Consider the following 288,358-nt stretch of genomic DNA (forward strand, 5'->3'; position numbering starts at 1 on the left):
AACCAAGCTGGGACTGAGTTCCAGAGAGGGCAGAGACCCAGATCTCCTGGCTTCACAGAGTGAGGATTCAGGGCAGGGGTTGTGATCTCTCTGCAAGTTAACATGGGAGGCGGCAACCTCCCCGGCTGTTCTGAGGAGAACAGAAGCTGCCAGGAAGGAGGTTGAAGATGACGCAGAGCCGCAGAAACGGATCCGGCTGAAGTGGGGCCTGAACTTGGGAGGCTGGACTCTCAGAAGAGAGTGAAGGGGTGACAGGCAAGGGCTGGACGGGATGTGGCTGCCTGAGGTCTTCCAGTCCACACTGCCAGGAGAATTCTCTCACGTGCCCTGATGCCAGGCAAAACTGTTTTCAACCTAGCCACTGGCCATCTTGGTAAGACTCTCTCAGACCTTGAGGAAGCCCCAGAATATGGAGAAGTTGGAACAGGAACTTCAGAACAAGAACAGAGCCTTCCTGGACAACGATATTTACAGGCCTAAGGGCCAGACGATGATTGTACGGGGCATTGAGTCAGCTCTGTGGGAAGCTCTTGATAGGAATTTTTTGACTGGGGCTGAGACTTGGGCTGTTAAAACCTTTTTTAAAGACTGGAAAACTTCTGGAATTGGGGATGGTGAGGATACTGAGGTGAGTTCTGTGCTGCTCTATTTGGAGTGAGGCAATAGACGATGCCCATATTGGATTATCAGACAAAGATATTAAAGCAAGTATAATAACAACACTGAGTGGTAAACACACTTAAAATTAATGGAAAATGCTCATCAGAGAAATAGAGACTATAAAAAATTAAAATGTGATAGCAGACGTAAAACACTCACTGGACAAATTTCAATAAGCAAGATGGAAGTGATAGAGGAAGAAGTTAATGAACTTGAAAATGTCAATTAAAATTATACTATCTGCAGAACAGAAAAGAGGAAAAAAGATTGAAAAGATAAACAGAACCTTAAGGACCTGAGGAACAATATTAAAGTTCTAATGTTTGTGTCACTGAAGTCCTAGAAGAAGAGGAGAAACGTATTAGTGCACAACAAATTTAAAGGAATAATGGTCAAAATGTCTCAAATTGGGAAAAGACATAAATGAAAAGAAGCACATAAACTGGATAAACTCAAAGGAAACCATCCCAGACACATCAAACTAAAACTACTAAAAGTCAAAGACTAAGAAAAAATCTTGAAAGTAGTCAGAAAATAATTACACATTATTTACAGGAGAACAATGATTTGAATGATCACAGAAGTCAAAGGACAGTAAGACAATATCTTTAAAGTGCAAAGACCTTCCAACCCAGAATTCTATATTCAGTGAAAATACCCTTAAGGAATGAAGACAAAATAAAGATATTCTCAGATAATGGAAAACTAAGAGAATTTATCACCAGCAGCCCTGCTTTAAAGGAAATGATAAAGGAAGTTCTTTGGGCTGAAGGGAAATGATACCAAAGAGAAACTGGGGACTTCAGGAATGAAGGAAGAGCAAAACAAATGCAAATATCTGCATAAATAGAAAATATTTTCCCCTCTTAAGTTCTTTAAAATATTTATGACTGCTCAAAGCAAAAAATACAATGGTATCTGGAGTAGTTTTCATGTAAGACATGTAAAACATATGACAACTATAACATGAAGGCCAGTGGGGGAGGGTAAATGACCTGTATAGCGACTTCGACATTTTGTTTGAAGTGGTAAAATATTAACTCTCAATAAACTACAAAAGGTTAGTGATTGTTGTGGGTTGAACTGTGTCTCCCTAGAATTTGTTTGAAGTCCTCAGATGTGACCCTATTTACAGATAAGATCTTTATAGAGGTAATCAAGTTAAAATGAGGGCATCAGGGTGGGCCCTAATCTGATATGACTGTGTCCTTAAAAAAAAAGAAAGTAGAAATTTGGACACAAAGACAGACACAGGGAGAATGCCATGTAAAGATCAGAGTTGTGCTGCCTAGAGCCCAGGAACCACCAAGCTAAGAGAGAGGCTGGAAGAGATCCTTCCATACTGCTTTCAGAGGGAGCATGGCCCTGCCAACACCTTGATCTTGGGCTTCAAGCCTTCAGAACTTGGGAAAATAAATCTCTGTTGTTAAAGCTACCCAAATTGCAGTACTTTGTTACAGAAACCCCAGGAAACTAATAACAGTTATGTGCATTATATTCTCTAGAGCAACCACCAAAAGAAGAGAAAAAAAATACAGACATAGGTAAAAAGCCAATATGTTAAAATTGAATACTAAAAAATATTCAAATAATCAAAAGAATGCAAAAAGCAGAAAGTAGGGAAGGGAAAAAGAGAAACAAACAGAAAACCAATAATAAAACGGTAGAACTAAATCTAACCATGTCAAGAGTGACACTAAATATGAATGATCTAAATCCCAGTTAAATAGCAGAGGTTGTCAGATTGAATTTTTTTAAAGACCCAACCATATACTGTCTTCAAGAAAAAAAATACTTTAGGTAAAAGACATAAGTATGTTGAAAGTAAAAGAATGGAAAAAGGTATGCCATGCAAATATTAATCAAAAGAAAACTGGAATGATTACATTAATATCAAAGTAGTCTTCAGAACAAGGAATATTATCATGCATAAAGCATGACATAATATAATGATAAAAGGATCAATTAAACCTTAACTATGTATGTACCTAACAACAAAGCTTCAAAACACATGCAAGGAAAACTGATTGGACTGAACAGAGAAATACACAATTGTACTTGAAGACTTCACACTGCTCTCACAGTAATTAATAGAAAAAGTGGATAGAAAATTAGTAAGGACATGGAAGACCTGAATAACACTATTAAAAAGCTTGACTTAATTGGGCTCCCCTGGTGGCACAGTGGTTGGGAGTCTGCCTGCCAATGCAGGGGACGCGGGTTCGTGCCCTGGTCTGGGAGGATCCCACATGCTGTGGAGCAACTGGGCCCGTGAGCCACAATTACTGAGCCTGCGCGTCTGGAGCCTGTGCTCTGCAACAAGAGAGGTCGCAATAGTGAGAGGCCCGTGCACCGTGATGAAGAGTGGCCCCCGCTTGCCACAACTAGAGAAAGCCCTCGCACTGAAACGAAGACCCAAGACAGCAAAAATAAATTAATTAACTAAAAAAAAAAAAAAAGCTTGACTTAATTGACCCAAAACAGCATAATATACATTCTTTTGGTTTGCACATGGAACACTTATCACAATAAAACATATTCTGGACCATTTGGGAGGAAAAAAGCTTAAGATTTTTAACCGAATTGAAATTATACAAAGTATTTTCTCTGTCTTAACAAAATTAAATTAGAAATCAATAACAGAAAAAATATCTAGGAAAACTCTAAATATTTGGAAATTAAACAATGTACTTCTAAAGCAATTTATAGGTCATAGATGATATCACTAAGGAAATTTGAAAATATTTTTAATTTCACGAAAACATAATATATCAAAAACTTATGAGATGCAGCAAAAGTAACCTTTCTAGGGAAATTTATAGCATTAAATGGTTATATTAGAAGAAAATGGTTATATTAGAAGAAAATGGTTATATTAGAAGAAAATAAATAATCCAAGCTTCCATCTTAAGAACCTAGAAAAATTGGAGCAAATTAAACCCATATCAAGTAGAAGGAAGAAAATAATAAAGATAAAATCAGAAAACAATCAAATTGTTTCACTGAAACAACAAATTGAAAATAACAGAATTGATTAAACCAAAAGCTATTTCTTTGAGAAGATCAATAAAATTGATAAATCTCTAGCCAAACTGACCAAGAGAATAAAAGACAGAAATTTCCAATATCAGGAATGAAAAAATGAGCATAGATGCAAAAATCCTCCAATAACAAAGTGAATTCAACACAATATTAAAAGGATACTATATTATAACCATTTGGGATTTATCCCAGGAACGCAAGGTTTGTTCAGTATTTAAAAAATCAATCAAAGTTATTCACTAAATCAAGAGACTAAAGAAGAAAACAAGTATGATATTCAAAATAGATGCAGGACAAGCATGTAACAAGTTTCAATACCCATTTATAATAAAAAGAAAACTCTCAGCAAACTAGGAACAGAAAGGGACATCCTTAACCTGATTAAGGACATCTACAAAAAACAAACATCTTGCTTAAAGGTGAAAAATGGGAAGCTTTCCTCTGAGATTAATAACAAGGAAAAGATGTCCACTCTCACCACTCGTATTTAACATTGTTTGGAGTTCCTAGCCAGTGCAGTAAGGTGAGATAAAGAAATAAAAGGCATAGAGATTGGAAAAGTTGAAAGAGAACTTATTGTCTTATAGTCTTATTGTCAGATGACATGACTGTCTACATAGAAAATCTCAAGGAAAATGGAACAAAGGCCTAAATATAATAACTAAAACTATAAAATTTCCAGAAGAAAACATAAGAGAAAATATGCATGACCCTGGGTTAGCAAAGATTTCTTAATATGACAACCAAAAGATGATTCATCCAAAAAAAATTTTTTTTGATAAATCGGACATCATTAAAATTAAGAACCTCTGCTCAGTGAAAGACACTGTTCGGAGAATGAAAGAACAAATCCAGGATATGAGAAAATGTTTGCAAAACACATTTCTGAAAAATCTTTTGTTTCAGAATATAAAAAGAACTCAAAACTCAGTGTAAGAAAACAAGCAATCCAATTTTATATAGGCAAAAGATTCGGATACTTCATGAAAGAAAATATATGGATGGCAAGTAAGCATATGAAAAGATGCTTAACATCATTAGTCCTTAGGGAAATGCAAGACCAAGACCACAGTGGAAGATGACTATGCCTTAATAGAACGACAGAAAAAAGAAAATACAACTGCTGGGGAGGCACTGCAACTCTGGTACATTGCTGTGTGTATAAACACACGAGTACAAATATATGTGTTCCATACATAAATACTTGTGTGTACACACACACATGCAAACAAAATGATTCTCTCATTGCTTTGTGTGTGTGTGTGTGTATATCACCCCAAACTGGAAACAACCCAACATGTCTTTCATCTGACGAAGGAATGAGCACCTTGTGGTGCGCCCACATGGTGAAATACGACTCAGCAATAAAGAGAAATGAACAACTGATAGATTCAACAACCTGATGAAATTCAGTGCCTTACGCTGAGGAAAAGAAGCCAGGCTCAAAGGGGTACACATTGTATGATGCTATGACAGTTTGGAAAATGTCATAGACATTATGACATTCTGAAAAGGCCAAATTATAGGAACAAATCAGCAGTTGTCAGGGGCTAGAGGCTAAGGGGGAACATGACTACCAAGGGACAGCGCCAGGTCATCCTGGGGTGAATTGGAACTGTTCTGTATCTTGATTATGGGATGATTACATGACTACATGCATTTGTTAAAATTCAGACACCAATAAAGTGTGAATTTTCCTGTAATTTAGAAAAGGGAATGCGGGACCTGGCTGCAGTGGGGCAGGGGCTGGGTCACGGCTGTAGCTGGATTTCGAACTGGGGTTAGAGTGATGGTTAGAGATAATGTGACGGGACAGCCTCTGCAGGAGCATTGGAGAGAGGGCTAGGGACGGACAAGGAGCAGGTGGGAGGACCCATAAGGGCTCCAGCCAGCAAGGCAGTGGAAACTACAAGACTGCCATAGATCTCAGACATCTCGTCCATGCCTTCCCCCACTTGATGTGTATGAGAATCATTTGGAGAATGCATCAGACAGACAGATTCCTGCCAGTGCAGTCCACGTGCTCCCAGGTGCAACGTGGGTACCTCTTTTGTGAGGGCAGTTGAGGAGGTCCCCACACTGGCCATGTGCCCTGAGAAGCCAAAGGATGGGGTCAGCGCTGAGAACAACTTTCACATTAATGTGATGAGGGCAGGGTGGGATGCTCCTATGGTGAGGTTTTCAACGAAGAGGCACGTGTTACTCAGTAAAACCTTTCACGAGCACAGATGCAAACTCGATGGGCCATCCCAGCAAAAGAGACACAGCTCGCACAGCTGTCGAGGGAGGATAGACATAGAATTATGTGCTCCGGCAGCAGGCAAGAGGGATCTACCACATCCTGATGACTCTAATCCAGTTTTCTCTCCCCTTCCATTTCCTTTATTGCACATAAAGCCACTAATGCATGTGCAAAAGTGTATTGCATTTTTACTTTTTTATTTTTTGCTACATGGCCAATGATTCATTTTCATGGACATCAAATGCAGATGAAAAATGAATTTTGTTAAAATCCCTCCTTGCTTCATTACCGAATTGCTCATTCTACTTTTATCTTCATCTTCTAGTAAATTTTTTTTGTTCTCCATGTTTAGCAGCAACAAATCCTTGCGTATCTTATTTGGAGAATTTCAATGTTTTCCATTTTTTGTAAAGAAAGGACTGTTTTGTAACTTTTTGGCATGTAACCATTTCATGTAAGGCAATCTATCTTAGCTGGGAATATGACACTCTAAGTAGAGACTTTTTCCTTCATGTCAAGTATCTGGGTTTTCTGATTCTGAGGTTCTGGCTCTGTGGCTCTGGAGCGAGACCCAGGACTCTGTAGTTTGAACAAGTGCCAGAAGTGAGACTGATGCTATCGACGTCCACCAGCCTGTGGGGCACACTGTTCTCATCTAGAGATGGAAAAACTGAGGTCCTGTCCCGTGTGTTTGACTGAAGTTGGGACGCTCTGTGAGAGGATGCTCCTGACTCGCTTTTGGAGGGAGGAAGAGAAAGTGGTTTAAACACCAGCGGTGCCTAATACAGCGCTTGCTGCCCGGAAGGCATAGCAGAAGAAGAAAGCATGGTTTCTACTTGGGTGCCTTTGACAATGGACCGTGGGAGGGGTGAGTGGGAGTCTGGGCTGTGAGCCCCTGGGTGTGGCGGGATGAGGGACGGCTGGAGACCAGGTCTGAAGCCACAGAGAGGCACATCAGAGTGACATTTCCATACAACACTTTGGGTTCTTTGTAAAAGATTTGGGGGTATGGGAAGGGAGGGTTCCCACCTATCCTCCGCATACCCCATCCACTAGAAAGCCAGCTCTTCCTCCCAGGGCTGTCTTGGATAATCGTCACCCCACCTCTCTAAACTCCCAAGAGCCCAAGGAAGAGCTTTGGGTTGCAGCGTGTGCCAAGGGTGCAGTATGAGGACATCAGCTGCAGAGGCCAAGAGACGGATGAACTGACCTGCAAGCAAAAGCGTGTGCGCCTCATAGCGGCCACCTCCTCCGCCAAGCCTGAGCGTCTCCCCGTCCCAGCCCCCCGGCCCCTCCCCAGGTGGGGCTGTGATGCCTGACCAGGGAAGGCACCATGGTGGCCATTTAACATTCAGGGGCTCCTTCCTTCCCTCCCCTCCACCCCCAGGGAACACTCAGGGTCTTTCTTCCTCCTTCCCTTCAGGAGACAAAGGCTCTTCCACTGTCACGGGTAATTTCAGGCTCTTTTCAAGGCAGAGTTTCTCATCACACCTAAGCCGGACATACTTACTTGCCTGGTTCTGCAGATCACTCAGAGAGCAGGGCACAGACAATAATAGCACAGGGAAAAATTCCACTCCTTCTGGGCAGGGATCCATTTTCCAATTATTTCTTTATCCCATTTACTTGATGACCAAATCTAGTGTCATCCCATATTTTTATGGCCATGAGCAGACCCATGATAAGGGGAACTGGCTTCAGGTCACTGCCAATGGGGGGCCTGCCTCCTGAGAGCCTGGAGGGACACAAGGTTGCTACTCCTCTTTCTCTGCACCTGTGCACCTGCCACGCCTCCAGGAGCAGCTACCCCGCCCACATTTGAAGCTTCAGCTCTGTCCATTCCTGGGTCTGTCCACGAAGCAGCAAACCCCACCCCCAGCCTTGCAAAGCTCTTCTCGCCCTGGCTCTCTCTTAAGCATCCTCACCTCCTTGCCCGCACCTTGCACAGAAGCTGCCAGTGACTGGCACTATCCATGGCAAGGCACTGTGCCAAGTGCTTTTCTAACCATTGTGTCCGTTAGTAGACCAGAGATGTTAAGTGATTTGCCCAAGGTCACACAGGCAGGAAGTAAAGGAGCTACAACCTGAACCCAGCTCTGATTGTAAAACCTGTGCTCTCAATCAGTGCCCCAACCAGGCCCCCCAAGGCCACCAGGGGCCTCCCCAAACCAACCTGTGGCTCCCCTTGGCCTCAGCCTCCTTGACGTTCAAGTAACATTTGACTCCTCTGACTTCTGAGATCTCCTTTGCTGTCCTCCTCTGTGTCTCTTCCCCTCGACCCTCCCCTCTCGGCCATCAGTGCCCCATCCCTTCCCCCACCCCAGGTCAGATCTTCAGCCTTCTTCTCTTCTCCCTCTACTTTATCCAGTTGACTCCAAGTTCCAACTCTTTACCAAATGCCTGTCCAATCTGTGTGAAGAGCTCTCCCCAAACTTCTCAGCTCTATATGTGTGTTTGCAAAGGATTCACCCTTCCTCCCCATACTCTCTTTGCCAGAAACTGTGTCAGAGATACCTGGGCCGCCTTCTTCCTGCCCACGTGGGCTTGAGACTCCAGGGTCAGCTTTGCCTCCCTCCATCTTGCCTTACTCTGCACTAATGAAATCGGCTGCCCACATTTCTCTCCCTGTGAATTCTCATCCTTCATTCTGCAGCTTAGGTGTCCCTTGGAAGCCATTGGGAGCTTGTAATCTCCACCCTCTTCAGGAACCTGCAGTGTACTGATGGGTACCAGTCCTGGAACCCCTCATCTGAGCCGAGACCTCTGTGCCTTTCTTGCCAGTCAAGTTGGCACACAGAGGGCTAGCACTGGACTTGGCTCAGGAGTCACCTCCACCTGGAAGCCACCCCTCTTAACTGGGCACTTTCTCCTCTGGACTCTGATAGCACCTGAACTAACCTTAATACATGGTTTTTCTGTGCTAGGCAAGGTATGTGCCTAGTAGTGGGATCGCTGGGTCATATGGTAGTTCTATTTTTAGTTTTTTAAGGAACCTCCATATTGTTCTCCATAGAGGCTGTATCAATTTACATTCCAACCAACAGTGTAGGAGGGCTCCCTTTTCTCCACACCCTTGCCGGCATTTATTTTTTGTAGATTTTTTGATGATGGCCATTCTGACTGGTGTGAGGTGATACCTCACTGTAGTTTTGATTTGCATTTCTCTAATGATTTGTGATGTTGATTATCCTTTCATGTGTTTGTTGACAATCTGTATATCTTCTTTGGAGAAATGTCTATTTAGGTCTTCTGCCCATTTGTGGATTGGGTGGTTTGGTTTTTTGATATTGAGCTGCATGAACTGCTTGCATATTTTGGAGATTAATCCTTTGTCAGTTGCTTCATTTGAAAATATTTTCTCTCATGCTGAGGGTTGTCTTTTCATCTTGTTTATGGTTTCCTTTGCTGTGCAAAAGCTTTTAAGTTTCATTAGATTCCATTTGTTTGTTTTTGTTTTTATTTCCATTTCTTTAGCAGGTGGGTCAAAAAGGATCTTGCTGTGATTTATGTCATAGAGTATTCTACCTACATTTTCTTCTAAGAGTTTTATAGTGTCTGGCCTTACATTTAGGTATTTAATCCATTTTGAGTTTATTTTTGTGTATGGTGTTAGGGAGTGCTCTAATTTCATTCTCTTACATGTAGCTGTCCAGTTTTCCCAGCACCACTTATTGAAGAGGCTGTCTTTTCTCTATTGTATCTTCTTGCTTCATTTATCAAAGATGAGGTGAACATATGTGCACAGCTTTATCTCTGGGCTTTCTATCCTGTTTCTTTGATCTATATTTCTGTTTTTGTGCCAGTACCATACTGTCTTGATGACTGTAGCTTTGTAGTATAGTCTGAAGTCAGGAAGCCTGATTCCTCCAGCTCTGCTTTTCTTTCTCAAGATTGCTTTGGCTATTCGGGGTCTTTTGTGTTTCTATACAAATGTGAAATTTCTTGTTCTAGTTCTGTGAAAAATGCCATTGGATTGCTTTGGGTTGTATAGTCATTTTCACAATGTTGATTCTTCCAATCCAAGAACATGGTATATCTTTCCATCTGTTTGTATCATCTTTAATTTCTTTCATTGGTGTCTTATAGTTTCCTACATACAGGTCTTTTGTCTCCTCAGGTAGGTTTATTCCTAGGTATTTTATTCTTTTTGTTGCAGTGGTAAATGGGAGTGTTTCCTTAATTTCTCTTTCAGATTTTTCATTGTTAGTGTAAAGGGATGCAAGAGATTTCTGTGTATTAATTTTGGATCCTGCTACTTTACCAAATTTATTGATGAGCTCTAGTAGTTTTCTGGTAGCATCTTTAGGATGTATAGTATTGTGTCATCTGCAAACAGTGACAATTTTACTTCTTCTTTTCCAATTTGGATTCCTTTTATTTCTTTTTCTTCTCTGATTGCTGTGGCTAAAACTTCCAAAAGTATGTTGAATAATAGCGGTGAGAGTGGGCAAACTTGTCTTGTTCCTGATCTTAGTGGAAATGCTTTCAACTTTTCACCATTGAGGATGATGTTGGCTGTGGGTTTGTCATATATGGCCTTTATTATGTTGAGGTAAGTTCCTTCTATGCCTATTTATGGAGGGTTTTTATCATAAATGGGTGTTGGATTTTGTCAAAATCTTTTTCTGCATCTATTGAGATGATCATATGGTTTTTCTCCTTCAGTCTGTTAATATGGTTTATCACATTGATTGATTTGTATATATTGAAGAATCCTTGCATTCCTGGGATAAACCCCACTTGATCATTGTGTATGATCATTTTAATATGCTGTTGGATTCTGTTTGCTAGTATTTTGTTGAGGATTTTTGCATCTATGTTCATCAGTGATATTGGTCTGTAGTTTTCTTTTTTTGTGACATCTTTGTCTGGTTTTGGTATCAGGGTGATGGTGGCCTTGTTGAATGAGTTTAGGAGTGTTCCTCCCTCTGCTATATTTTGGAAGAGTTTGAGAAGGATAGGTGTTATCTCTTCTCTAAATGTTTGATAGAATTCGCCTGTAGAGCCATCTGATCCTGGGCTTTTGTTTGTTGGAAGATTTTTAGTCACAGTCTCAATTTCAGTACTTGTGATCAGTCTGTTTGTATTTTCTATTTATTCCTGGTTCAGTCTCAGAAGATTGTGCTTTTCTAAGAATTTGTCCACTTCTTCCAGGTTGCCCATCCATTTTATTGGCATATAGTTGCTTGTAGTAATCTCTCATGATCCTTTGTATTTCTACTGTATCAGTTGTTACTTCTTTTTCATTTCTCATTCTATTGATTCGAGTCTTCTCCCTTTTTTTCTTGTGAGTCTGGCTCATGGTTTATCAATTTTGTTTATCTTTTCAAAGAACCAGCTCTTAGCTTTATTGATCTTTGCTATCATTTCCTTCATTTCTTTTTCTTTTATTTCTGCTCTAATCTTTATGATTTCTTTCCTTCTGCTAACTTTGGGGTTTTTTTGTTCTTCTTTCTCTAATTGCTTTAGGTGTAAAGCCAGGTTGCTTATTTGAGATTTTTCTTGTTTCTTGAGGTAGGATTGTATTGCTATAAACTTCCCTCTTAGAACTGCTTTTGCTTCATCCCATAGGTTTTGGGTTGTCGTGTTTTCATTGTCATTTGTTTCTAGATGTCTTTTGACTTCCTCTTTGATTTCTTCAGTGATCTCTTGGTTATTAAGTAGTGTATTGTTTAGCCTCCATGTGTTTGTAGTTTTTACAGTTTTTTTCCTGTAATCAATACCTAGTCTCATAGTGTTAGGAAAAGATACTTGATATGATTTCAATATTCTTAAATTTACCGAGGCTTGATTTCTGACCCAAGATATGATCTATCCTGGAGAATGTTCCATGAGCACTTGAGGAGAAAGTGTATTCTGTTGTTTTTGGATGGAATGTCCTGTAAATATCAATTAAGTCCACCTGGTCTGACGTGTCAATTAAAGCTTGTGTTTCCTTATTTATTTTCATTTTGGATGATCTATCCATTGGTGTAAATGGGGTGTTAAAGTCCCCCACTGTTATTGTGTTACTGTCAATTTCCCCTTTATGGTTGTTAGCATTTGCCTTATGTATTGAGGTGCTCTTACGTTGGGTGCATAAATATTTGCAATTGTTATATCTTCTTCTTGGATTGATCCATTGATCACTATGTAGTGTCTTTCTTTGTCTCTTGTAATAGTCTTTATTTTAAAGTCTATTTTGTCTTATATGAGTATTGCTACTCCAGCGTTCTTTTGATTTCCATTTGCCTGGAATATCTTTTTCCATCCCCTCACTTTCAGTCTGTATGTGTCCCTAGGTCTGAAGTGGGTCTCTTGTAGACAGCATATATATATGGGTCTTGTTTTTGTATCCATTCAGCCAGTCTGTGTCTTTTTGTTGGAGTATTTAATCCATTTACATTTAAGGTAATTATCAATATATATGTTCCTATTACCATTTTCTTAATTGTTTTGGGCTTGTTTTTGTAGGTCTTTTCCTTCTCTTTCATTTCCTGGCTGAGAAGTTCCTTTAGCATTTGTTGTAAAGCTGGTTTGGTGGTGCTGAATTCTCTTAACTTTTGCTTGTCTGCAAATGTTTTAATTTCTCCATCAAATCTGAATGAGATCCTTGCTGGGTAATATTGGTTGTAGGTTTTTCCCTTTCATCACTTTAAATATGTCCTGCCACTCCCTTCTGGCTTGCAGAATTTCTGTTGAAAATCAGCTGTTAACCTTATGGGGATTCCCTTGCATGATATTTTTTGCTTTTCCCTTGCTGCTTTTAACACTGTTTCTTTGTATTTAATTTTTGATAGTTTGATTAATATGTGTCTTGACGTGTTTCTCCTTGGATTTATCCTGTATGGGACTCTGCATTTCCTGGACTTTACTGACAATTTCCTTTCCCATGTTAAGGAAGTTTTTTACTATAATCTCTTCAAATATTTTCTCAGACCCTTTCTTTTTCTCTTCTTCTTCTGGGACCCCTATAATTCGAATACTGGTGCATTTAATGTTGTCCCAGAGGTCTCTGAGACCTCCTCAATTCTTTTCCTTCTTTTTTCTTTATTCTGCTCTGTGGTAGTTATTTCCACTATTTTATCTTCCAGGTCACTTATCCGTTCTTCTGCCTCAGTTATTGTGCTATTGATTCCTTCTAGATAATTTTTAATTGCATTTATTGTGTTGTTCATCATTGTTTGTTTGCTCTTTAATTCTTCTCGGTCCTTGTGACACATTTCTTGTATTTTCTCCATTCTATTTCCAAGACTTTGGATCATCTTTACTATCATTACTCTGAATTCTTTTCCAGGTAGACTGCCTATTTACTCTTCATTTGTTTGGTCTGGTGGGTTTTTACCTTGCTCCTTCATCTGCTAAATATTTCTCTGTCTTCTCATTTTGTTGAACCTACTGTGTTTGGGGTCTCCTTTTCTCAGACTGCAGGTTCGTAGTTCCTCTTAGTTCTGGTGTCTGCCCCCAGTGGATGAGGTTGGTTCAGTGGTTTGTGTAGACTTCCTGGTTGGGGGAACTGGTGCCTGTGTTCTTGTGGGTGGCACTGGATCTTGTCCTTCTGGTGGGCAGGGCTGTGTCCAGTGGTGTGTTTTGGGGTGTCTGTGAACTTAGTATGACTTTAGGCAGCCTGTCTGCTAATGTGTGGGGTTGTGTTCCTGTCTTGCTAGTTGTTTAACATGGGATATCTAGCACTGGAACTTGCTGGTTGTTGGGTGGAGCTGGGTCTTAGTGTTGAAACCAAGATCTCTGGGAGACCTCTTGCTGATTAATATTACATGGGGCCAGGAGGTCTCTGGTGGTCCAGGGTCCTGGACTTGGCTTTCCCACCTCAGAGGTTCAGGCCCGATACCTGGCTGGAACACCAAGATCCTGCCAGCAGTGTGGCATGGAAGAAAAGGAAAAACAAACAAACAAACAGAAAAACACCAAACAAAACAAACAAAACAGACAGAACCACAAGACAAATGATAAAAGCAAAACTAAACAGACAAAATCACACAAAGAAACATACACACGCACACTCTCAAAAAGAGAAAAAAAAAAGGAAAAGAGTAACCATACCAATAAACAAACCCACAGATGAAAACAAACACTAAAAACTAAACTAAGGACTTCCCTCGTGGCACAGTGGTTAAGAATCCACCTGCCAATGCAGGGGACACAGGTTCGATCCCCGGTCTGGGAAGATCCCACATGCCGTGGAGCGACTAAGCCCATGCGCCACAACTACTGAGCCTGCACTCTGGAGCCCACAAGTCACAACTACTGAACACATGTGCCACAACTACTGAAGCCCACACACCTAGAGCCCATGCTCCACAACAAGAGAATCCACTGCAATGAGAAGCCCGTACACCGTAATGAAGAGTAGCCCCGCTCACCACAACTAGAGATAACCCGTGTGCAGCAACGAAGACCCAACACAGCCAAAAATAAATAAATTGAAAAAAAAAAAAACAACTAAACTAAGATTAACATAAAACCAAAAACAAATCAAATGCAGAAAGCAAACCCCAAGTCCAAAGTTGCCCCCAAAGTCTACCACCTCAGTTTTGGGAACACTTGTTTTCTATTCAGGTATTCCACAGATGCAGGGTTTGCCAAGCCCGCTGTGGGGATTTAATCAGCTGCTCCTGAGGCTGCACGGAGAGATTTCCTTTTCTCCTCTTTGTTTGCACAGCTCCTGGGGTTCAGCTTCGGTTTTGGCCCTGCCTCTGCTTGTAGGCCACCCTCAGGCATCTGTTCTCTGCCCAGACAGGAGGGGGTTAAAGCAGCGGCTGATTAGGGCTCTCTTGCTCACTCAGGCCGGGGAGAGGGAGGGGTACAGTAGTCATAATCGGGCTGCCGGGAATGCCTGCATCAGCAGAGGTCAGCATGTAGTTGGAACAGCCTGAGACGTGCCGTGTGTTCTGCGGGGGAAGTTGGCCCTGGATCGCAGCACAGGTTCCCGGGGGGGTGTGCGTAGCGACCTGCATTTGCACACAGGACTCTTGGTGGCAGCCGTGGCACCAGTAGCAGTCTGTGCCCGCCTCTGTTGTCCGAGACGATCGCCGTGGCTCGCGGCCATCTCTGGAGCTTGCTTAGGTGGTGCTCTGCTGTCTGTGGGCGCACAGAACAGGAAGCCCTTCTCCTCGTGTACCCTGAAACAATGGTCTCTTGTCTCTCCAGCAGGTCCAGAATTTTTCCCAGACTCCTTCCCAGATAGCTGTGGCACACTAGCCCCCTTCAGGCTGTCTTCAAACCGCCAGCTCCGGTCCTCTCCCTGGGGTCTGACCTCCAAAGCCCGAGCCTCAGCTCCCAGCCCCCACCCGCCCCGGCAGGTGAGCAGACAAGCCTCTCGGGCTGGTGAGTGCCGGTCGGCACCGACCCTCTGTGCGGGAATCTCTCCGCTTTGCCCTCCGCACCCCTGTGGCTGTGCCCTCCTCCGCGGCTCTGAAGCTTCCCCCCTCCGCCACCCGCAGTCTCCACCCGCGAAGGGGCTTCCTAGTGTGTGGAAACCTTTCCTCCTTCACAGCTCCCTCCCACTGGTGCAGGACCCATCCTTATTCCTTTGTCTCTTTTTTTTCCTTTCTTATTTTACCCTACCCAGGTACGTGGGGAGTTTCTTGCCTTTTGGGAGGTCTGGGGTCTTCTGACAGCGTTCAGTAGGTGTTCTGTAGGAGTTGTTCCATGTGTACATGTATTTTTGATGTATCTGTGGGGAGGAAGGTGATCTCCGCTCTTACTCCTCTGCCATCTTGAAGGTCTCCTTAGTTTCCTTATCTTTAAACAAGAGATAGGGTAAGATTATCTCCAAGGCTGCTTCCACTGATTGTTTTATGGGTTAGTTCATGCTTTCAACAAAGCATGCCTTTCTGGAAGAGCTCTACTGGGTTAAAAACATGGGGAAATTTAGGATCAGAGAGAGGAAAGATGAATTGCCCAAGGTTAACAGAACGAGAAGTACAGACACAGAAAGGAGAATCCATATAACTGTAGGACTCCAAATTCTGTAAGAACTGATGCTCGCTCTTTAAACAGAGCTCTCATCTCTTGCACTTAAGACTTTGTTTGCAAATCAATACACATTAACAATTGGGGGAGATGAGCCAAGGCTCCACCAAAGGCCAGGTCTTCCTTGATGTGTCCAAAATAACGGGGACTCACCTTCCAGGTGGTGTAGTAAGTCAGTAGAGGCACTCGAGCTGGCCCTGCCCACCCTCACCCCCTACCCCCCACCCCGCAGAGCTCTCTAGGACTTCATGGTGAATCCCTCAACGCATAGGCTGCCTTCTGAAGACACGCAACTTCGCTCTCATTTTACTGTAATAAAATGGGCATAGTTGTTGAACAAATGAATACATGAACCTCAATTTTCCCTGTAAGTGAGAAGATTGAGCTAGAATTAACAAGGGTTTTTTTTTTTTTTTTTTTGCAGTACGCGGGCCTCTCACTGCTGTGGCCTCTCCCGTTGCGGAGCACAGGCTCTGGATGCGCAGGTTCAGCGGCCATGGCTCACGGGCCCAGCCGCTCCACGGCATGTGGGGTCTTCCCGGACCGGGGCACGAACCCGTGTCCCCTGCATCGGCAGGCAGACTCTCAACCACTGCGCCACCAGGGAAGCCCTAACAAAGGGTCTTTGAAGCTCCTTCCAGTTCTGATATTGTCATCTGTTGCTCACAGATGTTGAGCAACATCTGTGAAACTGATTATGTAATCAGTTACACAGTTATGTAATTATGTAAATCCAGTTGTGAAACTGGATTATGTAAAGTCCTGGCCTCACCAGCTGTTTGGAAGGATCCTGTCTTTCGTCCCCAGCCAGACGATGATGCGCCTGAAGGCAGGGCTTATGCCAACACTCACCAGGTATGTGTGTCAATGTCTGTGGATGGTGTGATGGGGGTCTCAGGGCTGGCCCACTGCGCCTGTCCCTTGCTGTACCTCTAGTGTCCCATCTCACACTCCCTCAACCTCCCCTCTGACCACAGCGGTGCCCAGTCTGCCCCCAGCTCAGAAGTGCAGGACAGCTAAGGATCCTTGGAACAGCTCTCAGTGGCCATGAGGCTGGGGCGTCTGCAGAAGAACATAAACTCCCCAGAAGCTTCCAGCAGGATGGAGAGCATGTCAAACAACATACCCTTGACTTGGCTTTTCCTCCTCCATTTCACTCCCTCAGCCCTTCACTCTGCTCCCTGAGCTCTCCCCTCAAATACACCACGTGCACACTGGCCTGAGGCTCTGCCCTGGGTGGCACTCCAAGCTGAGACATGCCCCAGGGATCTGAGCCAGAGCCAGAGAGCAAGAGAGCTGTGGGCTGCAGCCCATGAGGGCTTCCTGGATGTGGTGTAGGATCTGGGGCAGGAGAGAGGGGATAGGACACGAGGAAGGAGGAGAAACACCAAGACAAAAACAACCAAACAAGAGGGTTTCTGACAGGTTCAGAGGGCCTTTGGTTAATCCAGGGTTTTTCAATTTCTTGACTTCTTGGGCTGGACAGTGTTTTGTTGTGGAGTGGCTGTCCTATGCACTGCAGCCTCTCTGGCCTCTACCCACTAGATGCCAGTAGCTTCCATGACATGCCATGACAGCCAAAGACAGCCAAAGATGTCTCCAGACATTGCCAAGTGTTCCCGGGGGGGGGGGGGGGAGGGGGGAGGGAGTACAATTGGCCCAGATGAGAACCACTGAGTTAATCAGAAATGATTCAAGAGACATACTCCAGTTTGAGAGCTATTCACTAGAGAGAGTGGTGACGTCTATGGCACTGGGGAGTGCCTCAGTTTCCTCATCTATAAAATGAGGATGATAGTCATGGAACAAGTTCATGGGTTGCCCGTGAGACTTGATGAAATAACGTATGTCAGGACATATATATGACAGAGTCTCGCACCTGTAAGCGTTGTGTGAATGTGACCTCTCATTACTTGTCTCTTAAGAAGAAAGGACCCTAAAGGCAAAATAGGACAGTAAATGATTCCTTTAGGGGATCCTGGCTTTTCCTTACTGATTTCCCAGCTTAAAGAAAAATAGGTAGAGTTAGCAAACACCCAGCAAAGGACAGTGGCAGGCGAGTCTGGTGGGTGCTGCACGAGGCATGACCACTCTGCAGGGCTGGCGGGAGAGACGGCCATGAAACCCAAACGTTCCGGGACCAGAGCGTCTTGAATGTTCAGGGGCTCATGTTGTCCTGACCAGTCGGCACAGCGGCTTGCTCCCAGCCATCAGCGGGGCTTCACAGCTCCGGCTCCATGTCCCAGGCGCCTGGCATGGACATAGCCTGCCCCCCTTTCCTCAGTCCCCAGAGCCTGCGAACTACACGCAGGTGTTCGAGACAGGCGCTCACCGAAGTCTCAGAACACAGGCCATGGAAAACGCTGAGCAGAATGTCCCACGGCACAGTCTCCAGAAAGAAGCTCCTAGATTCCACCCTGTTTCAGGGACCCTTTTTTTCTCTAGGTCTGCCTTCTGCCTGAGTTTGAGATCTGGCTCCGAACCCTGTCTCCCAGGTTGCCCGAAAGGCAAACTTCCTGTTATTTAAAGTACAAGAAAATGTTTCTCCCGTGAGTCTGGTCCCTCTTCTCCCAGGTGTGAAGTGAAGGCTTAGAGAGGAGTTTGCCTTTCGTGGCAAAGGTGGCATCCCAAAGGAGCAGGCCTCTCTCTCTTCCCCCCCCTGAGAGGAATTCTGCCTTCCTTCTAGCCCAGGGCACTCAGATTGTAGCCTGTCTTTAAAAATAATATACTTCTCCTCCATATTAAAGAAACATCCACCTGTTCCAATACAAAAGAGATGGAATTGCCCACTAAGTGGTGAAGAGCTCTGAGAACAGGGTGAGCAGGTCTGAAGCTTGGCTGTGGTGTCTGGGTGTGTAATCGTGACTACGTTCCTGGATGCTGACATCCGAAGGGCTGGAGGAGGCCCAGAAAAGAGGGGCATATCAGGCAGCCTGATTCCCCACCTGCGATGCTTCCTGAGTGCCCAGAACAGCAACAGGAGGCCTCAGACCTGGCTGCCAGCCCCCCCAAGGCCTACCCACTTCTCCATCCTTCACCTTTGCCCAACTGCCCCTGCAGGGCTGCCAGCCCCTCTCGGCCCCTGGTGGCTCTTCCCTCAGTGCCTCCAGCCTCTAACTAGGCAGAACTTTACAGCCTAGAAAGTCAAGTTCAAGTTGGAGCAATCCCAGAACATCCAAGCTGGAGCAGCCCGTGGGTGTTATCAACTACAGCTGTCTCAGTGCCCTGATAAGAAACTGAGAACAGAGAGAATGACTAAGTCAAAGCCACCCAGGCAGGTTAGGGAAGCTGGGTCCCTGTGAGATGCAGAGTAGATGCCTCAGACCCCAGGCACCCCCTGGGCTACAGGCTCGAGAGTCACGTGGCTAGGACAGTCTTCCACCCGTTTCTCACTTACACAGGCCCCAGCATACGGATCCTGAAATGCCACAACCCGCCACCACAGCGACCACAGCGTGCTGGCAGCACCACTTCCTGACCAGGTGCATGTGGCTGCCTGCCGGTGTTTGAAAATTCAGTCTACCTCTTTATTAGAGGGTTGGGTCAACAAGTTTTTATTTTTAAAAACATTTTTTTAACATCTTATATTGCAGTATAATTGCTTTACAATGGTGTGTTAGTTTCTGCTGTGTAACAAAGTGAATCAGCTATACATACACATATATCCCCAATCCCCTCCCTCTTGTGTCTCCCTCCCACCCTCTCTGGCCCACCCTTCTAGGTGGTCACAGAGCACAAGCTTTTTCTTTAATGAAGCGGAAGAGAATAAAAGCTTAAATATCAGGTCTTATCCCACGTGGTGAGGCTAACTTTTGTCTCCTAACACTTTTTTTAATTAATTAATTAAATTATTTTTTTATTCATTTTGGCTGCGTTGGGTCTTCGCTGCTGCGTGCGGGCCCTCTCCAGTTGCAGCGAGAGGTGGGCACTCCTCGCCGGGGCGCGCGGTCTTCTCCCTGCAGTGGCCTCCCCCGTTTGCGGAGCACAGGCATCCAGGCGTGCAGGCTTCCACAGTTGCCACAGACAGAGCGCAGGCTCAGCAGCCGCGGCGCACGGGGCCCAGGCGCTCCGAGGCCTGTGGGATCCTCCCGGACCAGGGATCGAACCCGCGTCCCCCGCCCCGGCAGGCGGACTCCCAACCACTGCGCCACCAGGGAAGCCCTGTCTGCTAACCCTTTTGCTTCAGGTGTGGATCTGTAACCTATATTTGAGTATATATGTACTGGGTGGATTCTACGACCCTGTGAAAGAGCCTGAAAGTCATCACCCTGTACCCATTTGACAAACCAACCACCCATCAAAAGCTTTCCAATATGAAATCTGTCAACTGAAAGGGGAGGGCCTGAGCCTGGAAGAAACCCCGGGTCTCAGGTGCTATCTCCCTCGGCAAGGAGAGGGTTGAGGCCAAATTCGCACTCAGTGCAGCCCTGAGCTTGCCTGTTTGTAGCACCATCTGCCACGTGGCTTCTTCAGCTCTCACTGCTGGAGGATCAGTGTTCTTGCTTGAGAAATGGGCAGATGCTGAGGGCCGGCCTAGAAGGGTGCTGAAGATGTTACAGATAATGAAAGTGGAGCGGCCAGCGCACGCACCGGAGAGCTGGCTGGCAGGTGGGGGGACCCAGCGCCAGGCAGAGGGAACACCAAAGCCTCCTGGCCTTCCACCCAGGCTCTCTCCTGCCCCAGCTCAGGTAAGATCTCTGCCCAGGAGTGTTTCCAACCGACTGGACTTCCGCCTTAAGAAAGCACCGTTGGGGGCTGACTGGGGAATGTGGGCCTGCTTAAGAGTGTGTGCTGCAGGGGAACGCCCTCGAGGTGAGAGAGCAGAGCCTTGGAGGAGGGTCGAGGATGGCTTCCCAGACCTGAGTCTTAAGTGGGGACCATGAAAGAGATGCCCCAGTCCTCAGGGTCACTGCCTCAACCACACTCCTGGGAAAGGCTCTATGCAGCAGAATCCATGTCTTTCCACTGTCTCTTCTTTTCCAAAAGCCCTGCCCATCACTGGCCCGCCTCTCGGGCCCATGTCGTGCCTTGGAGCCCCTAAGGGGATGTTCCTCTGCAAAGTGCATTACCTAGGCCTGTGGTTAATTTTTCAACAGTTGCTCGCCTTGCTAATGGTCTGGGAAACAGACTGGGCCTCCAACCCTACCTAAGTGCTCAGGCACCTCACTTCTGCCCTGCTTGGGCAAGAAGCCCAGCGCTGCCCCCAAGCCGGGCTCCCCACACTGCCAGCCACTGCCGTTTGCCCTGTGCCAAGGACCTGAGCCCCTGCTTTGTGGTTTGGAAGCTTATTTTACCAGTAACTTACCTGGTCCCTGCATGAAAAGCCTGGGAAAGTGAAAAGCTGTGTCTTATTTCATTTGGGGAACCAGTCAGATTCTGAAGTAAATGCCGCTTGAGAGGAGATTCCAGTGCTCAGAGCTTGGCAGTAAAAGGGGGCTGGACGCTGGGCCCAGGGACCCCAGAGCTGCCACCAGTTCTGCCTGGACTCCCCAGCCCCTGCCAGCTCTGGCCACACCTTCTGCCATCATCGCACTGGCCTCCGTGGGTGTCTACCCATGCTGTGCCTGACCAGTCCACAGGGTTTCTGAGCCCATCAGCCTGCGATCCCGGAAAGAAAATACCCTTGCTTTTTAGGCTGAAGTCTTTGTACCACAAGTCTCTACCATCATCTACCCAGAAAGTTATCCCCTCTCAAAGTATACCTGCTGTTGCCCCCCATTATTTCTGAGTATTTCCCAGAAAGCTGCCTCCAAGGGCTCCTGCATGAGGCCCTTCCTCCAGCCTCTGGTCTGACCACCACGTTGCAAATGACCATATGAGATGGCCATGTGTGCACTTGTGTGGGCACAGCTGTCTCACTGGGGACCACTGATGACCCCACTGGCTTTGGAGAAGGAATGGGATCCCTGATTGCCCGCAGCACAACTAGGCCCAACCATGACTCTGAGGAAAACATCCCTCAAAGTTTGGAGTTAACCCAAGTCCGGCACTCTTAGCTCACGCAGATCTTACAACTCACACTCAGTTCATAACCTTACAATTGACTGACCTTACAACTCCACTCTATTCTTGCCCATGCCTGTGTGATCCCCTAGCACTGAAGTTGGAATGGGGAAGGGCTGGAGAGGGGACGAGGGAAGTTGCCACTCAACGCCCACTGGCTGGAACCCTTGCCCCTCCTTCTCTGAGCATTCAGGTCAACACTCTCCAGCCCCGGGACGGACCTCCTTTGCCCAATTCTAAAGGCCCCTACTTTCCCACAGCTGCTTTGCCCATGACCTGACCAGCTAATAGAAATCCATTCTCTGCAGCAAGAAAACCCCACCCCCAGCTATCCTCCTAGTATGGCCAGGCCTGGACCAGGCTGACTTAAGGGCAACAAATACCTTGAGTAGCTGAACTAGACTTTAAGTACCTACACTAAAGGTAAGCTTTCAGGCATTCCTGAAAACATTAACTGAGCACCTACTAAGCTCCAGGCTCCGAGTCTGGGAATGGGGACGTGGCCCAGGGCTACCACGTTAGGCGGGCCTGGGTCCCAGTGCAGGAGGCTCTACGCGACGCCATTCCCACATGTATGCACACATGGAATAGTATTTAGGTAGCACAGAACTGTAGACCGCGGTCATGGTGAAGGGGCATGGAGTCAGAATCAGACAGCCTTGGACTGAACTCCAGTCCTGTCACTTCTAGCTGGGTGATGGGGAAGTTCACCCCACCTCTCCAAGCCTCACTGTCCTTTTCTATGGAATGAAGACGTTGTCCCAAATCAGACTGTCTGCAATCTTCCTCTCCGGTGCCCCCTCGGTGGCCCTGGTGCCTTCCTACACAGTGAGACCTACTCATGGTTGGCACTCCATAGTTGTTTGTCTTTGGCTTAAGCCCACTGAGGAGTGGGATTGTGCAAAGGGAAGGCTATGGGCCTCTCCCTGTGAGGTCCTCAGGGGCCTGAGGCAAAGTCAGAAGTAAGATGGAGGCACCCCATCCCAGCTGCCATCCCAGGGAACGCAGCCTAAGGCCAGCTTCATACGCGTGTTATTTGCATAAATTTGCGTAAGCACCATATCCTGTGCCTTGTAGCCAATTATTTCATTCCTGCATCTCTGCTTTCCAGGAAAGGGCACCAGCAGAGGTGTGGCCCCCTGGGCTTCATGTCAAGAGGGTACCCAGAGTCTCTGCCCCACCTCCAGCAGAAAATGTCTCCCACGGGCCTGCGCTTCCCCTCCTCGCCCTCACCTACCTGCTGCCCCGAACCCCCATCAGGGCCTACTACCCACTGCCTTTAGCTGTGACCACCAGAAGTTCCCAGTACCTGGGAGAGGCAGGACTTGGCAACTCCAATCATTCCCCACTTCTCAGTAGCCCTAATTTAACCAGATTAGAATCTTAAATATGGAGGGGACTTTCCGGATGTCTAATCCAAGGGCATTCAACTTGATTTCACACAGAGACAGGTAATGGTGGCCCTGCTCTAGAAGAGGGTGAGCGCAGCCTGGAGTCCCACCCTTGGACTAGTCTCTCACCCCGCAGAGGCATCTGCAGGGACTTCAGCTCCTCAGAGCGTTTGAAACCCACCCTCATTTTATATCTGGACAAACAGAGGCCCAAGGAGGGGAAGAGTCTCAGTCAAGGTCACAGTGGCTGCAGCAGAGCTGGAACCAGGACCAGAGGAGCTGGCGTGCCTGGTCCCATGGAAACTGAGTCCCCCTAAAGCCCAGTTCCTCTACCAAGTTCATGATTAACCTCTCCGTCCAAGACTTTATTCCCTTTCTTGTCTTGCACATGTTCTCCTCAAGATGGAGGAGTATTAAAGAAAAGGGGGGGGGGCTTCCCTGGTGACTCAGTGGTTGAGAGTCCGCCTGCCGATGCAGGGGACACGGGTTCGTGCCCCGGTCCAGGAAGATCTCACATGCCGCGGAGCGGCTGGGCCCGTGAGCCATGGCCGCTGAGCCTGCGTTCTGCAACGGTGGAGAGGGGAGGCCCGCGTACCGCAAAAAAAAAAAAAAGAAAGAAAAGGGAGGATTGAAAAACTGAGCAGGATCCTGCAGGGCCCTCCCGCGTACGAAAGCCTTTCCATGTTCTCCATTTCTTATTTGTAGAGAAAGGCTTCAGCCTTCTAGACCTTCTGTGAGTTCCAAAGGGCGGATTCAAACAGTTACTCATTAGAGAAGTAAGGGAATGCAGAATCAGAGGAAAAGCAGTCGAGAAACAACAGTGCAGTGATAAAGCAGAGTCCTAGTTCCTCCTCAAGGGATAACGACCTGATACACATCTTTGAGTGTTCTACAGGAACTAAGCCCTCACCCCTTCCATGTGGAGGATGGTGACTCCATGCTCAGCGCAAGATTCTGCAACACCACCCTGCTACCTCACCGCCAATCAATCAGAAGAAAGTCACGCACCCTGCAGCCCTCCCCCCAGTGTTGCCTATAAAAACTATTCCCTGAAAACAATCAGGGAGTTCAGGTCTTCTGAGCATGAGTCCCCGGTCTCTTTGCTCGGCCCTGCAATAAACCTCTCTCTGCTCCAAACTCCAACGTTTTGATTTGCTTGGCCTCACTGTGTGTCGGGCCCATGAACTTGGGTTCAACAACTCCAGCAGAGCTGGAGAACATGCCCAGGAGGCTCCAGGCTTCAGAGAGCAGTTCCAGAGGCAGAGTAGCCAGCTGAGCCTGGAGCAGAAAGGGGAAAGACGGGTCCCTCCCTGCTTCCCACCCTTGGAGGATGAGGGCTCCTGGAACTTTGGGAAAGATTGTGAGGGGAGAGCTGAGGGAAGACTGGGCCTTGCAGCCACCCAATTCAGGCCTTCCGGCCAGGACTGGGCCGGGGCCAAGGGACAGAGTGTAGCCTGCGTCCTAGCATCCGCCTTCCATCCCCTCAGGCACTGGAATCCAGGGGATTGATTGAGGCAGAGGAGAATAAGGAACCCAGGAGTATAGGTGAGGGGTGGTGGGGAATTAACCTGTGTTCAAGCCTAACTGTACCATCTGCGCTTGGTTTACTCCCCTGCTGTCATCGTCTCCATTTTACAGATGAGAAAACTGAGGCTCAGGAATCAAACCTAGATCCTTGTCACTTCAAAAGCCTTGTTCTCACCAGGTATCAAAGTCAGGAGGTGGCCCACGGGTCCTGCAGTCACTTCCCTTCCTGGACCCCTGAAGGCAAGAGATTTGACCTCGGCAAAATGACCCTTCTGAACCCCCTTTATACCCCCAGGCAGAGGCCTACTTGGGCAGTTGCTCTGAACTCTGATTGAATGTGCAGCCCTTAGGCCTCCCAACACACAAGATTCACTAGACTTACTGTGTCCTCTAAGTAGACTTCAAAACACAGCCCCTCCGAGCCTCTCATGTGCCTTTTATGATCCAGCCCCACGGCTGCCAGAGAGAGAGGAGCTTTGGAAATGAAGAGCTTCCGGACAACAGGAAGGTAGAGGTAGGGGGTGGGCACAAAACACATCCACGGCGTTTCACTTCCAGCTCTACCACTATCTGTTTCCCATTCAGCAGGTGACTTAACCTCCCCATACCTGTTTCCTCATTTGAAAATGGGGAAAATGTACCATGAAGCCTGTTGGGCTGCACCCCGCAGGCCTACAAGCCTTGCAGCTGCCCAGCCTCGAGACCAAAGAAAGAGCCCAGAGACAGCAACAGAGATATCAATAGTTTATTAGACAAGGACTTCCGTGGTGGTCCAGTGGTAAAGAATCCGCCTTCCAATGAAGGGGACGTGGGTTCGATCCCTGGTCGGGGAACTAAGATCCCACATGCCGCAGGGCAACTAAGACCGCGTGCCATAACTACTGAGCTCGAGTGCCTCAACTACAGAGCCCATGCGCCCTGGAGCCCACGTGCCACAACTAGAGAGAGGAAACCCACACGCCACAGCTAGAGAGAAGCTTACGTGCCACAGGGAAGAGCCTATGCCGCAATGAAAGAAACCGCACGCCTCAACGAAGACCCCACGTGCTGCAACTAAGACCCGATGCAGCCAAAAAAACAAATTAATTAAATAAGAGAGTTTATTGGACAGGGGGATCTTACACAAAGGGTCCTGGAGTGACACCCCACCACATGTGGCAGATGGTAGAAGGGACATGACAGCAGTCTTTGCTACTCAGGGGAGAAGGAGGCTACCATTTATAGGGGAATTGAAGTCAGGTGGGCTTATCAGTTACCAGGGACTAATTAAGCCCCATAATTAAAACGATTAGTTAGTCATGTAAGTGGAGCAGGGCCTGGTTGAGGAGGGGACATACAGAGAACAAGAGAACAGCCATCTTGAATGGCCTGACCATACGAGGATTAAATGAGTTAATACAGTTAACATGCTTAGAACAGTGCCTGGTATACAGGATGCCTCAAAAACTGTTAGCTATTATTATCACACACACTCATGCCTCTTCAAATCCTCCTGGCCCCCCGGGGCCAGCAGGATAAAGCCTCGATTTTCACCCATAGGCAATCCAGGCCTCTCTTCATCTGTCCCCTTCGTCCCCAGCCCCATCTGCTGCAGCACTTTTCAGAGACCCCCAGATCATGCACAGGGCAGGACCTGTTCACAGGACTCTCAAGGCAGTGGGGGAACTTTCAGACACTATGTTTTCAGACACCTCGAGCTGACAGGGGCAGAAGACCCAGGAAGAAGATTCTGCAGTCGGCCCGGAGGCTGACTAGGGGGCCCACAGTGCCCGGTGACCACGGGACGGGGCAGACGTAGCTGGTATTCTTTGCCCCCCTGGGGGTCCTCGACATGGGGTCAAAGGAGAGGCAGTTCCCTGAGGGCTTCTCAGAGGCAGGGGGAGTTTAGATCAGGACACAGAAGGAAGACTTTTCGAAGGGGGAAGAGAGGGGCCTGACAATAGTTGCAGTTATTACGGAAATGGCTCTTCCAGCCGTCTGCCCTTCTCACTCTTCCTTAATGGCTGACTACATTTATTGAGCAACTGCTAAGCGCCAGGCACTTTCCCGGCAGTTTATCACCTCTTTCTCACAACCACCTGAGGAGGTATATACTCTCATCCTGCAGCTGAGGAAACCAAGGTTCAGTGGAGAGACCACGTTGGGACCCAGGTCAATGTGCTGCTCTGCCCTGCAGATTCCTCCAAAGACCAAGGCCTGGTCCCTCTCCTCCCTGGAGGCCCCAGTACCTGGCTGACTGTGGCCGTGGCCCTTGGCACATGTACCAGATTTGGCCCACTATCTCCCTTATTTGTCCTGCAGAGACCTGGCTTCTCACATGCTGCCAGGGACCAGCAAACATCTACACATGACTCTGAGATGATGGCTCGCTTGTGCATGTCAATGAAGTCAGGCAGTACACTGGAAAGAACCAGACTCTTGAAATCCTACCTCACATTCCACAGACCTGCTTCCAGGCTGTGCAGATCTCAGGTAGACACATTGGTGGAGCCGTCGCCTCTGAGAGGCCGGGGAGGTGTGGCTCATAGGCTCTCACCTAGGTGGAACAGGGCTGCAAGCGTTTGGGAGTGACCCAGGTTCGTCTCCCCTTTGGTCACGCTGCATGGACCGCCCCTGCTCTCCCCCCACACTGAGCTGGCCCCGGTCCTTGGCGCAAGGTGTGCTGGCCACTGCCCACAGGAGCCGTCCACCTCGTGAGGCAGAGGTAGCCTGCCCGGTGGCCAGGCAGACCTGGTTCGAGTCCCAGCTCTACCATTTCCTCACTGCAGGATGCTTTCCTCATCTGAAAATGAGGCTGATTCCATTCACCTCACAACGTCTGGATGGGGCTTAAAGCAGGTGATTTAAACGTAGCACAGTCTTTGGCTCAAGGTGGGTCTTCAAAGCCACTTCCCTCCTCCCCTTGGGAGCCAAGATCCAGGAAGCGGTTGAAAACATCCCCAGGGCTGGAGGGAGGGCCTATCTGGGCTGCTGACCACAGTGTGTTTGCAGATAACCCTGAGGTCAGTGACGCCCATCTGGGCTGGGCCGGGCTCTGACCCTCCTGCCCTTGAGCCGCCTCAGCTGACTCTCCCCACGCCCCACCCCCCACGCCATGCCGAGTGAGCGCTGGCCACCCAATAGGGGACCTAGCAGCAGAAGAAGCAGCACATGGAGAGCCTGCCACTGGGGCCCCTGGTGAGCAGGGCCCCTGCCCCGGGCTGGGAAAAGTCGCCTGACATGGAGGACAGCACCTCGCACCCCCAATCAGGTGAGCTGGGAACTGACTGGCAGGGAGAGAGCAGGCAGGAGCACAGGGTGAGTGTCACAATACCCCACCACCACCTCCCCAGTGTCGCCTAGCTTTTTGGGCTTTCTTTTCTCAGTAACTTTGGGCAGAAGTCCATGGACTCATCCTTCTCCCAAGCCCTCCGTCCTCTTCTCAAAAATCCAGCAGAGGATAGGAATGACCCTGTTCTTGCCATGAAAGGGTAATGGCCACCCAGGGGAAAAAGAATTTGCCACTGTAGCACACAGATGTTACCTATTTATTTTGCTTAAACAATTGGCTTTTTCCAAAAGCAGCTTAGAACACCTTATAACGAAGAGCTTCACAATACAGTTAATAGTAAACTAGACACAGAAAATCATGGGCTGGGGGAAAATAAAGCAGAACTTAAATACATTTAGTAAGGATAATATAGTCATGAATATAAGTCTGAGTATCCTAGTCGCCATGGTACAAAGGGAAATAAGCATCATTGTAAAGCAATTATACCCCAATAAAGATGTTAAAAAAAAAAGGGAAATAAGATCAGCAATTGGAAAGGAATAAGCATACTAGTCTTATATTTTTTTCTCAGAGCTTTGTATAATAGGCATTGAGTATTGTGCAGGACAGGTCACTTACTTCATATTTATAAGAATTCAGAAGCACATGAAATCAGGTTATTTGGTTCACAAGGACCTTTGAGAAAGCAAAGGGGATGATATTAAAGAACCAGCCAGTGAGGGTGAAGGCAGCCCAGTACAGGGTTCTGATGATCTGCCCTGGCCCAGGTGTTCAGGGAGTTGTCCGTTTTCTCATCTGTGCTGTAGACCCTGATTTCTCAAACTTTAATGTGCATACCGTCTCTGGCGGGTCTTGTGAAAATGCATTTCTGATTCAGATCTGGGGTGGGTCTGAGATTCTGCCATTGTAAAAACCTCCCAGGCCACCACGTGCACCACCCAGTTCCCGCTGGCCACGGATGTCCAGTCACAAGCCAAGATGCCTGGTCTCACACAGAGATTAAGTACATACCATGTGCCAGAGCTTCCTTAGCAGAATGGTTGCTGCAGCCCACCCCTCCCCTAGTCCTTTATCTGCCCACCCCTCCCCCTGAAAGCATCTGCCTTTCAAACCTTGTCCACACTCTAGTGCCGCCACAGTTAACTCTCTTGTGGATGCGCAGTTTCTCATCCCACTGAGCTCAGAGGGCTTTTCTTCTGGAGAGAGCTCATGTTTCAATAGAGAACTAGAAGGAGGGCGAGCCTTATGCAAACGCAGAGTACCAAGCCCTGGGGTGCAGGGGCAGGGGCGGTGCCTGGTGCTCTGTTAGCCATGCCTTATAACGCCTTACAATATTGCCTCGAAGTAAACTGCCACGTGCAAGAGTCTAAGCTTAAATGCCAGGCCCTGAGCACACTTTTGCAGCCTGCCTCCCCATCCAGTGCCTGCCCCTCACAGACCATGCCCGTCGCCCGCTGCCCTGCCTCACCTCTGGCGCCTTAGACATGGCTTCATCCACTGGGTCTTCGAGGAGGAAGAGACAACCCCTCCGTTTTCCCTCAGAATCCCTACTCCAAGCCGCAGCCCCTCTCCGTCCTTCACAGGAAGAAGCAGCTCCCTGGGCCCAGACGCTTGGTCGGAGGAGTCTTACCTGGCCTGGGCTGGGCAGTGGAGGCCAGGGCACCTTCCCTGGGCCCACAGCCCGGCCTGGGCAGGGCTAGGTTCAGGTCGCCTGGCTCCCAGCCAGGCTATCAGAATACATCCAGCACTTGTGACCATCTTGATTTAGTAGTCATTTAGAGTATTTATTTTGTGAAATGGATGTGCTCTGTCTCAGCCTATAAGTGCGGGATCAATCCAAGAAGCGGAGCTCCTGTCCTTCTCTCTGGCCCAAGTAGGAGACGAATCTAGATTCTCTTCCTGAATACTCTCATTTTCTTAGCCAAAGGAGTAGCCTTGTCTTCAGGAAAAAGGGCAATCTCAGGAGACTGACACCCAGGGGCTCCAGGTCCAGATGTCCACCAGTGCGTGTACTGAGCGCCTCCTGTGTGCCTGCAGTGTGCTAGCTCTGGGGCAAGCAAGGGGGGAGACCAGAGGTGGGCAGGAGCCCTGGGGAAGCTTCCCAGAGATGCTGGGAGATGCAGAAGGTTGAGAATGGCAGTGCATTCATTCAACAACTATTTACAGAGCACCGACTACATGCCAGGCTCTGATCCACGCACTGGGAACACAGAAGTGAAGGAAGCAGATAAAACTCCCTTCCCTGGGGGAGCTCACATTTCTGTGGGGGCAGACAGTTAATAAACAGCAAACAGAGAAGGTGTGTTTTATAGTGTGTTCGAAGGAAAAAAGGCTAAGTGAAAAGAAACGAAACAGGGCAGGGTACACAGATGACGGATGGGGATGATTGGGGCGTGGGTCTCGTGGAGGTGATATTATTCTGCAAGGCTCCAGAGGAGGGAGGGAAAAGGCCAGCGCCGCAGGGCTGAGAGAGCAGAGAGAGGGGAACCGGACCCAAGGTCCCACTGGGCCTGGTCGCCATTACCAGGACTTTGCTTTGACTCCGAGAGACCAGGGAGCCAGGGCAGGTTTTGAGCCGAGGAGTAACATGATCTGACAAATGTCTCAGAAAGATGGCTCCAAATGCTCTGCCCTTGGCCTGGCCAAGGACACGAGTCTGGCACAGAGGAAGTGCTCAACCAGTGTCGGTGCCACTCTCCCTCCCTGCTCAGCAGAGGGCTCGTCCGCCTCCCGGGAGTTTGGCCCCAGGAAACATGTACTGAGCTCTCACCCTCACCAGTCCCCATGCCAGGCGAGATAGGGAGACAGACAGGCAAAGCACCAAAGCCCAACGGCGTGCTTGGGCCCAACGGTGCTTGGCCTCAGCAGGTGTTCACCTCCCTCCCTCGCTGTGGCTTTCAAGGCCCTGATTGTTCTCTTGCAGAAGTTCATGCTCTACTAGGACATGCCTCGGTGCCTCTCTGCCACTCCAGCCTTCAGCTCGCTCTCCAATTCATTGGGAGCCCCTCAGAGGCCCACCAGGTCTCTTTGGAAGGATTCTGGACAGATCCTTTGAGAATGCTGGAAGACCTCTCAGTGTCTCCATTTCCCAAGCTTTATCTCCCTGTGCCTCCCTTTGGAGTTGCAGGAAGGGTGCTCAGAGACTCCCCCATAAGCCAGAGCAGATACTTAAAGAGTACCTACTATGTGCGGGGCACCATGCTAAGGGCACCAAAGAGGGCTAGGTGCTCATTCTTGTCTCCCCAAAGTCTACAACCCACTGCAGAGGCAACTTGCCATCCAAGGGCCAGAACCAGGCATGGGGCATCTGTGTCCCCAGCACCTGGAACACTGGTATGGTGGGGTTCCCTGAGTGTTGAATGCATGAAGACCTATGAGAACTGTCACAGGAGCTCAGAGAGGTCCTGGGGCAGGGTGGGGCAGGAGGGTCACCGAAGGAGGTGGGAGCGGACCTGGGCCTTGGGGCCCGGCAGAGCAGCGAGCTGGGGAAGGAAGGTATTTTAGGCAGGAGGAAACCCGTGGAAGTGAGGAAGCATTGGATGCTCATGGGTGGGTCTCCACAGGGTCGGAGGATGGAGGAGAGGCCCCTCACGCCACCACCCCGCCAGGTCTGCCCCTCCCCCATTGTGGTCTAGCTGTGGGGCCATTCCCGAGGCCCAGCCCCCTGCCTCTCTGGTCTCAGGGATCAGATAACCCCTCCCTAGGACTTATCTCTCCAGAACAGGTTGTTATCCTGGAGTAATTTGAAGCTCTTTATCAAGGGCTGGCGGAATATGTACTACAGGAATAATCCAGAAAGAGTCACAGGACTCAGGTAACCCCCAGTCAGCCTCCCAGAAGATGAGTGACATTGGTGCCCTACAACCATCAGGGTCCCCATGTCCTCACCTGTAAAAGGGGGAGGTAGAGCTGTCAGCAGCACATGATGTGAGGTTGTAGGTGAGAAAGGGCTTCAGGTGAAGGCACACACCTCTAGAAAGGTACCCAAAAGATATCCTTAACTTGCACCTGACTCACTGCTGTGCGGGATGCCACTAGCATGGGGGAGGGGAGGACAGTGCCCAGGGCTGGAGGTCATCTTTCTCAGGGGCAGAGGGGTGGTTTGAAGCCCAGGAAGTCTAGACATAGAGACAAGCTCCTAAGGGCCCTCCACCAGCTCCCAGGACCTGAAACTGAGGACTTCAGGAGGGTCAGAGTTCTGTCCTAAGGGTAGACAAGGGACAGAGGAGAAACAAGGAACCAAAGGCCGGGATGCAGCCTCGTCCAGGAGGGGCCTGTACTGCCTGCTCCCCTTGCAGGAAGGAAGGAAGGAAGGAAGCCAGGTTGACTCTGGTGCCCTGGCCTCTTGCCACCTGTGTGAACTTGGCCTGCCACTCAACCTCGGTTATACAATGGACGTGGATTTGAGATGTCCCTCAGGTGAAGGGAGCGAGGGGGTTCCAGAAGTTACCCTGGTCTCCACACGCCCCCCTCGTCCCGGTTAAGAGTTGGTCCGGGAGTTCTGCACCCTTTAAATCGGGGAAGGGGGCGCCGATCAACACGTGTCCGAAGCTCAGGCCAGGGGCTGAGGGGCGGAGGATCGTCGGTGCCTGCCGCCCGAGGACCCTGCGGCTCTCCGATTGTGGCCCCGGGGGAGGCGGCCGAGCCGGATAAGCAGCAGCGGCCTGGCGGGCGGCCACCTCCCCCGCAGGTCCGGCCCCGCGGGCAGGCGGGGCGGGGGGAGAGGAGGAGCCTCCGGGCAGCGCCAGCGCCTCCGCCGCGGACCTTCTGCCGCCGCCGCTGCTCCGAGCGGCGGGCCTGAGAGGTGAGTGACCCGTCGCCCGCTCGCCCCCCGCCCCGGAGCCCGCCCCGGAGCGCCCTCGTCGCGCGCCGGCGCGCGCGTGCTGGAGACCTGGGCCGCTGGGACCGAGCCACGTGTGCCCGGCGGCAGCGAACCCGGGTCCTGGGTCCCCCACTCCGTGGGCGCCTTCCTTCCCCAGGGACGCAAACCTCAGGCGCCACTCTGGCCGGGCAGGCCGGACGCGGCCTGCGCCGGGGGCCAGACTGAAGGGGCCACGCTAGCCCCCGGGCTGCTGCCTCTCGCGCCCCAGCCCGCGGACCCGCCAAGTCCTCCGGCACCCAGTTCCCCGCAGCTTCGGGCCCGCGGTCTCCGAGGAGCGGGGGAGCGGTGGGCGGGCTAGGCAGGCGGCAGGGGCGGGGGCTCCCGACCTTGATCGGGAGGCGGCTGGACGCACCAGTGTGCTCTGCCCGCGGAGCCTGGCAGACTTACCCCATTTCCCTTGCCCGTTTCCCCGAAATCGGGGGCAGGCTGCCCAGAGAGGTGTGGTTGGAACTTTGTTCACTCTGGATAGGTGAAGGGGAGGGTACGACAAGCTGATATTTCCTTTGAGGGCCAGGAGGCTGGGTCCACTGGGGAAAATGCAGACAGGTCTCGTTGGAGCCCCGGCAGAGGACTCCGCGGAGAGGCCTCGCGGGTTTCCAGGGCCGCCTCTCCAGCTCCAGAAGTAGGGATTCTGGAAATAGCCACAGGGAAATATTTCTGTCCATCAGAGTGCAGTGATGATATAATTAATAGCAGACATTTATTGTGCGCTCATCTGTGCCAGACATCTTGCTTTGCACACAATATCCCAGTTAATCCTCAGCATAGGAAGGCACCAGTTATCTCGTTTAAGACGGGGAAACTGAGCCTCAGAGAGCATGGGTATTTTGCAAGGATACCCGGGTAGCAAGTTGCAAAAGTAGGATTTATCTGACTTGAGAGCCCAGAGGAGCCTGCTAGTGGGAGAAGAGACAGGCCATGTTCTCAGAGGACTGTGGCAGCCTGAAGGATGCAGTACTGGGGGTCAGAATAGCCACAAGACCAAAGAGTCTCACCTGGGTGTGCCCCTTCAGTCACCTGCATGGTTTCTTAAAAAAAAAAAAAAAACAGGTGCCTAGGTCCTACCCACAGCTGGCTGAATCCAATTCTGCAGAGTGAACCCCTCCTACATCCAGTCAGGAGTGCCTGGAGGGCTGGCACTGTATCTAACTCATCCACAGTGGCCGGCAGAGGGGTCACCTTGGAGCAGGTGTTTAATCAATGTCTGATGGATGAATGGACGTAGTGGGGCAGGGGCTATCACTGGGGTAGAAAGGTTTCCCCGAAGGAGGCCTTGAATGGTGGACAGGTAGCCTCAGCCAGGCCTGGGGGAGGAAGGCCTGGAGTTGGCATGGGGTGACCCTGGCCTCAGAGCTCGCAGGGAGCTCAGGCCGGGCCATTTGTTCACTGGAGGGTTGGACAGCCAGCCCCAAGCCCGCTGAGCTCCCCAGGACCGGGCCTGGTCACACGGGGACCATAGGTGTGCCCTCTCCAGCCTAGAGATGCCGAACAGGTAAATTCCTCTCCCCTTCAAGTTTCCCGTCCTTAACTCAGGGCCCTTCCCTCGCTGGACGTCTCAGAGTATTGCGCAGGGCTTCAGGTAGTTGAAAAGGGAAATTTAAGGACTAAAGCCCAACCGCACACCTGAGCAGTGGAGAGGCTGCCTGCAGGGGCGGGCACCTGGCTTTGCAGTCAGGTGGACCCCCAAGTCTGAATCACAGCTCTTTACCATGTGGCCTTGGCCAAGTCCTCAGTTCTCTGAACCTGCTTCGTCTACGAAACCTTGCTAAGGGCTTGGGACATAATCTTCCTGTAAAACAGGAACAATAATGCCTGCCGGGGGTGGTGTATGTGCACTGTGTGAAGTGCTGGGTTTTAGGAGTGCAGTAAATATCAGATCCCTCCCCCTTCCCCCAGAGTTTGTGTTAAAGTCGGCTGGGGACCTTCCAGGCCCATTGCTCTTCGGCTCTGAATCCCTCGGCTCACTAGAGCGTGGCCTCCATGCTCCCCTTCTCTGTCGCAGACCTGACCTCGGGCCCAGGCCTCAATTTAGGAGCTGTGGAGATTACAGAACTTGGAGGTGGGGAGGCAAGGGTTGGGGGGACAGGGCGCTCTAGGTGATTTTCAAGTCTGACTTCCTTCTGCCTGCTCGCTGCAGCTGGACCCACCTGCCCGTCCAACCTGCCCCGCTCTTCCCAGACCTCTGCATGTCAGCCCTTCACATCCTTGGCGTGCCGTGAGCACCTCTTCCTTCACACCTGAAATGGCAATTGTCACCATCACTGAACGTCCCGCTTCCCACACGCCAAGCATGTTATGTGTGTGAGCACACTGAAACCTTCCGACTCTCTTACGAAGTAGACGGTGCTGTTCTCCCAGCCATGTAACTTTCCCAAGAACACGAGACTCCATTCTTTTGAGCCCAGACTTGTGCTCCTAACCACGAACTCTATGCTTGTCCAAATTCTGCCTCATCGTTTATTCTTTCAGCATTTACTGAGCACTGACTTGGTGCCAGGCACTCAGGACCTGGCTGAGTCCCACTTCTGGCAGGATGAGTGTCGGTTGCCATTTATCATCCCACGAAAACCCACGCCCTCCACTTATGTCTGAACACAAGTGGGGCAGCTGAGGCCCAGGTCCCACAGCTAATGCCAGTCAGGATTCCAAAGCGGAGACGGCTCCCGCCTAGCTGGAGGTATTGACCACTGTGCCTGCTGTCAGGGTGGGATCGGTGGCTGCTAATTTATGCAGGATCCTAAACCCCTGCATTGGCACTCCAACCCAGAGCAAAATGTTTCCCTCCTCCTCAGGTGCAGAAAACTGTCACTAGAGAATTACTCTTTCCAATCAGTCTGTCCTCATCGGTCACCACAGTCACCGGGCAGAACGTGCGACGGGTGAGCCCTGATTGTCCTGCAATCAGGCAGTAACTTACTCCTTGTTCCCTCTTCTGCTTAACGAGAGCCAGGTGGGGTCGGGGCACAGCACAGTTTTCAGCCTTTTGGAGCTCTCCGATTAGGAGATTAAACTGTGAAAAATGCAGCCCCAAGACTATCAAATCAGTCACAGGTAAATGGAGAGGAATTTAGGGGCTGGTGAATGGGCTTCCTAAGCTTTCCACGGGGAGTGGGCCTAAGCTTTCTTGGTTCACGTGTAGACAGCAGGTTTCCCAGAGCCGGTGTGCCGGCTCTGTGACGGGAGGACCGTTCCTGTTCCTGGAGCGTCCGATGCCTATGGTGGCCGTCAGGCTGTGGGAAGGGTAGGCCTGTGATTTGACTGGCGGGCTTGGGAGGGGGACAGCATGCCCTGCAGTCGGGGTGAAGGTCTCTCTGAAGCTGAATGACTCAGGGCTCACAGCTGAGGATGTTAGGGGGCTTCAGGTGGCCCTGTGAGACGGGCCCCCCAGGGGGAGTCTGCGCAAAGACAGGACGGCCAAACACAGGGCGTGTGGAGTCACCCAAACGGGCCTTTTGGGATCCAAGGGGCCTGTGCTGAGCCCGGGCGCCCAGTCGGACGTGTACCTGGGTCGGTAACGCACTGGATGCGGCCTGAGCCGCCGCTGCAGGTCAGGGCACGCACGCCCTTTGCGGCTGGTCTGCGGAGATGGCTCCACTCTGGCTGGAAGTCAGGTGGCGCCTGGAACTGGAAGGGGAGAAAGCAAGACGTGCCGGGCCAGGTGGCCAAGGGTTGTGATGGGGCTCAGGGCGTTCCATCCGGGGAAGCCCCGCCCTCCTGGTGTTGCTGGATTAGAAGCCTGGAGGCTGGAGACCTGACTGCTTTGTGAGTTCTGGCTTGGCTGCCTTTTGTCCTCCCGTAACTTTTGCTACAACTCTTCTTGAACATTCTGATCCGGCGTGGCTATGTGTGGCAAGCGAGGGGAGAGGGGGCATCCCAAGATTGGGGGGAGCTCAGGGAGAACCCCAGGGGACAGGACATCACAGCTGGAGCCATGGGGGTGTGCCAGGACATCCTGTCTGCTCATACCTGGCGGGTTTGCTTTCAGAAGGAAGTGCGGTTTCCTGACTCTGCAGCTTCTCCAAGGGGCTAGGAGACCACCCGGTAGCTCTGATGGGAACAGAGCGTGCTGAGCCCACCCCAACTACTGCATCAGGCAGCGGCCCCACGCACAGAGCTGCCCGGAAGTCCGCTGCCGAAACTCCTGGGCGATTTGGTGTTCACTGTTCTAGAGCACTGCCGAGAGCCCCCAGCCCGCAGGCGTCTACCAGCCTCACTGAGGCTGGGGGCTGGGTAGGTACACAGGAGTGGAGAGCCCTCAGGGAGCTTGTAGTCAATTGGGAAGCTGAGTGAAGATACAGAATGCTACCAGGCGGCAGAGGGAGAAGAGGCCAGGGCTGCCTGTGGCCGGTGGCCCACAGTGGAACGCAGGACATGCGTAAGTAAGAGCAACGCTAAGATGTGGGTTTGGGGCTTTCATGTTCGCTGTCTCACTTAACCATCAGAACAGAGGAGGAAAATAGCCTGCCCAAGCTCACACTGCTGGTGCACGGCCAAACCTGAATTCACACCTAGGTCTGTCTAACTAGATCTCCCACCTGAACAGCTGCCTCTGTATTCAGAGCGGGGGAGAGGGTTTCAGGACTCTGGGGGGCTGGGAGGTACCTGGCAGGCCCAAGGGCCCAGGCTGGGTCTTTAGGGAAGGGGCATTTGGATGGCCATGAGGCTGTCAGGACTCCAGGTGGAGGTAGCAGCCCTGGCAGAAGTGGGGGGCAGCGGGGACTGAAGGAGGCAGGGCGAGCTGAGCAGGGGAAAGTCAGTCTGCACGTGCTGGGCTAGGCTGGACTACAGAAGATGCCAGAATGCCCCTGCCCACAGGCGGGTGCGCTCGAGCAGAAGTGACAAGTCCTAGGAGGCACAGCGGAGAACCGTGCAGGCCCCGATCTGTTGCTGGTAATAAGAGTAAACCTGTCAGGAGCCCAGGGTGATGTATTCTGGTCATCAAAGGCCCGGATGCCCAGGCTTACTCAGAGCTAGTTTCCCAAGATCGCCAGTTTTCCAACCAGTTGAAAACAAACAAATACACCTGTCGTGAGACTGAACTTGGCATAATTAACTTCAATGATACGAAAGCCTCCAAACCTCTAGCCTCCCTCTGTGCTGTTGGTGTGGCCTCCAGGGTCGCTGGCAGAGCAGGGTCACCGGCACGGGCAGGCCCACCCCATCCATGCTTTGCCCTCCGAACAGGGTTGTCTTTCTGTGGGTCCTCCTGTCTGTCTGTCTTTCTCCGCACCATGGGCACAGACTAGCAAGTAAAGACGACTGTGAAGCCTTTGCTGGTACAAAACGTAACGAGTTATCACTAAGCCAGTGACAGCCACAGTGATTGCAATGTGTCACCCACCCAGCAACTGGTAGATTGCCATTGTCTGCAGCCATTACGTTCGGCTTTGTATCCGAGAAGTAAAGGCGTCCCTCTGTTTCTCTTTCTCTTTCTCCTTCTCTCTCTCTCTCTCTCTCTCTCTCACACACACACACACACACACACACACAGCCCTGTGGTGAGGCAGTCCGCCCTGCAGTGGATGACGTTTATTCATTTTATGTATCCTGGGTTCTGCTGTCTGTCCCGCCTCAGTTCCTGTAGCAAAGAGACTTGACTCTGAGCCACTAATTACCACCAGTGAGGTTTCCTCCCTAAACAGGAAGTATGAAGACAGAGCCACTCTCCCGCAGTGCACTCTGAAACCGAGCAGCAGTCACTACCCCGTCCACTCCCTGCAGCCAGGGACTGGAGTGCAGGTTGAGGAGGCCGGCAGCCTGGCCCGTGGCAGGTCCCACGCCTTCTCAGCATCCGCCTGTCTTCAAAACCAAAGTCAGGCTGCGCGCAGGTCAGAGGGAGACCCCAGCAGGAACGGGTGGCCAGATCACAGTGAGGCTGTCAAGGACCCGTGCTTCAGACCCTCACATCAGCCTGTCATGGGTGAGTCCGGTGAGAGCCAAGGTGGCCTGGGCAGTGTGTGGGCCCCTCCCTCCAGCCCCACGAGCCCCTGGCCTGCTTAAGTGGACCCCGGCACCTCAGGGAGCCCCCGTTTGGCAACTGGCACCAAAGAGCACAGTCTGGTGAAGTTCTTGCCAAGATGGGAGATCTTATCACGTGCACGTTAAGTCAGGAACCTTTTTAGAATAAGGGGTTAAAGGATTTATCACACACAGTGCCTTCAGTTAATGAGAACAAGAGCTTTGCGGGTTCTGGTGTGTTACAAAAAAAAAAAAGGTTCGTGTTTATGATGTATTTCTGTGGAAGGCAGGTCCATTTGGGAATTGTAAATTTTACTTATCGGTAACCACTTCTGGGTTGGTTTATCAGAGAACGACTGGTGTAAGTAATCAAACCGGATTTCTCTAGAATGTTCCAAAAATCTAAATGTCTGTCTAAAGCCCTAAAAATTATTCATTCACTTCTATTTTGCAAGCGGTGTGGTGATAAACCTCTCCTTTCTGTCCAACCACACTTGCACATGCGTGTATCTGTGTGTGTACAGGCTTGTATGAGCGTGTACGCACCCGTGCTTCTCGTATTCTCTTTTGTAGGAGCTCCTCAGCCTTCTTTTTAAAACTGTAATGATTTTTTAATGATGTCTAAATAACGATTCCAGGCAGTCTTACAAGAAATGTAACAGTAAAATGTTTGTGAGAGTCCATCAGAAAGGCAAAATGCCCACAGAGAAAATAGAAATGCACCAATTAAGGTGTGTGTGGCTATGACCCAGCTTTTAAACCTGGATTTGAGACTGGCATCTGCTATGCTGTCTCCCCTCAAGTTAGCTGTCGGCGGGGAGGGTGTGTGTGTGTGAGGGGCACCTGGACTCAGGTAGCACCTCCTTCTTGCCCCCTGGACCCATTCACCTGAGATCAGCGAGGGAGGGCCTGCGCTGCCTTGGTTTGGAATCTAGGAGAAGAGGGCAGCCCCAGGTTTGCAGATACAGCCTGAGAACGAGAGGCTGGAAAGTATGAGTTTGGGCAGCTCAGCAGGGCAGAGGGAGAGCCACAAGGAAGCCAAGACCACCTCAGAGCCCCATGTAGACCAGGTAACCGGCTACAACTCATGCCCACGGCCACGAGCTGCCCAGCCTCACTGCCCCAGAGGCAGCTTGAATGCAGGGACTGGACGGGACTAGAGCAAGAGCCAACAGTGGGGCCTCAACCTCAGTTTTCTCATCTGTAAAATGGAAGTAATGATCCCCTGAGTGTACAAGTCCACAGTCAGAGTCTCCCCACCGTTTGAGTCGGGCCCCGCCTCACAGTAAGTTCTCTTCTTTGACTCCTGATCGACGGTGATGTGGCAGCTGCCAGGCACTAGTTGGGTGCCGGGATGTGACCTCCCAGCTGCATCCCGGTAGGGGAGGGCAGGCGAACCTCAGAGCCCCGGGGAGTCCCGGGATTTCTCCATGATGTGGCTTCAGGGCCAGTCATGTGGAGGGAAGGGGGAACTAGGGGACTTCCCTGAAAGCTGCTTCTATTTGCATAGCAAGTAGCCGGCTTTTTACTTAGATTATTTGCTTCAGATCTATAAAATGGGAACGATTTTGTAGGAGGTGTTATTCACTTTACCTGACTGGGAAATGTAAATTATTCATACCAAGGGTATTCGTTTTCATACTAACATTAGCACATGGGGAGGGGTGACGGAGATTAAAGGGGGCTAGGGACCCCACCGCCATCCACCCCTTGGACCTCTAAGTCCAAGTAGGTACTAAGGAAAGTACCTGCCATCGTGTGCTGGTTCCATCCTGTTACCTGTGCTGCAGAGAGCCAAGGGAACTAGGGGAGGGGCATTCATCCTGCCTTGAAGGGGAGGTAGGGTGAGGACTTCACAGAGGAGTGGCCTTTCTGCTGCACTGTGAATTTTGTCCTTTGGAGGAAAAGGAATTTCCAGGCACAGAGATTAAATCTATGGCTTGAGCGGGAGAAAAAAGCATAAGGGGGGATGGCCAGAGTCGAGACTATAGATCAGGCGGGCCTTGGTTGGGAAAAGCCACGGAGGCCATCTGCCGGAAGCCGCAGCTGGGCCTCACCTGCCCCAGACGCTTCTCCCTGCTGGAGACTGGGCAGACCGCTCTACCCCCTGGCTCAGAGGCTCATTGGGCCCTGGAGCCATCGACCCAGCATCCCTGAAGCCTCCTTCCCTGGGTATGCACTTACCAGGCTGCACCCTGATGTGCCTCAGGTATGGGGTTTGATTTCCTACTCTTGCCAGAGTTGCATAGGCTAAGCTGCATTTGTGTTATTCTGTTTATTTGCAGTGTTTAAGCACAGCTGCGCCTTGGTCTTCTGTGTTACAAAGTCCGTCGAACAGTGAAATGTCTGCCCAGTTCTAACAGTATGACCAGGCTACCAGAGGGACTCGAAACGCATTGTACGATTGAATCCCCACTGGGTGCAGGAGGACCCCAGCTAGGTTCTGGGGATAACAGCCAGGACTCACTCAAGCGCACTCTGCCCTCAGGCACAGAATCTAGCAGTCAAGTCATTCAAGCCACAAACATTGACCGAGCACCTACATGGTGCCAGGCCCCAGGCTGGATGCTAGAGACACAGAAATGAGTTGGAAGTGGCCCCCAGTCTGGCGGGGTGACAGATGAGTGAACCGGTGTGTGCAGTCAGTGGTAATGTGACAGGAGTGCGGAGGCCACCTGGAAAAGGTGGCCCATCAGCAGGGCAGAGCTGGGGAAGCCTAGGCACCCCAACCCAAGAAACTGGCCACGTGAGGCGGGCTGAGCTCCTCGGCAGGAGCCCCGGGAGCTGCCTCTCTCTGGCTCGGCCGCCTGCCTCTGCCCCTTTCCCGTCCTCCAGCCTCCCCAGGAGCAGGGTGCCCATTGCTGAATCTGCAGATTTACGCCACGGCAAGGGGGAAGGTGGGGACAGCAACATCCCACGAGACCCATCTGGTCCCAGGGGTTGCAGCAGCGGGTGTCCCCAGAAAGCAAGAAGCCACCCAACCCCAGGTGCTGAGGCTGCAGGTTCAGCGGCCACTGCCGACAGCCTCTAGCCTGGTGGGATTAAGGGGTCCTGGCTGCTTCCAGACGCCAGCGCCCTGACCTCCCTGGGCAGAGACAGGCATTCCTCCCTGGCTGCCGAGAGCGGGGCACGCCCTCTTGCAAGCACTTCTCTCTTGGCTGCGGGGTGTAGCTGGCCTTTCCAAGAGTCCCAAGAGGACAAGCCGTCTGCTAGCCACCTGCCAGAACACCTGCTGGGTACACAGTGGGTACTCAGGGAATAACAAATGAGGAGATTTTTCAGATGAGCATTGGCAGGACCAACCTTTGCATCAAACTGTACAGGCTGTGCACTGTACATCTCCAGAGGGCCCTGTTCACACGGATCACAGTGTAAATCACGCCCCTGGGGTTGGGCAGCACGGGGGCCCTAGCATCTTCCCGCTTTGCGCCCCTGGTCTTGGCGCTGACCACCGACTCCCTCCCCCTCGCAACCAGCACTGACCACCCTCCTGCCTCTGTGCCCGTGAGCACTTGCTCCAGGCCTGGCTATTAAATCTTAGTGAAAGAAAGTCATGAATATGGTGTCAGGCCGTCTGAATTCTAGGTCATCCAGGAAACTCGTACTCTGGGATAATCACCCCAGTTGTTGTGTTGGGGGCTCCTGGGTCCCCAGGATCTGTGTGGTCTCCCAGTTCTACTACTCTCTTCACCCTCAGCCTGCAGTGGGCCTGGTGACCCACGTACAGGAGGGGAGGGGACTGTGGGAGCGACTCTCCTGGAGGGTTTGCCTCGTTGGCTGAGTGGGCAATGCCGCCATGGCCTGGACCACCTTCTCCTTACCAGAAGGAGCCAGCTTTGGGAGGCCAGGGTGTGCAGCAATGGGGCACACACACCTGACCCTCAAGACCAAGAGGAACATAAGGGGAGATACTGATACCAGGGGCCCTGTGGGTCAGGGAGGGCTTTATGGAGAGCTGGGCCCGACTATAAGAATTCGAGAAGTGATGCATTAATTCACTCACCCCTCACATAGACCTTTTGTGAACATCTACTGCAGTGATTTTCAGCCGGGGGTCCTATGACCGGCAGCATCAGAAATCCTGGGGAAGGGCTTCCCTGGTGGCGCAGTGGTTGAGAGTCCACCTGCCAATGCAGGGGACACGGGTTCGTGCTCCGGTCCGGGAAGATCCCACATGCCGTGGAGCGGCTGGGCCCGTGAGCCATGGCCGCTGAGCCTGCGCGTCCGGAGCCTGTGCTCCGCAACGGGAGAGGCCACAACAGTGAGAGGCCCACGTACCGCAAAAAAAAAAAAAAATTCCTGGGGATGCAGCCCAGCAGTATGTTTTAACAGGCCCACCAGATGACTCCAGTGTAGCTCAGGCTTGACCTCATGGCCCTGGGCTAAGTGCTGGGATTACAGAAGTGAGTTTCACTCTTTTCTCGCCCTCAAGGAACTTGGAGTCCGGGGAGGAGACAGGCAGGAAGGAGAGAAATACTGTCAGTGGGAAAGGGCTGTTCTCAAGGGGTGGGAAGGCAGAGAGGCAGCTAGTAGGGTTTGATCCAGGAGCTGGGGATGCTGGTGAGGAAGGGTGGCCGGGGACCTCAATGGCATGAGGAGCCATTAGGGAGCCCAGCAGGGAGCCCGGTGTTGGGACTAGCAACCCCTAGAGGGCTCACTGCCCAGTCCCAGACCACCCTGGTGCCCTGCCCCTGACCACCAGCCTCTCCCTACTATACCCCTCCCTGCTCTACTGCCCCCCTCTTCTTACCTCTTCCCGAGTCCCAAAGAGCAGCAAGTCTTTTCCTCCAGTTGTCTTGGTGAGAAATGTGTGCAGATCAGACCATTATCTCAGAGCTTATTTTTAGAAAATTTCAGAGTAAATTTTTCCATTCAGCAGAGAACACCGTGTATTGATTTAGGCGCTTCTATGTATGCGTTACACAGACCAAAGGTTTTTAAAACTCCTGGGCAGAAAGGAACATCTTGAAAATTGTGTGACTTTAACAGGTTCAGACCATGGCACTTGGCTTATCTCATCTAATCCTTCCTACATTTCATTCAGGTAAGTAACATCACTCCATTGTACAGATGAGGAAACTGAGGCTCAGAGGGGTAAAGTGACTTGCCAAAGCCACCCAGCTAATAAGGGACGCAGCTGAACTATGACCCCATAGCTGCCTGGGTTCTTGCTGGCCTGTCTCGCAGTTTACGAAGGCGTCTGATCCTGAGTAAACCCAGAGCATCCAGATGTTTTCCCGAGACCACATTCTGCTGGACGAGCTTCCCCATGACCAGTGATGGCTCTCGGGGGCTGATCTGCTGCCTCGTTAAGGAGGGAATGCGTTTGGTGGGGAAAGACGAATGGATCGGACCTAACGCAAGCAGATTTGCAGTTGTGTGCCAGTTTCTAGCCATATGTCTTTATATAAACCCTCAGCCACTTGGGTGAGTAGCAGAGGATGCCTGCCAGTCCCCTCTCACTGGAACACATCTGTCCTATTCACTGACCCACCCTGGGAGCTGGCAGGGTGGGCCGCAGGCCTCAGTACCCTTCCTCGCATGCCGTCCAGTGTGGCTCTAGGACAGCTGTCTGCTGGCATGGGGTGGAGTGCAGAGAAGTAGCTGTGTGGGCAGAAGCTGCAGGGCCCACTCAGGAGCCAAGAGGGCTGTTTAGCCCATGGTACCATCTCCCCTACACCAACATAAGCCTCACTTTGCTAGAGGTCCTGGGGCTTAGAAACCTCAAATTTTGGAAAACAGCTAAGAAATAACTTTGGAAGGTTGCAGAATCACCAGCATTGATGTCACAAAATTCACGCATTAAGCTCACTGAAGAGTCCTTAAACTCTCACCAAAGCATGTTTATTCTTAGTTTACACACATTAATAACAGGCTGTGTGGTATCTCCGCTTTTTTTTTTTTTTTTTTTTTTGCGGTACGCGGGCCTCTCACTGCTGCGGCCTCTCCCGTTGCGGAGCACAGGCTCCAGACGCGCAGGCTCAGCGGCCATGGCTCACGGGCCCAGACGCTCCGTGGCATGTGGGATCCTCCCGGACTGGGGCATGAACCCGTGTCCCCTGCATCGGCAGGCGGACTCTCAACCACTCACTGCGCCACCAGGGAAGCCCTCAGCTTTTCTGTAACAACTTTAATGAGCTATAATTCACATGCTATATAATTCATCCATTTAAAGTAAACAACCAGTGGTTTTTCGTGTATGCACAGAGCTGTACAACCACCACTACAGTCAATTTTAGAACATTTTCATCCCTTCCAAAAAGAAACCCTGTACCATTTCCCCCACCCCTTCTCCCCTTACTCCCTGGCAGCCTCTCTTCTACTTTCTGTTTCTATAGATTTGCCTATTTCTAGGCATTTCCTATAAATGGAATCATACAATAGGTGACCTTTTGTGACTGGCTCCTTTCATTTAGCGTAATATTTTCAGGGTTCATCGTGTTGTGGCATGTATCAGTACCTCATTCCTTTTCATTACTGAATATTATTCTATTGTGTGCATAAACTACATGTTGTTGAAGCATCCGTCAGTTGATGGTCTTTGTGTTGTTTCCACTCTGGGTATTGTGAATGTGCTACTAGGAATATTGGTGCACCTATTTTTTTTTTTTTTTTAAACTGGGCCAACCTTTTTTTTTTTTTTAACCCCACATGTGTTTATTTATTTATTTTTGGCTGTGTTGGGTCTTTGTTTCTGTGCAAGGGCTTTCTCTAATTGTGGCCAGCGGGGGCCACTCTTCATCGTGGTTCGCGGGCCTCTCACTATCGCGGTCTCTTTTGTTGCGGAGCACAGGCTCCAGACGCGCAGGCTTAGTAGTTGTGGCTCACGGGCCTAGTTGCTCCGCGGCATGTGTTATCTTCCCAGACCAGGGCTCGAACCCGTGTCCCCTGCGTTAGCAGGCAGATTCTCAACCACTGCGCCACCAGGGAAGCCCGGGTGCACATATTTTTGTGTGTACATATGCTTTCATTTCTCTAGGTTATATATGTTCCTAGGAGTGGGATTGCTGGGGCATATAGAAACTCTGTGTTTAACTTTTTGAGGAACTTCCAGACTCTTTTCCCTATAGTGGCTACACCATTTTACTTTCCCACTAGCAGTGGATGAGGGTTCTGGTTTCTCTACATCCTCACCAACACTTATTTTCTCTGTCTTGTTTTGATTAAGCCGTCCTACTGGGTGTAAAGAGGTATCCCATGGTTTTAATTTGCATTTCCCTGGGGGCTATTACGTTGAGCATCCTTTTATGTGCTTATTGACAGCTAGTATATCATTGGAGAAATGTCTACTCAAATCCTTTGCCCATTTTTATATAGGTTGTCTTTTTAATATTGAGTTGTAAGCGTTCTTTATATGTTTAGAAACAAGTCCCTTACCAGATATATGATTTGTAAAATTGGTCTCTCATTCTGTGGGTTGTCTTTTCACTTTCTTGATAGTGTGTTATCTGTATTTCTTGTCCACAGCAAGTGAGCAGGACCCGGGAGGGCTTTAATTAAGAGGCCAGCAGGCTGACAGCTGTGATAAATATCCTGACAGTGAGGGAGGATATAAGGCTATAGAACTTTCCTATGGAAACAAGACGAGACTCAAGAACATCCCTTCTTGCAGCTCAGGTTGATCTCTGGGTTCTGGGTGAGGACCTGACTGCCTTCTCTTGAAATATGCACTGCATTTTGGAAGGATTTCTGCCCCCAAAGGACAAAATAGAGTAAGGTTTGAAGCTGTAAGCTCCCGTGATGTGTATCTCTGGCCACAAACATGCACGGAACTTCTGCAGTGTGCCAGGCACAGAGCTGGGTTTTGGAGTCGCGCCATGGAACAAGCATGGTGATCTCTATCTACCCTCCCAAAGCTGACTGGGGGTGGGGCGGCACAGGGGTGCACAGAGAAGCCAACAGGCAAAGCCCCAGGCCCTTAACTACCCCATGCTCACTGAGCGAAGCCGGGCAGCCCTCAGTCGTTTTACAGATGATGAAGCTAGAGGGAAGATGTAACTTGTCCAGTGTCTACTGGTGAGGAAATCGTCGGGATAGAACCCAGAGTTTCAGCCTCTCGGATCCATACTCTTTTCATCCCTGTAATTTTTAGGTTTAAAAAAAAGTTCTGGTCAAGAATTGTGTTTTCATTTATGGCTTGCCAACTCCCGGGTGCTGGCTGTAGGTGCACACCAGTTTGCCCCCGGGGCCGCAAGCTGTCCGTGGACACCTGCTGTTCGGTCCCTGGGCCTTTGCTCACACAGGCTCTTCTTTCTAGAAGGCTTTTCCAGGCTCCCTCTCACATCCTTCAAGGCTCAGCTCAGGCCCACCTCCTGCAGGAAGCCGCCCAGCTGCCCTGCCTGAAGGCAGCGTCCTCTCTCAGGAGACCTTGTTCAATTGCGTCTTGCGCCTGTCACTCCGCAGGGACCCAGGTGTCTAGGAGGGTGTGGACCTCCCCAGGGGTGGTAAGGGGTCATCCCTGGGAGCAGGAAGAAAGCTCAGAGCTTCTGTCTGTATTTAAATTTTAGACTTATCTCTTTACATTTGTTTATATACGATTTATTCTGTATATAACATTATAGTGCACCAGTCATATTTAAATATATTTATAAATAAATAGAGCAGTAATAGGAATGTGTCCCCCCAGATTTAATGTTAAAACTAAAGTTTGAAGATAACTGTGGGCTGCTTGAGGACAAGAACTGGGCCATATTCCTCTGTCAGTCCCTGAGGCCAGAAGTGCTAGCTAAGTCAGCCTCTGGGAGGCTGGGAGGGGGTGGGCGGCACCCCAGTTGGCTTGTAGACCATCCGGCCGCCGGCTGCCCAGCTGGTCACCCCACCGCCACCTACCCACACCCAACTCCATGGTGATCCCTTCCCGGCCGTGGCCTGCTCCGGCCACTGGGGTCTGAAGGGCTGCGTGCTGCCCGTGCAGAACAGGCTGCGGGCTTGTCCACGCCCTGCCTGCCCACGTGCCTGGGGGCCACGCCTGGCCCGCTGGCCTGCCCAAGAGCGGACGGGAGCTGGCAGGTAGGCCAGTGGGCCAGGCGTGGCTCCCAGCCACAAACAGCCCATGTCAGGGCCCTGCCGGGAAGGAGGCGAGACCGGGCAAGACAGGCAGAGACCCAGAGAGGACTGGGAACCGTAGCTGGTGCCAGTGCCTGCAAGTCCGGGCCTCCGTGCTGCTTCGTCCGCAACCTGGGAGGGGGAAATGGGCAGGTTTGTGTGTGCAGGCCGCAGGCCCCCCAAGCCCAGCAGCTGTTGGATTCCTCCCCCCACCCCCAGATCTGTAACTAGAACAGCCAGGGAGCCAGGGCCCAGCCAGGATTAGGCACTCTCACCTTTGGGCCACATGGACAGGCAACAAGGAGTCTGCTGGACCTTTGGGGCCTCTAGGACTCTACCACCTGTCCTACCCTCACCAGCATCACGCCAGCAGCAGACTTGTGCTGGGCACTGGGAGGGTGGAAGAATTTTGAAAGGCCCGTGAAGCACTTCAGAGAATACACACACACACGCACGCACGCACGCACGCACGTGTACACATAGCACCAGCCAGAAAAGGTGGCTCTGAGCTCTCGTTAACTAGTTCCATCCTCACAACAAGGCATGGTAGAGGTACAATTCGTGTCCCCATTTTAAACGTGAGGGGACTAAGGTGCAGAGGCACCTGGGTAGTGAGTGATGGGCATGGCTATGATTAGAACCCAGCACCTCTGCCCAGGTGGCTGTGTCCCTGCGTCCGAGCTGGAGGGGAAGGAGGCGTTACAACCTGGCGTTTTCCTGTCCCAAGGATCGAATTTTGGTAGCAAGCACTTTAGAGGTGCTTTACGTTTAATTTCCATTTACCCTGCCGCTAAAAGCAGGGCCCCGTAGGACCATAAGTCTGGGATGTTTAATAGGGTCCCCAGATGCTCTCATGTCCCAGGGCCAGTTTGGGGCAAAGCTGGGACAAGCCCCAGGCCGTCAGGCCCATGCCCTTGGCTTCCCTCTGCTGCAGCTGCCTCGTCTGGGGTCCCCAAAAGGGGACCGAATGAGGTTCTCAACAGTGAGCCTTGAGTGCCAGCCCCAAACCCTTCCTCCCCCCGTCGTGATGCTAAGTCTCGAGATAAACGAGGACAGGAGGGTCCAGGTCTCATTGGCTTTCTCTTTGGGCTGGTTCAGGTTTGCCGTGAGGCTGTAAATCATTCGGGGCTCTGCAAGGACCAGCAGATGCTGTGTGTGCCATGAAGCCCTCCCTGGCTGCCCCTTTGGCAGCCCCATCCCTTCCTTCCCTGCATCCACTCATGGGTGGACACGCCACCCAACACGCACAGGATTATAAACCATCCTAAAGTGGGAAGCACATCTTGTTCATCCTTATGTTCCTAAGTGTTCAGCACGTGGTAGTTGCCCAGGAGATGGGAGGGAGAAGAGAGAGAGCAAAGCCGGAGGAGAGACTTCTGTCCAGGAGGGGATCTACTTGGGATCCTCCAAATTGCTAGCAAACGTGAAGACGACCTGAAGGCCTCAGCGTGGTGACTCTCCCTCCCCGTAGGGACAAAACCTGCCCCAGGACTGGTGTCTCCAGGTGGCTGAGGCAGGAACTGGGGAAAGCCCTGGGGTATCTGTCCCAGTCATGACTGACCCATAGGGAGGGCTGGAGTCCCTGGGGAGGGATTTACAGTTACCTTGGCCCAAATCCCTGGCTCTGGCCTGGGAGTCTGAGGCCACCTGCAAGGCCCCTGTCACCACTCGCCCCTCTTCCCAGGGCTGCAGAGGTGCTGACAGGGTCTGTACATCCTTACTTTGCCTCACCCCCGCTGCTGGGACAGTGCTGGCAACCAGTGTCTGCGTCATTGCCGACAGCCATCCACCCAGTGCTTACGACATACCGAGAGCTCTGTTCTGAGTGCTATACCCACACTGGCTTCATTCCTACAACCTCCCCATAAGGAAGGTACTGTGATCTCTCCCTTTTATAGCTGGGGAACTGAGGCACTGACAGGCCCAAGGTGGCAGAGTGAGAATTAGAACCCAGGCTTACCCGACGGTAAGTCGGGTGCTAAGGCAGCCCGTGGACACACGACTCTAAGCCTGGGCTCCGGGGATCCTCGGGAGGCCCATTTGCGTCTACAAAGCATAGATCATCACCACTTGGAAAAATATCGTGTACCCAGACCAGGCAGAAGACGCTCTTTCCCGTTTTTCAGGGAGTGGCAATCCCCGTCTGAGCCCACAGTCAGCCTGGCCTGAGCAGCGTGGAGGCCCTGGCTAGTGCTTGTATGTCTGTGTGGTCATGGCCCCTCCATTTGTGTGTCCCCCAAAAAATGACCCTGAAGGGGCTTAGCTCAGCTGGTCCCTGGTGTCTGTGATAGAGACAGGGCGATGCTCTGAAACCACTTAAGAGGCGCGAGACGCTTAGGGGAGTTGCCTGTATTTGGCGGACGCAGGACAGCAACACGTGTCCCTGACTCTCGGTCACTGCGTCCACTTCCACACTGACCCTCTCTTCTCAGCCAGAGTGGTCCCAGCTCTGCTACTTGCTGGACAGGTCAGTGTCCTCCATCTGGGCAGTAAGACTCTTGGGGAAGTTCAGACTACAGAGGCCGACAGACCTGTGTCCCATTCTTCCTTCCTCCGCTTCCCCTCTGTGCCACCTGAAGCAAGTTTCTCAACCTCTCTGAGCCTCCATTTCGTCTTCTTTAAGTTGGGGATAATAATGGCCCTACTTCATGGGGTTCTGTGAGGACTGGATGACCGCCACTCGTCAACGCGTCACACATCACCTACAGCAGTGTCTGGCACGTGGTGGCCATCCCATAGCTAGGAGCTGCTGCTGCCCCCTTGTAAAACGTCCAGGTCAGTTTTCAAAGCCTTTTAAGATTGCATTGTCTGCCATCTCGGAGCAGAGATTGTGACCTCCGTTTACAAAGGTGGAAGCTGGGGCCCAGAGAGGCACAGGGGCTTGTCCAAGGACACACAGCTGGTTCGTGGGAGAGCCAGGACACAGCCTCCTGGTTCCCCTGCACCCCCTTGTGTTAGATCTTGTGCCTCCCACCTCACCCGGTGTGTAGCACGTGCCAGGAGGCTTCTGTGGAAAGTGGGAAGAGGGTGTTAAAAAGCCATCCCTGCAGCTCCACTGGTTCCAGGCAGGGATTCTTAACCCTCCTATGCCGAGGACCCCCGTGAATTCATTGACTGGTGAAGCCCCTAAACTTCTGCTCAGAATAACGCTCTTCTTACATACATAAAATTACATAGGGTTACAGAGAATACCTACTATATTGAAACACAGTCCCTAAAATATATTTTTAAAAGACGTGTAATAGTAACATGCATGATTCTTTATGTTAAGTCACAAGATCTAGTGACAGAATCTATTATTTACTATAATTTTAGTTTTTAATTTCCCCCCACCCTTATTGAGTTATGAAAGACAAATAAAATTGTGTATATTTAAGGTATACAATGTGATATTTTGATATACATATACATTGTGAACTAACTACCACAATAAAGCTAATTAGCATATCCGTCACCTCACATAGTTTCCATTTTTGTGTGTGTTGGGCACACTTGAGAATTACTGTCTTAGAAAATTTCAGGTATGTAATACAGTATTATCAACTGTAGCCACCATAATATTCATTAGATCTCTCATCTTATAACTGAAAGTTTGTACCCTTTGACCAACATCTCCCCTTTTCTCCTGGTCACCGTTCTTTCCACTCTCTGCTTCTAAGTTTGACTTTTTCAGAACCACATGTAAGTGGGATCATGCAGCGTTTGTTAGTGTAATGTCCATTCCACTTAGTGTAATATCCTCCAGGTTCATTACGTTGATGCAAATGTCAGGATTTCCTTCTTTTTTAAGGTTGAATAATATTTCATTGTACGTATGCACCACATTTGCATTACCCATTCATCCATCAACAGACACTGAGGTTGTTTCCCTATCTTGTCTACTATGAATTATGCTGCAGTAAACATGGGGTGCAGATCTCTTCAAGATAGTGATTTTATCTCCTTTGGGTGAATACCCAGTAGTGGATTGCTGGATCATATGGTAGTTCTATTTTTAATATTTTGAGGAGCCGCCATGCTGTTTTCCATAATGGCTGTACAAATTTACATTCCCACCAGCAACGCACAAGGGTTCCCTTTTCTCTACATGTGTGCCAACACTTATTATCTTTTGACTTTTTGACACTAGTCATCCTAAAAGGTGTGAGGTTTTGATTTACATTTTCCTGATGATAAGCATCTTTTTATAATACTTGTTGACCATTTATAATACTTGTTGACCACAAAGATAATTTTATTTCTTCCTTACCAATTTGGATGCCTTTGTTCTTTTTCTTGTCTGATTGCTCAAGCTAGGACTTCCAGTACTTCAGACTTTGTATGTCTTCCTTAGAAAAATGTCTGTTCAGTTCCTTTTCATTTTTAATTGGATTATTTGGGTTTTTAACTATTGAGTTATATGATTTCCTTATATATTTTGGAAATTAACCCCTTATTGGATATATGGTTTACAAATATTTGCTCCCATTCTATAGGTTACCTTTTCATGTTGTTGATTATTTCCTTTGCTGTGCAAAAACATTTTAGTTTGACTTAAGTCAGACTAGACTTGTTTGCTTTTACTTTTGTTGCCTGTACTTTTGGTGTCAAATCCAAAAAAAGTCATTGATAAGACCAGTGTTTTCTTCTAAGACAGTAATACAGTTTCAGGTCTTACCTTTTTTTTTTTTTTTTTTTGAGTTTAAGTCTTGAATCCATTTTGAGTTGATTTTTGTGTATGACATGAGATGTGGGTCCAGTTTCATTCTTTTCCATGGGGATGTCCAGTTTTCCCAATGCCATTTATTGAAGAGATTGTCATTTCCCCACTGGGTATTCTTGGCACCTGTGCTGAAGATTAATTGACCATATATGCATGGGTTTATTTCTGGGGCTCTCTATTCTGTTCCGTTGGTTTATGTCTGTTTTTATGTCAGTACCATATTGCTTTGATTACTATAGCTTTGTAAGACAATTTGAAATTAGGAAGTGTGATGCTTCCAGCTTTGTTCTTCCTGCTCAGGACTGCTTCAGCCCTTTGGGGTCTTTTGTGGTTCTATACAAATCTTAGGATTTTTTTCCTATATCTGTGAAAAATGCTATTGGGAGTTTTATATAGATTGCTTTGGATCTGAATGTCTTTCCATTTATTTGTGTCTTCTTCAATTTCTTTCATCAGTGTTCCGTAGTTTTAAGTGTACAGCTCTTTCACCTCCTTGGTTAAATTTATTCCTAAGTATTTTATTCTTTTTGGTGGTATTGTAAATGGGATTGTTTTATTAATTTCTTTTTCAGATAGTTAATTGTTGGCATATAGAAACACAGCCAACTTTTGTATGTTGATTCTTCTCTTGTTGCGGAGCACGGGCTCTAGGCATGAGGGCTTCAGTAGTTGTGGCTCGCAGGCTCAGTAGTTGTGGTGCATGGGCTTTGGTGCTCTGCGGCACGTGGGATCTTCCTGGACCAGGGCTCGAAGCCGTGTCCCCTGCATTGGCAGGCAGATTCTTTAACCAGTGTTCCACCAGGGAAGCCCTGTATGTTGATTTTGTATCCTGCAGCTTTACTGGATTAATTTCTTAGTTGTAACAGTTTTTTGGTGGAGTCTTTAGAGTTTTCTATATATAAGATCACATCAACTGCAAACAAAGATAATTTTATTTCTTCCTTACCAATTTGGATGCCTTTGTTCTTTTTCTTGTCTGATTGCTCAAGCTAGGACTTCCAGTATATGTTGAATAGAAGCGGCAAGAGTGGGCACCCTTGTGTTGTTCCTGATCTTAGAGGAAAAAGCTTTCAGCTTCTCATCATTGAGTATGATGTTAGGTGTGAGCTTGTCATATATGGCCTTTATTATACTGAAGTACATTCCTAGTTCTGTGTCTAATTTGTTGAGAGTTTTTATCATGAAAGTATGTTCAATTCTGGTAAATGTTTTTTTCTGCATCTATTGAGATGATCATATCATTTTCGTCCCTCTTCTGTTAATGTGGTGTTTCACATTTAATGGTTTGCTTATGTTGAACCATCCTTGCATCTCAGAGATAAATCCCACTTTGATCATGGTGTAGGATCCTTTTAATGTGCTGTTGAATTCAGTTTGCTAGTGTTTCATTGAGGATTTTTGCATCTATGTTCATCAGGGATATTGACCTGTAATTTGCTTTTCATGTAGTGTCCTTATCTGTCTTTGATATCAGAGTAATGATGGCCTCATAAAATGAGCTTGGAAGTGTTCCCTCCTCTTCAGTTTTATGAAAGAGTGGGAGAAGGATTAGCATTAACTCTTCATGAAATGTTTGGAAGAATTCACCAGTGAAGCCCCCCAGTCCTAGGCCTTTCTTTGTTGGGGGAGTGTTTTACATCACTGATTCAATCTCCTTACTCATTACTGGCCTGTTCAGATTTTTTATTTCTTCATGAGTCAATCTTGGTAGATGGTATGTTTTTAGGAATTTATCCATTTCTTCTGGGTTGTCCAGTTTGTTGTCATATAATTGTTCATAATAGTCTCATGATCTTTTGTATTTCTGTGTTATCCGTTGTAATGTCTCTCTTTTTTTATCTTATTTGAGTCTTTTTTTTTCTTTGTGAATCTAGCTAAAGGTTTGTCAGTGTTACCTTTTCAAAAAACCAGGTCTTAGTTTTATTGATTTTTTTTTTCTCTTGTGTTTCTAGCCTTTATTGCAATTGTTTCCACTCTGATCTTTGTTATATCCTTCCTTCTGTTATCTTTGGACTTAGTTTGTTGTTCTTTTCCTAGTTCCTTGAGGTGTAAAGTTAAGTTGTTTGAGATCTTTCTTTTTTCTTCATTTTGCCATTAAGCTATAAACTTTCCTTTTAGAGCTGCTTTTGCTTCATCCCATACTTTTTGGTATGTTGTACTTCAATTTTTGCTTGTTTCAGATAGTTTTTTTTTATTTCCCTTTTGATTTCTTCTTTGGCTCATTTGTTGTTCAGGAGTGTACTAATTTCCACATATTTGTGAATTATCTAATTTTCCTCCTGTTATTGATTTCTAGTTTCATACTATTGTGGTCAGAAAATATACCTGATATGATTTCAGTCTTTTTAAAATTGTTAAGATGTGTTTTATGACCTAACATATGCTCTGTCCTGGAGAATATTCTGTGACACATGAGGAGAAAGTGTATTGTGCTGCTATTGGATAGAACGTTCTCTATATGTCTGTTAGGTTCATTTGGTCTAAAGTACAGTTCAAGTTCAATCTTCCCATACTGATTTTTTTTTTGTCTGATCCATCCATGGTTGAAAGTGGGGTAGGGAAGTCCCCTACTGTTATTTATAAAGTTGTCTATTTTCCCTTCAGATATGTTAATATTTGCTTTCTGTATTTAAGTGTTGCACGTACCATAATTTTGAAATAATGATGAGTTTAAATTGTATTTGTAGAGTTCTTTCACAATTAAATTTGTGATGTGACATTGGTCATTAATGGTGACAAACTCACAGGTAGGCTAATACTACTGTGTTGCTGCTCACATTCATACTTGAAGAAAATAGCAACTTTCAGTTAGAAGTTGGTGACCATTAAAACAAATAATTTTCCCACCCAAGTTTACTATAAATTCGTGGCCCAAGTCCAGGGTTTCCTCCATGTCCCCTCATATCTCAGACTTAGTAAAGGAGCTCCCAGGGCACCCACCCAATCTTAGGGTCCCATTCACTGTCATGTCCCACTCCAATCCCACCCTCAGACAGTAGGATTTCAGTGTTCATTCATTCAGCAAACATTGAACACTAGCTCTGTGCCAGGCCTTGGGACAAATGGTGAGATCCAAAGTCAAATAAGATGAGGTCCCTGCCTTTAAGCTGCTCGTCATCTACTTAAAGAAGAGCATCAGAGACACCATCCCAAAATGCAAAATGTAAACAAGCACAGGAACATGTCTACCCTTCCTGGTAATCGGATAAACCCAGTGATGCTGAGGTTGGGTCACTCCTGGGTAGTAACACCGGCCATTACATAAGCCTTTTGAGAAGACGTATGGCCCTGCATAGCATCGATCACAGAAATTCCATACCCTTCTTTCTCAGCACTCTCACGCTTGCAGATTTGTACCAAGGAAATAACTCAGGACAAAGGACAGAGTGTGGAGGGCAGAGGTCCTTTCCTCTCCTTTTCTGGAGGCTGTGTCCTCCTCAGGAAGGGGCTGGGTCTTGTTCAGCTTGTGCCCCCGTGCTCACACATGTTAATACTCATAAAGTCCTGTTGGGTGAATGTTGGACCCCCGTGCAGCTCCAGCGGACAAGAGAGGGAGCTGGTAGGAGGGGCAGTCCAGAAGCCCTCCACTGATCAAGTTCCTGTTTTCTCTTCTAGCCACCAGAACATCAGGAGAGATGGACAAGCCACTCATCAGCCGCCACCTGGTGGACAGTGACGGCAGCCTTGCCGAGGCCCCCAGGGAGGTTCCCAAAGTGGGCATCCTGGGCAGCGGGGACTTTGCCCGCTCCCTGGCCACACGCCTGGTGGGCTCCGGCTTCAGCGTGGTGGTGGGGAGCCGCAACCCCAAACGCACGGCTGGGCTGTTCCCCTCAGCAGCACAAGTGACTCTCCAGGAGGAGGCAGTGGGGTCTCCAGAGGTCATCTTCGTGGCTATGTTCCGGGAACACTACTCCACGCTATGTGGTCTCAGTGACCAGCTGGCCGGCAAGATCCTGGTGGACGTGAGCAACCCCACACAGCAGGAGCACCTTCGGCACCATGAGTCCAATGCTGAGTACCTGGCCTCCCTCTTCCCCACCTGCACAGTGGTCAAGGCCTTCAATGTCATCTCTGCCTGGACCCTGCAGGCTGGCCCAAGGGATGGAAACAGGCAGGTAGGTGCTGGAGGAATGCCAGTCACATAACAATAAATGTAAACGGCTAACTTCCATTGAGGGCCCTTGGTGTACCAGGCTCTTTATGTACATTATCTCAGCTCATCTCATAGCCCTGCAAAGTTCCATTTTACAGAGCAGGAAACTGAGGCTCAGAGATGTTAATGAACTTACTCACACTAGGTCTCACAGCTTGGTGAACTGGGATTTGAACCCAGTTCCTAGGAACCTGAAATCATGTTCTTTCTTCTATGGTAATTTGATTTCCAAGAAGGCAAGGAGGAAAAGGTTGATGGTTTTCTTTTTACTATTTGGAGTCAAGAAGAGGAGAGATTTTGCTTTTAGGATTGCACTTAGAAAGAAGAAGGTAACACACTCATGTGCCAGGTCCTAAGGAAGCAGGCATGTCCCAAACTTTATCTCATTTATTCCAGGGGCTTCCAAAAACTGTGTGGATTTCTCAGAATAGTCAACAGCAGGTTTTTCTGAGGGTGGAAAATGGCTCCAGAAAACAGCCATTGCTGCATACTGTTGTTGGCAGGAGGAGCTCTAACCAAGACAAGGTGGTCTTTTTGTTTGTATTTTTGTGGGGTTTTTTTGCAGTACGCGGGCCTCTCACTGCTGTGGCCTCTCCCGTTGCGGAGCTCAGGCTCCGGACGCGCAGGCTCAGCGGCCATGGCTCACGGGCCCAGCCGCTCCGCGGCATGTGGGATCTTCCCAGACCGGGGCACGAACCCGTGTCCCCTGCATCGGCAGGTGGACTCCCAACCACTGCGCCACCAGGGAAGCCCAACAAGGTGGTTTTCAATGCCAAGAGGCAACCTGTACTTGCCTCAGGGAAGCATGCTAGGCTCCACATGTGTTTGAGAACTTCCACCAATGAGTCCAGCTCAGATGCCTTCTCTGCCCAGCTCCATGCCAGGCTGTGGGGAGCCCACAGGTACCCAGCCACCCCTGACTGGAGGGCCCTCCATGCAGCCTGCATCTTGGGACTCCTACATTTGGACAGGCAAGGAACAGCGGGGGAGTGTAGGGTAGCAGGGCCTGGGAGGGAGCAGAGCTAGAGGCTGGCTGGGGAAGACTTTGAGATCAGCCTTGGCCTTTGCCCTACCTTAGGTTGTCAGGCACAGGGAACAGGAAGGGCATTCCAAGCTGAGGGGACAACCCACAGAGGCACAGAGGTGGGGAACAGTGTTCCCAAACGATGTTCCCACTGGGACAATAGTACCTACGTGCAGGCTTGTGATGAGGCTGAGGGTTCACACGTGTAACGCCTGGCACATAGCGGGTGCTGAGTCAGTGTTGGTAGACCATCTGACCACAGCGGTGTCAGGAAGACCCATGGAGTGTTCAGGGATCAGAGAACCCCAGTGGGCCTGCGTTGGGGCTCGTGGAGGGGAGCAGTGGGCTACGAGGCTGGGGCTGGCTTGTGGAAGGCCTTGTGTTGAGGGCTGTGAGGGGCCAGAGGACATGGTCAGAGGGGACACTTCTGGACTGAGGGATGGAGCTGCAGCCACAGCTGCACTTGCTGGGCCATATGCAAAGCCCAGGTGCTGAACGACCCCCAGGGCAGGCCGCAGTCCTTTGAGGCACCTACTCCAAGGGCCCCCGGGGGCCGCCTAGATGGGCGTTTTGCTTGTGGATGCCGATGGCAGTGAACTGGGCGAGATGCTCACTGTTGGGTGAGCGTTGGCTGTTTTCCTCGAGAAGCGGGCATTGCTGGGCCAGAGACTAGGAGCCCACAGGGAGCCAAGGAAAGGCCCCGGGCCGGGATTCAGGGCCTCCTTGTGCTCCAGCCGTACCCTTACCTGGCAGATCGCTGGGCCTCAGTTTCCTCAGCTGCTCCGTGAGGAGCTTGGCCAAGATGCTCTCCGAGGCCCCGCTCAACCCTCCGGGGACCCCACCTGACCCCCCCCCCACCTTCCTCCCCGCAGGTGCCCATCTGCAGTGACCAGCCAGAAGCCAAACGCGCCATCTTGGAGCTGGCGCAGGCCATGGGCTTCACCCCCGTGGACATGGGGTCCCTGGCCTCGGCCCGGGAGGTGGAGGCCATGCCCCTGCGCCTCCTCCCAGGCTGGAAGGTGCCTGCTCTCCTGGCCCTGGGGCTCTTCGTCTTCTTCTACACCTACAACTTCATCCGGGATGTGCTGCAGCCCTACCTGCAGGAGGGCAAGAACAAGTTCTACCAGCTGCCCGTGTCCGTGGTCAACACAACGCTGCCCTGCGTGGCCTATGTGCTGCTGTCGCTGGTGTACCTGCCCGGCGTGGTGGCGGCGGCCCTGCAGCTGCGCCGCGGCACCAAGTACCGCCGCTTCCCCGACTGGCTGGACCACTGGCTGCAGCACCGCAAGCAGATGGGGCTGCTCAGCTTCTTCTGCGCCGCCCTGCACGCGCTCTACAGCTTCTGCCTGCCGCTGCGCCGCTCCCACCGCTACGAGCTGGTCAACCAGGCCGTCAAGCAGGTACGGTGCTCGCCTGCTTCCTGCCAATCACAGCGCCAGGGTAGGGGCGCCCGTGGGTGCAGCCCGCCAGTTGTCACCTGCCGATCCTGCCCGGACTGGATCACGCCCACATCCTGCTGTCCGAGGTTTGGCGTATCAGCGAACAGAACGTGAAAAGCGCTCTGCCCCCAAGCCAGGGAGACTTAAAGCGCAGCTGTGAGTGACAGAGGGTATGTAGAAGGTAGCGAAGTGCTAAGGAGGAAGATCAAGGGGGGGCGGGGGGTGCAGTATTAAAGGGTGGTGAGGGAGGCCTGGCTGAGCGGGGGACATGTGAGCCCAGGTCGGAAGGACAGGAGGACAGGAGCTGTCTGGCACCTTTGAGGATCGGCAAGGAGGCCCTCTTGGTGGAGCCAGGGGACGGGGTGGTGGGCGGGGCCTGGGAGGCGGAAGCCACACCAGAGAAGCCTTACAGGCTGAGGAAGGGCTTGGGCCTTCGACTTGAAGCCGAGCAAAGGTTTTGAGTAGAGGAGTGATGCGCCGTCTGGGGTTTTAACTGGCTCACTCTGCTGCCGGATGGAGAACAGACAATCAAAGATCAAACGCACATGCTGGGAAACCAGTTAGGAGGCTGTGCGGGAACCCAGATGAGAGGCCACGGAGGCTTGGAGTGGGCTGGGAGCAGCAGAGAGACAAGAAGGTGTTGAAGGCGTATTCTGAAGCCAGGGTACACAGAACTGCTGTAATAGACATGGGGTTCATGAGGTGGTGCAGGACGACTCTGGGTTTTCAGCCTGAGCACCTGGAGGGATGGAGTTGCCATCCCCTGAGACGGGAAAGGCTGCAGGAGCATGTGGGTTTTTTTGTTTTTTTTTTTTGCGGTACGCGGACCTCTCACTGTTGTGGCCTCTCCCGTTGCGGAGCGCAGGCCCCGGACGCGCAGGCTCAGCGGCCATGGCTCACGGGCCCAGCCGCTCCGCGGCACGTGGGATCTTCCCGGACCGGGGCACGAACCCGCGTCCCCTGCATCGGCAGGCGGACTCTCAACCGCTGCGCCACCAGGGAAGCCCAGCATGTGTATTTTGAGGGGGTGGAAGGGCACAGTAATTATTCATTTAGGAAAGCCGTAGGGTGCTCTTTTGCCAGCGGGATTCCTGGGAATGGAGGGCCTTCGGGTCAAGCCAGGTGGTATCGCAGGCAGCATCCCCTGGCACCTGTACCCACAGAAATAGTCCCCCCAGATGCTTGCTCTGGGTTCACAAGCTCACGGGGCCTGATTCTGAGTCCCAAGCTCAGGTCTGCAAGCAACCCTGCCTTTATTTTCCCCGACCTGCTTAATTCCACCTCTAGCCCTAGCCTCTGGCCTGGTGCGAGGGTCCTACCCACTCCGGGACACTCAGCCGCCCAATGAGACGCTTCTCTTCTACCCCTGGTTCCAGCTGCCGTTTTGTTCTTGCTTGGGAAGCAGGGATCTTACAGAGGCTGGGCCCTCCCCAGGTACCCCCACCATGCGGCCATCCCCTTGGAGGCCTGACCACTTCCCAGAGCAGAGCCAGGAGGCAAGGCTGGGCCACTTCCTGGGAATCACAGACCTCAGTCCCTGTTCACTCTAGTTCCTGCTTCCTTGCTGGCAGCTCCTCAAATGCCCTCGTCATTCCCCGCCCACGGACACCTGGCACCATTCCATCTGTTGGCTTGGGCTTTCATAAGAGAAAGGAGGAACCCCAGACTTCAGGCAAAGCAGCAAGCCACCTGCTGGAAATGAGAGAGGAAGGGAAAAAATAATAGTCGCTAACGCTTCAAAAGCGCTTAGTGTGTTCCAGGTACCATCTAAGAGCTTTACATACCCAGTGTGAATTCATTGAACTCTTATCCCTATAAGGCAGGTGCTGTACTACCCTTATTTTACAGATGATAAAACTGAGGCACAGAGAGGTTAAGTAACTTGGTCAAAGTCACTCAGCCAGTAAGTGGCTGAGCTGGGATCCAGGTCCAGCCAATCTCCTCCAAATCCGTGTTCATGCCCGTACTGCTTTCTACGGGGAAAACAAGTCCAAATTAACAGTTGAATGAATGATCCCGGAACTCATTCATTCTCTGAGTTCTACTCTACCGGGCCCTGAGGCCACGGGATGAAATCAGACAGTCTCGTCCCTCACCTCAGCTGGCGTGGGGTGGCGTGGAGGCCTGCAGGCCAGAGCCCTAGACTCCTGTCCTCCAGCATCACTGACTGGAACAAAGAGCTTGACCTTAATAAGCAAGTCACAACCCCTCTTTGGTCCTCAGGGCCCTGGTGTAGATGGAGGTCTCACCCAGTGCTAATGTTTTTTGATGCTCTTTCATGATATTTTCTTACTCCTAAGAAGAGTCAGCCTGCTGGGCAGGAAGCTCTGCGTGGCTCCTCGGAGAGTGGAGCAATGTTTGCTGCCCAGGAGGTGGGGGGTGTTTCAGGCAGTGGATGGGGAAGAAGGTAACGCCCCCTCCCCACTAGAGCACAAGGCAAAACGCCTGCCCTCTCCTCCCCGTGCCCACCCTCTGACTGCCATTCTCCAAATTCGCCACCCTGCCAAGGCTCTCCTTGATATTACGTTAATATCGTTTTGCCGTGATGCAAATACCAGGGCACATTGAGGCCCGTGTGAGGTAATTTTCCCTGAGTTCCAAAGCCCTGTAAGGCTGCAGGCCCCCGTGGAGGTTGCCAGGCAACCATCGCTCCCACAGGACGGGATCAGAGACAGACAGCAAGGCCTGTCAGGCAAAGGGGCTGAACCTTGTTCTGCAGAGTTCTGGAGGGCAGAGCCAGGGCTGATGCGGCTTGTCAGGGAGGGGCGTGGAAATGGGGGGGAGGGGTTAACAGAGCAGAGCAGCCCAGAAGAGGGGTGGGCGGCCAAAAAGTACATCAGTGGTGCCTTAGAAACGCATGTCAAGATCAAAATCCGAAATCAAATAAGGATCAAAGAAAGTGTTTTACCCACACACTGTGTGCTCCGCCCTGTCACCCCAAATCTAGTCCAGGCTGTCAGAGAACCGTCTAAATCTCACATCTGAGCCTCCTGCCCTTGGGCCCTTCAGCTTCGAGCTTGCAACCTACAGGGAAAGGAAACCCCACACGGGGATGGCAGCGTTCCATCTCTTGTTGACGAGCACCGTCCTGGCCATGCTCGAGGCAGCCGGCTTGATTAGCTCTGAACATGAGAGCGTCAGTAAGGGAGTGGAGAGCTGTTTCACCCACGTCCCAGTTTGCCGTCTGTGACGCTGGTCGCTGGGGAGCCCTGAGAACAGCACTGTAGTTCAGTCAGTTGGGTGAGACTCCCACAGGCTACCGAAGGTGGCCGGGAGCCAGACGCTTATGCAGGTACCTCATCCCACCCCTTCCCAGTGTCGCGGCTGAGTGGAAGTATTAGAGGAAAAGACAAGACATTTTGCAAGCAGATGTGGTGTGTGTAATCGTCCAAGCTCTGACTTGGGACATTAACTTCCTGATCTTACCAAAATGCAGAAGGGAGCGACTAATGAAGTATATTTGAAGGACAAACAACTTACAACTCGGGGATGGCCCACTGAGCGGCCGTCGTTAGTGCAGGGAAGGTACGAGTTAGCCTTCTCTGGGCTCAGTTACGTGGGAGACCCCCCTGCCCCCTGCAGGGTAGCGTCGGCCCCGCCTTTCTCGTTAGTGCTGACATTCGCTTGGCACACAGCAAAATCACAGGATTTTAGACGTGACCTCTTCCAGCTCTGTCAGTGGAGAAGCGGAGGCCCAGAGATGGAGCTGCCCAGAGTCTCACAGGACTCATGGTCAGGGTGAGACTCCTGGTCCTTTTGTGGCTTAAAGGCACCAGGGAGAGCCAGCCTGCCCTGAAATAGAACAGAGGCCCTCGTTTCTCTCAAATTGCAGGAAAAGTACCCAGTGGATGGCATTTTCTCAGTTCCTTTCAACGTTCTCTCATAAGCCTTTCAACCATTTTTGCTCAGACCACTAGATTCATTTTTAATATTATACCTTCTAACTGCACTTGGGTTATTTTTTTCCTGCTGAAATAGTTTCTCAAAAACCTGTATGAGTCACTCTGTTTTGCAAAGCAGAGACCTCCCTACTAAAGCCTAGTCACGTATCCTAATGGAAATGCTGTTCCTTGTTGTGTGGGTAGAATTGAAGCAGCAGCGTTTCCTGGTGTTTCTCAGAAAACATCTTGACGTCCAGGAACTCTGCAATGTGGTCTAGTTCGGAAATGATGGTTCTGACAGAAGGATCTTGATAAAAGCTCTTCCTCGTGTGCACGGTACGAGTGAGCGTTGGCCAGGCTGAGGGGGAAAGGTGGGGCTGAGGTGCAAGGGGTCTCTGAGTGGAGAGGGAGGGGGTGGAAACCTCTGGGCCTGCAGGGGCTCCCCCATTGGTGCGTGCCTGGGGCTCACTGGGGGATTCCAGAACTCTGTGAGGGCAGGTATCTTTGCTCTCTGCAGCCCAGGGCCTAGCACACAGTAGGTGCTTATGAAGCACCTACTGTGTGCTGGGTGCTTCGTAAGTGCTCATGGGCCTGCTTGGCGAATGGATGTCGGCCTCTGTTGCCTGGCAGTGGTTGACTCAAAGCTACATTCCTCAGACAGAAATGGGGAGCTGGGTGGGAAGATGGGAGCTGGGGGCTAGTTAGGAAACGTTGAGGGGTTTGGTGTATGTGTGTCTGGAATATGAGCCAGTGACAGGGGCAGCTTGGGGGACCAAGGATCCAGGGTGAGACAGGCTGAAGGTAGCAGAGGCAGCAGCCTGTCTGGCTGAAGGGATTCTGAGTTAAGAGAGCGCCTCCTTCCTGCTGGGGATTTGGGCACCAGAAAACCTTGTGAGATGGTCATATTTGAAGGTTCTTTATGTCTTGTCAAATTCTCTGGCTCCTTACTCTTGGATTGTGACTGTTCTGGTCGACTGGCCCCAGACAGATTTGTGAAAGCCGTGGGGAGGGAGGAGCCTTGTCTTCCGAGCCAGCTGCCTGGGTCCTGATCTCAGCTCTGCCATCTCCTAAGCTGTGTGTGACCATGGAAAGGTTTCTTGATCTCTGTGCCTCATTTCCCTCATCTGGAAAATGGGGACAATAGTGACCTCTGCCTCACGGGGTTGCTGTAAGGCTCAGGTGAGCTGATACCTGAGAAGCGCTTAAACCAGAGGCAGACACACGTTACACGGAGTGGAAATTGGGAACGTTGGTCGTTACTGCGTTTTTCCCGTCCTAAATTCCTTGCTCGCCCAAATCCCAGGGCATCGACCTTGGCCACAGTGTTCATGGTTTCCTTTCCATCCACACCAGGTCTTGACCAATAAAAGTCACCTCTGGATCGAGGAGGAAGTCTGGCGGATGGAGATCTACCTGTCCCTGGGAGTGCTGGCCCTCGGCACGCTGTCCCTGCTGGCTGTCACCTCTCTGCCATCCATCGCAAACTCACTCAACTGGAGGGAGTTCAGCTTTGTTCAGGTAAAGTAGTTCTGTCTCTGCTGGTGAGCCTCGGCGCGGCCCTGGCCCTGCCTCTCCTGTGCAAGCACCTTCCCACCCATGCGCCACCTGGGCTTTCGTAATCTGTGCAACAGAACCGCCCAGTCAGGTGCCCGGGCCTCCCCAAGGCTGGCAGGCTCACCCAAGTCTCCTGCTAAAGGGGCTGCCTGGGACGAGCTCATCCTCGTGACACCGGGAGATGCCAGATTTAGGCATGTGTAAAATTCAGACAGCAGAACGCTGAACCCCGGACTACACATTCTCAGTATCTACAATTCTTGGTCTTACCAAACAAAATCCCATAATACATAGTCACTGGACGTGTCTCTGATCTGTCTGGGCAGTGAGCCCTTGGGTGAGCCGAACTGCCCAGCCAGCACCCTCAGCTGAACCCGGCCCTGTTGTTTCCTTTAACCTCTGGATTCATGCAGGGTGGATGGGAGGTGAGATTAGGACCTTCAGTTTATAGGAAATAAAACACAGCATTTCCCGAAGGACACCATTCATATTAAAAAGGACATGTAGAGTCAAATAAATCTGGGAGGGCTTCCCTGGTGGTGCAGTGGTTGAGAGTCCGCCTGCCGATGCAGGGGACACGGGTTCGTGCCCCGGTCCGGGAAGATCCCACATGCCGCGGAGCGGCTGGGCCCGTGAGCCATGGCCGCTGAGCCTGCGCATCCGGAGCTTGTGCTCCGCAGCGGGAGAGGCCACAACAGTGGCCACAAAAAATAAAAAATAAAATAAAAAATAAAATAAAATAATAAACTGAACCAGGGCTTCCCTGGTGGCGCAGTGGTTGAGAGTCCGCCTGCTGAGGCAGGGCACACGGGTTCGTGCCCCAGTCCGGAAAGATCCAACATACCGTGGAGCGGCTGGGCCCGTGAGCCATGGTCGCTGAGCCTGCGCGTCCGGAGCCTGTGCTCCACAGCGGGAGAGGCCACAACAGTGAGAGGCCCGCGCACCGCAAAAAATAAAAAATAAAATAAATAAAATAAATCTGGGAAAAGATTTGCTTCCCGCTCAGCGAGTCACAATGTACTTTGGCACATCAAGTACTGTCTACAACAAGCAAACCTTGTTAAGCAGACTTATTTCGGTATTGGCGTCCTCCCCCCTACCCCCATTTTTCTTTCACTGTCTACACTCCACAGAACACACTTTGGAAGATGCTACTAGTGGCAAAGGTTCTTTATGCATTTATTCACTCAGTGTTTATTGAACACATACTGCATGCCCAGCGTCATGCTAGACCTGGGATGCAAGAGGGAACGAGACAGGTATAGCCACGCTTTAATTATAAGGACCACTGGGGCAGGGACATTTTTTACATTCCTTTGGCATCTCCCACTGTTCTCCACACAGAGCACGTGCTCAGCCCCCAGGTGCTGGCAGATTAACTCATCCCCTCCATTGATGGGTGCTGACTAATACTGGGTTCTGCCATCCATATGGTATCAGGGCAGGGAACAGATATCACACCCACCCCCGATGTCAACAAAAAATCTGTCCCATATCTTCTCTGTGCAGCAAGGACACAGGATGGGATTCCAAGAGGGACACCAACAGGGCAGCACTCTTATGTAATCCAATTAATTATCCCTCATTGGGGATGCATGCGTACCCTAGAACAAACAGAGTTGTGGGTTTTGGGGTTTTTTTTAAGTGTGTCTGTTTCTGAATCTCACTGGCTCTGCTCATCTCGGAAGGTCTCTGGAGGTGTGCTCAGGCCTGACACATGCCGGCAAAAGGGGGAAGAAAGAATTTTATTTATCTGCCACTAATCCTCACGTGTCGCACACCCAAATCTGGGATTTTCGTGTTCCTGCCTGGAGTATGCTGGGGTGCATAGTTTATCCACAACTAAAACAGACTGCAGTTCGCTCCCCTCACCGGAAAGTTGCTCCCTTAAGCAGCTGTAGATTACAAGCTCCAGCTCCAGCTGCCAGAGAAAGCCGGAGAATTTGGCTTTGTTAGCAAAAGCTGACTGGGATTCAGCAGCTGTTCTACTTTACATACTGAAGAGTCGAAATACAAATAGGAAAGTCCTATGCTGCTGCAAGGAAAGCCGAGAGATGGGTAGAAAGACAGGGGTTTACGTGAGGAAATCAAATGCCCACATTCTGTCCACAAATGCTCTATCTCCCTGGAGTGCTGATACAGAGGAGGAACCGGCACATCCCAGCTCTGTAACCATTAGCAGATCACGTGCGCTCCCCGAGCCTCACTTTACGCTCTTGTAAAATGGAGTTAGTTCCCTACAGATGTGTTGTGAGCCACTGTGCAAGATTACGTGTAAAAGAAAAATACAAAGCAATTTGCTGTGATTCTCGGGGCATGTAGCCACATTTCCATGATCTCTGACTAAGCCACCCATTTCTGAGTCAGTAGGAGGCAGCAAGAGACAGGCAAGAGACTCCCACCCAGAGCCGCAGAATGGTCCGGGGCAGTGTTTGCAAACTGTAGTTGACACTTGTTGGTGGGTTATGAAATCAATTTCTGTGGACCACAACAAGCTTTTTTTTTTTTTGCGGTACGCGGGCCTCTCACTGTTGTGGCCTCTCCCGTTGCGGAGCACAGGCTCGGGACGCGCAGGCTCAGCGGCCATGGCTCACGGGCCCAGCCGCTCCGCGGTATGTGGGGTCTTCCCAGACCGGGGCACGAACCCGTGTCCCCTGCATCGGCAGGCGGACTCTCAACCACTGCACCACCAGGGAAGCCCACAACAAGCTTTTTAAACATGAAATAGAGTAGAACGTCTCCAAAAATGTCAGAGTTCTTTACATGTTCTAAGCACAGACATTTTTTCAGTTGTATCAATTCAGTAGTTATATTACATATGTGGGCATACTTCATTATGTACTGGGCAGTAATGAAAATGTGATTCTTAATGGGAGCCGCCATCGAAAAGTTTAAAGTCACGGAGCTCTTGGAGAAATGCAGATACCCAGGACTACCCTTGACCTGTGGACTCAGATGCCCGGGGTCGGCTCTGGAGTCTATTTTTATAGGCTCCTTGGGTGACTTAAGTGCACGTGATGCAGTAGGTGACAATCTCTGGGGTGGGGGACGCAGGCTGTGGAGCCGGCAGACCTGGGTTTCAGTCCCAAGACCACACTTACCAGCCCTGCACCACTAGACAGTTCCTTAGCGTCTCCAAGCATCTGCATCCTGACCTGTCTGTATCCACCTCCTGTAGTCGTTGGGAGGATTTGTGCTGACGACATGTATACATGCACCCAGTAGTGGCCGTACAGGTTTTGAGGTGAGCTGCAACCTTCTCCTGTAAGGTGAGCGCTGCTTTAGAACAAGGAGCTACCTGGACCCCATTTCCTTTCTCAGCCACGAATGACTGCGACAGGTCACCAGGGCTTAGAAAGTGGCTGTGGAGACACCGTGGTTCTCAGTGGGCCTGGCCTGACCCCTGGGTCTGTAATGATTTATTGAGCTAGAAAGCCATCAAAACAGGGTATGGATTCCACAGACGTGACCTGTGCTTACGTGTATCCTTTTGTTCCTGAGGCTGTTTTCGAAGTTTTTAACTGGGGGTTTTGTTTGTCTGGGTGTTTTTGTTCCTACTGTTTTGGTTTGCTTTCGGCTGTGCTAACTGCTCCTAATTAAGCCAGTTAAACATTCTTAGATTGCCAAATACCCGGGTCGGTGCAGCTCCCCTGGACAGAGAAATTAGTGTTCGGCTCTTAGCACCTCGGTTCTGCCCCACCGTTAGAGGAACTTCCTGGGGCCTTGCCCACTCCTGCCACCTGCCTGAGATAATAACAGAGCCCTGTGCTGACTCCAGCTTTGTGAGCAATTGTCCAAAGCCCCTTCCCGCCACGGTAATGGATCACCACCAGCGGCCAACAACAACCTGGCTGTTTCTTTTTTGCTAACAAGCTTACATATAATAAAAATGGCCCTAGCTTGTTGTGGGCGTTATTAATTGCCCCGTGAGGATGCCTCCCTTTCTTTTGGCTTCCTTTGACTGTTATGGGATTTTAAAAATTGTTCCCAAGGAGAGAGAGTTTTAGGGAAACAAACGTGCTGGAATCATCCAGGCTTCCCATTGGGATTGGAAAGTCAGAAGGCCCTTTGTTACTGGCTGGTCTTTGGGGCCTCCTGCCATCTGGAATCACATGGGATTCTGGATGGCAAAGGGAAGCGGATATATGGGCGGGAGAAGGTCTTCATACTCTCCCAGGGCAGGTCTTGTTTGCCCAGCACAGCCCATCGCTCTCCAGATTAGGGCAGGGGACAGTGGTGAACATGGGCCAAACACTGGAGCCCCAGGGCAGGTCACTGAGGGAGGTGCTAAGGCCTTTCTGGGGCCACCAGGACTCAGTTCCCAGGCCTGGGTGGCTTCTCACTGCTGCAGCATCTGGGAGAGCTTCACGATGCAGAGTGTGAGCCCGTTCAGGCCCTTAATGGGTCTTTGTCTAAGGAACAGGAAGGACCGGGTCCACCCCAGTCAAATAGCCTGGGCAGAGGGACCCTGAAGACTTCTGAACCTGAAGTTAGAAGGGCTCAGGTGATAAGAGTCTCCTAAATTAGTGGTTCTTAGTCCTGTCTGCATGTCAGCATCATCTCTGAGCCTATAAGAGCTACCATGCCTGAGCTCCACCGCTATCCAATTTAATCCGATTTTCTGGGACCAGCGCCTGGGCATTAAGATTTTCCCCATGCTCCCCAGATGATTTTACCACGTAGCCAGATTTGAAAACCACGCCTCAGGCCGCTAAACTCTCAGGGGTAAAAAGGCACGTCCCAGCCATCTCAGCAAAGCCCAGTAAATTCGCCTGAGTGAGGGGAGCAACAGTTTGGGACTTGGAAGCTGGTGGGGGAATAACAAGGTGGTTGTCAGGCTAGTTCAAGATTTATTCCTGATGGTCAATGCTGGGGCCTTTCCTCCCCCCAATTTTTTTTTTTTTTTTTTTTTTTTTTTATGGTACACGGGCCTCTCACTGTTGTGGCCTCTCCCGCTGCGGAGCACAGGCTCCGGACGCGCAGGCTCAGCAGCCATGGCTCACGGGCCCAGCCGCTCCGCGGCATGTGGGATCTTCCCGGACCGGGGGATGAACCCACGTCCCCTGCATCAGCAGGCAGACTCTCAACCACTGCGCCACCAGGGAAGCCCCCCAATTTTTTTTTTTATTGTGGTAAAGTAACATAACAAAATTTATCACCTTAACCGTTTTGAAGTGTGCGGTTCAGTAATATTAAGTATATTCACTTTGTTGAGCAATCATCACCACCATCTATGTCCAGAGCTCTTTTCATCTTGCAGAACTGAAACTCTGTCCCCGTTAAACACTAACTCCCCATTCCTCTCTTCTCCCAGCCTCTGGCAATTACCATTCTACATTCTGGGCCAGTGATTTTTACTACCTCATACAGGCACCTTATATAAGTGGAATTATCCAGTACTCGTCTTTTTGTGACTGGCCTATTTCACTTAGCATGATGTCCTCAAAGTTCATCCATTTTGTAGCCTGTGACAGCAGTTTATTCTTATTTAAGGCTGAATAGTATTCCATTGCATAGAGATACTACATTTTGCTTATCTATCTGTCAGTGGACACTGGGGTTGCTTCTACATTTGAGCTATTATGAATAATGCTGCTGTGGACATGGGTGTATAAATAACCCTTCAAGACCCTGCTTTCAGTTATTTGGGGTGTATATCAGAAGTGGGATTGCAGGAGCACACGGTGATTGTATTTTTAATTCACTGAGGATCCTCCATTACCATTTTCCATAGTAGCGGCACCCTTCTACATCCCCACTAGCAGTGCATAAGGGTTTTAATTTCTCCACATCTGCGCCAACACTTGTTTTCTTAACAGTAGCCATCCTAATGGGTGTGAAGTGATTTCGATTTGCATTTCCCTCACGATGAGCGATGTTGAGCATCTCTCCATGTGCTTCTTGGCCGTTCATATATCTTCTTTGGAGAAATGTCTATTCAAGTCCTTTGCCTATTTTTGAATTGGGTTGTTTGTTTTTGTCGTTGTTGAATTTAAGAGTTCTCTATACAGTCTGGATATTAATCCCAAATATTTTCTCAATGCTGGGGACTTTTTTAACCCCAGTCTTCATTTTCAATAGATCAGAACTTAGAACAAGTTGGTGTAGTTCAGAAGTTGCTACGAGATTTGGAATCTGGAGGTGACAGATTCCAAATCTCCAGATTCTGGAGGTGACAGACACCACGTCTGGAGGTGACAAGGATTTGGTTACACGGGACTCACAGTCAAAGAGGCTTCCATTTGGGGGCTGACCGTTTGCACATGACACGTGAAGTGGCCGTGGATAGGAGCATAGAGCCAACCATGGCCTTTCCCAACAGGCTGTGCTGAGCCAGGAAGTTGTTAAGGATGTAATAAACATATCCTTAAGTGGTCACAAAGCCAAAGAGAACCAGAGATGGCTAGGAAGGATAGAGACTGCGGATCTTGTGGCAGCTAGCATTTTGTTTAGGGTCAAAAATGTTATACTTGTGAACCTGTCTATGAACTTGTATGTATAGCCATTATTATTTTTAGTAAAAGCATTACAAACAATTCTTCTGAACCATGTGCTTCCACTTACTGAGGTTCACCGCCCTGGTGTTTATACCGGAGAAGGTGTAAGCAGCAAAGCGACCCTCATGCTAGGGAGGAGTGAGAATGAGACATGGTAGCAGAATCAGACCCACTTAGAGCCGTGTCTGGGGGGAGTGCAAACAAGACAGTGTCCCTCAACCAAGCCCCTGGATTGATGCTGACGAGCTGGGCTGGAAGGAAACCCAGGAGGCCTGATTACAGTTTCTCTGTGGAAAGCTCAAGACCAACCCGTAAAGAGCACCCTGAGGGATCGTCATGCTGCCACGTTTCAATTAAACCCTTGCAGTGTCTCGTTGGAGAAAATGCGGATGTGTTCATCGCCTGATGGGTCACTGCTCTCTTCGTTCCTTGTGTAATAAACACAGGTCTCTCCCGCCCGGAATCTCTCGGTGCCCTGTGCCCCTCCTCTCGACCCTCCACGAAGTCCTAACCCCGGCTGCCCTCTGCTCTGCACCACTGCCTGCCGGGTCTGGGGGCTGGAGAATGCTGCATCTATACAGCACTTTCCCTACAATTCTGACTTTACTTTTGTAGTCACTTCCTTCTCACTGAGACTAATTAAGCAACTTGCTGAGGGTCACAGTGTCAGTTGAGACTAGCGCCAACAGTAGAATCCGGAAGGCATCATTTGTAGTTTGCAAGAAGCCCCACGTGCAAAAGATTCCCAGAGGCTAGAGTTACAGATCATCACTTCCTGGCAATTTTCACATCACACTTCCCATAGAAAGTCATGATTGTATAGCACTTGGGGTGACAAGGAGCTGCTCATGGCTGGAAGTGACCCACAAAAGCCCACACCTGGCTCAAGGGGCAAGATGCTCTGCCGCTCAAAGGCTTGGACCATTTCCATTTGGGTCTGTGACGGTCTTGATCTCCCCAGCATCACTAATCTCCTTCCGGGCAGGAGAGTAATCCTGGTGGGGTTTGTACCTGGGGTGTTCATAGCTCAGAGCATGGGCAGGAGGTGAGGGACCAGCACCCACAGAAAGCATCACAAAGATGCTGTGGGCTTGATATACAGCGTCAGGACAACTGGCCTGCAAGCCCTTGTGAGTCACCTTCACTATTGGTGCCAAATCCATGTGCCAAGTAAATTTTTCCTTTGTGTTTATTTATTTATTTTTTTTTCATTATGCGGGCCTCTCACTGTTGTGGCCTCTCCCATTGCGGAGCACAGGCTCCGGACGCGCAGGCTCAGCGGCCATGGATCACGGGCCCAGCCGCTCCGTGGCATGTGGGATCTTCCCGGACCGGGGCACGAACCCGCGTCCCCTGCATCGGCAGGCGGACTCTCAACCACTGTGTCACCAGGGAAGCCCCTTTGTGTTTATCTTTAAACCAACTTAAGATCCTCTCACTTTTTACCTGGCTGTATCTTGTGCCAAATATTATCTCTGAAATTATGATTTTGATATGCTAGCAGACACATGACTCTGTACACATGAAAAGATACACAAAACTAGTAACATGTTTTTAAACTTCTTTAAATTTAATTCCATCTTAAGTCCTCTGGCAGCCACCAGAGTTATGAATAATACAGTTTGGAGAAAAGCATTGGGTTTTTTTGTTTCTGTTTTTTAATAAATTTATTTATTTTTGGCTGCGTGGGGTCTTTGTTGCTGCGTGTGGGCTTTCTCTAGTTGCGGCGAGCGGGGGCTACTCTTCGTTGCGGTGCGTGGGCTTCTCATTGCGGTGGCTTCTCTTGTTGCGGAGCACGGGCTCTAGACACGCGGGCTCAGTAGTTGTGGTACGAGGGCTTAGTAGTTGTGGCGCATGGGCTCAGTTGCTCCGTGGCATGTGGGATCCTCCCGGACCAGGGCTCGAACCCGTGTTCCCTGCATTGGCAGGCGGGTTCTGCACCACCAGGGAAGTCCCCAAGCATTGTTATTTTATAGCATTCTTATGAATCAATGAGTCCTTATATACTTTGACGTATGAGCATTGTTCTCTTGGCGAAACTGAGGCTCAGAGAGTTTAGACAGTAATAAGATCACAGAGATTGAGTGACGGGGCTGGGATTTGAACACAGAGCCCCACTAAAGCTGCCCTCCTTCCTTGCCCTCTGCCAGATAAGCAGACGAGCCATTGGTAGGATCGCTGTGTCCGTCCTCACCCTGACCCTCATTCTAGCCTCCTTTTCTCCGGCAGTCCACTCTGGGCTTTGTGGGCCTGGTTCTGAGCACCCTGCATACGCTCACCTACGGCTGGACCCGCGCCTTCGAGGAGAGTCGCTACAAGTTCTACCTGCCCCCCACCTTCACACTAACCCTGCTGGTGCCCTGTGTTGTCATCCTGGCCAAAGGCCTGTTTCTCCTGCCCTGCTTCAGCCGCAGACTCTCCAGGATCCGGAGGGGCTGGGAGAAGGATGGCGCCGTCAAGTTCACGCTGCCAGTGGACTGCGCCCTGGCCCAGAAGACAAGCCATGTGTGAGGTGCCTGACACAGGCAGCTGCCAGACACAGGCAGGACAGTGCCCAGAGTCTCTCAGGACTTCTCGCCTTGATCATGCAGGACAGCAGAATTACACACGGATTGGTGGGTTGAGGTCTGAATTCCTGGGACGTGTGTGGTAGTATTCAGAATGACACACCTGTGTGTGATATGTATGTCCATATGTATTTCATATATATAACAGGATTTGCAATTATCTTACTTAGCTAAAAAGTTGAGTCCCTGAGATTTCAACCTGTAGATTTAAAAGCAAGTGTCAGATGTTAGGAAAACAGCAGCTCACACTACTGTGACATTGACAGAGAGATGCACAGACTTTTTGCACAGAAAAGGCAGTGAGAGGCTTGCACTTTGGTGGCTTCCATCCATTTGTGCACCTCCCCGCCTGCCCCTTTTTGCTACTTTCCCAAGGCTTTTGCAGAACTGGGGCTACAAGGTGGCAGGACAGACAGGAGCTCTGCCTGGAGCCCAATTTGGGTGCACAGGGCTGACGAGTCACCAGTGAGCAGTGGGTGCAGCTCCTTCTTTGGCTGCAGCAGGAGGCCAGGCGGGATTGAGGGCACTGGGGGTGAGCCTGTGTCTGTCCTGGGTGCCACCTGAAGGTCCATCCTTTGCCAGGTTGGGGGATCGGAAGGGGGAGGGATTGGAGCTGAACGTGCTCCCCCTAATTCTCCCGGAGCTGGGAGATCTTTTCCTGAAAGTCAGAAGTCACCACGGCAGCTGCAAATTGGGAGTGTTGAAGTCACCTCCTTGCCAGAACCACTAATGAACCCTGTCTTGAGAACAAGTGTAATTTCTTTCCTTCCTTTAAGTTGGTGATGCCCGTTCTTTAAACCGCTGTGCCTTCTCACCTTGTAAATCATTAGTTTGAATGTCTCCCAGGAAGACCTAGAGCAGACCCTTTAAAAGTTGGTTCAGGGGGAGGGGAAAACAAGACCCAGAGCGCTGAGAGTGACAGCCCCGCCCTTCTTGGGACCCCATCCAGAGGGCTGAAGGATGGTTTGTCCTCACTGAACTGGTTCTGTGGAAGGACACTGGGGACCTCTTCAAATACCTTCTGCTGCTACCGGGCAGAGAGCCTGCCTTCCAAGCACCCTGAAAACCACACTGGCTCCAAGTTCCTCCTAATGCAGGGTTATGTTTCAAAACAGCTGGAAGGGCCTTTTCCTCCAAAGCCACAAATCTGAAACACTGCTGCTCCAAAGCACAAGAGGCTGCAGGACGTGTATCCTTGAATCACATGCCATCCCTCACTGATTCCTACTGAAACTGTTTTTATTTCCCCTGTAGAGAGAATCAGCTGTTCTCGGCTGACCCCCAGCCCATGGCAGAATCAGGATGATGTGTCATCTTTGAACACAGAGGGGTGCGGCCCTGATGGAGGACATCAGTGAGACGTACCCAGGATGGGGGTGTTGGTCACGCTTATGTTCTTAGGTCTCCTGGGCCAGAGGGCATCTCAGGATGGAATAGAGGCAGCTGGCAAAAGCTGACCCAAGAGCGCCACAGGAGAGGATGCTCCTGCCTCCCCACAGAGACTGCACTAGCTCATGGCTGTGAAGCGCATTAGGGTCCTTTAGCGAAAAGGGAAAAGAGCCAAGTGCAAGCGTATCTCATTGGGCCAGTGACTGATGGAGGCGAGGCAGTGCAGGCAAAGCTGCCTGCTTCCTGCAGATGCGTTCCATCTGCAGCTCAAAGGCTGAGCGGCACAAGCTTGCCTCCCAGATGGGCCCTGATGGAGTGGCAGCCTTGGCCTCAGAGAGGCTTGCTGGAAAGGAAGCAGGGAGAACATGGGCAGCTGAGACCCACCAAGGATTATCAACCCCGGTTGGTATTGGCTGCCCTTTTTCTCTGGCCCTCCCCAGGCCCAGGATGTTTCCTTATACCAAAGATGCTGACACAGAGCCAAGTTTAATGTGCTCCCTTCCCTTCCCCGCCCACCCCCTGCCGCAGGTGCTCCTCAGGCGGGGACAGGTGCAGCAGAGGACCTGGCCACCCCCAAACTGGACAGTCAACTCATGAGAGGCAGGGTGGGCTGTGTGCTTGGCCTTGACCTGGTGTCTGCTGCTGTCCCCTACCTCATCAGGCAGCTGGCAACAGCACCCCCATGAGAGCAAGTCACTCCCTTACAGCCTGGGACATTCTATGTGCCTCTGGGTACAAAAGTGCCTGAACCAAAGTGCTCTGGAAACCCTAAATGCCATGGTCTGAGGTTGAACATTTAAAATCTATGCTACTGGAACTGTTTGTGTATTTTGTTTTTACCTTGTAGAGCTTGTCGGAGAAGCAGCGAAAATAAACACCTAACTTCCCGTGAGTTTCAGGCTTTTATTTCTGTTGCACTGATCACCCGCCCATTCATTCGTTCGTTGGCCTGGTGAGCCTCCTGATCGGCGTTTGCTCTGAGTCAGGCAGCGTGCAAAGTGAGCACAGAGTGATCTGGGCTAGAGCTCACCTCTGAGGAAGGGACATGCAGACCCGCAGAGACAAGGCCAGTAAGGATATGGACGAGATCCAGGTGACGAAGTGCCAAGATATGTGAAAGGAGTACCAGGAAGGCTTCCTGGAGGGAGCAGTGTCTGTGCTGTGGTCTGAAGGCTGTGGCTTTAATGTAGGTTACAGCAGCAGTGCCTCTCAAACTGTCATGCGCACAGGAGTTGCATAAGGATCTTGTTCAAACACAGGTTTGGATTCATGGCTCAGGGATGAGGCCCGAGACTGTGCATCTCTAATAAGTTCCCAGGTTACACACATGGTATTGATCCTCAGACAGAGTAACAAGGGCTTAGACAGCTTCCTTTGTCTCTGCTGTGCTATAGTCTATGGCCCACAGACCAGTGCATCTCTGCCCCATGAAGCTTCCTCTGGACTCTGGTTCCCTGGCTGCCCTGGTGAGATATGCCTCTGTACACTGCTGATGCTGCTGCAAGCCCCTTGTTCTCTTAAAGGCAGAGGGAGAAAACACTCCACCAGAGCCACAGCCTTGCACTCCGTGTGCTCCATGTAGGATGCCTCCAGGTAGACCCACACATCAGCCCTGGGTCCATCAGGAAAACAGGAACTCTTCACAGAACACCCACCTGTCATGCAGTCAGTTGCTTTTCTACTGAAGCAACCAGAAGTGTCGTACTGTACTGGGAAATAAGAAGGAAACCTACATGCAGAAAGCAGCCTAGTGACTAAAAACCATTTCTTGGGAACAATAACCAAAAGATGGTTTTGCCATGTTGAGCCCATGGAAAGAGTTTTCCAAAATAAGAAACATGGGCAGAAAAAAACTTCACAACAAATAATTTTCAAAAAGAAAACAAAACCTTGCGCTTGAAGGTTTGTTTTTCTACTCTGCATCCTCCCACGCATAATGCTGGGAGAGTTAAGTTTAAAAAGAAATGATAAAATCAATGAAAAAGTATCCATTATTTTGGTAGTTCACATAAGAACTAAAGAACAACCAAAATAACTCATATTAGTTAAAGAGAAGAATTATCATTCAGCTACTTGAAAAGCTGAATCTGTTTCAAAAGCGACGAAGGGGGACCCTTGGAAGTACAGAAGCCCACTTGCCCTGGATCTCTTTAGAAAGAGGAAGTTGGCATCACTAGAGCAGAAACTCTCAATCCCACCAGACTAGCACCAACTTTTTCTAACAAATATGTTGAAAATTCCTTTCTACTAACCTAAGACGAAATTCAGAAATAATATAACCTACTTATGTGTGTAGTTCTTTTAATCAATATAAGGTCTTGATTCAAATATAAAGTATAAATAAATCCAAAGTCTAATTTACACTAACATGCATATAATACTAATAATGAGTAGTAATTATTATAAGTAATAATCTTACAATAAATAAGTTGGTATTGAGAGAAATACAACGATATTCAACTAAACACTGTTGACCCTCTTTTTAAATGACATTTTAAAATAAAGGCTAAAGAAGTGTAAGAGAGTGTGTGTGCGCTCACGTGAGTTTGTGAAACAGTGTTGAATCCTATGGAGAAGTCAAGTAGGGTGAAGACCAGTAAATGTCCACAGAATTTGAAATATGGAAACTTTAGGGTAAGAATTTCAATGGAATGTTGGGGATAAAATCAAGATTGGGTATGAGTGAGAAGTAAGGAAATGGAGGCTAGTTCTAGATACTCTTGAGATTTGGCTGTGAAGTGGGGGAAGAGAGGATTGTAGATATAGGGGGTTAGAAGGAGAGCTGGTTATTTTTTTCCCATGGTTCTGACCTGAACCTGTTTTAAATGTTTCTGGAAAAGAACAAGATGACCTGGAGTGGTTGAAGATGAGAGAGAGAGAGAGAGAGAGAGAGAGAGAGAGAGAGAGAAAGAAAGATCAAAGTCCTAGAAGGTATGGGAAGAGATGAGGTCCAGAGAACAGGTGGCTTTAGCGAGGAGTGCCAGCTTGTCTTTTAAAATTAGGAGAAAAGAATAGGGGCCAATGAGGGAAGGATTTACTCCTGGTGATGTAAGGTGTGGAAGTTCTCTTCTGATGATGTCTGTACCCTTCGTAGAAAAGTAGTCAATGCCATCTGTTGAGAGTGACAGGGAAGGAAGTTGTTTTGGCCCTGAGGGTTGAAGAGGGAGGAGAAGTTTAAAAGTAATTGTTGGAGAAAGTGAAAGGGACCTGACCAGAGAAACATGGTAAGATTAACCTAAAACAAAACACCTTGTTTAGAACAGTTTTTGTCTAAGATGAAACATACTAATTGTGTTTCCTGGAGAGTGTGCAAAGTAGAATTTTTGTTCAGTTAAATTCTATTTTCCCCCACCAATTTCTGTAATAGTTCCAGACAGTTTATCTTAGTTCACTTTGATCTCCAATAGTTACTCAAAATGCTTTGGCTTCATTTTTGCTTTCTCTGTTCAGAAATGAACAGTCATAAATGGAACCTTTGATGTACCTGGCCACCAAAAGCTTCCACTGCTAATTCTCCCATAAAGTGAATAATCAACCCCTTGCTTATTGAGTGTTGATTTTATTTATTGGATCAGAAACCTAGCTTATTTCTATAATATCCGTCATATGCAGAGCCTACTCTTGAAAATCTAATTTTACCCAACAGTTGAAACTTTTCCCCAACTAAAGAATTTATTAGGGCTTAACTTCCTGAAGAGTCTATCTGTTATAAAGCAACTAGTTCCTGGACAAAAAAACAAAACAAAACATACTTTTTAATACACTGCTGAACTCTCAGGAGGTAAGGGAAATCACCAGGCAGAAAATAAATGGGAATACACATGCACATGCAAATAAATGAACAAAACAATGCTCTCTGTGGCTCCTGGCAGAAGCAAATTTAAGTCCTTTCTGGAGAAAAGCAAACTCAGTTCAGATTAACCAAATAGGAACTCAGTATCTAAGATCCACAAACCACAGGGGAGAATCAGCAGAAACACAGCTCCAAGGAAAAGAATTATCAAAATAGAATAATGATATACTAAATATCTAAGGAATTAAAAAGTAGAGTCATGAAAATAAGTAAGCAATGAGACACTATGAAAGGACCAGGCATGATGAAAAATAGAACCTTCAGAAATGAAAAACTGTTGGAAACAAACCTAATTTGAGAGATTTAACAACAGACTAAAGAAAATTAATGAATTCTAAAATGGAGCTGAAGAAATTACCCAGATTGCAAAAAAGAGACAAATGGATTAAAAAATATAAAAGGTTAAAAGACAGAGGTTAAAATAAAAAGATTAACATGAAAATAACTGGAGCTCCAGAAAGAAAGAATGGAGGAGAGGCAAATTTTAAAAAGTAAAGGCTAAGGATTTTCCAAAGGTAATAAAGACTGAAATCCAAAAAACCAGAAAAAACAATGCATACCACCAAGCAGGAAAGCAAACTTTAAAAATAAAACCACACTTAGACACACTAAGGAGCCCTTAAAAGTAGCCAGAGAAGAATGACAGGTCATTTAAAATTGTGAAATTATAACAGACTTCTTAACAAATTAATGGAAATCAGAAAATAGCAAACTAATATCTTGAAAGTACAGAGAGGAAATAATTGTCAACTTAAAATTGTAAATCTAGAAAAACTGATTTTCAAGAAAGAAGGAAAAATACAAAAATTTAGAGAGTTTACCAATAGTTCTTACCTAAAGAACTTCTAAAAAGTACACTTCATGTAGAAGGAAAATGATCCTAAAGGGGGAATCTGAAAAGCAAGAAGGTATGGTGAGTAAAGACATGGTGACTGTGAAGGTAAATATAAATAAGCCTTATCTATTTAAATTATAATAATGTTTATTTATGTAGTTTTTTTTTAAGGGCACACTAAAAGACAGATAACAATGACGTGTAAGTTGATTGAGTAAAGGATTGAGTTAAAATGTTCTGAGACCCTTGTATTTGGGAGCAGGGGAAAATTATGGACTAATTTAGATTTTGTTCAATAAGCCTGGAAAAATGTCAGGGGAAATCACTAAAAAGCTAAAAATAAAACATCCAAAACCTTAAGAGGGGAAAAATGAAATAAGAAAGCAAACAAACAATTCTTGAAAATCAAGAAAAGAGAAAAATAGCATAGAAAAGGCAGGACATGTTGAAATCAAAAAGTAGGTGTTAGAAACAAATCCACATATATATATCAATAATCACAATAAATATAAATGAATTAAACCCTTGAATTAAAAGATAGAGATGACTAGATTGGATTTTCAATATAATTATATGCTATTTATTTTTATCTTTAGGTAAAGATAAAGGTATAATAAAAGATGTTAGACAAAAGCAAACTAAATGAAAGTTGAGGTAGCTAGGTTATAATCACATAAAGTATACTTTATGACAAGGGACATTATTAGGGATAGAAAGAGTCACTATGGAATGATAAAAGGAAGAATTAAATATTTTATAATTGTATGCATTTAATAATATAGCTTCAAAATCATAAAGAAGAAAAACACTGTGGACAAATCCATCATCATACAAAAAATTATGTGTGTACGTGTGTGTACAACACAACAAGCTTCATATAAAAAATAGGGAACTTATATTCCCCTCAAGAAAACAAATTCAAAACATATTAGACCTGAGCAAATCTCAATAAATTTCAAAGAATAAATATCATATAGAATATATTCTCTAAACATTGTGCAAAAAAGTTAGAAATCAAGAATAAAGGCTATATTTTAAATACCCACACATTTTGAAATTACATTTCTAAATAAATCATTAATCAAAGAGGAAATTATAATGGAAATTTTTCAAAAATTTAAAACTAAATGGTAATTAAATATCTCCATACCAAAAATTTGAGGATGCAGCAAAAAATATTACTTAGAAGGAAATCAATAATCTCAATAGGAAATAATGCACTAAGAATCCAACCCAGAAAAAGTAAAAAGAGAAATATACTACATATAAGAGCTGAAACTGGTGAAATAGAAAACAAAGATCATTCAAGAGGACTGACAAAGCCAAATGTTGATTTTTTGATAAAACTAATCAAACAGATAAATCTTTGATAAGGCTGGTCATGGGAAAAAGAAAACAGAAAAGCCTCAAAGGAATAATTTTAAGTATAAAAAGACAAAACTATAGATGAAACAGAAATTTAAGAGATGATAAAAGAATACTACAGAGTTTATGTGATTAAATTGGACAACTTAGAATGGACAAAATATAACTTACCAAAAGAAGAAAGTCTGAATATTCCTAAAGTCATTAAAGAATTCATATCAGTAGTTTAAAATTTTCCCACCAAAACACCCCCTCAAGAAACCCAAGGCCCAGATGATTTATCAGCAAAATTCTACTAAACTTTCAAGGAACAAATAATTCCATCTTACATAAACCCTCCCAAATATTATAAAAAGATAAACTACTCCCCAACTTATTCTAAGAGGGAATGAGTAATAATAAAAAGAGACAAGAATTATATAAGAAAGAAAAATTATAGGTCAGTCTCACTCCTAAACATAAATGCAAAACTCCTAAATGAAAATATTAGCAAACTTAACCTTGTGATATATAAAAAGGTCATACATCATGACTAAGTTTGACTTTTTCCAGGAATACAAGTATAGTTTAATATAAATTCTATAAATATCATTCACTGCATTAAAATTTTTATCATCTCAATAGATACAGAAAAAGATAAAATTCAATACCTATTCATGATTTAATTTTTAAATTTCTTAGCAAAATAGTAATAGAAGGGAACTTTCTTAACCTGATAAATGTAATCTATTAAAAACTTATAGCAAATATCATTCTTAATGGTGAAATGTTAGTAGCAGTTCACTTAAAATCAGAAGTAAGGATGTCTGCTGTCACCACTCCTATTTAAGATTGTACCAGAGGTACTAGCCAGTGCAAAAAAAGAAAATAATAAAAGAAATAAATGGTATATAGAACAGGAAAGGAAGACACAAAACTGTCATTATTTACCGATAATATAATTGCATATACTAGAAACCCAAAAGAATCTACAAATTATAATAAGAGAATTTAGCTATTTTTTAATAGCTAACTCTCTTTTAATGGGAAACTATGTCTAAATAACTAAAAGAAAGCATGAGAATTGTATCTCACCAAATAGTATCAATAAAGAGATAGAAAATGACCATACTGGACTTTGATCTTGGACTTTCCAGCCTCCAGAACTATGAGAAAATTAGTTTCTATTGTTTATGCCACCCAGTCTATGGTATTTGTTATGGAAGCCTGACCTTACTGAGATAACCATGGAGGCAAGAAGGCAGAAAGATGATATATTTAAATTGCTAGAAGATAAAGACAGTCAACCAAGAATCCTAAATCCAATAAAACTATCCTTGAAAAATGAAGGAGATCAACTTCCAGCATCAGTGTGAAGAGCTCCCACTCCCCAGTGAAACTGTGAAAATTATTTAAACAAGCATGTAAAGCCTCTGAAAATGGTCCTAAAGGCAAATAGCAAATGGAGAAGCATGTGTTTAAGAAAACCTTCCCCCCAAAATTGGTAAGAAAGGCAAGAATGTGCAGTCCTTGAACGAAGACCACTCCCTCCCTCCCTCTCCCAGCTCCGTGAGGTAAAGACTCCAGACTCCTGCAGCCAAGGACACAGGGCCCCCTCTCCTCAAACTCAGTTGAAGGAACTTCAGTGTTTCTCATCCTATCCCCAGCTGCCTATTGCTGAGGCTGATTCCAAGCAAGTGTCGTTGAGAGGTGGGAGCTCCCTTCTTCTGTTCAGCCCCCACTTATAGAATAGAGGTTGTACCTTGGTTGTGGCATGCTGAGAACACTGGGGCCCAACTGCCCTTGCCCCAACTGATGAGGTGGGTGGCTTCATGCCAGGAGAGACAAGACAAAGGGACTTCAGGCTGCCGCCATCACATTCCAGTGATTGCTCAGCTCCTAGAGAAGGGGTATGATCAAAGAGAAGTTTGTCATCATCCCCACCTGCGGCTCTAGAGCCCTGGCTCAGAGATTTTGCCTGGGTGGAGAAGCAGGCTGTAAAATAGGTAGCTCTTAATCTCTTCCCAAAGGAACTGATTTTCAACAGAGCATGGAAAACTTCAAACCTAAGAGCACTGTCAAGAACAGTGAAGGTTTAGGTGAAATGCAATGAGGGAGAGATTCATGGATTTTTAAGAAAACACAACCTAGGGACCTCCTTGGTGGTCCAATGGCTAAGAGTCTGTGCTCCCAATGCAGGGGGCCTGAGTTCGATCCCTGGTCAGGGAACTAGATCCCACATGCTGCAACTAAAAAGATCCCACATGCTGCAACTAAAGAGCTTTCATTCCACAACTAAAAAAAAAAAGATCCTGCATACCACAGCTAAAAAAAAAAAAGATCCTGCATGCCACAACTAAGAGCCAGTACAGCCAAATAAATAAATAAATATTTTTTAAAAAATTAAAAGAAAACACAACCTAGACTGTAGGGTGGCTAGTTTACGAGAGAACTATGGAATAAGACTGCTGGGAGGAACCCTCTTGGAGTCAGAACAAATATCAAACACAGACCTCAGAAACTATTCTTTCAAAGGAGCCACACTTTGATTGGATTAGTTTGTAGAACATTTATGCCCTGGGGCATTATTGGAAACAATAGATCAATAAGCTAGCAATGAGTGGGGTTTAACAACTGGGTGTGGTCAGGGAAAGAGAGAAGGAGAACCCTACAAATACCACTATCATCCCAAGGTGACTGTGGGAATATCCAAATTGGGCCTCCTCAGCCTCTGTGCACCAGTGCCTAATTGAATCTTGGAGACAGAGTTTTGGGTGAAGTAGAAAAGAATAGCTTTATTGCTTTGCCAGGTAAAGGGGGACACAGCGGGCTCCTGCCCTTGAAAACTGTGTGTCCCAACCTGGGAGGATTTGGTGAGGAGTGCTATAGAAATAGTTCAAGGGTGGGGTTCCTGACAAGATAAGGGTGTGTGCAGGGCCTGCCCTCCTTTAATCTGGTCTCAGATAATCTCTTGATGAGCTTCTCTGGTTCCTTTAATCTGGCCTCAGGTGGTCTTCTCTGGAATGAAGAATGTTGACATCTTCCATTTGTTGGGGGTTTCCATTCTATAAAGATATTGTTATGTGTATCTCTTGAGGACCCTGCCCCAAGGCTGCACTATTGTTTCTTGTCTGTTCCTCCCTTGTTTCTGCATCCCCTCCCTTCCCTGATTAGCAACTGTTTGAATCTGCCCTTTGGGACTCAGGGAAGGTCATGGAGGCTGGAGTCTGTTCCCTACAAACAAGGAATGGGGGACACAGAAAGGCTTCTGAGCCCAGGAGCCCTGTAGGGTCCTGCTTGGTTTCACTGCCTGAGGAGCAACGTCAGAGGCTTCACACTTTATGGGAGGGAGAAAATAAATGTCACTAAAATAATCTAGTCACTAAAAAACAAACAAAAATAACAAATCTTGGTGGCGGGAAGGGGGAACCCAGAACCCAGAGTTGCTACAGTATATTATCTAAAATGTCCAGTTTCCAACAAAAAATGATGAGGCATGCAAGAAACAGGAAAATGTAACCCACACACCATGGGAAAAAAGCAACAAAAGCTGCCTCTGGAAACAACTGGATATCAGATTTTACAGAAAAGACCTCAAAATACCCATTATAAATATGTTCAAATATGAAGGAAAAAAGAAGACATTCACAGGTAATAAAAACTGAGATAATTCATCACTAGCTGACCAGCCCTGCAAGATATACTAAAGGAAGTTTTTCAGGCTGAACTGAAAGGACACTAGACAGTAACTCAAACCCAGATGAAAAACAAAGAACACCAATAAAGGTAACTACAGAGGTAAATATATAAATGTATTTTTTATTTGTAATTTTCTCCCATCTGATTTAAAAGACAATGTGTAAAGCAGTAATTATCATCTGAGTTGATGGGCACACAGTGTATAATGATGTAATTTATACAACAATAACAGCACAAAGGAGGGGGGATAGAAAGGAGCATATAGGGGCAAAGTTTTGTATAATACTGAAATTAAGTTGGTATTAACCCAAACTAAATTGTTATAAGTTAATATGTTAATCACAATTCTAAAAACAACCAGTAAGAAAATAATATATAGTAAAAGAAATGACAAGGGAATTAAAATGGTACACTAGAAAATGTCTATTTAACACAAAACAAAGAAATAATGCTGAAATTGAGGCACAAAAACGAAGATATATAGAAAACAAACAGCCAGATGGAGACATAAATCCTAATTTATCAATAATTACATTATATGTAAAAAGACCGAACACTCCATTTAAAACGCAGACTGGATTTTCTTTAAATGACCCAACTATCTGTTGGCTGAAAGAGAAATACTTTAGATTCAAAACCACAAATAGATTGAAAGTAAAAGGATAGAAAAAGATATTCTATGCAAACAGTAACCAGAAGTGAACTAGCATGACTCTCTGAAAAAAGACAAATAGATTTAAGACAAAATTAGTTAATGGAGACAACATTTTAAAACAATAAAAGAGTCAATATATCAAATATATATAACAGTTATAAACATATATGCACCTAACAACCCCTCAAATACATGAAGTAAAAACTGTCAGAATTGAAGAGAAAAACAGACAATTCAAAAATGATAGTTGGAGACTTCAATAGCCCACTTTCAGTGATGGATAGAAAACTTGACAAAAGAGCAATAAGAAAATCCAAGATTTGAACACTATAAACCAACTAGACTTAACACAGATCTATAGAACACTCCAACAGCAGCAGTGTACACCTTCTTCTCAAGTACACAGGGAATATTCTCCAGGACAGACTATACAGTAGACTATAAAACCAGTTCCAATAAATTTTAAAAGACTAAAATTATACAAAGTATGTTCTCCAACCACAATGGAAAGAAATTAGAAATCAATAACAAAAATATATTTTGGGAATTCACAAATATCTGGAAATTAAATAACATATCAATGAGTCAAATAAAATAACACAGGACATTAGAAAATATTTTGAGATGAATGAAAATAGAAACATAACATACCAAAGCTTATAGGATATAGCTAAAGCAGTGCTTAGAGGAAAATTATAGTTGTAAATACTTATATTTAAAAAGAAGATCTCAAATCAATAATCTGAGTAAACTAGAAGAGCAAGAGCAAACAAAACTCCAAGAAAGCAGAAGGAAGGAAAAATAAAGACTAGAGTGGAAATAAATGAAATAGAGAATAGAAAAACAATAGAATCAACAAAACCAAAAAATTGGCTCTTTGAAAAGATCAACAAAATCGACAAACACAGACTGATCAAAAATAAAACACAGAAGCCTTAAATTATTAAAATCACAAATGAAAGCAGGGACATTACTACTGATCTTACAGAAATAAAACAAATTATAAGGGAATACTATAAGCAACTGTATGCCAACAAATTAGATAGCCTTCTAGGACAAATTCCTAGAAAGTCACAAACTACTGACACCGAGTCAAGAAGAAACAAAATCTGAACAGACCTGTAACAAGTAAAAAGATTGAATTAGTAATCAAAACAACTTCCTACAAAAAAAAAAAAAAAAAAAAAAAAAAGCCCCTGGAACTTCCCTGGTGGTCCAGTAGTTAAGAATCCACCTTCCAATGCAAGGGACGCAGATTCAATCCCTGGTCGGGGAACTAAGATCCCACATGATGAGGGGCAACTAAGCCCATGTGCTCTACAGCCTGCGCCACAACTAGAGAGCCCACGCACTGAAACTACTGAGCCCATGCACTCTGGAGCCTGCACACCACAGCTGGAGAGAAACCCGCGCACCGCTATGAAGAGCCCGCACGCCGCAACAAAAGATCCTACACGCCGCAACTAAGACCTGATGCAGCCAAATAAATAAATAAAAGTTTTTTTTAAAAAAAAGCCCCTGACAAGGAGACTTCATTAATGGATTCTACCTAATGTTTAAAGAAAATTAACAATAATCCTTCACAAACTCTTCCCAGATATAAAAAAATATGTGAACACTTCCTATTATGGGTTGAACTCTGTCCCCCCAAAATTCACATGTTGAATTTCTAAGCCCCCAGGACCTCAGAATATGACCTTATTAGGATATAGTCTTTACAGAGGTAATAAGTTAAAGCGAGGTCATTAGGGTGGGTCGTAATCCAATATGTATGGATTACTTATTATAGTTGTATGTAACATATCATTGTGTCCTTATAAAAAGGGGAAATGTGGACATAGTTATACACATAGGAGGAAGATAATATGAAGAGGCATAGGGAGAACATGGTCATCTACAAGCCAAGGAATAGGCCTAGTATAGACCATCCCTCAGAGCCCTCAGAAGGAACCAACACTGCTGCCACCTCGATTTTGGACTTCTACCTCCAGAATTATAAGACAATAAATGTCTATTGTTTAAGCCACCCAGTTGGTAGTAGTTCGTTACAGCAGCTCTAGCAAACTTCGATATTTCCCAACACATTCTGTGAAGCCAGTATGACCATGATACCAAAACCATACAAAGATATCACAAGAAAACTACAGACCAGTATCCTTTCTATAAATATAGACACAAAACATTCTCAATAAAATACTAGAAAATTGAATCCAGTAACGTATAAAAAAGAGTTATAGATCATGACCAAGTGGAAAAGCAGTGTAATACACCATATTAATAAAGGACAAAGATCACATAACTATCTCACTAGATATAAACAGAAGAAAAAGCATATGACAAAACCCAACATCCTTTCATGATAAAAACACACAACTGGGCTTCCCTGGTGGTGCAGTGGTTGGGAGTCCGCCTGCCGATGCAGGGGACACGGGTTCGTGCCCCGGTCCGGGAAGATCCCACATGCCACAGAGCGGCTGGGCCCATGAGCCATGGCCACTGAACCTGCGTGTCCGGAGCCTGTGCTCTGCAACGGGAGAGGCCACAGCAATGAGAGGCCCGCGTACCGCAAAAACAAAAAACAAAAAAACCACACAATTGATTAGGAATAGAAGGGAACTTCCTCAACCTGATAGAGGGAAACTATGAAAAACCCATAGCTAACATAGTGGTGAAAGACTACTTGATTTTCTCCTAAGATCAGGAAGAAAACAAGGATGTTCACTCTTACCAACATTGTATTGGAGTCTTTCCAGGGCAATTAGGCAAGAAGAGAAATAGAAGGCATCCAGATGAGAAAGGAAGAAGTAAAACTACCTCTGTTTACAGATGACATGATCTTGTATATAGGAAATCCTAAGGAATCCACTAAACAATTAGAGCTAATAAATGAATTCAGCAAAGTTATAGGATATAAGATCACTATGTGAAAATCAGTTGTACTTCTATGTCCTACCAATGAACAATACAAAAATTAAACAATTCCATTAATAATACCACCAAAAAGACTAAAATACTTAAGAATAAATTTAGCAAAAAGGTGTGAGTACACTTAAGTACACTGAAAACTATAAAACATCATTGAAAGTAATTAAAGAAGACCTAAATAAGCAGAAAGACGCCCCATCTTCATGGATTAGAGACTTAACGTTTTTAAGATGACAATATTCCCCAAACTGATCTACAGATTCAATGCAATCCCTATCAAAATTCCATCCAGCTTTTTTTTTTGCAGAAATTGACAAGCAGATCCTAAAATTCATATGCAAATGCAAAGAGCACAGAATAGCCAAAACAATTTTGAAAAGAACAAAGTTGGAGGACTTTCAAAAACTTACTACAAAGCTACAGTAAACAAGACTGGCATAAAGATAGACATACAGATCAGTGAAATAGAATTTAGAATCCAGAAATAAACCCATACACCTATGGTCAATTGATTTGAAACAAGGGTGCCTATTGAATGGTGAAAATAGTCTTTTCAACAAATGGTGCTTGGACAACTGGATAGTCACACACAAAAGAAATAAATTAGACCTTTAGCTCACATCACAGATAAAAATTAACTCAGATGGATCAAAGACCTAAAGAAAAGAGCTAAACGATAAAACTCTTAAAACATACATGTGAATCTTCATGACCACGGATTAGGCAATGGTTTCTTTGATATGGCATGTAAAGCACAGCAACACAAGACAATAGATGAATTGAAATAAAAAACTTCTGTACTTCAAAGGACATCACCAAGAAGTGAAAAAACAATCCACGGTATGGGCGATAATGTTTGCAAATAATTTATCTGATGTGGAACTTATATCCAGAATATATAAAGAACTCTTTTTTTAAATACTTATTTATTTATATTTATTTTGGCTGCCCTGGGTCTTAGTTGCAGCATGCGGGATCTTTAGTTGTGGCATACAGGTTTCTTAGTTGCAGCGTGTGGACTCTTAGTTGCAGCATGTGAACTCTTAGTTGAGGCATGCATGCGAGATCTAGTTCCCCGACCAGGGATCAAACCCAGGCCCCTGCATTGGGAGTGTGGTGTCTTACCCACTGGACCACGAGGGAAGTCCCCTATAAAGAGCTCTTACAACTCACCAATAAAAAGACAAATAACCCAGTTTTTTGGATCTAAATAGGCAAAAGACCTAGACATCTAGAAAACGGTTTGGCAGTACTTCAAAAAGTTAAATGCAGAGTTACCATATGACCCAGCAATTCCACTCCTAGGTATACACCCCCCAAAATTGAAAACACATGTTTATACAAAAATTTGTATATGAATGCTTATAGCAGCATTATAATAGCAAAAAAGTGGAAATCACCCAAAATGTCCATCAAATGGACTAAACAAACAAAAATGTGGTATATCCATACAATGGAACATTATTCAACCATAAGAAAGAATGAAGTACTGATACATGCTACAACATGGATGAACCTTAAAAAGCATTATACTGAGTGAAAGAAGCCAGACACAAAATGCCACATATCACATTGATTCCTTTTATATTATGTGTCCAGAATGGAAATCTAGGCTGAAGGGAGTGGGAATGGGGAATGACTGCAAATAGGTACAAGATTTCTTTTCAGGGTGATGAAAATGTTCTAGAATTGGATGTTAGTGATGGTCATACAACCTTGTGATGTGCTGAAAGACCACTGGATTGTACCCTTTAAGGGGTAATTTTTTTTTTTTTTTTTTTTTTTTTTTTGCGTTACGCGGGCCTCTCACTGTTGTGGCCTCTCCCATTGCGGAGCACAGGCTCCGGACGCGCAGGCTCAGCGGCCATGGCTCACGGGCCCAGCCGCTCCACGGCATGTGGGATCTTCCCGGACCGGGGCACGAACCCATGTCCCCTGAATCGGCAGGCGGACTCTCAACCACTGCGCCACCAGGGGAAGCCCTAAGGGTAAATTTCATGGTGTGTGAATTATATCCCAATTAAAAGAAAGTGATTCAGAAGTAAATGTGAATAAATTTTAGGACTACTTTAACCAATTTAATTCACATATATTTTACTTATGTGGATTCAAAAGAGTGATAGATGATAAAAATGCTTTTCAAAAAAGGATAAAATAGACCATGTTAAGTAATAAGAAAGCATTATGTCATCTTTTAATTGACAACAATTTTTCTTTTTTAGCTGCACCAAAATAATGTTACATGTTACATGGATAGCTTCTTAGAGTCAGTGAAATATGGTATGACAGAAGTAGCATCACAGGTTACTGGAAAAAAGAAGGTAATTATCAATAAATTGTGCTGGGATAATTGGTTACACATATAGGGAAAAATTGAATCCCACCTCACACTACTTACTAAAAACAATTCCAGATAAAGACTCAAGTTTCAAAGGAGAAAGTACAGAACATCTTTATGACAAAGGGGCAGAGAAAGATTCTTTAACAAGACAAAAAAGGCACTAAGCATAATAGAAAATAGTGATATATTCAACTAGAGTAAAATTTTTAAAGTCACTGCATTGCACATGTTAAAATGGTGAATTTTATGTTATATGAATTTTACCTGAGTAAAATATCAAGAACTCTTCTCAAAAGGCACCATAAATATGTGAAGTAAAAACAGAGAAAAGTATATTCTCTAAGAACTAAAATTAATTTTAAAAAATGACTACCCAAAAGAAAACTGGACAAAAGACATGAAAGGCAATTCATTGAAAAGAATGAATGCAGGATAAATAAACATATGAAAAGATGTCTGACCTCATTATGATTCAGGGAAATGCAAACGAAGATGAACCATTTCCATCTAGCAAATATGAAAAATCAAGAAGTCTGACAATACCAAGTATTGGCAAGCATGTGGATCAACAAGGACTTTTGTATTCCGACAATGACAGCATAAATTGATACAACATCGCTAGAAAACAATTTACAATTACCTTGTAATATCAGATATTTGCCCTAAGAACCTGTAATTTCTCCCATAAGTATACTTAGAAAAATTCTTATAGGTATACAACAATAAACTCTATAAAAATATTCATGGGGATTCTGGGAAGGCAGTAACCTTGGTAGTGTAACTGTTTAATCTCTTCAAATTCTCCATAAGGATACACAGAGCAGCCAGGATTGGCCAAACTGAAAACCCAAGGGCAATCACTACTACAAACTAAATGACACAGAACCCACAAACCCTAAAACCTGACTGGGTGGAGACACACCTACAAGACCTGCACATCCCAGCAGCTGTGTCAGAGGAAGCAACAGAGCATGTGACAGACCTAAGAACCTCAAATAAGTAATCCAGCAGGCCAACTGTAGAAGGGCACTAGATGCAGGGAGGGGTCTGCTTACCCCCAGAGCAGTGGTACAAGGGCAGAGTCTGAAGGGGCCAGTGGAGACAGGACCTGAGAAACACTCAGAGCTGACAAGCTCAGGCTCCCATCTAGGACAAATGCCAACTGAGGAGGGACTGCCAGGAATAGAATACAAAGGGAGCAGGTCAGGAAAATAGAGAAAAGGGGGGAAAAAAAGAGGATCCTGTTAAAAGTAGTCAGGAGATCTCAGGAAGTGAGGTACCACAGTTCTTTAAGACTTAAAACCGCGGAAGAGGATATTCTAAAGCTGTAAAAGTAGAACAACTTAAATTATACCTCCTTTCTATAAGTTAGGGAAATCTAATATTATGTATGCATAAGTAACAGAAAAGGATTGAAGTCAAATCCCATGCAGTTATTTAAAGAAAAAATAAGGAGCAGAATAACATCCCAGCAGATAATAAAAGCATGCCAGATGAAATGCACAGATGAAAACAATAGCCTAATATTTCAACATGGCAAGAGGAAGAAGAGATGGAAAGGGCGCCTACAGATTAAAAGAGATCTAAAAAAGATGTCTGAAGAAAGGAAAAAAAGAACAAGCAAAGCTAAATTGTAGTGTTTAGGAATGGCGACAGTACAACAAAGAAAAGTGAAGAGCTGATTAGCACGCAAGTCAGGCTGGAGGAGGGAGGGCACTGTGAGCATTGCCGGCTTTGCGGTCAGAGTCAAGTCTCCTTGCCATGTGGTATTCAGAGGGGCTCACTTTTTAATTCATGAACTTTTCATTTTTTATGCTATATGTACACGTATGTGCGTATAATGTTATTTTAACAGTTAAAAAATTTTTTAAGAATGTTCATAGCTGGGGCTTCCCTGGTGGCTCAGTGATTGAGAGTCCGCCTGCCGATGCAGGGGACATGGGTTCGTGCCCCGGTCCGGGAGGATCCCACATGCCGCGGAGCGGCTGGGCCCGTGAGCCATGGCCCCTGAGCCTGCGCATCTGGAACCTGTGCTCCGCAATGGGAGAGGCCACAGCAGTGAGAGGCCCGCCTACCACAAAAAAAAAAATCAGAATGTTCATAGCTGTATTGTTCATAATTGCCCCAAACTAGAAACAACCTAAATTCCATTGACAGGGGACTGCATGAATAAACTGTACTGTTCAAATGATGTCCTATTTTTCAGCAATGAAAATAAACCACCTATTGCTCCAGTGAAACTTTGAAACATAATGTAGAGTGAAAAAGCAAGTAGCAAAAAACAATAAGCTGTATGATAGCATTTTTATAAACTTCAGAAACCAAGCAAAAACTAAACAATACACTGTTTGGGGATACATACATATGTGATTTTAAAAAACTATTTTAAGGAAGTAAGGGTGGTAAACATAAGATTTAGGATGGAATACATACATATGTGATTTTTTTAAACTACTGTTTTAAAAAGCAAGGGAGGGCTTCCCTGGTGGTGCAGTGGTTGAGAGTCCGCCTGCCGATGCAGGGGACACGGGTTCGTGCCCCGGTCCGGGAAGATCCCACATGCCGTGGAGCAGTTGGGCCCGTGAGCTGTGGCCGCTGAGCCTGTGCGTCCGGAGCCTGTGCTCCGCAACGGGAGAGGCCACAACAGTGAGAGGCCCGCGTACCACAAAAAAAAAAAAGCAAGGGAACGAGAAACACAAAATTCAGCGTGGGTTTTATTTAGAGGGAAGCAAGGAGGATGGGAAGGTATCCACAAGCTTTTATCTTAAGCTATGTAGTGGGTTAACAGTGTACTTCCCATTACTGTTTCTTAATTTACAAATATGTTTATATGAAGTGTTTATCAGATCTGCACACAAAGAATAAAAAATTAAAACTGTAATTCTCCTTTTCATCCACCATTTGTTCATTCATTCAGTTACTCAACAAACGGTTCCTGTGCACCTACTCTATGCCAGGCACCGTGCTAAGTTCTAGGACAGCACAGGGAACAAAACAGATACTGCTGTTCTCCTCTTGCAGCTCACAACTTCCTAGGACTTATCACATCACTGGAAATGGTGCTGAGTGTGAAGCAGCTTTTTAAAAATCTACAGAACTAAGAGCCAGGACAATCTCAGAACAATCAATTTCAGGATAACTGGGAGATACCTTCTTAGCATCACTTGAAGGAGGTCATTTTAAAATTAAGCTGCCAATATATCTGGAAAAGATGAAAACTGTAATTCGAAAAGATACCTGCACCCCAAAGTTCATAGCAGCACTATTTACAATAGCCAGGACATGGAAGCAACCTAAGTGTCCATCAACAGAGGAATGGATAAAGAATATGTGATATACATATACAATGGAATATTACTCAGCCATAAAAAGGAATGAAATAATGCCTTTTGCAGTAACATGGATGGACCTAGAGATTATCATACTGAGTGAAGTAAATCAGACAAAGACAACTATATGATATCACTTATTTGTGGAATCTAAAAAAATGATACAAATGAACTTATATATAAAACAGAAACAGACTCACAGACATAGAAAACAAACTTAAGGTTACCAAAGGAGAAAGGGGTGGGGAGGGATAAATTGGGAGTATGGGATTAACATATACACACTACTGTATATAAAATAAACAACAAGGACCTACTGTATAGCACAGGGAACTATATTCAATGTCTTGTAATAAGCTGTAATGGAAAAGGATCTGGAAAAGAATATATATATACATATATATGTGTATATCTATCTATCTATCTATCTATCTATCTGTCTATCTATATATATATAACTGAATCACTTTGCTGTATACCAGAAACTAACACAACACTGTATTTTTTGTTTGTTTTGTTTTGTTTGTCTTTGTAACACAACATTGTAAATCAACTATACTTCAGTTAGAAAAGAAAAGAAAGAATGGTGCTGATACAGCTGTGTGGCTCCATTCCTGGTACCTAACAGCAGTGAAAGCAGCAGTGTGCCTATACATGTACGTGTGCGTGTGTACGTGCATGTATCTGTGGATGTACATCCATACTATTACAAACGCATCCTCTGCTGCAGCAGGACATCTCTAGTACAGAATCAACCTGCAAGAAGTTTTACCTGCAGCTCCCGGGATCCTTTGGGTCAGTGTGCAGTGTCTGTGTCTGAGGTCCAGTGCTTGGTCAGCCCGTCATTTCCTCATCCTGCAGAGGCCAGGGGAGCTACCAGCTCTGTTCATTTTAGTCCACCTTCACAATTTCTGCCATTTCCAAACAGTGTGTGAACCTCATTTTCTTCACATCCATGTTTTCTTCGAATCAACTCATTTTTTTCGTTGAATACATCAATTTTTAAAATGTTCATTTTGGAGAGACAGCAGTGCACAGAGGTTAAGGACACAAAGTCTGGAGCCAAGCTGCCCTGGTTTCAACACTGCTTCCCCCACTGCCTAACCTGATTTAACCCTCTTGGTCCTCAGTTTCCCCATCTATAAGATGAGGGTGATTATAGTTCTTATCACAGAGGTTTATAATCAAGTTGTGAGAATCATAGGATTGTCTCTTTGTCAAGTGTTTGAAAAAGGCCTTCCACAGAGTAAGTGCTATATGAGTGTTTGCTAAATAAATGCCTCTAAGGTAAATGGAAAACCAGTATTACCCGCCATAAAATCTTAAAACAAATAAAACCTTAAAAACAAAATAGGTTTACTAAAGCCTAGCTAGATATCTACCTGCTAAAATGCTTAGTGGGGTGGCCTTAGTATCTTTAAAAATATAAAACAGACAAGAGGGAATGAGGCGAGGGAAATCTTAAGGACATCCCAACACCAGAGTGAGGCCTCCTCTCCACTCCACCAGACAGCCAGGAGGGGAAGTGAAACAAGAGTAACTTTCTCACTGTGCCATGACCAGAAATCATCCCCATATGCACCAGGAATAGGCTGTATATGCTCTGGAAAGTTCTGGAAAGGCCATTAAGATGGAAAGTGAGAGGTGCCCTGAGGAGAACATATAAATGAAAAATGAAAGCGGGTATTCCTTGTCGATCTATTTATCACAAACATCCCCGTATTGGGAGTAAAACATTTTACACTGGTAGGTTGGCTCCAATGCAGAGAATCTGTTTTCACTTTGAACTGAAGATTCGTTGTACAAGGTGCCACCAGTGGGACTGTCACTCAAGCCTCCTCTCCATCCTTAGTCTTGAGGTGACTCAGCACCTCTCAGCAGGTGATGCCAGGTGACAGCCTACAGCCAACTTGCTTTAACTTCTCTTTTGCAGGCACAGCGGGCTTAATTTCCATGTATTTATTCTTTTAAGCACCAGTGTCACCTGAGATGGATGGCTAGAGGGGCAGCAATAGATTTGGGATCTTGGCACCTCTGAATCTCCCATTCTGTGTGGGCCAGGTTACAAAGGCCTGTAAAGTGTCAGTCTCAATGGGCCCTGATGGATGGGGTGAGCACCTTGTACAGGCTTCCTCCATAAAAGGATTAGAGGTGATGTTTAGAAAGCAGAGCTCCATCCCTGGAGGCAAGGTGCTAAGAGACATCCACACGCAGTTCTGCATAATCAGTTCAATACCAAAACGGCAAAAGTAGGAAAGGAAGATTAGACAATAATCCAAATTTCAGAGCACTGAGCAGTGTGATGAAATGGGGAATAGGGTAAAAGCGTGAAGCCCAGAATCACAAAATGCTCTCATTTCACTCCTTTAAAACATCAAGGCTGAGGTAGGAGATGGCATTCCTGCCCTTGGGAGAATTCTTCCAAGTCCCTCGGAAAGAGTGCCCACTTCGGAGGTTCTCTCTTTGTGAATGAGCACAGGAGAGCACAGGTTCTCTCTTTGTGAATGAGCACAGGAGAAAGCTGGCCACCTTAGGTGAGTGTCTCTAATAACTAACGGGGCATTCACAGTCGAGTGAGGCCCTAATAGGCCCACCTCCCAACCTGGGAAATCTCTCCACAGGGCCCTTGGCAGGAGGCCAGGGCTCCAGAGAGATGATCTCCTCCCTCGAGTCTTCAGGCTGGATGCCCCTGGAGGCACCAAGGGGCAGCAGGGGCAAGTGGAGGGTACAAGGGTCAGCACTCAGCAGTCTCTGCTGGCATCACCCTGCCCTCCCAGTCTTTGGTTTATGTAATGTGCTCACCCGACCCCAGTGCAGCAACCCCCTCTCCCAACATTCCTGGGTGTCCAGCCCAGGGTTTGCCCTGGTCCTGCCTTTCTCCTCCCTCTGTCCTTCCTGTACCCCTCCCACCTGCTCCCGTTTCTCTTTGCCATGTCCCAAATCTAATTTATAATGTTGAAAGACTGACATTGGAGGATGTTTCCACTTCTAGGTTCCATATTATCAAAACCAAAAATTCAGAAATTGGGCTTTGACAATAGGACTGAATCTTGGAAACTGAGACTTCCTGGGAAGTCCAGAATACAAGCCCTATTTACACAGTGAAAGGACCACAGACATCTGGGAGCACAACTAAGACATCCAGTGTTGGCTTCTTGGTAGAAACTGGCCTTTCTGCTCACCCATGAAAATGGTTTCAGACATCATGCTCACTTCTCCTCCACGTGACATCTTTGCTCCCTCCTGGAGTTCCTAGAAGCCTTCCATAATTACCCAGCAGCAGCCTCAGTTTCTGCATACCCTCTCAATCTGCATAGCCAGAAGAGTGCACCTCGCTAACCGATGTGAAGGAGAGTGCATCTCCAGCCAATGACAAGAGATACCTACTGTTTGCCAAGCCACACCACTAAGAGGCACCGTGCTAAGCACTGGACAGACATCTGATATTTAATCTTGATGACACCCCACGCAGTAGGCACCATTAGCCTAATTTTACAGATGAGGAAAATGGGGCTCAAAGTAAACTTCCCAGAGTCATATGGACCCCAGAGCCTCTGATCTTAACTATTGTGCCACTGTGTCACATAGAATCGCCAAAGAGGCCTCAATGGGTCATTGGGTTTGTGTAACATTGATGTAGGTATATACTGTCAAATTACCTCCACCCCAAAAATACGGCTCCAGGTTTTCTCAGGCTTTTACCATATGGAAATACTGACGTACATCAGCCCACATGCATTTTCTATACTATGCATTTTTTTTTGAAGCCTGATGGCTAAAATATTTTTCATGTTTAAAACTTAAAAACATATACATGGAAAGGATGTATTGTACAACACAAGGCAGATAGCCAATGTTTTGTAATAACTGTAAATGGAAAGTGACCTGTAAAAGTTATATAAAATTTTTTTAAATTAAATTTAGAAAACATATACATGGATAAAAAATAAAAATAAATATACTGTATTTGCCAACAGAATCTTATGGCTGACAATTTTCTAAAGAATTTAACCCAGAATTTCACGTGAATGAATTTAGATTTAACTACCTATAGGTGGTATGTGTTAGTGGCTGTAGAGACCTCCAGCAAATTAATGAGCTTCGGTATTTTATTCTGTAAGGAAGGGATTTAATATCGTTGTCCCAGGATTGTGGAGAAGATCGAGTAAGGTTATTCATGTCCAAAATACCCATCACAGCCTTCACTGAACATCTGTACTCTTGTAGTCTCCTTCTTGGGCTTCTTTAAATAAGATATACACATTTGTTTGCATATTCTTACTAAATTCTTAAAAATCAATAGTCAAATCCAATTCATCTATATATACATATATAATAAAACCATCTACTGTGCATAAAATCATTTGAAAAGAATGACACAATAACTATCAACTGACGTTTTATTTAACATGATAGAGTGCCATAGTCTCAGTACAAAGTGACCTTAACTGCTTCAAAGTTCCTTTCTTATTCTTATTGCAACAAATCATATGATGAAGGAAGACCTTCATCAGGGTCATGCAACTCGGAATGGATTCTTTGTGGCTATGTGCAGACATCTTTGGGGACGTTGGAGGAAAGTCTTAGTAATTGGCTTTAATGGGGCTTTTCCCCCACAGGCTCTGTCCTGTCTCCCTTTTTTTTATTATTATTTTTTTAAATAAATTTACTTATTTATTTATTTATTTTTGGCTGTGTTGGGTCTTCATTGCTACGTGCTGGCTTCCTCTAGTTGCGGCGAGCAGGGGCTACTCTTTGTGCGGTGCGCGGGCTTCTCATTGCAGTGGCTTCTCTTGTTGTGGAGCACGGGCTCTAGGCACACAGGTTTCAGTAGTTGTGGCATGCGGGTTCAGTAGTTGTGGCTTGAGGGCTCTAGAGATGTGCCACGAGATTAAATCAAGAAGTCCCCAGCGCCACACTAGAGTGTGGACTTGGACATAGTCAGACATAACATTTTTAAGAGATTAACCTGGTAGCATACGTGACAGATGGACTCGATGGACAAGAGTCTGCAGGTAGGGACACCAGACAGGAGAGTGTCTCTGTGGTCAAGATAAAAATGACGAGGGGGCTTCCCTGGTGGTGCATTGGTTGAGAGTCCGCCTGCCGATGCAGGGGACACGGGTTCGTGCCCCGGTCCGGGAAGATCCCACATGCCACGGAGCGCCTGGGCCCGTGAGCCATGGCCGCAGAGCCTGTGCGTCCAGAGCCTGTGCTCCGCAGCGGGAGAGGCCACAACATTGAGAGGCCCGCGTACCACAAAAAAAAAAAAAATGACGAAGGCCCAAAGCAGGGCACTGGAAGTGGAAAGAGAAGGGGAGGGCGGTCTCGTGAAATGTTAATTCCAGGAATTCTGAGCTGACTCGTCTTGAGGAGATATCAGAAAGCAGTGAAAGGCAAAGAAGGATATCATTCGCTCCAGCTACAATTAGGAAAATTTTTCTAGTACAGCTGGTGAGTCTAAGGAACCTCTCTTTTACCCTTAGAGTCCCTCCTGGCTTCCTTACAAAGACAGTGTGACAGCTGCTTGTGAGCAGGCTCTAAACCCCAGCTACCTCACTTACTAGCAGGGTAACTAAGTGCGTAAATCTAGTCGCACTCACTAAATGCTGCTGGGTCTCTCTTCTGATGGCCTAGCTTGTCCTACAGAGGTTGCTGACTCTTGTTGTGGGAAAGACACTCAGACTTAGCATTTTAAAATATGGCTTTTGTCATTCATGGAAGGTCTACATGAAGGGAACAACCACCAGGCAGAAGCTAGGCAATTAGAACAACGCAGTCCTTATCACAGGTCCCCTCTACATACACCACCCAAGATCCACCCTCCCTGCCACCCGTGCCCTGAGGGCCTTGTGCCACAAGTGCACACACTTCAGAAGGTATTTGAAAGGATGGCTAATCATATATGTTTTGATAAGAGGTCAGATATCCATTTGGAAACAAGGGGGATCTTGGGTTTTGTTTAGAAGAACAAAGGGGAGTGTGACCTTGAAGATCCGGAAAGAGGGCATGATGTTTGTTCAAAGATATTAAGGATCGTTTTTGACTACTTGCGTTTTGAACTAAACATGTGATATGAAGTTCTGTTGGTTATGGAGGAAACTGATTTCCTCAAAAGCCTTTCTAGATAACAATAAATCTCTCTTCACTTCCTGAAGAAGGACGTTAGATTTGGACAAAATTCTGTGCTTTTTTTTTAAAATAAAACAGAATTGCTCTCACTTATATTTCGATTTCTTGTAATAATAGAGTTGTTCTGGGCTTCCCTGGTGGCGCAGTGGTTGAGAGTCCACCTGCCGATGCAGGGGACATGGGTTTGTGCCCCGGTTCGGGAAGATCCCACGTGCCGCGGAGCGGCTGGGCCCGTGAGCCATGGCCACTGAGCCTACGCATCCGGAGCCTGTGCTCCGCAACGGGAGAGGCCACAACAGTGAGAGGCCCGCGTATCGCAAATAATAATAATAATAATAATAATAATAGAGTTGTTCTTCAGTTAGATAAGTTGGGAGAGTGATTTGTACCATATAAATACTTCCCTCAAACATTCAAAAATGAGGATCCCAAACTTATCTATAGTGACAGAAATCAGAACAGTGGCTTTTGATGGTGGAAAGGCAGGGAGGGAACTGAAAAGGGGCGTGAAGGAAATTGCTGGGGGATGGGCACGTTCTGTAAAGATACAGGTAGGGGGGTTCCCTGGTGGCGCAGTGGTTGAGAGTCCGCCTGCCAATGCAGGGGACACGGGTTCGTGCCCCGGTCCGGGAAGATCCCACATGCCGCGGAGCGTCTGGGCCCGTGAGCCATGGCCGATGAGCCTGTGCGTCCGGAGCACAACGGGAGAGGCCACAACAGTGAGAGGCCCGCGTACAGCAAAAAAAACAAAAAACAAAAAAAACAAAAAACAAAAAAAACAAAAAACAAAAAAGATACAGGTAGGGATATAGATTGCACATTTGTCACACCTCATGGAACTGTACACTTAAGGTCTTTGCATTTTACTATATGTAAATTATACTTCAATTTTTAAAAACGAAACAGGGAAAGAGCATGCAAGCAGATTTCCAGTTAAACACGATAGGCCGACCATATTCATTATATCATCTCCTCTGGAAACTCCAATAAAATGAGGATAAAGGAATAGCATAGGTATATACCTATGAAGACAAAGAGATTAAGAAAGTTCATCCAATTTTTGAAGATGGACAGTGAATAGAGGAGTAGGAATTGCCAGAATGAAGAAGCTCTGAGTAAAGTGCTCACAGAAAGTGATAAGAAGCTGGCTTACTACCTTTCTGGACCCTGGGAACCTCGGGTTGTCCCCAGGCAGGAGACTGGAAATTTATCCTCTGGACTCTGGGTCCTGCAGCACCATTCAGCAGGTCCCATCCACCCACAGAGCGCTTTTAAGAAGCTGTTTAGCACCTCAAGCTTAATATAAATGGACAGACATTTGAGGAATACCTCTACCACACAAGAAAGAAACTAAAGCAAACTGGGAAAAGGAACCCAGAGGAAACAGAAACAATGTAAGGAACAGAATAAAACATTTCAATAAAACTACACCTAACATCTTTAGAGAGAAAAGAGAAGATATTGCACCCATAAAATAAGAAAAGGACACTATAGAAAGGAAATAGAAAACTAAAAATTGAAAATCAAAAATATGAGAGCAGAAATCCTTAAAAATCAATAGAAAAGTAGGAAGATAAAACTTCGTAAATTTCCCAGAAAGGCAAATCAGAAGACAAAAGATAAAGGCTTTAGAGGAGAAATCCAGGAAGCAGAGAAAACAGAGAAAAAAAGAAATCATCAACCTATACAAGAAAACTTCCCCAAACTGAAAGACACAAGTTTCTAGATTAAAATGGTCCACCAAATGCCCAACCCAAAGCCTTAAAACGCAAGCACCAGGTTGCGAGATTTTATCACACCTGGGATAAAGAGAATGTTCTAAAAGCTTTTAGAGAGAAAAAAATGGTTTACCTACAAAAAGTAAGACTTAGAATGGCACGGGTCCTCTCAACAGCTTCCTATAAGCTAAACGCAATGGGACGATGCCTTCAAATTTCTGAGCATCAGTGTTTCAGCCTAGATTTCAATACTCACAAACAGTGTCTGAGAGAAAAACAAAGACATTTTCAAACATTTCAAAACATGAACCTTCTGTGTGCTTATTTTTAGGAAACTACTAGAAGCTGTGCTACAGCGCAACAAGTGAGACAAGAAAACAGTAAAGTATTCAGGGAACAAAGAGGACAGGAAAGCTAGGGAGGGGAGTCCCAGATGATGACAGTGGGAAGCCCCCTGTAATATTTTTACAGCAGATCCAAGGAGCAGCCCATCCTGGTTGGAGCAGGACAGAGGTCTCAGAAAGCAGCAGGCCAGGGAGAAGAGGTTATCTGATGTACTTCAATAGTTGGGAAAAACGACAAGAGGCTTAGACCAATCTGATGGGGAAACGTATGTATGTGTATATAGACACGTGAAGGTGGAAAGCATTTACAAATTCCCAAGAAAAGGCACAATCATGGTATACAATCGTAACAGCATAAACACCGAATGTTGATCTAACTAAAAACTGTTCAAATACAGTGTGAAAACGGGGGCAGAAATGTGAAAGTAGCCTAAAAGAGTTAAATCCTCACCTACCTATAATAGGTGAGTCAATAGATTCTTCCACACATGGACAAATCAAGGAAAGGAATAGGAGATAGAAGATGAACTGTGGAGACAGACAGCAGAAGGAACTAATACAAGAGTTTAAAATAGTTGCTCTTGGGTTTTGAGACTAGGGAGAGGAGTTAGGTCGGGAAGCTAGTATAAGGCTTTCAGTACCACTGGACAATTTTTTAACTTGGTAAAAATAAAATAAATATATTTTTTAATTCTCCGAAAAAGAGAGGTGTTTCTTTTGATAATTTGGGAGTAGAATTTAATTCTGTTCTCTATTTTTATTAAATTATCATTTTGGTTGGTAACCAAGAGGCTACATTGCCCTTCCTTAAATATTAGGTTGGGCCAACTTGGTATAGTGTGTATGAATCTGCAATTGCAAACATATGTGTAAAAGGAATTTCATATTTTTTTGATTTTCTGAAGTCCGATTCCAAGTCCCTATCTGGCTTGAAATTCAACCTCAGTCATTATTGAGCTTCCTTATGAGCTTCCTGCCCGAGGGTATGCAAAGGTCCTGGGGCCAAGCATTCCAGAGACTCTTAGTCTTCAGTTCACAGTGGCTTTCCCAGAAATGCCTGTTGTCTCAATCCCTGTGGTTCTGAAAGGCTGAGAAACCTGGCTGCTCACATGAAGAGTGGAGGCCCGGGGTCTTGGGTGGAGTTGGAGTGCTGCCCCTGCTTAGGGCTAGCTCTTTGCCTCTGAGGCCAGACCCCCGAGAATGCAGACACCTGTCTATGGTAGAACCCACAGGCCTCCATCCTCGCCTGCCTTGGGGAATCACTCCAGCTCCCCAGTCTCACCCACCCTCCCTTCCAAAATCTGCCTGACCAGCTAAGGCTTTCAGGAAAGACTTAAAGAATTTATCTTCAAGTTGCTTCTGCTTTCAACCCTTCAAGCACCCCTGGGCTAGGACACCAAAGAGTCCGACTACCTTGGAATGAGTGGAGGGAAGAATACGAGGACCACACACAAATCCCTGTCTCTATACTACTCTGTCCTCTTGAGCTGGAGACTCTGAGGAAGGCTAGTCACCATGCCTTTGCACAACAGGTCCCAACATATTTCCATCAAATATAGGAGACCTAAGACCGTAGAATGCTCACTGGGTCCGTGGAGTCCCATTCAGCCCAGGGCTGTAAGAATTTGGAAAAGGGAGAGCTGGGGAAGTGTTGGACTAGCTCCTACATCAAATCTTCTCCTCCTTTCCAGACTCTGTGTTTCATCTTACACTTGACCAAGTCTTTCATCAGCATCTTAGTCTGGAAGCATCTACCAGCCGTGCTACATGCATTAAAGAGCTGAGTGGCGTTGACAGCACTGGGGCTGAAATTAGACATCAACACAGTCCCCAAAGCTGTAAAGAGACCCTGCTACCTCAGACCTACTCTCAGGCCCCACTCCTCACACCACCTCAGCCCTCTGTCTGCCCAAAAAGTTTTCTTCTAATAGCCAGACTGAAGCTAAACCATGAAGAGAACCCACGGAGGCAATTCTGCACCACGGCAGATGGGATTTTAATTCTGTTCACTAACTTAAAGTGATGTTTTAAAGTTTTTTTAAATAATTCAGAAAAAAACCACAGGGTTTTTTGTAAACTATTCAGGGTTAATGGCATTGCCTAATCATGTGTGAGAACATCCAGCCTTCAGAAGGGAAGAGAGACACTACCTCCCTCGTGCAAAGTAATTCCTGTGTCCTTGAGGTGGGAGTCTTTGCTCCCAGAGCTGTGGGCACTGCTTTAAGGCTCGCAAAAAGAGAGCTTCCAAGGCCTTCCACCAAGTGGAATGTATGCACAAACCTCACTGGTTTGGGAAGGAATTGGTTCAAGTATCTCACCTCAGCCAAACAAAGGAAGTTGTATATAATGCAGTATACAGTAAGTCCCCTACATACGAACCTTCAAGCTGCAAACTTTCAAAGATGCGAAAGTGCGTTCGCTTGTCAAATCACGTAAGTTAGACACCATGTCTGGCGTACGTTGTCACGTGCGTACATCCTCTACAAGTGGTTGTGCTTTTGTGTGCTTTACTGTACAGTACTGTACAGAGTACAGTAGTACAGTATCTTTATTTCAAGCCCAGGATGTCCGGAAGCAAGCATAAAAGCAGCAGTGATGTAGCTGGTACTGCTAAGAAGCGGCAGGAATTGGAGGCCCAGAGGAAGGACGAAGAGAGACAAGAGGAAGAGGTAACTGAAGAACCGAAGAGACCCACGATGCAGGAAGTGGCAAGGGGATTTTCTTTATTTGAGGGGGCCCTGTTAGTTTTTGAGGCACAGGACCTGAACGTAAACAGTACACGAAGGTTGCAGCAGCCGTTCAGAATGCAATCCAGTGCTCCCCTGTCATCTATGATGAGAAAAAAAGAGCTACTACCCAGACATCACTGGATCGTTTTTTCAAGAGGGCAGATAGAAGTGAATCCAGCAAGGAACCAGAACCTGTGCCATCCGCGTCAGGCGTGAGTGACGTTGCAGCTTGCCCTCCATCTCCTCTTGCTGATGACCCTTCAGCTCTACCATCTCCCACCTCCTCTCCCTCCTCCAGTCAGTAACTCTTCTGGCCTGTTCACTCAATGCCAGCCCCTGGATGACAGCTGTCCTACTGTACGACTGTACTTTTCAAGGTACTGTACTATAAGATTAAAAATATTTTTATTTTTGGTGTTTGTTTTTTATGTATTATTTGTGTGAAAAATTATAAACCTATTACAGTACAGTACTATACAGCCGACTGTGTTAGTTGGGTACCTAGGCGAACTTCGTTGGACTTAAGAACAAATTGGACTTACGAACGTGCTCTCAGAATGGAACTCGTTCGCATGTGAGGGACTTGCTGTACTTGGACGCTTTTAACAAAACCTCTATTAAAACTTGCTTGCCACCTTTCAGTCCTTAGCTTTAAAAAATAATCCTCCTCAACAAATAAGTAGGAGCATTTTCTGAAACGTTAACACATTATTGGTATTCGTTGTAGAAATAAACAAGATTATAAAGGTATAGCTGACTAAAAGTAAGGCATTGGCTTTGAAATAATTAGGCACTGGTTTCAGAAACAAATCAAAATTTTAGGCAGTAGAAACCACACAGTCACTTTGTACATGAGTACAACATACCATTTACTGGTCGAAGGCTTTGACTTTCAGCTGACGGACTGCAGGGCCGACTCAACAGGTGTACGAACCTCCCCACTAAGCACAGTCATTGACGGACGCCTCGGCCCCCTCTGCCCTGGCGGCTCTGAGGCCCAGCAGCCTCTGCTGACACCTGCTGGTGTCCATAGCAGAGTTTCCTCCTCCTGACCCGCTGCCTGGACTTCTGGTCTGTGTAGTGGATATTGGCTAAAACAGCAGGAAAGGTGTTATATTAGAGGGAGAGCTGCTCTATAAGATCTGGATATTAATGGCCAGGCATTAATCAGCACCAATAACGAAGCCCAGGCAGGTATCTAGAAAATTCAAATGGTGAAACCGGCTTTTGCAAGATTGCTTTTCCCAAACAGGATATTTGTTCGAAAACCATCCATATCCACCTCTGTGGAACCCATTCATTCTACCACTCCCGATCTCCTCCCCATTTTAAGCAAGTTATACCCAGAGAACAGAGAAAGGGCTGGCCTCATTCTCTTAAAAAGGGAATTTAAATTGTTCTGCTGTTGTTAATTAGCTCAGTCCTAATTGGGAACTATGCCAACCAGAAGAAAGGGGACATGCACACGAAACTCTTGACAGGTGATGTGCGAAGGGTGAGCTGCACCCGGGGACAACGCTCCTCAGGAAAGGAAATGGGATGGGAAGATTTCTTGGAAAAAAGAAAAATGAATTCTTCCCTGGGTCCAAGAACATTGCTGGGCTGTGTTGTTGGAAGCAACAGGTCAAGCAGAGAGAATTGGCAAGCAGCAGGAAATAGCTGGCTTGTGAAGGCTCGGCTCTACTGCCCAACGTTTGATGCGGGATAATCTCATCTGTCTAGATTGTCCCTAATTGGGACGAATAGTCTCCTTTGTGAAAATAGCAACACAATAGTTCTTCCCAAAATAGAGTATGTGTGTGCCAGGCACAGAGCTAGGCCATCTTACCGAAGCTCAGAGCAATCCTGTGTTATTATCCCCATTTAACAGGACAAGAGACTGAGACCCGGAGAGGCCGAACCACATGCCCAAGGTTACACCTCCACGCCAGTGACAGTCTGTGTGTGTCCTTCCAACCCAGGGCTGTCTGACTTCAGAGCCAATGCTCTTTCCTCCTCCTCATGCTTTCCTAAAGCAAACATTGAAAGATAAATAATTCCAATGCAGGCAAAAGTGCACCATTTGCCTTTTTCAATTTGTATAATTTTAAATGTCACCACAAGTTCACTTCTAAATCACTTTTAAAACAACTAACTTTGTTTTAAGGCGAGTGGGGAAAAAGCCCTGCTGTAATTTGTACAGTTGTAGAATTCGCTGTGCAGTTTTCTACTCGGCTTTCCAGGGACAGTTCAAACAGAAACAGATGACAATCTAGGACACTTATCTTGCCTATTGCGAATACCCACCACCGCGTTTTTTTCCAGCTGGTAAAAAAGCCATCACACGCGGTACACAATGGCCTCCAGGCACACACAGGGACTGCACGGCGAAGAGAGCTGTCAGCTGCATGCCTAGGCAGGTGTGGCAGCAACCAGCTTCAGACGAATAAACACCAACTGTAACAAGAGTTTTAATCTCATTTCCTCAACTGCATTAGAAGCACATGTGCATTCAGGACGGCTGGCCGATTACCGCAGGGCCCAGTCCATATTAGTAGACAAATCTACATGACTGTCCTTCAAGTAAAAGAGCGTCTAGAATTTATCCGGTCTACTTTGCTAAGGGATAAGCTTCAAGAATCTATAAAGTTTTGCTTTAAAATTCAAATATAATCCTAAAGTCATTCTTTCATTCAAGAAATATTTGTGCTGGCCTATTAGGTGTCAGCACAATTCTACATACTGCCGATAGCCTGTTAGGAGACTGACTAGAAAAGGATTTTTTAAGAGTAGAGTTAGAGAGACAGGGAGTGCTGCAGGGGGCAGGCATTTGCTATTTTATACAGGGTGAGCAGAGAAGGCTTCTTTAATGGCATTTGAGCAGATATCTGACAAAAATGAGGGGGCAGCCCATAAAAATAACTGGGAGAAAAGGCATTGCAAGCAGTGGGAAGAGCAAGTGCAAAGGCCCTGAGGTGTATGTTTGGCATGTATCAGGAAGAGAACCAAGACCAAGGTGGCTATTGCAGAATGAGGGGAGATGTTAGATAAAGCCACAGAGGTGGCAGGGGCTGATCACTTAGGGCCTTGTATGCCTCAGCAGGAAACTGGCTTTTTCTCTGAGTGAGGTTTTTAAGCTGAAGCATGACAGGATTTGACTTATGTTCTAGAAGAATCACTGTGACTTCTGGGTGGAGAATTGTAGTGGGGTAGGAGTGGGAACAGGGAACCCAGTTAGATGGCTACTGCAATAATCCAGGTGAGGGATGCTGGTGCCTCGGACCAGGTGGTAGTAATGAAAAAGGCTACTACTGGGCTTCCCTGGTGGCGCAGTGGTTGAGAGTCCGCCTGCCGATGCAGGGGACACAGGTTCGTGCCCCGGTCCGGGAAGATCCCACATGCCACGGAGCGGCTGGGTCCGTGAGCCATGGCCGCTGGGCCTGCGCGTCTGGAGCCTGTGCTCCGCAACGGGAAAGGCCACAACAGTGAGAGGCCCGCATACCGCAAAAAAAAAAAAACCCAAAAACAAAAAGGCTACTACTGGACACTGGATATACCTTAAAGGTGGAACAAACAGGGCTGGCTGATGGACTGGATGTGGAGTATAAGAGGAGAAAGAGAGATGACTCCAAAGTTTTTGGCCCGAACACATGGACAACTAGAGTTCTTTCCTTTGCTGGGGAAGACTGAGGAGGGACCAGGTTTGGGGAGAAAGCTCAGAGGCTTGGTTTCTGACATGTTAAAGTCTGAGATATCTATTACTTGATGCCTATTAACCATCTTAATGGAGTAGCCAGTTAGATGTACACACGCAGGATTCATGGGCGAGATCTGGGCTGTTGTATAAAGTCAGGAGTCCACAGCATCTAGTAGTCATTTAAAGTTGTGAGATGCATGAGGTCATTGAGGGAGTAGAAAGGTTGAGAAGATGAGAAAGGACCAGCAAATGAAATCAGGATGAGTTGCCAGGGGCTCATGAGGAAGCTAAATGAAGACCACGTTTGCAAGTAGGAGAGTGCCAAGTCAATCTCTGTGTCAAATGCTTCTGATAGGTTAAGTAATTTGAAGACAGAGAATCATATTCCTTTGGCAACAGGGAAACCATTGGTGATCCTGACCAGACCCATTTCAGTAGAATAATGGGGATGGAAGCCCAACTGGAGAGAGTTCAAGGGAAAATGGGAAGAGAGAAAGCAGAAAAAAAAAGAGGGTATGTATAACCCTGTTAAGGAACTTTGCTGTAAAGGGAAAATGGGACCACTGCTGTGGGATGGTCAAGATGGGAGACGTTACAGCACGTTTACATGCTGCTGAGAATGATCCAGTGGAGAGGGGAGGTGAGACGACACAAGAGAGGGAGAGGCTGACTGCTACGGTGGAGCTCGAGAGGCGGGATGGATGCACGAGTAGAGGACAGACTCAGAAAGGAGCACTGCTCATTCACCACCGTCACTGTGGTGGAACAGAAGCAAGCTATCTTCTGATGACCACTGTTTTCTCAGTGAAATACGAAGCAAGGATAACAGCTCAGAGTTAGAAAGAGAGGAGGTGTTAGAACTGAGGGCCAAGGACAGTGATGGAACCAGGGAAGTGTTAAGAACCGCAGGGCAGCATTAGGAACTCACTTGAGCTCAGTAGTCATGAACTAAAGCTTTGTCAGTCAACATGTTCTCAGGCAGCCATGCAGCTATTCAGGGCAGGTGTGGAGAAGGCAGAGTGTGGAATTAAACCTGGGGGCTTGGGGGTGGTGAGGGTCCTACAAAGGCATGATAATGGAGAACCAGAAAATCTCAATTAGGTTAGGGGAGGGACAGGGAGAAGACAGTGGAGTCAACGATGGTGGAGTCTTGTGAGGCTGAAGGGCTGTGGGAGAGGGCACCAGAGGGAGAGAAAGGGAACGGCAGTAGGCAGTGGTTGATGAATGAGAGGCATGATGCCGAGACGAAGGCGTGGACGAGGATGTGGTTACTGATGATAACTATGGCTAAAGTTTGACTGTAGGAGCAGGTGGCTGAGACCGCTGAGCTGGCCAGTGACTGCGAGGCCCCTGGTACTGGAAGGCTTGCCTATACCAAATGACGCCAGGAGTAGTATTGGCATGAGCCAGGAGCTGATCTGAGTTTGCAAGGAACAAGGGGGACTGGCACTGGCCCTACAACAAGGGGGTGGGGAGGCAGGCGATGTACAGTCTGATGGCATAAGGCACAAAACTGGGGGTTACGTGGAGGAGGAAGGGGCAATGATCAGGAAATTAAATGGGATTCTTGTATTTCAGTACATAGGATTTAACAACAAAAGGATTGAACATGACAGTCCTTGATCTTTCTGGCTCTCATTTCCCAAGAAGTGAGAAATGGGGGGCAGAAGCACCCACAATCTTATCCTTATCACTTGCCTTAGTCCTGTTAAAGAATCAGAGCCTCAAGCGTACTCTACTCACTCATGGACCACAGAATATGATTATTGGGGGTGGCATTGTTCCTGTGTACTGGACTTAATAGGAAGGAGGCTAAAACCAAAGCCTTGAATCTCTAAGGCAACATTCCCAGCATTTTCCAAACGGTTTGCCTTCACGTATTTCAGGAGTCGTATGACATCACCTGGGACCTGAAATGGATTTTCTCCATCTTAAATCTCGCTGCCTATGAATGACATTACTTACTGAATACTCATGAACCAGAAGCACAGAATAGAGTCGGGTCACTGCTCTCTAAAAACCCACATTGCAGAGCAGCATGACACACACCCTGCATATTCCTTTTATTTCTTAATTTTTATTGGAGTATAGTTGCTTTACAATGTTGTGTTAGTTTCTGCTGTACAGCAAAGTGAATCAGCTATATGTATGCATATATCCACTCTTTTTTAGATTTCCTTCCCATTTATGTCACCACAGAGCATTGAGTAGAGTTTCCTGTGTATACAGCAGGTTCTCATTAGTTATCTGTGCTATACATAGTAGTGTATGTATGTCAATCCCAATCTCCCAATTCTTCCCACCCCCTCTTCTCCCCTTAGTAACGATAAATTTGTTCTCTACCTCTGTGACTCTATTTCTGCTTTGCAAATAAGTTCATCTGTACCATTTTTCTAGATTCCACATATAAGCGATATTATACAATACTTGTTTTTCTCTTTCTTACTTCACTCTGTATGATAATCTCTAGGTCCATCCATGTGTCTGCAAAGGGCACTATTTTATTCCTTTTTATGGCTGAGTAATATTCCATTGTATATATGTACCACATCTTCTTTATCCATTCCTCTGTTGATGGACATGTAGGTTGCTTCCATGTCCTGGCTATTGTAAATAGTGCTGCAATGAACATTGGGGTGCAAGCATCTTTTTGAATTATGGTTTTCTCTGCGTATATGCCTAGGAGTGGGATTTCTGGGTCATATGGTAGCTCTATTTTTCATTTTTTAAGGAACTTCCATACTGTTCTCCATAGTGGCTGTTATCAATTTACATTCCCACCAACAGTGCAAGAGGGTTCCCTTTTCTCTGCACCCTCTCCAGCATTTATTGTTTGTAGATTTTTTTGATGATGGCCATTCTGACCAGTGTGAGGTGATACCTCATTGTAGTTCTGATTTGCATTTCTCTAATAATTAGTGATATTAAGCATCCTTTCATGTGTTTGTTGGCCATCTGTATGTCTTCTTTGGAGAAATGTCTATTTAGGTCTTCTGCCCATTTTTTGATTGGGTTGGTTTTTTTGTTGTTTTTTTGATATTGAGCTGCATGAGCTGTTTGTATATTTTGGAGATTAATCGCTTGTTGGTTGCTTCATTTGCATAAATCTCCCATTCTGAGGGTTGTCTTTTCATTTTCTTATGTTTTCCTTTGCTGTGCAAAAGCTTTTAAGTTTAATTAGGTCCCATTTGCTTATTTTGATGTTTGCTGTAGGTTTGTCCTATATGGCCTTTATTATGTTGAGGTAGGTTCCCTCTATGCCCACTTCCTGGACATAGTTTTTATCATAAATGAGTGTTGAACTTTGTCAAAAGCTTTTTCTGCATCTATTGAGATGATCATACAGTTTTTATTCTTCAGTTTGTTAATGTGGTGTATCACATTGATTGATTTGCAGATATTGAAGAATCCTTATATCCCTGGGATAAATCCCACTTGACCATGGTGTATGATCCTTTTAATGTGCTGTTGGATTTGGTTTGCTAGTATTTTGTTGAGGATTTTCACGTCTATGTTCATCAGTGATATTGCCCTGTAATTTTCTTTTTTCGTGATATCTTTGTCTGGTTTTGGTATCAGGGCGATGGTGGCCTTGTAGAATGAGTTTGGGAGTCTTCCTTACTCTGTAATTCTTTGGAAGAGTTTCAGAAGGGTAGGTATTAACTCCTCTCTAAATGTTTGATAGAATTCACCTGTGAAACGATCTGGCCCTGGACTTCTGTTTGTTGGAAGATTTTTATTTTTTTATTGATTTAAAAAAATTTTTTTGGCTGCATTGGGTCTTCATTGCTGCACGCGGGATTGCTCTAGTTGCGGCGAGTAGGGGCTGCTCTTCATTACTGTGCACGGGCTTTCTCATTGCAGTGGCTTCTCTTGCCACGGGCTCTATGCGTGTGGGCTTCAGTAGTTGCAGCACATGGGCTCAGTAGTTGTGGCGCATGGGCTCTAGGGCGCATGGCCTACAGTAGTGTGGCACACGGACTCAGTAGTTGTGGCACATGGGCTTAGTTTCTCGGTGTCATGTGGGATCTTCCTGGACCAGGGATCAAACCCATGTCCCCTGAATTGGCAGGCAGATTCTTAACCTCCCTGCACCACCAGGGAGGTTCCTGTTGGAAGATTTTTAATCACAGTTTCAACTTCAGTACTTGTGACTGAGCTGTTCATATTTTCTATTTCTTCCTGGCTCAGTCTTGGAAGGTTGCATCTTTCAAAGTATTTGTTCTTCTAGGTTGTCCATTTTATTGGTGTAAATTTGCTTGTAGTAATCTCTTATGATTCTTTGCATTTCTGTGGTGTCCACTGCAACTTCTCCTTTTTCATTTCTAATTTTATTGATTTGAATCCTCTCCCTTTTTTTCTTGATGAGTCTGGCTAATGGTTTATCAATTTTGTTTATCTTCTCAAAGAACCAGCTTTTAGTTTCATTGATCTTTGCTATTTTCTTCATCTCTATTTCATTTATTTCTGCTCTGATTTTTACAATTTCTTTCCTTCTACTAACTTTGGGTTTTGTTTGTTCTTCTCTCTCTAGTTGCTTTAGGTGTAAGGATAGGTTGTTTGAGATTTTTCTTGTTTTTTGAGATAGGATTGTATTGCTATAAACTTCCCTCTTAGAACTGCTTTTGCTGTGTCCCATAGGTTTTGGATTGTTGTGTTTTCATTGTCACTTTTCTCTAGGTATTTCTTAATTTCCTCTTTGAATTTTTCAGTGATCCATTGATTATTTAGTAACATATTGTTTAGCCTCCATGTGTTTGTGTTTTTTACAGTTTTTTTCCTGTAATTGATTTCTAATCTCATAGCATTGTGGTTGGAAAAGATGCTTGATATGATTTCAATTTTCTTAAATTTACCTAGGCTTGATTTGTGACCCAAGTTGTGATCTATCTTGGAGAATGCTCCACGTGCACTGGAGAAGAAAGTGTATTCTGCTGCTTTTGGATGGAATGTCCATTAAGTATCAATTAAGTCTATCTGGTCTAATGTGTTATTTAAGGCTTGTGTTCCCTTATTAATTTTCTGTCTGGATGATCTATCCATTGGTGTAAGTGGGGTGTTAAAGTCCCCCACTATTATTGTGTTACTGTCAATTTTCCCTTTTATGGCTGTTAATATTTACCTTGTATATTGAGATGCACCTATGTTGGGTGCATATATATTTACAATTGTTATGTTTTCTTCTTGGACCGATCCATTGATCATCACGTAGTGTGCTTGTCTCTTGGAACAGTCTTTAAAGTCTAATTTTTTTTTTCTGATATGAGTATTGCTACTCTAGCTTTCTCTTGATTTCCATTTGCATGGAATATCTTTTTCCATCCCCTCACTCTTAGTCTGTATGTGTCCCTAGGTCTGAAGTGGTCTCTTGTAGACAGCATATACATGGGTCTTGTTTTTGTATCCATTCAGCCAGTCTGTGTCTGTTGGTTGGAGCATTTAATCCATTTACATTTAAGGTAACTATCGATATGTATGTTCCTACTGCCACTTTCTTAATTGTTTTGGGTTTGTTTTTTTTTAAGATTTTTTAATGTAGACCATTTTTAAAGTCTTTATTGAACTTCTTACAGCATTGCTTCCATTTTATGTTTTTTGGCCACAAGGCATGGGGGACCTTAGCTCCCCAACCAGGGATTGAACCCACCCCCTGCATTGGAAGGTGAAGTCTTAACCACTGGACCTCCACAGGGAAGTCCTTGTTTTGGGTTTGTTTTTGTAGGTCTTTTTCTTCTCTTGTGTTTCCCGCCTAGAGAAGTTCCTTTAAAAGGAACTATGCCAATCAGGGATCGAACCTGTGCCCCCGGCAGTGGAAGCACAGAGTCTCAACCACTGGACCACCAGGGAAGCCCCGTATGTTTCTTTTAAATCATTATACATTATATGATCCTCTCACTAACAACCAAAAAATGAGCCTCCAAAGGCCATTATCCAAAATCAGTGTTAGTATTATAACCCAAAATGCACACTTGGGGATGGGGGACTGGTCTCAGGTCCGATTCATTGAATAAATACATCTCCTTTGATGGAGGGAAATGACAAAAGCCGTGCTCTCCTCTACCATGTCCTCACTTCCCATAAATGCTGAAGGTACAGAGGGAAAAGGTCGATAGTGACCATGAGCTTCATGCTGGGGGTTCAACATGAGAGATGGGTACTTTCCAGGGCCACAGATACCCAAGACCCCCCCATCACGACAGTGGAGTTCAAAATGTTCACCTCAATCCAAGTAAGAAACTATGCCACGTACTTCAGTTACCTTTGCTAATCTGATTAACCATGAGAGCCTTTTAAGAGTAAAATGAAGGGAAGCAACCTGTAACCAATAATCAGAGCCCCTCCTCCAACACACATGCATGCCCACACAGCGAAGAAAAGAGGACCAGAGTCTGGATCCTTGGACACCATCATACTTGGACTTCTCTGTGCTCTAGAGATGTAGCTCAGCAACCTCAGGCTCCTCCAGCCCCTGCCGCCACATGCAGGAAGTGGGAAACCCTCACTCTCCCCTCGCCCGCCCTCCTCAGCAGTGAGCAGCAGTTTTCCCAAGGGGCCCAGGCCAGGCCATCTCTCTGAGTGTCCCGCATAGGCAGGAGCACCACCACCTCTCCCGCATGCATCTGGAACAGGCAGAAGGGGAAGGGAATGAAACACCTTTGCTGTGGCAAAAAGCTCCTCAGATTCCCATAAAACTAGGTGATTATTAAGTGGGGCTAGGGCCTGTATGTTCCTTTGGCACAAGAAGAGAAAGTAAGTTCAACTGAGAATGGCAAAAATGCTTGGAGAAGGGGTGGCAATCAACAAAAACTGGACACAGTCTCTCGGCCCGTGGTTGACAACCTTCATACCATGCTTCTCCAAGTGCCCGACACCCCTTGTTTTCGGTGAGTGGCAGAACGTTCTTTGACTTTCCAGATTTTAGGCCTTGGGAAAGTGGCTTAACATCTGACAGCATCAGGGTTTGGGGCTCCAAATTGAAGTTGATGCTGCTGCACTGCTCATAATAAGTATCATAAGACATCTGATGAGCACTTACCTCATGCCAGGCCCTGCCTACTCAGTCCCATGTAGGCAGTGTCTCACTTGATCCCCAAGACTCTGTGAGGTGGGCGTCATCATCTCCACTTCACAGATGGGGCTACTCACAGCTCTACCCAACTCGAGAACTTGAATAATGGATAAGACACATGCAATATCTGGTATACAATGATGATTCAAAAAGAAAATGAGACTTCTATATATAAGAGAATGATATTTTAAAATAATCAAATGATAATGCTTTAAAATGCACATTTAAATAATGATACGTGTGCAGAAAAAAAAGCTCCTCAAGTATAAACACCAAGTTATGCAAAAAAGTGACCTTTGAAGGGGATTTTTACTTTTACCTGAGTTGTTTTTAACAAGCATATATTACTTGTATAACTTAAAACACACTCAAAAGATCAGAAACATTAAAAAAATACATAGAAAAAATAACCTAGATGGAATATGCTGAAATATTAATGGCAATTGCCTGATTGATTTTTTTCCTTTTTCTTTTAATTTCTACACATGCATTAGTTTTTACTAATTCTTAACACAAATACGTTCTCCTTAAATATACAGATACAGGCTTTTACCACCTTCACCTCCCAATTCTAGGCCCCTCCCCAGAAGTAATCGATGTTATCAATTTGGTGTATATTCTTTTGTGTATATGTATATATGTGTATACAATGTGTATATTCATATACACACACGTATTATATATACTCATTACATATATATTATCATTTTGTGCCTTTTTTAAACAAACGACATCAGTTTATGAGTCTCTCTGCAATTTTATCCATCAAGATGTCTCAAAGATTGTCCCATGTCAGTAAGTAATATGAATGTGCCCCATTGTTTTAGATTAAGTAGTAACCCCGAGTATAGATATACCAAACGTCATTTAGATACTTACAGCATTTAGGTTGTTTACAGTGTTTTTCTACTATAAATAACACTGCAGTGAATTCCCTTATAAATACCTCCTCCTGCAGGCATGAGAGGGTTTCTTTGGAACAAATTTTAAGAAGCGGAACTGCGGGGTCAATAGAAGATGTACATTTGTTATTTCAATAGATAGCACATCAAATTGCTTGACCAAGTGACTGCACATGACTTTATACTCCCACTGGCAGCGTAGGCACACATCACTGCCAATACTTGTTATCAAACCCTTTACTTTTTGCCATCTTGATGAATGGAAATGATACTCTGTTGTTGTTTTAATTTCCTTGAATAACAGGATGTGCATCTTTTCACATTTTTATAGGCCATATATGTTTGCTTTTTTTTTTTTTCTTTAACAAATGTCTTCTTTACAAAATGTGTCCATTTTTCTGTTGCAGGTTCGTCCTTTTCTCATTGACTTGTAAGAGTTCTTCATATATTCTGGAACCTAATCTTCTGTCTACCTTGTAAGTGCAAGTAGTTCTTCCCAGTCTTTGCTGGCCTTTCAACCCGTTTATAATTTTTCTGGGGGGAGGGGGAATCTAGTTGCTCATATAGATACATCAAACTCAGAAAATTACGGCACTTGCACATTTTGTGTTTTAAGAAGGCCATCTCTACCCCCAAGGTCATAAAAATAATCCATTTTTTTCCTAATAAATTCATCATCTTGTTTTTCATGCTTATTTAATCCATCTGAAATTTTAGTGAATGGTAGGAGGTAGGGTCCTTAATCATTTTTTTAATGCCTAGGCAAGGGATAAATATCCACCTTTCTTCACTGATTACAAATACTACCTTTATTATATACTAAGTTTCCATATACAGCAGTCAGTTTCTATTCATTGATTTTTTTGGTCTACTTCTGTATCACAACCAAGATGTTTTAATTACTACAGCTTTAAAATATATTTTGACATCTGCTGGCAATCCCCCCTCCTTTTTGTTTTTCCAAATTGATCTTGGCTATTCTTATACATTTGCTTTTCCAAATGAACCTTAAAATCAGTTTGTCAAATCCCAATATAAATCCTGGGATTTTGATTGAGGTTGCACTAAAGTACAGATTAGGTATAAATCGACATCTTTACTACATCAAAGCTTCCATCTATAAACATGTTGTATCTCTCTTTTTACATCTTTTATATACTCTAGTTAACATTTTATAGCTTTTATGCACAATTTAAGTTCAAGATCAGGCACTCATAAAGTCTCTTATTAGTTCTTATAACTTGTCAGTTGATTCTCTTGCAATCACATTGTCTGCAAATGAATGTGTAGTCTCCTTTCCAATGTCTGTGGGTCTCACTACTTTTCTTTTCTTATTGCACTGGCTACAATAAAAGGCAGAACAATTATGAATAGTACTGGTAATAGTGTCCTCCCTGTCCTATTCATCTAATAGGTTTGCTTAAGCACTTCTCCATTAGTAGGTTTTCTGTGGGTAACCTTCAACAGGTTAAGGGGATTCTGTTCTATTCTATTTCTATTCACGCATGGGGTTGCCCATCATCAGATGCTTTTTGGGGGCAACACTGAGATAGCACAATTTCTTTCTTCTTTATATATATATATATATATATATATGTGTGTGTATATATATATATATATACAGACTCCGGACACGCAGGCTCAGCGGCCATGGCTCACGAGCCCAGCTGCTCTGTGGCATGTGGGATCTTCCCGGACCGGGGCACGAACCCATGTCCCCTGCATCAGCAGGCGGACTCTCAACCACTGCGCCACCAGGGAAGCCCTTCTTTATATATTTTGAGAATTATGTACATTGATAAGTTTTCTATGTTTTGAACCAATCTTTCACTCTTGGTTAAAAGCCCTTTTTAGTCGTAAAGTATTTTAGTTTCTGATTTTTACATCTGTGTTTACAAGTGAAAAAAGCCTATATGTAACTTTCTAATAAGGAAAATAAATACACGCCAAAACAAAGGATTAGACATATGTACATATTTTTGCATTATTTGTTAAAAAGAAAACATACAGGTAAAGGTATGCTTAATTTTTCTTAAAAAAGAAACAAAGTGTGTGTAAATTGAATGTTTGCAAAATAATCAAATGGAGTATGCTTTAACCTGTTCTTCTACCTACTGAATTCCCTATTTGGGTTGATGGTGTCACCATCAATCCAGTCACTCACTCCAGGAAGAATCATTGAAGTCTCCACTCCTCCTCCTACACCTTCCACACCAGCCATTCACCTAGTCCCAAAGATCCTACGTCATACCTCTCCTGGGAGGCCACAGGATGAAATGGGCAAGGTGGGGAATTTAAGAAAGACCTCGATCCACTCCCAGTGCAAATTACTGCATTGCCTTGGGTAAGTTACCATACCTCCCTGGGCCCCAATTTCCTCAGCCATAGATAGATAAGATACTATCAAGACTAGAGAGTTGTGGTAAAAATTAAATAACACATGTATGTACCTAACACAATGCCTGCCATCTAATGCATGACCAAATGTTAGCACTATGTCAACAAGGTCTCCTCTTCTACATTCCCCCCTTCTGTCAAGTCCTAGGGGAGTCCTTCGAATCTTCCTCTGGTCTACGACAACTGTCCTCTAGTCTTTCTGCCATCTGGACATTGCTGCCAAAGCTTACGTTCTAAAATACAAATCTAATCATGTAATTTATCTGTTTAAATCTTTTCACTGGCTCCCAACTACCTACTAGATAAAATTTCCAACTCCTCAGCATAGCTTATAAGGCCTAGCTCAACAGACCTTCTGCCCTTACCTTCCTCTACTCCAAGTGCTTTGTCTTTAAACAAAGCAACGCATCTTCTGGTTATGTTAACCAGACTTTCAAGTTTGATTTTTTAAGCAGAATAGGCTTTCTTAAATTAGCCTATACCACAATGAAACCAATTTGCCCTTCTAGCAGTTTTAAGCTTCATGGAATAATTCTAGAGCCAACTAACCTCTCTCAGAGTTCCAATTAGATGCATGCTGGCTGAAAGGCCCCCTTGAATTCACTACTCTTCGGGTGCTGGTAGTCCATCATTAAAGTATTATGTTATTTTGAAAGAATGTATCATCCATGACTTAGACTTGTTCTCAATGAACAATTTTCTTCCAGAAGTGCAATCATCCTGCTATCTTCTCTCTCCAAATAAATGAGTTTGATTCTATTATAGTTTGCTCCTGAAGTCAGGAAACACAGCTCAGAAAAAAACATTTCAGCAATGTTATTTGTGTGGGCTTAATACAAAAAGAAAGAAAAGCCCTCTAACATCAGAAAACCTCCCTAAAATATACCCAATTCAATTTCATGTGTGGTGGTGTGTAACATGGTAAGTGAAAAGATGGCATTCATGGTCATAAGAGACTCTTACAATCCCTGCTAGCCAAAGATAGTAACAGGGGTCTAATTAGAAACTATGGAGAAAACACAAAATAAACAGAATGACCTTTAAGTCTTATAATCTTTTTAAAGAATTCAACATGCAAGTCACCAAAATGACCTCTAATTTCAGAAAAACAAATTATAACTAAAGAACCAACACTCCATGGTGATTTTTGAATCACTATTTCTTTCACTTAAAAAAAATCACGTTTTCCCCATAAATAAATATATTATTTTACAACAAGAAAGAAAAAAATGAGACCTGCAGAAGAGAGAACACACAGCAGATTTTACCTCAAATGGCAGAGCTTGGGATTAATTTTTTTAAGTTTATTTGTCAATTTAAAAAACTCACAGTGGAATAAAGAGCTTAATACAAGTATGCAAAAAGGAAGTCCTGTGAAGTTTTCACCAGGATGAAAGGGGATTAGCTTTGTAGTTCTTATAGTCGTCTTCACAGAAGAATGCAATTTCAGTTTCATTGGCTGAAAAAAAAGAAAAATAGAAAATGGAAAAAAAATTGAATGTAAAACTAGATTTTAAACAAGTATGGAAATCCATTTCTTTGATTCAGTGCTTTAGTTGCCTAAAGTTAGAAAGATGAGTTACTTGTTTGATTTCACATTTCACAAAATCAACAAGAAGTATAAGTTGTAGTTATAAGACTCTAGAATTCAACTGATTAAAAAGAAAAATAACCAAAAACATTAAAAACAAGAATTAACACATGAATCTGGTTTTCAGGAAATCATAAAATTGCTCATTTATAGTCCTCTTAACAGTCCTAGAAATAATAAGCCTTTATTTTTTCTTACTGAAGAAGGAGGAAAACACTTTTTTTTTTCCCCTCTCTGAAATTGGCCTGTAGGTATAATAATTTAATACTTAGAGAATCAGTAGAATATTTTACAGATCACTTTACATTCTCCCTCATGACCCATCAAAATATGTGTCTGAAGAAGTTAATTTTTTGCCTGCTTATGACTAATTCATGAGGCTTCAACAATATGCAAAGTGAAAGACACAAATTGGCTTCTACCGCAATACCTTCAAATACCTCTAATTATTCACAGGGGATATGGCACAGCTAAAGGACCCACAAAGGTTCAGAGCAGTCACAATTCTTTCAACTTAACAGGTCAAGGACTCTGTCTTCTGAAACAATAAGTCAGCAACATTATTAATTCAGACTGGAGACAAACCTGATGGAAAGCCTTCCAATTATTAAACATGCGATTCTTTAAGGCGTCACGCCAACAAGTTCCACATTTGTTTTTTAAATTAAACCAGAAGTTAATACAGTCTGCTTAGCTTTTACAGAAAGAGCAAAAGGGCCTTCAGAATCTTGACAAGAAAACAGACAAGGTTATTTGTAAGGAATACTGATCACACAATTAACATAGCCTCCTAAAACTGACAAGTGAAACTCTTCAAGCCAAATAAATAGGATAATAAGGAAGGATGCCAAGGATTACCACTGGTCTCCTAGTTTACAGCTCTCATCTCATTAGAATTTATCACAGAAGAACGAAATTAAAGAACTTAGCATGACATTTCTTTAAAAATGCTTTTTGCTGCTTTTAAGAATACCAAATTTAATGTTTCTCAAACCTAAATTACCGTGCTCTTTACAGAAAATATAGAAATACTGAAAGAGGAAAATAAAATCACCCATAGTCTCAGATCCTCATTCCAGTCCTACCGTATCTTCAAGATTAGATGAAGATTAATCTTGATAAAAATCAGATTACAAGCTTTTGTCACAATAAGCCTGGATGTGCGTGGAGGGTGTAGGGGATGGGGAGACACAGAAGAAAGAAGCTGGGAATCAATGAGAGGGGCTGTAAACAAATGCACCCTGGGCAAACAGTAAGTTAAGCTACAGTGAAATTTTACAAGAAAATAGCATTTAAAAGAACGGCTAAGAGCTCTACACTTGGAATCAAGGGGCTTCAAAAAATTCAACATTCAAAGAGAAGATATTTTGAGATCTATCCTTCATATAAAAAGCTCCTGGGGTTTCCTTTTTTGAAGAGAAGCAAGCCCAAAGGTACACTACATAATTTGCAAGTGATTCTAATATCCTCCTCCTAATGGAGAATGAGCAAAAGCCCCCTGTTCTTAATAATCGCAATGCAAGGTTTCATCCATGATGTGCTATTTACATACAGAACTTTACATCGTGCTTTGCCCACACAGCACTTTGCTCAATACACACTAACTGTAATTACAATTTTACTTACTGCAGTTGACATTTATCTCTGTACCCCTTCTGAGAAACTAATATATCGTATGGCTCTTCAGGACACCAATAACAGGTTTAGAATTAAGCGGATAAAACGAAAGAACTGACAAAGCATTTTTGTTTTGACACACAGGTTCTCTTCGTTCTAATTAACTTACAGATCAATCCATTATCTACATACTACATATAATACAGACTCAAAATGAGATCATCTAGGTAAAGATTTTATTTTCAGATGAATGAATTTTTTTCAGGAAAACTAGATTGACAAATGGGTTAAAAACTCAAATGGTCCAGGCTGATGAAAAATTTTCACCCTTAAATTGGAGAATAACACACAAATTAAGAGTTAGTTGCTCTGAACATTCAAAAGAAAGACATAAAATGGATTTTAAACTTTAGTAATGTGGTCCTCAAACAGAAGTAGAATATAATGTTTTTTTAATATCTATAGAACTCTGTTGAAAATGTTTGAATGATTTCACGTATTTAGACTGCAAACTGACTTGCCAATTAAAATGAAAACAAATAACGAACGATTTTCAAGACCTCTACATACCACCCTTTCCACCATTATCCCTTAAATTCCTGCTTCCCAAATTCTATTTAAAATGGCTCCAGAAGAACCCTCGGGAAGTCTACCACATGCCAGTCCCCTAGGGCACCTGATTTTAAATTAAATGTGCTGCAGGCGGCAGTGCACTCAGGTGCACAGTGCTTTGGCATGTGAATCTGAAATGAATGTGCATTCTCAAATCCAATAAATACACTCCAGCTCATCCCTTTGTCTTACTATCAAATGAAATCAAGTAAGAACTCTCCAAATACATTTGTGGTTCATTTTAATACTGACTTTCAAGTTTAATAAAATGAATGCAAGCTAGGACATCGCATGTTGGATATGAAATTAAGAATTTTATAAAGTTTCCATTATAAAATACACATATATACACCTTGAACAGTAAAATAATGACTTCAATTTTTTTAAATACAAGAAAAACAATTTTAAATGTAAAATCTCAAGAAAAATTAAGTGCAATGTACTTAAACTCCTCAACTAACTTATTTCAATAAACTCGCCTACCAACAAGGATTTAGTGTATAGTTTCCAAATCCCTAGGCTTGTACTAGTCAGTACCAAAGCTGGGCGCAGCACAGCAACTGTCATCTGAGGAAGGAGACTGAGACGTGCATCCTGACTGCAGTACAGATAATTAATGATCGGGGCAGACTATCATCGGGTGGGCTGTAATGTGAAAATAACTGCAGATTATTGGCAAAAACAAAACCAGAAACAAAAAAACCACGAAGGGCCAGGTGTGATTTCTGCAGCAATTTGAGACCAAAAGGACAAAGTTTCACCCTCTCCCCTGGTCCAGGACTATACCCCGTCCTTGCAAGTTTCACAAAATCCTAATCTACAAATCATTTAAAACCATGCTCTCTGCTGAGTTATGTTTTTAGCTTTTCACCAAAGGAGGTCAACAGTCCAACAGATAGTTCCAAACCACTGTGTCTTTTATTTCGTAGCTGCTTGAGCGTCTGTTTTCAAGCTGGCAGAGAAGATTTCAAACTAGTTTGAAGAAAACAAATAGTAAAATGAATCTGACCTTTGATAGACTGGACACTGTGATTTCCACAACAACGAGGGGAGGGCAAAAAGGGAAGAAACATGTCTGGGAGGTTCCTTCTGACCCTCTTGCTCTGGGATCTCAAATTCCCTGGTCCCACCACCTACTTAATCGAGTACAAGACCACCGCTGTTATGATGTTAACGTGAACAGCCAGTTTAACGCGCTGTCAAAGGAGAAAAGCACGTATGCCCCAAGATATTACTACCGAAAAGAGAATGGGAAAGGGACCCAAACCTTCAGGAAACACAAATCAAATATGATCCTGATAAAGAAGTGGGAGCCAAGGAATCCTATAATATGAGCTGCTTATCCAAGATCACCCAGAGGTGCTAGGCACAAAGACTGGGTTCTGGTTGTGGGCAGACAACAGGAGTGACACATAAGATGAAAACAAACCACAAGGGAGTTTAGGAATTATTACAAGATCTGGCTTGATGCGAACTCTTCCCACAGATGAGCACTTATGGTTTGGCCGCCTGTATCTTGTTTTAAAATATTTCCAATGAAACATAACTGACTTTAGAAGAGTTACCCTACCCAAGTTTCTTTCCTAAACCAGAGAAGATTCAAAAGATAGCAGCAGTAGAATGTAGCGAAATGAAAGAGATAAAATATAACCCCAAAAATATTTAACACGTAAATTTATTACTTAGGGGAATTAGTCCATAAAACCACAATTGTTAATAACAAGATGAAAATCTTTAAATTATAAATAACAATTCTAGGTAAGGCCTTCTTCTTCCTTCCACAAAGCAAATCTTTTTATTTATGTATTTTAGAACTAAATCCACAAGCAAAAACCTCCCCTGACGTCAAGCGTAGGCAGAATATACAATTGGGATCTGCAATGTAGATAAAAGGCCAGAGAATTTCTCGGTGAGAAAAGAAATCTTCAAACCAGCTTGTTCCCCTAATTTCCCCCCTCACAGTCTTTCTTTTCCTTTCATGGTTTTTACAGAAAAGTCCTAATGATACATTTGTTACATTGGCATTATTCCCATGGCAATTGGCTATGATAGCAGAGTGACAGCTCTACAGAAAGATCAAGTGGTAAAAAGGGAGAGAGTGATGACTTAGAATTTTTCTCTTAAACCTCTTAAAACCCTAACCAGGCATGGCACCAGGGGAGGGAAAATTCCCTAGAAAAATCACACACTTCAAGTATCACTTTTACCATCTACTTGCACTTAGAATTTTTTGCACTGCTCTAGGCAACAAAGGGGAACATGCAGGAGAGGGGATCACTCCCCACAGGGACCAAAGTCACCCTCAGGCAGGGCTGCAGGCTTGCCATGGCAGGAGAGCAGTTTGAAGTACCACCCTGAAACCAGTGGAGAACCCACAAAAAGGACCTGATGCTGATCTAAGATCTATGGCCTTAAAACAAGAATGACAAAAAGAGGGATTTGATTCACACCGTTATAGGTGGTTCGTTACTTAAGTTTGAAATTAGTAACAATTAAACCAACAACTTGATGTTTTAACAAATTCAAAACATTTGCCAATTGCTTTCTCCAAGATGGCTTCCAAATAAACTAAGGGGGCCTTTACATGCATTGCTCTAGATGCTTTCATATACATTCTTTTACTCAACCCATGAAAACCCTCTGAAATAGGTTTAATTATTTCCATTTTGTTTTACAGAAATCAAAGTAGAAGTTCGAAGAGGCTAAATGGCTTCTAGGTCACAAAGCAAGCAAAATGTGGAGCCTTCATTCAAACCAATTTTCTCCAAATTTAGGAGTTTATTCCTTAAAATTCGGTCCTCACTTTACAAGTAATACATGTAAATAGTAGAAAAAAGTTTAAATTATCAATGCAAGAACAATTAAATAATGTGGAGAATAAAGGGAAAAAGATTAATTACTGGCAATGCCACCACCCAGAGAAACCATTTCTATAATTTTAGCATATGATCTTTTCTCCATATACAGACATGTAAACACATTTTAAAATAATAATGGTATCACACAATATAGTCTATTTCCATTCAATAAACAAAGCTCTACATCAATGAATCCCAAACAGAGAAGGTGAGAGATAACACCTCAGAAGGCATATCACAACCTGGGGGGAGTCACAGAGTTGAAGAAGCACTTCTGTTGGCTTGGTAATAGATATGACAGAAAATTAAGTTTGAGAAAGTCTTATTCGTCAAACTGACCTACAGAAAGTTAGAGGTAATACAGCTTCCGAACAATAGTACGAGAGAACATTCATTTCCTTACACTCCCTCAGATACTACCACTGTTCTTCACGTCTGCTAGTCTTATAATCACTGCTTGTTGAAGGTCACCCAGACATTAAGTGGCAGAGTCAAGCTGTGAATCCAAGCACTCTGACTCCAGCCTCTAATTCTTAACCACTAGAGTAGAAAACTACATAAAATAGTATCTATTTTCATGTGCATTTCTCTCACTTCTAATAAGGCTGTACTATTTTTTATGTTAGCTATTTCTTCTATCAGTAGAATTTATTTCTCCTTTTTATACTAATTACAAGACCTCTTTATAAAGTCAGGCTAATAACTTTTTCTTTGTCATATATGCTGCAAATATTTTTTCACAGTTTATTGCTTCTCGTTTAACTCTACGTGGTCAAATCTATCATTTCTCCCGGCTTTATGGCTTCTGGCTTCAAAGGCATGCCCTTTCTAAGGGCATGCCCTTCTCCCCAAGATTATGAAACTACTGACTTACATTTAAGAAAACTTTTTTACATTATCACATTTAACCTATAGAGAATTTATTTTGGAATGAAGACTAAGAATTTAAATTTGATTTTCCCAAATGTTTTGGCAATGGTCCCAACGTTTTCTGGCTAATTCATTCTTTCCCACACTTATCTGAGATGTCAAAATTTTGTTATACTGTGAAATTTCTTTTAGTTGGTTTTTGGATTTTCCATGGAGCTATCTGTCAATTCCTATATCAATACCAGTCTATTATACTAATTATAGTTTTATGCTTAACAACAAGCAGTTGTTAAGTGCCACCTGCTATAATAATATAATAGCAATTGAAGAAATAAATGCCAAATTGAAAATTGTTTTTCCAAATAACAGCAATCAATCTCATGTATTCACAATAAGGAAAGACACTGAATCTAGCCAATAGTGTAGACTTAAACACAGTGAACAAGTCTGACGTTATACAACATGGTATTTAAAATCATATTTAAATTGGAAGATATGTCAGGAACCCACTTTAGCCACATGTGTCATTTAAAAATGAATTCCTGACAGATGTGACTAAAATAACTCAATAAAACACCTGTCAAAAAAATGTAAGGCTTCCTAACATGGACTTCATGAACTTTAGAGTGATCCTTAACCCGTGCATATAAAAAAATTAGAAAGTAAGTATGATTTGTGCTGTTTCATTAGAGTCACTGACCACAAAGGCATGTCAGAGGCATAATGCCTTCAACTGCTCACATCTCGCTCACAAACTTCATCCAACTGCCACATCATTTGTAAGTGTACACATAAGTAGAATTATAGTGACATCTAATGGTCATAAAACATGTCACACAGCACTTCTTTAAAACTACATGCATATTCCAAGTTGAAAGGCTAAATCAGGCAATTTTTCAACTGTACACACTAGGCTCCTATTTGAAATTCCATGACTTGGTCGGCCCCGAGTGATCCGGATGACTAACAGAAACTACGCTGCATGTTACACAAACAACATCTCACTTCATTATTCCACATGAGTTCTACCAGGCCCTATTCTCTTAAACTATCTGCTCAAATGATGCTGATATGAGTAAGTAGGTTATTAAGTGAGTAATAACCTGTCAATCACTTAAAATAACCCTCCGTAGAATTCTGAGCATACCTTCTGGAAAGAACTATTTGCATTCTGAATGTTTGGAGAGCAGATATCTACTTCCCTGGGTCAAATGATCTGGATCTACATCATTCTTGTCCTCTTCCTCTGAATAATTATACGGTAGTGTAAAGAGCACCAAGGGTACCATTTACATTGCATTAAGTTATCCAAATATAATCAGCCAGGTATCACCATACAGGCCAGGAAAGCCAGGGCCCCCTCCAACTCTACATGGCACGCACACTCCTTCTCACCGATTCCAGCTGCTTTCAGGGTGCTGTCTTCTTTTAACAGGAGGCTGTCATCATCTTCCAAACTCAACACAAGTTCATTCGTCTAGAAAGAAAGAAAATCTGCATTTTACCAGTACTTATATGTGTTTCATACTTGGTAAGATTCCTCAAAGACAACTGAATTGGTACTTCGGGTCACAGCAATAATTTACATTCTGCTCCCATCATTGTAGGGAGAGAAGTGAACAGATACACAGCGAGTACCTGCTAAATGCACACACTCCATAAAGCACTGGGGAGACAGTGCTAGAACACAGAGCTTTGGAGCTGGAGATGGGTTAAAACTCAGGTTCCACCAATATCCAGCTGCGTGGTCTCAACAACCACCTCTTAGAGGTCTCAACAAACAAACCTCTCTTAGAGGTGCTCTTATTGTGCTCATCTGTTAGAAAACAAAAAAAGTAGGGGGAGGGATGCATCTTCTTACTACCCTGTGGAGAGGATGAAAAGAGATGAAGCATATAAAACCCTCAGGACAGTGTCAGCCACACAGGGAGTACTGTTAGCTGTCACTGTTTTGTTATCATCATCATCATCACATCCTCACAATAATCCAGGAGGAATCAGAGAGGTTAAGATATAGGCCCAGAGTATATGGCTAGTCAGCCAGGGGGCTGAGGTTCCAGCTTTGGCCAGTCTTTTTTTTTGTTTTTGAATTTTATTTAGTTTTTTATACAGCAGGCTCTTATTAGTCATCCATTTTATACACATCAGTATATACATGTCAATCCCAATCTCCCAATTCATCACACCACCACCGTCCCCCGTGGCTTTCCCCGCTTGGTGTCCATACGTTTGTTCTCTACATCTGTGCCTCAACTTCTGCCCTGCAAACTGGTTCATCTGTACCATTTTTCTAGGTTCCACATGTATGCGTTAATACGTGATATTTGTTTTTCTCTTTCTGACTTACTTCACTCTGTATGACAGTCTCTAGATTCATCCACGTCTCTACAAATGACTCAATTTCATTCCTTTTTATGGCTGAGTAATATTCCATTGTATACATGTACCACAACTTCTTTATCCATTCGTCTGTTGATGGGCATTTAGGTTGTTTCCATGACTTGGCTACTGTAAATAGTGCAGCAATGAATATTGGGGTGCATGTGTCTTTTTGAATTATGATTTTCTCAGGGTATATGTCCAGTAGTGGGATTGCTGGGTCATATGGTAATTCTATTTTTCATTTTTTAAGGAACGTCCATACTGTTCTCCATAGTGGAGAACAGTAGGAATTTACATTCCTACCAACAGTGCAAGAGGGTTCCCTTTTCTCCACACCCTCTCCAGCATTTGTTGTTTGTAGATTTTTTGATGATGGCCATTCTGACTGGTGTGAGGTGATACCTCATTGTAGTTTTGACTTGCATTTCTCTAATAATTAGTGATGCTGAGCAGCTTTTCATGTGCCTCTTGCCCATCTGTATGTCTTCTTCAGAGAAATGTCTACTTAGGTCTTCTGCCCATTATTTGATTGGGTTGTTTGTTTTTTTAATATTGAGCTGCATGAGCTGTTTATATATTTTGGAGATTAATCCTTTGTCTGTTGATTCGTTTGCAAATATTTTCTTCCATTCTGAGGGTTGTCTTTTCGTCTTGTTTGTAGTTTGCATTGCAAAAGCTTTGAAGTTTCATTTGGTCCCATTTGTTTATTTTTGTTTTTATTTCCATTACTCTAGGAGGTGGATGAAAAAAGATCTTGCTGTGATTTCTGTCAAAGAGTGTTCTTCCCATCTTTTCCTCTAAGAGTTTTATAGTGTCCAGTCTTACATTTAGGTCTTGAATCCATTTTGAGTTTATTTTTGTGTATGGTGTTGGGGAGTGTTCTAATTTCATTCTTTTACATGTAATTGTCCAGTTTCCCCAGCACCACTTATTGAAGAGGCAGTTGTCTTTTCTCCATTGTATATCCTTGCCTCCTTTGTCATAGATTAGTTGACCATAGGTGCGTGGATTTATCTCTGGGCTTTCTATCCTGTTCCATTGATCTATATTTCTGTATTTGCAAAAACAAAAACAGTCTGACTTCTGAGAGAAGCAAACTTGCCTCTGCTGAAAGTCCACATATCTAAACACCTTGCTGACAAACACTTGGTCCCATGTCATGTTAACTAACACTTCTCGTGTGATTTGGGGTGGGGGTAGATGAGATTGCTCTCCGATGCTATTCACAAATTCAGTTAAACATCATAAATACAGGAGGATTGCTATCTGCCCGTAAACGGCACCTAGTAGTGAGCACTAGTTGGGCACACAGTACCACCTGTCAAGCAGAACGCAGCTGTTTAGTGACGGATTCTCTTTCTAGAATATGGCTGAGAGGGAGGCTCAACAATAAGACCTCTCAGCAGCCAAAAGAGCTGACCCAGAAGCCATGCTCCAAAGCTTCACTCACTAGAGAGCACAGGGGCTTCAACTCCAAAACACACAGATTCAAAGGGGGAAAAAGAACTTCACTAAAGACATCATTAGTTAATTGATTTAATATTTATTTATTAAATAAATAAATATCTATTTAATAAATATTTATTAAATAAATAAATATCTATTTAATAAATATTTATTAAATAAATAAATATCTATTTAATAAATATTTATTAAATAAATAAATATCTATTTAATAAATATCTATTTATTAAATAAATAAATATCTATTTAATAAATATTTATTTATTGAATAAATAAATAATTAATATTTATTTAAGAAATATGCACCAGGTCTTAGTTGCAGCACACAGGACGCTCCATGCTGCACGCGGGATCTTCGTTGCAGGCTGCGGGGTCTTTAGTTTTGCAGCATGTGGGATCTAGTTCCCTGACCAGGGATTGAACCCAGGCCTCCTGCATTGGGAGCGCGGAGTCTAAAGAAATCATTTTAGAATAGGTAATACGTACTCACAGTACAAAATTCTCCAAGTACATAGGGACAGAGTGAGAAGTAGTCTCCTCCCAACCCCATCCAACTAGTTCTTCTCCAGAGAATTTGTACTAATTCTTATGTATCCTTCCAGAGACTGTCCCTGTATGTGTACATGCAGGTGGAGGTGGAGATGTGCATGTAAACTTTTTCACACAAATAATGGCATATTATATGCTGTGTTCTAACACCTTACTTTTTTATCTTAAAATATCTTAAAGTCATTCAAAATCAGTGTAAGAGCTGCCTCATAATTTATCAAGGTTGCAGCATATTCCAATTAAAGTATTAACTCTCCCTCTCTGTCCCTATTGATGGACATTCAGGTTGTTTCCTATGTCTTCCTACCATACACAATCCTGCAACAAATATCCTTGCACATATATTATTTTGCATAAGTTTTATCTGTAAGATAAATTCCTAGAAGTAGAACTGTTGAGTCAGAGAGTAAGGGCAATTTTTATTTTGACAGATACCGCCAAATTACTCTCCAAAGAAGCAGTACCCATTTATACCAATGCTACCCATCACTGAGAGTCCCTGTTTCCCACACCCTCACCAACACAGTGTATTATCAAAATCTTTTGATCTCTGCCAATCCAGCAGATATAAATTAAGTATAGTCTTAATTTGTATTTATTTTAAGTAAAGATTTGAATATTTTATATTTTTTGAGAAACTTGTAGGATAATTTTTTAAATGGAATTGTAAAATTAGGCCTTTTCTGTAATATAAGTTAGAAAATTTTCTCTTAGTTTTTCAGTTGTTCCTTCATTTTTCTTATAGTGTCTTTTTTTAAAAAGAAGGTGCTGAGTGTCTGTTGAATGAATTAATGAATAAAGTAAAATGTATCAATCTTTTATTTTCCTATCATATTTGGACCTTCAGTCTAAGATTACTTTTAAAATTCCATGTTTACTTCAAATATTTTAATTAATTTCATCTTTTAAACTTTTAATCATAGAGATTTCAAACATACAACGTATACAGAATAGTACAATTAACCCTCCTGTACCCATCACGTGGCCTGAACAAATTATTCACTCATGTTAATCTATTTCATTTCTACCCTCACCTGTGGGTTTCATCTTTGATTTATGTCATTAACCCAATGAGTACTTATTTTGGCATAAAGAAAAGGATATGGATTCAATTTAACTGTTTTCTAGATGTCTACCTAGTTCTTCCAATAACATTTACTGAATCCTCCATATTTTCTCCATAAATTTGAAATGCAATATTTAATATATATTAAATTCCTATATATAATAAGGTCTATTTTGGGGCTTCTAATTCTGTGCCATTGAACTAACAGTTCATGTGACAATACCACACCATTTTAATTAGTATAGTTTTATAAAAAGTCTTAATATGTGCCAGGGTTAGTCACTTTCATTTCTCTTTTTTCTGACTATTCTTCATTATTTATTTTTTGCATGTTAGTTTTATAATCAGTTTCTTTATCTCACATCTACACACACACATATATATACAATATATATACATATATATACAAATACATATATACACACAACTGTAGAATTTTATTTTGATGGCATTAAGTTTGTAAATTAACTATGAGAGAACTGACATCTTCTTGCTGTTGCATCTTCCCATCCAAATATCCTAATATTTCCACTTAAGTCTCATCTTGTACCCCTCTTTACATGCTTTACTTTTTTGTTAAATTGAGGTAGAATTTCACATAAAGAAAATGCATATATCTTAAGAGAAGTTCAGCTCAATGAGTCTGGACAACTGAATACCCTCACTGGCATTTTAAAGTCTTCTTCTTAAAGATCTTGCATATTTCTTACTGAGTTTATTCCAGAGTGTGACTTCTTCCTTTCATATATTTTTAACAAGGATAGCTATCTGGTTTCCAAACTCACAAAATATAAGATAGAAATTATGGTTTCTCTTTCAAATCTTTTTGATAGGAATTATGACTTTACAAGTAGCCTACTGATTATAATCAAAATACAGACACACAAATACATTTTCTTGATAAAAAATAAATCATATTATGGTAATTATTTGTAACTATTGATTCATTCAATAAACACTGAGCTCATCATCCAAACAGGAGGCTCTGGTGGGAAGGTATCCAGTCACCTTTTTATTGTGATGGCAAGAAATTTCTGTGTATACCTGGTAATTGTAATTAAGAAAGTCTTTGGACCTAGAAAATTTGGGAAATGGGGAAAATGCCTTTCGTGCACAAGTTCATTAAGATACAGGAGTTATTTGGAAGTCTCTCCCTTTGGCTAAGGAAGGAGATTAAAATTACAGGTGGGTTGGAAAACTGACAGTCTGAGCCAGTGATGCTTATAGGCCCTGCAAATGAGGAGTAGCATGCACATGGAAAAAAGAGAAAAATGTCTGGTAGTTGGAAAAGGCACAAATGAGGACGTGTGGGTAAAATTTTTAAGTCTTAAAACCGTATCTGTGAAAATATATTGACTTCTTCCTTACAAAAGTTAAAGTGGAAATTTGAAGAACCATCTCTGGGGTATATAGTCTGCACTTAACTAGAATGATTATGGTTTAGATGAAAGTTTATAAAGCCAGATTCCAGAAACATTCTAAGTGACTTAATTTGTTCTGGGACTCTTTCTTTAAGTAAATACATTGTTCAACTAAAAAATAGGCCCGAATTTTTCAACTCTAACATGCCAAGATGGAACATATATTTTAAATATAAGAAACAATTCTGAGATATTTCCAACTATAGCAGGAAAATTTCTTGATTTTTTAAAAATGTAATAATACTGATTATTTGAATATTATGAACTAGGTCTTCATTAAGGATAAAGGAATAATTTACTTATTATTCCTTTTAGGATACATGAGCTCCATGATGTAAAAATGCAACACTAAATGGAGAATGACAACCTTTTCAAAGAGCATACTGTTTCATTTTGACTTCATTTTATATATTTCCCTTCTACAATCAGACCAAGCTTCCTACTCTCCACGTTTTAGGGACAAGGTTGTAAAGGGTCCTGGCTTGGAGAAGAGAAAGTGGATGGAGTCTGTGGACAGATACAATTCTAGCATCGATACAAAGTACAGATCCCACACCACAGTCCCAGACACACACAAGCACTAAATTTTAAATAGTTTGACAATGGATACTGTCAAATTTGTATATATAATCCTCGGTATAAAAAAATAAAGTTACTGGAAAGACCCAGCTTGATTTTAGCCCAGGGAAACTGAGTTCAGATTTCTGACCTCCAGAACTATAAGAGAATAAATGTGTGTTGTTTTAAGCCATCAGAAAAAAAATGTTTTTGAGTTACTAATTCATAGTCAACAGACGTACCCTCAGGCCAACTTCTTTATGATCTTTTGTTATATGTTTATTTCAAAGCTGATTGAGTTTATGGAGGGCATCTATGACTAGAGAAGAGAATGAAATTAAATGAATTCATAAAATACTTCCTTCAAAAATTGTTATGGAAACACTCCTACGAATGAGGCATTGTGCTAGGTATTGGAGATATGAAGAATAAGATACAGTCCCTTGTCCTTGAGTAGTCTGTATAATAGAGAAGGTTATTACTTTACTGAGAAGTCTACACAAGGTCACTGAGATTCAAGAAAAAAGATCACTCTGGTCTATCTGTATGAGAAGCAAACATAAAAACATCGCTCTAAAAAGGTAAGAAAACAGAAACGGAAATATACTATAAACACATAACTAATCAGTCCTCTTTTGGGGAAGGCCATGTCCTCTGTGGAACTAATAGGTCTGTTCCCAAGAGCCACAGTCCGGGGCCTTCTCTTATACACCGGAAGAGTCAAATCAGAAAAAAACACGTTATTTTCATCTGCTTTTGGCTCTCTTCTTCTGGTACAGAATTAAGAAAATCAAAGAAATTGGACTGACAGATAATACTTGACTTCCTTTATATGTAACCTGAATTAATTTTACCACGTTTTATGCTTATTTTATGTTACACATTTGCTTGATATATAACGTTGCTTTTTTTTTAAATTAACACTTTCTTTTAAAGGATCTACTAACAGGAATATGACTTAGAGGTCTTTTTTTTTTTTTTCCTTTAATGGAAAAGTAAGGCTATAGAAAGGGTAGCTACAAAATTAAAAATGCTATTATAATGGAAAATATTTTAGAAGTACATGTGTTCATTCATTTATTCACTAAGTCAACCAAAATTGATTACTTGCTATGTGTGTGCCAGATACTGTACATACAAAACATACCTTTGATTTATGTGGTTGATGCACAATCTTTAGTTTATCTGAAAGAAAAAAAAAAAAACAAGTTGTCTTTTTACTAAAACTATTCTAAAACTTCATTTCAAACTATTAAAGTGAGATGGGGAGAAGGTGGCACCTATGAAATTGAGAAATCTGAGTCTTTGCCTTATGATCAGGTTCACTTAAACCTGTCGTACACAGTAAAGTAAAAATTACATTTGCATATCATTAAAATTAAAGATCACTGTATAAAGATATTTTAAAGCACTGGCCTTTGACACACACAACTGTGTTTGTACCATAACCTGAAGTCAACTCAGCACAGTTTCCCTTAGAAGACAGGTGAATGACATTATTCTACCCTGTTTGTTAGAGTCGCTAAATGCTAAGATTAGCAAATAAGGTTTAAAAAAAACAGTCTGTCTCAAATTAAGACAGACTTTGTTAATGTCTAGTACTACTACTATTACTAATCTATTAATCTCTCAGAATAGATTCAGTGACAGCAGGTCAAATCATACCAACAAGTTGCTACCACTCTCAGAATTCAAACACCATCAAGGATCACTGGTAATCTGAGCAAGGCTGCTAATACCCAAAGACTACTACTGTTTCCTGGTTTGGAAATACTACACAGGCTCACACCATCTAATCTGCTTTACTCAATTCAGAAAGTATCCAATTCTCCACTCAGTTTTATCTAATCATTTAATTAATGTATTATGATTACATGTGTTATTATGTCTGAATAAACTCTTAACCTTAAACTAAAATTCATTTCTATCAATCACGCTGTTTGATTCAACAAGGAATTCACTGAAATGAAATGAAACAAGATTAAAAAGGAACAAGATAAAACCCCAGAAAAGGGAGGAACCAAGATGGCGACCTAGAAGGACGTGCTCTCACTCTCTCTTGCGAGAACACCAGAATCACAACTAGCTGCTAGACAATCATCGACAGAAAGACACTGGAACTCACCAAAAAAGATACCCCACATCCAAAGACAAAGGAGAAGCCACAATGAGACGGTAGGAGGGGCGCAATCACAGTAAAGTCAAATCCCATAACTGCTGGGTGGGTGACTCACAAACAGGAGAACACTTATACCACAGAGTCCACCCACTGGAGTGAAGGTTCTGAGCCCAACGTCAGGCTTCCCAAGCTGGGGGTCTGGCAACAGGAGGAGGAATTCCTAGAGAATCAGACTTTGAAGCCTAGTGGGAATTGATTGCAGGACTTCAACAGGACTGGGGGAAACAGAGACTCCACTCTTGGAGGGCACACACAAAGTAGTGTGTGCATTGGGACCCAGGAGAAAGAGCAGTGACCCCATAGGAGACTGAACCAGACCTACCTGCTAGTGTTGGAGGGTCCCCTGCAGAGGCGGAAGGGGGTGGGGGGGCTCTGCTCACCGTGGGGACAACGACACAGACAGCAGAAGTTCTGGGAAGTACTCCTTGGCGTGAGCCCTCCCAGAGTCTGTCATTAGCCCCACCAAAGAGCCCAGGTAGGCTCCAGTGTTGGCTTGCCTCAGGCCAAACAACGAACAGGGAGGGAACCCAGCCCCACTGATCAACAGTCAAGTGGATTAAAGTTTTACTGAGCTCTGCCCACCAGAGCAACAGTCAGCTCTACCCACCAGCAGTCCATCCCATCAGGAGACATGCAAAAGCCTCTTAGATAGCCTCATCCACCAGAGGGCAGACAGCAGAAGAAAGAAGAACTACAATCCTGCAGCCTGTGGAACAAAAACCACATTCACAGAAAGATAGACAAGATGAAAAGGCAGACGGCTATGTACCAGATGAAGGAACAAGATAAAACCCCAGAAAAACAACTAAATGAAGTGTATATAGGCATCCTTCCAGAAAAAGAATTCAGAATAATGATAGTGAAGATGATCCAGGACCTTGGAAAAAGAATGGAGACAAAGATCGAGAAGATGCAAGAAATGTTTAACAAACATCTACAAGAATTAAAGAACAAACAAACAGAGATGAACAAGACAATAACTGAAATGAAAACTACACTAGAAGGAATCAATAGCAGAATAACTGAGGCAGAAGAACAGATAAGTGACCTGGAAGACAGAATGGTGGAATTCACTGCTGTGGAACAGAGTAAAGAAAAATGAAAGAAAAGAAATGAAGACAGCCTAAGAGACCTCAGGGACAACATTAAACGCAACAACATTAGCATTATAGGGGTCCCAGAAGGAGAAGAGAGACACAAAGGACAAGAGAAAATATTTCAAGAGATTATAGTCGAAAACTTCCCTAACATGGGAAAGGAAATAGCTACCCAAGTCCAGGAAGTGCAGAGAGTCCCATACAGGATAAACCCAAGGAGAAACACGCCGAGACACGTAGTAATCAAACTGGCAAAAATTAAAGACAAAGAAAAATTATTGAAAGCAGCAAGGGAAAAACGACAAATAACATACAAGGGAACTCCCATAAGGTTAATAGCACACTTCTCAGCAGAAACTCTACAAGTCAGAAGGGAGTGGCATGATATACTTAAAGTGATGGAAGGGAAGAACCTACAACCAACATTACTCTACCCGGCAAGGATCTCATTCAGATTTGATGGAGAAATCAAAAGCTTTACAGACAAGCAAAAGCTAAGAGAATTCAGCACCACCAAACCAGCTCTACAACAAATGCTAAAGGAACTTCTCTAAGTGGGAAACACAAGGGAAGAAAAGGACCTACAAAAATAAACCCAAAACAATTAAGAAAATAGTCATAGGAACATACCTATCGATAATTACCTTAAATGTGAATGGATTAAATGCTCCAACCAACAGACACAGGCTTGCTGAACGGATACAAAAACAAGACCCATATATATGCGGTCTACAAGAGACCCACTTCAGACCCACGGACACATACAGACTGAAAGTGAGGGGATGGAAAATGATATTCAATGCAAATGGAAATCAAAAGAAAGCTGGAGTAGCAATACTCATGTCAGATAAAATACACTTTAAAACAAAGAATGTTACAAGAGACAAGGAAGGACACTACATAATGATCAATGGATCAATCCAAGAAGAAGATATAACAATTATAAATATATATGCACCCAACATAGGAGCACCTCAATACATAAGGCAACTGCTAACAGCTATAAAAGAGAAAATCGACGGTAAAACAATAATAGTGGGTGACTTTAACATCTCACTTACACCAATGGACAGATCATCCAAAATGAAAATAAATAAGGAAACAGAATCTTTAAATGACACAACAGACCATATAGATTTAATTGATATTTATAGGACATTCCATCCAAAAATAGCAGATGACACCTTCTTCTCAAGTGCGCATGGAACATTCTCCAGGATAGATCCCATCTTGGGTCACAAATCAAGCCTCAGTAAATTTAAGAAAACTGAAATCATAGCAAGCATCTTTTCTGACCACAATGCTATGAGATTAGAAATCAATTACAGGGGAAAAAAACGTAAAAAACACAAACACATGGAGGCTAAACAATACGTTACTAAATAACCAAGGGATTACTGAAGAAATCAAAGGGGAAATCAAAAAACAGCTAGAGACAAATGACAATGAAAACACGACGATCCTAAACCTATGGGATGCAGCAAAAGCAGTCTTAAGAGGGAAGTTTATAGCTATACAAGCCTACCTCAAGAAACAAGAAAAATCTCAAATAAAAAATCTAACCTTACACCTAAAGGAACTAGAGAAAGAAGAAGAAACAAAACCCAAAATTAGCAGAAGGAAAGAAATCATAAAGATCAGAGCAGAAATGAATGAAATAGAAACAAAGAAAACAATAGCAAAGATCAATAAAACTGAAGGCTGGTTCTTTGAGAAGATAAACAAAATTAACAAACCATTAGCCAGACTCATGAAGAAAAAGAGAGGACTCAAATCAATAAAATTAGAAATGAAAATGGAGAAGTTACAACAGACACCACAGAAATACAAAGCATCCTAAGAGACTACTACAAGCAACTCTATGCCAATAAAATGGACAACCTGGAAGAAATGCACAAATTCTTAGAAAGGTATAACCTTCCAAGACTGAACCAGGATGAAACAGAAAATGTGAACAGACCAATCACAAGTAATGAAATTGAAACTGTGATTAAAAATCTTTCAACAAACAAAAGTCCAGGACCAGATGGCTTCACAGGTGAATTCTATCAAACATTTAGAGAAGAGCTAACACCCATCCTTCTCAAACTCTTCCAAAAAATTGCAGAGGAAGGAACACTCCCAAACTCATTCTATGAGGCCACCATCACCCTGATACCAAAACCAGACAAAGATACTACAAATAAGAAAATTACAGACAAATATCACTGATGAATACAGATGCAAAAATCCTCAACAAAATACGAGCAAACAGCATCCAACAGCACATTAAAAGGATCATACACCATGATCAAGTGGGATTTATCCCAGGGATGAAAGGATTCTTCAGTATACGCAAATCAATCAATGTGATACACCATATTAACAAATTGAGGAAAGAAAAACCATATGATCATCTCAATAGATGCAGAAAAAGCTTCTGACAAAATTCAACACCCATTTATGATAAAAACTCTCCAGAAAGTGGGCATAGAGGGAACCTACCTCAACATAATAAAGGCAATATATGACAAACCTACAGCAAACATCATTCTCAATGGTGAAAAACTGAAAGCATTTCCTCTAAGATTGGGAATGAGACAAGGATGTCCACTCTCACCACTAGTATTCAACATAGTTTTGGAAGTCCTAGCCACGGCAATCAGAGAAGAAAAAGAAATAAAAGGAATACAAATTGGAAAAGAAGAAGTAAAACTGTCACTGTTTGCAGGTGACATGATACTATACACAGAGAATCGTAAAGATGCCACCAGAAAACTACTAGAGCTAATCAATGAATTTGGTAAAGTTGCAGGATACAAAATAAATGCACAGAAATCTCTTGCATTCCTATACACTAATGATGAAAAATCTGAAAGAGAAATTAAGGAAACACTCCCATGGACCACTGCTACAAAAAGAATAAAATACCTAGGAATAAACCTACCTAGGGAGACAAAAGAACTGTATACAGAAAACTATAAGACACTGATGAAAGAAATTAAAGATGATACCAAGAGATGGAGATATATACCATGTTCTTGGATTGGAAGAATCAATATTGTGAAAATGACTATACTACCCAAAGCAATTTACAGATTCAATGCAATCCCTATCAAATTACCAATGGCATTTTTTACAGAACTAGAACAAAATATCTTAAAATTTCTATGGAGACACCAAAGACCCTGAATAGCCAAAGCAGTCTTGAGGGGAAAAAACGGAGCGGGAGGATTCAGACTCCCTGACTTCAGGCTATACTACAAAGCTACAGTAATCAAGACAATATGGTACTGGCACAAAAACAGAAACATAGTTTAATGGAACAAGATAGAAAGCCCAGAGATAAACCCACGCACCTATAGTCAAGTAATCTATGACAAAGGAGGCAAGGATATACAATGGAGAAAAGACAGTCTCTTCAATAAGTGTTGCTGGGATAACTGGACAGCTACAGGTAAAAGAATGAAATTAGAACACTCCATAACACCATACACAAAAATATACTCAAAATGGATTTGAGACCTACATGTTAGACCGGACTCTATAAAACTCTTAGAGGAAAACATAGGAAGAACACTCTTTGACAGAAATCACAGCAAGATCTTTTTTCATCCACCTCCTAGAGTAATGGAAATAAAAACAAAAATAAACAAATGGCACCATATGAAACTTCAAAGCTTTTGCACAGCAAAGGAAACCATAAATAAGACGAAATAACAACCCTCAGAAAGGGATAAAATATTTGTAAATGATTCAACAGACAAAGGATCAATCTCCAAAATATATAAACAGCTCATGCAGCGCAATATTAAAGAAACAAACAACCCAATCTGAAAATGGGCAGAAGACCTAAGTAGACATTTCTCTAAAGAAGACATACAGATGGACAAGAAGCACATGAAAAGCTGCTCAACATCACTAATTATTAGAGAAATGAAAATCAAAACTACAATGAGGGGCTTCCCTGGTGGTGCAGTGGTTGAGAGTCCGCCTGCTGATGCAGGGAACATGGGTTCGTGCCCTGGTCTTGGAAGATCCCACATGCCGCGGAGCGGCTGGGCCCGTGAGCCATGGCCGCTGAGCCTGCGCGTCCAGAGCCTGTGCTCCGCAATGGGAGAGGCCACAACAGTGAGAGGCCCGCATACAGCAAAAAAAAAAAAAAAAAAACTACAATGAGGTATCACCTCACACCGGTCAGAATGGCCATCATCAGAAAATCTACAAACAACAAATGCTGAAGAGGGTGTGGAGAAAAGGGAACCTTCTTGCACTGTTGGTGGGAATGTAAATTGATACAGCTGCTATGGAGAACAGTATGGAGGTTCCTTCAAAACTAAAAATAGAATTACCGTATGATCCAGCAATCCCACTACTGGGCATATACCCACAGAAAACCATAATTCAAAAAGACGCATGCACCCCAATATTCATTGCAGCACTATTTACAATAGCCAGGTCATGGAAGCAACCTAAATGCCCATTGACAGATGAATGGATACAGAAGTTGTGGTACATATATACAATGGAATATTACTCAGCCATAAAAAGGAATGAAATTGGGTCATTTGCTGAGACATGGATGGACCTAGAGACTGTCATACAGAGTGAAGTAAGTCAGAAAGAGTAAAACAAATATCATATATTAACGCATGTATGTGGCACCTAGAAAACTGGGCCAGATGAACCGGTTTGCAGGGTAGAAGTTGAGATACAGATGTAGAGAACAAAGGTATGGACACCAAGGGGGGAAAGCGGCAGGGGGGGTGGGGATGGTGGTGTGCTGAATTGGGCGATTGTGATTGACATGTATACACTGATGTGTATAAAGCTGATGACTAATAAGAACCTGCTGTATAAAAAAATAAATAAAATAAAATTCAAAAATTAACAAAAAACAATTAATACTAAACTTTCTTTGGGTTATTTGTATGGAAATATGTTAATATAAATGTTTCAGACATTACATGAAATTCCTAAAAATCTTATATGTTCTTGTATAATGTTATAAGTCATAATTCTAGTTATTATTTTAAAATGTATATCTCAGAAATAACTAAATTTCTTTGTCAAATCCATTATTATGAACTTTCATCAAATCTTTAACCGTGGTCATTTTTAAGTCTTTTGTCATTTACAGACAGTTCTGGGTGTACTCTGATGCTTTTGCAAAAATGTTCCTATAAAAGGGTTTCATCTTCAAGGAATTCATGGAAAAGACTCTGACAAGCACAGGTTTCTGGTAACTGACTATACTGCTGAACTGAATGAATAAGCATTTTCAGAACCCTAATGGAAAACTGATGAATTCATAAAAGTGCTAACAAAAGATCAAGATGAAAAAAAATTAATTACATGGGACTGAGTGAACTGATGAGGATGATTATAATTTTTGTGACTTTCTGTTTGAATAAAAAAAATATCTGTTTAAAAACAACAAACCTTGATTTAACTATGTTCTAATAATACAGAAGAACAGGGTTCCTATTCAGTTAAGAACGAGCACCCTGAATTACCCATTATTTTAAATAGTCAACTTTCAATTACCTATTGCAATTTTTTATATAAGGTCAGCCTAATCCCTGGACTATATGTATTGTTAAGAAATAAAAATAAATCTAACCTAATTGAAATACACACACTTAGGATGTAAATATGCCACAACTGCTAAAAATAAGCTTACAATGTACACAAGAAAATAAACAAATGTGACTTGTGTGACTTGTGTGACTATTATACTTGTGTGACTTGTGTGACTTGTGTGACAAATGTGACTTGTGTGACTATTATACTGAGTTACCTATTACACTCTTTTTCTCACTGCAAATATATATCAGTTTGTTACTGGAGACTAAAGAAGCCAACAGTAGTTTTTTTTTTAAACAAAAGGACCTTGCAATCAACTTGCAAAACTGTAGTTTGACCTTGCCAAATGTTAATCATGTTCTATATATTTTGCTAACAAGTCTTTAAATTAGAAATATCTTTGTTCTGATAGGTTCTAGAACCCCACAAGAAGGAGGCCACATTTTTAAGAAATGTGGTGAAGAAAATTTAAGAAATTTTCACCGGATTTTTCTCTCCAACAGAAATTGGTAAGACTTGGGAAGAAGGTAAGAAAGGAGAAATGACAAGCTAGCAAAAGATGTTGTATTAATGTCTCTTTCTTTGTTAAATCATCTCTTTCACTTGTTTTTCCCTCTTAAAAAAATAATCTTCATTATTAACAGAAACAACTTCTGTGGATATTGTTTCCTTAATGCAAATTCCTTGAGGAAAGCAACCTCATAAAAATAAAAACAAGATCTTATGTTTGTGGAGTATGTAATGTGTTCACACGTGCATTGTTTAATCTAATCTCACACAGCCTTAGAAACAAACAGGATTAGCAGTCCCACACTGCACAACAATCAACATTTACTGCACACATGCACCATGCCTAAATGATAAGGATTTAGAAATAAAACAACATCCCCTGTGCTTTATGAACACACTGTCTGGCCAGGGTAAATCAGTAATAGATGTAGATGCCAATTAAATGGGAGGAAGGGCTCTGAGAAATCTCAGACTCTTGGTGGCCTGGCAGAGAGAACTGGACCTTTGTCCAAGGGCACAGAAATGGCAACTAACAAAAATGAAATCTGAGTCTGTGCCCTTTCCACTCCCCAACACCCAGTGTGTTCAATCCCATAGAGTGTAGCAATACTGCAGGACAAGGACAGGTGAGAAAGTAACACTTCAGCCTTTCTTGTCAAACACAAAGTGGCAGATTGTTAAAGAGCCAAATAAAGACAGTCAGTTGAAATCTATCAAAGCCATGGCGGTTCTCTAATTTCTTCACAGATAAATGTATCATTTTTCCTGTCAGTTCATCTGAGTAGTATAGAAATAACAGGACAAGAGAATGTTAATAAGGTAGAATAATATGAGAGGTACATTATCCACTACCATGGAAAAAGAAAAAGGAACAAGGAAGAAAAACAAAATCAACTGGAAAACAATGTTTAAAATGGCAATAAATACCCATCTATCGATAATTACCTTAAATGTCAATGGACTAAATGCTCCAATCAAACGACATAGAGTGAAAGGCTGGATAATAAAACAAGAGCCTACAGTATGCTGCCTACAAGGGACCCACTTTAGGGTGAAGGACACACATAGATTGAAAGTGAGGGGATGGAAAAAGATATTTCATGCATGGAACCATAAAAGACCCAGAACTGCCAAAGCAATCCTGAGGAAAAGGAACAAAGCAGGAGGCATAACCCTTCTAGACTTCAGACAATACTACAAAGCTACAGTAATCAAAACGGTGTGATACTGGTACAAAAACAGACATATGGATCAATGGAACAAAATAGAGAGCCAAGAAATAAACCCACACACCTACAGTCAATTAATCATTGACAAAGTAGGCAAGAATACAAAATGGGAAAAAGTCTCTTCAGCAAGTGGCGCTGGGAAAGTTGGATAGCTGCATGTAAATCAATGAAGTTAGAACACACCCTCACACCATGTACAAAAATAAACTCAAAATGGCTTAAAGACTTAAACATAAGACAATACACCATAAAACTCCTAGAAGAAAACATTCTCTGACATAAATCATACCAATGTTTTCTTAGGTCAGTCTCCCAAGGCAATAGGCAATAGAAAAATAAACAAATGGGACCTAATCAAACTTACAAGCTTTTGCACAGCAAAGGAAACCAGAAACAAAATGAAAAGACAATCTACAGAATGGGAGAAAATATTTGCAAATGATGCAACCAACAAGGGCTTAATTTCCAAAATATACAAACAGCTCATACAACTCATCAATAAAAAACCAAACAACCCAATCAAAAAATGGGCAGAAGACCTAAATAGACATTTCTCCAAAGAAGACATACAGATGGCCAATAGGCACATGAAAAGATGCTCAACATCACTAATTATTAGAGAAATGTAAATCAAAACTACAACTAGTACCACCTCACACCGGTCAGAATGGTCATCATTAAAGTCTATAAATAACAAATGCTGGAGAGGGTGTGAAGAAAGGGGAACCCTCCTACACTGTTGGTGGGAATGTAAGTTGGTACAGCCACTATGGAAAACAGTATGGAGGTTCCTCAAAAAACTAAAAAATAGAACTACCGTATGATCCAACAATCCCACTCCTGGGCATATATCCGGACAAAACTATAATTCAAAAAGATACATCCACCCCTATGTTCATAGCAGCACTATTCACAATAGCCAAGACATGGAAACAACCTAAATGTCTACTGACAGAGGAATGGATAAAGAAGACATGGTACATGTATACAATGGGATACTACTCAGCCATAAAAAAGAACGAAACAATGCCATTTGCAGCAACATGGATGCAACTAGAGATTATCACACTAAGTAAGTCAGAAAGAGAAAGACAAATACCATATGATATCACTTATATGTGGAATCTAAAATATGACCCAAATGAACCCTATCTACAAAGCAGAAACAGACTCACAGACATAGAGAACAGACTTGTGGTTGCCAAGGGGGAGCAGTGTGGGGGAGGGATGGACTGAGAGTTTTGGAGTTAGTAGATGCAAACTATTACGTATAGAATGGATGGGCAACAAGGTCCTACTATATTCAATGTACTGGGATAAACCATAATGGAAAAGAATATAAAAAAGAATGTATATATATGTATAACTGAGTCACTCTGCTGCACAGCAGAAATTAACATAACATTGTCAATCAACTATACTTCAATTAAAAAATAAACAAATAAAACAAAAATCTTTTAAAGCTACTTCAGGCAAATGAAAAGGACAAGAAAGCAGAGGTGGAAATACTTATATCAGACAAAATAGACTTTATAACAAAGGCCATAAAGAAAGAAAGGACACTGTATAATGATAAAAGGCTCAATACAAGAAGAGGATTACACTCACTAACATATATGCACCCGGGACTTCCCTGGTGGTCCAGTGGTTAAGAATCCGCCTTCCAACGCAAGGGACGTGGGTTCGATCCCTGGTCAGGGAACTAAGATACCACATACTGCGGGTCAACTAAGCCCATGTGCTCTACAGCCTGCGCCCCACCTACTGAGCCCGCACGCCACGAGAGAGAAGCCCGCGCACTGCAACAAAGAGCCGATGCAGCCAAATTAATTAATTAATTAATTAATTTTAAAAAACATATAGCACACAATATAGGATCACATAAAAACACAAAACAAATACTAACATACATAAAGGGAAGAAATTGACAGGAATATATTATTTACCACCGTGATGATTAACAGTCAGATATTTTGATGATTTCATGATCTAAAACTGATCTTTTAAAATAACTTACATGGAACACAAGTTTGAATACACACCCACACCATGCAAAAAGGGAAACTATATGTAGCTATGCTAACTTTAAGTGGCATCTGCAGGCTGATTCAAGTTTAAGGTTATATTTCAAGGCATGATACTTTGAAAGCCATGAAAGACGAAAGTGGAGAAGTTTCATATTTAATTAATCATGCTTTTTATTCCTCTCTCTTATTCAATATTTAGTATGTAAATTCTTTAAGTCCAATAAATCAAAGTACTTTCCACTCAGTGTCTTTAACTTCTGCTTGACTACCCCTTGTGACCTCACAATTAGTCTCTGGATATTAAAATGCATACACACGGTGAAGATTGTGATTTCAAAGTATTTTAGGTCAGAAGTTGCTCTACCAAATGGCAGCAGAATTAAAAACCACTCCAAAAATGATCTAGGGTAATAAAAAATTTATGCTTTAAAAATGTCTGCACCAATTAACAGAAATATTTATTAGGTGCATTGTAATTCTCAAGTGAAGTCTCAGATGCAAAGTTTGGTGAGTGGCACTACGCGGAAGGTTAATAACGGTACCATCTTTATAATAAATAATGAAACCCAGCTTCTCGCCTTATTACTACATTTTAAAATCAATAATTGCAACATATAAAATTACTATGTAACATGCTCAAGTTACTGGCATCTAAAATGTTAAACCTCTTCTTATAATTCCTAGTCTTTAATCATTTCTTCTTTTCTGATTACCTGACAAAGAAATTCATCTTAAACAGCTTGCCAAACATGCTATTCCTCACAAATAGGAGGAATATACAATTCATACACTTCCCTACACAATTACAATTTAATGATATACTAGAATTCCTATATTTCTAAATAACTTCCATAGTGGTTTTTATATACACAGAGTAAATTCATTTTTGAAAACCAAATTTAAAATTCACATCAATATAAAACTAATGTGAAATTATATTAATATATATCTTAAAAGACTAAGAAAAATTGGTTACCATATTTATAGTTTCTGAATGGTGGTGGCAGGCTGGTCCTCAAAGGGATATCTGTAAGAGAAAGATTATTTTTATTATAAAATATTCAAATAGACATAGTATTAAATGAATTAGCATTTTATTATACAATAGCATCTTATACATTTGAAATATACAGTATGTATGTGGGAGACATTATTATATAGTTGATGTTCATTTAGCACATGACTCTGAGAACCCCTTGGGGGGGTAAGTTAGTAGTGGAAACCAATGATCTAGAACGATCTTAATACTCTTACCAAATTTCAGACAACCTACCATGTAACAACTCTAACTCAGCAAAGAAAACAGAACAAAAACAAAGTAAAAAAAATTTTTAAACAGTGTCCCAAATAGTAGAATTAGTTTTAAATAATAATTAAACCACAACCCCTACAGAGGGCAATTAAGTAACATATATCAAAATTACATATGCATATACCTTTTGACCTAGCAATTCCACCTGGAGAATTTACCATAGAGGTGTATACTTTGCACACTCTTGTGCGTGTGTGTATGAAACGACCATACATACAAAGGTACTAACCGTAGCACTGTTCGCAATGCCTGGAAAAATCCAAATATCCTTCAATGGGGGTACTTGCTAAATAAACTATAATATGCCCAAACAATTAAACATATTTTTCAACTGTAAAAAACAAAAAAGGATGAGGAAGAAGCTCTCTACTAATATGATAAGATCTTCAAGATATGTCAAGAGTAAAGGAGGCATAAGGCAGAGCCTTATTTTTAGTAAGCCACCTTTTAAGTAAAAGGGGGTAAAAATAAGAATATATGTTTGCATTTGCTTATATTTTCATGGGAGGGAGCATGATGCACTGGTCAGATAGAGAGCAGAAGTGGCAAGGAGAGGGGTCTCCCTGGTGGCGCAGTGGTTGAGAATCTGCCTGCCAATGCAGGGGACACGGGTTTGAGCCCTGATCTGGGAAGATCCCACATGCCGCGGAGCAACTAGGCCCATAAGCCACAATTACTGAGCCTGCGCGTCTGAAGCCTGTGCTCCGCAACAAGAGAAGCAGCGACAGTGAGAGGGCCATGCACCACGATGAAGAGTGGCTCCCGCTTGCCACAACTAGAGAAAGCCCTCGCACAGAAACGAACACCCAACACAGCCATAAATAAATAAATAAATAAATAAAAGAAAAAGGAAGTAGGATAGCTGAATATTAAAAAAAATAAAATAAAAGAAGTGGCAAGGAGACTTCTCACTCTATTCCTATTTACATTTTGATCTTAAAACCACAGGAATGTGTTATCAAAGAAAACTCTAAAAAATCCCACACATCTGAACTAGGAAAACTGTTTAAGTACATTTACCTTTTAAAGGTCAAATACATACCAACATTAAAATATAATTTATTCATTTATGTTATATGCATTTAAACTACCTACTACCAAATATTCCAGATACAGGGTAAATAAGAAGTTACCAAGACAAGTCCCCACTCTTGAGAGCACATGCTCCCTGTGAATCCTGTAAAAAGCTACTGAGTTGGCCAAAAGGTTCTTTTGGTTTTTTCTGTAAGATGGCTCTAGTAGCACTTAGTTGTCTTTAACTTCATTCAAAACAATTTTGTTAGATTGTATTGTGACAGCTGTCATATCTGAGTGCATTTTTTTAAAAAAAACTTATCAAAATTGGTGAATTTTTGTGTAACCATTTTAATACTGAAGATGGAAGAAAAAAAGCAACATTTTCAGCATATTATGCTTTACTATTTCAAGAAAGGTAAAAATGCAACTGAAACGCAAAAAAAAGACTTGTGCGGTGTATGGAGAAGGTGCTGTGACTGATGGAACTTGTCAGAAGTGGTTTGCGGAGTTTCGTGCTGGAGATGTCTCGCTGGATGATGCTCCATGGTCGGGTAAACCAGCTGAGGTTGACAGCGATCAAATCGAGACACAAACTGAGAACAATCAATGTTATACCACACAGGAGATAGACGACATACTCAAAATATCCAAATCAAGCGCTGAAAATCATTTGCACCAGCTTGGTTTTGTTCATTGCTTTGATGTTTGGGTTCCACCTAAGTTAAGCGTAAAAAACCTTCTCGACCGTATTTCCACATGTGATTCTCTACTTAAACGTAATGAAAATGTTCCGTTTTTAAAACAAATTGTGACGGGCGATGAAAAGTGGATACTGTACAATAATGTGGAATGGAAGAGATCTTGGCGCAAGCGAGATGAACCACCACCAACCACACCAGAGGCTGGTCTTCATCCAAAGAAGGTGATGTTGCGTATATGGTAAGATTAGAAGGGAGTCCTCTATTATGAGCTTCTTCCACGAAACCAAACGATTAATTCCAACAAGTACTGCTCCCAACTAGACCAACTGAAAGCAGCACTCGACGAAAAGCATCCAGAACTAGTCAACAGAAAATGCATAATCTTCCATCAGGATAATGCAAGACTACAAGTTTCTTTGATGACCAGGCAAAAACTGTTATAGCTTGGCTGGGAAGTTCTGATTCATCCGCCGTACTCACCCAGACACTGCACCTTCGGATTTCCATTTATTTCAGTCTTTACAAAATTCACTTAATGGAAAAAATGTCAATTCCCTGGAAGACTGTAAAAGGCACCAGGAACAGTTCTTTGCTCAAAAAGATAAAAAGTTTTGGGAAGATGGAATCATGAAGTTGCCTGAAAAATGGCAGAAGGTAGTGGAACAAAATGGTGAATACGTTGTTCAATAAAGTTCTTGGTGTAACTGAAAAATGTGTCTTTTATTTTTACTTAAAAACCAAAGGCACTCTTTGGCCAACCCAGTATGTTCACAGCCAGGGCTATGGTCTCACCAGCCGACATTAGAATCACCCAGCCCGCTGCACCAGTAGATCAGACTCACAGCAGGCCAGTCCCAGGCATGTTTAAACACAAGACCAAAACCTGTTGAGATGATTCTTTGACAAACAAAATCACAGGAGGCCAACCAGATGACAGGAGTAAATGAGGCCGGGCAAACAGGAGGGGACTGTGAGGTAGGAGCAAGCATCCCGTTAAAGGGGGGCTGCAGCCCATACATTCTAATCTGTTGTGCTAAAGTCTGGGGGATCAGGTGAATTTTTCTGAATTGAAAATACTGTAGGCCAAAGGAAACCTGTCTGAAGTCCAAATCTGCCTGCCTGACCCCCATCTGAAACGTCTGTCTTAGGCTTAGCAGAGCACAGACCCTCATTTTATCTTTTGTTTCTCACTTACTTATGAATTCTGGGCCAAAGAAGTATTGACTAAACATCGGAAAGGAGAATTAAATTTAATTTATTGCCATTTATACCCCCTGAACTAGACAGCGAAAACCCCTGAAGAAAGGGCTGAGGTACAGAACAGATAGCTCAATGAAACTGTTTTCACTTAGAGATGTCTACAGTCAAGGCACCAAATCACTGCCTTACGTTCGGTCTAGATTTCTGAGAGGAGAGACAATGACAGAGGCGAACAGGAGCCCCTTTTCTCTTTCTCTCTTTAGATCTCAGCTCAACTGTCACCTCCACAAAGAGGCCTCCCCTGACAGCCCTACTAAAACAGGGGTCTTCTCTCATATTCTTCCCTTCATAACATTTTTTACAATTATAGTTTTGTCTGTTTACTTAGTTTGGTCTCTCTTTCCTATTAATTCATAAATTCCTGGAGATTAAGACACAGTGGCCTGTCTTCCCAAAACCTACGACAGTGCCTGGCACATTACAGGGTAATGAATACTGGTTCCAGTGAGAGCAAGTACTACAGCCTATTTTCTTCATCATGTTGCCAGTACCTAAAAGAGTGCCTGGCACATGGCAGGTGCTCAAAAATATACATGAGTGAATATGTATCGTTTAATCCCTTTAATCGGCAGGTAAGAACCCTGAGGTCTCAGGAAGGCAGGTGGTCAGCACAAAGCATCAAGAACCAGGACTAGAATCCAGCCCTCCCAACTCCCATCTGCTGCACTAAGAAGGGTAGGATAAAGCTGGTATCTTCCGTGGTGGCAAAAGAAAAGATTAGACGTTAAACATATTATGGTGAGAAAAAGGCTTTACATATAAAAATGCTTGAAGAGGAGGAGAAAAAGAACAAACACTTCCTTATGAAAAAGGGTGTTTCCCATTTTGTACCACTACGAATAAGGCTATGAGTATTCATACGTGGACAGACATTTTCATTTCACCTACAAGTGGAATTGGCTGGATTGTATGGTAGGTGCATGTTTAACTTGTTAAGAATTTGCCAAATCATCTTCCAAAGTGGTACCTTTTTAACATTCCCACTAGCAACATATAAGGAGTTCCAGTTCTTCCACATCCTAGCTGAAAACTAGTTTTTAATTTCTAAAATTTTTTCATTTTAGTCATGTTAGTGGGTGTGTTATGCTCTCACTATGGTTTTAATTTGCATTTCACTAAAGACCAGTGATGATGAGTATCACTGAATATGCTTATTTGTCATCCATACATTTTCTTTGATGAAGTGCGTGTTCAAATATTTTGCCCATTTTTAATTAGGTTGTATGTCTTATTACTGAGTGGTAACAGCTTGGTTTCTTTTCTAGTTATTATTCTAGACACAAATCGCTTGTTTATATGTTTTACAAAGTCTTTCCAAGTCTATGGTTTGCCTCTTCATTTTCTTAAGTATATTTTAAAAAGCAAAACTTTTTAATTTTGATGAAGCCTAAGTTTTTTTCTTTTTTGTTTATTGTGCTGTATTAAGAAATTTTACCAAAATCAGTCCCTAAGATCTTCTCTTATGTTTTCTGTCAGAAGTTTTATGGTTTCAGCTTTCAAATTCAGGTCTTGAACAAAAATTGTTTTTGTGTATCGTAGGAGGTAAGAGTTGAGTTCATTTATTTGCATATGGATATCCAGTTGTTCCAACACCTTTTTAGAAAGATGACCTCTTCCCCCTAAAATGCCTTGCTCAAAAACCAATTAAACATATACGTGTAGGACTATTTCTGGACTATTTTTCATTGATATATATGTCATCTATATAACAATACCACACACACTATCTTGCCTGATATAGCATTATAGTAATAAGTCATGAAACCAGATAGTGTTAAGTCTTCCAACTTTTTGTGACTTATTTATATATTTATTTATTTATTTATTATAGGTCTTTTCTATTTTCCTTATAATTTCTGAACAAGTTAGAATAACTTGTTTATAAACTTTAGGATAAGTTTGACATTACCTGAAGGAAAAAAGAAAGTCTGTTGAGATTTTCATTGGCATTGGAATCCACACATTATTTTGAGGAGTCATGGTGTCTTAACCATATCGAGTTTTCTGATCTATGAACACAGTCTTTCTCTCCATTTACTTAGGTCTTTTAAAATTTCTCAGTGATGTTTTGGAGTTTCCAGTGTAAAGTTCTTACAGCTCTATCGATTATACACTAAGTATTTCATATTTTTTGATGCTATTACTCTTTTTCAGTTTCCAACTATATATTGCTAGTAACACAATTAATTTTTGTATATTGATTTATATCCTTCAACCTTGCTAAGCTCAACTTACTAGTTCCAGTACTGTTTTTATAGACTCCATAGGATTTTCTACATAGATAATCATGTCACCAGTGAATAATGACATTTTCTTTCTTTCTAATGTGGATGCCATTTATTTCTCTTTCTTGTCTTACTGAACTGGCTAGAACCTCCAATGCAGTGTTGAATAGAAGTGATTTCTAAAAAACACCATGCCTGGTTCCTTATAGTAGGAGAAAAGCCCTCAGTTTTTCACCATTAAGTATGATATAGGGTATCAGTTTCTCATAAATATCCTTAATCAGGTAGAGAAAGTTCCCTTCTATTCCTACTTTACTGAAAGTTTCTAACAGAAGTGGATGCAGCATTTTGTCTTCATCTATTGAAATAAATACATGGTTTTCCTTTCTTAATCTATAATATGATGAATTACACTGAATGATTTTTGAATGGTAAACCATCCTTGCATTCCTAAGATAAACCCCACATGGGCATAATGTATTATTCCTTTTTAAATATTGCTGGACTTGACTTGCTAAAATTTTATTAAGAATTTTTACATCTTTATGCATGAAAGTTATTGGTTGTCAGCTTTTTTTTTTTTCCTTCCTAATTGCTTTCTCTGATTTTGATATCAGGATAAGGATGACCTCAGAGAATGAGATAATAATAATAATTCCTTTTCTTTTATTTTCTGGAAGAGTTTCTGTAGAATTGAGATTATTTCTTCCTTAAATGTACAGTAGAATTTACCAGTGAAGCCATCTGGGACTGGAGTTTGCTTTGTGAAAATGTATTTTAGTTACTGTTCATTTTAAAAAACAGAATTATTCAGGTTGTTTGTTCCTGTTTAGTGAGATTTGGTAGTTTGGGTTGAGTCTTTCAAGGAATTTTTCCATGTACCTAGGATAACATATTTATGGCACAAAGTTGTTAAAAATGTTCCTGTATTATTCTTTCAAACTCTGTAGAGAATTGTAGTGATATAACAACTCTCACTCCTAATACTGATAACCTGTGTCTTCTCTCTCTCTTATTTTTTTCCTGATTAGACTGGCTAGCACTTTATCAATTTTATTAATCTCAAAGATCAGCTTTGGCTGTTATTGATTTTCCCTATAGTTTTTCTATTTTCTGCTATGATCTTTTTTATTTCTTTTATTCTGCTTACTTTGGGTTTAATTTGCTTTTATTTTTCTAGTTTCTTAACATAAGGGCTGAAATCACTGATTTGAAACCTCTTCTCTTTTTTACATTAGGCATTTTTAGTACCATAAATTTTCCCCAGTACTGTTTCACCAGATTCCCACAAATTTTGAAAAATTGTGTATACATTTTTATTCAGTTCAAAATAGTTTCCCTTTTCTCTGCTTTTATCCATAGGTTATTTAGAACTGTGTTATTCAGTTTCCAAGTACCTGGGGATTTTACAGAGATATATCTGTTACTGATTTCTAACCTAATTCCACTGTGGTCAGAAAACAACAGTACAGAGGAAGACACTGGAACTCACCAAAAAAGATACCCCACCTCCAAAGACAAAGGAGAAGCCACAGTGAGACAGTAGGAGGGGCGCAATCACAATAAAATCAAATCCCATAACTGCTGGGTGGGTGACTCACAAACAGGAGAACACTTATACCACAGAAGTCCACCCACTGGAGTGAAGGTTCTGAGCCCAACGTCAGGCTTCCCAACCTGGGGGTCCGGCAACAGGAGGAGGAATTCCTAGAGAATCAGACTTTGAAGCCTAGTGGGAATTGATTGCAGGACTTCAACAGGACTGGGGGAAACAGAGACTCCACTCTTGGAGGGCACACACAAAGTAGTGTGTGCATCGGGACCCAGGGGAAAGAGCAGTGACCCCATAGGAGACTGAACCAGACCTACCTGCTAGTGTTGGACGGTCCCCTGCAGAGGCAGGGGGTGGCTTTGCCACACCGTGAGGAAAAGGACAGTGGCAGCAGAAGTTATGGGAAGTACTCCTTGGTGTAAGCCCTAGCAGAGTCTGCCATTAGCCCCACAAAAGAGCCCAGGTAGGCTCCAGTGTTGAGTCGCCTCAGGCCAAACAACCAACAGGGAGGGGACCCAGCCCCACCCATCAGCAGACAAGCGGATTAAAGTTTTACTGAGCTCTGCCCACCAGAGCAACAGCCAGCTCTACCCACCACCAGTCCCTCCCATCAGGAAACTTGCACAACCCTCTTAGATAGCCCCATCTCCACCAGAGGGCAGACAGCAGAAGCAAGAAGAACTACAATCCTGCAGCCTGTGGAACAAAAATCACATTCACAGAAAGAGAGACAAGATGAAAAGGCAGGGTGCTATGTACCAGATGAAGGAACAAGATAAAACCCCAGAAAAACAACTAAATGAAGTGTATATAGGCATCCTTCCAGAAAAAGAATTCAGAATAATGATAGTGAAGATGATCCAGGACCTTGGAAAAAGAATGGAGACAAAGATCGAGAAGATGCAGGAAATGTTTAACAAACATCTACAAGAATTAAAGAACAAACGGATGAACAATACAATAACTGAAATGAAAAATACACTAGAAGGAATCAATAGTAGAATAACTGAGGCACACAAGAATGGATAAGTAACCTGGAAGACAGAATGGTGGAACTCACGGCTGTGGAACAGAATAAAGAAAGAAGAATGAAAAGAAATGAAGACAGCCTAAGAGACCTCAGGGACAACATTAAACGCAACAACATTCACATTATAGGGGTCCTGGAAGGAAAAGAGAGAGAGAAAGGACCAGAGAAAATATTTCAAGAGATTAAAGTCGAAAACTTCCCTAACATGGGAAAGGAAATAGCTACCCAAGTCCAGGAAGCGCAGAGAGTCCCATACAGGATAAACCCAAGGAGAAACACGCCGAGACACGTAGTAATCAAACTGGCAAAAATTAAAGACAAAGAAAAGTTATTGAAAGCAGCAAGGGAAAAACGACAAATAACATACAAGGGAACTCCCATAAGGTTAACAGCTGATTTCTCAGCAGAAACTCTACAAGCCAGAAGGGAGTGGCATGATATACTTAAAGTGATGAAAGGGAAGAACCTACAACCAACATTACTCTACCCGGCAAGGATCTCATTCAGATTTGATGGAGAAATCAAAAGCTTTACAGACAAGCAAAAGCTAAGAGAATTCAGCACCACCAAACCAGCTCTACGCAAATGCTAAAGGAATTTCTCTAAGTGGGAAATACAACAGAAGAAAAAGACCTACAAAAACAACCCAAAACAATTAAGAAAATGGTCATAGGAACATACATATCGATAATTACCTTAAATGTGAATGGATTAAATGCTCCAACCAACAGACACAGGCTTGCTGAATGGATACAAAAACAAGACACATATATATGCTGTCTACAAGAGACCCACTTCAGACCTACGGACACATACGGACTGAATGTGAGGGGATGGAAAGAGATATTCCATGCAAATGGAAATCAAAAGAAAGCTGGAGTAGCAATACTCATATCAGATAAAATAGACTTTAAAATAAAGAAAGTTAAAAGAGACAAGGAAGGACACTACATAATGATCAAGGAATCAATCCAAGAAGAAGATATAACTATTATAAATAAATATGCACCCAACATAGGAGCACCTCAATACATAACGCAACTGCTAAGAGCTATAAAAGAGGAAATCGACAGTAACACAATAATAGTGGGTGACTTTTACACCTCACTTACACCAATGGACAGATCATCCAAAATGAAAATAAATAAGGAAACAGAATCTTTAAATGACACAACAGACCAGATAGATTTAATTGATATTTATAGGACATTCCATCCAAAAACAGCAGATTACACTTTTTTCTCAAGTGCACACAAAACATGCTCCAGGATAGATCCCATCTTGGGTCACAAATCAAGCCTCAGTAAATTTAAGAAAACTGAAATCATACCAAGCATCTTTTCTGACCACAATGCTATGAGATTAGAAATCAATTACAGGGGGAAAAAAACCCGTAAAAAACACAAACACATGGAGGCTAAACAATATGTTACTAAATAACCAAGGGATCACTGAAGAAATCAAAGAGGAAATCAAAAAATACCTAGAGGCAAATGACAATGAAAACACAACGATCCAAAACCTATGGGATGCAGCAAAAGCAGTCTTAAGAGGGAAGTTTATAGCTATACAAGCCTACCTCAAGAAACAAGAAAAATCTCAAATAAAAAATCTAACCTTACACCTAAAGGAACTAGAGAAAGAAGAAGAAACAAAACCCAAAGTTAGCAGATGGAAAGAAATCATAAAGATCAGAGCAGAAATAGATGCAATAGAAACAAAGAAAACAACAGCAAAGATCAATAAAACTAAACTGGTTCTTTGAGAAGATAAACAAAATTAACAAACCATTAGCCAGACTCATGAAGAAAAAGAGAGGACTCAAATCAATAAAATTAGAAATGAAAATGGAGAAGTTACAACAGACACCACAGAAATACAAAGCATCCTAAGAGACTACTACAAGCAACTCTATGCCAATAAAATGGACAACCTGGAAGAAATGCACAAATTCTTAGAAAGGTATAACCTTCCAAGACTGAACCAGGACGAAACAGAAAATATGAACAGACCAATCACAAGTAATGAAATTGAAACTGTGATTAAAAATCTTCCAACAAACAAAAGTCCAGGACCAGACAGCTTCACAGATGAATTCTATCAAACATTTAGAGAAGAGCTAACACCCATCCTTCTCAAACTCTTCCAAAAAATTGCAGAGGAAGGAACACTCCCAAACTCATTCTATGAGGCCACCATCACCCTGATACCAAAACCAGACAAAGATACTACAAATAAGAAAATTACAGACAAATATCACTGATGAATATAGATGCAAAAATCCTCAACAAAATACGAGCAAACAGCATCCAACAGCACATTAAAAGGATCATATACCATGATCAAGTGGGATTTATCCCAGGGATGCAAGGATTCTTCAGTATACGCAAATCAATCAATGTGATACACCATATTAACAAATTGAGGAAAGAAAAACCATACGATCATCTCAATAGATGCAGAAAAAGCTTCTGACAAAATTCAACACCCATTTATGACAAAAACTCTCCAGAAAGTGGGCATAAAGGGAACCTACCTCAACATAATAAAGGCAATATATGACAAACCTACAGGAAACATCATTCTCAATGGTGAAAAACTGAAAGCATTTCCTCTAAGATCAGGAACAAGACAAGGATGTCCACTCTCACCACTATTATTCAACATAGTTTTGGAAGTCCTACCCACGGCAATCAGAGAAGAAAAAGAAATAAAAGGAATACAAATTGGAAAAGAAGAAGTAAAACTGTCACTGTTTGCAGGTGACATGATACTATACACAGAGAATCGTAAAGATGCCACCAGAAAACTACTAGAGCTAATCAATGAATTTGGTAAAGTTGCAGGATACAAAATTAATGCACAGAAATCTCTTCCATTCCTATACACTAATGATGAAAAATCTGAAGGAGAAATTAAGGAAACACTCCCATTTACCACTGCCACAAAAAGAATAAAATACCTAGGAATAAACCTACCTAGGGAGACAAAAGACCTGTACACAGAAAACTATAAGACATTGATGAAAGAAATTAAAGATGATACCAACAGATAGAGAGATATACCATGTTCTTGGATTGGAAGAATCAATATTGTGAAAATGACTATACTACCCAAAGCAATCTACAGGTTCAATGTAATCCCTATCAAATTATCAATGGCATTTTTTTACAGAACTAGAACAAAAGAATCTTAAAATTTGTATGGAGACACAAAAGGCCTCGAATAGCCAAAGCTATCTTGAGAAAAAAAAATGGAGCTGGAGGAATCAGGCTCCCTGACTTCAGGGTATACTACACAGTAATCAAGACAGTATGGTACTGGCACAAAAACAGAAATATAGATCAATGGAACAAGATGGAAAGCCCAGAGATAAGCCCACGCACCTATGGTCAATTAATCTATGACAAAGGAGGCAAGCATATACAATGGAGAAAAGATAGTCTCTTCAAGAAGTGGTGCTGGGAAAACTGGACAGCTTCATGTAAAGGAATGAAATTAGAACACTCCCTAACACCATACACAAAAATAAACTCAAAATGCATTAGAGACCTACATGTAAGACCGGACACTATAAAACTCTTAAAGGAAGAACACTCTTGACATAACGCACAGCAAGACCTTTTTCAATCCACCTCCTAGAGTAATGGAAATAAAGATAAACAAATGGAACCTAATGAAATTTCAAAGCTTTTGCACAGCAAAGGAAACCATAAACAAGGCGAAAAGACAACCCTCAGAATGGGAGAAAATATTTGCAAACGAATCAATGGACAAAGGATTAATCTCCAAGACATATAAACAGCTCATGCAGCTCAATATTAAAAAAACCAAACACCCCAATCCAAAAATGGGCAGAAGACCTAAATAGACATTTCTCCAAAGAAGACATACAGATGGCCAAGAAGCACATGAAAAGCTGCTCAACATCACTAATTATTAGAAAAATGAAAATCAAAACTACAATGAGGTATCACCTCACACCAGTTAGAATGGGCATCATCAGAAAATCTACAAACAACAAATGCTGGAGAGGGTGTGGAGAAAAGGGAACCCTCTTGCACTGTTGGTGGGAATGTAAATTGATACAGCCACTATGGAGAACAGTATGGAGGTTCCTTCAAAACTAAAAATAGAATTACCGTCTGATCCAGCAATCCCACTACTGGGCATATACCCATTGAAAACCATAACTCAAAAAGACGCATGCACCCCAATGTTCATTGCAGCACTATTTAAAATAGCCAGGTCATGGAAGCAACCTAAATGCCCATCAACAGACAAATGGATAAAGAAGATGTGGTACATATATACAATGGAATATTACTCATCCATAAAAAGGAACAAAATTGAGTCATTTGTTGAGACATGGATGGATCTAGAGACTGTCATACAGAGTGAAGTCAGAAAGAGAAAAACAAATATCATATATTAACACATATATGTGGAACCTAGTAAATGGTACAGATGAACCGGTTTGCAGGGCAGAAATTGAGACAGATATGTAAGAGAACAAACATATGGACACCAAGGGGGGAATGTGGCGGGATGGGGTGGTAAAAAAAAAAGAATTCTTTTTTACACTTCAAAAAGTTAAACATAGTCCAGAATAGGAAAATCTACAGAGACAGAGAGTAAATTAGTGGTTGCCAGAGGCTAGGGGAAGGGGAGAAAGGGGAATGACTGCTAGTGGGTACAGGGTTTCTTTCTGGCACGATGAAAATGTTCTGGAATTAGACAGTGGTAATGATCGCACAACTTTGTGAATGGACTATAAACCCCTAAATTGTACACTTTAAACGTGAATTTTATCATATGTGAATTACATCTCAATAAACCCATTATTTAAAAAAAAGTTACATCAGAAGCATGCATATTAAAACATAAACCCAGAAAAAAGAAAACATTGCATGACTCAAATCCTTTCAAATTTATCAAGATTTGTTTTTATGGGTCAGAATATGATCTCTTGGTAAATGCTCTCTGAGCACTTGAAAGGAATGTATATTCTGCTATTGTTGGATAGAGTGTTTTTAAATATCAATTTGGTCAATTTAGGTTGATAGTATTCAAGTTTTCTATATCCTTACTAATTTTCTACTTGTTCCATCAATTACTGAGAGAGGGGTGATGAAATCTCTCACAATAATTGCAGCTTCACCTAATTTTCCTTGTAGTTCTACTAGTTTTGACTTCATGTATTTTGAGGCTCTGTTGTTAGGTGCATAAACATTTAGGATCATTATGTTCTCTTGACTAATTAATGCCTTATCATAATAAATTGAGAGCCTTTATCCCTGTAATATTCTTTATTCTGAAATTAACAGTCACTCCAGCTTTCTTTAGATTAGTATTAGCATAGTATAACTTTACCTTTAACTGATCTTTATCTTTATATACAAGAAAATACATTTTTTGCAAGCAACTTGTAATTGAGACTTCCTGTTATATGTCTGCATTTTAGTTGGGGTGTTTAAACCACTTACAATTAATGTGATTATTGATATAGCTGGGTTTAAACCTACCATTTTGCTATTTGTTTTTTATTTGTCCATCTATTCTTTAATTCCTCTTCCACTTTCCTTTATTTTTTCAATATAAAGCATTTTAAGGTATTTGACTATAGACACATAAAACTATTTAAATGATGAGAAATTTAACCACATAAACAGTGTTCAAAACTTCTGCACCTTCTGAAAGACAAGGCATCCATGGTCTCCTGGGTAGGGGTAAGCAGGAGGACCAGACACCAGATCTTAGATGCTCTGTCCTAGAACTGACATCTATTACTTTCTCCTCCAGCATATTGGTCAGGAGTTCTATCTAAATGAGCACATGGACAGCTGGTGAGCAATCATTACAAAATGTGATGTTGTAGGTACCAAGTAGAAACACAAAAGAAGTTGTTAGTTTAGCAGGCGAAACTGAGTCTGGAGCACAGGAGAGAGACCAAGGAGAAATCAGTTAGGAGGAGAGAGAAAGACAGTGTGACTGGGAGAGGAAGAGAATGTCCTTTGCCTAGTGACTGGGAGAGGAAGAGAATGCCCTTTGCCTAAGTCCAAAACCCAACTACCTCCCGAAATTTCACTTGGGAGACATGGCTTAACAGTAGCAATCAGGATAAAAAAACAAAACCTAAGGATTTAAGAGATCATAGACACAATATGAAGCAACCAAGAATAATTTTAAATTAAGATGCATGAACTGAATTACCTTTTTAAGAAAAGGCAGATGATAGGCACTTGGGTTGTGCTTCCATGTCTAGGCTTTTGTAAACAATGCTGCAATGAGCACTGAGGTGCACGTATCTTTCTGAATTAGCGTTTTCATCTACTTTGGATACATGCTCAGGAGTGGAACTGCTGGATCATATGGTTGTTCTGGTTTTAGTTTTTTGAGGAATCTCCAAACTGTTTCCATGACAGATTAGAAAAGAACAGAACTATCATCTCCCTTTCCTTTTTTCTTTCTTTCTTTCTTTTTTTTTCTGAAGTATAGTTGATTTGCAATATTAGTTTCAGGTGTACAACATAGTGATTCAATATTTTTACAGATTATACTCCATTTAAAGTTATTATAAAATAATGCCTATATTTCTCTGTGCTGTACAATATATGCTTGTTGCTTCTTTTACCTTCTTTTAAATTGACTATTTGACAGTTTTTTATGATTCTACTCTATTCCCCTTTTGTTGGCTTATTAGCTGTAATTCTTTAATTCGTGTGTGTGTATGTGTGTGTGTGTGTGTGTGTGTGTATTTGCTTTAAGGTTTTTAGTAAATATCTTTAACTTATCAGTCTACCTCCAAGAGATACTGTAACACTTCATATATAGTAAAAGAATCATATCCGCATGTTTCCATTTCTCCCTTGTTGGCCTTTGTGCTATTGCTGCCATATATTTTCCATAAACCCCACAGCAGATTATTGTTTTTCTTTAAATAGTCAAATATCTTTTTAAAAATATTTTTAAAATAAGGAAAAAAAGCATTTTCTGTTTACCCTCATTTACGAATTTTTAGTACTACTTCTTTGTGTGCATCCAGATTTCCATCTGGTATTATTTTCCTTCAGTTGGAAGAAGATCCTTTAGCATTTCTTATAGTTCAGTCTCCTGGTGCTAGACTCTTTCTGCTTTTGTATGTCTGACAAGCCTTCATTTCTGAAAAACAGGAACAGAATCCTAGTTTGACTTTTTTTCCTTCAATACTTTAAAGATGATGCTCCACTGTCTCCTGGCATGCATTGATTCTGATGAGAAGGCTGTTGTTGTTTTCATCTTTATTCCTTTTATGTAATGTGTCCTTTTTACTCTGGCTGTTTTTAATGTTTTACCTTTATTACCAGATGTAAGCAATTTGATTATGCTATGCCATGGTATAGCTTTCTTCATGTTTCTTTTCCTTGGGATCTGTTGAACTACTTGGATATGTAGGCTTATAGCTTTCACCACACTTGTAAAATTTCAATCATTATGTCTTCAAATAGGTCTTCCCTCCCCTGTCCCAGCTCCTCTCCTCATGGCCTCCAATTACATGTATATTTGGCTACTGGAAGTTACCCCATACCCCCCTACTGCTCTATTTATTTTTCTCTCAGTCTTTTACCTCTTTGTGCTTTATTTTAGATAGTTTTTGTTGCTATGTTTTCAAGTTTCCTTATCTTTTCTTCCGCCCATCTGATCTACATGTTAACCCTAATCAGTGCATATACATCTCAGACATGGTATTTTTCATCTGCAGTTCAATCTGGACAATCTGGGCCTTTTCTTCTTCTTTTTTTTTTTTTTTTTTTTTCCATATCTTCCATCTGTCACATGCGCAATCTTTCCTCTACTTTCTTGAACATTTGCAATATAGTCATAATAACTGTTTTAATTGTCATTGTCTGCTAATTCTACCATCTACAGCATTTCTGGTTTGGTTTCAAATGATTGATTTCTCTCCTAATTATGATTTACATTTTCTTGTTTCTTTGCATGATTGGTAAGTTCTGATTTGATGCAGGACATTGTGGGTTTTATCTTGTTGAATACTGGATATATTTGTATTCCTATAAACATACTGAGCTTTGTTCTGGAACACAGTGAAATTACTTGGAAACATCCTTTTGAGTCTTACTTTTGAGCTTTGTTAGGTAAGAGAAGATCAGAATTTAGCCAAGGGTTAATTTTGCCCTACTACTGCAGCAATACCTTTCTAGATACTCCACCCAATACCCTATTAATTACAAGGTTTTCCATCCTGACTGGTGTAACTACAAACTGTTCCCAGCCCTGCATGAGCTCTGAGTATTTTGCCTTCTGCTACTGTCAGGCGGTTCTCTACCTGGCTTCCTTAGACACACATGCTGATCGTATTCAACTGAAGATTCAGGCTCTGCAAATCTTTAGAGCTCTCACTTTGTACAAGTCGTTCCATTCCAGTACTCTGCCCTGTGAACTCTGTCCAGACTCCACTCCAGGATGCCAGCTGTGACTCATAAACTCATAGAATTCTCCAGCCTCTGCCTGGATTCCCCCACCCTGCTCTGTGGCCTACATGCTCTCTCCCGCAGTAAGATGGCACAATCATAGGGGCCACCTTGTTTGTTTCTGCTATCCCATCTCGTGCTATATGATGTCCAATATCTGAACATCACTGTTTGATGTATTTTGCACAGTTTTTCAGTTGTTTCAATTCAAAGAAAAAGTTCAGTCCCTGTTACTCCACCTTGGCTGAAAGCAAAAGGCTGTAACATATTTATTATATTCTGAAAATGATTTCCTACTTTGTACTAAGTTTTTCTTTCACTTTATGTTTTCCCACCTTTGAACTTATTAACTTTGGAATCTAATGAAATTTTACAGAAGAGTTCAGGATTGCAAAATTCTGCAAAAACCCACTTAGTATTTCATTATTGGAAAGTTCAGTAGAAGGCAACCAGTAATTTTACTCATTCATTCAGGTCCCCATAAAAGGCATCCACAGAAAAATTAATTATGAGAAAAATAAGGCAACATAATAAATATACTGCTGGCAATTAGGATGCCACAAAGGAGTCTGAGATGTTAAAACACATGTTTCAATACAGAAATCAACAAAGTCTGGAAAATTATTAAAGTACCAATGGACAACAAAATAATTCTTTACCTCATAGTAAAGGCTCTAAAAATAGAAGTGGTATAATTTGTAATTTTTTATTAGATGCTGGATCTACATTTAAAGATTTTTAGGAAAGCACAAACACCTAAGGGAAAAAAAGAAACTGACTAATTCAATGACTAATCTGTACAGGCAAGAATACCAAAGACCTAACATTAATCAGAACACTGTGCCAACATTCTACCCTGATGAAGGGTTCTGTCAGGTATTAGAGTAAGACTTCAGAGTTAAGCTATATCAAGATGTTTTTTACTTTAATCATGAAATAATCTAAACATTAAAAAGTATGGGGAATAGAACAAAAGTTCATTTAACCCATCAACCAAATTTAACAAGTGTTAACATATTGTCATAACTACTTCAGATCTTTACTATTTTTTTGTTAAATAAAACATTATGGATACAGTTGAAACCTTTTCTATGTCCTTCTGTAGTCCCATTAACCTCCTTCCCAGAGGTAAGCACTAACTATCCTTAAGTTAGCATACCTTCTTCGTCATTATATTTTCATTCTGTTGTCATAGCCACAAAAGATAGAGTATTATTTTATGTTTCAAATTTATAGAGTTAAGTATTTAAACTAAAGAATCTACAGTACATTTTCTACTACAAACAAGAGACCATCACCTCAACACTGTATTGAAGGAATGGCCCCTTTGTGATAAGGTGATAATGTGCTACGAATTTGCTACTACAAAATTATCCCGTTCCTTTCTAAATAGGAGGGGCACCAAGGGAGTGCTTCTTTACAGAAGAATGCCAGATAATAAATGCAGAAGTAGTCACAGAGTTAGAAAAAAATCCCAGTTTCTGCAACCACCAGTGATTCAGGTAAGGATCATCAATAGACACTAAAACTATTGGAAACAACACATGCATATCGTCTCAATGTTTATCGCTCCACACACTACTTATTAGTTAGAAAGATACCTTTACAACAGAGAAATCTGGTAGGCAGCACCTTAACCAAATGACCTAAATACGTATCACCAGAACTTCCAGGTCAGTGAACACACGGAGATACCAGGGAGAATGGCGCACTCCGAGAGGTCATGGAAGCTCTGCACCCTTTCCCCATGCTTTGTTCTATGCATATTTTCCACCTGGCCGTTCCTGAGTTTTATCCTTTTGTAATAAACTGGTGATCCAGTTTGTTAAATAAATAAATAAATAAATACCGCCAATAGTGGGGCAAAGCAATACCAAGTGCTTCCTGATGAGATGCAACTAGGAGGAATCACCAACATCAGGGATCAGCAAACTATTTCTGTAAAGACCAGGAATAAATATTTTAGTTTTTTGTGAGCCATACAGTCTGTCACAACTGTGTAAGTGCCACTGAAACACAAAAGCAGTACATATAATATGTAGACAAATGGGTGTGGCTGTGTTTCAATAAACTTTGTTTATAAAAACAGGTGGCAGGTCAGATTGACCCCGCAGGTTGTGGTTTGTAGATCTGCAAGCTACATGGTAATCCTGCCAAAAATATTTAACCTGAATCTAATCATAAGAAAACAATCAGACAAATCCATGTTGTGGGGCATTCTATAAAACACAGACCTGGATTTTCCTTTAAAAAAAATCAATGCGATGACAGATAAATGAAGGTGGGGGCTGCTCCAGATGAAGGGGATTAAGAAGATGCGACTCGCCATGAAAAGACTCCGAAGAGCCTTAAATGCATGTTCCTAAGGGAAAGAAGCCAGTCTGAAAAGGCTACATACTGTATGATTCCAAGTACATGATATCCTGGAAAAAGCGAAACTAGAGACAGTAAAAAGATCAGTGGATGCCAGGGGCTTGAAGAGAGGATGAATGGGTGAAGCCTGGAGGATTTTTAGGGCACTTAAACTATTCTGTGTGATAATTCATTTGTCAAAACCCATAGAACTTAACAGCACAAAGAGTGAACCTTAATGTACGCAAAGCAAAAAACAAAAACACATTTAGGAGGACAGGGGATCCCAGGAAAGAATGCAGAGGGTGACAAGAGAATACAGCTGTACTGCAAATAGATGAAATAATCTTACTGAAGAGGGTGAAAAAATGGCGCTGACCTAAATAACTTTGTCAATGAATAGATTTTTGTAAGATTAAGGCAAAAGGAACTGCACAAAAGCACTGTACTCTAGTTAATATCACGTTGTTTCCCACAGAGTACCAATTAACCACTCTGATACAGCTATACCTGTATACTGGAATTAAACAAGTAAGTAAAGGAATGGCAGATGTTAGGAGTCAGGTTCCTCACTGTTGGATTGGGGATGTACAGATAAGCAAGGGGAGAAGGCCAGAATGATCCACGTGATAATGGATTAGAGTTGGAAACATCAGTAAGAATTCATGTTTAACATACAGATTCAGATGGTAAACATGAAAATATTTACACCTATGCATAAGTATACAGGTTCATATATTTCTTTGCTCTGTCAGTTAAGAGAGCCTAGAAGAAATGAAACCCCAGTAATAAAGAGTATACCTAGCACTCAGATCTTGGCTTCTAATACCATTCTCCAATAAAACAACCAGGGCTCCTAGAGAAATGGCTGATTCTAGGACTGGCTCAGGATATACAAAATTAGCCTAGAACATCTTAAAGTACCAGAACTACACACAGATGGCATATGTCAAAGGGGCACAGAAGCCAACTGAAAGAGTTTCCAATGACCAAATCTAGAATAATTTGAGTAACAACATAAATCAAATCTCCCATGCAAAAGAATTCCAAGTAAATTAACTCCCCACTCCTCAACTGTGTACTGTGCATAGTGACTTCCTTCCAAAGGGTACATTATGAGCAGGGAGACAACAGAGCAACCTTACAGTGGGGAAACCTACATTACTTCAGCCAAGCGATCAAGGTCAACATCAACAGTCATAAATCATGTAGAAGGTAGGTGCCCTGGATATGATGTGATAAAAGTGACACTTTATCTTTGTGATTTTCCTCTCAAAAACCCATAACCCCAGTCTAATCATGAGAAAAGCATCAGGAACATTCCAACAGAGAGGCATGTTATGATAGGCCTGACCAGTACTCCCCAAAACTGTCAAACTCATCAAACTGGGAAAATCTGAGAAACTGTCACAGTTCACAGAGCCTAGGGAGACATGACAACTAAATGTAATGTGGTATCCTGGATGGGATCCTGGAGCAGAAAATGGACCTCAGTAAAAACTAAGGAAACCTGAATAAACTATGGACTGTAATTAATAATGCATCAATATTGGTTCATTAATTGCAACAAATGCAGCATATTAATGTAAGATGTTAATAATAGGGGAAACTGTGGAGGGGAGAATTAGATATAAACAAATATATAAAAATTAAAAAGATAAAGAAAATCTTTCTAACTATGCTAGTAGTCACCCAATAGAATAGACTGCTCTACAAAGTAACACATCACCAGGAGTAACAGGGTATGAAGAATGAGCTCTGAATTGGAAGGTTGGATAAAATCCCCACAGCTTTCCTCTGTTTAACAGATGAAATAATTTTACATTCAGAATCAAGATCTAAAGTATTACAAAGTATTAAAATGCTTCCAAATCAATGAATAATTAAAATGTCATATTATCTAGATAATTGGTTCGTTTATTTATTCTGAATCTAGAAAATTTGTCATCTATATAAGGTAATATATGGTACCTCTGTGTTCAGAATATCTGATTAACATCAGATATGTTAATAATAGATTTATTTGTTTTGTTATATTTATATGCTTACATATAAATATAATCTCAAGTATTTATTATTGATATATTTATACTTATTTGTAAGTGTTAGTTTATATTTACTATACTTATGTACTATATTTATACAGCTTTAGATTTTAATGGCATGGAGTAGTGGTACAATGATTCTCAATGCAGAATGGATCAAACTTAACCAAAGTTTCTTGGCTAAGGGAGAAATACAGACAATTATGGGAAGAGACAAGGTTAAGCTATGGATGGCAAAAAGTGACTATAATAAGAAAAAAACAGCTAGAAAGGCAAGAAGGCATCTAAAATAACCCCAAAAGGTCATTCACCACAATAAACATTTCTGTCTGTGTACAAGATTCGCTATGCCACAATGTCAAACATCCTTCCAGCTTTATGTGTTCAAAACATTACAGCAAGGCCAACAGGCACATGAAAAGATGCTCAACATCACTAATTATTAGAGAAATGCAAATCAAAACTATAATGAGGTCAGACCAGTCAGACCAGACCTCAGACCAGTCAGAATGGTCATTATCAAAAAGTCTACAAATAATAAATGCTGGAGAGGGTGTAGAGAAAAGGGAACCCTCCTACACTGTTGGTAGGAATGAAAATTGGTGCAGCCACTATGGAGAACAGTATGGAAGTCCCTTAAAGAACTAAAACTAGGGCTTCCCTGGCGGCGCAGTGGTTGAGAGTCCGCCTGCCGATGCAGGGTACATGGGTTCGTGCCCTGGTCTGGGAAGATCCCACATGCCGCAGAGCAGCTGGGCCCATGAGCCGTGGCCGCTGAGACTGCACGTCCGGAGCCTGTGCTCTGCAATGAGAGAGGCCACAACAGTGAGAGGCCCGCGTACCGCAAAAAAAGAAAAAAAAAAAAAAGAACTAAAACTAGAGTTACCCTATGATCCAGCATTCCCACTCTGGGGCATATATCTGAAAACGATGAAAACTCTTAATTTGAAAAGATACATGCATCCCAATGTTCATAGCAGCACTATTTACAATAGCGAAGACATGGAAGCAACCTAAATGTCCATCGACAGATGAATGGATAAAGAAGATGTGGTACATATATAATGGAAGACATGTACATATATATACTCAGCCATAAAAAAGAGTGAAACAATGCCATTTGCAGCAACACGGATGGACCTAGAGATTATCATACTGAGTGAAGTAAGTCAGATAAAGACAAATATCATATGATATCACTTATTTGTGGAATCTAAAGTAATGACACAAATGAACTTATTTACAAAACAGAAAAAGACTCACAGACATAGAAAACAAACTTACCAAAGGGTAAGGGGTGGGAAGGATAAATTGGTAATTTGGGATTAACAGATACACACTACTATATATAAAATATGTAAACAAGGACCTACTGTATAGCACAGGGAACTATATTTAATATCTTGTAATAACTTATAATGGAAAAGAACCTGAAAAAGAATATGTATATATATATATAACTGAATCACTTTGCTGTACACCTGACACACTGTAAATCAACGATATTTCAATTTAAAAAAACACTAGAGCAAGATGAACTAAATTCAAAGACTCTTTTGACACTGAGTGAATCCATTTACTTCAGGGATCCTCTTAAGCCAGCAAGGCAGTAGACAAAAATAAAGAGGCAACTTAGTGTCGTGTTTAGGAGTGCATGATGTACAGCTGAACAGCCCGTGTTGGGCTGTAGCTTTGCCTTGTATTAGCCATGTAATCTCAGGCAAGCTTCTTCACTTCTCTCTCTGTTCCTTAGTTTCTTCATCTGTAAAATGGAGATAATAACAGTTCCTAATTTAGAAGGATGCTGTGAGGATGAAATGAGATAACCTACTTAGAGTTCTTAGCACAGTATCTGATACATAGTAATGCTTGCTATTATTATTATTAGTTCAAAAATTTCTCAGTAATAAGCTATTTGGTCTTTGTTATGTACACAGTTCATAAAGGGTAAATTCACCAGCTTTGCAGAGTCCCACAGTACCTCAAATCAGATGACAAAGATAGGCAGAGAGCACACAAGCCAAAAAGGTCTGAACCCCAAAGTTTACCTTTTAATCAGTGGAACACATTTCCCACATGCACAATAGAAACAAGTAGTGGATATACTATTAGTAGCACAGGTGAAAGATGTGAGTAGGCTGGGCTGAGCATCTAGCTGTGATCCACACCACTGCTCTAATGGGGAGCATTCTATGGTACTTGGGAAGGAAAGAACACAGTGACCCCCGGGAGAATACATCTGCCCCTGGCGGCACTGGAGCAGCTTGAAGATTACATCTTATTCTCAAGGACTTCAGAGAACCTATCCTGCACTGTACCAAGAACACCACAGCACTCACTGTAGTAACAGTAAGAAACACTGTAACCCATAACACACACAAAGATTTTAAAATAAAAAATGTAGGGATTTGTTTTTATTTCAAAACCTGAATATGCTTTTGGCGATATCTTTTCAAAAGCAGGACCCTCTTTAATTGGCAGTATCTCAGTGCCAGCTCTCAATCTCTCCATAACAAGTCGACTGACTAGTTCGTTTTCCCTATGGGTTTATATACCTCACTTTCTTCTTAAGCAAGTAATACTGAGCAGTGAAACCACTCAAGATTAGACAAAAAAAAAAAAAAGTAAGGGAGAAGAGTTTAGAAATTTTACAAAGTCAATCAGGAAATAAAATGTCAAGAATTAACTACATTTCTTAAAGTTAGCTATACACACTTACATTCCACACACATAAAACAAGATGTTGGTCTCCCAATAACATTCTCCAGTAATAGAATCAGAGCTCCTCTGAGAAATGGTTGATCCCAGGACTGGGGCAGAGAAAGAACAGGACATGTCTGGAACATCTTAGACCAAAAAGTAAGGAAGTGCTCAAAGAAGGATTGGGGACATGTTAAAAGGACATGGACCCAGACTGAAGGGGCTACCGCCAGCCAAAATGGGGATGATTAGAGCATCAGAATAAAATAATCATAGTAAAGAATTATAATCCTTTGAATAAAGTAAGAATCCTTGAGTCCACAGTGATATAAACAAAAGATTAAATAAATGGGGCGGGGGGTGAGAATGGGCGGGAAGGGTAAAAAGCTCTTCCTTACTGTAGAAAAACAATTAATGTATCTAGAAGGAATGCTGGAATAAGAAAAATCACCATTTGCCAATCATCATCATAATAACTGATTCAGGCAAGAATCATCAAAGGATGCTGAACTAGTGGATGAAAGTTTGAGAAGCAACAGGACATTCACATAGTCTCAGAATATACCCCTACAAGTTAATTTTCAATTACAATAAAGATGTACAGTGGAGAAACCTGGCAGTTATCACCTTAACCAACTGATTAAAGTCACCATTGCCACTAATGGGGGCAGTCGACAGCATGTGCATCCTGGTGTAAATGCACCGAGAAGTCAGCATTGTTTCAATGATTTGAAATTGAAAACTAAGGAAACCTGAATAAACTATGGACTGTAATTAATAATGCATCAATATTGTTTCATTAATTGCAACAAATGCAGCATACTAATGTAAGATGTTAATGATAGGGGAAACTGTGGAGGGGAGAAAAAGCATAACCTAAATCTAATAATGAGAAAACACCGGAAAAACCCACCTGCATTCTACAAAATAACTGGACTGTACTATTCAAAATTGCCAATGTGATGAAATACAATAAAAGACTCCAGGATAAAGAAATTAACTCAGATTAAAGGAATTAATTAATCTCAATAAGGTCTGTAAAGTAGATAATAGCACTGTTTCAACGTTAAGTTCCTGATTTTCATCACTGTACTATGTTTATGTAAGTGAATTCCTTGTTTTTAGAAAATACACACTGAAATATTTAGAGGTAAAAGGGAATCATGTCTGCAACATACTTCTAAAAGGTTCAGAGAAAAGAATGAAGTGGGAGAGTAAGAGAGGAAGGGGGAAGGTGGAGGCGAGAGAAAAACAAATGTTAACAAAATGTTGACATTTGGGGAATCTGTGAAGAGCATCCAGGAGTTTCTGCAACTTTTCCGTGTCTGAAATTATGTCAGTTTTTAAAAATTAAGTTGGATATAAAGTACTACATCTGTCAAAACTCACAGAACAGTACACAAAGATCTGTACATTATATCATAAGATAATAATAAAAGCTTATTCTAGATGTTTCATCAAATGTTGATGATTGGAACACTTCAGTAATTGAAAACAGAGGTTAGAAACCCACAAAGGACCAATCAAAATGAAGACTAAATTCAAGCCTGCTGTATGTTAAGCTTGAAATGATACGGTAGCACCAGTGAGGCTGCCTGTCACTTCTGTGCCCACAATGACCAGCAGCTCTCATGATTTCCTGGCTGTACAGAGGCCTGCCACCTTCCTGTCACACTCCCCAGAAGGCCCTCTTGTGCTCAGCCGGGTAACACTACATTCTCTTACTAATCAGTCTCCAAATACATAAACCCGTTTGTTACAAGCAAACACAGACCTTAATTTTTTTTTTTAATTAAAAAAGGGAGAAGCCAAACATGATAGTGACAATCTCTGATGAGGGCAAACATGTTGCTAAATAAGCCTCAGGGAAACACTGCCGCTGATGCCAAGGCCCGGAGCAGAAGCCAGCCTCACACCTGGCTTAGAACACAGGTTAATATCTTTCCAAGTGTTTTTTAAAGATTACTATCATTCTAATAGTCAACAATATTTTTCAAAACACTAATAAAACAAAGTGGCTGAGATGTCTCATACCTTGCTTTAGAAATACTATAAATTCCTTTACAGTTTGGTCCAAATGAACTCCATAATATACTACAGGTCTGAAATTGCGATGCTCAAATGAACGAATGAGGCGAACCGTAATGGTCACATCTTCGGAAGCCATGTGAAGAAATTCCTGTGGCAAGGGGACAATGACATCAACTCATAATTATCTACAAGCCTGTACTTCCTCCATCAGCTCTTGGGCACCCAGCCCATCTCTCCCACACTGCACAGTTAGCAACACAGTCCCCACACCCACGCCAGATTCCGGGACAACCAAAGGGTCCCAAGGTCACTCCCACCTACCCACTGCGATCCTGGACAGCTTCATCACAGTCACTGATGTTCTGACTGGGCAAAAACTGACAGGGCACAGAAGATGAACACAGTTGACTCAAGGGTGTGGGTGTGCATGTATGGGGAGAAGTGGGTTGCACTAAACATGTGGCCACTCTGGTTTGGTACACCAGCGATCTCCTCATTTGGCCCTGAGATGAAGTACACTTATATTAGCATCAACTATCAGGCTACATTTTGTTTTGTTTTGTTCTTTTTGTTTTGGCTGCGTTGAGTCTTCGTTGCTGCGCGCCGGCTTTCTCTAGTTGCAGGGAGCGGGGGTTACTCTTCGTTGCGGTGCGCAGGCTTCTCATTGCAGTGGCTTCTCTTGTTGTGGAGCACGGGCTCTAGGCACACGGGCTTCAGTAGTTGTGGCATGCGGGCTCAGTAGTTGTGGCTCACAGGCTCTAGAGCACAGGCTCAGTAGTTGTGGCTCACGGGCTCTAGAGCACAGGCTCAGTAGTGGCGCATGGGCTTAGTTGCTCTGCGGCATGTGGGATCTTCCTAGACTGGGGCTCGAATCCGTGTCTCCTGAATTGACAGGTGGATTCTTCACCACTGTGCCACCACGGAAGCCCCAGGCTGCATTTTAATTTCACAAATGTTGCCAGATTTCAGGAAGGATTTAATCATGTGCCACGGTATCATCCACCTTCCACACTATTATTTGAATATGTTTATTTCATCCTAAAACTATGTATTGGGTTGGCCAAAAGGTTCTTTCAGTTTTTTCTGTAAGATGGCTCTAGTAGCACTTGGTTGTCTTTAACTACATTCAAAACAATTATGTTAGATTGTATTGTGACAGCTGTCATATCAGAGTGCATTTAAGAAACAGAATTATCGGGGCTTCCCTGGTGACGCAGTGGTTGGGAATCTGCCTGCCAATGCAGGGGACACGGGTTCGAGCCCTGGTCTGGGAAGATCCCACATGCCGTGGAGCAACTAGGCCCGTGAGCCACAACTACTGAGCCTGCGCGTCTGGAGCTGTGCTCCGCAACAAGAGAGGCCGCGATAGTGAGAGGCCCGCGCACCGCGATGAAGAGTGGCCCCCACTTGACACAACTAGAGAAAGCCCTCGCACAGAAATGAAGACCCAACACAGCAAAAATAAATAAATTGATTAAAAAAAAATTGGTGAATTTTTGTGTAGCCATTTTAATATTGAAGATGGAAGAAAGAAAGCAACATTTTCGGCATATTATGCTTTATTATTTCAAGAAAGGTAAAAACGAAACCAAAATGCAAAAAACTAGATTTGTGCAGTGTATGGAGAAGGTGCTGTGACTGACTGAACGTGTCAAAAGTGGTTTGCAAAGTTTTGTGCTGGAGATTTCTCGCTGGATGATGCTCCATGGTCGGGGAGACTAGCTGAAGTTGGTAGCGATCAAATCGAGACATTAATTGAGAAGAATCGACATTATACCATGCAGGAGATAGCCAACATACTCAAAGTATCCAAATCAAGCATTGAAAATCATTTGCACCAGCTTGGTTATGTTCATTGCTGTGATGTTTGGGTTCCACATAAGTTAAGTAAAAAAAACCTTCTTGACCATAGTCCCGCATGCGATTCTCTACTTAAACATAATGAAAACGTTCCATTTTTAAAACAAATTGTGACAGGTGATGAAAAAATGGATACTGTACAATAATGTGGAACGGAAGAGATCGTGAGGCAGGCAAAATGAACCACCACTGACCACACCAAAGGCAGGTCTTCATCCAAAAAAGGTGATGTTGTGTATATGGTGGGATTGGAAGGGAGTCCTCTATTATGAGCTCCTTCTGGAAAACCAAACGCTTAATTCCAACAAGTACTGCTCCCAATTAGACCAACTGAAAGCAGCACTCGACGAAAAGCGTCCAGAATTAGTCAACAGAAAACACATAATCTGCCATCAGGGTAACACAAGACCATGTGTTTCTTTGATGACCAGGCAAAAACTGTTACAGATTTAATTCTATCATCAAACCAGGAGGTATTATACTCATTTAAGGATGAGGAAAGACTCAAGAGAGATTGTGCTAATTGCCCAAGGTCATATAGCTGATAAAAAATGAAGCCAGGATTCAAGCACCAATTTAATTCCAAATCCCATGCACTCTCTAATGCACTGTTCGAAAAATCACCCCAAACTATTTCCTCCAAAAAATCTGCAAAGTTGTCAATGTTTTAAAAATAAAATTATGGTATATTTCTAATTAGTAGCAACTACTTCATGCTTTCAACTTTGCATACAACTTACAGCCATAATATGCAAGTACTAAAAAAAATACCTGTAATGAGGGGAAAGCAGGGAGCAGGGGGTGGGGGAGGGGTTGGTGGTGGTGGTGGGATGAACTGGGAGATTGGGATTGACATATATACACTAATATGTATAAAATAGATAACTAATAAGAACCTGCTATATTAAAAATAAAATTCCAAAAGAAAAAACCCTGTAATACTAATAACATAAGAAAAGATGTCCAACCTCACCAGTAATCAGTGAAATTCAAAATAACAATGAGATATATTACTCATCAAACTGACAAAGGAAAAAGTCTGACAATACCTAGCGTTGGCAAGGGTGCAGAACCAGTTAAGGCTGGCATCCAAACAGGTTCTACTTTTGGAGACAATCTGGCAATATTTAGTAAAGCTGAAGATTCACATACCTTTCAATCCAGCAATTTCATTCATAGGTAGGTGTCCTGGGGACTCTCTCACACACGGCACAAGGAGAACTGTAAAAGAACATTAATAGTAACATCATTTGTTAATCGCAAAAACTGGAAACGGCTAAATGTTCATCAGCAGGAGGATAGATAATTATGACATTTTCATACAATGAAATTAGTTCAAGCAGTGAAAATGAATGAACCTGAACTATGCACATCAACACAGATGAAATCTCAGAAAGAGTAAGGTGAATGGAAAAAAATCAAACCGCAAAAACATCAGAATACACTACCATTTACATAAAGTTCAAAAGCATAGCTTTTATTATGTTTAAAAGGAGATGATTAATTGTTCTTTCTGAGGCAGAGAAAGGATTATGCAATTAGGGAGAAGTAAAACCGGTGTTTCAATTATACTGGTTGCATTTTATATCTTAAGTAGGATGTTAGGTATAGGGAGAGTATAAATTACTATTCTTTAAGCCTTTCAGTGTGTCCAAAATACTTCATAATATACACAAATAAGCCACACTAATTTGGCCTAGAAAGTCTCTCTGAATCATAGAATGCTTACACAAATATTTTACTAAGTTTGAGAGAATATACAGCATATTATGCATGAAAAGCAAAGGTTCAGCTGTTTTAATGCATAAAATAATTTGCAATTATAATTAGTATACTGTTTATAATTCAACAAGTGGTTTTTAAGGAACTAAAAATAATATTTTCCCTCTAAATTAAATCTTTTGATAATTCCATTATTAAATTAAATCTTTTGATAATTCCATTATTAGCTACTACACTATTTGTTACTTTTTGTTGTTTTATCTAATTCCTTTATTTTTGAGTATTGCGCAGCAAATTCCAGATTTCATATAATTTCACCCTATAACACTTCAGTATGTGTCTCTAACAATGAACACTTAAAAAAACTAAAATGTCATTATCATACCTAACAAAACTAATAGCAAATACTCAGTTTCATCTAATACTTAGTCCATGTTTTGATTTTCTCTGTCCCCAAAATGTCTTTTTACGGTTAGCTTGTTTGATTTAGAATCCAAAGTCTACATACTTTATTTCACTTATATATACAAAATTTTTTAAATTAGGAACATACAGTACAAGCTCTTTATAACCTGCCTTTTAACTTAACTTCTTATGCACATTTTCCCATGTATTAAATATTTTTCTTCAATGATTTTAAGGTCTGTACAACATTCCATACTTCTTACCTCCAAAATCTTATTATTGGACATTTAGCTTATTTTCAAATATACACACATGAGAAATGACTCATGTGAAGTAGAAAACCTGGGCTCAAGATGAATAAGCATATTTGTTAGATTTTTTGATACTGCCAAATTGCTCTGCAGTGGGGCACATCAGTTTTCCCATGAACAGTGTATTCCTTGCAAAACACTAGGTATTATAATAGAAAAATTATTATTACTTTTAACCACATCAATAGGTACAATAATATCTTTTTATTTATTTGCATTCTTTAGTGTGGTTACACATGACCGAAAAACAAACAAAACAAACAAAACAAAAATCCCTTACAAACCAACAATGAAAATGTAAAACATGTGGACAAAAAAGTGGACAAAGATATGAACATAAAAATTTCCAAAAAAATACATTATTTTTTATGAAATCTGGTTTTACACTGCTTCCCAAAAATTCTGACCCTAGAATCTACCAAATAATGGCAGTTCAGCAAGACGTTTACAATTTAAAATATACTGAGGTACTTAATAAAGAATCTCTCTCAAGAAAGGGATATTATCAAAGATTCCATACTTTAGAAGCAGTGTTAACAGGGTTTGTGAAAATTATGACCAACTTCTTCCTCCTCTCACCAAGTCCCCAGAACAACAAAGAAGTCCTCCAAAGCACACCACACACATACACCCAAACATGCTGGGAAGCCTATAATGCAGTCCAAGTTCCCAAAGAGTTTAGAGCTGGACGGATCTAACTTAATTATTGACTCTACCTCTTAGCCCCAACACATAGTTGGATCTCACACAGCTGGATCTCAATAAATAGTAGCTGCTTTTATCAACAGTCTACTTGGGATTAAATAGGTTTGGGCATAAAGACAGCTCATGTAGGCAGCAGATAAAGATACAAGATTCCCAGGTACAATGAAATAAATGATACAAACGGTCTAACCAAGGAGGCTGGGCAAGCTAGCACATGCATGCCTTACGAAACTTTTCTAATTGTAGGTTTGTTTTTTTCACTTAATAAAAAGCTGCCCATATATTGTACTTAAATAGCTGAAGTTTTCAATTTAAAACTCCAAATTTGCATTAATATCTAATTTTGGTCAACAACATATGGTCATCTTCATCAGAAATTTGTTGTAATTTATACTCAGTAACTAAACCATATTAGCTACTATCAGCATGAAGCCATTATTTAATTTGCCTCAAGGACTGTTGGAAATACAGCTTGTTAGTTTAGGGAGCCAGACATACTGTAGAGACAGCTTGGAAAGCCAGTATTACAAACTATAAATGTGACATTTTCCCAGAAGGCTTGACCTACTTTAAAAAAATAGAGTCTATCATACAGAGTGAAGTAAGTCAGAAAGAAAAAGACAAATACCGTATGCTAACACATATATGGAATTTAAGAAAAAAAAATGTCATGAAGAACCTAGGGGTAAGACAGGAATAAAGACGCAGACCTACTGGAGAACGGACTTGAGGATATGGGGAGGGGGAAGGGTGAGCTGTGACAGGGCGAGAGAGAGTCATGGACATATACACACTAACAAACATAGTAAGGTAGATAGCTAGTGGGAAGCAGCCACATAGCACAGGGAGATCAGCTCGGTGCTTTGTGACCACCTGGAGGGGTGGGATAGGGAGGGTGGGAGGGAGGGAGACGCAAGAGGGAAGAGATATGGGAACATATGTATATGTATAACTGATTCACTTTGTTATAAAGCAGAAACTAACACACCATTGTAAAGCAATTATACCCCAATAAAGATGTTAAAAAAAATTTTTTAATTTAAAAAAAAATGAATCTGATCAAGTTTAAAACGCATTCCTCAAATGAAGGGACAGAGAAACCAAAAGCAATAATTTAGGGGTAAATTAACAAAAAATATTCAAGGACATGAAAAAAGATCTGAATAAATGAAATGATAGACCATGTTCTTAACGATGAAAGCTCAAAGTTGTAAAGAAATCAATTCTCCCTAAATTAAAATATAAATTAAATAAAATACCAATCAAAATATAAAATGGTGGTCTGGATTTATCACAAATACTTCTAATCTGGATGAAAATGCTTGTGAATTTAGCAAAGTCATAAAAGAAAAAAAGAGATCAGCAGCACCAATTATTAAAACACACTACAAAGTAACAACAGTCAGATATATCATAGTAATACATGAACAAGCTAGTATGATGTTCATATATTTACAAAATGCAATAACAGAAATGTTAAAGGACAATCAATCAAAGGTAATTTAAGCTGTGACACTGAAGACTGACAAATCAATAGAAAACTCAGAAATAGACTCAAGATTCGAGAATTTAGCATAAAAAATGGCATTTCAGGGCTTCCCTGGTGGCGCAGTGGTTGAGAGTCCGCCTGCCGATGCAGGGGACACGGGTTCGTGCCCCGGTCTGGGAAGATCCCACGTGCCGCGGAGCGGCTGGGCCCGTGAGCCATGGCCGCTGAGCCTGTGCGTCCAGAGCCTGTGCTCCGCATCGGGAGAGGCCACAACAGTGAGAGGCCCGCGTACCAAAAAAAAAAAAAAAAAAAATGGCATTTCACATTTGTGGGGAAAAAAAGATAGTTTATTTAATCAATGGCACTGGGAAAACTGGTCAGACATTTTAAATTTTTTAATACATCTTTACTGGAGTATAATTGCTTTACTGGAGTATAAGTGCTAGTTTCTGTTGTACAACAAAGTGAATCAGCCATATGCATACATATATCCCCACATCCCCTCCCTCTTGAGCCTCCCTCCCAGCCTCCCTATCCCACCCCTCTAGGTCGTCGCAAAGCATCAAGCTGATCTCCCTGTGCTATGCGTTTGCTTCCCACTAGCTATCTTACATTTGGTAGTGTATATATGTCATTGCTACTCTCACTTCACCCCAGCTTTCCTCCCCACCGCTGTGTCCTCAAGTTCATGTCCTCTATGTCTGCGTCTTTATTCCTGCCCTGCCCCTAGGTTCATCAGTACCTTTTTTTTTTAGATTCCATATATGTGTGTTAGCATACGGTGTTTTTCTCTTTCTGACTTACTTCACTCTACATGAGACTCTAGGTCCACCCACCTCACTACAAATAACTCAATTTCATTTCTTTTTATGGCTGAGTAACATTCCATTGTACATATGTGTCACATCTCTATCCATTCACCTGTCAATAGACACTTAGGTTGCTTCCATGGGTACTGTAAATAGTGCTGCAATGAACATTGTGGTACATGTCTCTTTCTGAATTATGGTTTTCTCAGAGGATATGCCCAGTAGTGGGATTGCTGGGTCATATAGTTTTATTTTTAATTTTTTAAGGACCCTCCATACTGTTCTCCATAGCGGCTGTTATCAATTTACATTCCCATCAACAGTGGAGGAGGGTTCCCTTTTCACCACACCCTCTCCAGCATTTATTGTTTCTAGATCTTTTGATAATGGCCACTCTGACCGGTGTGAGGTGATACCTCATTGTATTTTTGATTTGCATTTCTCTAATAATTAGTGATGTTCAGCATCTTTTCATGTGCCTCTTGACCATCTGTATGTCTTCTTTGGTGAAATGTCTGTTTAGGTCTTCTGCCCATTTTTCAACTGGGTTGTTTGTTTTTTGGATAATGAGTTCCATTAGTTGTTTGTATATTTTGGAGATTAATCCTTTTGTCCGTTGTTTCATTTGCAAATATTTTCTCCCATGCTGAGGGTTGTCTTTTCATCTTGTTTATGGTTTCCTTTGCTGCGCAAAAGCTTTTAAGTTTTATTAGGTCCCATTTGTTTATTTTTGTTTTTATTTTCATTACTCCAGGAGGTGAGTCAAAAAAGATCTTGCTCTGGTTTATGTCTAAGAATGATTTTCCTACGTTTTCCTCTAAGAGTTTTATAGTGTCCGGTCTTACAGTTAGGTCTTTAATCTATTTGGAGTTTATTTTCGTATACAGTTTAGGTAGTGTTCTAATTTCATTCTTTTACATGTAGCTGTCCAGTTTTCCCAGCACCACTTATTGCAGAGGCTGTCTTTTCTCCATTGTATGTTCTTGCCTCCTTTGTTGTAAATTAGGTGACTATATGTGCACGGGTTTATCTCTGGGCTTTCTATCCTGTACCACTGACCTATATTTCTGTTTCTGCACCAGTACCATACTGTCTTGACTACTGTAGTTTGTAGTATAGTTTGAAGTTGGGGAGCCTGATTCCTCCAGCTCCATTTTTCTTTCTCAAGATTGCTTTGGCTATTTGGGGTCTTTTCTGTTTCCATACGAATTGTTAAATGTTTTGTTCTAATTCTGTGAAGAATGTCATTGGTAGTTTGATAGGGATTGCACTGAATCTGTAGAGTGCTTTGGGTAGTAGAGTCATTTTCACAATATCGATTCTTCCAATCCAAGAACATGGTATATTTGTCCATCTGTTTATGTCTTCTTTGATTTCTTTCATCAGTGTTTTATAGTTTTCTGAGTACAAGTCTTTCACCTCCTTAGGTAGGTTTATTCCTAGGTGTCTTATTCTTTTTGTTGCATTGGTAAATGGGATTGTTTCCTTAATTTCTCTGATTTTTCATTGTGAGTGTATAGGAATGCCAGAGATTTCTGCGCATTAATTTTGTACCCTGCAACATTACCCAATTCATTGATTAGCTCTAGTAGTTTTCTGGTGGCATCTTTAGGATTCTCTATGTATAGTATCATGTCATCTGCAAACAGTGACAGCTTTACTTCTTCTTTTCCAATCTGTATTACACTGGTCAGACATTTGGAAACAGGTAATGCTGGATTCTTACTTCATACCTTATACAAAATAAACCATATGTGGAACAAATACTTAAACTAAACTGTAAAATCACAGGAAGGCATCAAAAAATGGGTATAAAATTTTATAATCTTAAGGAAAGACCTTTCTAAACAAATAAAAATCAGCAACCATCAAGGAAAAGGATGACAGATAAAACAACAAAAAAACGTAAAAAAATCAGTATCTTAATAGAAACATGGGTAAAGGTAATTAATAGGCAATTGGCTGAATTGTTAAGTAGGCAATAACATGAAAAGATGATCAACTTTTCTAGTAACTAAAGAACTGAAAATAGAAATACTAAGATATCAAGTTGCCATCAGATTGGTAAAATATGTTTAAATTAAAAACTGGCCACACTGGTGTTGGCTAGAGTATAGAAAAATAAATATTTTATATACTCTTGCTAAGAACATAAAATGATACAGCCTTTCTGGAGAGGAGTGGGGTAATCTATATCAAAATCTTAAATTTGCCTACCCTTTGACATGGCGATTTCTCTTCTACTAATTTACCTGGAAGATAATCACATCAAATATTTTAAAAATCCATGTGTTTATAATGATATGGTTTAAAAAGCCAATTAGTCACTCTGGAAGCTAAAAGGGCATTTATTTGTTTTTCTGGAAACTGGCTTACCAAGGTGGGGAGGTAGGCATTGAAAATAAGAAAAATAATCAAATTCTTACACAGACTGTATTTCAAGGTTACCAAATGGCTGATGAAAAAGTTCTTCTTTATAGAAGAATTACAGCTCAAAAGCACTGAAGGAATGATAGAATTTAAAAATCATGATTTACAAATTTATCAAAATGGCTAAAATAAAACAGTGATAACATCAAATGTTGGTGAGGATGCAGAGAAACTAGATCTTTCATTCATTGTTGATGGGAATGCAAAACCGTATACCCACTCTGGAAAAGAATGGCGGTTTCTTACACAACTAAACATGTCCTTATCATAGACCTAGCAAATACACTCTTGAGTATTTATGCCAGAGAAATGAAAGCTTATGTTCACACAAAAACCTATACACGAACGCTCATAGCATAGTCACGTGTAATACCCCAAAACTGGAAACCCAAATGTCCTTCGACATGTGAATGGTTAAACCAACTGTGGTATATTCAATATCATGAAACACTGAGTAATAAAAAGGAATAAACTGTTATATACGTAACTATTTTGATGGATCTTAAGGGAATTTAAACTGAAAAAAAACACCAATCTCAGAACATTACATACTGCATAGTTCCATTTATATGTCACTCTTGTAATGACAAAATTATAGAAATGGAGAACAGTGTTCCGGAGGTCAGCGGGGAGGGAAGGAGCTGGCTGTGGCTATAAAAGGGTAACATGAGAGATCCTTGTGATGGAACGGATTCTTAACCATGGTGTTATCCACATTTATCTACATATGTGACAAAACTGCATAAAACTAAATGCACATGCACATGCATACATGAGAAGATGTAAAACCAGCGAAATCTAAATCTGGTCCATGGATTGTATCAACATCAATTCCCTGGGTGTGATACCAGACTACACTGAAGCAGGATGTTACCCTTGGGGAAAACTGGATGAAGGGCATACAGGATCACTCTGTATTATTTCTTACAACTGCATGTGAATCTACAATTACCTCAAAAGTTGCTAAAAGCCATCATTTTGAAAACCCTAATGATATAATGAATGTAGGCAATGATCATAAAAGGGTGTCAAAACCATTAGGTAAAAGATGGATGGGAAACTTTAGAATGAATACTGCAGGGGCTGACAACACTTGAACTTAGTAATCAAACTTAACAAATGAATCAAGCCTCTGGATCTAACTCCTGGTTTATGGGCTATGATGGTGTCTGGAAGAACAAGTTAAATAATACCATAAGGAGGTCATCAGCCAAGTTCAGACTGTGGAAAATTCTACTGAATAAATGACTTGTTTTCTTCAACAAATAATTAGCATGAGAGATACAGAAGGAGAGGAAGGTTATAAACCAAGAGACTTAAAAGAGCTGTATCAACCAATGTTTAGACCTTGCACGGATCCTTATTTGCATAATATTAGATGATATTAGGAATTAATATCAACTCTGTTTATTTAATATTATTATGCTTCTGAGTCTTTAACTTAAAAGACTGAGGTATATAGGTGAAATGGTATTATGACTGGTACTTGCTTTCAAATACTCTGACAGAGGAAAAACAATTATGGATGTGTAGATTATTTTAAAAATTGTAGAACATTCGTAACTGCTGAAGCTGGGTATATGTGGGACCTTATCATACTACTCAATTTTTATATGCTTAAAATTTTTCATAGTAAAATCATTTTAAGAGAAGATAAGTGCACAAAGATGTACATTCAAGGAAGATTTTTTTCATTGACGTGTTTCTAATAGTTTACAAAAATAAGAATCCATCTAAATGTTCATCAATGAAGACCTAGTTAAGTAAATACGTCACACCATGAAATAAAATCCCCTTGCAGACATTAAAGGGTGAAATGGATCCAGGGATACTAACTTTAAAAGATGGCTATGACATATTAGTGAATATTAGCTCTTGCCTGTTACTTGTTTTATATATCTTTAATATTGCTTGATGTTTTCATAATGATTATGTGTTTTGAAATTAGGCTAATTTCCCTGTATACTTACATTTGCACTTTCCTGATGTATGTGGTATACAGCAACAAAAAGTTACTTTTAAAGCTAAAGTATTTCTACTTCCTTTAAGAAAAAAGAGCTAACTGAACAAAGCAAACAAAAGAGAACTTATCAAACACTATACAGAACAGAGAGGGTCAGAAACTTAGTTACACTACTGATACGTATTGAGGGACGTCAACTAAACCCGAAAAGTATTCAGCAGTGAGGGGCACGGGGAGCAGGTCACGTGCCCAGGATGAGTCTACACCTGTCCAAGGTGCACGAAAGGCCTTCCATACTCAGCCCCTCCGCACCCCTGTGATGGTATTCGTCACCACCACAACCCACTTTGCGCATGTCACCCCAGCAGCAACAACTGCCCATGATTTCCCCACGTACCAGGCTGTTCCAAGCCTCTTCTACGCCTTTCCACCGCCAGCTTTTCCCCAAACTCCCTGTGCCCCTCGCCTCTTCACCTTACCACACAGGCAGCCCCCAAAACCCGGCCTGGAACCACCTGCTCCAGGACAGCATCACAGTCAGCTCCTCCTCTGCCCCAGCTCAGCTTGGTCCCCCCACAGCACCTGACCATGTCATACTGCAGTCATCTGTTCATGGTTTATTTTTGTAAACCCAGCAGCATGTGTTTCATGAGGCACATCAGAGCCCCCATCAATGTCTGGATAACTGCAGGGCTGAGGAACACTGGAATTCCTCCTGACACATCAGTCCTGCACTACAGACATACTACCCAGCGTCTATGAGCTTTTCCAGGTCATGAAAATGTTTGAGACCTGAAGAAAAACCTTATTGCTCCAGAATATGAAAACCTTTAAAAATCAAAATTAACATTTAAGTAACTACCTACAACACATAACATTTCAAAAGCAACTCAACCCTACTTATAATTATATGTTAGATTTAATACAGGATATAGGTCCATTTTTTACGATGTAGGGTGCAGATCTTAAAAGTAACAGTGCCTAGGGCTTAGGAAGGTCATTAAACTTCCCTGCCTAAAAAAACCTGTTCTGGCTGGTACTTTACCCAGCTGGTTTGAGATAATGAAGAAAAACCCATAACCAAAGCAAAGCAAAACTCTTAAAAACAAGCAAAGCAAACACAAAATCCATGCAGGAATGACCTCACACAGAGCTCCCACGTCCCTGACAGGTAACCGCTGCATCATCAGAGCCAAGAATAGATGTAGTCCAGCACCCTCCCCTCCTGGACCAGCCTTACAGGTCAGGTTGAAGCTGCTTTTTACGGCCCAGGATCCAGCAGCGTGAGCAGGGAAGGTGGAAATTCAGCATGGAATGGTCAGGGAAAGTCCAGACAAGCTGCAAGCCAGGTTCCCTAACAGCCTAACACCTCTCAGCTCTCAGCTGGCTCCTCTCCCCAGGCAAAGTTCTGAGCTAAAGAGCTGTAAACCACCTTGGTGGGGGGTGGCTCCTGAGCTGAACAAAAAGCTCAGAGCCCAGCATTATGATAAGCACAAAACATGCAAATGCATAAAATACTCCATTGATGACCTCTCTCAGCTAAAAACAACAAAAAAAGTAACTACAGCCAATTCTGGTTACTCGCAGTGGATAAAAAGTAACTACAGCCAATTCTGGTTACTCGCAGTGGATAATGTCTGTAAAGTGTTCGTGAACACTGAATTCGTGAATACCGAACCACTGCTCCTAGGGAAATACAGGGCCAGGTTCTGGGGAGCCTCTGGTTCCTCTAGCCACAACATTTTCATCAGCCAATAAATACATAACCTTGTTTTATGTGCATTTCTGTTTAAAGACACCTTATTTGACATATATTGTTGATTCATAAACGCTGAACTCACAGCCAACAGTATTACAAGTCATGCCTGAACAAAGGTTACCTGATGCACGGATTTTCTCTGTAAGGCACACGCAGCCCTCTTGCACTTAGGAACACTAGATGGCACTACGTTTGGGGGCCATTTTAAACAGTGACATCACCAACAACAAGCATAAAAATGTGAAAAGCATGGCACTAAATAAAGCACAGTGCAGACAACTGTTTACAATATGAGCTGAAACAAGATGGCAGCAAGTTGCCTGGTTTGACCTCAGCTGGTAACATGAATTTTGTTGACTCAAGTGTGTCACTGGGGAATGCGCATCGGGGAATGACCAAGAAAGTGCCTGAGTATTGCTTTCACTCACAAGCAAATTTTAGTGAGTAGGCGAATTCACAAATACACAATCTGTGAATAATGAGGACTGACTGTATTACCAAAAAGAAAAAAGAAAAAAAAGTGCTTTCCAGTATTTGAAGAAAGCATGCTCTTGACCTTTTTGTCCGAGAATGGAAGACAATCCAAAATGTCCTTAAGAGTTAGAAGCTTTAAGTGTAGAAAAGCACTCAGCACTCGGGCAGTTAGCATGGAGACGATTTTACAACCACCAGGCAAAAGAGTGCACTGGCTGACTTTCCTTTCCACAACAGGCAGGAGAAGGGTGTACGCGACTTGAAAATTAACAGACTCCTAAGGTGAAACCTTTTGAAAAACTACAATATTTTGTAAAGTTATATCTACTCCCTAAATTTAAGTACTGTAAAATCAAAATTGTCATATATGAAGTTTCCTTTAAACCTTGTCTTACCCATATGAAAAAGGTACAACTTTCAAAAAACTAACAAAATATATATGTGTATTACTCACACTAAATGCTTAATTTTCCTCTAGATTTAGGAACTAATATTACAGGGCAAAGAGTCTATTTGCCTTCCTTTTGAAACAAATCAATAAAAAGAAGAAATACAGTTTATTGTTCTTTTACATGAGGAAACTAAACTGGCATAGATGATCAGGTATAAAAGTAGGAAAAAGAAGAGTTCTGCTAAGATTCATCATTACTCAATATGTAAATGATTCTGACAATGATGTTGGAGTAAATAAACATATGTACTACTAAATATCATCCAAATATGTCATTTTACCCCTTAAAAAGTTGTTTAAGGGAGAGGGAAAAAGCCTCCAGAGAGGGAGAGGAAAAAACCCTACATTCTCTTTATTACTCTTCTTAAAAATACTGACCACCTAGCACACTGCTAAGTAGGTGAATGAGAAATGTTCACCTTTTAAAGAGAGATACAACCTTGGCAAATCAGTAACTAAAGTTCATAAGAATGACAAATTATAATCAAGTCACATTTAAGACTATGCCTAAAATGTTAATTCCATTTATCTATTCTGGCCTACTTCAAAAGCATAATTTTTTTTAAACTTTTAAACGGAAAACAAAATTTTATTCTAAAAATAGATCTTGGTAACAATGAAATACCAAAAGCTTGTCATTATAATAAAAAGAAAAAAGTTAACAGAAATTTGCTTTAAAAATTTTCAAAAGCATAATTTTTGAGAAATGAAACTACACATGTATAGAGTAGGACCACGTGAGGATCAAATAAACATTTGAAAACCTCTTGGTCTTTTTCTTCCAAATGTTTAGTTGTATAATTCATATCAAAACCCTACTATAGGGACTTCCCTCATGATGCAGTGGTTAAGAATCTGCCTGCCAAGGCAGGGGACATGGGTTCAAGCCCTGGTCCAGGAGGATCCCACATGCCACAGAGCAACAAAGCCCATGCACCACAACTACTGAGCCCGCGCTCTAGAGCCCGCGAACCACAACTACTGAGCCCACACGCCACAACTACAGAAGCCCGCGTGCCTAGAGCCCATGCTCTGTAACGAAAGAAGCCACCGCAATGAGAAGCCCGTGCACTGCAATGAAGAGTAGCCCCTGCTCGCCGCAACTAGAGAAAGCCTGTGTGCAGCAACGAAGACCCAACGCAGCCAAATAAATATATTTTTTTAATTATAAAAAAACCCTATTATATTAGAAAACTCAATTTATTCATCTTTCACTGACGTGAAACTTTTGAGAAAGAGATTTTCAATGTACTAACTTACGAAAGATGTAAAGTCTTTGACCTCAGCCATTTTTAAGATAGTTTAAAAAAATAAAGTCTCACACCTTAGGTGCTTAAGATAACATAGGAGGTGCAAAACAAATATTAGTCAAATCAGACGACCACACAAATACTTCTCCATGCTATAACTGCTTTACTGCAAGATGACATTAGCAGCTGGCCTTTCCTGAGGAAGAGTCAGTCAATCAATTCTAGTAAATAAACCCTTGCTGTTCACCCTGAGTACACCACCCACTGACAAATCAACACCTACAATTCCACAGACCTGCCTCTGTGACCTTCAATTTGGGGAGAATACACAAAATCATAATCTGTTTTCTCTGCTCACAGCAGGTAAGACTCTCAGAGAACTAACTATTCTGGGCAGTTGAGTTTTCCAAAGGGTTTGAGACTTAACCATTTGGAAAGAATATTTCACGCACTTTCCTTCTTGTTTTAAACAAGGTACACTGAACGTAAATTCGATTTTTCTTGATACACAATCATCAGTGAGAATGTTAATCCTTGTACAGTGTGTGCGGGAGATGATTCTCCATGGCGCTCTCACGCTTCTGCACGTCTTGCGAGCAGAGGCGCTGGCTGCTCTAGCTCTCAGATATCTTTTCAAGGATGTGTGTATAGCAAACAACCCAGGAAGACAGAGATATTCTCTCCCTCCAGAATAGGGGGCAGGTTGGTTTGTTGTCCACTATAATAAAAATAACGTCTCTCTCTGGGCTAAGTTTGGGCAGGTTCGCTTGCAGTTATTTTTTTTTTTTTAAAGTGTTGCTACATTATCTTTCCAACAGTACATTTATTTATTTACGGACTGCACCATGTGGCATGCGGGATCTTAGTTCCCCGAGCAGGGATCGAACCCGTGCCCCCTGCAATGGAAGCACAGAGTCTTAACCACTGGGCCACCAGGGGAGTCCCTGCTTGCAGTTCTTTATAAAATATTTGGATTAGCTAAACTCAGGGTTCTACAGCTGTGGACTCACGGGGCAAGAGGAAATGACACAAACAGGGAGCTCATGCTATTGGCTGTGCTGTAATGCAGTCCCTTGTCTCAGACCCAGGAGTTCCATGTAAACTGTGACAGGCTGATCTGTCAGCTTCTGAGTAGGATAAAATCCCAAGACTCTTCACAGTTCTTGACAGTGTGTGACAAGGATGGGATGCTGGCAGAAACATGGCTTTCTGGAACAGAAAAGACAAAGGTCCCACGGGTTTAGGGCGTATAAGAAGATTCCCTGGGATCCAGAAGCAAATGTTCTTGTCCAAGTGGTGGGTGTGGGGTTGTAAGGGCTAATTAACCTTTAGAGGATGAGCAGCAAAAGGGAGGATTGAAACAAACTGCCCAACGGCCCTTTGGTTGTTGATCACTCTCCTTGGGGTGGGAGGGGAAGGGATGCAACCATGGCAATGAGGCGCAAGCCCTGTGGCCCCAGATGAGAGGCAATGAGCCTGTAGCTGTTAAGTAGAGTCCCCGGAGCTGAAACAAATTATGTCATCAATGGGGGTCTAGAGCTTTTGGGTAACTGAAAAATTCATTAAGTTGAGCCATGAATAGCCACCGGGTCATATGAAACTAAACATATGTGTGCCTTGCTAACTGGCACAGAGCTCCTCTCCCCCTCTGTAACCCTGATCCCTCCTCTTGCCCCCTACCCTGACATCTGCTTTAAAGAGGAGCATTAGGGGTAGCCTGAGGTCCCCAAGAGAGACTGAAGGCCTTATGCACCCAAGCATACTGAGGAACTTCAGGGAAAGGAGGGACTCAAATGTTTATGGCTCTGTGGATACAGGCACCCACGTCTGTCCTACCTGGCCCTGTGCAGGAGGAGGTACTCAGATTCAGCTAGTGGGATATGGACACGATTCGCAGCAGGGAAAGGAAACTAATATGAGGGAGTAGATGGGATGCTTCAGGCCAATTCAAAGTACTGTTGTTGTTTCTACATCTGATTGTACAAATGATGCATATATATATATCCTTATACTTCCCTGTCTACAGTGCCAAAGGAGATTCTCCCCCATCAGGAAGAGCTATAGGTAGAGAAATGCTAGTGGGAGAAGCTCCCCTGCCGTTTGTCATCAGTGCGTGGGTTGGGACGTCATACAATTGCCCTATCCACTGATGTTCAAAGTTTTCAACATATAAAAAATGTCCTGTTGGTTGGCAAGTCAGAGACCTCAGTCTCAATGGTCCTGTGCTGTTATCACACCTCCACCAGCTAAATCCAGGGCTCTACTCAACAAGTAAAGTTTCTTGGGATTATGTGGGTGGATTCATAATGCCCAATCCCTTTGGCCATCAAGGAACAACAGCTGTCTCCTCAGCCTCCTACCACCAAGAAAGAACCCTAGCACGTCGTTGGTCTCTTTGGGTACTGGAGACCGTGTGTGCCTGGGATGGCTCTGTGATGTGTCAGTGTGGCCAGGCGGAGCTACGGTCCCCAGAATGCCCTTTCTGGTATGCTTCTGGTTACTCTGAGCCACAAGGGATATTTCCTCCTGAATGTTAGAGGAAGAAGCATATTTTGTATGTACTTTGTAGCATACACATTTTGTAGATGTAATTAAAGTCCATAATCAGCTTACCTTAAATTAATCAAAAGGGAGATTCTCCTGGGCGGGCCTGACTTAATCTGTTAGAAGCCCTTTAGGAGGACTTAGGCATCCCTGAGCTCAGACTCTAAATCACAGTGGGGTCTGCACTTGCTCTCCCTTCCCCGGGGTCCTCCCTCCTGAGCGCTGCTTGAGACCATGAGCCTCAGCTGGTGTCTGTAGGGTCCGGCCTGCTCCTCATGGGCCCTTCCTGACTACCGGCCTCTGAACGTCTAACCTACTTAGTCAGTCCCCACCATGGAGTAAGCCAGTTCCTCGTGTGATATGTGTGTGGTATGTGTGTGTGTGTTCTGTATTTTGTCTTCTACTGGTTCTGCTGCTTCTCCAGTTGAACCCTGATTGATAAAGTCCTCACTTGGACACTCTACTTGGTCTTTTAACCTACAAGGCCGTATCCTGAGTGGAGCCCAAACCAATCAGCTGCATTGAAAGTGGTCTAGCAAGCTGCGGTACATCTCTACCTTTGGGCCCTACAACCCGACAACCCCTTTGAGGTACCAGTCACTGTGGCTGATGATTTTGCGAACTGGAGCCTCTAGCAAAGGGAAGTCAGCCTCCACCCAGAGGCCCCTTTGGGTCTTGGGCTCCTCACCCCCCTGACACAGCTTGTGATTCTTCAGCCTAATATTCCCATTCGGGAGTGAGTCAACTCCAGCTCAATGACTAATAAGATGGGCAGAACCAAACAGGTTCCCTTATCAAATGGAAATGATATGTTTAACAACTTAGCAAGTTGAGCCCTATGTGCATATCAGTCTGATTTGGAAAAGTGGCAGCTTTCCCTTTGGGGAAAACTTTCTTCTTCACTCCACCACTTGAAGCAAAGTTACTGACTCAACAGGACCCTCTGTTCACAGCAAGGTTCCCCTAACTGCCTGGACCTAGTTCACAGATGGTTTGGCTAAGCTGAAACCCAGCAGTGTCCACTGGCCTACTGTGAATGTTCAGCCGAGCTCCAGCTGTGAAAAACCAAAACCAGACATGTTCACTCTGCTCAGTGGCAGAACTGAAGGCTGTTCCCATAGCTCTGGCTAATATTCCCATAGGTGAATCTTAGGTTTTACTTACTCTTGAGCTGCTGCGAAAGGCCCAGCTATTTGATCTACCTCTTAGAAAACCACAGAGTGGCAGATCAAAGACACTTCTCTAAAGGGCTGTGGATCGTGGAAACAATCCTCAGAAGAGTAGAAGAAAATTTCTTTCTTCCCAACACAGCAGACCTCCCAAACCTCCCTAACACCCACAGCTACTTGGGACTGTTAAGCACTGAAACCGCCACCTAAGAAATCAACTAAAAAAGAATTCTCACTCTACCTCCCTCATCTCCTCCTGGAACACACCTTAGAATGGCAGTTGGTTCACTGAACACAGCTATCCCCAGAAAGGGATCATCCTCTCTCTGCTGTTTCCTGGGAAATGATCAGGACAAAGAGGAAGAGAGCAGAGGGGCAGTTATAGAGACCAGTGTGAAATCCTGGGATTCCACCCAGACCGTTCCTGTGCATAATGCTTCTTTCTTTCCCCTTCAGGTACCCCCAGCCAGCCTGACTGGTACATCTTCCATGTGGCAAGGTGGCCAAAAGGGGGCTTAGGGGATTTGAACATAACTCTGGTTCAGCTTCCTGGATTCTCTTGTTGGACTAACAATGACGTAGATCACATCTGTGGAGTACGCTTCAGGCCAGAGTGGGGGACCTAATGGGTCCCCGTAAGTTTTATAAAAACTCCCTTCAGGGAATAGGAGTTGATTAGAAAAAAGGTGAAGTTATAGCTTCTGGAATGGGACACACACATTTTTGTGGAGGTGGAGGGAGGGAAGTAACCTCACCACCTGGGGAGAGAACAACTTGTGCCCCAGGAGATGGGGGTGGAAAGGATCATTCGTTAACTATCTTTTATCTTTCAGAATTGCCCCAGAGCAGTTCTCATGAAGCAGAATACCCTGACAAGGTTCCCCCAAACTGGTATAAGCACCTTAAATTTAACTGACTCCTGAATTTGCCACCCCTGACAGATGGCCCTGACCACAACGATAACCATCACCAACAAGTGTATCAGAACATCTGTCCCAGCTCCTGTACCTCTCCTACAAAACACCTATCAAGGGCTTCCCTGGTGGCGCAGTGGTTGAGAGTCCGCCTGCCGATGCAGAGGATGCGGGTTCGTGCCCCGGTCCAGGAAGATCCCACATGCCGTGGAGCAGCTGGGCCCGTGAGCCATGGCCGCTGAGCCTGCGCGTCCGGAGCCTGTGCTCCGCAACGGGAGAGGCCACAACAGTGAGAGGCCCGCGTAACACCCCTCAGTTAAAATGGCACAAGGTTAGATCCACTGAGCATGTCTCTGTCCTTATCTTCATATCACTTTGACGTCAGTGAAGGAAGATCACACTCAACTTCTCAGAAGCACTCAACACGGCTGAAGAACTTGCTCATCCTTCTCTGCCTCTGTGACACCACTTTCTCCAGCTGTCTCTTACTGCACTGCTCCTTTTCTGTATCTCTTCCAGGCTCCGCTCCTCTTTAAGAACTTGAAATGTTAGTGCTCCTCTGACAACTCTCTCAAACACATTTCCAGCCCTGAGGTCGAAACTGGGTTGGCTACTTAACTTCTCTACTTAGATATCACCAGGCATTTAACATTTAACATACCCCAAGCTGAACTTGGCAGTTTAAATCTCACACCTACCCCCAACCCTGATTTCCCCATCTCAGTCGATTATACAATCATTCACTGAGTTACTCAAGCCATCAGCAAAGGATTCCTCCTTTCCCAACTCTCTAGCTAACCCATCAGCAAACCTTCTCAGCTCTTTCCCCAAAACATACCTTGAATTTCCCCATTTCTCTCCATCTCCCTTACTGCTACACTAGTCCAAGCCTCCACTGTCTTTGTCTCTATTGGAAAAACAGAAAAGCTTCCCAACTGGTCTTTCCACCACCAGTGTGGTCCCCTCAATCCATGTGGCATATAGCAGCGGGAGTGATCTTCTAAATATGTAAATCTGAGTATGTCTCCCCTGCTTAAAATTCTTCAAAGGCTCCCCAGAACCCCTAAAGTAAAGAAGTGAACTCATCATCATGGCCAGCAAGTCCCTGCATGATTTGGCCCCAGACCCCATCTCCCCCGGGCCACCACACAACAGTGACACTGGCCCCTCTTTCACTTCTTCCAACACATTGAGCTATTTCTGGTCTTTACACAGGTTGTTCCCTAGCTTGAAACATGCTTGCTTTACTGGATCTTCCCTGTCCTTCTGTTCTCAATGTAAATGTCACCTCATCAGAAGGACCTTTCCTGACTGACTCAACCCCACTTAGTCCTCCTTTGCTCTCAGTTTTCCCCCCACTGTGACACAATAATGCATGAGGCAAAAAGGGCTGTGTTTTTAGTACCAATTTGCTTATTTCTGATTTTTAGATGAATGCTGTTGCGGGTTGTACTGTGTCCCCCCTAAAAAAACATGTTGAAGTCCTAACTCCCACCCAGGACCTCAGAATGTGACCTTATTTGTAAATACAGTTGTTGAAGACGTGACTCATTAAGGTGAGATCATACTGGAGTAGGCTGGGCCTCATATCCAATATGACCAGTGTCCTTATAAAAGAAGAGGGCCTTGTGAAGACAGAAACACAGGAAAACACCATGCGAAGATGGTGGACTGAAGTGATGCACCTACAAGCCAAGGAATGCCTGGGGCTACCAGAAGCTAAGAGAGAGGCATGGAACAGATTCCCCCTCACAGCCCTCAGAAGGAATCAACCCTGCTCACTGATTTTGGACTTCTAGCCTCCAGAACTGTGGGACAATAAATATCTGTTGTCTTAAGCCACCCACTTTGTGATACTTTGTTATAGCAACCCCAAGAGACTAATACAAATGCCAAGGTGCAAAGGCATATATAGAAGGGAAAGGTGTTCTTACAGAGGGAGGTGGTGGGTAAAGGGGCAAAAGTGACTGTTTTAACATTATGTTTGCTTAAACTAAAACTTTCATTTTCAAAAGTAACCTCATTATTAAAACATGAACTAGAGTTACAGTGAAGCCTCACTACCACTGCATTATTGTGATTTGCAGGAAAAATATATATTTGGTCTTCATCCACAGTTCCTGGCTCACAGCTCCCAAAACTCTTGGAATTTCCTGAACGATGGGATGATATTTGGTCTCTTGTCCTCAGTTCCTGAAAACACTTCAGGGAAGGTGACTTTCGGGATCCCACCCAAAGGCGGGGGCTGGTTGTCAGGAGAACCAACTTTCAGTCCCACTCTCTGCCGGAAGTTGAGTCAATCACCACTGGCCAGTGATTTAGTCAATCATGACTACGTAACAAAGCCTCCATAAAAAACCCCAAAGGACAGCTTTTTGGACCTTTTCAGAGAGCTTCCACATTGGGAAACCAGAACACTTCCACATGCCCCCATGCTTGGCCCCATCCACCATGAGGACAGAAGCCCCTTTGTTCAGGACCTTGACCTTCGTATCTCATCTGGCTGTTGATTTATATCCTTTTATAATAAATCAGTAATCTAGTGAGTAAACAGGTTTCCCTGAGTTCTGGGAGCCCTTCTAACAAACTAAGTGAACCCCAAGAGGGAGTCGTGGGAACCTCTGATTTACGGCCAGTTAATCAGAAGTATAGGTTACAACCTGGACTTGCAATTGGCATCCTGAATTGGAGGAATCATCAGAACCTCCAATCTGTAGCTGGTCAAAAGCACAGGTAACAACTTGTGACTGGTCTCTGAAGTGGAGGGAGGTCTTGTGGGACTGAGCCCTTTGTCTATGGAATCCGATTCTACCTCTGGGCAGACAGTGTCAGAAATGAGTTGAACTTTTGTATACCTGCTAGCATCCAAGAACTGATTGTTGATGTGGGGAAGTCTCCACACACACACATTGGAACTGGGTCCAGGAACCCAACTCAAACAGGCCAAAAAAAAAAAAAAAAAACTGTCTGTTATTACACCAATCCATGTTAAATGGTACTGCAAACAGTTCCTGAAAAATTATAATGGAGTCAATGAAGAAAAGCCACAGACTCCTCAGTCTCAACTCTACGACCTTATAATGAGGATAGGAGCAAGTTCTTTAACCTCTAATTTTGTTATGAATTTGCTTCAAGGTTTCTGCTTTAATAAACAGCATTAATGATGATAATAATAGCTACTCAGCATGTGTCAAACATTGTGTTAAATGCTTTAGAAACATCATTAATAATCCTCAATTACCTATCAGCAAAGCAGGTCCAAGTGTCCCCATTTTACAGATGAGGAAACAAAGGATGTGTGAGTCAAGAACAATGATGCTAACTCAGTAGCAGAGCCAAGACCAGAACATAACGTCTTGTGACTTCCATCAAGAGCTACCTATTATATCACACAAATAATGTATTTGGCAGACTCTAATACAGAACAACCAGTTTCACTGGAGCAACGTTCCCATTACTTTCACACTTAATCAGAAAGTACTGTTAAGATAAATTCAAAACTTACTTTTTGTATCACTCATCCCAGGAAGGATGCTTTTTAAAATAAACTGTTTCTAAGGTAATATTTTAAAACGTACATTATACAAGCACTAGCTAAAGTTGAATTTGGCCTTACTGAAACTCACTTTTAATGGCAAACCAATAAGTATCTGACCAGTTGGCTTTGTTTTTTTTTTCATTTAAGTATAGTTGCTATACAATATTATATAAGTTACCACTGTACATTTTTTAAAGGTTCTACTCCATTTATAGTTATTATAAAATATTGGCTATATTCCCCTACCACTTGGCTTCTTCAGAAGAAAAATATCCTGCTATTGAATTTGGTAAGTTTCAAGCTTAACCACATGTAACAGCTTTCACATAGCCAAAACAGAACTAATGCTCTCCTGAAAAGAATGGAGAACAATGAGTCTGTATTCACCTTTAATAGCCAGAACTTAAGTTACAAATTCAGAATCTAGTGTAATTCACAGAGAAAATAATACTAATGATTTTTAAGCGGTACTGTTCTCTGCTTCTGGGAAGATGGAGTAGATGTACTTTTCCCTATGCTTCCTGCTAAAGTACAACTAAAAATCCTGGACATTATCTATAAAACAAACATAAGAGGATCAAAAAAGTGGAGGGAGGGTGGCAGACTGGCCAAGGATCTGTAGACCTGAGGAACAGCATGGTGGAGTGGTCCCTGGGTTTTCATATGTCTCAGACACAGAGCTGAAGAAGTCAGCAACCCAGAAACACGAACAGGTGCAGGGAAAAAAAAAAAAAAAAGCTTGAACAAAGCCTGCTCTCTCTAGCCAAAGGACCAGGAAAGGGACAGCCTAGCCAAGACAGAAAACTTTTAGACAAATGAGCCCTCGAATCCAGCCAGAAATCACATAAAAAACTGCAGCCCCACTGCCATGAGCAAAGGCAGAGCTAGAGCCTAGACGTCTACCCTTCCCAGGCTTTAATGAGGAGCCCCAGCCCCTGCCAGGGTCACAACAGAGAAGGCTGAGTAGGGAGCTGGACAATAATGAGCTTGACTCCCTGCATCTCAGAGTCAGTGGAGACCACCTGCAGAGCTCAGACTTCCACCTCCACAGTAATAAAAGGCCTTCCCCTTCCACACTGGGGCGCTGTGGAGAGTTTAGCTACTCCACAGTATTGCTACCTCGGCATCCATTTTGCTGGCTGTGTGGCCCGTAGGGACCTTAAACTGAAACTTGCCCCCTCATGCAAGCATGTGCCCTAGATAGCAGCCCTCAGAGTCACAAGCAAATACGAGCTCCTCATATGACTTCTCCAACAGCCCCTGTGATCACCAGTTTCCCCTGCCTCCCAGGGCCTGCCCCTTACACACCCCTTAGATAAAACCCCCATGGAGCTTACTAGAACCCTGTACTTCCCATCTGGATTGACCAATCTGGCCTTAGCCTGGGAACCCCAAAGCATTCCACCCATAGACCCTAATAAAGCCATGTGCTCCAGGCCCTGTTGCTCTCTCTCTCTCTCTGCACCCAGTCTTGACTCGCCATCTGGCCCCTCGAGGAGTGCCATGTACTCCCTCCAGGACCTGTGAGTCATAAACTTCTCTATTTCAATTTCTCTATGGTCCTCTGCTGGCCACAGCTCACCATCCAGCAATCTGTGCTCCACTTAACAAATGTTAATTTAACAAAGCAGGTAGTGTCAGAGGGGGCCCGGTGGAGAGTCAGGAAGCTCTCACCTCAAGAACCTAGAAAAAGCAAAGCAAAACAACCCAAAGTAGGCAGAAGGAAAGAAATAATAAAGAACAGAAATCAATAAAGTTGAAAATAGAAAAATGGTAAAGAGAAAGTCAATGAAAAAAGAGCTAGTTCTTTAGAAAGATCAAAAAAATTGACAAATCCTGTGCAAGACTGGCAAAAAAAGAGAGAAGATGTAAATGACCAATATCAGAAACAAAACAGAGAATATCATCAAAGGGTCTGCATACACCACGAGGGTAATAAGGGAATACTATGAACAAACCTACATATGCACATTTCACAACTTAGATAAAATGGGTCAATTCCCTGAAAAACACAAACTACTACTGCTAATCCAATATGAAATAGATAATCTGAATGGGAACTATGAAGGAAACTGAATTCAGAATTTTGAAACTCCCACAAGAAAAATCACCAGGCCCAGTAGGTTTCACTGGAGAATTCTACAATACACTTAAAGAATTAACATCAATTCTACACAGTCACTTCTAGAAAACAGAAGAGGAGGGAACATTTCCTAATTCATTTTATGAAGCTAATAGTTACAGGATAACACACCAGACGAAGACATTATAAAAAAGAAAACCACAGACCAATATCCCTTATGAATACAGACATAAACATCCTTAAAATATTAGCAAATAGAATTCAACAATATACACAAAGAATTATACACCACGACCAAGTGGGGTTTCTTCCAGGGAAGCAAGTCTAGTTCAATATTCAAAAAGCAAGCAATGTAATCTACCACATTAACAAACTAAAGAAAAAAAAATCACAAAATCATACCAATTGATGCAGAAAAAGTATCTGACAAATTTCAACATTCATTCATAATGAGAATTCTCAGAAAGAGAGGGGAACTTCCTCAACTTGATAAAGGGCACCTACAAAATAACCTACAGCTAACATTACACTTAATGGTAAAAGACTGAATGCCCTCCCCCGAAGATCAGGAACAAGGCAAGGATATCCACTCTCATCACTCTTATTCAACATAGGGCTGGAAGTTCTAGTCAGTGCAATAAGGCAAGAAAAGGAAATAAAAGGCACATACGTCAGAAATTAAACTGTCCCTATCTGCAAATGAATCTACATAGAAAATGCCAAGGAACAGGAATCTAACAAACACAAAACAAACAAATAAAAAACCACTTCTAGAATAAGTGAATTCAGCAAAGTCACAGGATACAAGATAAACAATTGTACAAATACAAAAAAACAATCGTATTTCTATATACTAGTAATGAACACATGGACACAATTAAAAGTATAATACCATTTGCAATCACTCAAAAACAATTAAATGTTCAGGTATAAATCTACCAAAACATGCACAGGACTTACACTGAAAACTACAAACTGCTGATGAAAGAAACAAAGATCAAAATAAATGGAGAAACATGCTGTGTTCATAGACATGGTAAAAATATCAATTCTCTCCAAATTGATATGCAAGTTTAACACAATTTCTGTTCAAAATCACAGCAAGATTTTTTCTTTTGTAGACACGGACAAGATTATTCTAAAATTCATATGGATTGGGAAAATAACTAGAATAGCTAAAACAATTTTGAAAAAGAATAAAGTAGGAAGAATTGCTTTACCCAATTTCAAGACTTATTATACAGCTACAATAATCAGAACTGTGTGGTACTGGTGGAGGAATAGATACATTGATCAACAGAAGACAGAACCCAGAAAAGACCACATAAATATGCCCAATAGATTACTGACAAATGTGCAAAATCAGTTCAATAGAGGAAAGATATCTTTTCAACAAATGGTGCTGCAGCAATTAGACATCCAAGGGGGCAGGGGAGGGGGGGGAGAACCTCAACCTAAATCTTACACCTTATACAAAAATTAACTAAACCTCATTATGTTAATTTTAAAATGCAAAACTATAAAACTTTTACAAAAAATAGGAGAAAATCTTCAGGATCTAGGGCTAGGCAAAGATTTATTAGACTTGACACCAAAAGTGTAATCCACAAAAGAAAATATTGGAAGAACTGGATTTCAACTTATGCTCTGTGAAAGACTGTTAAGAGGATGAAAAAACAAAATAAAAACTGGAAGAAAACATTTGCAAACCACATATCCAACAAAGGAATAGTATCTGGACTATATTAAGAACTCCCAAAATTCAACATTAAAAAAAATCCAATTTAAACACATGCAAAAGACACAGAGAAATTTCACAGAAGAGATATACAGATTGCACAAATAAACACATGAAAATATGTTCAACATCGTTAGTCATTAGGGAATGCAAATCTAAACCATAATGAGATACCACTACACACCTATCAGAATGCCTAAAATAAAAAAGTGATAACACCAAATGCTGGCAAAGATATGGAGAAACTGGATCTCTCATTCACTGCTGGTAGGAATGTATAAGGTAGGAATGTACAAGGGTGTAGCCACAACAGCGGTTTCTTACAAAACCAAACATGGAATGGCCATATGGCCCAGATTTGCACTCCTGGGCATTTATCCCAGAAAAATGAAAACATGTTCACAGAAAACCCTGTACATGAGTACAGATTCTGTACTAGCAGCAGCTTTGTCCTTCAACAGGTGAATGGTTAAACAAACTGGTTCATCCATATGATGGAATACACTCAGCAATAAGAAAGAACTATTGGTACACACAACAATCTGGATGAACCACCGGAGAGTTGTGCTGAGTAAAAAAGCCAATCCCAAAAGATTACAAACTACGTGATTTCACTTATAGAGCATTCTTGAAATGACAAATTATAGCAATAGAGAGAACACATTCCTGGCTGCCAGGAGCAGGGGAGGGGGAGGGGCAGGAGGGAAGCAGCTGTGGCTATCACAGGGCAACATAAGGATGATGATGGAAATGTTCTGTATCCTCAACATATCAATGTCAATGTACTGTTTGTGGCATGTACTATAGTTGTACAAGCCATTACCACTGGGATAAATGGGTAAAGCGTACAAAGGATCTCTGTGTTATTTAACAATAAGAGCACATAGGGACTTCCCTGGCGGTCCAGTGCTTCCACTGAAGAGGGCACAGGTTCGATCCCTGGTCGGGGAACTAAGATCCCTCATGCTGGGGGAGCTGGGGAGCACATAAATCTACAATTATCTCAAAATAAAAATAAGGTGTTTTTTTTTAATGGCATTATCTCAAAACAAAGTTTTTTAAAATGGCATTATCTCCAAAAGCATTATCAGCCAAATCATTTGTCATCAGATTTTAATATTTCTAATTTTTTTTGTTGACAGGCAATAAAAGAGCTCACTAGAAAAATCATCTCTAACAACCTAGTTCCAAAGCATTTACCAAGTGCTTGTCATGTGCAACTAGGAGCTAGGTTAATAGGCAAAGATGAGGAAGACAATGTAGATTTAGAAGAGAGTTTATACTTCTAATGAAGCTGAACAAGAACTACAGTACTGAGCACAAGATAACTTCATAAAACACTTCATTATTCCTGCCCATAGTCATAAGTATTTCTAAACAGAATACTTGACCACTGCATGACCAACTTACATATAAGTAACTCTAAAGTCTTCCCTTCCTTCCTTCCTTACTCCCGGCCAGTGTAGGACACTTTCCGCCAGGAACCCTGACCCCCATCCAAGCCCTGGTCTCCATGTCTCAACTAAGCCCAAACCAACCCCGACCCCGAGCCATGCTGGCTGGGCAAAATCAGGAGAGGGGAAAGGTGAGAACCACACACACACCCCTTCTCCTCTCACCCAACTTGCTGCAACTTCTCTGAATACGAACACCCAAAGGAAGAAAAGAATGGCAAAGGGGAAGGGCTGGTTGAGACCTCCAGCTGCCAGGCCTCCCCTCACCAGTTACATCATCAGAAAAGGAAAAGACACATAAGAGGGGAAAAGGAATAAAAAAAAAAAAGAAGAAGAAAGAAAGGAAAGAAAAGCTATGGTACGTTTTTACGCCATCCCCTCAGCTGTCACCTCCCCACCCTTCACAAAACAAAGGCGCCCAACTCTGCCCAGCTCTCTCCATTCCTGTCCCAGAAGCATTTCGCAAGTGCCTCTGAACCCAAGTCCCCCTAAAACCGAGTTCCCTTACCAAGTTTATGATTAATATCTTTACCCCAAATTTTATTCCCTTTCTTGTCCCCTCAGACCCCAAACCTGTGCTAACTAAGCACTAATCAACCAGAGTCAGATGACTACAATTGCTGTTGTTGATAACATCTTTAGCGTACTAAAATTGCTATTATAGACATCATCATTAACGTACAAACTCAGCTTGGTTCTCCAGGGCAAGATGAGCTAACAGATCCCCAAGCCATGGACCACCTGGCCAGAGAATGGTAAACCAGAGACATCTTGACTCCCAAAACTAGAAACTACAATTAAGAAATGTCACAAAACAATGATTAATCCCAGCCTCTTTGTTCTTCCCCTTTTAAAAACCCCCCTAACTCAAAGATCAAGTTGGAGTGGCTAGGAGGCTTCTCCCACTCCCTTGCTTGGTGCCCTGCTGTACAGTAAACGCTGTGCATTCCTTCACCACAAGCCCATGTTAGTAGACTGGCTTTGCCGCCCATCGGGCGAGCAGACCCCAGCTGGGTTCAATAACACCTCCTTCCCTTTAAAACACACTGTTCTCCTCCCAGCTTTGGTGGAGCCATGCCTCAGGAGTCACATTCCAAGAAACTGGAAAACAAATACTAAATGAATATAATCCATCATTTGTGAATACTCTAACCCTTGCCTTCTACTGAAGCTTTACTGTAAAGCTTTTTATTGATTTTCACATTTTAATGGTTAGGTTACTCTTAGAAATTAGAGGTTTCGTTTATACCAAGAAATATTAAACTATTATCCACACCTACCCGGCAAGAACTGCTTTCACCTGTTAATATAACTTGCCCATCTGGCTTTCCACTGAGACCCAGCAAGTGAAGCCTGTGAGTAGTCAAAACTGGCAACCCAAGGATGTGAGGGCAAGCTGCAATAATGATAATGGCCTCTCCACTAACTAGAACGGTCAATCAGGCTAACGAGCTGGCTCATCAGGTTCCCATCTTCCCTTAACATATCAGGTGTTCTGTTTCCAAGGCCGGGGGTGTAACACGGTCCTTGCACAAGAGTTCATCTACTTTAACCCACAGTTTCACATTCAGTTCTAATAAACTTAGTTTCTAAGTTCATGGCTAATCAGAAGGAGCATGTTTCATAGAGAAGAAAGCACTCTGTTCATTCACCCAAAATTTAAGTGCCTAACAAGTGCCAGGCACTTGGAGACGGAGCGTTGATTTATACACAGTGATCCCTGTCTTCCCTGGCTTACGTAGGCAAGGGGGCTCAGACAGTAGAAGAGTAAACTAAAATAAATATAAAGAAAATAATTACAAAAAATAATTACAAACTGTGATTGTTGCTAAAAGGATATAAACAGAGCCAACGAACTTGTCTTTTCACGGGATATGAAGAGCAATTTCCTTTCCAGTACTGTCAAAACATAGAATTAAAAAATTCATACAATTTATTAACCCCAAATACACTCTAAAATTTACTTTTAAAAATTAAATCCCAGCTGCTGACTTGTTACCCTCTATGCTAAAAGCTGAATGGCATTTCAAATCCCTAGACTAGAGATGGTAATGCAGGGCATAAGGCAGTATTTCCACAGATGGAGGTTACAAAAAATAGGTCACTGAGAAGTGAGGGAAGGAAGCAGTAAGACAAAAAGCATGCCTTCAGCTATTTCAAAACTTGGCCTAGGCTGGGCCCTCTAACAAGGAAAAACACTCTTCTCCTCCTTGTCAAGATCACATAGCACCCTGCTCCCTGGGATCCACAATCCCTACTAGTTCCATACTTTAGTTGCTTTAAGCAACTTTTGTAGACTAACCTGGGCACAAAACCACCATGTGCAAGGTTGTTTTTTAAGGAAAGTGGAGTATCTTCCAAAAAAAGGAACCAACAAATCAACCCCACTTAAACTGGAGACTGCCAAGTTAATTTAAAACACTAGCCGTGCTCTCTGCAATGTTTAGCTCCATTCAGAACTCAATCACACCAGCCAACCTTGGAGGAATATAAACAAAATTACATTATCAGAGGTACCTAACCTTTTCAGATGTGCCAAACACAATAACCTCGTGTTAAAACCTACTGACTGGAAGATATATTTGACTGCAAATCTGACCCACACAGGGAATAATCTGAATTTCCATCAAGAAGGCTGTAAGCACCAGATGATGGAGCAAAAGTGAATCCAAGCTCCATCTGAGCCTAGGAGTGAAGACAGTTCTGAACTGTCATTTTGGAAGACATTCACGTCTCTTACAATTCAAATGTAATTTCCCCAAAGTTAATTCCAAAATTTTTGTTAGTTTGGCTTTGCTTTCTCAAACAAGATTATTCATAGACTTGAAGACTAGATGTGTTCCCTGCTATTGCATCTCCACTTCTTCCCTTTTCACAAAGCCTGACCTCTATTAAGTTAGAAACTTATACCTGAAAGCTTCTACCTAGACTTTCTTTAGTGTAAACACCTCAGCTATAAATTAATGGCACGGGGGAGAGGGGGGCTGGGGGCGTGGATTTGTACTCCACTCATCTCGTTACAAATTAGGAATTGGAGAGGAATGGTCTCTCTTTTTTGAAAGATCTCCAGAGAATTATTTTCCATCAGTTCCCTCCTTGCACCCAGCTCCTTTGTAACCGCTGCCACAAAATTCTCCCTTTGGGTCTCTTAGGCATCACCCTCAAACTCTCCCATCCACCTGTGCTGTTCCGTTCTCCCATGGAGAACATCGGCCTCTGTAACAACCTTGCAAAGCTGCCCCCCTCAGTCTCCTCATTCTCTGCTCAGAAGCCTCTAACTTCCCATTTCACTCAGAATAAAAGTCAAAGTTCTGCATCATGTAGCCAGCCTGCCACCTCCTTAACTCTCCAGCCTCATCTCCTATCTTTCCCTCACTCCCTGCTCACACATTTACACTAACTTTCTGCCTGGAATGCTCCCTCCTCTCCTTGAGGGGCTCTCTCAAATGTTACCTTCCCTTAACCCTCCACCCGCCCCCCCCCATGTAAAACTGCAAACTTCCAACTCCCTATCCCCCTAGCAAACTATTTAACTTATGTTATTCACTACTATCCCCAATGTAAGTTCCAGGAATGCAAGGATTTATCTGTTTTATTCACTGCTGTATTCCCAAAGTCTAGAACTGCGCAAGATACCCGACCATTCAGTACGCATTCATGAATGAAGGAGTCATTTACTTAACAGATATCTGCTGAGCACCTAGTCCGGGCCAAGTCTGTTAAGTCCAGACAAATAAAACACTGTCCCTGACTTTGACGCACCAGATGGATTACTGCACACAAACAAAACAGGACTGCAAACTACGGCCACCAGCAAGCCACAGAACGTGCCAAAAATTCAAAAGAAGAGGTCTCGGTTTTGCCCTTCGGGAACACAGTCCAGCTTCCCACCCTCGCGAGATTCTCCAGGGACCATCCCCAGAGGGCCTCTTCTGGTCCCCTGAGAGGGGTGGGGACCCTCGCCCTCCCCAAGCCCGAGAGGTTACTTGTCCAACGGTGCAACTTCCGGCCGGACACAAGATTTAATAAAACAAATTTTAAAACCTCCGCCCTTCAGCTTCCACCCCCTCTCCTCTGCCTCGCAGGTCACCCCCTTCAGTGGCCCGCGACCGAATCCTCACCCCCGCCTGACAGCCCTCACAACGGAAAGCGCCCTACTTCCGCAGTCCCCACCTGCTCCCGGCGTCCCCTGCGTCTCCTCCTTGGTGCGCACGCGCGAGCAAACCCTCCTGCGTTGCGGAGAGGCGGGCCGTGAGCGAGGCTGGGCACGCCCCCAGCGTAGAGCTGGCTCCTGATTGGCTGCCTCTTGCTCTCCTGAGCGCTGTTGGGGAGGCCTGCGGCTGCGCCTCTAAAGGCGCTGGCAGTTGACTCTTGTGCGACTGCTTACTGCTCCTCGCCGTCTTCGCGGGCTTCCTGGAATCGTTGCAACGCCGCCGGCATGTCTCAGGTATAACGTGTGCCCAGCCTAGCTGCGAAGGTGCCACGGGGCGGGAGGCTGGCGCGGGGATCATCCCGCAGACACAACCCTGCAAGGTCTTTAACTTCCGGCTCTGCTGTTCTTCCTGGACCCATGCCCGGCGCACTCTTTGGACAGAGAGCCCTGTAAGCGGAACTTTCCGTGTTTGGACTCACAACACCGCTACTTAGCCCGCAACTGCTGGCAAGCTGCCCATGGGGAGGACTTCGCAGTGAAGCAGGAATTGGGGTTGGAGGCGAGGGTCCTAGGAAGACAGATAGGATGTAGCGGGTTACATGGATCGAAAGAGTAAGGGGACCGTGTGCCCCATTCGGAAGGACACGGCAGGAGTAGGGGCGCCATACAGAGTGGAGAAGCAAGGAGTCTGTGGTTGAGAGCTTGGAGGTCAGGGAAAGTAGGGGCTGAGTGTCCGGCGTGAGGAGGGGTGACCTAGAGGTCTTTCCCTCCTTCGACTGTAGACGCTTTTCTGGGACCTAGCAGTGTGGGGCGACCTTTGGCTCCTCTACCCTCCCTCCAGTCAGGCACTGGGTCAGAGGTCGGCGCTGGATGCCCTCTCTCAGGGGGAGGGGGCCAGCGGGCTCTGGATGCTGACACCGCTGCGCTCATGCCCTATTCCTTTCTCAGCTATTTCAGTCACGCAGTGCCAGCCCTATCCGCAAGTCAGGGCTGTCCTGGGACCCTGTTCTGGCCAGGGAGTTGGCCACGCTGCCTTTTCTGTGAAGTGTATGCCCACTGCAGGCAGTCGTAGGCTGTCTCCTTCACCTCTGTTTCCAGTACCTGATACCTAGTATAGTGAGAGAGCCCAATGCATAGTTGTTCATCAAATGAGTGAACCGATGTGCTTCCCCTCCTGGTTTTGCTGAATCTTTCTAGCCGTGCTGTTGAGTTGAGGAAAGACTGCTTTTCCTCACCTGCACTGCAAGAGCGAGTGCTGCCTTTCCAGCCCCCCCATCCCCACTACTGTGCTCTATTCAGGCCTCTTCTCTCCCTCGACTTTAGGCTGAGTTTGAGAAAGCTGCTGAGGAAGTTAAGCACCTCAAGACCAAGCCAGCAGACGATGAGATGCTGTTCATCTACAGCCACTACAAACAAGCAACTATGGGTGACATAAATATAGGTATGCTGAGGTTCATCAAATGAGTGAGGGCCGAGACTCATCAAAGCAGGCTCAGCAGCCTTGGTTGGTGCTGGAACTCTTAATCCCTGAGTGGGAACCTCACTCTCAAAACCACCCACAGCCCTACTGCCCTACTCTTAAGGCAGTTCATGGGATTCCTGAGGTTTAAGCTGGGAGAGGTTCCCCAGAGATCATGTTCCTGGATGGGGTTCACAGACCCTGTACTGTTCTTGGTTTCTTCGTGGCTCATATAGCAGTATTCAAATCCTAGTTTGGGAAGAACTTTATTCATTCCAGCATTTTCCATCTATTTGGGAGGAAGCAAAGATCCCAGCTTGGGAAAAATTTGCTCCAAGCTCTCAGATCAGTAGTAGTTCTGTTGAACCATACTGCTTCCACACCAGATGGGCAGGATCAAAGTCAGAGCACTCGGCAGCTAGGCCAAGCCTGATGGCAGGAGCAGAGAAGCAGCTGGCTTCCTGCGGCAGGTCGGAAGCGTTTTTGCTGATAGCAGTTCCAGATGACCATTTGGCCCCTGTCAAAAAATCTTGGTATGGATTTTGAGGCCTTGGTTTGGACAACCATATTCTGTAATCCTGTCTTTTCTGCCTTGGACAGTTTTCATTCTGCCCATAAGTTCCTGAAACTCAGGAGTATATGGCAACAGCACGATGCAGTCTATGAAAGGATTCAGAGGTGGTGGCCATAGTAGCGTAGAAGGAGGTCACCCCGCCCCTGTTCAGGAGGGCAAGTATAGCCCCCAGTTCCACTGCAGTTGGGGTAGAAGGTGGAGCTGGTGGGCTGGCTGCTAAGGATCCTGGGCAGTGCCAGATCAAAGATTACAGGGCGGGCTTAGTTCAGAAAGGTCTTGTGGTGAAGGTGAGTTTTACCCTGGGTTTATAAACTCTGCATCTTCCTAGGGAGGCAGGAGAGATGAAATGGGGGTGACCAGAATGGCTGAGAAGCTTTTCTGACAAACACAATTTTCACAGAGACTGGCCTCTGCCCTGCTTTCACATAAGTATAGGTAGACTGGCTTGGGAATCTTATCACTTCCTGATTAGCTCCCTCTAGGGCTGCACTGTCCAATACGGTAGCCACTAGCCACATGCAGCTATCTAAATTTAAATGGCAAATACTTAAATAAAATCAACAGGCCAGTCCCCAGTCACACAAGCCACATTCCAGGTGCTCAGCTGCCATAAGTGACAGGTGGCCCCTGAGTTGGACAGTGCAAATGTACAACCTTTCCATCATCACGAAAGGGCTGTTAGAATGTGCAGTTCTAGGATTCTGTTGATGATCCTGCAGGCGCAGTCTCGCTCAGGTATCCCTGGGAATGCTTCCTGGCAAGCACTTGGGGGGAGACTTGATGTTTCTCAGACACAGCGGTCCAGGCTATGGGCACTGCGATCGTTCCCCTTGGCTTTCTTCTCAGTGTGGCAGTGAACAAGGTCAGCAGGGAAGTAGTAAGTGTGTTTTCCAAGTGCAACTGATAACAGGTCTATATGTGTAAACCCATGGTATAACTTAAAGGAATCTTGCCCTCACGAACAGAATTCCCACAAAACAACAAGAAATAGACTAACAATTTGGTAGCAGAATGGGGCAAGGATATGAACAGACAGTTCACAGAAAAGGACACCCAGAAAACTGATAATAATGTGGGAGAGAAATTGGGTGGGAAAAGTGGGAGGAAACTTTATAGTATTCCCCTTGTGGTGTTTGAATTTTAAACCAGATGAATGGATTGTAGTACTTGTTTAAAAAAAAAAGAAAAAAAAATTAAAGTACTGTTTTTAAAAGAAATTTTGGAGTTATTTAACTTATAAGACAAGGACTCTCTAGTAATGAGAACAGTTTTCCTCCTACTTTCTCTAGATTTTAAATTTGGATTTCTGTACATGTAGGTTTCTGAAGGCAGAACCCGCCGTACTAGACCCTAACTCCATAGCAGAGCCTAGAAGGAATAGTGTAATAAAATATAGCTTTCATGGCAAGAAGATTGATAAAGTTCCTTATTAGAACTTGCAGCAGGTCTCATGTCTTTCCCTCTCTTGTTTAAGAACGGCCTGGAATGTTGGACCTCAAAGGCAAGGCCAAGTGGGATGCCTGGAATGAGCTGAAAGGTAATTGTTCTAATATGTTTCCCTCATTTGGGAAGCCCAGTAATGAAATACTCTTCATTAAGGAGTATAAGGGGTGAGGAGAGAGAACACAGTGGATGAGGCACATGCTGGGGAACCAGTTTGACCGGGGCCAGAATGGAAAAAAAACTGGGCCGCCTACTTATTCTTCTAATACCACTTATGCCTTTTCCAAAAACACCATCTCTGAGTCATGGTATCATCTGGAGAGAGGAGGGGCTGGGGACCAGGCCACTAACAGACTGGGAGGTGATAAGAGTTGGCTTGGCCTTTATATGTATTTAGAATAAGGGGTGGTTTCCTGTCCAAACCTCCCTCTCCCCCACAAGGCCAGGCAGTGACCCTCTAGCCCAAGCAGCCCTCCCTGGTTCCCTTCCAGCCAGAAAGGCACCTAAAAAAAAGGAATGAACTAATGCGTGGCAAGCTGCTGGCACATCGTAGCCTTGGTGAATGGAGCTATTATGCGCTAAGCAACAGCAGGCAAGAAGTATCCCAGCTCTGACTTAATCACGTGCCACCTGCAGCCGTAAGACCCAAAAGTTGGCACTAAAGTGCCTGCCAGCCTTTGTGCCCTAGCTAGCTTGTTTCTGAATAAGCCCTCTGTCTTCCTGCAAATGAGAAACACTTGAATTCAAAAGGGACCAGAATACAAAAAATACACTCCTAGGATTTGCAAGTAACTGGAAGAGGAATGCCCGTCTGACTGTCCATTCTCATTGGGCATTTCCATACCATTCCCAGGCCCCATGTACTTGCCCTTGCTCCAGAACACACTCTGATTCTCAGTGAGTATCTCTCCTTCACCGTAGAATCCAGGACTCTGGCATCACTGTCTCTGAGGGGTATCTCCAGTGTTCCCTATATTCCCCTCCGAGAGCCAGCTGCTGTGCTCAGAGTCCTCAGAACTTTTCTCATAGCTTCTCTCTGGGAGTAGAGGGTGCCTGGCTTTGTTTTTTCCCTGGCAGCTTAACAGCTCTGGGAGATAAGAGCCCGACAGAGAAATAGGTGATAGGTCAAAGCCAACTGTGAAAGTCAGCAGGACCAATAGTCACTGCAGCTCCCCATGTTAGGCTTGACATGACAGTAGGGGGACTCACATGGACTCAGTGCTTTATGGAGCATTGCCTGTGGATCAGGCTCCTCGAGGACTTCAAGTCAAATCCTGGCCAGGTCTGTGAGGTGTAGGTAGGAGAACCACCACCCCTTCACAGGTGAGAAATTGAGCCTCAGAACGTTAAACCAGGGCTCTAAAGTCTGCTACCTTTCTACCATGCTGCCTCTGTGACAAATAATCTTGTTGATGCCTTACAGGGACTTCCAGGGAAGATGCCATGAAAGCTTATGTCGACAAAGTAGAAGAACTAAAGAAAAAATATGGAATATAAGGGACTGGGTTTGGCTGCCAGCCACACATTTCACCTAAACTGATCTAATACCTTGTTTTTCTAATACTGTGGATGAAGTTAGTAAATAACTAGTTAACCCAGTTGCTCAAAATAGCCCAGGATATGACACTAACAGAATAGGCGCTGAAATGGTTACTGATCCTTGCTGAGCAGTTTTTATCAATAGATCAATTAAAAGTATGTTTGTTACTTTAAGTCTTTGATAACCTGGGTTCTTGAAATAATGTACTCTGTTGCGATCTCTCGTCCTCACTTTTTCTAACAGTTTCATCTGGAAGTGTTTGAGCTTACCCTTCTCGCCCTCCTCTGTGCTCTGCTGGAGGGTGGGCAGGCACTCCCACCTGTTGAGACCTGGCATGTGCTCACCTCTCGTGTGGAGGAAAAGGATTATAGAAGTGGCCTTTCCCACCTCCTTCCCTCAACTCCAGCCACACTGGTCAGGCGGGCTGAGATGTCAGTTTGCAGCTACTGCCAACCCTCTGTCAGGAACATTGCTGGCTGCAAGCTCTGAGGAAGGCAGGGTTGATGAGTGTCTGAGGTCTGTCTGAGGTCCAACCAGTCCATGGTTGCAGAGCAAACAAGCAAGGGTGGAAGCCCCAGTCAGGGTGAAATGTGCATCTGCAGGGAGCATTCCCAGAGTCCGTGTGGAAGCTTGGCCACAGGCAGCTGGGCAGGCAAAAAACAAGTGGGGAAAGCGAGGGCTTAGCAGGGAGGAGGGCAGTCAGGACCTAGGAAGGGCAAGGGGTTAAGGTTGCAGAGAAGAAAGGCTGGAGCTTGACTTTGGAGGATGCAGCCGGTTGCATAGTAAAAAGGAAGAAAAGGAGACAGCTGTGAGACCCTCCCTGCCCCATGTTCCCTGTCAGTCACTTCCACAGTCCTACAGGGGAAGCACTCCTATTTCCATTTTGCGGGTAAGGATGCTAAGGCCAAAAAGAAATCAGGAGAGGCTCACTGAGGCCAGGAAGCGTAGTTCTCCCCTCCCGAGCCTGTACCCTGGTTTTAGACATAGTTCAGCCTTGCTCGACAGTGAGACCTGAGCATTACAGTGACTTGGCCAGGGTCACTCAGCTGGTAAAGAAACTCAGAACCAGCGTTCAGGTGCAGATCTCCCTGGTCCACATACCTGTGCCATCCAAGGTGGCCTCACAGACACGAGCAGCATTGTGATGGGAGACACAGGAGCAGCAGGGAGGACAGGCGTCTGGTGGGGCTGGCGGACGGCAGGCCTTCAACGCCGAATGGGACTAGGTAGTGGAAAGTTGGTAACCAAGTTAAAAAGTACAGATTTTTTTTTTTTTTTTTTTTTTGCGGTACGCGGGCCTCTCACTGTTGTGGCCTCTCCCGTTGCGGAGCACAGGCTCCGGACGCTCAGGCTCAGCGGCCGTGGCTCACGGGCCCAGCCGCTCTGCGGCATGTGGGATCTTCCCGGACCGGGGCACGAACCCGTGTCCCCTGCATCGGCAGGTGGACTCTCAACCACTGCGCCACCAGGGAAGCCCCAAAAGTACAGAATTTGACCGTAGGTGATGGGGAGCTGCTGGGGAGTCGACATGGTCAAAGGCATTCAGACGGTCAGTCTGACTGTATCAGTAATTATTGAAAGTAGCTAATCGTCCTGTTCCAGCCCAGGCTGCCCAAGGAAAGCTAAGCCCCACAGCTCAGATGTAGACGGTAAGGTCACCCCAACAAAGCAGTAAGGTCAAGGTCCAAAACGCAGACACGTGGCCCAGGGGAGGTGAAATCCTGAATAGCAGTGTCACTTGTGCAGCGCCAGTTCCTGGGCACGGATGTGACTGAGGGTATATGAGGCAGGGAGCCCACAGTCCTCTCCCACCTCGCTTCACCCAGGCTGCCAAGACCACCCAACTCATGGGCATCTGTGAGCCCCGAGGGAGGCAGTAAGGAGTCATAGCCACTCGCCTGTACCCATTTTTGGATCATCTTTGCTCGGTTATTGGCTGTTTCAGGAGTAAACCAGAGGACAAACAGTCTTACATAGAGGCAAGGTATGGCGCTTGTCCAAACAGACCTGGTCCAGGGTCGGGCCTAGCGCACCCACCCTGGGGTTGTGAGAAGCTCCTGGCATACAGTAGGTGCCCCGGTGTGTAGCACGTTATCAGGAATTTCTCTCTCACCCTCCTTCAAACCAATTTTTGTCGCTGGCAACATCCCTGGCAATATCTATCAGAGTCAGGGACCTAGCGCAAGAGCAAATTATCACTCCTTTGGTAATACTGGAGAGGGTGTGGATAAGAAAAGCACCTGCCTAGTATCCTGCCCTATTTCTAGCTTGTGAAAGGCAGCCAGGGGCTGTGCTCAGGCTCCATGTCACTGCCTCGCTGCCAGCCAGGATCCCAGAAGAGTGGGCCTGAGCTTAAGGAAGCCCTGATAAAGATAGCGCAGTCTGGCCCCCTGCAGTTAGTTACACTCCGCCAAGACTGTACTGTGATGACTCGTATCTCTTCTCCAGCGGATGCCGATTGCAGAGAAACACTGGAGTGAAAAGGCGGACCCAAGGCCCCTCTGCCCACCACTGGCTTGGCCTCTGATGGGTGGCCGTCCTTTGCGGAGGACCTGCAGAGCCAGGCTCCCCCTCAGTCTCTTTGCTTCAGTTCTGAATGTTATCCATGGTGCCTTGAGGTGGGGACTACACCTCCTAGCTGTGTAATGGGGGTTACTGTGTCCATTATTCAAATGAGGAAATGAAGACTCGGGTGATGAGTAGATCCAAACCCAGGGCCCTCTGGCTGGGGAAGGCCTTTCTCATCCCCTTCCGTCGCGTCGCCTCTCGTGACTGCTGGCTACCCCTCCCTTTGCACCTCCTTCGTCTGTCCCATGACCGTGGTGCCCCCTATCTCGCTGGGCCAGCGTAAGACGCTGCGGAATCCCACACCGGCTGGCAGCTCCTTCCTGAAGAGTGGCTTCGAAAAGCAGGTCACCTCTCCAAGGCTGCAGTGGGGTCCAGGCGGGCTGTACAGTTTAGGCACCTCAGGTGATTCCGAGGCTCTGCCAGGTTTAGGAGAGGCCCTCCCCACTCACTATAAAGTAGTGGTACCGGTTTCTCCGAAAGCAGTGTTGGTCTGGCATTCTGAGAACATGTCACCAGGAGCCTTGGGGGCTGTGCCTGCTCTCGTAGCCTCTGCAGGAGTCTACGTACAGCCCAGGGAGGGCTCACAGGTCTGGGGAAAACATGCGATAGGCAGTGGGGAGCAGGCAGGACACCGGTCTTCACCCCCTCCTCAGGTACACCCCGCACTTGGGTGGGACTTCTTACCTCCAGTCAGACTTCGGTGACAGACGTACGTGTGAATCCCACTTCGGGCTCTCAGGTGCTGAATCACCTATCTTCCTAGAGCCACACTTCCTTCATCTGGAAAATGAGCCGATAAGATGGGTAAAGTGCTTAGCGTGATGCCCAGCAAACGGCAACTTGCTAGCAGCCTGGAGGGCTTCCCTTCTCCTCACCCTCAGTACTTCCCTCCCCAACTGTGTGGACAAGCCTTGGCCTTGAGGACACAAACTGCTGCTCCCCTCTTAGCAGCGCTTCAGTAATTGGGGGTCAGCCATGGCCTAGGATGTTCTCCCTATTCCAAAGTAGTTCCAAGATCCAAAAGCCTGGGAACTGCTGCTTGGATCAGGGGCCGGGCATCTTGGGGGACATGGAAAGGCCACTGGAGTGCAATCTTGGCTCAGCCATTGCCCTAGTTACATGGACATAGGGCAAGTTATGTCACCTCTGTAAGCCTCAGTTTCTTCAGTAAAATGGGGCTGAGCAGAAGGTCATGTGTCCAGCGTAGAAAGGAAGGAGAGCCAGAGGTGGGGAACAAGAAGGCCCCAGGGATGGCCGGCTTGACAGGAATCAGGCTGGGAAGTTGTGAGGGGGCGGTTTAAACAGCCAGATGAATAAAGGTGTGTAAAATTAAATTACAGGTATTGGGCATGAAAGGATGCTCCGCATCACTAACCATTAGAGAAATGCGAATCAAAACTACAGTGAGGTGTCACCTCACACGGGTCAGAGTGGCCATCATCAAAAAATCTGCAAACAATAAATGCTGGAGAGGGCATGGAGAAAAGGGAACCCTCTTGCACCGTTGGTGGGAATGTAAATTGATACAACCACTATGGAGAACAGTATGGACGTCCCTTCAAAAACTAAAAATAGAGCTACCATATGACCCAGCAATCCCACTACTGGGCATATACCCTGAGAAAACCATAATTCAAAAAGAGTCATGTACCACAGTGTTCATTGCAGCTCTATTTACAATAGCCAGGACATGGAAGCAACCTAAGTGTCCATCGACAGATGAATGAATAAAGAAGATGTGGCACATATATACAATAGAATATTACTCAGCCATAAAAAGAAACGAAATTGAGTTATTTGTAGTGAGGTGGATAGACCTAGAGTCTGTCATACAGAGTGAAGTAAGTCAGAAAGAGAAAACTAAATACCGTATGCTAACACATATATATGGAATCTAAAAAAAAGAAAAAGGGTGGTTCTGAAGAACCTAGGGGCAAGACGGGAATAAAGATGCAGATGTGGAGAATGGACTTGAGGACACGGGGAGGGGGAAGGGTAAGCTGGGACAAAGTGAGAGAGTGGCATGGACGTATATACACTACTAAGTGTGTGAAGTGGATAGCTGGTGGGAAGCAGCCACATAGCACAGGGAGATCAGCTCGGTGCTTTGTGACCACCTAGAGGGGTGGGATAGGGAGGGTGGGAGGGAGACGCAAGAGGGAGGAGATATGAGGATATACGTATATGTATAGCTGATTCACTTTGTTATAAAGCAGAAACTAACACACCAACGTAAAGCAATTATACTCCAATAAAGATGTTAAATTAAATTAAATAAATAAGTAAATTACAGGTATTCGGAGTTGAGGATGAGCCCAGAGAAATAACCAGCGGAGGCAGGCTTTAAGGGGCTGTGGCTTTGCGCTGGCTCAGGGCAGGACAGCACCTCTGCCCTCAGCAGCTCCCAGGGAAGAGACGGTCAAAATGTTTCTTCCCTTATTCATTTATTTGTTTGTTTGTGTGATTGCACACAACCTCTCTTTTGAAAGGGCTTGAGGTAGCTAAGGACAGACCCCCCAAAATGAGCAAAGCCCCATCAGGATCCTAGGTCTAAGGATAACTCAGACGCCCTCCTTGTTCTGAAAGAGCTGTAAACCAGAAACTGCAACAGAGGTGCTCTTGGATGCCCTCTCTGTACACCTCCAAACAGAGAATCCCCCTTGCTTCGCAACAGCCGCCTGCCTTGAATACAACTCAACCCTTGGAGGACCAGGAATTAGTCGACCTACAGCTTTTTTCTTATTTTGTGATTTTTTTAAAATTTATTTATTTTATTTATTTATTTTTGGCTGCGTTGGGTCTTCATTGCTGCACACGGGCTTTCTCTAGTTGCGTCGAGCAGGGTCTACTCTTCATTGCAGTGTGTGGGCTTCTCATTGCGGCGGCTTCTCTTGTTGCAGAGCACGGGCTCTAGGCGCGCAGGCTTCAGTAGTTGTAACACGTGGGCTCAGTAGTTGTGGCTCACGAGCTCTAGAGCGCACGGGCTTAGTTGCTCTGCGGCATGTGGGATCTTCCCGGACCAGGGCTCTAACCCGTGTCCCCTGCATTGGCAGGCGGATTCTTAGCCACTGCGCCACCAGGGAAGTCCCATTTTGTGATTTTTTGATAAGTATTCTTGCTAAGTAATCAATGAACTAGTGTAAGTCTAGACTGAAAATATTTTCCTTTTTATGTAGCTGTAAAGATAGCCCCACAAAGGCTTTCCGGAGAAATCAGCGAGATATCAAAAACAGCACAGAACTCTGCACTTGGTGCAGGGTAGCCTAAGTGTGTGACTTGTAGGGCCCCAAAATGCCCTGTTAGAGTGGGTTAGGTTGTGTTCCCCCAGGAGATACATCCAAGTCCTAAACACACACACACACACACACACACACACACACACACACACACACACACACACACACACACACACACCCCCAATACCTGTGGATGTGACCTTATTTGGAAAGAGGGTCTTTGCAATTGTAATTGAAACAAGGATCTCAAGACAAGATCATCCTGGATTAAGGCTGGGTCCTAGTGCAATGACTGTTGTCCTTATAAGAGGAAGGAAAGGGAAATTTGAGACCAAGACATGCACAAAGAGGAGGACAACGTGAATACGGGGACACAGGTTGGAGTTACATATCTAGGAGCCAAGGAATGCCAAGGGCTGCCGGCAACGCCAGGAGACAAGAGAGAAGCGTGGAATGGGTTTTCTCTGACTCCCCAGAAGGAACCAACCCTGCCCGTACCTTGCATCTGGACTTCCGGCATCCAGAATTGTGGGAGAATAAATTTCTGGTCTTGTTTAGTTACCCAGTTTATGTGATTTGTCACAGGAGCCCTAGGAAAGTGATATGCCCACTGATCCCCGTGTGGCCGCTCATGGGCTGGTCTCTTACACCAGTAGCCCTTGAAGACCCTGAATGTCTTGGTCAAGTACAAATGAGACACCATTATGTGGAGGGCTCTCTTGTGAATACTGTTAGAAATCAGGGGCCTTAAAGGCATGAGAGTGAGCACAGTTCTGGTGGAAATCATGAAAAAGCTAGGGCTCAGGCTGCTGCCAAGGTGCCCATACCTAGAAATCACCCACTGGCACCAGGGCATGAGCATCTGGTAGGAGATTTGCCAAAAGAAAGGGGAGACTGCAAAGTGGGAGGGGTTTGGAGGGACTCATTATCTCAGCCCTTCGCACAGTTTTGCCTAAGTGTGGCCCTGAGGAACGTTGCCAGTTCACCAGGCCATATAATTTGAATCACAAAGTGGCCACTCTTATTCTTTCTGACCTTGAGTAAGTTTCTTATTTTCTCTGAGCCTCAGATTTTTTTTTTTTTGGTCTATAAAATAGGGATAATCTATATGGTGCAGAATTGACTGAGATTTAATAAATGCCTAATACACAAAAGAAAAATGAATACATAATAGCTATGATTAATCAACAAAAGTGTTTGGGTTTTTTTGGGTTTTTTTTTTTTTGCGGTACGCGGGCCTCTCACTGTTGTGGCCTCTCCCGTTGCCAAGCACAGGCTCCGGACGCGCAGGCTCAGCGGCCATGGCTCACGGGCCCAGCCGCTCCGCGGCATGTGGGATATTCCCGGACCGGGGCACGAACCCGTGTGCCCTGCATCGGCAGGCGGACTGTCAACCACTGCGCCACCAGGGAAGCCCATGGATTAATCTTTTTATGGTTTTAAGATCTGAGAGGTTCTGGTTGAGGTAGCCAAGACCCTTCCCCAATATTAAACTGTATATCCTTTGTGCTCATGTGTGCTTGGACCAGCACCCCTGCTTTTGAGGTATAATTCCCCCTCCCCTATTCCTGGGGAATTAGCCCATCAAGGTCCTAGAGTATAGGAGGGATCATTTTTCCTGAAGGTCCCAGCATGAAAATCCTAGGGAAGAATGATTGCCTGGGTCTTTTGACCCTCTTTGAATGATCTCATGGCCAGCGGCATAGAACACCTTAAGTGGCCAGGCCTCAGTGGAAAGTTCGCCCATCCTCCAAAATCTCTAACTGTAGGGACATGATAAGCGGGAACTGCTTGCTGGCATCTTTCCCAGAAGCGTGGAAGAAGCTGTTTGCCATAGCAAAGAATGATGTCAATAAAACCTCTTACCTGAGATTTTTTTTTTTTTTTTTTTTTTGCCGTATGCAGGCCTCTCACTGTTGTGGCCTCTTCCGTTGCGGAGCACAGGCTCCAGACGTGCAAGCTCAGCGGCCATGGCTCACGGGCCCAGCTGCTCCGCGGCATATGGGATCTCCCTGGACCGGGGCACGAACCCGTGTCCCCTGCATCGGCAGGCGGACTCTCAACCACTGCGCCACTAGGGAAGCCCTTACCTGAGATTTTATTTGGACACTTTATCTGTTGCTGTGTAACAAGCCACCCCCCAAATTAGTGGCTTAAAATAACAACTATAATTTCATCATCATTTTCATAGTTCTGGGCTTGACTAGGCTCAGTTGAGTGGCTCTTGTTCAGGATGGCTCATGTGGTTGCAGCTAGATGGTGGTGGGGATGAGGTCACCTCAGAGCTTCCTCACTCACATGTCTAGCGGTTAATGCTGGCTGTCAGCCAGAGCACCTACACACAGTTCTCCATAGGGCTTGGGCTTCCTCACAGCATGGTGGCTGAGCTCCCAGAGTGAGTGGGACCCAGGTAGAATCTGTACTGCCTTTTATAACCTAGCCTCAAAAGTCACATGGTATCACCTCTGCCATAGTCGTAGCCCACCCAGATTCAAGGAGGAAGAACACGGACCCCATTCTTGATGTGAAGAGTATCATAATCACAGTGTAGGAAAGGCCTGTGGGATGGGAGACACTGTGGCAGCCGTTTTGGGTTATACATAACCTGCCAGAGATTTATGGGCATATTGCATGTGGCCTCCATCAAACGGTCCTTTCCAGATAACTGAACCACTACATCCTCTTTTTGCTTAAGCTAGTTTGACATGGGCTTCTGTCATTTCCTGGCTACACTATAACGCACATCTCACAGGGCTACTCTAAGGATTAGATGATTGATAATGCTTGCAAAACTCATAGCACAATTGCAAACTATAGGAGCTCCGTAAGTGGAAGTTCCCTTCCCCCCTGATCCTTGCCTTCCAGTGACTCCTCATTTCCCCTGTGGCTAGTGAGAATTTGCAACTAATGCCATCTGTGTTGCAAGACAGCAGTAGCAGTAATCTTTACCACCATGAACAGTTCATATCACGTGCTTACAGTTACAGTCAGGAATTTTGTAGTACATTTGCTCCAGCCCAATACAGACGGAACTCTGCTCTTAAGCTGTGATCTTTGTTCCTTCTACCCACCAATTTAACATTTCCATCAATATGATCCCAAGCTGGAACCTTCACTGACTTCATATTATAAGCAAAAGATTTTGCAAATTGATTTTTAAAGAGTTTTTAAACAAGGCTTTTAAGATACAGTTTCTTTACATTATATCCCAAATCTCTAGACAGACATCACTTTCATACCCCAGTCCCAGACTATGCTGCTTTTAAAAAAAAATTTTCTCTGATTTGAAAAACAATGTGCATGCATGGCAGAAAACTTGGGAAATACCAGAAATATGAAAAAGAGAACAAGTTACTTCTCATAATCGTACAGCATATAATGGGAATCACATTGTATATAAAATTCTGTAACCTGATTTTTCTCCTCTAAAAGCATATCATGAAAAATGTCTGCATAATATTTGCATTACATTGTTGGGCTGTCATTTAATTAGTACCCTGATGGACAATATCCAATTTTGCTATTATTATAATATTTTGTTAAACAATTTTATATACAGGTCTTTGAAAACATGTTGATTCTTCACCCTTAGAATGTCATTTATTGATTCAAAATGTATGATCTTTCATACATATTTTTAAGTTATTTCCATAAAAAGTTCTTACTGGTAATGTAAAAAAGTGCTCTTTCACTATCACATCCTTGCCAGCACTGAGTATTATCACTTAAAAATTATTTTGTTTTTACAATTTGGCAGGTAAAAAATGGTGTTATGCAGTTTGAGACTCCCTTGAAAGTGAGAGGGTTTGATGTCTTCTCCAGGTTCCTACCTCTAGTGGCCTCTGCTCCTCCAGACTCTCCCTCCCTCTGTCTCAATCTCTCTGCCATCTTTTGCACAGTTTCAGCTCGTTTGTTTGGAGCAGACGTTTCTTTCTCAGTTCCAGCTCTTCTCTCCAAAGTCTCAATCTGCCTGGGAGCATAAGGCCAGATGTTTTCCATTAACCGAGGTCACGTGTGTTAAATGGTTAACCAGGAAGGCCCTGGAGGCGGCAGGAGTTCCCAGTTGGACTGCACCCAGGAAAGCCGCGTGGGGCGGAGGCGCATCCCCTAGGCTGGGCTGGCCGGATGCCACAGGCAGGGGGACATCAAACGCCTAGCCTTTCCTGGAGTCTCTGCGGGCTGAATATGAGGATGCAATCCTCCTGCACCACGCAGTCAAGACGCACATGCTTGCACAGGATCCTGAGCTCTTGGATGGGCGGAAGGAATGGTGTTCCTGGCTGGGAGGGAGGAAGCCGCCTTCCTGCAGGGGTGGCCCCAGGCCAGAACAGAGGGACACACAGATTGAGGGAGGGTCTGCAGAAGCAGGTGATGCAGAGCAGGAAAAACTGGCCTTCTTTTAGCCACACCGAACTTTGAAGGACTTTTTAAGGACTTTCAACTTATTTCTGTCCATTTAGTTATGAAACGTTACAAACCTACAGAAAAGTGAAGACTCTTTTTTTTTTTACAGTGATCACCCGAGTATCCCCTAATTCGATTTTTACCACAGCATTTTACTCTAGTTGTTTTATCAGATAGCAATCCATCCACTACTGTATCCAGCGACCTGAATGATTTATTGGATGCAGTTCAAAGTAAGTTGCAGACATTAGTATGCTTCTCCCTGAATACTTAAGCATATATATTATTAAGTAGAGTTCAACATTTGCTTACAGTTTTATTATTTCTTTGGGGTAAAATTTATTTACAAAAAATGCAAAAATCTTAAATGTACCAACTTATAAGCTTTAACAAGTGCATGTACCTGTACAACCCAGATCCCTATCAAAATATAGAACACAACCGTCGATCCAGGAAGTTCCTTCATGTCCCTTCCCAGCCACTATCTGTCATCATGCTCTCAGAGGCAAACATTGCTCTCATTTTTTTCTACCATAAATTAGTTTTGCCTGTTCTGCAACTTCATATGGGTGAAATCATACATTTGTATCCTTTGTGGGAGGCTTCTTTCACTCCATCTAAGGACACTTTATTATGTACGAGAAAACTATCAAACTATAGGGCCAGCCAGAAACCCAGTTTTTATTTGAGACGAGGGAAAAACTTTTTGTTAAATAGAATTTCATTTAAAACCACAGTGGGAAACACCATTAAGAGAGTATGAAGACAAGCCACAGGGTGGGAAAATATGTTTGCTGTATGTCTATCTTACAAAATACCAGTATATATAAAGAATTCCTACAGATCAATAACAAAAAGACAGATAACCCAATGGAAAAATGAATAAAAGACTTGAACTTCTCAAGGAGGCTATCCAAGTAGCCAATAAACACAGGAAAAGTTGCTCAACCTCACTAGTCATCAGGGAAATGTAAAACCATGATGTGAGACAAGTACACAGCCATCAGAATGGCAAAAATGAGAAAGATAAAAAAAATGTCAAGAGTTGGCAAGGATGGAGAGCAACCAGAACTCTCCTACACTGCTGATGTCTCATCAGCACCAATATTTCAGCTCAAATATTTTTTTTTACAACTGTGTGGCAATACCTACTAAAGCTAAACATGCATATACCCTATGGCCCAGTAATTCAATTCCTGCGTTATACACACAAGTGAAATGCATACACATGTTCACAAAAAGACTTGTACAAAAATGTTCATAACAACACTATTCACAATAGCCAAAACCTGGAAACAACCCAAATGCCCATCAACAAGAGAATAGATAAATAATGTTCACACAGTGGCATAATAAATGGACAAACTACAGCCTCATGCAACAATATGGACAAATCTCATGATATTACAGTGAGTGAAAAAAAGACAAAAGATAGCATAGATATCAAACTGCTTAACAAAATATTAGCAAATCAAATCCAGTGATACATAAAAAGGATAAAGTGAGATTTATTTCAGCAATACAAGTTTGGCCTAACATTGCTTTAATTCATACCAAAAGACTAAAGAAACAAAATATGATTACTTCAAAAGATGGAGGAAAAGCACTTGACAAACGTCATCTCCCCATTCATGACAGAAACAGAAACTCTCAACAAACTAAGATCACAAGGAACCTTTTTCAACTTGATGAAGCGTATAAACAATACAACTACAGCTAACATCCTACCTAATGGTGAAAGACTGAATGCTTTCCCTCTAACATTAGGGACAAGGTACAAATGACCACTCTCACTTCTATTCAACTGTGTACTGGAGGGTCTAACAAGGCACTGTGGTAAGAAAAAGAACTATCTAGGTTGGAAAGAAAGAAGTAAACCTATCTTTATTCAGAGATAATATGATTACATCGAAAGAAAAACTCAAGGAATCTACAAAAAAGCTGCAACTAATAACGGAGTTTAGCAATATCACAGGATGCAAGAGCTACTCTTCTACTAACTTTCAGTTTATCAGATATGTGTTCTGAAAATATTTTCTGCCAGTTTGTGGCTTGTCTTTTCATTCTCTTCACAGTGTCTCTCAAAAAGCAGAAGTTTTAAATTTTCTTTCGTGGATCCTGCTTTCGGTATTTTATCTAAAAAGTCATCACCAAATCTAAGATCTCCTAGATTTTGTCTTATGTTATCATCTAGGAGTTTTATAATTTTGTATTTTACATTTAAGTCTATGACCCATTTTGAGTTAATTTTTGTGAATCATGTAAGGTTAATGTCTAGAATAATTTTTTATTACAAGTGGATATGCAGTAATTCCAACACCATTTGTTGAAAAGACTACCCCTTGCTCCCTTGTCAAAGATCAATTGACTGTTTTCTGTTCCATTATTCTCCTTGTCTATTCTAGTACCTGATACCACACTGTCTTGATGACTGTAGCTTTATTAGTCAACTGATTTTTGACAATGGTTCCAAAATGATTCAGTGGGGAACGGGATAGACTTTTTGACAGATGGAGCTAAAACAACTGTAATCCATACGGAAAAAAAATTAAAGCTGTCCCTTTTTTCATACCATATATAAAAAATTAACTCAAAATGGATCATAGACCTAAATATAAAAGGTAAAACTATAAAACTACTAGAGGAAAACATAAGAAAATATTTGAAACCTTGGGGTAAGCAAAGATTTCTTAGATAGGACACAAAAAACACAAAGCACAAACCATAAAGAAAAAAATTGATAAATTGCATTTCATCATAATTAAAACCTTTACTCTTCAAAGATGTAATTAAGAAAATGAAAATGAAAGGGCAAGGCTAAACTGGGGGAAAGATATTAGCAATACATTTACCTGACAAAGAAATTATATCTAGAATATACAAAGAGTTCTTACAACTCAATAATAAAAAGAAGGTAAAGAATCCAATTTCTAAAAATTGGTAAGAGATTCTAAGTCACTTCACAAAAGAAGATATACAAAGGGTAATAAGCCCAAGGGAAGATACTCAGCGTCATTAGTCATCAGGGAGATGCAAGTTAAAACCACAGTGAGATACCATTACATATACACTAAAATGTCTCAGATTAAAAAGACTGACACTACTAAGTGTTGAAGAAGATGTGCAGCAACTATATATTGCTAATGGGAATGTAAAATAGTGTGACCACTTCCCAGTTTGGTAGTTTCTTATAAAGTTAAACAGACTTTTACCCTATGACCAAGCAATTCCTCTCTTTAGTGTTGATGAAAGACAAATGAAAACACATGTCCACTCAAAACCTAATACCCAAATGTTCATAGCAACTTTATTCTCAATGGCCAAGAAACAATTCCAATATCCATACAGGAGAATGGAAAAGAAAATTGTTGTGTACTCGTACAACGGAATTACTACTCAGCAGTAACATGGAACTACTGAGACACGAATGGATATCCAAAACATTAGCCTGAGTGAAAGAAGTCAGACACAAGAGTACATATTTTATATTTCACTTACATGAAACTCTAGAAAAGACAAATCTGATCTACAGTGTCAAAAACCAGATCAGTGATTGCCTGGGGCCAGAATGGAGGTGCAGAATTGTTTGAGAAGGAATACAAGGGAATTCTTTTGAGTGATATAAATGTCTTCTATCTTGATTGTGGCGGTCTACATGAATATATAAATTTATCAAAACTCATCAAAATGTATATTTAAAATGAGTGCCTTTTATTGTATTCAATTATACCTCAATAAAATTTATGGTTTTTAAAGTAACAAAAACAAAAAAAGCACCGTTAGAGACACAAATTAAGTTGTATTTTAATTACACCTTACATTTTAAGTCTAATAAAATTTGGATACACTTCCAGTCTTGCCAAAGAAAGAAAGGCTGTCACATATGTGAAAACTATACTAGAAAAAAGTACTATAGAAGAGAGATGTCTCGGGAAAACAATGATAATTAAGTTCGTGTTCTAGCAATGGAAATAATAGGTAATTCAAAGGCAGAGGTCCTGGCGTGCCAGGAAGTTATCCTGGAGAAGGCAGAATTTGAGGCAGACATCACAGGCGGTAGAATTTGTGTGAGAGGCAGAAGGCATTGCAGGTGGAGAAACCCCAAGTCTAAAGCTGTGCAGGTGACAGTGGCCATGAAATATCTGTGTAGGAGAAGACTGGGCTGTCACATGTAGGCCTGACAGCCCAGGGCCCTGGAAGGAGGATGGGGACCTACCCACAATTGCGTAGGAAGACAGAACAGGGCTGGAGACAGTCCAGAGAGAGCCAGCTATGGTTCTCAGAGGGATATGCAGAGATGGCATAATTGCTCCCTGGATGGAGTGGGTCCAGGTCTGGAAGAAGGAAGGCCTGAGGGCCTGATGAGCAGAGTGTGAAGCCCCCAGGGAGTCAGCCCTAGGACAGAGTGCTTAAAGTATGGGACTCACTTCAGTGCCAGCAGGCCTGGATTCAAATCCTGGCTCTGCCACTTATTACTAACCTCTCTGAGACGCCATTTACTCATCTGGAAGGGGGGTTGTTATGAGGATTGAATGAAATCAAATGTATTCAGATGCATAAAGTGCCTGGCACCCAGCATCTACTCAGTAAGTACAGCAGTTTTTACTGTGAGGAGGGAACAAAGACTTAGTGTACAAATTCCAGAAGATGAGGTCAAGCAGTTCCTACCTATTACATACGTATAGCCAAACCCCTTCACTGAGTTCCTATGATATCCTGCAAGTATGTCTCTTGGCAGACTGATCACATGCACGGAATTTAAATGATCTGCTTATGGGTCTGTGGTCCCCACCGCCTACCAGACAATGGAATTGGAGCTGTACTGGATACACAGTAGACAGTCAGGGCCTACTGAGAGACTGAACCTTTGTAGGAAGCACAGACCTTTGTAGGAAGCCAAGGGAAGAACTCTGACGGTGCCAACCGTCACTGTAGGGGTCCCAGCAAGCTTACACAGGTCCTGTTGCCTGGCTCACTGTACAGCCTCTTCTTGTGGTGGCTGGAAAGAGCACTGTGAGAGCAGACTTCTGCTGAATCCTGAGCTTTTTATGCAGAGCTCAATCCTGGACCCCACTGCCTGCCTCTTGCCACCTGCCTGGTGGGACCTGAGGGGTGTCTGCTTCTCTGGCTTACCTCCTGGTACTTCTCCCCTCCCCCAACAACTACAGATCCAGTTGACCTCAGGCTGTGGCACCGTTGTGCGTTCTTGAAAGAAGCTGGTCCCTCCTTTCCCCCAACTGGTAACTCCTTCCTCTATCCCACCCACACCCATGGATACAGTTCTATCCTGGGACTCTGGGTGCTGTATTACAATTATTTGTTAACACAACTACCTGCTGCCTCCTGGTGAGGTCCTTGAAGACAAGGAATGTGTCTTCTCCATCTCTGTATCCTCAGAGCTTAGCCACATAAATCCTCAATAAATATTTGTTAAATGGTTGGATGGCTGGATGTCAAAATTCCATCTACTTCTTGCCGTACTCCACCTTACCCCCTTCAAAGATATTTCACAATAAATTGTATTAATAAATCTTCATTGCAATCCACCATTACCATAATTACAATAATGTTTTTTGCTATAACAGCTACGCCAAAAATCTCAGAGACTCTTACCACAGAATTTAATTGTTCACTCATGGGAAGCCCAAAACCGATTTCCCACTCAGTGGATGACTCTTTCCAGGACCTTGACTCTGCCTTCCCCCACAGCCTTGGAGTTTTCTGTATTCAGCCTGCAGACTGGGAAAGAAAGTGGAGGTTTTTACGGGCCAGGTCTGGAACTGACATGTATCACTTGTGCTGATAGCACACTGGCTAGGATTCAGTCATACGGCACCCAGACTGTAAGGGAACCAGGAAATGCGGTCTGGCTGTGTGTGCCCGAGAGAAGAGGAAATGGATTTGCTTGGTGGCCCGCCCTGCCCTTTACGTGGGTAGACTATTTTAATATCAGAAGGGCTTTTATGATTAGAGAGGAACAATTCCTACCACTTGTATGGAAATGAATGTAACCTTTATTAAACACAACACAATTTTAATAAACCACATTTGGAGAACAGTTTTTCATAAATATTTGAACACTGATTACAGATTTAATTCCATAAATTTCCTCAACAAGTTAAACTAAAATTAGAGTCTTATCACGACTGATTATTTGAAGCTTCACATACTCTCGTTCAAGAGTCAGCAAATTATGGTTCACCGTCTGCTTTTGTAAATAAAGTTTTATCAGCCCCCAGCCGTGCCCTTCATTCAGAGGTTGTCTATGGCTGCTTTTGCACTACAACAGCAGAGCTGAGTAGCTGCAGAAGAGTCCACATGGCCTGCAAAGCCTAAAATATTAAGTATCTGGCCCTTTAAGAAAAAGACATAGACTGAAAGAAAATATCCACAAATACACCATGGGATACATCTTATAATCATCACCATTTTAGCTGTTTTTTACCTTTGTGGGATTATGGTGGGGTTTATTCTGATAACTTCTAGGAATACAGTAAAAAGACCTGAAAAGGAAGGAGAAGGGAAGGAAGGGGAGAAGGAAGGGCAGGGAGAGGAGGAAGCATATGCTTGCTTTATGGGGACTCTTTTTTCTTTTTTTTTTTTTTTTTTGTGGTACATGGGCCTCTCACTGTCGTGGCCCCTCCCGCTGCGGAGCACAGGCTCCGGACGCGCAGGCTCAGCGGCCATGGCTCACGGGCCCAGCCGCTCTGTGGCATGTGGGATCCTCCCGGACCGGGGCACGAACCAGCGTCCCCTGCATCGGCAGGGGGACTCTCAACCACTGCGCCACCAGGGAAGCCCTGGGGACTCATTTTTAATTAACTAGGACAACTAGACGTTTTATCTCCCAGAACTCAGGAAACGCAGTCTAGGCAGTTCTCTTCTTTTAGAGTCTTGCCTAATCCATCATCTTGCAGCACACTCTCGGGCTCTTTCTACTTTGTGACTTTGTGTGGCCATCAGTGCTGCTAGGTCCTTGCTACTCTCCCTGCTCATCTCTCCCTTGCTCACATTGCCTGTGCTCACTTGTTTCCACTTGCAAACACAGAGAATATGTTGGACGGATGCAGTTTTATAAACAGAGCCTCAAGAAATAAGAGATCCATACATTATCAACACCGTCCGTATTACTGAAGTTTATTTAAAATACTATCTTTTTGTACACGTTACATAAAGTTTTCCCTTTCTAGGTAGCATTATAGTCTCATGTCTTTTTACACTAAAATTGCTCTTAACAACTACAACTATCCTGCTGTTTGAGGCCAACAGCAAGATACTCCAGGCCCCTCCTCACCTTTTGCTACTCCCTGGACATGGAATCAGTTACCTTCTAGCGGAGTCCTGACTCCCTTTAATGTAGAATTATATTAGAATACAAAACCCGGGTACTTAGAATTAGGCAAAATAATAGTAATCTTCTGCTGTCATTTTTGAAGTTATAGACCCGGAGAAGAAATGTCTTTTGAACGTGTCATTGCTCACCTTTCAAAATGATTCTTTTTTTAATGCTAGGAAGACAGCAATCTTGAAAACTTGACTTCACAGAGACAGAAAAGTTTTTCTGATTTCCAAAAGCTTCCCACTACTTATCAAAAGCAAAGCTTGGGGGGCTGAGAACAGACTGTTGGTTAACTACAATATAAAGAGGATGCAGAATTTGACCTAAGGGGTGTTTTCACTCCAGGAGAGGGAGAGAAGGACAGGAGGTGATCCTGGAGGGTCTTCTCTTACCCCTCCCTCCTCTAGCTGAATATGGAGGGAGGGGACCAAGTCCCATAAGAGTAAACTACCCCAGGGCTTCCCTGGAGGCGCAGTGATTGGGAGTCCGCCTGCCGATGCAGGGAAGGCGGGTTCATACCCCGGTCCGGGAGGATCCCACATCCTGCGGAGCGGCTGGGCCCGTGAGCCATGGCCGCTGAGCCTGCGCGTCCGGAGCCTGCGCTCCGCGGCGGGAGAGGCCGCAACGGTGAGAGGCCCGCGTACCGCAAAAAAAAAAAAAAAAAAAAAAAAAAAAATGAGTCCCCATAAAGCAAGCATATGCTTCCTCCTCTCCCACCCCTTCCTTCTCCCCTTCCCCTATTACTCAGTTCCTACCCTCAGCGGACCGGAGGCAGAACAAGAAGAGGCACACGCACATTTGGAGGGACCCCTGCCTCGCCCGCCCAGTGCTTTTTCTTGTAGCCTGCCTGCTGAACTGGCCTTTTGCGAGGCTGGCGGCTCCGCTAGGGGCGGGGCAGGGGGAGGGGCGGGGCGAGCTCGCGCTGTACTTTGGATCCTTGGCCTCTAGAGGGCGCGCTGAAGCCTCGACTCGCCAGCCTCATTGAAACCCGGGAACCACGTCCCCGCCTCGGAAGCATATTCCTCCTCCTTGGAAGCTCATGTCAGTTTCACGAAAGCTTTGTGTCGGGCCTTACTTTTGTAGGCTGTGTCGCAATGAGGGAGGGTTTTTTTCCCTCTTCTAAAAGTGAGTTATTATAATTTGAATGTGGTTTCTAAATATGTGCCATTCCACCCTGGAGATTTTCATATCCCTACACACAAAGACGTGTGAGCACCCCGCCTTTGCAAGTGACTCTGGAAGGTCTGTCCCCCCACGTGGCCGTACTTTGGGACATCCTGGGACAGCACCATTCATTTCAAAAGCGAAATCTGCTCAGAGCCTCTCACCTGTGAGCTTCTCCCCCAGCATGGGAGCAGAACCCGCCTTTGCAGACACTCCCTCCTTGTCTCTATTTTCTGGATTTCCCCCCTTCCTTTCAGCTCCTCTCCAGAAATACTTAGGTTTAATGTTGTTTAGGAATATTTGCCTTTCGAAAAAGAACAGAATGTTCTGGCCTATTTCAAAATTGGTACTCCACCCCTACCACCCGGCTCCTGCTGAAAATGGAGCACATTTTCTCTAATTTTCAGTGTGAAAACCTGGTAGGGATGAATTCTGTAGGTTAGACGCACAAAAGTGGGGCACTCCTATGAGTGAGTACTCAATCCAAGTTTTTAACTCTCAGACTTGCCCACAATGAACCTCTAGCAACTTGCAGATTGCAGTTTAAATTTTCCTACCCTGGTTCCTGTGGAGGTTTCTCCTTGTGAGTTTCTGCTCTGTAAATGAGATTCTTTGTATCCACCTGTCTGTCTCTCCCATTTTGAAGGCAGCAGTTTGCCCTGTGACCTCACTTCTCTTATGGATCTAAGAAGAGTTATTTTCAGTTTGCTCAGTTTTTTACTTGTTATATGGAGTGACAGCTTCTATACTTTTCACATGCTGAACCAGAAATCAAAAGTCTGCATGTGTTCTTTTTTATTTCTTTATTTCCCTGTAAAATTTTGCTTTTTTCGATTAATATTGATACAATAATCTTTCTTCATTTTGTTAATTCCTCATTATTTCTTTAAACTTTTATTAATATCTACTTTATTTGAAGTGATTTGAACCTTCTTATTCACTTTGGTTTATGTTTCACTCCTTTTAGCTTAGAAAGTTGAACATTTAATTCATTTATTTTTACACAATTTTGCTTTCTACTAATTTTTTAAAACCTACTACCTTGGTCTCATATAATTTTATCACTTACATTTTTCTTGATGATAGCGACAATAATTAATGCCATTTTGTTTTCAGTTTACCTTAGTTGTTACATATTTATATATAGCTTTTGCTTTAATCCCATTCTAAGTGATTAAACTCTTTTTTATAATTTAGTATTATTTTTACTATCTGACTACTTTTATTTTGATTCTATTGTGATAGGAAACTGTGGTCTCTTCGATAAATAAATTTTACAACTACCTGAGATTTTTCCATGGCCAACTACAGATATTTGAAAGATGTTTCATAGGTTTGTTGAAGTGGAATAATAAGTCTTTGCTTTAAGAAGTTTCCGTGACAGATGTAATGAAGTTCCACACGTGTTACGGTGTCTGAGACCAAAAAACAAAAATTCAGGAGGCTTAATAAATAAAAGACTTATTATTATCTCTCAGTTGCTCTGGGTGGTTGACCCTCTAGGTGTATTGACTACCACGGGTTACTCAGGAACGCAGTTACTCCCATCCCACAACTGGGACTCTCTGATCATGATTGCAAAGGAAGAGGGAGAAAGCAGGTCACACATTGGCTCTAACATGATTGGCCCAGAAGTGAGGCATCAATTCTACTCTTACCCTATTAGGCAGAATTTGTCATATGGACTTGCCTTGATGAAAGGGGCCTGGGAGATGAGGGAAGAACACATGATTATATAAGGTACAGCTAAAAAACATCAGAGAAGGACTGTTATTCTAATATGGAGTGATCTCCACTGTATGTGGAAAATATGATATAGCCTGCTTTTTGGTGTAAAAATGGGAAATAAAATCAAAAAAATACAAGGGCTTCCCTGGTGGCGCAGTGGTTGAGAGTCTGCCTGCTAATGCAAGGGACACGGGTTCGAGCCCTGGTCTGGGTGAATCCCACATGCCGCGGAGCAACGAGGCCCGTGAGCCACAACTACTGAGCCTGCGCGTCTGGTGCCTGTGCTCCGCAACAAGAGAGGCTGCGGTAGTGAGAGGCCCGCGCACCGCGATGAAGAGTGGCCCCCGCTTGCCACAACTAGAGAAAGCCCTCGTACAGAAACAAAGACCCAACACAGCCAAAATAAATAAATTAATTAATAAACTCCTACCCCCAACATCTAAAAAAAAAAAAAAAGAATACAAGTGCCTACTTATCAGCTGCAGGGAAGAGATAAGGCAGAATTGTAGAAACTCTCTGAGTGTATATTTTAATATAATTTTGACTGCTGAGATTCACAAATATTTTATATGTGTGTAATTAAATAAAATGAGAACACTGAAAAACTGAACCAATCACCTTATTTGTTGAATATATAATATGAAATAAAGATAGAATTATTTCAAGTGGTTTACGGCAAAACATGACATTAGATATAATAATTTTAAACATATATAATCAGTTCAACATATCTAGTATCCATATAGAGAAGCTTTTGAAGTCCATTTGCTTTTTTGGAAAAGTTTAATTGAGGTGTCTTATGTTCTAAAGTCATTGAGTCATTATAGTGATAGTTACATTATAATCTGTTATTAAAATACCATTGGATATTTCACAACTACAATCCTTTTCATAGAACTGCCTCTTAACAGTAGAAGGGTGTTGGCTGAAGAATGCCTCAATAGTGATTTCCTCTTTTTCCTTACTTGGAATAGAATCTGAATAGTATCTATAGTAAAGCTTTGAAAATGTTTTCGTTTGTGTAATTTGGTTAGAGTTCTAAAGTAATACATATGTAAATTAGGAAACATTACAATTGTGTAAATTGTCATTTTATTTCTTTACGTGGGGTGCCTAGTAGACTGGACGTGGGATGCTTGGAATATTAGATACTCAGGATAAAGAACAAAGTCTTGATAAAATCCTTGATATAATCTGTCTCTTCCCATAAATATCCTGGATTACCAAGCATAAAAGCAACTGAGTTTCTCTATTGCCATCCTAATCTTGAGTCATTCCTGTGATTATTAAATACAACTTTTCATGAGGTAGTTTCCCGTAGCATCATACTGCAATCTATGCCTCTACATTTTATTAGGACCTCTAAAGCGTTACTCATAATCATTATTGGCCTACAAAATAACTCTTTACACATAAAAGGAGAATTGCCACAACTCAAAACTTATAATACCTCAATATAAAATAAAATGACTAGGTATAAAAATAAATCTAATTATAGATGTGGATTATTTGAAGCACACAGGTAACTAGATGTGTTAGTATAGCCTAGTAGTTAACTGCACTGCCTTTATTACCAGCCGAGCCCACCAGAACAGTTGGGTTTAAGTCCCCACGGTTCTCCTAACCAGAGGGTGAAATTTAGACAAGCCTAAATTTTCTTTGTGTTTACTATACAATAAACAGCAGTGCCTGAGTCACAGATTTGTGAAGGACAAGGAAATTAACACACGTGATTGCCTTCATAGCACTGAGTTATACATTGTAATTGCTCTTTACAGATTATGCACTCAAATTGAGACAGGCCTGGGACCTGGGACCCTTTGCTGCCCTGCTGCAAAGTTTGCACCTGGACATACCTCTCCTGGAGCTACAAAATACAAAGAAACTACATGGGACTAAAAATAACTGTGTGCATGCCCAGTGGGGGCAAATTCTGGACCCAAAAGATACAAAAGGCAAAAAAAAAAAAAAAAAAAAAAAAACCAACTGCCATTTCTGCAGAGCCTGGAGCAAAAACTTGGTGTTGGGAGCAATAGCCCCATACTGCGCATGCCCCCCAGCATCCTCACTCAACACCACAAAGGGGTGGGCAAACCACCTAAGCCACCTCCTGCCCAACCCCTGACACACCCCTACCCTCACCCCCGATAAGGAACCAGCTCGTGCGACCCCCCCCCCACCCATAGTGAGTGAACAAGGGAACCTGTCACTTGTTCTCGCTCCCTCCTGCAGCCACTTCAGGGGCCCCAGTGAAGCCTTGCCTGAATTTCTTGTCTGGCCTCTAGTCAGTTTCTATTGACCGGGGAAAGCCAAGACCCCTGGTCGGTATCAAAACTCTTCAAAGATTCTTAGAAAAAAACTTTAAACATCTCCACATGTCACACAAAGGTAATTGGAGAATTTTCTATCGGTTCACATGATAAATGTAGCTCACGCATGTCTCCATGAAAGATCATCTAGAGCCTCGGAACTTGAATCCCAATCTCTGGGAATGACAAAATGCCCTTCAGAAACTTAAGACAGGAGTGTCTTATCCCAGACCACGGTTGGAACCCTGGGGAATCTCACTGTTCTTTACTATCGTATATTCTTTTATTATACTGGAGGTACACTAGGGCCCACAGATTTGATTCTCAGGCATCTGACTTTAGACAACTCCTTGTTCCTCCTCCCTAAAGGAATCCTCTGGTAAAGCACAAAGGTGGGGTTAAAACGTTTTTTCACTGATTTCTGGATGCAAACTTGATTTCTGTGACCACAGAGTAGGCAGAGGTTGTATCTGTTTGCACCTCCTGCCTCTTAAGTCTTTCCAGGCTCTCTCAATCAGCTCCAGGATCTCCAAGGGGACAGAGCTTAAGGCAAAAGGTTTCTTAACATTATTTTCCTATGTATGTGTCTGGAAAATGAAGCAACAAAAACATCAGAAAGAAAAAGGATTTGGGGTCTCCCAGAGAGGTTTGTAAGGGTAGCTGGATCTCTTGTAAAAACCCGTGTCAGTGTCATCCTCTGACAGAGTCCAAACCCACCTAAAATGGAACTACCTTCACCCACAGTAGAGACCGGGGAACTCTGGAGAGCCTGACAGCCCTTGGCCTAATCTTAGAGAAAAAATGGCCTGAGGCATGGACTGTACACTTGGGAGGGGAGTAACATCAACGAGGAGCTCCAGACCCAGAGAGCCCAGAGGTGAGCATTTCTGGGACTACAGGACTCCTTGCTACTGGAGCAAAGGCAGTGATGAGTGTCCCAACCTGAAGCCAACAACCTACCTCTGAGGAACAGAAATGTCTGATCATAGACAAGAGGGTCACAGAAAGATACAGACACCCCAAGAAAAGTGTGAAATTCAAGGATCCTCATGTGTAGCAAGCACCCGATTCCATCCCCTGCAGGACTTCTGTCAGCCCAGCCATATCCTGGTGCCAAGACCCTGGTGCTCTGTCCTTCTTCAGCCCTGTTCTGGTTTTGTCTTTGGGTGTGTGCCTCTTGACATTAGCCAGAAAGGTTTTCTACTTTTTCTCGGAGAAAAATTTCTCACAAAGAAAAGTTTCTGTGTAGGCAGTAATAAAAGAATTTTTTTCATATTAAGATATAGGGAAGTTGGGCTTCCCTGATGGCGCAGTGGTTGAGAGTCCGCCTGACGATGCAGGGGACACGAGTTCGTGCCCCAGTCCGGGAAGATCCTACATGCCGCGAGCGGCTGGGCCCGTGAGCCATGGCCGCTGAGCCTGCGCGTCCGGAGCCTGTGCTCCGCAGCTGGAGAGGCCACAACAGTGAGAGGCCCGCATACCGCAAAAAAAAAAAAAAAGAGAGAGAGAAAAAGATATAGGGAAGTCATTCTGGCTTATACATGAGTTCACTTGAATTTTATGCTAACTAAAATAGCCTCTTTGTGGCCTATCAAACATACATTGTAAATACGCTTTAATTATCAAAGAAAAGGGCACATTGACCAGAACTAAAGAATGTCCGTGTTAAAAATAAAGATTAAATGCCTCTCTTTCTGGGAAGCCAATGCTGGTACTTCTTTAATGATAAGACTCCCTTCCCAGGTGCCAAGGCCATATTGATTCACTGTGTACATGCTGGTCTGTTTTTTTACTTTGAAGAAATGTATCCCTGACTTGTTAATGTTCTTTGTTCTGACAAGATATAAAACTGTGCTGGAAACCATGCTTCTCTGGAGCAACTTCTCAGAGCAATCTGGAAGCTGGCTTCTGGGCTAGTCCTCAGTTTAGCTCAAATAAAACTCTTTTCTATTCTTATTATTGATTGTCTATTGATTATTTTCCTCAACAGCAGTTTTTATGCTAGCAAATGCTCTGAAGAAGGTGGTCTGTTTCTCATAATCAAGGATGCTTCTTATTTCTACATGTTTTTTTTTTCTTTTAAAGAGTTGTGTCTTCTGCTTGTGCTGTTTTGTGTGTGCCTCCTGACATTATCCATAAAGTTATGTATTTTAATTTATATTAAATTTCCTTATACATTTACTTTTCTTTTGAATTTTGTATTCCATTAATCTCTCACTCTATCCATGAATCAACACAAAACTATTTTAATTTCCAGTTCTTTCTTTTTAAATAAATTTATCTATCTATTTATTTTTGGCTGCATTGGGCACGCAGGCTTTCTTTTAGTTGCAGCGAGTAGGGGCTACTCTTCGTTGCGGTGCACGGGCTTCTCGTTGCGGTAGCTTCTCTTATTGTGGAGCACGGGCTCTAGGCACGCGGGCTTCAAGAGTTGTGGCATACAGGCTCAGTAGTTGTGGCGCATGGGCTTAGTTGCTCCGCGGCATGTGGGATCCTCCCGGACCAGGGCTCAAAACTGTGTCCCCTGCATTGGCAGGCGGATTCTTAACCACTGCGCCACCAGGGAAGCCCCATTCAGTTCTTTATAATACATGTTAGGGTACATCACTCTCTTTTTTCAGATTTTTCACAAATATTATTTGTTTATTCTTCTTGTCAATAAAATTTCTACCTGCACGACACAATCAAATGGTATCAATATAGGAGTCAAACTCAATTTATAAATTGATTAAAGGCTTGTTGGTTTCTTGATATTGTTAAATCTTCCTACCTACACTAGCAATGTTATTTTTGATTTGTACAGATCTTTTTTGATAGTTTTCAGAAATATCTTACCCCAACTCCATTTGATTGGATTTTTAAAGTATAATTTTCTCTAGAATTCTGTCAATCTCTTTTTTACATCTCTGAACATAATCACATGGCATTTTCATTATTTTTATTAATGTGATTAATTGTATTAATGGATCTCTCCTGTTAGTTAATACCCATGTAATTAATTTCATTGATACTGAAACACACTTTCCCACTCACTGCATAAGGTGCTTGATCACGATATAATGTTTTAATGTATTGATGTAATTATTTCTAATATTTAATATTTTTACTTTCATATTCACATATCTTATTTGTCTGCAGTATTTTCTATGACTCAATCTAGGCAAAATTCCGGTATCACACATATTTACCATCCTAAAAATTATTCAGAAGATTGACTACTTTATAACTCTTGAATAGTTTAGGTAACATTGGTTTATCAATTAGCTCTTCACTGGTAGAATTTCTCTCGACTATAAAAAATTGGTGCCTTTATGTGTGTGAGGGAACTCTTCACAAATGTCTGTTTCTTTTATAGATATTGTTTAGAATCCCTATCTTCATGAGGATAAATAATGATAAAATATACATTCCTAGGATATATATCATGTGCATTTGTACATTAATTTGCATTGAGTTGTATACATTTCTCTCTATATTCTAATATCAACATTTGACTTCCAGTTCTTCCTGTGCTCTAACCAAGTTTTTTGTGTGTTTCCATTTCTCTTTTCATAATTAAATGATAGCTCAGTTCAGGAATCTGTCGATTAACAGGAAATTAGATTTCAGCAGAACATCATGTCAGGGAAGCACGGACTCCAGTAAGGCGCCCGTGCTTTGCTGTCATTCCTCATGTCTTAGACCTCAGCATTCTCTGCTGTGTCCCTTTGAGCCCTTTTTTGCTTCCAGGGACCATGGAAAAGAAAAGGCTTTTCCAAATACTCTAATCAGTGTCTCTGGAGATGCTCACTAGAAAATTGTGGTTGTTTGTGCTAACTGGTAGCTGAGACAAAGTTTTTGAAAGATGTTCTCAACTTCCCAAATCTCTACTGTCATTGACACTACAGGGGAACAGATAATAGCAGTTTTGTGGGGACATGAGGACCCTCATGGGCTGTCCTAACCATCACATTGAGCCCAGTGCCATGCCAGAAGGAAGATGTTTGGTCTTATGTCCATTTTGGTTAAGATGAAAAGAGTCTCCTCTTTTCATTCCAGCTTGGAAACACTCGTGAATTCAATAAATTTCATTTACTTTTATATGGTTATTCTTTTAGGATTGTACTAATATCAGGGTATCCATATTCTACCTGGATCTCTGAATAATTATAGGTGATATTTGCCTGTAGAATAAATAATTAGATCTAAATTAAAAATTCCTATAATCACAATTTTTCAAAAATGTACAACCATCTGTAAAAAAATGACAAGATACACATAAATCCTAGGAATATATGCAGTTTATTAGACAAACATAACTGTGCCCAAAGTTGAGAAGGCGTAGTGGTGAATTAAGCACATTGTCAACTCCTGACTCTGCCCCTTACAAAGAGATGTCATTTAGGCTTCCCGGGCCTCAGATCTCCTCACCTCTAAAGTGGGAATAGTAGTAACTGGGGCAGTTACTACCATAATCATGTCATCATTGTATGTCATTGTTGCCACCCTATGATGCTGTGTGTTTGAGACTCATGATCCAGGCCAGTGGCTCCATGGTTTTCATCCTGTGGAGGCACAGCAGTCGGTCCAGGATATTCATAAACAATCACCTCTCTCCCAGATCTTCCCCTGAGCCTATAGTCACCCAAAGCATCCTTGTCCTAGCGAGCAGCTTTGCATCCTTTTACACCCTCTTCTCCCTATTTCCATTGCATTTGACTGTTTTTCATAATCTCAGTTAGTGGCTGGTGAACAGCTCTGCACGAATCACTGCTTGTTTTCCCACAGTCAGCCCCTTTGTTCTCATGAGTCGTGACCCTGGGATATCCAGGCTCAGCCCTGCCTGCTGTGGAAAAAACACACGGTTCCCTAAGGTGGTCAGAGGGCTCTACATTTTATGTTTATTGTCTTATTGTTTACAATGTGCAGTCATTTATTCTTTCCTCTCAGAGGTTTTCTTTTGCGTGTGTGTTTGTGTGTGTGTAATATTTATTCACATAATTTTGCTTAATACATTTCTTTCCACACAAGACTAAATTTAAAATTCTCTATACATTTTCAATTACAATAATGATGCAGTAATAAATTACAAATGAACAAATCTTCATATTTTATTTAAAAATCATTTATTGAATGCTAATCTCCAGATTATCTGGAAAAATGAAGATGTAAATTGCTATGAACCTGGCATTCCAATTAAAGTCCGATTTTTAAAAGTATATAAATGTTTCCTCAAATTATCCTAGTTTCACTAAAGAAAATTTTATTTTACCCTTTTCATAAGTTTTCTCCCGTTGCGGAGCACAGGCTCCGGACGCGCAGGATCAGCAGCCGTGGCTCACAGGCCCAGCCGCTCCGCGGCATGTGGGATCCTCGCGGACCGGGACACGAACCCGCGTTCCCTGCATCGGCAGGCGGACTCTCAACCACAGCGCCACCAGGGAAGCCCCCTTTTCATAAGTGTTTAAGTTTACAACCTGCTTATCATTTTACCCAAGTGTGGGGAAACTGCCTGGAGATGCAAAGCACAGTAAAATAATTACATGAAAAGAACAAAAAGAAAGTAACTATTAAATAAAAGGTATTGTAGCTGACAGCATTAAAATTGTTGGGTTTTTTTTTAAGTTACATGGCTGCAAGATGATTCACGGCTGATTAACTGTTGAGCAGTTTTACTTATGAGGAAACAGTACATTTGATAAATTACAATTCACTAGACAATCCTAGATTTCATTGATTAAAATGTATTGTGTATCTTGATTTACTTTTTGGATTGCACTTGGATACTGTTAGGCCTTTAATTTAAAAACATGCACATATTATAGTTTACCTATGTAGAACTTTATTTTCCACTCTTGGGGGGAAAAGCAGAAGAATCCGAGATCATGTTCTACATTCCGAGAGTGTTTTACTGCTTAATCATGTTTCTTGGTTTCACATTTTAGACTTTTTTATTTATAAGAAGTAACTTATGTGGTCTTTGATTAAAAACTAGATAAAGGCAGAAACATCAAGTTGGGGGTAATAAAGAGACTCCAAACTGAAAACCAAAACAGTCAAAACACAACTAGTGGTGCAGCTCTAGAGAATTTTATTTTTAATTTTTATTGGAGTACAGATGATTTACAGTGTTGTGTTACTTTCTGCTGTACAGCAAAGTGAGTCAGGTATACATATACATATATCCACTCTTTTTTAGAATCTTGTCCCATATAGGTCATTACAGAGTAATGAATAGAGTTCCCCGTGCTATACAGTAGGTCCTTATTAGTTATCTATTTTATATATTGTAGTGTGTATATGTCAATCCCAATCTCCCATTTATCCCTCTCCCCTTTCCCCCCCAGTAACCATAAGATTGTTTTCTACACCTGTAACTCTATTTATGTTTTGTAAATGTTCATTTGTACCATTTTGTTAGATTCTACATATAAGCAATATCATACAATCTTTGTCTTTCTCTTTCTGACTTACATCACTCAGTATGATAATCTCTAGGTCCATCCATGTTGCTGCGAATGGCATTATTTCAATCTTTTTTATGGCTGAGTAATATTCCATTGTATATATGCACCACATCTTCATCATCAATTCCTCTGTCAATGGACATTTGTTTCCATGTCCTGGCTATTGTAAATAGTGCTTCAGTGAACACTGGGGTGCATGTATCTTTTCAAATTATGGTTTACTCCGGGTATCTGCCCAGGAGTGGGATTGCTGGGTCATATGGTAGTTCTATTTGTAGCTTTTTAAGGAACCTCCACACTGTTCTCCATAGTGACTGTATCAATTTACATTCCCACCAACAGTGCAAGGGGGTTCCCTTTTCTCCACACCCTCTCCCGCATTTATTGTTTGTAGATTTTTTGGTGATGGCCATTGTGACCTGTGTGAGGTGATACTTCATTGTAGTTTTGATTTGCATTTCTCTAGTAATTAGTGATGTTGAGCTTATAAAAAGTAAATGAACTTTTAAATCAGTTAATTTTGGCATCTGAATACAAACTGTTTGTTAGTATTACCTATGTACAATAGATAACAGTTAAGAGATGAATAGCATTTTCAAACACCTGTGTGTCCTTTATATGCACGCTCAGCACACTGAATTCTGTGTTAATGGTCCTCTCTTCAGCAGGATATTTTTTCTTCTCTGATTGTGCATCTCTGCATTACCAAGTCTCACAGAACTCAAACTTCTGGCTGAGAATACCTTCGTTTTTGTTTTTGTTTTTCCAGAGACAAATCCTCATATCCTCTTGGTTTTTCAAGCATCTTGAAAAGACAAGAAAAACTGTAAAACAGGAAACTGATGGTTTTCTGTTGGATGTTCAGAGCAAGATCTGTTTACTTCAAACCATTCACTTCTGCAGTCTTTATGATATATGCATAGACAGTCAAGGCATATTGCATGTTCCTCTGCATCTTTACTTAGTACATCCTCGTGATAGGTTGTCCTTGATTTTCTTAAACACATCACAAGAGGCAAATCCATTTTATCTGACGGTGCAAACTTTGAGCGTACAGGGCATTTAAATCCTCCAAACATTTGAGCCAAAAGGTGAGCTAGTGGGCTTCCCTGGTGGCGCAGTGGTTGAGAGTCCGCCTGCCGATGCAGGGGACGCGGGTTTGTGCCCCGGTCCGGGAAGATCCCACGTGCCGCGGAGCGGCTGGGTCCGTGAGCCATGGCCGCTGAGCCTGCGCGTCCGGAGGCTGTGCTCTGCAACGGGAGCGGCCACAACAGTGAGAGGCCCGCGTACCGCAAAAAAAAAAAAAAAAAAAAAAAAAAAAGGTGAGCTAGTAAGAATCCAATCACAAGGCTTGGCCCACCAGTGCTTCTTGCTGGTTGGTCCTGCAGCTGCCCTGACCTTGGAGCTGCTGTGGACTGAGTCCTGGAAGCCATAGAGGCCACTGCTGCTGTTGGGGATGCAGAAGGGAAACTGCACAGTGTGGGCTTTCCATGTCACTGTCTCCACAGCCCAGTGAAGGAGTGGCTTCCCTGGGCTGCTGCGGTTACTGCAGCCCTGCCCAAGGCACTGGGCTGGAGCATGCCAGGCCCCTGAGCCTGAAATGTCCCTGCAGTCCTGCCCACATTCCCACTGGCCCCTCTGCTTCTGCTGGAAAGTAAGTCTTGGCCTGAGTTCACAAGGGTGCAGCCATTCACAGAGGTCAGGCCGTTCTGCTTGGTACATTTCCCTGCCCAGAGCCAGGTTCGTGCACCCTGTCTCAGAGTCTTAAGCAGCACAGTGAGCAGTCACATAATGGAATATGAAAGATACATCCAGTCTCTGATGTCTACCTTATGTGGTAGGAATAGCAGGTACAGACAAAATGTTCTGCAAAGTACTTTTTACTTTACATTTTATTAAATGTTGCAATGGAGAATTTAGAAGAATTCATTTTAAAAATAAGGCCTTTAATAATTTGAACACTATAGAAAGCTTATATAGGTATGTAACTTTAAATCAATTAATTAAAATTGACCTAGAATTGAACTCCTGGGCACAGAAGTGTAAGAAGAGTTTAATGAAATGGAAACCCTTGCGTGATGATCAAGAAAAGTGAGAAGGAAAAACAGTGACTCCCAGCAAGTGGCCTGAGATGGAGCTGGAGGGAAAAAAGGTCATCAGACACTGCAGGATGTCAAGGAGCAGGTTTTGTCATGTTGCCTTAAATCCTAAGAAGAAAGTTAGCCACTGAAATATGTGATTTTGGTGAGTAGGCGAGTGGCACATTTCAAATATTTTCAGGTTAAAACAGAATGACCTTTGTGAGGCAAGGTGAGCACAAGAAGTATATTAAGAGGATTTAATAAGAATTAAATTTGCAGCTAATAAACATGAGAGTCTTAAAGGAAACCAACTGGGTTGGAAACTCTTCAAAAGTAACATATTCAGTATTAAGCAATGATCCCAACTAGCCTGTTGAGGAGAAAGAGGCATAACGATGCACCACATATACCTTTGGGAAATGATTCTCTGGTGAAATTGTTCACTGTCCACGAAGGACCTGAGGAAAAGGCATCGAGGGGCGAAGGTTAAGGTTCATTTTTTTCAAGAGGGAGGAGTTACTGCTGTTTGAAATATCCAAGGGAGCAAATCTGACCAAATTTTGAAATCAACTAAGAAATTCTTTGAAAATAGTGGCAAATGTCAACAGATCTTTTGTGATTATTGTTACTAAAGCAGATAAAATTTATTAAGGATGCAAAAATTTTCATAATACAATGAACAAGCTTGACCGAATGGACATATGTTGAACCTGGACTTATGTCACATTTTTCAGCACGTATGGAAGAATTGAAATAAGTTGATTTTAAAGAAAGTTTTAACAAATATGAACTATTTTAATAAGTGATTAAATTTGCTACTCATTAAGTAATAAAAAACAGTACATTAAGGAATTTTAGAATATTAAATACTTTAAAAACTGAGCAGTGTTTTTAATGAATAAACAGAATTTTGTTAGACTGAATGACAATGGGAAATGTTCCGTATCAAAGTGTGCACAGTATTTGATTCAAGAGTAGTTGGGGGAGGAGATTGTTACAAATTCTTATACCAGAAGAGAAGCATCTGACAATATGTGTGCTAGACGTCAAACTCTGTAATTTATAAAAAATAAGCATAAAATCAATACAGCTACTGTGTAATGATAAAGTATAATATAATATTAGTAATAGACACTACATGTAATGTAATAAAAATAAAATCAGTATTAAAATGGGGTTAGTGCAATGTTGAGAAAAATGTGAAAAGATAATCTTAAACAATATTAAGAATAAACAGTAAGTAAAACTATTGATAGAGATTTTTTTAAATCTATAGAGACTAATACAAACAACCTTATACTAATAAACTGGTAACTGAGAGGAAAATGTTATTTCTACTAAATATAGCATACCAAAATTTAATTAAGAAGAATGGGAAATTGGAAAAACATAAATTCTAGTCTTTGGAAGTATTGAACAAAATTTCTAATTGTGTTAAAGAAACCTTTACCCATATTTTTAAGATGTAAGTATTCTTCCTTCAAATATATTGTATAAAGCAGGGAGGGAAAACCCATGGAAAGCTTTTGTGTGGCTATTACATACATTATAATAAAACTTTAAAACTAAGTCAATGTAAGTTATGAATTGGGCATATACAAAGTGAGAGAGAAGGGTTGATTTCAAAAATAGAGGGCATACCAATAAGAAACAAATCATATGAACCAACATAATGAAAATTAAATTAGACAATCATACTCATTGAGTAAATCATTTTATACCTTTGAAAAACTGTTATCAGTAGAGTACTTTAGAAAAGTTACTCTATCAGAGAACATTTCAGTTATTAGTGATGATAACACATCGGGATATAGGAATAAATAATTCAAATAGCCAATGAGTATATCAACAGATGTCCAACAACTTTATCCATTAGGGAAATGCAAATCAAAACTGAAAAGAGATAGCACTTCACTCCCACTAGGTTGTCTACATTGAAGAAGGAGATAATGAGTATGAGTGAGAATGGAAAAATTGCAACCCTCCCCTCCAGTCCAGGTGGATGATAAAATGATGCAGTCACTTTGGAGAACATTTTATCAGTTCCAGAAAAAGTTAGTTAATTTTTGGCCTAACAGTTTCACCCCTATGTATATACCCAACATAAATGAAAAATACAACTATATATGTGCTGCATGGGTATGCATGTTTATCGAAGCACTACTCATAATAGCCAAAAAAGTGGAAACAATTTAAATGTTCATCAGTGGATGAATAGATCAACAAAATGTGGCATATACACACAATGGAATAATACCCTACCATTAAAAAGGAATGAAGTACTGATATATGCTACAACACGGGTGAACACTGAAAACATTGCTCAATGAAAAAAGCCAGATGGAAAGGTCACATCATGTTTGATTTTATTTGTGTGAAATATACAGAATAGGCAAGTTCATAGAGACAGAAAGTGGATTCATGACTGCTAGGGGCTGGAAGCTGGGACAATGGGAAAGGACTGCTTAATGGATTTTGGGTTACTTTTTGGGGTGCTGAAATTGTTCTGAAATTTGACAGTGGTGATGGTGGCACAAGACAGTGAGTACACCAAAAAGCACTAAATTGTATATTTATTTTTTTATATAATTGTATATATTTAAGGTGTACAACATGATATTTTGATATACATGCACAGCTAAATGATTACTATGGCCAAACTAATTACCATATCCATCTCTTCACATAGTTATCTTTCTTGGGGGTGGGGATGAGAACAGCTGAAATCTATTCATTTAGCAAGTTTCAGTATATGATATAGTATTATTAACTATAGCCATCATGCTGTACATTAGATTTCTTGAAATTGTGCATCCTATATAGTTACAACTTTATACCCTTTGACTAACATCTCCCCATTTCCCCCACCTCCTTGCACCTGGTAACCACCATTCTATTCTCTGCTGCTACAAATTCAACTTTGTTAGATTCCACTTATAACTGAGAAAATGCAGTATTTCTCTTTCTGTTTCTGGCTTATTTCACTTAGCATAATGTCCTCCAGTTTCATCCATGTTGTCACAAAAGGTAGGATTCCCTTACCTCCTTCTTTTTTAAGGGTGATTAATATTCCTTAATATATTATATAAATGTGGATATAGATATACAGATATAAATTTCTTATCCATTCATCCATTGACAGGCACTTAGGTTATTTCCATATCTTGGCCACTGTGAATACTGCTGCAGTGAGTATGGGAGGGAAGATATCTCTTCCCAGTACTGATTTCCTTCCCTTTGGATTTATATCCAGAAGAATTGTTGGATCATACAATAGTTCAATTTCTAATTTTTGAGAAAACACCACTGTTTTCAACATAGTTGCACCAACTTACATTCCCAACTGTGTACTAGAGTTTCAATTTTTTCCACATTTGCTATCTGTTATCTTTTTGTAATAGCCATTTAAACAGCATTGATTTGCATTTCCCTGATGATGATGTTGGGCACCTTTTCATATACTTGTTGGCCATTTGTATGTGTTTTGGGGGAAAATGTCTGTTCAGGTTTTTTGCCTGAAGTGATTATTGGTTTTATTACTATTGAGTTCCATGGTATTCTTTATATATTTTGGATAATAACACCTTAGCAGGTATAGGATTTTCAAGTATTTTCTCATAATCAATAGGTTGCCTTTTTATTTTGTTTTTCTTTTTGCTGTGAAGAAGCTTTTTCATTTGACGTAGTCCCACTTGTTTCTCTTTGCTTCTATTGCCAGAGATTTTTGTGTCACTTCCAAAAAATTGTTGCTATGTCCAAGGTCAAGGTGCTTTTTTCATGTTTCCTTCTAGAGGATTCATAGTTTCAGTTCTTATGTTTAAGTCTTTAATCCATTTGGGGTTGATTTTTGTGTGTGGTATAAATAAGGGTCCAAATTTCTCCTCTTGCATGTGTATATCCACTTTATCCAACATAATGTATTGAACAGCCTATCCTTTTCCCATTATGTATTCTTGATGCCCTTGTCAAAAGTTAGTTGTCTGTATATTCTTGGATATATATCTGAGCTTTCTACTCTATTCCATTGGTCCACTTCTCTGTCTTTTCGCCAGTAACATGGTGTTTTGATGATGATAGCTACTATAATTTGAAGTCAGGAGATGTGATCCCTCCTGCTTTGTTCTTTTTTCTCAGAATTGCTTTAATGATTTGAGGTCTTTTGTGGTTCCATAAAAATGTTATATATATTTTTAATATTTCTTTGAATAATGCCATTGGAATTTTGACAGGGAATGCATTGACTCTGCATATCACTTTGAGTAGTGTAGACGTTAACAATATTAATTCTTCCAAACCATGAACAACTAATATCTTTACATTTATTTGTATCTTCTTCAATTTATTTTATCAATATTGTATAGATTTCAGTGTACAGAACTTTCACTGTCTTGGGTAAATATACTGTTAGGTATGTTATTGTTTTTATTTTTATTATTTTTATTTTTTAACGTTTTTATTGGAGTATAATTGTTTTACAATGGTGTGTTAGTTTCTGCTTTATAACAAAGTGAATCAGTTATACATATACATATATCCCCATTTCTCTTCCCTCTTGCATCTCCCTCCCTCCCTCCCTCCCTCCCTATCCCACCCTTCTAGCTGGTCACAAAGCACGGAGCTGATCTCCCTGTGCTATGCAGCTGCTTCCCACTAGCTACCTATTTTACATTTGGTAGTATGTATAAGTCCATGCCACTCTCTCACTTTGTCCCAGCTTACCCTTCCCCCTCCCCATGTCCTCAAGTCCATTCTCTAGTAGGTCTGTTATTGTTTTTAATGCTACTGTTAAAGGGATTATTTTCTTGACTTACTTTTGGAATAGAGCTTTTTTGTTGTAAGAAAACAATTGATTTTTATGTGTTAATTATGTATTCTGAAACTTTATTGGATTTGTTTATTAGTAGTAACAGGTTTTTTTTTTTAATGGATGGAGTCTTTAGGGTTTCCTACAATAAAGGATCACTTCATTTACAAACAGAGACAATTTCATTTCTTCCTTTATGATTTGGTTGCATTTTATTATTTTTTTCTTGCTTAATTTGCTTTGACTTTGACTTCCTATTTTGAATAGGAGTGGTGACGAGTGGGCATCCTTACCTTCTACTAGAACTTAGAGGGAAAGCATCCGGTTTTCTCTCCTTGTTGAAAATGTGACCTCGGGATTTCATAAAGAGCCTTTAATGTGTTCAGGTAGTTCTCCTATACCTATTTTGTTCATTCATTCATTTTGATCATGAATTGATGTTGAATTTTGTGAAATGAATTGCTTGCATCTATTGAGATAGTCATGTGGTTTTTAATCTTTCATTCTGTTAATGTGGTTTATCACACTGACTGATTTGCCTATGTTCAACAAACTTTGTGTCCCAGGTAAAAAATATCACTTGATCATGGTATATAATCTTTTTGATATATTGTTGAATTTGCTTTGCTAATTTTTTTTTTTTTTTTTTTTTGCGGTACGCAGGCCTCTTACTGTTGTGGCCTCTCCCGTTGCAGAGCACAGGCTCCGGACGCGCAGGCTCAGCGGCCATGGCTCACGGGTCCAGCCGCTCCGCGGCATGTGGGATCTTCCCAGACCGGGGCACGAACCCGCGTTCCCTGCATCGGCAGGCGGACTCTCACCCACTGTGCCACCAGGGAAGCCCATGCTTTGCTAATATTTTACTGAGGACTTTTGATGTATGTTTCTCAGAGATACAGGCCTGTAGTTCCCTTTTCTTGTAGTGTCCTGTCTGGCTTTAGTATCAGGGTGATTCTAAGCTTGTACAACGTGTTTGGTGGTATTCTGTCTACTTTTGACTTCTGGAAAATTTTAAGAGGAATAGTAATAATTCTTTTTTGAATGATTTGTAGAATTCATCCATAAACATTCTGGACATGTTTTTTGTTTTTTGGGGTTTTTTTTTACCTCTCCCTGATTATTGAAGGCCAGTTTTGCAGTTATAGTTTGTTTTCTATGTCTATGAGTCTATTTCTGTTTTGTGAATAAATTCATTTGTATCTTTTCTTTAGAGTCCACAAATAAGTGATATCATATGATATTTGTCTTTCTCTGTCTGACTTACTTCACTTAATATGGTAATCTCTAGCTCCATCCATGCTGCAAATGGCATCATTTCATTTATTTTTATGGCTAATATTCCATTGTATATATGTACCACTTCTTTATCCATTCATCTGTTTATGGACCTTACGTTGCTTTTATGTCTTGGTTATTCTAAATAGTGCTGCAATGAACATTGGGGTGCATGTATCTTTTCTAGTTAGAGTTTTCTCCAGATATATTCCCAGGAGTAGGATTGCTGGATCATATGGCAACTCTATTTTTGGTTTTTTAAGGAACCTCCATACTGTTCTCCATAGTGACTGCACCAATTTACGTTTCCACTAACAGTGTAAGGGGGTTCCCTTTTCTCCTCACCCTCGCCAGCATTTCTTATTCGTAAACTTTTTGATGTCTTCTGCCCATTTTTTAATTAGATTGTTGTTGTTATGATTATATTGCATAAGTTCTTGATATATTTTGGATATTACCCCTTTATTAAATATATGGTTTGCAAAAATGTTCTCCAACGTTGTAGGTTGTCATTTTGTTTTGTTAATTGTTCTTTTGCTGTACAGAAACTTTTGAATTTGATGTGGTCCCATTTGTAGATTTTTGCTTTTGTTGTTTTTGTTATTTGCTTTTGTCAAAAAGTCATTGCTAAGACAATATAAATGAGCTTCTTTAGCATGTGTTCTTCCAGAAGTTGTATATCGGTTCTTAACTTTTAGTCTTTGATCCATTTTGAGTTCATTTTTGTGAATGATGTGAGACAGGGTTCACTTTTATTTTTCTGTGTGTATTCCTCTAGTTTTTCCCAACACCTTTCAAGACACTGCCTTTCCCCATTGGGTATTTTTGGCTTTCTTGTCTAATATTAGTTGACCATGTATACCTGGATTTAATTCTGGGCTCTCTCTTCTATTCCATTGGTCTATGTGACTGTTTTTGTTCCAGTACCTTTATGTTTTTATTACTGTGGCTTTATAGTATAGTTTGAAATCAGAAAGCATGCTACCTCCATGCTTCCTTTTTTTTCTCAGGATTGCTGTGTTTATTCAGGGTCTTTTGTAGTTCCACACAATTTTTTAAAAATATTTTTAAAATATTTTAAAAAATATATTAAAATATTAAAAAAAATTTTTTAAATATTTCTTTTATTTCTTTGAAGAATGCCTTTTGTATTTTGATTGGGATTGCATTGAATCTGTAGATTGCCATGGATATTATGGCCATTTTAATATTAATTCTCTCAATCCATGAACATAAAATATCTTTCTATTTGTATCTCTCAGCAAGGCTGTAGTTTTTATTGTACAAATCTTTCAGTTCCTTGGTTAAATTTATTCCTAAGTATTTGATGTTTTGTTTTGCTTTGTTTGTTGCTATTGTGAATGACAATGTTTTCTTTATTTCTTTTTCAGCTGCTTTATCATTGGTGTAAAAGAATACATCTGATTTCTGTATGCTAATTTTTGTATCCTGTCACTTTACTGAAATCATTGATTAATTCCAACAGTGTTTTGATCAACTCACTGGGATTTTCTATATATAAAATCATACCACCAGCAAACAGGGACAGTTTTATTTCTTTCTTTCTGATTTGGATACCTTTTATTTCTTTGTCTTGCCTAATTGCTCTAGCTAGGTCTTCCAGTACTATATCAAATAGAAGTGATGAGAGAAGGCATATTTGTTTTGTTCCTAATCTTAGAGGAATCATTTTCAATTCTTCTGCATGAGTATAATGTTAGCTGTGGGTTGGCTGTATGTTGCCTTTATTAAGCTGAGGTATGTTCCTTAATCCGTTAAGAGATTTTATTGTGAAAGGGTGTTGTACTTTGTCAAATGCCTTTTCTTCACCTATTGAGATGATTATGTGATTTTTATCCTTCCATTATTGATAAGATGTATTACATGGATTGATTTGAATATGTTGAACCATTCTTGTATCCCAGGGATAAATCCCACTTTGTCAATGTGTACAATGCTTTTAAGGTGTACTTGAATTCAGTGTGTTAATATTTTGTTGTTGAGAAATTTTGAGTCTATATTTATCAGTGTTATTGGTCTATAGTTTTCGTTTCTTTTGGTAGCCTTATCTGGTTTTGGTATCCAGGTAATTCTGGTTTTATAGAACTAGTTTGGAAATATTCCTTCCCCCTCAATATTTTGGAAGAGTTTGAGAAGGATCCTTGTTAATTCTTCTTTGTAGAATTCTCCAGTGAAGTCATCTGGTTCTGGAGTTTTCTGTGTTAGGAGTTTTTTGAATACTGATTCATTCTTTTTATTCATTACTGATGTGCCCAGATTTTCTCTTTCTGCCTGATTCACTGTTGGTAGGGTGTGTATTTCTAGAAATGTATCCATTTCTTCTAGGTTATGTAATTCGTTGGTATAAAATTGTTCATAGTAATGTCTTATGATCCTATATATTTCTGTAGTATCAATTGTAATATCTCCTCTTTCATTTTTAATTTGGATCTTCTCTCTTTTTTTCTTAGTCTAGCTGAAGAACTGTTAATTTTGTTTATCTTTTTGAGGAAACAGATATTAGTTCTATTGATCCTTTCTCTTGTTTTTCTTGTCTCTATCTCCTTCTGCTCTGATCTTTATTATTTCCTTCCTCCTGCTAAACTTGTGCTTAATTTTCATGTCCTTGAGAAGTAAAATTGAGCTGCTTAATTGAGATCTTTATAATTTCTTAATATATTCAATTATTGCTATAAGCATTCCTCTCAGAACTGCATTTGTTCCATCCCACAAGATCTGAAATGTTGTGTTTCCATTTTCATTTGTTTTGAGATATTCTATTTCCCTTTTGATTTCTTCTTGGAGCCATTGTTTGTTTAGAAGTGTTTTGTTTAATTTGCACATATCTGTTCATCATCTCACTTCTCTTTTGCTGATTTCTAGTTTCATACAATTGTGATCAGAAAAGATATTTGGTATGCTTTCAATCTTCTTAAATTTGCTAAGATTTGTTTTGTGGCCTATAACATGATCTATCTTGTATAGATAAGATAATCTTGTATAATATTCCTTGTGCACTTGAGAAGAATGTGTATTCTGCTGCTTTGGGATGGAATGTTATGTAAATATATCTGTTAAGTTCATTTATTCTAAAGTGTGATTCAATTCCAAAGTATCCCTGCTGGCTTTCTGTCTGGATGGTCTACTTATTGCTGATAGTAAGTTATTGAAACCTCCTACTATTATTGTATTGTTATTTATTTCTCCCTTAAGTTCTATTAGTATTTACTTAATATATTTTGGTGCTCAGACATTGAGAGCTTATATATTTAAGACTGTTATATCTTCTTGATGTTTTGACCTCTTTGTAATTGTACAGTCACCTTCTTTGTCTCATGTTATCCTTTTTGGCTTGATGTTTATTTTGTCTGATGTGAGTATGGGTATACTTGACTTATCTGGTTTCTGTATGCTTGGAATATCATTTTCCATCAATTTACTTTTAACCTATGTGTATGTTTCAGGCAGAACTAAGTCTCAGATAGGCAGCATATAGTTGGGTCTTTTTTTTTTTTTAATCTATCAAACCATGCTGTGCATTCTAATTAGTGAATTCAATCCATTTACATTTAGGAAAATTATTGTTATGTGAGGATTTACTACTGCCATTTTATCTTTAGCCTTATGGTTATTTTGTCTCTCCTTTTTTTTTCTTTTGTCTATCTTTGTAAGTTTTCCATGGTGATCTGCCCTGTCTCCCCTTGTTTAGGTGTGGTGTCTATGCTCTAAGTTTTTGCTTTGTGTTTACTATGAGGTTTACAAAAAACATCTCATGGAAAAAAATAGTCCTTTCCCTACTGGTAGTAGTTCATCTTCATTTACCTACAAAGTTTCCATCCTTTACTCTTTTCCTTTTATATTTTTGATGTCACAAGTTATCTCTTTTTATGCTGTGATTTTGTTACCAAGTTATAGTAACTATAGTTATTATTCATATTCTTTTTCTTTAATATTTATGCTATCATTGTTTACCATACTCCTCTAAAAAAGAGTTAAAGGTTTCTAACTTCTATGTATTTATTACTTTAATCAGAATTTTGTATACTTTTGCCTCATTTTTTTCAGCTTAAAGAGCTCCTTTCAACATTTCTTATAAAGCAGGTCTAGTGGTTATTAACTCCCTCAACTTCTGTTTCTTCAGAAAATTCTTTATATCTCCTTCATACCTGAAGGATAACTTTACCAGATAGAGTTTTCATGGGCAGCAATTTTTATCTTTCAGTAATTTGAATATTCCCTCCTGGCCTGTAGATTTTCTGTTGAGAAATCTGCTGATAACATAAGGGGTAGGTTACCCTCTTTGGTAGGTTACCGTCTTTCTTTCTCTCACTGCCTTTAAAATTCTTTCAAACTGGCTTTTGACAGTTTGAATATAACGTGGCTTTTTGGAGAAAGTGTTTTTGCATTGAAATAATAAGGTGTTCTATTGAGTTCATGGACTTACACATCCAGTTCTTTTCCCAGGTTTGCGATGTTCTCAGCTATTATTTCTTTGAATAAGCTCTTGCTTCCTTCTCCCTCTCTTCTCTTTCTGGTATGCCCATTAATCTTATCCTGGCTCTTCTGATGGAATCTGAGAGTTCTTATAGGACTTTGTCACTTTTTTGAAACCTTAGTTCTTTCTTCTCTTCCATCTGAATCATTTCTAAATCCTTATCCTTGAGCTCACATAGACTCTCTTCCATCTGATCTGCTCTATTTGCAATGCTTTCTAATGCATTCTTTATCTCATTCATTGAGTTCTTCAACTCCAGAATTTCTGGTTCTTTTCTAGAATTTCAATGTCTTTGGCAATGCCTTTGTCAGTAATTTTATTCCTGAGATCATTGCATTGCCTTTCTGAGTTTTTATGTAGCTCGTCGAATTACTTCCTAACAGCTGTTTTGAATTCTTTATCAGATCACAGTTTCCCCTGTCTTTGGGTATGGTTGCTGGGAAATTGTCTTTTGTGTGTGTGTGTGTTTGAAGAAAAGTGCTTCCTCCACCACACTAGAAGTAGAGAACACCTTATTTATTTGGGTAATACTTTGCTTACTTTGATTTTAACTGTCTAACAGGTTGGTAATAAGGAGTTTTCCTTTTCTTTTACCAAAGTGGCACTATAGCACAAGTGTTTGACTTCTCTTATAAGAACTGACTAGTTGCTAAGGTTGGGAGCATGCAAAAAAAAATCTGGTGGAGAAACAAAACAAAAAAAGCTGTACTACAGAACGGAGGGAAGTGTGTCTTTAATACTTGGTTCTTTGTGTGTGCCCTCGGGAGAATCCTACAGGGTGGGGTTCCAGAGTTTTGTGGGCAGATCTTTGCCAGATTCCAGGGGCAGACAGCAGGAAATGCATTCCTTCAGTTTTCTTCATCTGCCATCTACCCTCTCCTTTCTCTCTCACTGTCACTGCAGTCTCTCCTTAGAAACAGATCCCTCTAGCTGCAGCAGGCGCAGCCTGGCCTCCCACTCACCACCTTCACTCTCCACTTCCTTTACCAGAAAGGCTGCCCTAGCCCAGTGCCACCCTGCTGCTGCCAATTCTGCTGCTGCCAGCATCACAGCCACTCCCCTGGATCTCCAGCTCCTTCTGAGATCTACAGATGGATGGGTCTCTCAGGTGTTTTGTGCAGAGACACTTTTGTTTGGTTACAGATGTTCAAGTACCTGTAAATTGAAGGAGAAAGAAAAAAAATGAACAAACCACACTGCCATACTGCTTATATAACTTTCCTGTTTGGTGCTTTTAAAATATTTTCTATCTGTAGTTGAAATTCTCACTTGCTTATGCATGGTTCTGATGACTCTGGTGAGCATCTTTATAATCGGTATGTTGAATTCTCTGCTGGCTAAATCACTTATCTACATTTCCGTAGAGTTAGTTTGTGAAGATTTATCTCATGCTTTTCTCTGGGGTACAGTTGTTTGTTTCTTCATTTTCCTTGAATCTCTGTTTTGGTTTCTGTACATTTGATTTTTAAAAAATACCTAGGAGATGGACTTCCCTGGTGGTCCAGTGGCTAAGACTCCACATTCCCTGTGCAGGGGGCCTGGGTTTGATCCCTAGTCAGGGAACTAGATCCCACATGCCACAACTAAGAGTTCGCATGCTGCAACTAAAGATCCTGCATGCCGCAACCAAGATCCCACATGCGGCAACGAAGATCCTGTGTGCCGCAACTAAGACTGGCACAGCCAAATAAATAAATAATTTTAAAAATATGTAAAAATTAAAAAACACCTAGGAGGAAAACGTCACCAGTCAGCTAGTCCATAAATTTTGGTTCTTCTCAAATCTGTGCTTCTCCAAACTGCCATCGTTGTTTATAGTGGCCCGCAGGGGGTTAGGATATGCCAAGTGCCATCAGCGCCCTAAGACAGATGAGCTAGAAATCATTCTATTAAGTATCAGCCAGAAAAGTTGATGTTCTATGTGGGCTCCATTTTTTCTTCTCCTCAGGTGCAGGCTGGTAACTGGAATTTTTCTCCCACTCACTCTACACTAACTTGGGAACAGGATCTGGGAAAAATGCCTGAGCTCTTGTTCAGGCTGCACACTCTTTCATAACATGGTTTTGCACCTTGTCACTGCTAAAAGTCTAGTCATCGTTGGGTTCTGGAGTCTGTCTCTGGAGCTAGCTGGGGAAAGGAGCTGCATTAAGTACTCACTTGCCCATTCAAACTCCCAGAGGCTAGTAATGGTCTGTCTCATCACTTCTCAAAGATAGGCAGATTAGAAGACATATCCTTGGGCAGCATCTGGAAAAGTTAGGACAGTAGATGTGAATTGAACCATCCTCCAGGAAAAATCTGTGAGCTTTGGTTTACTTCTGGGATGAGCTAGGGAGAGGAGTCCCAAGTGAGTGCAAGGATGGATATAAACAATTGATTTGTCCTCTGTAGATATCAAGGGACTAGTGAACGCTGAATTTCATAATCACCCAAGAAACAGGCAGCAGTCAGAAAAGTACTAGATATGTAGTCCAGCTCCTTCCACGGACAAGCTGGAAGCCTGTTCTCCACCCCCCACTGGAGGAAGGAGCAACAGGAAGTGCTTACATGCCCATTCAAAGTCCCAGAGGACCCTGACAGCTCTAAGATACAAGCTAATTTGAAGCCTGACTTTCAGGGAGCCGTTGGGAAAGTTGGAACATTAGATGGGCAGTCTACACCCTGCCAGGGAGAAACTGGGAGCTGGGTGTTTTTGTCTGCTCGCTCTGTGCTGAGCTAGGAGAAATAGCCCATAGAAGTGCTTGCACACCCATTTAAAATCACCGTTTGATTATCTGTGGTCCCTGAGGACTCATGAATTGAGCACCCTGAGCTTCCAGAGCTAGGTGATTTAGGAACCCGTCCCTCAGAAGGCAACTATACATGTTGGTACCCTAGAAGTTTTGTCCCAACCCTGTGCTCCTTTAGGGAGAAGATGAGAGTTGAGGGTTCCCTCCTGATGGCAAGGCTCAGCACTGGATATTCGGTGTATGGCTCAGATGTATCTCAGCTTTTCCCAACATTTGGGTATCTTCCCAGTCATCCTTGTATGTAGGAGAATCAACTAGTCTTTACATGTCTCTCACAAGAAATTGATTCTTGTGTAGCTATTTATTTGGTGCATCCATGGGAGGAGGGAGAGTCTGGAGCCTCCAATCCTGCCATTGTGATGATGTCCCAACTGTACACTTTAAAATGGTTAATATGTTGAATTTTATGTTATGTGAATTTTATCTAAATAAAAGTCATTTCAAAAATAATCTTCAAACCATTGTTGCCAATAATGGGCACAAGCTTACCAGCTGTAAATGTAGGAAAAACACAGAAACAGTAACTTAGCAGAAAGAAGATAATTAAGAAGACAGAGTCAACCAATTTTTATTGATGCTTTGGACTCACCTAGTAGAGCCATGAAATAACTAATATGGGCTTCAACCGTGCATGGGGTACCCATATCTGTCACTGAGATTTACCTGGCCCTGGTAGGTGAATCAATGGGCAACATCTTTCTTTAGAAAATACAAGTAAACCCCCCCAAAACATATTGACTTTTATGCTAAATAACCTTAACAACAAGATCCATTGTAATAGCTAAGAAAAAAATACTGGGAATGATATGAAGCAACTTGAGCTCTTACACTGATGATAAGATGGCATCATGGTACAAATGTGTTGGAAAAAAATTTATTTAAACACACAACTTCTGTGTGAACCAGCCATTCTGCCACCAGGTTTTTACCCCAAAGAAAAATAGGTCCACAAAATTGTGTAACTAAATGTTTATAGTAGCTTTTTTTATTCCCTCCAAAACTGGAGACACATTACATATCCTGCAATAGGAAAATGTCTAAACACAGTATAGCTATATAAAGGTTTAAGTTAGGACATTCAGGATTAAACTGGATCACAGTTTTATAAATACAAAAATTGGTTAAATCTCATAAAAATCATGCTAACAGCAAAGGTGAGGTAGGGCGATAAGCTGTCCAGCTGAAAACAAGAGCCTTAATCTCATATTGTAAACAGAACCCCCAACTCTTCTTTCCCTGATCAGCTTCCAGAATCCTGGCAGCCATGCTCAATCCTGCCAGGCAGGAGACTAAAGAACACTTCTGCAGACATCAGGAGACATCCAGGTCAAGACTTCCAGATCCATACGCTTCCTTGTTACCCTTATTTGCAGCTCTCCATACCTGCACGGAACAGAAAGCTCCTGACTCACCTTGAAGAATTTGAACAGAAGCACTTGGATTTATGGTGGGTAGAAAGGGCCCCCAAAAATGCACTCTCAATACATATGTCATCTTCAGGAACCCTCATCACACCTCACCACAAATGGTTTTATTGTCAACTTTACATTCAGGGCAGTTTAAAAAATCTTCTGCTCCCTGGTCCATTGGCTCCCATGGGACCCAGGCGATTCACATTCACGTGCGGTGTCTTCATAGTAGAGTCCTGTGAATACTGGCCTTTACTTGCAAGAGTGGTCAACCAGGAGTGAGTGACTGAACTTTCCTGCATCTCAGTTTACACCTCTATAATATGGAGTCATAGCAGACACTACCTTATTTTGTCCTCAAGAGGATTGACCGAGATAATCCCAACAATGTATATGTTTTTCATCTCTTTTCTCATCTGGGTTAGACAGTTTCTGGCTAATTGCTAGGGCAGTTTGGAGGGCTCATGTGGCTTGCGTGGGCCCTGACTTCCTGGCTAAAGAATGCTGAACCCCAGCCTTGGGAAGCGGGATGTAACGGAGTCAATGGTTCATAGGACGTTACTGCTGACAATTGCCCTCAGAAGTGTAAGGAAAGGTGGGATCTCTTACCATCCCAAGGTCACCTGATAGTGAGGGGAGTCAAGACCCATGGAGTCAGATCCCAGAGTTCAAAACCCAATTGCAGGCTGAGTCTCCAGGTCAAAGGTGGGTTGGCATTATTTTACAAGGGCAGCACTTCCTGTGCCGTGACTCTGTGTGATGGTTCAGACCACATTCCTCATTTCTCTCAGGGCTCTGTGACTACCTGACGTGTCCCTTCCCATGCTGTGAAAGAGGACTATAGGATGGGAATTCTGCACAACTCAAGCCCCAACATGTGGAGAGAGAGTCAAGGAGACCGCCATTGTGGCCATTTGTTGTATTGTTGATTTGGGCCCATGTTCTAGGAATTCCAATACAGTTTACGTGAAAGAAGTTGACCATGAAGGAATTCACTGCTGTGCTCAGCATGTAAAGTTGGAGGAACTGCAGCCCAAGGAGGAGGCTCCCCTGCATCCATTGGCCTCCGTGTAGCTCAGGTGGAGGTGGGTGAATGCAGCCTGGCAGCTTGGAAGGCCTGAGTGGAGGGCAGGGAACAGCCCGGTTAATACCCAGGCCCACTCCTGGGGAAGAGGCCATCAGGGCTTGGTGCTTGGCCTCCTGGCTGGTTTGGAAAAGCCCCTTGTGATGTGGTGATCCTCACGACCGCTTCCAGGGACTTGAGCGCTTTTAGCATCTCCTCCGTCTCTTCTTGTTTAGATTGCACGAATCTCTCTTTGATCAGTTCTTGAACCAGAGACTTGAGTTCCTCCCTCAAAATCAGGTTGACCCTCCTCAAGTTTCTGTGTCAGTGAGGCTGGGTATATTTAATGACATTCCCTAAAGATGTCTCGATCCCCGCACACTCCTTTTTAGCAGCACAAAGCTTGTCAGTGAGTTGGCATTTCTTGTCAATCGGTGCAGCCAACGTTTCTGCAAGCTGCTTTTCGCGTCTTACATAAAGTCGACTTCTGACAGACTGAACAAGTCTGAATGTAAATAAGAGACCCACCAATGAGCTGAAGACAGGCAGACACACCGCTGTCTCCCACTGGAGAGTGAACCGTGAACTCAGGCTATCAGGCAGCAGCAACACCACCGTGTCACCCAGCTTCCCAAGGATCAGCCCAAAGCCAAGCTCCACAGAGGATGGCAGCCCCTCCATGGCACTGATCCACCACAGGGCTCTGCCCAGTTACCGTGGGACCACCAGCCACAACAAACCCCAACATTCCACCTGGAACCCAACCAGCAACTGGCATCCTGGATTGGTCAGGTACCCGGTCATTGTTGAGGAGGGGACATGGGGAGATTTGTAAATAAAATGTGATTCCGTTATTGTCTAATGGTAATTTTTCTTTACCTCTTTCTTACTGTGTTTGTATCGATATATAATAGAAATACAGTGAAATGTGTCAATCTTAACTTTATGGCTTCACAAATCTTTAAAATTCATGACCTCTACAGTATCCAAAAACTCAATGTATCAATCATACGTATCCAGCCTATCCATTAAAACAGAAAAGACCCCTCTGTCGCATTTCAGTGGAAACATACCCGCTCTCACCCCATGCCGCCTCTGCTTTAGTTTTTACAAACCTCCATCAGTTTGGCGGTGGCTGAACGTCACAAAAATGCAATAGATCACAATGTACAATTTGATGTTTGTCTCTTTTGCTCTAAGTAAGGTTTTTTTGTTTTTTGTGGGTTTTTTTGCGATATGCGGGCCTCTCACTGTTGTGGCCTCTCCTGTTGTGGAGCAGAGGCTCCGGACGCGCAGGCTCAGCGGCCATGGCTCACGGGCCCAGCCGCTCCGCGGCACGTGGGATCCTCCCGGACCGGGGCACGAACCCATGTCCCCTGCATCGGCAGGCGGACTCTCAACCACTGCACCACCAGGGAAGCCCTAAGTACGGTTTTTAAGAGCCACATATTTTTATTTGAATAAGCAGTTCATTCTGTTTCTGGGCTGAATAATTTTTCCTTGTAAGTCACAAAATCTTTATCCATTCTCTTAATAATGGACATTTGGGCTAGTTCAAGTGTGGGGTATTGTGAATAAATATTTTTGAGTATTTATACACGTGTTTTTTGGTCTAAATATCTGTTTCCATTTCCCCTGAGTGAAGAATACCGGGGAGTATAGCACCATTGGGTGGATGTGTGCTAAATAATTACTCTTTTATGTTGAAGGAGATTTCTTGAGCTAGACTTTACATGTCATAAATTCACTCATTTAAATACGGTCATGATATTATCAATGCTTTGATTTTTGTGTGTGTTAACGCACAGAGCTGTGTGTCCATCACAATCCCACTGTGGAACAATTCTATCACAGTAAAAAGATTTCTCAATCCTCACTTTTCTCTATTGGCTTCATGTGTTTGAAATGTTTGCTTCACTTAGGTTCCAGTTCTATACATTCTACGGTTTTTATCATTGTTTTTGTTGTTTTGTGTATTTTTCTAAACTCCATGCCTTGCTTTCTCTGACTCCATGGATGGTCTCTATTTTTCTCCAAACTCCTTAGCATTAGTTTTGACCTGGGATGTAGCTCTTGGACCAGTTTTCTTTCTCAGCAGCACATCCCCTTGCTGACCTCATCCAGCCTTGTGGCATTAGTGACAGTGAATACTGTCATGACTTCTACATACATTTATCCATTCCAAACCTTTCCATGAGGTCCAGACTTACACCCACCCGCTGCCTCCACAACATCTCCGTGCGGACATCGAACGCGCCAAAGCCAAACTAGACTTCCGCCCTGAACCTGCTCTCCCTCAATCTCCCCGCTCCGTGACAAAGTCCTTTCTGACAGGGGTTCAGGCCCCAGATTGGGGGTCTCTCTTGACTTCTCCTCTCTCTCCACCTCATCTCCTCCCAATCAGCACAGGCTCCATCCGCAGCTTCCGAATATGACCCTGACTTGCTTCCCCCTATTCTACCTGGTCGGGGCTGCCATCCCCTCTGGACAGGATGGCTGTGGCTGCCGCTAACCGGCCTCCTCCTGCCCTCACTCTGCAGGCTGTTCTCCACCCAGCACAAGAGATCCAGTTAGGTCCCTCCTCAGCCCATTCTCCCCATGGATTTCCACTCATCAGAGGTCAAGCCAAAATGCACACATCGTCCACAAGTCCTACGGGATCTGACACCTGGTTACCTCTTCACAGCCGGGCCAAGTCTCACTCTGCTCCAGCCTCATGGGGCCCTTGCTGCTCCTTGCGTGTGACAGGATGCTCCTGCCCCAGGGCCTGGCATTAGCTCTTCTCTCTGCCTAGAATCCTCCCCCCAACACTCACATAGTAGTCTCCCTCCTTCCCTTCAGGTCTCTGCTCCAAAGACGGCCAGTAAGGTCTCCCCAGATACCTTGCAGTGATTCCCAGTAGGAACAGTCATGATATTACCAAACTCAGGCTTGGCTGCTCGTTGCTCAAGAAGCCAACACTGAGAGACAAGTGTTACTTAGAGGAAAAGTAGCTTTATTTTTAAGGAAGCCAGAAACCTAGGGAGAAGGTGGACTACTGTCCAAAAGAACCAACTTCCAACTCCCAAAGTTTTAGCCAAGATTGGTAGAAGAAGTGAAGCAGGAAATGCCTGTGGGCTTTGTGCTGGGGGTAGGCTGCTCTTCTACTTTCGAAGACATGTACGTTAGTCACGAGGTACCTTACTAGCGTCGGAACCTCAGTGTGGTCATTACCTTGTCCAGATCAGCACATCTGTTCTATGGGTCAGTGGTCATATATTTCTGGACCAAAGAATGACAGAGATGTAAAACAGAGCAAAACAGGCAAAGCTAAACAGGAAACAGCCCATCGAACCCTGGACTGTGTTTAAGTATTAACAAGCCCTTGGTTGTAAAGCAGAACAGTTACAATGACCACCACCCTCTACCACCTCCCTGTCTCATTCCCCTTCACTGCCCTCATTACCATTTCACATGCACACAAGTACTGTCTTTTGTGAATTGTCTATTTCTTCACTGAGTTGGAAGTTTCATGAGGACAGATTTTTCTTCAAGAATTTGTTATTGCTTTCTTTCCAATACCCATTACATAACAGGTGCAAATGAGTACACTCATAAATGAGGGCAAATGAAAGACTGACCAAATTACATGAGAATCAAAAGTGTATTTCATTTTATTTTAATGAATCTGTGACTTTTTCCAAATCTGCCTGTGGAGGTACATGCCAGCATATTTCAGCTACTCTTTAGTCTTCTGATGTAAAATTAAATTCTTCAATCTCTTCTCAGGAAGTAACTCTGGGCTTAGGAAGATTTAATAGTAAATAGTGGAGGAAAACCTAAAAAATAAATAATAAATACTTAAGTGTGGCTACCAGTGTGTCACTTCACCTAATAAAAGCTCGCAGAGGCGTAGCTCCTGGGAAGGAACATAGCCTGCCACTGTATCTTCCCTCTGAGCGTGAGGAAAGTTGTATGTCCATGGATGTGTGTGTGTGACCAGTGTGGGAAGTCACAGCTCTGGAAGGCTTGTCAGTACCTGCTTCTGTTTCCTGCAGGCCCGGCCTCTGGCAGATCTCCAATCAGGTTCAGTTCTTGAGAATTTTCTGGGAATGTCTGTCTTTCCCCGGCACAGGGCTGGGAGAACCAAGCCACATAGCTCACTCTCATGCTAAAGGAAGAGCTAGGGATGTTGGGCCCGCACGAGGACATTCTCTGCAAACACAAAACTCAGATTATGAAAGAAGAACCATAGAAATGGAGTAGGCTACTCATATTATAAGATACTAGAGATCATATTTCGGGCCTTTGGGGCAGGATCCAAAGTTGGCTCTGGTCTCAAAGGCCTTTACTTCTTCTGTTGACACGGCCATTCTCTCTCAGCTGTGCATTTGGACAAAGGCTGTAGTAATTATTTTTAGCTCTTCCTAGCCGCATCCGTGGTAGGGTCCTCAGTCAGGGTTTTCTTCTCAATTTGTAGCCAGAAGCAAGACCCAGGACATTGCAAATTATGGATTGTGTTAGTTCCTCCTCCCTGCGTATCACTTTGGAAGACCAGGCAGAGAACCTCAGATTCACATTGCCCACAGGAGAAAGCCCGTAGTAACCTGCATTACTCTTCGACGGTATACTGCACTCGGTGAGAGGGTGCACGGTCTATCCACACTTACGGCAGAAACCAAGCAAAACATTCCTATATTGGAGGCATAGTAACTGTGGCCTTCTGAAAGTCTTCATCCTCCAATCGCATTGAGCCAACCTAATTTAGCTCAGCATCCCTAAGGGACGAGGCTGGCTCGATTCACAACTTCCGGGAACAAATCACTACCTGTGTTCTGCCCCGCTGATTACTCACTTTACACAAGGACTGTTAGAAAACCCTTCTGCCGCTAGGTAGTTCACTTAAAGACAAACAAACGAAACTGTGCTCTCTTTACCATGGTAAACCACCTTTGTAGGTGGTCTGAAGGCCTTTGCACACATTCTCCATTTGGTACCTGTTGGAGGAAAGTCACTTAGTAGCTTTGGGTAACACTAAGCTTTTACGATCCTGTGAAAGAAAACACCACTTTGCTTCCGCCCCTTGGGCTAAAGTCTGTAAAAGAACACAGTGCATACATGTTCTTTCCACAGGCTTGTGAGAAGCACACCCATTTGCTAAACAGGAAACTAGCTTTCTTCCCAGCACCCTGGAAGGCATTCAGGTATTTGGGCCTGAAACACAAAGCTTCGATGCTTCTCTCCACTCAGCTGGGGGAAAAGCGGGCCTTCTGCAGGATGTTCACACATTTCCATGGCGACCGTAAATACGGGGTACCAACTCCCTACCCGGAGAGGACTCTCTGTACAAAACCTCGTTCATCTAACCTGTCAAAGCAAAGACTCTACCTACGTGGGAAACAAGGCTCTTCCTTCTTTTCGGGTGACCTTCACCATGCCCGACCTATTAGACCACAGGGGTTAGCGTGGCTTCAAGCACTATAGAGAAAGCAACATTGCCCATCTCCTAAACCGTATCCTCCCTGACTCACGCTTCACATGCTGCTTCCGTTGAAGAAATAACACAGTGCGTAGTAAGTATCACTTCTCGTGGCAAGACACAGGTACCAGACATTCCTTCTAGGAGGGACCTGTTTACTGCACCTCCGGAAAGTTTTGATGTCTCTGTCACACAGACCCCCCCCAACTTCCCATTGGGTTGACCAGCACTCGCCTGCCAAGTCTCTATAGAGCAAGACACTAGGTGATAGCGTTTCAGACTGCATGCACAGAGAGAACACGCTTAGATCGACCCTGGGCTGGGTCCATGGTACCCGGTCTCCAGGATAGCATGGAAATCATTTCCAGGTACCCAGCTTGTGAAAGCCTAATCGATGCCCATGCTCTCAGTCCTGTGTACCTGTGTGGAGGAAAGGACGCAAAGTGGCTCATGAGAAACTCTAGCCTTCCAAACCAGTGGAACAAAACACTACCCGCTTCTGCCACGCACGGTTTATCACTTTGCCCTGCAGAAAGAAAATCCTTAGGAAAACCTTGTGCGAGTCGCTCAGTCAAGACTTGTTTTGTTCAGTCCGGGAAACTTTCCCTTGTGGGCGGGTTCCAAAGACCTTTGCTTATTTCACACTTACGCGAGTGATTTTTGAGCAAAGCTGCCAACTAGTTTTTAGCAACGCGTAGCATGACAGGTCGGTCCAGGCCTAGAGCATCTGGCTCTGCCACCTGGGTTCAGGTCCCTGGCCCTGAAAGAACACAGTGCATCAAAGTTTCCTCCGCCAGCTAGTGGGAAACAACACAGTCTTCCTCTAGCGGAAGCGATCCTTTCCACAGCATGGGACTGCCCTGCGCTCTTGGTGGCTTTAGAACACAGAGTTTGTGCAGCCTCCATGAACCTCTTGAAAGCAATGCGCTACGGCTCTCTTAAAGAAACAACTTGCAGCGCGCATCACCCTTCGGTTGTACCTGCCACTCAGCAGGAGAAAATAGGGGGTGCAGTCTATCACTTTTATGGCAAGAGACAAAGCGGCTCATTCCTTATATGAGAGACATGGTAATTGTAGCCGCCTGAAAGCCCTCTGCCTCCAATTGCAATGAACCCACTCACTCTAGCTCAGTAACACAGAGGAACTAAGCCAGCTAGATCAAAAGTTCACGGAACAAATTACTAACTGTGTTCCACAGCATTTATAACTTACTTTACACAAGGACAGCTGTTAAGAAACAATTCTGCTTCTAGGTAGTTCACTTAAAGACAGATCAACAGACAGAACTGTGTGTTTCTACCTCAAGCAGAAACTTGACTCCAGATTCAGCCTGGAAAAAAGTACAGTTTTAACATTGCTAGGGCTTTGGAAGATCCAACTTCACCTACGCCTAGCTAGCACATTAAACCAATTAGGAAATTCCCCACGTGAAGAACTCCCTTTATACCAAAATTCAAAAAGAGTCATGTACCAAAATGCTCATTGCAGCTCTATTTACAATAGCCCGGAGATGGAAACAACCTAAGTGCCCATCATCGGATGAATGGATAAAGAAGTTGTGGCACATATATACAATGGAATATTACTCAGCCATAAAAAGAAACGAAATTGAGCTATTTGTAATGAGGTGTATAGACCTAGAGTCTGTCATACAGAGTGAAGTAAGTCAGAAAGAAAAAGACAAATACCGTATGCTAACACATATATATGGAATTTAAGAAAAAAAAATGTCATGAAGAACCTAGGGGTAAGACAGGAATAAAGACCCAGACCTCCTAGAGAATGGACTTGAGGATATGGGGAGGGGGAAGGATGAGCTGTGACAGGGCGAGAGAGAGTCATGGACATATACACACTAACAAACGTAAGGTAGATAGCTAGTGGGAAGCAGCCACATAGCACAGGGATATTGGCTCGCTGCTTTGTGACAGCCTGGAGGGGTGGGATAGGGAGGGTGGGAGGGAGGGAGACGCAAGAGGGAAGAGATATGGGAACATATGTATATGTATAACTGATTCACTTTGTTATAAAGCAGAAACTAACACACCATTGTAAAGCAATTATACCCCAATAAAGATGTTAAAAAAAAAAAAGTGTATTCATGGAAGGGCCAGGTGTGTCGCATGGGTCCCTTTTCACTTGTCAGAAACTGCAGATACATATGCTGTGATTCAACTTTGAAACTGGGAACTGATGGGAAAAGCTGGTTTTTCCCATCTTGAAAGCTGGACACTTGTAGCCTTGAAGGTGTTTCAGAAACACGGAAGTTGCCTGGCTTCTATTCACTGCAGGCACGCCTCTGGGAGGAAAAGAGTATTTTCGCCAAAGAAACAGGGTGCTTGCAATTCTTGGGTAGGAGCTCGTCTCTCAGACCTCGGTAGTTCTGGGAAACTGCAAGGTGACCACTAGTCTCAGTGTAAGGTCCAATTTTTCCATCAGGGAGGCTAGGCGTGCAGCATTGTGCACGAGGCCTTCGTCGTCGTTCTGCTTTAACGGAACGCGAGTATGCCTTTCAGGACTCCAAGGTCTCTGGCGTCCGCACTGTTTTCCATGCAACTACACTGAGTACCCCAAGTCTCCTCTCTCCTTGCTGAGCAAAAAGCAGCCTTGTACGTCCTTCTTTGCATGCAGAGTCCAGGGCAACACACTGCTCTCTTCCTTGGAGACCTAGGTTGACACAGCTTGCAAACAGGTCGGGAACACAGTCCTAGCTCGTCTAATATGCTGGGCAACTTTGACTCAGTGCAGAAAAGTGACCTGCACTTTTCAGGTGTACAGCAAAGTGATTCAGTTATACATGTGCATATATCTATTCTTTTTCAGATTCTTTTCCCTTATAAGTTATTACAAAATATTAGTATAGTTCCCTGTGCTATACAGTAGGTCCTTATTGGTTATCTATTTTATACACAATAGTGTGTCATATACTTTTGCTCATACTAGCTGAGTTGTATGCTTGCCAATATTTAGTTGTGTCAGGTTCCAAACATGTCTGTGCCAGTTATATTTATTGTTGTAAGTATATAATTTAATTGAATAGTCTATACATCTATGAAATAAGAGTGTGAAAAGAAAGTGTTATTTCTATAAAACTTAGATTAAATGCCTTAGAAGGACCCAATAAATGCAAGTCACTAAAAACAACCGCTATTAAATTGAATATGGGCAAGGGAGGTGTAGAGCGTCAGATCGGGGGTCATTGTACAAATGTAGAGTAGTTTTGCATTCCGAGAGCTTTGTAAACATCTTTAAGGATCACACTAAGGAAATTGAAACTGAAAATGATACGTAATGTCCTATAGTTGTGGTTTATGTGTGAAGGATGACCCACATTGAAGGAGGGGTCTTAGCCCTACATGAAAATATTGGAAAATAAAGGTGTGTCTGTGTTTTGAAAGCAAAACAACAGGTTTAAGGAATACACACATGCCCGTAGTTTTTCCTTCTTTTCTTTTTTTTCTTTTTAGCCGCCCAGCGTGGCTTGCGGGATCTTAGTTCCCCGACCAGGGATTGATCCTGGGCCCCCGGCAGTGGAAGCGCAGAGTCCTAACCACTGGACCACCAGGGAGTTCCCTGCCCATGGTTTTACAGACATGTTTTATGAGTTTCTACTTGAACCAATCTTTTCAAAATGGTTCAATTACTAATCCCAATCATGTCAGATGTGAGGGCTTGTTCTATAATAGAAAGCCCATCCTCAAATCGCTTTTTAAGAAGGAGGCTTCCCTTTATATCATTCTGGTCTTCCATCTGCCCTTTTCTTCCCATCCCAGCAAGGAGACGTCTGCACCCGAGGAAGCAGAGCGGGGAGGGAGGGGTGCCTTGGGACATTGACATTGGTGGTCCCCAGGCTCCAGGGATCGGTACAGAGGTGGCAGGTCGTGGAGGTGGCTGGAGTGACCAGATTAGTTACACTGAGAAAACAGTTAATTGATTGAGCAAGTAAGTAGATACCGTGAGGTTAAAGGGGACCATTTTTCTCACTGTAAGGGGGAATTAGAAACACGGGAATAGGGAAGGCCATGAAAAGACACGAAAGAATGTTATTAAATGCACACAACTAAGTGAAAGAAGCCCACCTGAAATGGCTGCAGACCGCATGGCTCCAACTATACGACATTCTGGAAAAGGCGCAGCTCTGTCAACAGCAAAAAGGACAGTGATTGCCAGGGGTTAGGCGGAAGGGAGGGCTGAGTGCATAGAGCACAGAGAGCACGGAAACTATGCTGTGTGAGACTATAGTGGTGGATACGGGTCCTTATACGTTTGTCCAAACCCATAGAATGCACAACATCGAGAGTGAACCCTCATGTAAATGGTGGACTCTGGGTGATAATGATGTGTCCTTGCAGCTTCATCCTTGGTAACGAGTGTACCATTGGTGACTGACATTGATAATAGGGGAGGCTGTGCATATGGGGGTGAGGGTATATCCAGGGTATCTGTACTTTCCACTCAGTTTTGCTGTGACTTAAAACTGTTCTAAAAAACAAACTCTAGGGACTTCCCTGGTGGTCCAGTGGTTAAGAATCCGCCTTCTAATGCAGGGGACACGGGTTCGATCCCTGGTCGGGGAACTAAGATCCCACATGCCGAGGGGCAATTAAGCCTGCGTGCCACACCTAGAGAGAAGCTTGCACACCGCAACTAAGACCCGATGCAGCCAAATAAATATTTTTTTAAAAACCCAAACTCTATTAAAATAGATATAAAACCAAAAAACAATTGAAAAGATAATCAAAGATCTATACTTCAAAAGATAGCAGGCCCAGGCAGTCTTGCAGAAAAGTTGTGCCAGACTTTCAAGGAAGACGCAATCCCTGTGGAAGACAGACTGTTCCACAGCTTAACAAAGATAAGGCTCTTCCGCCTCTTTTTATAATCCTGACATGCATAGTTCTTTTCGTAAAATTTATTTTACTGAAGTATATTTGATTTACAATGTTGTGTTAATTTCTGCCGTACAGCAAAGTGATTCAGTTATACGTATATATATATATGATTATATATTGATATATATACATTCTATTTCATGTTCTTTTCCATTACAGATTGGATATAGTTCCCTGTGCTCTACAGTAGGACCTTGTTGTTTATCCATTCTCTGTATAATAGTTTGCATCTTCTAATCTCAAATTCCCAATCCTTCCCTCCCCCACCCTCCTCCCCCTTGGCAACCGCAAGTCTGTTCCCTGTGTCTGTGAGTCTGTTTCTGTTTCATTGATAATTTCATTTGTGTCATATTTTAGATTCTACACATAAGTGATATCATATGGTATTTGCCTTTCTCTTTCTGACTTACCTCACTTAGTAGGATAATCTCTAGGTCCAGCCATGTTGCTACAATTGGCATTATTTCATTCTTTTTATGGCTGCGTAGTATTCCATTGTATGTATGTACCACATCTTCTTGATTTATTCATTTGTCAATGGACATTTAGGTTGTTTTTACTGACATGCGTATGTCTTAAATATTAGCATAGTGAATTCACTACTGAATTAAAAGAAAAAAATGCATCTTGACCAATAGAGTGTTTCTCAGAAATGCAAGGAATGTGCAAGATTGATATAAAGAAAACTCTAAAAGTAGATTGAAGAATGTAAAAGACCTGAACAAATGGAGAAATTCTAATGTCCTGGGGCAGGAAGACGTCCTTAGGTAAAGATGCTCTTTCCTCCCAAATCAACCTCTAAGTCTATAAATTTAACTCCAGTTAAAACACCAACAGGATTTTTAGTGAGACTTGACTAGGTGGCGCTTTGAAGGTTCGTCTGAATTAGAAACGCATGAGGATAACAAAGTCAATCTTGAAAAAGCATAATAATCAGGATGTATAAGGAATTACTGTTTATCAAAACATACTTTAAAGTTAAGTAACTAAAAGACTGAAGTATTGGTACAAGAAGAGTCAAATCGGGCTTCCCTGGTGGCACAGTGGTTGAGAGTCCACCTCCCGATGCAGGGGACATGCGTTCGTGCCCCGGTCCGGGGAGATCCCACATGCCGCGGAGCGGCTGGGCCCGTGAGCCATGGCCACTGAGCCTGCGCGTCCGGAGCCTGTGCTCCGCAACGGGAGAGGCCACAACAGTGAGAGGCCCGCATAATGAAAAAAAAAAAAGAATAGTCAAATCATTCGATGAAACAGAATAAAGTACAGAAAAAAACCAGATAATTAAAATATTCTTTTATCCAACAAATATTTCTTGAATACCTCTTATATGTCAGCACTGTTCTCTCTGCAGGCGATAAGAATAAATGAAACCGGTAATATCCTCGTCCACTTGGAAAGTATATTCTAGTGGGGGAGACAGACAATGAATGAATGAATGAGTCCTTTCGTAATACTGCAGACAGTGACAGATGCCTCTCGGACCAGGGTGGCAGCAGTGAAGGTGGTGAGGAGCGCTCAGATTCTGCATATACTTTGAAGGTAGAGCCATTAGGATTTGCTCATTGATGTTGATGGATGACATGCAGAGAGAAGGATCAAGAATGAGGCCAAGGTCATCGGCTGAGATGGGGCAGATACGGGGGGGAGCAGAAGGGAGGGACCTCATGAGTTTGCCTCTGGTCCCTTGGGTAGAGATGCTCACCAGACATCCAAGAGGGGTTGTCCATTAGGCAGTTGGGTGTATGGGTGTGGAATCTGGTGAAAGTATTGGGGTAGAGATACTAATTTGGATGTCAGTCAGCATATAAATGCATTGAAGCCTGGAAACCACATGAGATCACCCAGAGGGTGTGGACAGATTTGAGAAGGACAGAGCCCGGGGCCTCCAGAAGGAGCAGTTGGGAAGATGAGGGTTAACGAGTGAAGGAGCCTGGGAAGGAGCAGAGGGTGAAGTGGGAGGAAAGCCGGACGGGGGTGAGGTGTCCAGGGATCCAGGGAAGGATCTCAGGAGGAGGGTGCAGCCCACTCTGCTAGGTACGAGTCCAGACCATGGGATTCGGTGTTCATGGTCTGAACTCAAGCAGGCTCTGAGCAGCCCATGGCAACTGCAGGATAGTGGGAGAGAGAGGAGAAACACAGGAGGGGGTTAGCTTTACGCATCAACATTCCATTTCTTTTATTAACTAAAAAAGAGCTGAAAGCAAGTACGGTTAAAATTGTATTTACTTACCATTTACTCTTGGGTATTGGAGTCGTGAGTGTTTATTATTTCCTTTATTTTCCTATATTTAAAACATTGCATAAAAGAGAAGAAAAACCATTTATAAGTAAATATTTAAAACGTATCTGCTTGCTGTACACCTGCAACTAACAGAACATTGTACATCAACTATAGTCCAATATAAAATAAAAAAATTTTTTTAAAGGGGAGAAAAAAGAATCATGAACTTTCTCTCCATGCTATTTAGGGATATAATAAAATAAATATTTTCAAATAAAAAAACATATCTGCATAAAATGTTTTTAGAATGATGCCCAGGAAACTGGTAAATGGCTATCACCGGTAGGCAGGCCTCCCTTAGATGATTCTGCCTCCCTTAAAAATTATTTTAAATTATGCTTTATAATTGCCTTGGTATAAAGACAGATATGACCCAGGCTCGACTCATTATTAGATGTTTATTTTTTTTCTTCTGACTGTAAAAGAAATTACAATGAAAACATTTCCGGGTTTCGAACCCTCAAAAAGCCTGGAGGCCATACGTGCCCTGCCCCTGGGCCCCATGGAGACGCAGCCCTGGACGCTGGGCAGGGGTCTGAGCATCAGGGTGGGAGGGAAACTTCATTTTCCTGCTATATCTTTTGTTTTATTTGAATCTTTAAAATCAGGTACATGTATCCCTTTTTGAAAAGGAAGCAAAACCTACACAGGAATAAGTAAAAGATAACTAACCTAATAGGGGATTGCAGAAGGATGGAAAGAGTGAACTCACAGCTGAGTCAATGCGAACGGCCAGTAGCCAGGAAAAGATGCTCAGCTGAACAGTCATCAGGGAAATGCAACTCACACAATAAAAAGTTTCTAACTGGCGAAAATGCAAAGTCCTGATGCTATGGAGTGTTGCCGCCAGCTGGGGAAATGAGCGTTCTCACAATGAGACGAGGGTGGTAATCGGTTTAGTCTTTCAGGAGAGCAATTGATTGGTGTTTATCCACACATAACATGCAAATACCCTTTGGCATGTTTATTCCAAGATATGGAACATATAGAAAAACTCACGTACCAAAAAAGAAGGCATGCGTGGGTATATGCATTGCAACATTGTTTTAGTGGAAAGTTGGAAATAACCTAAATGTCCACTAATAGGGGAATTGATAAAATACATACTACAACAAAAATGTTAAGAGTCATTAAAATAATGACAGATTGACATGCAGCAACCCAGAATGTCTATTGTATCATTATATGAAAGAAGCCAGTTACAGAATGAGCCTATCTATCTGCCGCTGCGTGCGTGTGTGTATGTGTGTGTGTGTGTGTGTGTGTGTGTGTGTGTGTGTGTAAACAGAAGCCATCTGGAGGATCCACACTCAACTTTGGACAATGCTTGTCTCTGGAGGTGAGGAAGAAGAGGGGGATTTTTACTCTATATTTTGTATACTTCCATAGCGTTCAACTTGATTATAAACAGAACATGTTTATATAATACTTATGTAATTTTTTAAACATTTGAAAAATGTCAGCTAGCTAATTCAAATTTACAATTAAATTAGTTAAAATGTAAGGTAGAATGCGGCCTGCCAGGACCCAGCTCCTGGCACAGACTCCCCGGGGGGGAGCCCCAGGCAGGTCACCCTCCCAGCAGCATCCTTGTCCCTGAATCAGGTGGCAGATGGAGAGGAGCCCATGCAGGTGTGGGTATGAACAGAGACCCCTGAGTGTGACCCTGATGGGTCCTCCTTGTTGGTACGGGCTTACACCAAGGAGCAAGGACCTCAGGGACCCTCCTCTGAGGCTCCTAATCTTGCCTGTCAGAGAACAGGGCCAAGGTCACGCAGGAAGGTGAAATCGCAAGCCCACAGGTCTTTCCTGCCGGGACTCCAGCCTCTGGCGACCTCAGCTGGTCTATTTTCTGGCCTCTGTTAAACTCTAATCTTGAGCTGACTTAATGGCCGAGTCGAGGCCCTGGGGCAGAGTCTAGGGCTCCCTCTCTCTCTCTCTCTCTCAAAGAGAAATTGAGAGAAGCTGCTTGGGAAATGATTGTAGATCTCCACACAAAACGAGAAGCACAAATACTTTTAACCAACTGGAAAGATTCCCACCGAATACGTATAGACCCAAACTGGCAAACCGTGGATGGTGTGCTGGTTCTTTGCATGTCTGGATGAACTGCTGCGTGTTTTTCCCCCAGAGGCCTCCCCCAGGCCTGCCCTACATCTGGGGGGGTCACAGGGTGGCTGTCCCCTTGCCCAGCTGTCCCTGGTGTGACAGGTGCATGGCGCCCCCACCACCGACTTGGATCTGACCCCCACGTTCCTGCTCTCTCTGCTCCCTGCTCTGCTCTTTCCTTCCTCCCCTGAGGATGACAGCCTCGCCCTGGGAAGTTGTTCTCATTGTGCTGCCAGCCTGGGGGCCTGAAACACAAAGGTCCAGTCTCTTAGGGCCCGTTTCCCTCTCCCCAGCTACTAGCATCTTGGCAAGCCCTGTGCTGGGCTGCACGCACTACTTTCAGAAAATACCCATCCACGTCTTCTCGGGGCTCTACTATCCCCTTTCACAGGGCAGGAAAAGGGGCTCAGAGAGTTTAGTGGGTTGAATAATGTCCCCGCCCAAAACATGTCCAAGTCCCATCCCCCAGTACCTGCGAGTGTGACTTTCTTTGGAAATCGGCCTTTGCGGATGTAATTAACATAAAGATCTTGAGCTGAGGGGTCATCCTGAATTTAGGGTAGGTCTTATGTTTACGAGAAAGGAGGGGAGACTTGAGCCACAGACACAGAGGAGCGACACAGACAGAAGAAGGCCATGCGAGACAGAGGCACGGGTCGGAGTTATGCAGCCCCAAGCCGAGGGTCGGGGGGTTACCAGCCGCCCCCAGAAGCTGGGAGAGACGGATGGATTCTCCCTCTGAGCCTCCAGAAGGAAGCAACACCTTGATTCTGGACTCTGGCTTCCAGATCTATGAGAATCAAAGTCTGTCGTCTGAAGCCACCTGCTTCATCGTCCTTTGTAGAGCAGCCTTAGGAAGCTAATGTGGAGAGTTAGCCACATGGTGGCCCAGGGTCACTCAGCTCAAAGGCTCAGGACGTGGATGGAGGGCTGTCCAAGGCTGCTGGCGAGAGGAGACAGGCCCTGGAAAGCTAGCCTTCGCTTGGCTGCATTCTAGAAGGATGTTTTCAGCATGTGTCATGGGGATGTGTGTGTGTGTGTGTGTGTGTGTGTGTGTGTGTGTGTGTGTGTAGGAAGAAGCCTGGCCTTTTCTGCCCAGGGCTATGACAGCCAAGAAGGGAAGGGTCACCGCTGGGTGGGCTGGGCTATCTCGGCACCTTCCTCCCTCTGGGGGTCTGCCGGGCCTGGCCAGAGGCCCATAACCCTCCCCCCTCAGCCTGGATCGCAGTGTGGAGCCCAGCAGAGGAGGCCCTTTAAGCCTCTGGGGAAACCCTCCCTCCTGCTGTGAGCCCTGGAGTCTTCTAGGAGCTTCCAGAGGGCGGGGCTGGGGAGTGCTCACTCCGTTTGCCTCCCTGGTGCCCAGAGCAGCGTTTGCTCGTGGAAAGGGGAGAACCAGGGAAGAAGCCAGCCAGAGGTGCAGGCGGAACCCACGACAGCGGCACCGGGCCGGCTGGGGAGTGCGGGGTCCCTCAACCTCCCCTAGAAAGTGGGACTGACAGCCGCCCATCTTCCCACACGGACACGGGGAGACACACCCCTCGGCCTCCGCAAGGCCCGCCCCGGCAGCCCGTGGAACTGAACCCAAGGCCGCGTCCCACAGCCTTCACACAGCCCGGGGTGAGACGCCCACCCCTGCTGCTCTGCGCGGCCAGGCGGAAGCCACACATCAGTTCTGAGCTCGGGTCCGCGGTCCTGCAGCCTCCACCACAAATCCTTGTCACGTGTGTGTGTTCCTCCGTTTAGTCAGCCCTCCAGGCTGGGGACTCGCGGAGGACGAGGGCTGTGGGCTTGCATCTCTCCCCGACCCTGGAGGCAAGCCTGGTACCCGGTACACAGTGGGTGCTCAGCACACGCTGTCCTGTGACCCCAGGGCGCTGGCGATGGAGGGCCCATGTGGGGCTCGCCTCCTGTAAGGTGGAAATGCCGTCACTTCTCAGGATGGAGGCCGTGAGGGCATGGACGGTCCCAGGGTGTGCAGGACAGGAGCGTGGCCGCGACGCAGGGGGAGGGCCCGAGCTCACCTTCCCCCAGGGTGAGCTGCTTACAGAGCAACCACTGACGAGAAAGGCCTGCAGACGAGCAGAAAAGATCGTCTACAACTAAAAGTATAAAGAAGAAACCACAAGACGTGTAGGAGGGGCAGAGAGGCAGTACAGTCAAGACCCACCAGCCTGGGTGGGTGTCCCACAGACGGGAGGATGATTACCCTGGCAAGGCAAGGGGTCTGAGCCTCACAGTGGTCTCCCCATCCCAGGGGTCCTGCGTCAGAAAAACAAGCCCAAGATCTGGCTCTGAGAGCCAGTGGGGCTTCCTTGCAGGAGCCTCAGACGGCAGGCAGAAATAGAGACTCCACTCTCTTTATCTTTTTAAATTGAAGTGTAGCTGATTTACAGTGTAGTGCCCATCTCTGCTGTACAGCAAAGTGACTCAGTTATACACATATAGACATTCTTATTTATTTGTTTGTTTGTTTATTTATTTTGGCTGCGCTGGGTCTTAGTCGTGGCACGCGGGATCTTCGTTGTGGCTTGCGGGCTCCTTAGTTGTGGCAGGCATCATCTAGTTCCCTGACCAGGGATCGAACATTGGGAGCGCGGCGTCTTAACCTCTGGACCGCCAGGGAAATTCCCATTCTTTTCTTTTTTTAAAATACATTAGGACCTTGCTGTTTATCAGTTCTAAAAGTAATAGTTTGCGTCTACCGACCCCAAACTCCCAATCCATCCCTCTCCCTCCCCGCTCCCCCTTGGCGACCACAAGTCTGTTCTCTATGTCTGTGGAGACTCCACTCCTAAAGGGCACACACGGCTCTTACACACTCTGGGACCCTGGACAGAAGCAGTCCTTTGAAAGGAGCCCGGGTTGATGCCACCTGCTGATCTTGGAGAAGCTCCAGAGGGACAGGAGGTAACGGGGTCTCATCCTGGGGACATGGATGTCGGCAGCAGCCCTTCTGGGGAGCTTGTTGTACCACAAGGCGCTGGCCAGCGCATCATGGAATCCTCCCTCCAGCTCATAGTGCCGGAACGCGGACACTCCCAACAACCTGTTGGCACCAGCACTTGGATATCTCAGACCAAGCAGCTTCCCGGTCAAGGACACAGCCCCCCACCAGCAGGCTGGCTGCCTTGAGACCCCTGAGCTCACAGCTGCCCTGGGATCCAGCCCCCCACGCCAGTGCACTGGCCATAGCCTTGGCACCCCCAGAGCCCTGCAGCCAACATTCGGGACCCCACCCTGCCCACCAGCAGGCCTACACCAACTCTGGGACCCCCGGGGCCTGCAGTCAGAGACCCCAGAACCTGGCTCCACCCGCCAATGGGCACCTTCCTGGGCTGGTTTCCTCCACTTGCCCCCAGGCAGGCCCTGTCCCCAGCTCTTTGCTCTGGGAAGTGGAACAGGCTGACCGCTGGGGGCTGCAGCCACTGTCCCCGTGCCCTTGGCTCCTAGGCAGACTTGCCAATGGGCGTGCCCACAGGACTGTGGAGGGCGAGGACAGAGAGATGGGTGTCGACTTCCCTGACTCCTCCAGCCAGCCCTGGGGCTAGACAGAGGCTGGGGTCCTACGTGGCCACGTGGTCCTGGCAACTCCTGCCCTTGCTGACATCTTAACCCTGCCGTCAGTCCCTCCAGAGCCTCTCTGCAGTCAACCCTTGGAAGGTCCTCTGTTTCACCCAGCCCCTAGCAGACCCACCTCCATGCCTCTGGATAATATCCGGCTACACTTGGTCTGACTTGAGGCCCTTCCTTGTCCCCAGCCTGGCCGCATCTCCCGTGACCAAACCTGGTACTTAAAATGTCCATTTCTGGGCTTCCCTAGTGGCGCAGTAGTTGAGAGTCCGCCTGCCGATGCAGGGGACGCTGGTTCGTGCCCCGGTCCGGGAAGATCCCACATGCCGCGGAGCGGCTGGACCCGTGAGCCATAGCCGCTGAGCCTGTGCGTCCAGAGCCTGTGCTCTGCAGCGGGAGAGGCCACAACAGTGAGAGGCCCGCGTACCGCAAAAAAAAAAAAAAAAAAGTCCATTTCTGCTGGAGACACCAAATGTAGCTGTTTAAGAGGCTGATGCTCCCTGGACCTATTACCAATTAGTGCAGCAGAAAAAGTCAAACAGATCTAAATTTGAATACTGTGTGACTTTGGGCAAGTCACTTAACCTCTCTGAGTCTCTGTTTTCTCCTTTGTAAAATGAGGATACTAATACGACCTTCTTGGATTGTTGTGAAGATTTAATGGATTAGCAACGTGCCTGGCACATGGCAGAACTCTGGGGAGTTTTGCATCCCACTGACCCCTCATGACCCCCACTCTGGGGGAAGGCAGACACCATCGTCCCCATTTTACAGAGAAAACAGGTCTAGAGCATGTTCCTGCAGCAGTGAAGACCCAAATTAAGGACTCGAACTCAGGTCTCCCAACACCCAGGCCAGGGACCCCTTAGATAGAGCACAAGCCTTCTTCCAGAGCCTTTACAATGCTTTTTGATATGTATGGGTGAAAAGACAGGCTATCTGGGGTTGACTTTAAAATAGTCCAACAAAACCCAAAAAAGCTGGGGGGAAGCAGAATAGATAAAATAAGCAGACTGTTGGTAAATGTCGCAGCTGATGGCAGATACATGGGGTCCTTACGTGATTTTCTCCAACTTTAGGTACATTTGAAGTTTTCCATAATAAAACGTTGACATACTTTTGAACCGTCTTTAATTGATGAAAGCACTCACAATAAAATAATCAGCGAGAAAACAAGATACAGAATTGTATAAGCATTGCAATCCCAACTCTGTGTGTGTGTGTGTGTGTGTGTGTGTGTGTGTCTACCCACACAGGTGTGAAAAGGTCAGGAATGAATGACACTGTTCATTTAACATGTTTGTCTCTGTGTAATAGACTCATTATTTTTCCTATCTATATGTTCCAAGGTTTCTAAAATGAGCATGTATTACTTGCATAATCAGAAAAACAATCGATATGAAAATGCTTAAAATATAATTTTGCTTATATAAAACCAAGCAGTTGGGGCAGGAGATGCTGGGGCCATTGAGCCGGTTGGGGACAGAGAGACTGGGGGTCCCTGTGGCTGCTTGGCCCCCGCCCTTGGAGAGGAGGGGTGCGGGACAGGCACCTCCGGTCTTTGGTTCCTCTTCCACTAGTGGGTGCCAGTCCCAGGAGGCCCAGCCTGCTGCAGGCTGGTTGGCATGGCCCTGCCCGGCTGCCGCGGCCCTGCCTCAAGGACCAGGGGAGGGGGAGGGTGGGTGGGTGAATGAGAAAGTTGTCCAGGGTCTTCCAGCGGTAATGGCACAGCCAGGGTTCGATTTCTGGCTCAAGGGACTCCAGATCTCATGCTTGACACACCCGCTGGGGATGTGGGAAGCTTGGGGCACATCCAAATGCTGAGCCTAGGCTGCTCCAGAGGACTGAACCCTGCCCAGGCCCGACTGCGGCGGCCTCCGGGCCTCCCAGAGGATGAGGTGCTGCTGGACGAGGGGTCAGGGCTGGCTAAGGCTGAACCGCGTGGCAGGTAGCACCAGGCCAGGCCAGCCTCCAGGCAGCCCAGGTCCCGGCCCCTGAGGGCGCATGGAAGCTGAACACTTGACATCAACTGTGTCCTTGGGGCACCTTGGGAATCCTCAATGCGGAGGTGGCTTGGACCTCAGCGTGGGGTCTCCCAAAAAGGCTGCCCCATGGAAGAGACAAAACGGAGAAAGGAGTCCAACACAAATCTACTGAAGACCATTCCGTGTGGGGTACAGTGTGGTGTGCACTCTGCCTGCCCTCGGGCTGCACACAGCCTATAGGGGATGTGCAGGGCGGTTTCTCCCCTTCCCCGGGATGGGGGTGGCTCTAGATTTTAGGGAGCAAGGTTCCGATTCTCCCACAGAAGGTGTAGAGACGGAAGGGGCAGAGCAGGAAGTGGAGGTGCAGGGGGTGGACCCAGAGCAGTGGCTAGCACTTCCTCTGCAGAAATCGGGCTTGCTCCAAGGCGCTTCTTACAAGCAGGGATGTAATAGAAAGAACGAGTGAGTGGCTTTGGGGGTCACACAGAGCTGGGCTCATATCCTGGCTCCACCGCTACAGGGCTGTGTGACGTTTGCAGTTTACCCAGCTCGTGAGGGTCTATGAAATGGGAGTGAAGGTAAGACCCACTGGGGCAAGTTACAACAGGCCTGCCTCTCCCATATGCCCCTTGAAGAAGCCAGGCCCCAGACAGCATAGACTATGTGATGATTCCATTCATATTCAAGTCGCGAAAATGCAAACCAACCTACAGGGAGAGAAGGCTGATCCTGGGGATGGGACTTGGGAGGGAAGGGATTACAAAAGGACTTCACAAGCAAACTTTGGAAGATGACAGACATGTTCATGACCTTGAACGTGATAATGGTCTCAAGAGTGTATACATAGGTAAAAATTTGTTGTACACTTTAAATCTGTGCAGTTTGTTGTATGTCAATTATGCCTCAATAAAACTGTTAAAAAAAAAAAAAAAGAAATCCCCCAACCTCAAAATTTTTTAAAAATCTCAGTGACTTCTTCCTGGGGAGCAAGTTACAGGGTGTAAGTGACTTTCGCAGGTGCCTTGTTTCTGTCTGGGTTAGTTCCCTCCCCATCTTTACTTCATCAAGACAATTATTCCCTGACTCTTTTGTTGAATGCACATCTATTGAGTTCCAACAAGGCTCCAGGCCAACAGGATGAGACAGAACTCCAAAGGAGACCAAACTTGTGTGGTTCCGCCTGTCTGGAGGGGAGCCCAGGGCAGCCCCTAACTTGGCCTGGGGGCCCAGAAACCAAGGTGGGGATGCCCAGTTGGCTCAGTTTGGAGCCCTTGTCTGGCGGTCCCCCAGGCCAGCAGGAGGCATGGCGTGTTTCAGAGCTCACTCACTGTGCTCCCGACTCTGCATATGTTGCTGAGTTTGGTGCAACTTGGAGCAAGCATCCTTGTCAGTTTTAATTTTTTTCAATGTAAATTTTGTATTGAAGGACTTCCCTGGTGGCACAATGGTCAAGAATCTGCCTGCCAATGCAGGGCACACAGGTTCGATCCCTGGTCCGGGAAGATCCCACGTGCCGCGGAGCAACTAAGCCTGTGCGCCACAACTACTGAGCCTGTGTGCCACAACTACTGAAGCCCATGCGCCTAGAGCCCGTGCTCCTCAACAAGAGAAGTCACGGCAACGAAGAGTAGCCCCCACTCTCTGCAACTAGAGAAAGCCCACGTGCAGCAGTGAAGATCCAATGCAGCCAAAATTAATTAATTAATTAATTAATTAAAATTTTGTGTTGATTTAAAATGTTGTGTTAGTTTCGGGTGTACAGCACAGTGATTCAGTTATACTTGTGTGTATGTGTATATATATACATATATATATATATATGTATATATATATAGTTTTACAGGTTCTTTTCCCTTCTAGGTTATTAAAAAAATACTGAATATCGTTGCCTGTGCTACACAGTAGGTCCTTGTCGGTTGTCTATTCCTTGTCAGATTTAGAGGACTATTTTTCTTTTTCATTCTGGTTCATTTTTAGTCGATTATTCCTCTTCTGACCTGTCATTGCGAAAAGTTCAAACAAAAATGTCCAGCAATATAGATTTTGTTGAAGGAATTAGACCGAGTTTAAATCATCAGGTAGGATATTTGCAGGGAGGGGCAGGGTGACGTGTGTGTACACATTCACGGGCCACAGGCTGTGAACAATCATTTCTCGGGGCAACTGCAGCTGTGGCTGTCCTTCAGGATCTTCTTGCTAGTTGGTATTTTCTGTTCTTAGAAATGATCATGTACCACTCCAGTATTGAGAAAAGTCATGAAAGAAACCAGCACTGAATGAAGCGTATAGAACCACATCTGGCCAGCCATCCTCTCTGCCCTGACCTGAGACTGTCCCCCACACCCACGTGGGCTCCAGGCTGGCTCCCTCCCCTCTGTTCTGTACCCTGAGTGACCTTTACAAGATGCAAATCTGATTATGTCTTTCTTCTGCTTGCAGAACAAAGTCTGATCCCCGTTGAGTGGAAGACAAAGCCTTTTACTGACCATCCCTTCCCACCTTGCAAGCTCAAGGCTCTGGAGGGAACATTCCAGACTCTTTCTGCCCCCGGGCCCTTTGTACCCAGGGCTCCATGTACAGGAGCCGCTGTCCTGCCCTGGCACTCACCCTCTGTCTGCCCCCAGCAATCAGGTCCTGATCCACCAGGTCTTGGCCAAGGCCTTCCTCTGTGTAGCCGCCCTGGCCCTGGGTGCTCCCACAGCTGCAGCAGCCCATCCATCCAGGCATGTGCACCCCGACCCCTGCCCCTGCTTCCTGTCTGGTCAGGGAGGGCCCCGCCCATCCGCCCTAATGTGGCCACTCCCCACGCCCAGCTCGAGGCTTACAGTGGAGAAGATGCTCATCAAAGTATTAGTGAATGAATAACGAATTCCGAGGATGCACGTTAGCCTGAACCCTGCCCACATCATGTCCGTCCACTTTTACAGAGGTTTTCCCAGCTCCATTGGCCCCTGGTGATCTCACCCTATTCTGAACTTTCATGAAATCTACTGAAAAAATTGGTGATCTGACCCTTGTCCTACATTACCTGGAATTCTTTATTTCTTTGTTTATTCTTCAATATTTGTTTGTATTCATACATATATATATATAATTTATATTCAGAACAGGTGAAGAACTCCTACAAATCAACAACAATAATAGAAGACCAAGAACCCAATAGAAATGGAAAAAGGATTTGAACCACACTTAGCAAAATAGAAAATCCACATGGCCAGTAAACATTTGACAAGAGACTCGTCCTCACTAACGATCGGGAAATGTAAGCAAACACCGCAATGCATTACTATTTCTCTTGCATGAGTTGGGCAGAAGTTAGAAAGTTCAAGGACCTCAGGAATGGAGAGGATATGGAAATGGACGTTCTCATGCCCTGATGTGGGGCGTGTAAATAGATATGACCACGTTGGAAGGCAATTTGGCTAGGTGAATTTCAAACTTCAAATCTCGTATACAGTGACCTGACTATTCCATTTCTTGGTATGTACCCATGAGAAACACTTGTACACGCATGCAAAGAGGCATATACAAACTTGCTGACCACAGGCCTTCTCTAAAAGAGCAAAAACAAGAGATACAACCTAAACGTCACAGCTGGGGACAGGCCTAAGAAACTGTGATATGACCATACGATGAAATAACAATAACATGTTGCGTTACAGGTAATGAGGTTGTTCCTCTGACTTGACCAGGACAGGGCTCCAAGTCATACTATTGTTAGAATAAAAAAGAAAGTCACGGAGTGATACCACCAGTACCACGCCACGTGTGAAAACATGCATACAACAACAATGCAACGTGCTTTCTCAGACACATGTATGTGTCAACACAGGGGTTGCCCCCAGGTAGGAGAGTGGGATTAGCCTGTGATCAAAGAGGACCAAAGAGGTGATTTTTCTCGTACTGATTCAATTTTTTTCAAGTAGAATATATTTGTATAATTTAAAAATATGACAACATTGTAAATCAACTATACTTCAATTAAAAATAAAAAATTTTTTAAAAGACGTAAAAATTTAGGCCCAGAAAAGTTAAGATTTAATTCTATTCTGGAAAAAGTTCAGGAAACTCAAATTATTGTTACAGACTTTTTTATAGACATCTGGGTGAATACAGTGACCTCAAACTAGGAAAAATTAAAATATGAATTAGACACAGGGAACTATATTCAATATCCTATGATAAACCATAATGGAAAAGAATATACATGGACTTCCCTGGTGGTGCAGTGGTTAAGAATCCGCCTGCCAATGCAGGGGACATGGGTCCGAGCCCTGGTCGGGGAAGATCCCACATGCCGTGGAGCAACTAAGCCCATGCGCCACAACTACTAAGCCTGCGCTCTAGAGCCCGCGAGCCACAACTACTGAAGCCCGCGTGCCTAGAGCCTGTGCTCCGCAACAAGAGAAGCCACCGCAATGAGAAGCCCGCGCACCGCAGTGAAGACCCAACGCAGCCAAAAATAAATAAATTTATTTTAAAAAGACAATATACATATATATACATTTATATGTGAATCACTTTGCTGTACAGCAGAAATTAATACAACATTGTAAATCAACTGTACTTCAATAAAATAAAGTTAAAACATGTGAGTTAGAAAAAGATATCAAAACCAGGAAAATATAAATAAGGGCAGGAAATCAGGGCTATAGGGGAAAGAAACGGAAACATCAAAATCCAGGCGCCGATGATCTACGAAGTGGTCGTAGTTGACGTTCATACTTAGTTCTGAGCTTCCTGGCAGCCCAGGGGGAAGTGCAGATGTGACATAACTGATCCCTGATTGTCATAAAGGGGAAACCTGCCTGGCATGGTTAGAAATGTTCTCACAGGGTAGATTTTAGCTTTCTAACCATGACCAAGGACCACAAGTTCAGCCTCTTGGTACCTGCAGGGCCATGTGGGGGATGCTGGTGTGCACACTGGTGTGCCCTGCATGCTTGTCAAGGATTGCGACCTCCCTGGTAAGTGTGGGATCCTTACTGGGGGGAGCAAAGCTACAACAGGCCCTGTGGGATGAAGCAAAACTCCAAAAATTCTGTCACCTGCTATTGGCTAAAGTTTGGTTACACCACTAGAGTCATAACTCTGACCCTGTGGTCCAACCCAAACCCCAAGGTCAAGGCTGGGTAAGCCAGCCTGCAGTTTGTGTCTCCTTCCAGCCCTCCCATACCATCAGTGGTTTATAGAAATCCCATAGAAGCTGTTTAAATGGGGTTGGGGTTAAGTCTGCACCCCCATGCCAGTGGTACGAAGGTCAGAGAGGTGAAGCCATTTCTTCCATATCACACAGTTGGCTGGCACCAGAGTGAAGAGTATATATAAACCCAGTGTCCTGACTCTTTCGACTGCCCAACCCATCCTGCATGCCAGATTCAACTATAAACTAAGCATGTGATGTGTCAGCAAAATCCTAAGAAATCCTACACCCAAGCATGTGTTTTCCTTCACACTCATCACCTGGCAGGCAAAACACTTGTTCCAGGTTGAGATTTTCAGGTTGAGAGTAGAAATGACCTTTGGAAATGACCAAAGGCATCCAAAGCCTGGCCTGGGAGATGACGTAGACAATCAATCATAGCTTGCTATTTATTTTTACCCTGCTCTCTCTGAAATGGATTTGAGTTGATTTTTTAAAGGTGTGTGAACAAGAAAATATAAAGTAAATAAATGATGAAAGGGGAAAATGAAAGTTTAAGTCGAAACAGAGCAAAGTCGGTACGTAAAACGCATGCACCATAGTGCTAGAAGTGGGCTACAAATGTGATCCCAAGCTTCCTAGTGGCCAAAGCAAAGAGGGAAAATGGTCAACTTCAAGGTGTTCATATTCTACAATTTATAAACAAATTGACTGTCAGATGCACAGGCTTTCCTGAACGTGAGCTCTGAAGCCAATGTCTTTTGTGGTTCCCAATAAAATTGGTCTCGTGGGATGAGGGGACAATGTCCTGACCACATCCCTACAACAGTGAGTAGGGCGTTTCTGGAGAGCCTTTTTAAAACAGCATCTTCGAAGCACTCAGCTGGCATGGCGCCGGAATGTAATTCAGTAAAGTCACCCGTCCGGGGTTGGGGGTCAGTCTGGGCAATACTGGTTTGTCACAAACAAGGAACAGGCTCATAGATGGATGCGGAAATTAATTCCCAAAGAAGACCCAGGCAGCAGCTGGCAGCGAATGGGACAGACATCACTGGAGGCACGGTCGTCCTGCTGCCGTGGGAGAGGCCTAGGGTGGAGGGGCAAGGTGCCCTTGCATGAGAAGGTTTTATTGTGTTTCTTTAAAAACAAAAAGGCGGGGGTGGGGGGGCTTCCCCGGTGGCTCAGTGATTAAGAATCCGCCTGCCAATGCAGGGGACGCGGGTTGGAGCCCTGGTCCAGGAAGACCCCACATGCCACGGAGCAACTAAGCCCGTGTGCCACAACTACTGAGCCTGCGCTCTAGAGCCCACACGCCACAACTACTGAAGCCCACAAGCCACAACTACTGAAGCCCGCGCACCTAGAAACCGTGCTCCGCAACAAGAGAAGCAACCGCAATGAGAAGCCCGTGCGCCGAAACGAAGAGTAGCCCCCGCTAGCCGCAACGAAGAGTAGCCCCCACTAGCCGCAAGCAGCAATGAAGACCCAATGCAGCCAAAAATAAAATAAATTAATAAAAAGAAAAAAAAGTTCTTAGTTTATGAGGCTGCGTCTTGTGTCTGGAAAATACCCATCACTGTCCCTAGCCTTGTTGGCTTCAGGCTGTGTTGACTAGACAGCGGAAGTGCTGAAAACCTCCTGTGTGAGGGGTCGGGAACCCCAGCACCTGTGGCTTGGGCAAGTTACTTCGTCACTTTGAACCTGAGTGTCTTCCTCAGCCATGCAAGTCAGCTGGGAGGCCTGGAGAGAGAGCAGGGGACATGCTGGTCCCTTGCGGGCGCCGGACAGATGCTACGTCTTCCTGTCATGAAAGAACGGAGGGTGGCAACGTGGATCTGGTGGAGGACCCTGGCCCGTTCCCCGGCCTGGATGCGGGATGCTTGCCCCGAACCAGGATCTTCAGCTCAAGCCCCAGGATCCGTCAGGTCCTCCGGTGCCCCACGCAGGAACTGGCTCTTTCAGACCCGCAGGCTTCTGAGCAGGTCAGGAGCCTGCCTGCCCGGACGGACAAGCCTTGGAAGGAATTTTAATGGAAGTTCATTAACATTTTTCTCCCACTTCTGGAGGATTTGCTTTGAGAGTTGGGAGGAATGTTATCTCTGATAAGATGGAAGCAGGGCCCCCCTGGATGAATCAAGCCCCCTCGCTCCGAGGGATCCTATTCGATGCTAAGTTTTCACACACATACCTGGCAAGCCCCTGCACCCCTCTTCCAGGCCCAAGACATTGGGGCCACTGGCTTAGGTTCCCCAAGAGCTGTCCCCTTGGTGCCTTGGTGAGCTGGAGAGGTGAGAAATCCCAGCGCCTGCGTCCATCTGCAGGGCCCATGGCCAGGTAGCCGCACATCCGTTCAACTTTGATACACCTGTTCCCAGGTGCTGGCCTGAGCGCTCACAGTGACTGCTAGGGGGGGTCCTGGGGGATGCACTTACGTGGCCAAGGGTGGGTCACAGCCATCGAACAGAGGAGCTGCCACTCAAGCCCCACTCTGCACCACCCCAGAGCTCAGGCTCCCCGCCCCTCCCTGCTGGACCATCCAGTGTGGAAGCCGCGACCTTACATGGCTATTTATATTTAAACATAATTCAGTCAAATAAAAATCCAGCTCCTTAGTGGCACCAGCTTCATTTCCAGTGCTTGGTAGCCACACCTGGCTACCCTATGGGACAGAGCAGGTGGAGAACATTTCCATCACCGTAGGAAGTTATGATGGATAGTGTGGCCAGGGCGTTAGGCCTTTCCACTTGCTGGGGAAGGCTGGTGGGCTCCAAGACCGAGATATTGGGGATGGCCGGTGACGTGCACCTCCAGATGCATCCGTGGGTGTTGAACCCTGGGTGCATCTGGGCCTCCCTAGGCTGCCTCTGTCCTGAGCCAGGCTCATCCCCTAAGCCCTGACCTCAGAGAGGTCAGAGTGGAGAAACTGGTCCCAGCAACCCAAGGTCAGCAGTTTCCAGCCAAGCAGGTCTGGGCTGGGCCTCGTGTTTGCAGAGCTCAGTGGCCCCTGGGGCCCTGTGGCCGCCTGGGCCTCCACCCTCTAGAGGCAGCCAGACACCCCAGGCCACTGCCTTGATTCCGTCCCACATCTGGGACCCTCCTCCTGCTGCCCAGCCAGAGGCGGACAGCTGAGAACAAGGCAGCAGCCCTCCCTACCCCACCCTGAGAGCACCCACGTCTGCCCACGTGAGAGCCTGGCAGAGCCTCCGCTTCTGTAAAGGCCTTCGCCTCCCCGTGTGTGCCTGTATGTGTGTGCAGATGTGTACCTATGTGCACGTGTGTGTGTGCGCGTGTCATGCGGGGCTGAGACTTTGGGGACCGAGGGCATCCTCCCCTTACTCCACAACCTATGTTGACGGCAGGAGGAACAAGGCAAGGGCTGGCCCTGGGCTTTGACAGAGTTCATGGAATCATCTCCAGCATGTGAAAGATGCTAATCCTGGGCTTGAGTCCAGCTTAGCTCAGTTTTCTCTTCTGTAAAATGGGGACAAGAAAGACAGCTGCCATATAGCACCGGCGTGGAGATGAAGTGTGAAAGCTCTCAGTACGGTGCCTGGCATGGGGCACGTGTTCAGTAACTCTTAGCTGCTGCTGCCTTTTAAGATAATGAATCCAGGGACTTCGCTGCTGGTCCAGTGGCTGAGACTCCACGCTCCCAATGCAGGGGGCCTGGGTTCGATCCCTGGTCAGGGAACTAGAGCCCACATGCTGCAACTAAGACCCTATGCAGCCAAATAAATAAGTAAAAAAAATTTTTAAGATAATAAATAGAGAGGAATACCTTCCTTTATTAAACTCCTACTACAAATTGGAGCTCTACTGAGCAACTTTTTGTCTTATTTTATTTTATTTGTTGTAGTATAGTTGATTTACAATATCGTGTTAGTTTCAGGTGTACAGCACAGCAATTCAGTTACATGTACATATACTTCTTCCAATTCTTTTCCCATATAGGTTATTACAGAATATTGAGTAGAGTTCCCTGTGCTCTACAGTTGGTCCTTGTTGTTTATCTATTTTATATATAGTAGTGTGTACATGTTAATCCAAACTCCTAACTTATCCCGTCCCCTACCCCCTCTCTCCTTTGTGACCCATACATTTGTTTTCTGTGTCTGTGGGTCTCTTTCTATATAC

The 288,358-nt window shown here is 43.4% G+C and overlaps 3 protein-coding genes across 8 annotated transcripts; 2 read left to right on the plus strand and 1 right to left on the minus strand.

The window, feature by feature from the left end:
* Positions 1 to 32,838: 32,838 nt before the first annotated feature.
* STEAP3 (STEAP3 metalloreductase) lies at positions 32,839 to 117,434 on the plus strand. 4 transcript variants are annotated; one of them, XM_067742172.1, is made up of 6 exons: positions 32,872 to 32,912; positions 43,875 to 43,992; positions 56,311 to 56,810; positions 58,745 to 59,272; positions 64,546 to 64,710; positions 117,158 to 117,434. In XM_067742172.1, the coding sequence occupies exons 2-6, from the start codon at positions 43,947 to 43,949 to the stop codon at positions 117,182 to 117,184; spliced, it is 1,266 nt and encodes a 421-aa protein (XP_067598273.1). In that variant the 5' UTR covers positions 32,872 to 32,912; positions 43,875 to 43,946; the 3' UTR covers positions 117,185 to 117,434. The 4 variants fall into 4 exon arrangements, with proteins under 4 accessions (XP_067598271.1, XP_067598273.1, XP_067598269.1 ...); XM_067742168.1 differs by lacking the exon at positions 117,158 to 117,434 and adding an exon at positions 73,473 to 76,091 and having other exon boundaries at positions 32,884 to 32,912; XM_067742170.1 differs by lacking the exons at positions 43,875 to 43,992; positions 117,158 to 117,434 and adding an exon at positions 73,473 to 76,091 and having other exon boundaries at positions 32,839 to 32,912.
* A 2,996-nt stretch (positions 117,435 to 120,430) lies between these two features.
* Positions 120,431 to 206,739, minus strand: C6H2orf76 (chromosome 6 C2orf76 homolog). Of its 3 annotated transcripts, none has more exons than XM_067742173.1 (7): positions 206,680 to 206,739; positions 176,451 to 176,519; positions 173,442 to 173,586; positions 147,719 to 147,769; positions 135,283 to 135,320; positions 128,091 to 128,172; positions 120,431 to 120,606 (listed from the first exon to the last, which is right to left on the minus strand). In XM_067742173.1, the coding sequence occupies exons 3-7, from the start codon at positions 173,572 to 173,574 to the stop codon at positions 120,530 to 120,532; spliced, it is 381 nt and encodes a 126-aa protein (XP_067598274.1). In that variant the 5' UTR covers positions 173,575 to 173,586; positions 176,451 to 176,519; positions 206,680 to 206,739; the 3' UTR covers positions 120,431 to 120,529. The 3 variants fall into 3 exon arrangements, with proteins under 3 accessions (XP_067598274.1, XP_067598275.1, XP_067598276.1); XM_067742174.1 differs by having other exon boundaries at positions 206,628 to 206,696; XM_067742175.1 differs by lacking the exon at positions 206,680 to 206,739 and adding an exon at positions 204,364 to 204,408.
* A 61-nt stretch (positions 206,740 to 206,800) lies between these two features.
* DBI (diazepam binding inhibitor, acyl-CoA binding protein) lies at positions 206,801 to 211,848 on the plus strand. The gene is made up of 4 exons (XM_067742176.1): positions 206,801 to 206,953; positions 207,983 to 208,100; positions 210,167 to 210,229; positions 211,559 to 211,848. The coding sequence occupies exons 1-4, from the start codon at positions 206,945 to 206,947 to the stop codon at positions 211,630 to 211,632; spliced, it is 264 nt and encodes an 87-aa protein (XP_067598277.1). The 5' UTR covers positions 206,801 to 206,944; the 3' UTR covers positions 211,633 to 211,848.
* Positions 211,849 to 288,358: the final 76,510 nt, after the last annotated feature.

The sequence above is a fragment of the Pseudorca crassidens genome, chromosome 6 (genome assembly GCF_039906515.1).
Source record: "Pseudorca crassidens isolate mPseCra1 chromosome 6, mPseCra1.hap1, whole genome shotgun sequence".
Classification (NCBI taxonomy): Eukaryota; Metazoa; Chordata; class Mammalia; order Artiodactyla; family Delphinidae; genus Pseudorca; species Pseudorca crassidens.

Excerpts from the sequence above, each read along its gene's own strand:
- DBI (XM_067742176.1), top strand. Across the intron at positions 208,101-210,166 it reads TATGGGTGACATAAATATAG|AACGGCCTGGAATGTTGGAC; the intron begins GTATGCTGAGGT and ends CTCTTGTTTAAG. Across the intron at positions 210,230-211,558 it reads TGCCTGGAATGAGCTGAAAG|GGACTTCCAGGGAAGATGCC; the intron begins GTAATTGTTCTA and ends GATGCCTTACAG.
- STEAP3 (XM_067742168.1), top strand. The coding sequence starts at position 43,947 with ATGGCACTTGGCTTATCTCATCTAATCCTTCCTACATTTCATTCAG. Across the intron at positions 59,273-64,545 it reads TCAACCAGGCCGTCAAGCAG|GTCTTGACCAATAAAAGTCA; the intron begins GTACGGTGCTCG and ends CATCCACACCAG. Across the intron at positions 64,711-73,472 it reads GGGAGTTCAGCTTTGTTCAG|TCCACTCTGGGCTTTGTGGG; the intron begins GTAAAGTAGTTC and ends TTTCTCCGGCAG.
- C6H2orf76 (XM_067742173.1), bottom strand. The coding sequence starts at position 173,574 with ATGGCTTCCGAAGATGTGACCATTACGGTTCGCCTCATTCGTTCATTT. Across the intron at positions 147,770-173,441 it reads TATAGTATTTCTAAAGCAAG|ATATCCCTTTGAGGACCAGC; the intron begins GTATGAGACATC and ends TTTCTCTTACAG. Across the intron at positions 128,173-135,282 it reads ATCAACCACATAAATCAAAG|ACGAATGAACTTGTGTTGAG; the intron begins GTATGTTTTGTA and ends CTTTCTTTCTAG.